Below are 268,343 nucleotides of genomic sequence, written 5' to 3' on the forward strand. Positions count from 1 at the left end.
TTTTTTCGTGACTTCTCTAAGTATTACATTATACATAACTCATCACATTCTACACCCTTTTCTTTGGGGTAAGCTCTTGCCCCAGGTGCCAGCTCTTCTCCCAACAATCACTAATCCATTTCCCCAATCTGGTAACCTCTAGATCTCAGAGAGAGCACACTCCTCACCTAAGCTGAGCTCCTCTGAAAGTGATTCAAGGGACTAGGTCACTCAACCTCATTTTCTGGACCAAATCTGGAGGGAGAACCCCTAAAACTCCTGAGTGAGATTGCCAGGGGATTGTCCCCAGGTAGGGGGAAGCAGGGAACAGAACATGGTAGCTATGTTTACATTGTGTTGTATAGTATTTATTGATTCAGGAAACAAATGCAAAATTCTAAATAAAACGATTTAGAAACTGCCAAAAAACCAAAAAGGGAACCTTGAAACATCAGGAAGAAAGAAGGCATATGGTAAACTAAAATAAATAAATAAAATTTCCTTCTCCTTTTGAGTTTTTAAAATTGATTGTGGAAGCAAAAAATTGTAACACTGACGTGGTTTTAAATGTGTGCAGAGGAAATATATAAGACTGTTATATTATAAATATATATTTAACATTCATTAAGTGGAGGTGAGTCATCATAAAGGCCTTCATTCTTGTCTTCACATTGAGTAGGCTGAGGAGGAGTAAAAGGAGGGGTTGGTCTTGCTGTCTCCCAGGTGACGGAGGCAGAAGAGATGGAGGAGGTAGAAGGGGAGGCAGGAGAGGCAGGCACCCTTGGTGTAATTTCATGGAAATATTAATACATCGTAATTCTGGTCTGACTTTTTTTCGTTTCTCTAAAAATGTTTCTCTACAGTACCAATCCTTCTTCTACCATTTGCTTTAGTTTCAGTGCCCATATTGTAGAAGGGTCCAAGTTGTAAAAGAAGTCACAAGCAGTCTTGAATAACTGGAGTCCTGCTTCTTGTATGTCTTCTTCCGCATCATCTGGCACTGGTTCAGAAGCACTCGTCTCCATCAAGTCATCTTCTGTTAACTCCACTGGTGTTGTCTCTGTTACCTCTTGAATTTCTCCAACATCCATGTCAAAACTGTTCATCTGCCATCTCTCTCTTTTTTTTTTTTTGTCATATTCACCTCATGATTTCTTTGATTGGCTCTGTCATAAATCCTGTGAAGTCATGCGCAACATCTGGACACAGTTTTCTGCAGGAATTAGTTTCATGCTTGTTGACTTTCACAGCTTTTATTTTTCTGTAACGATGGCTGGCCTCTTCAGTGGTATAATTCTTTCAGACTTTTTTTTTTGAGAGACAGGGTCTTGCTCTGTTGCCCAGGCTGGAGTGCAGGGGTGTGATGACAGCTCACCACACCCCCAAACTCCTGGGCTCAGACAGTCCTCCATCCTCAGCCTCCTGAGTAGCGAGGACTGCTGGCATGCACCAACCACCATGTCCAGCTAACTTTTTAAATTTTTTTGTAGAGATGGGATCTTGTTATGTTGCCCAGGCTGGTACTGAACTCCTGACGTCAAGTGATCCTCCCACCTTGGCCTCCCAAAGTGTTGGGATTACAGACATGAGTCACCAGACCCCAACCTCTTCCAGACTTTCATGTTCCGCTGGGCTTTTGTTCCAGCATTGACAATCCTTTCTCTGGAGAACTGTGTGTAATGACCCTTAAAGGTCCTATGACTCCCTGATGGAAAGGCTGAACTAGAGACATCGTGTTGGGGGCAAGTAGACAATTGCTAAGCCTTCCATGTTGAACTCATGACGTTCTGGGTGATTAGGGGCATTGTCCAATATCGAAAGACCCTTAAGAGGCAACTTCTTACCAGCAAGGTACTTTTTGACTTCAGGGACAGAACATCAATGGAGCCCATCCAGAAAAAGGGTTATCATTGTCCAGGCCTTCTTATACAACCAGAAGACTGGCAGCTGATGTTTATCATTTCCGTTCAGGATTTAGCAGCTTTATAGATAAGGGCAGTCCTGATCGTAAACCTGACTGCATTTGCACAAAACAGCAGTTAGCCTGTTTCTTCCTGCCTTAAATCCTGGTGCTTGCTTCTCTTCCTTCCTTATAAATGTCCTTTGTGGCATTCCACCCCCACACCCCCTAGATTAGGGCGCTTTCGTCTGCATTAAAAACCCGTTTAGGCAGATATCCTTTCTCCTCAATGATTTTCTTAATGGTGTTTGCGAACTTGTCTGTTGCCTCCAGGATCAGCAGAAGCTGCTTCTCCCTTATCTTGACTTTTTTTTTTTTTAAAGCCAAACCTCTTCTAAAATGAACCATTCATTTCTGGCATTAAACTCCCCAGCTTTAGATCCTTCACCTTCCTTTAACTTGTCATGTGATGACTTTGCCTTTTTGCAAATCATATTAGAGTCTATAGGTATGCCTTTCTTATAGCAATCCTGTATCCACTTAAAAGCTGCATTTTCAATATGAGAGAGGTATTTTGCAAAAATTGCAAGATTTTTGCACCTGCAGATGTAGCTGTGGCAATGGATTCACAAATTTCTTTTTTTTTTTTTTCCCAATAGTCCTTACACTGGATTTATTTATTTTTTGAGACAATCACTCTATCGCCTAGGTTGGAGCGCAGTGTGGTGCAATTTTGGTTTGCTGCAACCTCCGTCTCCCGGGTTCAAGTGATTCTTGTGCCTCAGTCTCCCAAGTAGCTGGGATTACAGGTGCCCGCCACCACACCCGGCAAATTTTTATATTTTTATTACAGACGGGGTTTCACCATGATGGCCAGGCTGGTCTTGAACTGACCTCAGGTGATCCGCCTGCCTCGGCCTCCCAAAGCGCTGGGATTACAGGTGTGAGCCACCGTGCCTGGCTTGGATTAATTTATCTTGAAATGGTGGGCAACCTCAGCTGCAGCCCTCATCTATGGTACATATCGAGCATATCGAGCAATGCAACTTTTTCTTTTAATGTCATGACTTTTCTCTGCTTCTTTGGGAGTATTTCCGGCATCACTAATGGTACTTCATATTGGTACCATGGTGTTATTCAAGGTTTACAGTATTGCACTAAACATGAAAAATACATGAGAACTGCAAGAGCTCAACTTCTACTGTTATATGCAATTTACTGGAGAGAAGAACTGCTCATGTGGGGATGGTTAGTGTCACACAGCATTTAAGTGGATACTCACAACATCTGAGCTCACTGCAATAGCAACAGGAGGTAGCTACAAAATTAATTTTATGCAGTTATGATTTAATACTGTATCTTTTTTTTTTTTTTGAGATGGAGTCTCACTCATGTCACCCAGGCTGGAGTGTAGTGGTGCGATCTTGGCTCACTGCAACCTCCACCTCCCGGGTTCAAGTGATTTTCCTGCCTCAGCCTCCCAAGTAGCTGGGATTACAGGCACCTGCCACCACGCCCGGCTAATTTTTGTATTTTTAGTAGAGACAGGGTTTCACCATGTTGGCCAGGCTGGTCTTGAACTCCTGACCTCAGGTGATCCGTCCACCTTGGCGTCCCAAACTGATGGGATTATAGGTGTTAGCCACTGCGAGCAGCCTAATACTGCATCTTTGTTTATATTTATCTCGACTGAATAGTCTCTGTATGGTCTATGTTTGTGTGCGTAAGTTTTGATAAATCCGAATAGATTCGTGTGTATGTTATATAGTAAATGATAGACTAATATCGAAGTCTTTGATATTATGAAAGATATTAAGAAAAAAGTTATGTCATTAATGCATAAAATACATGTAGATATTAGTCTATCATTTACAACTGTAATTTTATAGCAACCTCCTGTTGCTATTTCAGATTTTCACAGATCCCCCAAAACTTTTTCAATATACTTTTGAAAACAATCCATGTGTAAGTAGATCTGTGCAGTTCAAACCTGTTATTCAAGGGTCAACCGTACATAACTATATGGGGATAGAGGATTACAGATGTCAAGAGACATTATTGTCCAGATGTGACCCTCAAGTCAAGTAAGTTTCATATGTATCTATATATTCTATCAGAACAAGTCAGAAGACTTGACATAGAAATGGCCAAGTTGTCTGACTGTCCTCAGGTTATACTGTTTTAATCATGCCCCATGTTCTTTTGTTTCCTATTTTTTATTTCAGTAGAAGCATGAATAATGGCTACTTGTATAATCCTGGGCAAATGACTTGGCTTCTTTGTTCTGTGAAATGCGGGTAATTATACCTGCATGATAGTTGTTAGATGAGATTAAACTACATAATGCATGCAAAATGTTCATTACTCTTCCTTGTACATACTATAAGGGTAGCAGCTGGTGGCCGGGTGTGGTGGCTCATGCTTGTAATCCCAACACTTTGGGAGGCCGAGGCGGGTAGGTCACCTGAGGTCAGGAGTTCGAGACTAGCCTGACCAACATGGTGAAACCCCATCTCTACTAAAAATACAAAAAATTAGCCGGTGTGATGGCAGGCACCTGTAATCCCAGCTACTCGGGAGGCTGAGGCAGGAGAATCGCTTGAACCTGGGAGGCAGAGGTTGCAGTGAGCCAAGATCGCGCCATTGCACTCCAGCCTGGGGGACAAGAGCAAGACTTCATCTCAAAAAAAAAAAAAAAAAAAAAAGATAGTAGCTGTTATTTTGCTATTTCACTTTGCTATTGCTGCATGTAGTTTTTGTTAGCAGATTCTGTAAGTTAACAGGTTAAACTACCTTTTCTCTCTGATTGCCTCAGATTCTGTCCCATACTCCTCTCTTAGGTAAATCTGTGCTTAGAAAGGCAAGTTGGCATCAATGGTATCAGACTTTTCCCTATAGTGTTCACATACAAAATACATAAAAAGTATCATGACTTACCTTCAATATTCCTATTATTCTTCAAATATGCATTTCTACTCATTTATAAAGAGCAATAACAAATTATTTCATTGCCTTTTTATAATTTCATTAAGGATCTTATTTTTGGCGCAAGGCTTATTCTTAAAAATTCTTATGAGCATGGTCTTCTCTATTATTCTTGATTTATCCATTTAAGTGCCTTTAATGCTCACAAAATCTGGTAGTAAATAACGTTTATTCATCTCATCATTATTAAGTGTTTACTATATACTAAGCACTGTACTGGAGATACTAATTGTAGTAAGATGTGCCTTCTATTTTCTTTTTTTTTTGAGATGGAGTTTCACTCTTGTTGCCCAGGCTGCAGTGAAATGGCTCTATCTCAGCTCACTACAACCTCCACTTCCTGGGTTCAAGCAATTCTCCTGCCTCAGCCTCCCGAGTAGCTGGGATTACAGGCATGCGCCACCACCCAGCTAATTTTGTATTTTTAGGAGAGACGGGGTTTCTTCATGTTGGTCAGGCTGGTCTTGAACTCCCGACCTCAGGTGATCTGCCTGCCTCGGCCTCCCAAAGTGCTGGGATTACAGGCGTGAGCCACTGCGCCTGGTAAGCCTTCTATTTTCAAGAAGCTAATTGTCTACTGCAGATGTGATATTATCGCTGTTGTTCAAACTACTGGAGAGGAGTCATTTTTAGCTTACTTTTCCACTCAAAAATGTTTTATTCAATGCACTGCTGAAACTTTCTACTTACATGATCCCCAGTTTTCATACCTTCAGAAACTGAAGGCTATAGCAGAGTCATTAGAGAGTGTGGGCTTGGGATCCAGACTATGCAGGTTACAATCATGAGTCCACTCTTTCCTAACTGGGTGACCTTGGGCAGGTAACCCTTTTGTACTTCAGTTTCCTCTTCTGTTGTAAAGGTTAGGTGAGTCATTATATACCAAGTACTTAGAACAGTGGTTGGCATACAGTAAACACTTACTAAATGTTAAACTATTACTAGTTTGTTCTCTAAGTTGGCAGAAACAATCTGATTTTGGGGTTCATTATTTTATAATTGCTATTAGTTCTTGTAGTATCTCAAAGACAGAAACTTCTGATGTTACTATGTAAATATATTAATGTTAAAAAATTGATTGACAGGAACTCCATCACCCAAGCTGGAGTGCAATGGCACGATCATAGCTCACTGTAACCTTGAACTTCTGGGCTTAAGTGATCCTCCCACCATGGCCTCCAGTGCTAGAGATGAATAAGACTATAAGGAAATGGACACCTTTGTGACTAAGTCTGTATTCTTGCCTTTAATGTATAATTTCCTAAAGTTTCATAGGCTGAAATATAGGTTTCTTTGATTTGGATAAATTTATATACATTTAAACTTATACCCTAGCTTTGTTTTTAAATCTCTGAAAACTGTTACATGATTGTAGTTTCTATTTAAGTTCATGAGAGTTATGGGCTGGGTGCGGTGGCTCAAGCCTGTAATCCCAGTACTTTGGGAGGCCGAGACGGGCGGATCACAAGGTCAGGAGATCGAGACCATCCTGGCTAACATGGTGAAACCCCATCTCTACTAAAAAAATACAAAAAACTAGCCGAGCGAGGTGGTGGGTGCCTGTAGTCCCAGCTACTCGGGAGGCTGAAGCAGGAGAATGGCGTGAACCCAGGAGGCGGAGCTTGCAGTGAGCTGAGATCTGGCCACTGCACTCCAGCCTGGGCAACAGAGCAAGACTCCGACTCAAAAAAAAAAAAAAAAAAAAGAGTTATGCAGGTACTTTAGGGTAAGAATCACTTCTGTCTACAAAAATTATGTTTCTCAGAATTATAATGATAATAAAGCTAAATAAGCAAAAGAAAATCTGACTTTTTAAATAAACATCTTTTAAAAACCATTTATATCCAAAGAGATATACAATTTTTTACTTACGGGAAGTTACTTCTTTAAAATTATCAAAAGGCAGACAATGACAGGAAGTTGATTCCAGCTTTACTTAAAATTTTAGTTTCAATTGAAATGAAATGTGACACTGACGCATATGAACACAACTGAAGACTGCAAACAACCTAATTCATTTTCCGAGTTTGCTCAAGCCTCCAGGCACCAGTCATATATCGAAGTCGTATAAAAAGCAGGTCTTTGCCCATTTGTAGCCAGCTCCAAAATGGAACTAATTTAGAACCTGCAATTTAAAAATAATTAAAAACAAATTAGTTGAAATAAACTCAGCAGAAAACATATAGTTTAAAGTCTACATGTTGTGAGCCTTTAGCACCTTAATTTTTTTAAAATCATAGACCAAAAAGTTAAACAATTTCAAAGCTGAAGTGAGTGGAGTGGTTTTCTCTAAAAACAATAACAGAAAATCTTGAAGTGAAATAAAACTTGAAAGGATCCAAACAGTGAAAATTTCATACGGCTCTACTATAGAAAGGAGGGACTGCCTATGGTGAGGGCTCTAGAAAAGTCTAATAAAAAACTACTCACTGAGTGCTCATTACTGAAAATAATTACATATGAAACAAGTAAAGATACAGCATAACAGATAAATATGATTATTTCTACATAAATCCAATCTTAATGATAAAAAATAAAGCCTATGATCAGACTTAAGATAATTTTGTCCAGACCTCTTTGTCTCAGGCTACACAAGAACACCAGCCTAATTAAATATCTGATCCATGCGTATCACAGCAGATTCTTTGTTTATTTGAGACAAGATCTTTCTCTGTCACCCAGGCAATCGTGCAGTGACACGATTATGGCTCACTGTAACCTTGTAACCTTGACCTTCTGGGTTCAAACAATCCAGTCATCCTACATCAGCCTCCCCAGTAGCTGGGAGTACCGAGGCACGCACCACACCTGCCTAATTTTACAATTTTTTTTTTATAGAGATGAGGTCTCACTATGTTGCTCAGGCTGGTCTCAAACTCCTAGGCTCAAGTGATCCTCCCACCTTGGGCTCCCAAAGTGCTGGGATTACAGGCATGAGTGACCATGCCCGGCCACAGCAGATTCTTATAACCATTACTTATAGTATATACTTGCAGATAAAGAAGTATCAGGAGGAAGGTTTAACATTTCATTATCATTTTAATTATACTTTATATTTAAAGAAGACCTTTTTCACTGCTCTGAATTTATATAACAGCTTTCTTCTGAAAACATTACCACCAAAGCACTGTAGAGATATTGTTTATCAGGGCCAAATACTATCTTCATCCCACAAACGAGGAAGTTGAGGTACCTACAATTCATATTACAATACGACTATCTCTGTAATGCAAATAAGCAAATGACTAAATATAAAATGGACTTTTACTTTTCCCCACCTCATCTTCCCATAGAGTCTATGTTGGCCAAAGATCAACACAGATCAACAGAGTTGATCATGATACCCCTGAGTGATCCTTTTATCTGCTTCCCAATCCCCTTTGATTCTAGGCAGCAACTGTGGCGATGAGCTAAGATTTTGTAAACTCAGTTTGATTCAGCAAGACATAAAGAGGTTTGAATTCATTCTAGACCATAGAGTTTGTATACTCTCGAGACTGGTTCTTAATCTTTTTCTGTCCCTAAACATCTGAGGTTACAGAGCAATAATGGTTTACTACAACAAGGACTCTCACCAGAAGAGGTAGACTTTGAAAAAGTCTCCAGTGGATTATGTTAACTGCTCCCACACTGTGAGTTAATTTAGGTTCATTCTAAAGTAAGGAGAAAACTAGAATATGTTTAAAATTCTATACAGCCAGAGCTGTCTAAGCCTTTTTAAATAGGAATTATTAAGATTTATGATAGATTTCAAGTTATTATAGAGTTGGGATCTTTATATTTTTGGATATATGTACAGATATAGTTTTAAAATGGCTCTGAATTGACTGTGGACATTTGGAGTAAAAACACTTTTATTTATTTATTTTTAATTTTTCAGATGGAGTTTCACTCTTGTTGCCCAGGCGGGAGTGCAATGGTGCGACCTTGGCTCACTGCAACCTTTGCCTCCCGGGTTCAAGCAATTCTCCTGCCTCAGACTCCTGAGTAGCTGGGATTACAGGCGCCTGCCACCATGCCCGGCCATTTTTTTGTAATTTTTGATAGAGACAGGGCTTTACTATGTTGGCCAGGCTAGTCTGGAACTCCTGACCTCAGGTGATCCACCCACCTTGGTCTCCCAAACTGCTGAGATTACAGGAATGAGGCATGGTGCCCGGCCGTAAAAAAAACTTTTATTTCTTATTTAGCTTTGCATAGTGGTTTGCAGGTACCTAATTAATATCCACCTAGTGATCAAAAAATATACAGGAAATGGTGATGCAAAAAACAAATTTATCTATCTCAAAAGACTATCAACCTTCTAACTTCAGATCACCATGACTTTGTCTATTGTAGGAAGTTTTATTGAAGTTTCTTAGACAAGGTAGTAGGCCTACTGAAGGTCCCATGAACAGATAAAATATATACAAGGCAGCAAGCCAGACGGAAGGTATTAATAGGTAATACACTCCTTGGACCCGGATCTTTGAGTCAAGACAGCTGAGAAGGGCTTGATGAGGGGAGCAAGGAGAACATTAAAGCCAGCTGACTTTACTAGACAACTGTATTGTCTGATATCTCTCGCTTTGTCTGACTCAAGACAGTCATACAATAAACAATATACTCACCTTCAATTTCTGTCCAGTTGACAGCAATTTCTGCTATTGGAATTTTAAAGCACTGTGCTATGTACAGTAGTTCTACATCAAATGCCCTAAAATAGAAAATATATTGATATTTATTTTTAAAGACAAATAGAACACAACTATATCTCTACCTTGGCATGTTTTAAAGAAGCTTACATGGCAGATATAAACCTTATACCATGAACCTGAAGATCACATTCACAGAAGGCAAATAATTCAAGGCTGAGTAGTTCAGAAGTTTCAAGTCAAATTTGATAAATTTAGCATATCACTGCATAACATTGTATCTCTATCACAACTCAGAAACTCACAGAGGTAAAACTAGCCTCATGGGTTCCAAGAAAAAATTTAATCCTGGAAAATTTCAAGATTGATGGTTTTCAATCCTAACCTTAACTAGACTAGCTCAAGGTAAAGAACTGACATTTTCACCTGATTCAGAGATAAAACAAAACTCCGAGAGGCTCTAGTTGAGATTGTTTTGCATTACTTTAGAGTTGGTTGCCTATTTTCTTCTACCACCAGAGGATCAAGATTATTTTTCTAATACAGTGTACCCAGGGCCTGCCTTGTCTTTTCTGTTCCCCTTCCCTGTGGTGTCCTGGACAATATAATATTGGCAACTGTTGAAAGTAAAAAGCTACTTTGGACTAGTCTGAAATACTCTTTGGGTATAACTAATACATACATAGGAATCTGATATATTGTCTTACTTGTCCTAATTAGTGCCGCTGCACTAATACTGTTAAAATATTTCCAGTCTAAATCTCCAGTGCATCCTTCCTTCCACTTAGGAAAGGTCTTTCTTAAAGCCTCTTTTCAGTCAGTTCCTTGGTCAAACCTGCTTTCCTTAAAGGTTCTGAATCCTGACTCATAAGTTTTCCTGGATTCTGCTTACAAAATTTATCTGAACTAGTTGCTTCTCTCACTGGCATTAAAGCTCAGGAAGAAAAGCACCATTACCTGTTAAATCTTCTTCATCGTCACTTCTTAAACTGTCTAAAGTCCTTGACTGTTTTGTTTTCATCCATGAGTCAGTCCCCACTTTCTAGGCTGCACAGAGCACAGTTCAAACTTCTAGGGTTTGGTTGTAAAACATTATTAATACAGACAAGAAAATGTCTAAAGTCCACTTATATTTGATTTCTCCAATCCCAGACAACTTGAATTTGGGAGATTTTTTTTTTTTTGGCCACAATACCATCATCATCCATTAGGTAAATAGTTTAAATTCCAACTATTTGGATAATTCAATATGAAAACTATTTTTTAAAACAATGCTTTTTCTTATGCAAATAAAATATTTAGTTAAGATGATAAAATGATTTACAAAAGTGGGTTGTAGTTTAAAACTTTCGTCACCTAGAATTGTGATACTCATGAAAAAAGAAATAATTTCAATATTAAGCCTGGTGCTTAACGCTTAACTTTCCTTTTAACACGAAAACAAAATATTAGCTAGTGGGCTGAGTTAGTTCTAATGATACTTTTGATAACCTGAATCAGATTATTATATATTATTTCTAAGGATATCAGTATATAGCTAGTGACTTACTAAATACACAAAACAATTAGTAAAAAAGAGTGGGGTGGTTAATTGAAATCACTTTATATTAAAAAAAAAAAAATCCTAGACCAAAAGGGTTTTTTGGTTTTATTTTAAACAGGGTCTTACTCTGTCACCCAGGCTGGAATGCAGTGGCGCAATCAGGGCTTACTGCAGCCTCGACCTCCCCAGGCTCAGGTGACCCTCCCACCTTTGCCTCCCAAACATCTGGGAGCACAGGCCCAGATATTCCTTACTAGTCCTACAATTTTATCTTCTCTCTTCCAGTTTTCTCCTTTTGAGATTTCCTCAATTTTATTATCTAGCCCTCTTTTTGAATTTTCATCTCTGTGCCACCATGCCCGGCTAATTTTTGTATTTTTTGTAGAGAAGGGGTTTCATTATGTATCCCAGGTCTTGAATTCCTGGGCTCAAATGATCCACCTGGGTTGGCCTCCCAAAGTCCTGAGATTACAGGCTTGAGCCACTGTGCTCGACCCAAAATTAAATTACGTCTTTCTTCCCTCTCAAACATTTTAGAAGACATGAAGATATTTATTACACATACAAAAAAAATGCAGTTCATATCACCATATTGTAAGTGTCCACTCTGTTACCTAAGCAAACATTTTAACTAAAATACCAAGTACTTCTATATAGAACCTTACATTATTAGAGGGAAACAGTATAAGAGTTATTTTCCAACTAAGATGCCTCATTTGTTTATGCAAATACGGGTTGGGCTGAGCCGCTGTGTTTTCTTTTCTTACTCAGTTCCTGGTACAGCTGTTATCTCACTAACAGATTCCTGAAGGACAAGAAGTATGCTAAGACCCTGTTAAACCCCGCAGATGGACATGAACCCCACTGCTGCCTCCTACAGCCCTACCAAAATTAAAACAACAATATGGAAAAACATGTAAGAACAAAGATGGGAGGAGATGATAATAATAATAAAAAAAAAAACCTTGGAAGTTGTAGGGAACATGGACAAGAGCGGAGGGAGAAGGGTGCCACAGAGCACCCCAGAGGCTCAGGCACTGAAGGCCCAAATGATGTCTTCAGGTGAAGACACAGGTGGGGCTGCAGGTTGGACTCACTGAACATCTAAGATTTTCCTTCCCCTCATGCCTTTTCTCTGTTGGTTCTGTGAATGCTACAGCCAGGCTCACAGCTCCTAGGCAGGATATTGAAGGACTCCACTTTCATGAAAATGACCTGTCGAAAAGACAGTGACAGTTGGGACTTTCTCACATGTGGCTCTGCTGGTTTAACCTGTAGTGAAATTTATCACTCAGAGGCTCTGCGCATGGACACAGCTTCTACGGAGTGTTTTAGTGCCATACTATAGACACGTGAAGAATGAGTCATAAAAAGAAACGTAAAAAATCAGAGGCAACAGAAACAATGCAGGTAAAGAAAATGACAAAGTTTTAAATAAGATATTCAGAGGAGGGAAAGGAATTATTCCTCCCTGGAGACATGGGATTAGTCAAGTGCCTTCCCTCTAATTAATTCCCCATCCCTAGACACATCCTGGGAAGGACCCTACCCAGTCATTTTATCTACCCCAGCTGCGGTTAAAGTGGCTGGAGTGGAGTCTTGGATACATCACACTCGAGTCAAACCCTGGATACTGCCAAAGAACTTGAAAATCCAGGAGACAACACCAGCTATTCCTGTGAACCTCTAGAGGATCTGCACCTGCTCTTCAAGCAACAACCGTGAGGAAAGTAACTAGAATGGTAGCTCCCCAATCCCATGGCCCCCCCTTGCCATATTTTTTTTTACTGTTCTCTTACTCCCTTTCACTCTCACTGCACCTCCTCCATGCTGCTGTACTACCAGTAGCTCCCCTTACCAAAAGCTTCTATGGAGAATGCAGCTTCCCGGAAATATGGATGCCCCAATGTATAGGAGTTTTTCTAACGGAAACCCCACTTTCACCGCCCACACCCATATGCCCCTGCACTTCAGGCCATACATTTCAATACCTGTATCTTTAACCTCCTTGTTAAGTTTGTCTCTTCCAGAGTCGAAGCTGTAAAACTACAAATGGTTCTTCAAATGGAGCCCTAGATGCAGTCCATGACTAAGATCTATCTACCATGGACCCCTGGACCGGCCTGCTAGCCCATGCTCCATTGTTGATGACATCGAAGGCACCCCTCCAGAGGAAATCTCAACTGCACGACCCCTAATACGCCCCAATTCAGCAAGAAGCAGTTAGAGCGGTCGTCTCCCCAACAGCACTTGGCTTTTCCTGTTGAGAGCGGGGACTGAGAGACAGGACTAGCTGGATTTCCCAGGCTGACTAAGAATTCCTAAGCCTAGCTGGGAAAGGTGAGCACACCTACCTTTAAACACGGGGCTTGAAACTCAGCTCACACTCAACCAGTTAGTAAAGAGGGCTCACTAAAATACAAATTAGGCTAAAGCAGGAGGTAAAGAAACAGTCAAATCATATATCGCCTGAGAGCACAGTGGGAGGGACAGTGATTGGGATATAAACCCAGGCATTTGAGCAGGGAGCGGCAGCCCCTTTGGGTCCCCTCCCATTGTATGGGAGCTCTGTTTTCACTCTAGTAAATCTTGCAACTGCAAAAAAAAAAAAAATATTATTCAGCCTTAAAAAACAAATTCTGTCATTTGTGACATGGATGGAATTGGAGAATATTATGCTAAGTTACGCTAACTGAAATAAGCATCAGATCCAGAAAGACAAATGTTGCATATCCTCTGGAATCTAAAGCCATCAAATTCATAGAAGCAGAGAGTAGAATGGTAGAATGGTGATTTCCTGAGGCTGGGTGGGGAGATGGGGAGATGATGGTCAAAGGGTACAAAGCCTCAGACAGGGGGAATAAGAGTTTTTTTGGAGATCTATTATATAATGTAGTGATTATAGTTAATAATAATGTGTTGTACACTTCAAAATTGCTAAGATAGTAAATTTCAAATGTTCCCACCGCAAAAAAATGGATATACATTAATTAGCTTGATTTAATTATGCCACATTATATTCACAAATCATAACATCACTTTGTATCCTATAAACATATGTAACTATAATTTGTCAATTTACAAAAAAATAGAAGGATCTACTCAGTACTCAACAAAAAGGATGAAAAAGAACTACGTTAAGGCCTAGAATTATAATATTTCAAAACACTGTAGAGAAAAAGCTTCCAAAAGGGGGTGGAAACAACACGCGAAGAGTCAAGATTCAGAATTGGACTCCTTCACAGAAGCATGGAGTGCCAAAGACAATACAGGAATGTTTCCAGAATTCTGAGGAAAAATTTCCATTTTGAATAGTTATAATCCTTTCTCTACCTAACTATAAAACAAATATGAGGGTAGAATCAATTTTTTTTTCACATGCAAGGAATCAAAAAGTTTCTCATATTTTTAGAAAGTTAATAGGGGAATGTGCTCTACTAAAATAGGGGTATAAATAAGGAAATGGAGATAGAGGATGGAGCAAGCTGTATCACAGGCCAGAGAGCAAGCAGAAAGGCAGGAGCTCCAATGAAAATGAAGAAATGCAGAATCTGTGTTTAAACACAGTGAGGGAGCCTGAACATGAGTAAGTAACAGATCTATAGTACTCAAGCAAACAAAAACCCCAAACATTTATTACCTTCAGGAAAACAAAAAGTAGTACAAGAAAGGTAATATAATCATGCTGCACTCAAATGTGAATTATCTTCACACAGCTATGACAATCAATACTGACAATAAATAATTATTTAAAAACTGTATTTGGAGTTTATGTGTGGAGGGTATACAGAACGTGAAGAGAATTTTAGTTCTTAGCATCTATTTCCTATTTTGGAAATTAATATCTAAAACTGAACAATTGAGAAATAGCTATGCAGATCCATTATTCTGAACATAAATGCAAATACCACAAAGAAATAGCAAAAAACAGCTGAAAGTGGCCACAGCTATGGAGTGGAAATTGGGGCAAGGAATTACTATTCTAAGCCTGTAACTATTTAATATATAAAATTATAACACACTGATTAAAAAGTATTCATTGAAGCAAAGTTCATTTCAAAGAAAAACACATATATATATTATTATTGAGACAGGGTCTCGTTCTGTCACCCAGGCTGGAGTGCAGTGGTGCAATCAAGTGCTCACTGCAGCCTTGACCTCAGGGCTCAGGCTATCCTCCTGCCTCAGCCCCCTGGATAGCTGGGATTATGGGCATGTGCCACCACACCTAGCTAATAATTTTTTTCTTTTTTTTTAGACGGAGTCTTGCCTGCAATCTCCACTTCCCAGGTTCAAGTGATTCTTCTGCCTCAGGGCCCTGAGTAGCTAGGATTTCAGGTGTCCACCACCGTGCCCAGTTAATTTTTGTATTTTTTTTTTATAGTGATGGGGGTCTGCCATGTTGCCTAGGCTTGTCTTGAACTCCTGGGCTCAAATGATCTGCCCACCTCACCTTCCCAAAGTGCTAGGATTACAGGTGTGAACCACTACACCTGGCTCAAGTATTTTAACTTCCATAAATGGAAAGAATTTAGGTGAAGTACGGCTGTGAAGATGAAGCTATATACACAGTTGGTTCTCCATATCCATGGGTTCCACGTTCGCAAATTCAACCAATCATGGATTGAAAATATTAAAAAATAAACAGTAAAAAACCACAATAAAAAATAATACAAATAAAATATATAAGCTGAGTGCAGTGGCTCATGCCTGTAATCTCAGCACTTTGGGAGGCTGAGGTGGGAGGATCACATGAGCTCAGGATTTCGAGACCAGCCTGGCAATGTGGCAAACTCTATCTCTACAAAAAAAATACACAAATTAGCTGGGCGTGGTGGCATGCACCTATAGTCCCAGCTACTCGGGAGGCTGAGGTGGGAGGATTGCCTCAGGCCAGAAGGCAGAGGCTGCAGTGAGCCGTGTTCACTCCAGCCTGAGTGACATGAGACCCTGTCTCCAAAACACTAACAACAAAAAACAAACATACAGTGCAACTATTTACATAGCACTTACCTCGTATGAGGTATAAATAACCTAGAGATGATTTAAAGTATATGAGAGGATATGCGTAGATTGTATGCAAAGACTACACCATTTTATAGCAAAGACTTGAGCATCTGGACAGATTTTGGTATCTGTGGGTGATGGTCCTAGAAGTAATTCACTGTGGATACCAAGGGACAACTGTATGTGTGTGTGTGTGTGTGTGTGTGTGTATATATATATATATATGTATCTGAATTTGAAGGCCAAATTTACATAAAACTTTGTAATCTATTTTTATATTTAACATACCCATTTTATTTATATTAATATTTGAATATATATACTTAACATACCTATAACTCAACTCTGCAGTTCTGAATCCAAAGAGACACTGAGAGTCTTTTTTTGAGACAGTCTCACTCTGTCACCCAGACTGGAGTGCAGCGGTGTGATCTCGGCTCACTGCAACCTCTGCCTCCCGGGTTCAAGCAATTCTCCTGCCTCAGCCTCCCAAGTAGCTGGGATTACAGGCACCTGCCACTATGCTTGGCTAATTTTTAAAAACTTATTTTTAGTAGAGACGAGGTTTCACCATTTTGGCCAGGCTGGTCTTGAACTCCTGACCTCAAGTGATCCACCCGCCTCGGCCTCCCAAAGTGCTGGGATTACAGGCGTGAGCCACCGTGCCCAGCCGATACCATGAGTCTTAACTTTAGGTATACTCCTTCACAGATTTCTAATACCTAGAAACTATTTGATTTCAGTTTCTTGAAAATTCTGAGAAAAATTTCAATGAATCCTTTAGAAAAAACAGTCAAATGTCAAAGGTGACATTTGGAAATAAGGCACAGATGTACAACTTGGTTTCTGTAACTTATATTGTTCTTAAGTCTTGATTTAAAGTGCAGGAACAGAGACGTTTAATTAAAAACCACTGATGACATATTATTGTGGTGAAGGCTATACTGCTCATTAAGCTGATACATGTATACTTGGTGGTTCTCCTTTAGAGGCACCAAATAAACATAATGTACCCTAAAGAAAAACGTGAGCAGTTAAAATTTTAAGTGATTTTTTTAAGATTTAAAATTTTAAGAAAATCCCCCCCCCCCCAAAAAAAAGAAACAACAACAACAACAAAAAAAACAGACAGGTTTCACCACATTGCCCATGCTGGTCTCAAATTCCTGGACTCAAGCAATCCACCTGCCTCAGCCTCCCAAAGTGCTAGGATTACCAGTGTGAGCCACCATGCCCAGCCATTAAGTGAGGTCAATCTTATGTCAATTAACACCAAAATAAATAAAAGGCTTGCACGTAACATTAACACTAAAAAAAAGAAAAAAAAAAAACCCCAATAATGTTCTTTAACTTAACCCCACAAGAACTGCTGTCTAATACAATAGCTCCTTGGCACATGAGGATACTAAGCACTTGAAATGTGGCCAGTCTGAATTGAGCTGTGCTGTAAATTTGACTATACAGTACAAAGAAAATAATGTAAAATATTTCAACTTTTTTCATACAGATTGCATGGTGATATGACAATATCTTGGAAATATATTGGATAACAAGTAAATCTTATCGGTGGCTTTTTACTTTTTTTAAGAGACAGGATTTCACCCTGTTGCCCAGGATAAAGTACAGTGGTGCAATCATAGCTCACTGCAGCCTAAACTTCTGGGCTTATGAGGTCCTCCTGCCTCAGTCTCCCGAGTGGCTGGGACTACAGGCACACACACCACCACGCCCAGCTAATTAAAAATTTTTTTTTTCGAGAGACAGCGTCTTGCTATGTTTTCCAGGGTAGTCTTGAACTCCCGGCCTCAATTGGTCTTCCCCACTTTGGCCTCCCAAAGAATTGGGATTACAGGCATGAGTCATCTTTTTACTTTTTAAATGTGGCTAATAGAAAATTTGAAATTACATATATGCCTTGCCTCTGTCTCATTTCTATTAAACAATGCTGCCCTAGAATAATCCTGACAGGGAAGCTTCATGATTTTTAAGTTATCAATCCTAACCTTTTATATATTTCAACAAAAACGAAAGATCCTCAACAATGAAAAACAGTATTCTCAATTTCTAAATTCTTCCTTTCAAACTGCAAAGAACCTGCATCTCTGACCCTCATCCTGGAGGCAACAGCTGACTGAAAAATAGCTAATGCAGACAGAGGGCTTTACTTCTAGAGTTGTTTCTTAGATTAGATTTTCTGATTTCGGAGTCTGTTAACTATCAGTTTATTTTTCAACATAATAAAAACACATATCTAAATTTGGCACTAAGGTACACTACTTAAAATGTTTTAATCTAGGAAAAAAAGATTTTAAAAAGTCTGAATGATAATTCTGAAAGTACATTTTTAAAAGTAATATTTTGGGGGTTATATGGCATATATTTCTAGGAAGACAACAAGTCTTTGAAAACAGATGCACAAAAGTTGTAGAGTATAAAAATGGACACATGCTGGCATAATCATGCAGATATATAACATGAACAGGATTCACAAAGAACCCATGACTAAGTATTAGTTCTTTCAACAGTATTTACTGGGTACCTGCCATGTGCCAGGCATGATAATAGATAGTGGGATATACTAATAAGTAAAATTAAATGTGACTCTTGCTCTCATGGAGAAAGATTATGCTTTAATTGAGGAAAAGAAACATTAAGTAATTACACAAATGTAAGAAAAAACTACAAATGTCATAGGTGCTATGAAACCAGCACATGGTACTGCAACAGGGTATAATTAGGGGCACCTGAGCTAATTATATTCTATTTAGAGAGTGAGGGCAGGCTACCCTAAGGAAGATCTGAAGGAGAAGGTGAGAAGGGGCTTGGTTAGAAAAGAGTCTGCATGTGGAGACACAGGTGGGGCCAAACTAAAGACCATGGGAAGCCCATGAAGAATTATAAGCAGAAGAGGTGCATATGATTGATCACACTTAAGTTTGCGAAGACCTTGTGGGCTACAGCATGGTGGTCTGGAGAAGGATGGTGTTCTGGATGGCGGTGATGGAGATGGAGAGAAATGGGGGAACATAAAAGCTAAAATCAACAGGCCCTGTCATGGATTGGATATATGCATATGGAGAATGTCAGGGCTGATGTCAGGGTTTCAGCTTCTGTACGGCAGTGCTAGCCACCTGTATCTCCAGTATATTTCAAAAGAGAGTCAGAAGTATCAAATGCTGCTGATGGGTTAAGTGTGACAGGTGATCATTTACCATGACCACTGGCTTCAATGACACAGAGGTGGCTAGATGTTACGATGAAGTAGACCGGGTGTGGTAGCTCACGTCTGTAATCCCAGCACTTTGGACGGATCACCTGAGGTCAGGAGTTCAAGACCAGCCTGGCCAACATGGTGAAACCCCATCTCTAGTAAAAAACACAAAAACTAGCGGGGTGTGGTGGCGCCCACCTATAATCCCAGCTACTTGGGAGGCTGAGGCAGGAGAATCACTTGAACCCGGGAAGCAGAGGTTGCAGTGAGCGGAGATTGTGCCACTGCACTCCAGCCTGGGTGACAAGAGCTAAACTCCATCTCAAAAAAAAAAAAAAAAGATGAGGAATGGGAGAAAATCCATATGAAGAAGGTGGGGTGAGGAGTGAGTGGGAAGCAAGAAAACAAAGCCAGTGAATATAAACCACTTTTTCAAGAGAAGGTTGCTTGTGAAGGAGACAGGGGCTAGAGCTGGAAGGGCACAGCAGGGTCAATGGAGAGGGTTCTGGGAAATATGTGATGGAGGGGAAAAGGCTGAATACACAAGAGATGAAACACATGGACAGGATTACATTTTGACAAGGTGGAAGGAGATGTAGAGGTCAAAAGATAGGCCTTAGAAAAGACACATCATCTCCTGTAGAAGGATGAAAAGAGAAAATGGGTGCCCTATTCGATTCTGATATTTCTGAGCTTTTTCTCTTTTCTTCGAAGGAAAAAAAAAGGAAGTCTAAGGAAAAAAAAATGTTTTCAGGCCATTCAATTTCTACTGTCTACAATTAGGGTGAACACACATAAGTTTATACTATATTGTTGGGTTTGTATATTTTCAAAATAAGATCCAACTCAGGAAAAGTATAAAGGCAAGATCAAGTTTACATACATTAGTGTCAATTTTGTTTAAATCTACATGTTCATTATAAATATACAGGGCTGTTTCTCATTACCTAGAATGATGGCTGGGTAATAAGACAGACTGGATACATTCCAGTCAGAAACCTACCATCGTTCAACGTGTAGCGATGAAAACGTCTGCGAAGCTGCTTCTCGAGTAAATAATTTGAACCCACACTGTGTGTCCCTGATTCCTTTGACACAAAGGAACCACACCAGAAAGTGGAACCCATACATGAGAAGAGTACGGAAGTAAGAACGCTGAAAACAAAGACAAAATATAAATGACTTTTCTATTCATCTGTAAAGGAGACACTGAAAACACCTGGTTGTAGACAACTGTATTTTAATATTTAATTGACTGGTAGATCTTACATAAGAACACCACTGTTCCATGAGCTTCACCAGCAAAGTACATTAAAGAAACAGCAAGGATGCCTACTTCTTGGAGCAGAGCAGAGGCACTAGGAAGCAGTTACTCATTTCCTGGAGGTTAAGTCAGACAAGAAAAATCACAAGACTGTGAGTGGCCAGGGCTTTAGCCTACCAGGAGAAACAGGTTAGGGGCTGCTGTGAGCAAGGAGAACATCTTGTTGACTTACATATTTTACGCTGCTTTGCCCCACTTACATTTCAGTTTCAAAAAAGATGTCAGTTTCCAGGATGTATTGACAAAACAAAACACAGATACAAGCCTGCAGGTGATACTTAACTAGTGAGAATATTGACAGAAGACATAGAGTATCATGAAGGTTATGGACTAGAAAGGAGTTTGAAACAAACACCTGGTCTTTCTAAATATGCCAGAGATCTAATTAAATACATTTAAAATATTGAGTTCTTTAATACTTTGGATATTAAAATTAAGTAGGTTTTAATCCCATCTGAAGTTTCACCATTGTGATTAATTTTATTAGTAGTAACAATATTCCATTATTCATAAAACATTGCACACTTTAAAACATAAGAACATAAGATTATTATCACTGTATTCCAGACTTTCATATTCAAGATTTAATAAAAGATAGGATCTTTTAAAAAAATAAAATAACAAAATATTTTTTTAGAGACAGATGCCTTCTGTTGTCTAGGCTAGAGTCCAGTGGTGTGGTCATGGCTCACTGCAGCCTCAAATTCCTGGGCTCAAGTGATCCTCCTGCCTCAACCTACAGAACAGCTGGGATCACAGGCATGTGCCACTACACCCAGCTCCTTTAAGACAGGCTCTTTTAAAATGTTCCTTAGTTAAGGCAAGAGACTCAAGTAATGATGCTTTACTTACGTATACAAGCAACCTATTCAGAGTCTGTAAGAACATTTAATATCTCATACTATAGGATAAAGGTCCCTTCCTCCTTTTGGCTTTTGCTTTTCAAAATTATAATGTTTAGTATCATTCTTCCTTTGCATGGCTTTTTCTATCATCATCAAATAGAACCACAGTAGAACAGAATAACACAGAAAAAGCACCAAATCAGGCCAGGGGTGATGGCTCACACCTATAATCCCAGCACTTTGGGAGGCTGAGGCAGGTGGATTACCTGAGGTCAGGAGTTCGAGACCAGCCTGGCCAGCATGGCGAAACCCCGTCTCTACTAGAAATAAAAAATTAGCCAGGTGTGGTGGCACACACCTGTAGTCCCAGCTACTCAGGAGGCTGAGGCAGGAGAATTGCTTCAACTTGGGAGGTGGAGGTTGCAATGAGCCGAGATGGTGCCACTGTACCCTAGCCTGGGTGACAGAGTGAGACTCCAACTCAAAAAGAAAAAGAAAAGAAAAAGCACCAAACTGAGCAGGCCTATATGTGAATCCTGGCTCCATTACTAATTAGCAGGGTGACCTTGAACAAGTTACTTCAACCCTCTAAATCCATTTCCTCACTGATAAAACGAGAATAATGCCTACCTCACAAAGTTATTATAAGGATTAAATGAGATTATTTTAAAGAACATAGCCAAGTGTTTGGCACAGAAAATAACAGGAACTCAATAATGTTTTTCATAAAGGAAGAAAGCTTGAAAGCTTACTTTACTCGCCTGACCACAATTTTACTTCTGTATTAAATAGGGCAGGAAGGAAAGGAAGAATAAAATACTTATCTATAAGGTATGTAAAATAAACTTTTAAAAATGATCTAGCACTTCTCATTTATCATCTAGAATCATTAGTTATGGTTTGATGTAAATATATCTTACCTCTCTAAGTAGATAGGGCAGAAACCTCATCTTAAAATACTTTAGGAATCTCACAACAGCTTGCTCAGTGCCTTCCATATAAAATACTTCCAATAAATACTGGTTGACTGATTAAACCTCCAAAAGAGCACTTACGCTTAGGAAAGGAACAAACAGAAATTGAAAGATAGAAAAATAAAAATTAAAGGTAGAATAACAACACCTATAAATTATTCTCCATGAGTGATTTTAATGTGATTTGAGTGAGCTTATTTGTTAGCAAATAAAACTATTCATGACTGCTTTTGCTTGCATGTTACTACAGAATTTTTGTTTGTATGTTTTAGGATAATGGCTATTTTTTTAAAAAGCAGAAAAATGTAGAGTTCACATGAAGTCCTTAAGTTATTTGATTTCTAACATATTTAAAAGCTTAACAAGGTTAGCCACAAACAAGAGAATCTTGTTTTTATTTTTAGAACTTTGCAAAATATCTTAAAATTTAGAAGATACCTAAAATATAGTATACACTTATTTAGTTAAGTGAAGCTACTAAAAGAGAGTAGGCTTATATGATCTTCTGAAATGGCCATTCAAAACATTAAGGAAAACAATTTTAACTGTTTCAGTGTTAACGCTAATATCTTCAATGTTTATAAAATGTAAACAAGAAATTAATTTGGGTGAAATTTAAAGCTGACTGCTAATTTCATTATCTTAAAATAAGAAGTTCAAAGAGGTCCCAGCACTTAAGCAAAGACTCTTTAAACAAAAACTAAAAACATTAAATAACCACTAATGGATTCTATTTTTGAATCCTTTTAAAATGATAAATTCAAGAATAGCCAGGCAGTATATAAACATTACGTTGTACAGAACACATGGGAATATAAGCACTTTTAAGGATGATACAAGACTCCATCAGGGCAGGGTCATGTTTGTCTTCCAAAGGGAGAAGTAAAAGAGGTGGTAGAATAATTGAGAAATGTAGAAAAATATCAAGGAAAGATGTTTCTGAACATTATGCAATAAGCTATTGAATGTTATCCTGATTAATTCGTTTATAATTTTCTCATTGTCCACAGATTGATCACCATGCAAGGGTTTATATTACTGACAGCACATGAAGGGGAATGGAAAGCAATGCTGCAGTTTTCTGGACATGAGGCACATGCATGTCCTGTGCCTCTTGAAGACAACCTTTTATGAGACAGGTATGGTTCTGTAAGAATAGGCTGGACTTGAACAAGCCTACTGAGCAGCAGTTGTCACAGCATCTGCAGCAGACAACCAATGATCTCTAGTGAGTATCACAGGTTATCCTTTCTTTCTACAGAATGGCAGCCAATTCTGTGGGAACCCAAGAGCACTAAATCAAACACTAGATTTTAGAGATGAAAGAATGGATGGATAGAGACAAGATAAATTATAAATCTGTGGCTCCTGCAATTGATCCCTTGATACCTGGCTAAGAGCAGTACTAGGTAAAATATTTAGACCAAAGTATAGTCTCATTTAAATACCAGTGTATTTCTAGGAAAAATTCAGAGTTTTCAACCAATGCAAGATCTAAGTGAACAGAATTTACACCATGAAAAACAAAACCAAAACACATGGCTCCTTTCTACAGCCACCACCAACAAATACAAGGATTATCCCTTGGCTGTATTACTCACTGGCTCCTAAGTCTGTCTTTGGCTATCTATTTCTCCAAACTATCTTTTTTCCTACACCAAGTAGATTATCCTTTTTCATCTAATTAATGTATTTTGTTAAAAAAAAAAAAAGAAAAAAATTTACTTACAAAACCATTAAATTAGTTTGGTTTATTTTCATTAGCTGTTTTTGTGTGCAAAAACAAATTTTTATTTTTATTTTGAGGAGGAGTCTTATTCTGTCAGCCAGGCTGGAGTGCAGTGGCCTGATCTCAGTTCACCGGCAACCTCTGCCTCCTGGGTTCAAGCGATTCTCCTGCCTCAGCCTCCCAAGTAGCTGGGATCACCACACCCGGCTAATTTTTACATTATTAGTAGAGACGGGGTTTTACCACGTTGGCTAGGCTGGTCTCAAACTCCTAACCTCAGGTGATCCACCCGCCTCAGCCTCCCAAAGTGCTGGGATTACAGGTGTGAGCCACTGTGTCTGGCATATTTGTTATTTCAACACAGATAACTGTATTTATAATATCACATTATTTTCTACAAACAACCTAATATTTCAGGTTTTATCCCATGTTATTAAATAGTCTCCATTATCATCAGCTTTACTGGCTGCACATTTAATCTAGGGCTATAGCTGTATTTCCTATTGTCGGAATTTAGCATTTAATAGTTTCTACTACAATTTTATATCTATCTATATATATACTATTTTATAAGTATACATATATGTTATTTTATAATTATACACATATATATAAAATGTGCTGAACATCTTAAGACACATACTTTTCTTTTTCTTATCCCCTGTGTATTGGTAAACTGATGAAGTTGGATTAATTCCAAGCTCTCTTCCCATTTTAAATACCTAGGAGTGTGCTATTCTGTATGGTTAACAGATTAATGTTTTTTAAACATCAGTGAGAATCTCTAGGATATATAGAATACTAGACTAGGTGCTAGTAAAACAATTATTTCTAAAAAAAGGAGAAGGGGCCAGGCATGGTGGCTCACACTTGTAATCCCAGCACTTTGGGAGGCCAAGGAGGGCAGATGATGAGGTCAGCAGTTCGAGATGAAAAGCAAAACCGTCTCTACTAAAAATACAAAAATTAGCTGGGTGTGGTGGTGCATGCCTGTAATCCCAGCTAGTAGGGAGGCTGAGGCAGGAGAATCACTTGAATGCAGGAGACAGAGGTTGCAGTGAGCCGAGACTGCATCACTGCACTCCAGCTTGGGTGACAGAGCTAGATTGCGTCTCAAAAACAAAACAAAACAAACAAAAAAAAAACAGGCGGGGCATGGTGGCTCATGCCTGTAATCCCAGCACTTTGGGAGGCCAAGGCAAGTGGCTCACCTAAGGTCAGGAGTTTGAGACCAGCTTGGCCAACATGGTGAAACCCCTTCTACTAAAAATATAAAAATTAGCCAGGCATGATGGTGCGTGCCTGTAATCTCAGCTTCTTGGGAGACTGAGGCAGGAGAATCGCTTGAACCTGGGAGGCAGAGGTTGCATTGTGCTGAGATTGCATCACTGCACTCCATCCTGGGTGACAGAGCGAGACTCTGTCTCAAAAATAAATAAATAAAAAATAAAAAGAGAGTATGGGCTTCTGTACTTCAATACAATCCTTAAAAGGTTTTGTCACTCTGTCATCAATATATCTTTTTTAAAAATTAAAATTTCTACGTATCTCTTTTCTGAATCATTGGGGGAAAGGTTCAACCTTTTATTCCACTGGTTCTCAAAGCCTCGTGTGCATAAGAGTGACCTGGGAAATTGTTACTCTAGTTTTTCTAGCATAATCTACAAAATGAAAAATTAAACATCTTTAGTGACATTTTAATACCCTAAAAAGGCAGTTGCAAACTTGTCAAATTTTACAGCATAGTGTTTTTCTAAGGGGAATGAGGTTAAAAAATAAATTTAAACCCTGAATAAAACTCAAAACAAAGCACTTAACTGTGCCAATGTTAGAAAAAAATAAAGGCAAGTTGATTGGTTAAAAAATGCATCATTTATGCCAGGTACAGTGGCTCACACCTGTAATCCTAGCACTTTGGGAGGCCGAGGTAGGCGGATTACCTGAGCTCAGGAGTTCCAAGACCAGGCTGGGCAACACAGTGAAACCCTATCTCTACTAAAATACAAAATCATAGCCAGGTGTGGCGGTGTGTGCTTGCAGTCCCAGCTACTCGAGAGGCTGAGGCAGAATAACTGCTTGAACTCGGGAAGTGGAGGTTGCACAGTGAGCCAAGATCATGCCACTGCACTCCAGCCTGGGCAACAGAGGGAGACTCCGTCTCAAAAAAAAGAAAAAAGCATAATTTAGAAGTTTGTTTTATAACTGAACAGATTCTCTTTGTCTTAAAAATATATTAAAAAGAACTGCTTGCATCCTAAGGCAAAGCGAAATCCATATCCTCTTGTATACCCTTAAAAAAAAATCAATTCTAAAATGTGCCAATCCTTCATAAGCTTTCCACAATTAAAACATCATTTTCTTTTGAAAGGAACCTCATGTTTAAGAGATTAGACAGAAAAGCCAATTTCTTGCCAAATATATATGTAAAAAAGGAAATAAAAGCCAATTAATTGGCTGTCCCATGCCAATTAATGAAGTCTCACCTGAGCAATTGATTCTTTTTCCAAATGAGCTCGAGATCCACATGCTATAGCCATTTGATTCTGAGGAAAAAAGCAGAGATAGTTTTTCAATATTTAAATATCACTAATAAAAATATTTATTTTCAATGAGAATGTCTCATTTTTAGAAACTGATTTTTAAAAAAGTTGACATTAAAAATCTTTTAAAGGTTTATTGAAGAGTTCAGAATATGTACAACTTTGAGAAGCCTAATCATAGTTAACTAACATGACACTAAATTTTGCTTAAATAGGGCTAAATATAAGGGGCATGCATTATGTTAACATTTTTAACTTTAAATCATATTTTCTGTGTGAAAATACTATATTATTTGAGAGAAAAATTAGTGGCATGAGAAAGAAAAGGGTTATCTGTAGATGACATAATTATATACCTTGAAAATCAAAGAATAGCAACTGAAAAACTATATTAGAAACAAAAGAATTTTAAAAGATGAGTAGTCACAAAATGAATATATACAAAACTTTAGACGTCACATGTACAAACAATAATCACAAGATATAATCAAAGACAGCATTTATAACATCAATAAAAATGAAAAACCTAGAAATAAAGTTCATAAGAAATGTAAAAAGTTTAGACAAGATCTAAATAAACGAAACACATAAATGCTAACAAGGAAAACAAAAGAATTAAACACACAGGTCTTGTCATGATGGATGAGAGGATATAATAACAGCATTAAAAAGTCAATGCTTCCTAAATTAATACCAATAAAAAATACCAAAATGATTTTTAATTGAGTTAGACAAGCTGATTTTAGAGTTATCATTTAAAAAAAAAAAGTCCTTGTTAGTATAGTTGTGAGAAAATGAAAAATTTTTTAAAAGAGAAGCAAAAATAAGAAAAGAGCCAGGAAAACTCAAGAGTAAAGAAGAACTCATCACAAAAAATTTAAAAATATATGACAAAGCTACAATAATTCAAACTAAGGTGCTGGAATGTGAACAGACAAATCCATGGACAATTCCATGGATAGAATGGAAAGGCCAGGAAACACATACACAAAGCCATATGAGTACTTAGAATATGATAAAGATGACCTTTTAAGTCAGTGGGAAAAAGATGAACTGACAAATGGTGTGGGACATAGTGGTAGCCACTTGGAAACCCAATTAAGTTGGACTTGAGCTTCTTAACTGAATACTGGGATACAGTCCAGACACATCACAGATTTAAATGTAAAATATCAGAAATCATTTTGTAAATGATCTCAAGGGAGGCACAAGTACAAAAAACCAGAAGACTGATCAATTTGATAACAACATTTTAAAGAATTGTATGACAAAATAACAAAAAATCCAACCATATTCAAAACTAAAAGACAAAAAAACTGGGGGAAAATATTGGCAATTTATGCTACAGACAGAAGGTTAATTTCCAAAATGCATAAAGTGCATCTACTAATTATTTTAAAAAGTACCCAAAAATACAGTTGGAAAAGAGGCAAAGACTAGAAACAGAGTACACATAAGAGGAAGTGAAAATAGCTCTTGAACAACTGAAAGAAAAGATCTTCAATTACACTTATACCAAGAGTAATGCAAATAAAACCTATACTTTTTTTTTTTTACCACACTGTGCCTGCACACTCTCTAGCAACAGCAATTTGAAACGTTATCAAAATTACAAATATACATATAACGTGACCCAGCAATTTCAACAATTCTTCTGATAAATATACTTGCATATGTGTAAAATGACTTTCATAGAGGTTAATCATTTCAGTATTTGAAGTAGCAAACCTGCATGTCCATCTGAAGGGACTGGCTATGAAGATGTGAAAGAATGAGGAAGGTCTTTATGCATAAATATAGTTCAATCTCCAAGATACATTGTTAAGTAGAAACAAGAGAACAGTGTATAGTATCACACTTTGCAATTTTCAAAAGAATACATAAACAGTATGCATCTTTCCAATAAAAGAAATGAGTAACACTAGTTATTTCTGAGGGTAACTGAGAGATGAAAAGTGGAGCTAGTTTCACAGTATATCTTTCTTATACCATTTGAATTTTGAATGACTAATGAAAATAAATTTAAAAGTACTCATTATAAAAAAATTTGCAAGTATATAAATTTACATATATAAATGATAATTATTTTAAAGAGAAAACTCATGTATTATCTCACTACCTAAAAGCAGCTACTGTTTTAAACTGTGTACATTTCTTTGTATTCTTTTTTCTTTACATTAAAAAAAACCATAGCTCAAATTTACTCATGTATGTCATGTTCTTTTTCACCTAGTTTTTTCATGTTAAAGTTTATTGTTTTTATACTTTTTATTATGGGTATTTTCAAACATACACAAAACTAGAAAGAACAGGAAAATGAAGCACCACATACCTACTACCTAGCTTCAATAATTAGCAACACATTGCCAATCTTGTTCCATGTAAAGCCCCCCCACCACCACCCCACCCAACCTGAGACTACTTTGAAATGAATTCTAGACATCATATGTTACAAATTCATATACATGTCAATCATAATACCACTATGATACCCAAAACATCAATAATTCCTTAATATCATTAGATATACAGATTTCAAATTTGCCTAATTATCTCTTATATGTTTTCAGTTTGTTTGAATGAATGGCCAAATAAAATCCATACAGGGCTGGGCGCAGTGGCTCATGCCTGTAATCCCAGCACTTTGGGTGGCCAAGGTGGGCAGATCACAAGATCAAGAGATCGAGACTATCCTGGCCAACATGGTGAAACCCCTCTCTAGTAAAAATACAAAAATTAGTTGGGCATGGTGGCGCATGCCTGTAGTCCCAGCCACCTGGGAGGCTGCAGCAGGAGAATCACTTGAACTCAGGAGGTGAGGTTGCAGTGAGCTGAGATTGCGCCATTGCACTCCAGCCTGGGAGACAAGAGTGAAACTCTGTCTAAAATCCATCCATCCATCCATCCATCCATCCATCAATCAATCCATCCATCCATACAAATCAGTTGGTATTTCTTTTATCAGTGGGTTCTCCCTACCTCTTTAAATTTTTTTTCTTGTAACTTGTTGAAGAAACCACATTGTTTGCTCTAGAGTTTCCTACGTTTCAGATATTGCTGACTGCACCCCCATGGTGACATTTAACGTGTCCTCCTGTCCCCTGTACTTCCTCTAAACTGGTAGTTAGATTCAGAGGCTTGATAAGATTCAGGTTGGATTACCTTTCAACAATTTGTCATAACAGTGCTGCATGGTAGTTTTTCTTTTTCATGTCAGTTGTAATGGCTATACAATATTTTAATGTACAGATTTACCATTACTTTGACTATTTGCCTATTTGTTGTCCTTTCTAATTTTATGTTATAAAAAGGTAACTGAAAGAACATCTTTGATTATAAAACTCTACCTGTATTTTAGATTTCCTTCTTTGGAGAGAGACGTACATATAAAATACTAAGTTAAAAGTCTGTATGCATATGGGCCAAATTTTCCTTTAAGAGGTTCTTTACCGGTAATCCAAGTACTTTGGGAGGCCGAAGTGGGTGCATCACTTGAGACCAGGAGTTTGAGACCAGCCTTGGCAACATAGTGAAACCCCATCTCTATTAAAAATACAAAAATTGGCCAGGCATGGTGGTGTGCCCCTGTAGTCCCAGCTACTTGGAGGCTGAGGCAGGAACCACTGCACTCCAGCCTGGGCAACAGAGCGATAACTTGTCTCAAAAAAAAAAAAAAAAAAAAAAGGTTCCTTACATTCCCAGTAACTGGTATGATATTGACTATTAAACCAAATTCTTGTCAGTTCTAGTTATTCTAACTTATTAATTAAAAAAAAAAAAAAAACTTTTGGGGGATGTTTTAGCTATCCATATTTTCTTTTAAGAATTTTCTCAGCTGGGCACGGTGGCTTCTGCCGGTAATCCTAGCACTTTGGGAGGCCAAGGTGGGCAGATCACCTGAGGTCTGGAGTTGAAGACCAGTCTGGCCAACATGGTGAAACATTGTTTCTACTAAAAATACAAAAACTAGCCAGGCGTGGTGGCTCATGCCTGTAATCTCAGCTACTCACGAGGCTGAGGCAGGAGAACTGCTTGAACCTGGGAGGTGGAGGTTGCAGTGAGACAAGATTGCGCCATCACACTCCAGCTTCAGCAACAGAGCAAGACTCCATCTCAAAAAAAAAAAAAAAAAAAGAAGAAGAATTTTCTCAGCTGGGCACGGTGGCTCATAGCTATAATCCCAGCACTTTGGGAGGCCAAGGCGGGCAGATCTCCTGAGGTCAAGAGTCCAAGACTAGCCTGGCCAACATGGCGAAACCCCACCTCTACTAAAAATACATAAATTAACTGGCTGTGGTGGCGTGTGCCTGTAGTCCCAGCTACTTGGGAGGCTGAGGGAGGAGAATCGCTTGAACCTGGGAGGCAGAGGTTGCAGTGAGCTGAGATTGCACTACTGCACTCTAGCCTGGGCAACAGAGCAAGACTCCGTCTCAGGAAAAAGAAAAAAATTCTGTTATATGCTTTGCCTACTATTTAGTAGTAAAATTTCTTCCCTTGTTTTTCTGGCAGAGGTACTTTGTGCAGAAAGGGAGAGAATGATTTTCTTAGAGAGGAAGCATGTTAAAAGTTCAAATAGCATGTGGCAAATCAGTTTTAACTTTAAACTTGAAAAGAGCAACAACACTATTGAGCAATACATAAAAAAGAACATACTTCTACATTTCGAAGATTCATGAGTAGAGTTAAAATAACACGTAATTAAACTAACAACAAATCAAAATCCTTCATCTCAGCGTAAGTCCCCAAGAGCTTTTAAGAGTTTTGTGTATCTGAAGAATTCTGATGTAAGAGCTGAATCCCTGATACCAATCTCATTATCAGGCAGAATTAATCTAAATGTTTTTTTCAAAAAGTTAGCTGTTCTTCAAAAACTAAAGATATCTTTGTTTTAAAAACTGCCAAATGTCTGTAGACATGGAGTCTCTTTCTTTTAAACCTCTTTTGGAGTACAACTGAATTTCCCATGGTTTTTAAAAATGAATATTTAAGTTACTATGACAGTTGACTTTTAAAAGTGGTAATAAGTGAGGTAGGTGTTGTGGCCTGTGCCTGTAGTCCCAGCTACTAGGGAGGCTGAGGTAAGAGGATTGCTTGAGCCCAGGAGTTTGAGGCTGAGTCATGATGGCACCACTGCACCCCAGCCTGGGCAACAGAACGAGATTCAAACTCATTTAAAAAAAAAAAAAGGTGCAGTGCTTCATGCCTGTAATCCCAGCACCTTGGGAGGCCGAGGCAGGTGGGATCGCTTGAGGCCAGGAGTTCAAGACCAGCCTGGCCAACGTGGTGAAACCCCATCTCTACTAAAAGTACAAAAATCAGTCACGCATGGTGCCTGTAATCCCAGCTACTTGAGAGGCTAAGGCATGAGAATTGCTTGAACTCGGGAAGCAGAGGTTGCAGCAAGCCGAGATCATGCTACTACACTCAAGCCTGGGCGACACAGTGAGACTGTCTCAAAAAAACAAAACAAAACAAAACAAAAAAGTGGTAAGAGGTGTATTATCTTCTAGAAATAAATGCTAAATCAATCATCTTCCTCAGTACTTTTTTTTTTTTTTTTTAAACAGAGTCTCACTCTGTTGCCCAGGCTGGAGTACAGTGGCAAGATCTTGGCTCACTGCAACATCCACCTCCTGGGTTCAAGGAATTCTCTTGCCTCAGCTTTCCGAGTAGCTGGGATTACAGGCATGGTGCCACACCCAGCTAATTCTTTGTATTTTTAGTAGAGATGGGGTTTCACCATGTTAGCCAAGATGCTCTCCATCTCCTGACCTCATGTTCTGCCTGCCTTGGCCTCCCAAACTGCTGGGATTATAGGCATGAGCCACTGTGCTTGGTCTTTGTTTTTTTTTTTAAAACAGAATCTCGCTCTGTTGCTCAGGCTGGAGTGCAGTGGCGCAATCTCAGCTCACTGCAACCTCCGCCTTCTGAGTTCAAGAGATTCTCCTGTCCCAGCTCCCAAGTAGCTGGAATTACGGGCACGCACCACCACACCCAGCTAATTTTTATATTTTCAGTAGAGACGGGGTTCTGCCATGTTGGCCAGGCTGGTTTCAAACTCTTGACCTCAGGTGATCTGCATGCCATGGCCTCCTGAAGTGCTGGGATTACAGGCATGAACCACTGTGCCCGGTCCTCAGTACTTTTTAAGTTAAATATTTTCACACAATTTACTGGAGAGAAGGAATAGACAGAAATATAGCTGATTTATATTAACAATCATAGACAGTAACAGAATTGGATCTGATGAAAAAATATCAAGCACAAAGATGAATGTTGGCCGGGTGCAGTGGCTCATGCCTGTAATCCCAGCACTTTGGGAAGCTCAGGCGGGAGTATCACTTGAGGTCAGGAGTTCAAGACCAGCCTGGTCACCATGGTGAGACCCTTTCTCTACTAAAAATACAAAAAAAGTTAGCGGAGTGTGGTGGTGGATGCCTGTAATCCCAGCTATTTGGGAGGCTGAGGCAGGAGAATCACTTGAACCCAGGAGGCAGAGGCTGCAGTGAGCTGAGATTGTGCTACTGCACTCCAGCCTGGATAATAGAGTGAGATTTCGTTTCAATTAAAAAAAAAAAAGAAAAAAGATAAATGTTAATAATTACAGTTACTGGTTGAGTGCTGAACACATGCTAAACACTTGACATACATTTCCTTATTTGTTTGTTTATTTATTATAGAGTCTTCCTCTGTTGCTCAGGCTGGAGTGCAGTAGTACGATTCTGGCTCACTGCAACCTCCACCTCTTGGGCTCAAGTGATTTTCCTGGCTCAGCCTCCCAAGTAGCTGGGACTACAGGTGTGTGCCACAATGCCCAGCTAATTTTTTGTATTTTTAGTAGAGATGGGGTTTTACCATGTTGGCCAGGCTGGTCTCGAACGCCTGTCCTGAGGTTCCCAAACTGCTGGTATTACAGGGATGAGCCACTGTGCCCGGCCACATTTTCTCATTTTAATCACTACCTCAGAGTTATGAACATGGGCTCCCATTATCCACACATCACAGAAGAGGTATGTGAAAGTGGATGGATTAATTTACCTAAAGTCACATGGAATTTGAACCCAGGCCTATTTGAATTCCACATCCAAAGTTTCCACATACCGAAATGGAAACAAAAATTGGCACAGGCACTCCAAAGACAACTCTGGCTCCAATGAGGCAGAGATATAGAAATAAAGTTGAATCAATTTAGAAATTAGTAAAAGAAAAATCAGATAGTAAAATTAGTCATACTCACCCTATGAGCAGAAACAGAAACAAAGTATATGAAACAAAGTACTGAGTAAAGAAAAAGTTGTATTTATTTAAAAATTAAAGTTTTAATTTAAAAAAAACCATTTCTTTCTCAAAATACAGATACACTGTTAAAAACAAGTAATTAAAGAAAAAAATTTAAAATATCCGTAATCCCCCATCCAGTGACAACCAATATTAACGCGCTGTTCTATTATTATACACAATACATAATGTGTTGATGTTATTGCACATCTACCCATACATATCACGATGTTAACCATTTTTCAGGCCAGGTGTAGTGGCTCACGCTTGTAATCCCAGCACCTTGGGAGACTGAGGCAGGCAGATCCACAAGGTCAGGAGACCGAGATCATCCTTGCCAACATGGTGAAACCCCATCTCTACTAAAAACACAAAAATTAGCTGGGCCCGTTGGTGTGCACCTGTAGTCCCAGCTACTCAGGAGGTGGAGGCAGGAGAATCGCTTCAACTGGGGAGGTGGCGGTTGCAGTGTGCTGAGATCGCGCCACTGCGCTCCAGCCTGGCAACAGAGCGAGACTCTGTCTCAAAACCAACCAAAAACCCCACAAAAAAACCACAAAAAACATTTTTCATTTAATTATGCATAATGAATAGTCATCCCATACAATAATGAATTTAACTAGTATAACTTAACATTGGACATTTTAAATTGTTTTCAATTTTTTCCTTTTTTTTTTTTAAAAAAAGCTATATTTACAAAACAAATAATAATCCTCGAAAATTTATTTTTGTATATATTCTTATTTCCTTAAGATGAATTTCTCAAGGCTGGGTCAATGGATGTGAATTACTTAAAGCTCCTGATTCATATTTTCAACTTGTTCTATAAAACACTGTATCAATTTGCACAGACTCAACACAAAAATTTGGCGACATTCATTCTTTTTCCCATTCATTTGAGGAAAGGTGAATTATTTTTTATTACAGTACAAAAAGGCTCTACCATAAGAAGCATTATGATGAAGGTGTTATGGTTAAAATGAATACTCAAAATTTCATATGGCATAAAACAGCTTCTCAAGTTGTGATAGCAACTAAAAAGCCAGTCTACTGAATATATTTAAACTGTAGCAATTCTTAAGGTTTCTCCAAATAGTATTACTGTAAGAAACAATTTTCTTTTTTTTTTTTTTTTTTTTTATTGGAGACCAGGTCTCACTCTGTTGCCCTGGCTGGAGTGCAGTGGTATGATCACGGCTCACTGCAGCCTCTACCTTCCAGGCTCAGGTGATCCTCCCACCTCAGCCTCCCAAGTAGCTGGGACTAGGGTGCCCGCCACCACACCTGGCTAATTTTTGTATATTCTTTTGTAGAGAAGGGGTTTCTCCATTTTGCCCAGGCTGGTCTCGAACTCCTGGGCTCAAGCTATCCACCCACCTCAGCCTCCCAAAGTGCCGGAATTAGAGGCCTGAGCCACCACGCCTGGCCAATAAAATTGTCTTTAAAAAAAAAAAAAAGAAAAAAAGACAGAGAACTACATCAGAATGTCGGTAATTGTTGAAGTTAGACAAAGGTTTATTATACTATTCACTCTACTTTTGGTTATGTTCAAAATCCATAGTAAAAAGTTAAAAGAAAAAATAAAAAGTATGTCAACATGTATCTATATAGGATGGTTACACATGCTGAAATCTGTTCAGAAATAAGAGCATGACCCAAATAATTTCTCAGGGTTTTTCCTTATATACTATAAACTATTCCATGGAGGATCTTTATGCTTTTATATCAGTATATTCAAAACCCCATTACATTGTTAGAATATAAATATTCGGAGGAAATGGTCCATTAAGAAAGTATTAACGCAGTTTTTTCTGGGTGATAAGATATGGTTGGTTGTTTTCCTTCTTTAGGCTGTTTCTAATCTTTTTACAATGCCTTAGCGATGCTTTTATAATAAAAATATTATAAATAAAAATAAACAATAAAAATGAACAAAATCCGTATCATACATCTGAATGCTACATCCTTTCTCTCTTTATCATTTGCCACATTGGCAGCATTTTTTCAATCAGTTGACCACCTATTTCTTCAGTGTTTTCCTAAATTACAAATGAGAAGTTACACAAATTTGGCTTATTTTAGCTATCTATTCCCTTATGAGAATTTGCCTTTTTGGTATCATTTATGACTATTTTTAAATGTAACATGGCTGTCCCATTAGAAAATGTATACAGTAGTATTCATTTGTTCCACAAATATTTGCTGAGTCCTTACTATTTACAGTATTCTAGACATTGGAGATGGAGTGATAAGGCCCCTCTTCTAGCAAAGCTTACGTTCCAGTGGGACAGAGAATTAGTGGTTAACCAACACAATATATACCTCAACTTCGCCTCATCACTAGGCATGAACTTCTCCACATGAACAAATTTCTACCCAACAGGAGAATATCACTTCAAGAACCAAAATTTTCATCTTTTCAGATATAAGTCATTCTAAAATCTTATATACTTTCCTTTTTTAAATTTTTTGAGACAGTCTCGCTCTGTTGCCCAGGCTGGAGTGCAGTGGCATGATCTCGGTTCACTGCAATCTCTGCCTCCTGGGTTCAAGCAAGTCTCATGCTTCAACTTCCTTAGTAGCTGGGATTACAGACGCGCTCCACCACTCCCAGCTAGTTTTTGTATTTCTTTTTAGTAAAGATGGGGTTTTGCCATGTTGGCCAGGCTGGTCTCGAACTTCTGACCTCAAATGATGCACCTACCTTGGCCTCCCAAAGTGCTGGGATTACAGACGTGAGCCACCGTGCCTGGCACTCTTTTAAATTTAAAGCATTTTCTCATGACAATCATGGGGATACTAAATTTCTAAAACTATTTTGTGGTTAGCACAAGGGGTCAGTAATCTGTGGCCTATGGGGTTACACTCAGCCTGTTTTTGAATGGTGTTTGAGCTATGAAAGGGCTGGGGAGAGAAGGAGGAGGAAGAAGAGGATTGCTTTAGAGACCACATGTGAGTTACAAAGCCTGAAATATTTATTTTCTAGCCCTTCACAGGAAAAGTTTACTGTTTCCTGTTCCAGGAGATATCCACCTCTTAACTGGGTTTGTTGGCATTAAATCCCCGGTTTGATAGGCAGCCTCAGTCCTGAGCCACCTTCAATGATTTGGGAAACACACTTTGAGATCTGCTAAGACAGGTTCTCACCAAAGTTTCCTATACAGTCTACCGCTTTTTACATTTTCAAGACTGCCCTTTTATTTTTGCTGTCCTTTTATTTGTTTGATTTCACAAAGAGCTCAGCAAAATGTCTGTGTAACTGCTTGGTCTCTAAAACACATGATTTTGGAGGTTGAGTTCTCTTTTGGAAGCCTGGTTTTCTACCCATATATTGAGAGGTGAAACAAACATACCAGCTTCTTAGACTTGCTCACATGGTCCACACAAAAGGGGAGAAGGACTAACTGTCATGTTCTTTTAAGGAACCAAACTATGCATGCACATATGAATCATTGGTATGCAAAAGTTCAACTGGCCAAGGATTACTACATTAGAGAAAAAGAGCATTCAGGGTCATTAGTAAGCAGCCCAGCACGGCAGATTGAGTTGTGTGTGTGGTTAAGATCTGCTTCCGCTGGTTCTTCTTAATGTAATTTTTACCTGTATCTTTTTCATATCCATTAATTCTAGTCATCTGTGGGCTAAAAAAACTAAAAACTAAGCTTGTTAGAGCTATGTCTAAATCAGAATTTAAGGGCCTTGCATGGTGACTCAGCCTGTAATCCCAGCACTTTGGGGGGCCAAGGAGGGCCAACTGCTTGAGGTCAGGAGTTCAAGACCAGCCTGGGCAACATGGTGAAACTCTATCTGCTAAAAATATCAAACAATTAACCAGGCATGGTGGTTTGCACATGCAGTCTCAGCTACTCGGGAGACTGAGGCACGAGATTTGCTTGAACCCTGGAAGCAGAGGTCGCAGTGAGCCAAGACTGTACCATTGCACTTCAGCCTGGGTGACAGAGTGAGACCTCGTCTCAAAAAATAATAAGAATAAATAAATAAAATAATTTAAAACCTAAGTCACAGGCTGAGAAATTACTCTATGATCATGAAATACACACTTTTTAGCATTTATTTTGTCTGTTAGGGATTTTTGATTCTATTTAGAAAAGTTAAGCAACTGAACAAGTGATCATACACTTTGGGATTATTTTTTGAAAATTTATTTTTATTTTTATTATATTTTGAGACACAGTCTCTCTCTGTTGCCCAAGGTGGAGTGCAGTGGCGCAACCCCAACTCCCTGCAACCTCTGCCTCCCAGGTTCCAGCGATTGTCATGCCTCAGCTTCCTGAGTAGCTGTGATTACAGGTGTGCACTACCACGCCTGGCTAATTTTCAGTAGAGATGGGATTTCGCTATGTTGGCCAGGCTGGTCTCATACTCCTGGCCTCAAGTGATCCTCCCACCTTGGCCTGTCAAAGTTCTGGGATTACAGATGTGAGCCACTATGCCTGGCCAGCATATAGTTTGCTTAGAAAAATTACTAAAAAACAAGCATATTTTAAAAAAGAGGTAGACTACCGGTTAGGAAACTGAAAATCTGAGAGGACAGCTTTGCATACTATAAAATAAAGATGTGGGAAAAGAAAATACAAGTAAAATACAAATAAAATTTTTGGTTGAGTACAGTGGCTCATGCCCCTAATCCCCACAGTTTGGGAGGCCAAGGCGGGCAGATCACTTGAGTCCAGGAATTTGAGACCAGCCTGGCCAACACAATGAAACTCCATCTCTACCAAAAAACACAAAAAATAGCCTGGCGTGGTGGTGCATGCCTGTAATCCCAGCTACTCGGGAGGCTGAGGCACGAGAATTGCTTAAGCCCAAGAGGCAGAGGTTGTAGTGAGTCAAGATTGTGCCACTGCACTGCAACCTGGGTGACAGAGGAAGACCCTGTCTCAAAAATAAAAAATAAAATTTTTAGCATGAAAATGTAAATGCCCTATTTTGTTTGTATGTATTATACAAAGCTCTACTTAAATTATGTACATGTAGTTTAAAATCTTACAAGAGCACTTATTTTCAGAAAAGAAATTGTAGGCAACTTTCGTAAGATGACCTTGTATAAGAATCATCAGACCAGAACATGTGACCTGGTTACTCTAAGAGGAAATACAAGCAAGGAGTAACAGATTTCTTTTTGTAGTCATTAAAAAAAAATCAGCTAAGAAAGAAAACATTAGAAACCACTGTAAAACGTACTAAAGAAATGACTTAAACTGGTCAAAACAATATTGTAAAAGACACTTAAGCTAATGACTGCCATCTAGTGAGACAGTCATGTAATTATAGGACTTGACTCCGAAACCCATGTTTCTGTTTCATTATTTTCTGAACTATTTCAGTCACTAGTTTTATTAGGGCTTAGGGAAATACATGCAAGGCATGCTTATCAAATTTGTGGCTTAAATGAATGGAGACAACAGCTATTGCCCTAAAGATAGAATAAGAACCTACACCTTTAGACACGGAAATTTAACAAGTTGAAGTTATTAAGAGATAACTAGCCACAATTCCATTCCTGAAAACAAAGCAAAAGAACACAGAAAGAAATCCACACCAGTACAGAGATGGAGAGACAAAGTTCAAAGGCAATGAGTAGGAAAAAGAGTTGTTGGCAATACCTGTACGAAGTAACAATGTAATGTGGAAACCAAATCCACACAAACAGACACATCTTCAGTGGAAAATTATATACCTGTACGAAGTAACAATGTAATGTGGAAACCAAATCCACACAAACAGACGCATCTTCAGTGGAAAACTGTAAGAAAAAAATATGCTATGTTTAAAAATTGTAAGAACTGGGCTGGGTGTGGTGGCTCACGCCTGTAGTCCCAGCACTTTGGGAGGCCGTGGCGGGCAGATCACGACGTCAGGAGATCGAGACCATCCTGGCTAACACGGTGAAACCCTGTCCCTACTAAAAATACAAAAAATATTAGCCAGGCATGGTAGCGGGCACCTGTAGTCCCAGCTACTTGGGAGGCTGAGGCAGGAGAATGGCGTGAACCTGGGAGGCGGAGCTTGCAGTGGGCCGAGATTGAGTCACTGCACTCCAGCCTGAGTGACAGAGTGAGACTATCTCCAACAAACAAACAACAAAAAAACTGTAAGAACTGACAGCCTAAAGAGAATACACATGGAAAACAGCTTTGACTCTCTGAAGGGCTGTCACAAAGAAGTGCAGTAGATAATTTTGTGTAGCTACAGAAGACAGAAACAATGGAAGGGGGTGATTAAGGAGACGTATTTGCATTTGGTGTCTAGAGGAACTTCACAGTGGAGCTGAGACAGAATGAGCTGCTTAGGCATCCCTAGAGTTATGCAGCAGAGGCTGAAAGATTACTAGGTAGCTGTAAAAACTTTCCAATATTGGATAAATGATTGAATTAGATTTAAGGGTCAGCAAACTACAGCCTGTAGCCCAAATCTGATCTGCTGCTTATTTGTGTAAATAAAGGATGTATTTTATCTATGTCTACTTTCATGCTACAATAGAGAGTTGAGCAGCTGCCACAGAGACTGACAGGCTTTGAAGCTGAAAATATTTACTATATGGTCCTACAGAAAAAGTTCTCCAACACCTGAATTACATAAGTAAGAAGATTTCTTCTAATTTCTCTATGCATGTCAACTTCAGAATGTAATGTAATGAGAGCAATGACTGGCTGTTTATAAGCTTTGTCAGAACCACGATATTTTCCACTGGGTGGATCCAAAAACTATGAATCTTGTAACTTTAACCACCTATCATTTATTTGCCTCCTTTCCACCTCCTCCAAAGAGTATTCTATGATGCATATTAATAAAACTTACTAAATTTAATTCAAATTAATTCAATTGAGTTGGGACATTTTTAAATTAGGGATACTTTAAGGTGCTATAAAACCAAGGCTATGAATTAATAGCTTAATGATAATCACATGCTTTAATTCTTTAAAACTTAACGTTTCTAGTAACAATGTAGTAAATGGGATTATAAGGAAAAATACGGCATCAGAACTCCTTTTCTTTTCAGACTAGTATAAAGGAACTAGATTTATAAGAATAAAGTTCAAATTTTTTTTCTGTTTTATTGTTTGGTTCACTCCCTAACATCAGCAAAATCATTTAAATTCTTTGCCCTACTGCTGAACGATAAAATCAGCTGCTAAAAATCTGATGCCCTATGCTCTCCCTCCCACTCATGGCTTCCTCTAGAAAGATAATGAAAGGGAAATATTTATCAAGTTTCTCTTGGGGTCGTCTGGGGAGAAGAAGGAAATCACACCAAGTAACTTTATGAATTAGATTTTCCTTTTAGCCTATCATAATTTACTAAAGATGTGGGACATGAAATACTTTTTTAGTAAGAGTGAACTACAACATATCCAATAATAAATTCACATCACGTTGTAAGCCAGAGAACTTTCTGTGATGATGGAAGAGCTATACAAGCTGGGCATGGTGGCTCACTTCTATAGTCCCAGCTACTCAGGAAGCTGAGGTAGGAGGATGGAGTTTGAGTCCAGCATGGGCAACGCAGTAAGACCTTATCTCCTTTAAGAAAAAAAAAAAAAAGGTAGCTTCTAGCCACAAGTAATTTAAATGTGGCCAATGAAACTGAGGAACTAGATTTTCATTTAATTTAAATTTAAATAGCCACATGCGGCTAGTGCTACTCTTCTGAACAGCAATGGTATGAATATCTTTACAGCTAATTCTCTTAAGAAATTTTAAGAGTTCATTCACTTAGAATCTTAAACAAGAAACACCTAAAGAAAACAAAAAACAGCTAGAAATACGAGGGATGGGAATGGATGATGGTGGGGGAGATATGTAATACTTCACAAAGTGTGGAATTAAATAAATATTTCTAGAAAGATATGCAGTGAGTTTTTCTGTAATTATTATTAAATCTTTTTGGGGGCACTTGTATGTTTACTTTTTTGTGGTGTTTGGTTTGGTTTTGCTATACTAAATAGGATCTTAATAAATATGTAATAATATTCAATTCTAAACTAGGTCTATTTCATTCATAGACAGTTTTACATATTCATCTTATTTTGGTCTCAATTTGTTTTCTTAAGTTCTGTAATTTTTATTTTTATTTTTATTTATTTATTTATTTATTTTGAGACAGGATCTTGCTTTGTCACCGAGGCTGGAGTGCAGTGGGGCAATCACAGCTCACTATTACCTCAAACTGCTGGGCTCAAATGATCCTCCTGCCTCAGCCTCCTGAGTAGCTGGGACTACAGGCATGCACCACCATACCCTGTTAATTTTTCTCTTATTTTTATAGAGATGGGGTCTCGTTATGTTGCCCAGGCTGGGCTCAAACTCCTGGCCTCAAGCGATCTTCCTGCCCTGGCCTCCCAAAGTGCTGGAATTACAGGCATGTAAACTTGGGCTGTAATTTTTCTTTTAATACCATTTTGTTGTTTTGTCATCTTACCTTTGAAGACCTGTGTTGCTAAATTCTTATTTTCATTGTTTTATTTCTTTAGCCAAAATACTTGCATGTAACTTTGTCCTTTTCCTTGGATTACACTGTCTTAATCTTTTGTATGCAACCTTAATTTTTTGTGTAGTTACATGTTGGTGTGATTGCCATTTCTTTCATTTTGTCATGATTAACATGGGCAACTCTCCTACCGTAAATGAACATTCTCCTTGATATACTTTTACCTCTTCCCCCTCTAAACTAGAATTTCAAGGCCTGAGTATTATATCTGGACTTGAGGGTAGGTGGTGGGAAGGCAAGGAGGAGGGACCTTCCCCTGGGGCTCTATGTGGCTTTGTTGGGTTACTTGGGTTCCCTGATCTTGGGAGATTTTGTCATGTGTCTTGAACAAGCTACACTCCATCCAGGAAAGGATCTAGTCACATGGATCTGTGTCCCCAACTTAGCTTACAGTCCTGAAAAACAGCAGACCTCAGCAAGTTTTCTTGCGTCTGCTGAAATTCTGACATATTGTGTGATGGTAGGTATATTGTTTGATGTTGTCCAAGGGTGCTTTTTCATTCTCTTATTCATTTTTTCCAGATTGGGAAGTATTTGGCAAACGCTCAGGATTTGATAAATTCATCTTATTTCTCTAAATGGCTTTTAAAAGTTAGAAATGGCACCAGGATTTTATTTCTTTCCTCAACCTCCACTTTTCGAAGTTATGGCATGAAGTTTCAAATAATCCTTTCTGAGTGATTATTGCTTGTGATTTTGTTTGTTTCATCAAAAACTGGATTCTGTGATCCAGCTTCATTTCACATCTTTACCTGGAACTCAGGCTATACTTTTAAATAAAAGCCTTAATTGAATATGCACAATAAATATTAAAACTTGGGAAGAAGCAATCAGAAACCAAGAGAGAGAAATGGCCACAATATTAAATAAGTAATTGTCAAGTGAATCTCATAAAATCAGACAACATTTGTAACAAAATGATAAGTTCCTCTATGGGGTTGTACCATTTGTGTAAGGATTTCATACCAAAAACACTCAGTTTTTAAACCGATAGGTAAATTCTCCTTTTACTTTAGCTCCCCTGCATTCTTGACTGAATGTTATTTAAACTACATTCTTATACTCACAGGCCAAGGCTGTAGGTCATTTAGTCCCTTTTCTAATTTCTCAACATCTGGAAACTTTGTGGCTCCATCAGCATCTGCCATAAGGATCTTTTCTCCTCGAGAACTGAATATACCCTGTATTTTAAAATTTCAAGTGAAAGAAAGTTGGTTAAAATGAAGGTTAAATTCAATGACATTTCAGTCTGTTCTACTTAAAATACCTAAGAGTGAAAGATAAGGTATGAGATGGTGGAAGGAGGCCAGAGTTCACTGAAAACAAATTACCTGTATATTAAGATCTTCTCAAATGTTCCTATTGCCTATCTTCATTATTTTAAAAACTTTGTGAATTCATACTACAAATATCTTGGAAAATACCAAGATAATAAAATAGGTTTGGACAAATTAGAGATATTCTGCATCACTAAGAATAAAAAGGGACAGTACCTATCATACATATTATATGTTTATCGTGTCATGATGCTTAAAATGAATTAGGGGCTACTTAGAACCACATATAAAGAACATGTTTATAGACAGATTAAATATTCTAATATAGATATGCTGTGAAATGTATCATAGGAATATAGGTTTTTAGTATCCTTTATTATGGGATCTAAAGTTTACTAAATTAATTAAGTAAAAAAATAAAGAGTGTCAATAAAATTTAAGAATTATGCATAAATCCAAATGTTATTTTATGCCATTTGCGGTATTTGAAACAGCAAAATTATGCCATTCAATGCTGAGTTGGCTGGTCTTTTGTGCAAATTATGGCTCCATGAGTGCATATTTCATACAGAAATAAACTGCACATCAACTTTTAATTTCTCTGGTGTATTTGAGTGAATTCCTTATGTCTTAAGTGCAAATATATTTACAGTTTGATATAGTAAAATTGCTTTGGTAACACAACATAGTGTGACTATAGATAAGACATATATAAATGTAGAGAGAAACCAGATCATTTATTCTATGGTACAATAAGCTCACTAACTAGTATCTGTGATGTCGTTTTAATCACACCCGTTAGAACAAATGCAAAAGGCTAGGTGAGATGGCTCACCCCTATAATCCTAGCACTTTGGGAAGCTGAGGTGGAAGGATTGCTTGAGCTCAGGAGTTTGAGACTAGTCTGGGCAATACAGTGAGACTCCAGGCCGGGCGCGGTGGCTCAAGCCTGTAATCCCAGCACTTTGGGAGGCTGAGATGGGCGGATCACGAGGTCAGGAGATCGAGACCATCCTGGCTAACACGGTGAAACCCCGTCTCTACTAAAAAATACAAAAAACTAGCCGGGCGAGGTGGCGGGCGCCTGTAGTCCCAGCTACTCGGGAGGCTGAGGCAGGAGAATGGCGTAAACCCGGGAGGCGGAGCTTGCAGTGAGCTGAGATCCGGCCACTGCACTCCAGCCTGGGCAACAGAGCGAGACTCCGTCTCAAAAAAAAAAAAAAAAAAAAAAAATACAGTGAGACTCCATCTCTACAAAAAAGTTTTAAAAATTAGCCTCATATGGTGGCACGTGCCTGTAGTCCCTGCTACTTGGGAGGCTGAGGTGGTAAAAAAAAACCTGGAGCTATTAGTTTGAAATGGGGCAAAAAACCAGTAAGTGACTAATTTCAATGATACATGATCAAACTTGTTTAAGCTTACTTTCCTGTTCTACCGTCTATGGCCTTCACTTCGCCGCAGCTCCTTGAAAAGGCAGTCTACTACAGCAACTCCCATTTGTGTTTCCTCAGTCATATGTGATGCCCATTATTTCTCATGTGTCTCACTGCCTTAAGATTTCCTGGTTCTCCTTTTCTCTGTAACCTCCTCTTTGACAGTTTAATGGCTTCAGGTTCAACTATCATCTGACATATGCGGATGACTCACTCACACCCTCTCTCCTAGGCTATTCTGGATACCACTGCATGTTGCCTCAAACTTAATATGGCTCAAACTCAACAAACTGCCTCTTATACTAGCTCCTCCTCCAGTGTTTCATTCCTTCTATTAATGGCATCATCATCCTCCCTGTTACACAAGGCCACTGGTACTTATTTGACATAGTTTGGATCTGTGTCCCTTCCAAATTTCATATTGAAATGTGATCCCCAATGTTGGAGGTTGGGCCCAGTGGGAGGTGTTAGGGTCATGGGGGTGGATACCTCATGAATAGCCTGGTGCTGTCCTCGCAACAGTGAGCAAGTTCTCATGAGATCTGGTTGTCTAAAAGTGTGCAGCACCACCCTGCCTGCTAACTTGCTCCTGTTCTCGCCATATAATGCACCTGCTCCCCCTTCGCCTTCTATCATGAGTGGAAGCTTCCTGAGGCCCTCACTAGAGGCAAATGCTGGCACCACACTTCGTGTACAGCATGCAGAACCATGAGTCAATCACATCTCTTTTCTTTATACGTTATGCAGTCTCAGGTATTTCTTTATAGCAAAGTAAGAATGGCTTAATACGTCATTCTTCTCTCTGACCCCAGACCCAATTCTATGTCCTTTTAATAGCTCTCACATTTATCCCCTCATTTTCTTCTCTTCTGTCACTATCATAATCCAAATAAATATTAATCATACCTTGCCTAATATTGCTACACTTGCTGCTGGCTGATTAAAGTGTGACTCTGTCAATGGTAAAAAAGGTAAAAGCCCGTTGCCTACAGTTTGTGACCTGAACCCACCCACCCCTCCAGCCTTACCTCCACAGTCAAGACATGGGTACCATGAGTGGGTCCTTCATTGTGGCATGTTCTTTCACACTGCCGTGCCTTTGTTCATGTTCCCTGTCTAGGCTCCCTGCCCTCCCAACTTGTATGTGGTTAAGTCCTAATCCTCCTTGAAGATCCTGCTCAGAATCTGCCTCCTCAGGGACATCTGTGCTGCTCCCCCCAACAGATGGTGGTGCCAACATTTTGCATATACTTCTATTATAGCATTTACCACACTGTATGGCAATGGTCTGTCTCCCTACTAAACTGTGATATCCTTAAGGACAGAATAGGTGTCTTTCATCTCCGTGTCTCTAATGAAAGTACAACATTGGCTGAATAAAGAAACAAATGAATAGATTTAAAGCCCACCATGACATTGCATCAATCCTACTTTCTTTCTGTTTCATATATCCTATGACCCAGCCAAAGTGAATCAGTTTCTAGTACATATCCAAAGAGTTCCTACTTCTGTCTTTTCTGGCTTTGCTACATGGTGTGCTGTTTTCTCAAGTCTTTTCTCTATAATTATCAGAGAGGTTAAAAGCATGGGTTTCAGAGTGAAACTAACTGCATCCAAATCTCGACTCTACCTCTTATCATCTGAAAACATTGGGTAATTTACTTTACCTTCTTTCCTCACTTTCCTCATCCATATAATCATCAAACTAATAGACCCTAACTCATAAGACACTGTGAGGAGGGCAACATGTGATGATTTGTATCCTGACCATTTCCCTTCTCCTTCCTGTTTGAATGTGGACACAATGGCTTGTGCTCCAGGCGTCACCCTGTGTGCATGGGGAAGGAGTGAAACGGCAGAAGCCTGGACTTCTGATGACTGTGGAGTTGAACAAGCCCTGGACTGCCCACTTCTAGACTTCTTTTTATGAGGGAAAAATAAATAAATGAACCTCAATGTCAATTATTTAGGTTTTCTTTCACATATCTTGATTTTTAAACTTTCAGCTTGATTCGTACCTGATACGCCTCAGCTGACAGTAACCTCTTTTTTGAAATTTCTTAGCACTTTATTTGCATGTCTCTCATAATTGTAATCTTCTTTTTTACTTATGCAAATGCTTACTTTTTCTATTAGACTGCACATTTCATCAGGATAGACCCAAGTCAAATTCATCTTAGTTTATGCTACCATGCATAACAGCATACCTTCGTAAAGGTAAAACTTAATACAAAAAAGCATTTTTAAACAGCAAGAAACCACATAAGCTTACTATCTGGTAACTCTATCAAAGATACAGCAGTAGATGGTAACATTTTAAACTTTAAGATAAACAGAAATATATTTTAAAATCACCCAGTATATTATAGATATGACATAATATAAAATTTGACTAAAAACATGAAGTTATTATTAAAAATATGTTATCACTAACTTGAAATGCCGGTATTCAAGCAGCGAGCAAACATACAAGTCTGCAAAAGACATTATTCAAGATACCTTTATATTTTAGATAAAAATGTTGAAAATATGTATTACCATTCTAATCGCTCCACCTTTCCCACGATTCTTCACCAGAGTTATCACACGTACTTTGTCACTTCCATATTTCTGGCAATATTTAAAAGCTACCTGTGAAATTATATAAAAGTCAGAATAAAATTAATTTGGATTCTAAGAGAATTATATAAGCCATGTTTCTTGCTTTGGCTCAAACACTGCTATTGGAGTTTACCCCTTCTTGTGACTAGATTATATCCACTCTACATTTTGATGACCTGGAGGAGCTGTAGAATTCTTGGTGGCATTGACTTACTAGGTTGAAATCATAGTTCAATTTCCTGCAGAGGAACTGCCAGAGTGGACAATGATCTTCTTTTCTTGACCCCTCTACCTAAGCTACTGAGCTGCTAAAAAAAAAAAACAAAAAAAAACCCCCCAAAAAACCCAAAAAAAACCCCCACAAAAGCCATGTGCTATCTGACTAGTACAAACCTGTGATTGGGCCCTCAACACTGGTTAATGACTTTTGTATTTGTTCTGGTCTGCAATCGATCTTACTCCCCAGAGAGGCTGTTTATATCCTGACCATTTCCCCAGAATCTTTTCACTCAAATTCCTCTCTCTCAGCAGATATCCATGCTGTAACTTCTCTTCTAAATCTTCAATCCCTTGCTCTCTGCTGGCTCCACAGCCTCAGACTTGCTCAAGCTGCCAGCATCCTAAAAACTTTCCTTTGACTTCACTATTTTCTCAAACTACTGCCATTATTCTGCTTTATAATCAAAGTCATAAGATAGTGATCTATATTTGCCACCTGCATTTCATCACCCATTTATTTTTCAGTCCACTGTAGTATGGCTCATGCCCTTTGCTCTTCCACATCCCCTTTCCTTGTAACCTTAGTCCATCAGGTACCCTGTCCTTTGACAACCAGCTCTACGGGCAGCTGTAAAGTTGTTCTCATCCGGCCTTTGCCCTCCTCTAACTGTTCCTAAGTTTTCACCACTAACTCCTTTTGCTTGGCTTGCTCCTTAAACGCTGATAATGCTCACAAGGACCGACTCTACGTTGTACACACAGCTAATGGGAAACCCCTGGCCATCTTCTCTTGTCAACATAAAAGCTCACTGGGAGTCACTGCATGGGCTTAATTACACCTTATATTTATGAATCTCGCATGTCTGTTTAGAGCCCAGACTCTCTGTCCTGCGTCACGTAGTTATATACTGAATAAATAAAAACTCCAGAATTTCATTCATCTCCTTCTCCCACTCCTGCTCAGTCTATATTCCTTGCTGCAGCAAATGGCATCACCACCTACTAAGTTGCTCAAATTGAAAGCCTGAAAATCATCTTTCATTTCTATCACGCATCACAATTCACTGGCTACTGTAACTCACCGACTGATTTGTAAAATGCCTCTCAAATTCATGCCATCCTCACATCTTCCTGACCTAGTTCAGGGCCTTATCCCCGAAAGTCTCCACATCTCTAGCCTGACTCCCTAATTCATTCCTAAAGTTATATGAGGAGCATTTTAATATGGAAATCGGTTCACATAAGCCCTGTTCAAACACCCTCAAGGATGACCCACGGCTTCTAAGCATCACATATGAGTTCCTTATCATAGCATAGGAGATCCTTTGTGATTCAGCCCTCACCTTTTTAGCCAGCTTCTGAGGCCGCCCCATTAGTACCATGTACATTAGCAGTATTTGAGATTTCCAGACCATACCACGGTCTTACACTTGTATGCCTTTTCTCAGAACACTGTCTTCCAGCTTCCTCACCTGTCAGGCCAGCTTAAGACTCAGTCAAACACCATTTCTCTTTTCTAGCCTCCATGCCCACCCTCACCTTCCCCCAGAAAAAAGAAAAGTATAATTCTAACAGCAATACGTACTACTAAAGCATGTTCTTATTCCACTATTACTTTACTCATCACATAATGCAACTGTAAATGTCGGCTACTTAAAAGCAAAGATTTTTATTTCTGGTATCTGACATATAGCTGAAATCTATCAGTCTCAGTGAGCAAATGCAGCCATGGTCCAGTGTACACACTCCTGTTGTACCACTGTTAACTAACTGCCAGTCCAGCAAACAGTGCCTCCTTCTTTCCTGTTATGGCCCCAGTAATGCATAGTGACAACTGTGAAGCGCTAGGGGATGAACCATGACTGGTCTAACTCCTCTTTGCTGAGTACTTCTGCAGCCTCCCTGCAGGCTTGGGTGGTCATGTCACTAAGTTCTAGCTTGTGAACTTTGGGTGTGGGCTTTACTAAAGGGGGGGTGAGGACTTCTGATAAAGATTGTCATTCCTAGTTAAAAAGGAGAGAGGCACGCAGAGATGATTCTTTTTGTTGACACAGGGTCTTGCTCCGTTACCCAGGCTGGAGTGCGGTAGCACGATCATAGCTCACTGCAACCTTAAACTCTTGGGCTCAAGCAATCCTCCCACCCTCCCACCTTGGCCTCCCAAAGTGTTGGGATTATAGGCATGAGCCACCATGCCCAGCCCAGAGATGATTCTTAAAGTCCTGGCTGTCCCTTACTACTCCAGGACATGTAATATTTGTAGCTGTGGCCATTTTGTGATGAAGGAATGCGTGAGACTGAAAATGATCGGGATCCAGCAACCTGATCCTGTTAAAATGCTAAGCCAACTCCGGAATCAACTATTTCCAGACTTCCTGGCAGATGAGATAATTAAACGTCTTTATTATCTAAGCCACTCTATGATACAGTTCCTAATTGATAAAAATGTCTAACACATAGTGCTCTAATTATTTACTGCATATTTCCAGTATTATTAATAGATGTGAATTCCTTCAAGGCAGAAAATGGTCTTTACATCTTTGTATTTTAGTACCAGTCAGAACTCTTGACTCCTGCTTAACAGCTGAAGAAACATCTGTTCAAAGAACAGTTATTTGTGCTGTAGATGTTTACTCTGGAATGGCACAATACTTGATATTCATCATAAGACTCCAAAACCAAGAAGATAAAGTCATTGTGTGAGTAGCTAAGTGAACTAATAAGACTTTACTATGTTAGGATGAAAAGCTCCCTCTAGAGTCTGTATGGAGCTTCAAGGAATATAACATTGTTGAAGCCACACCTATTTGGAATGGATGCACACTGAAGTTTTGTAGCACGGCGTTTTACAGGGCAGCAGCTGTCACTCGGCCACCATTTGTGAACTGAGTTCCTACTGAGTGCCTACTCACCTTTTTGCTATGTTGTTTGAGGATATAATAAACATCACTGTACAACTGCAGTATTCTCTTGTACTATAATTTGTGCCCCCTTAGTCTGAAACACCTCAAGAACAAGAGCCACACCTAAAATTTTCCTCACACCTCTCAGACTGTAAGACATTAACAGGGAATCCATAAATATTTAGCTTAGCGAAAACTGGTGTCTTTGTTTTAAATAAAAACTTCTACTAAATATAATTTCAACTTTCTACTTCCTCCCAACCTTGGGAGCAGTGGGGCCAATTGCTAACCCCTCCCTTGCTTGTCCTCCCTGGGAGGGCATCTCTGATCCTTCCAGCAGAGCAGCTGGCCACTCACAGGTCAAGGGCCACCAAAAAAGTGCTCCTCAGGAGAAGATGCACAGCCTCAGCTGGGTCTAGGCTACCTCTCTAATCTCAGCAGCAAGTGTCCGAAGTTTGCTTTCCATGCCATTCCCTGCATGTATCACTAAACTGCTGAGATGGCTTGTGTTCATAACTTTCACAGCATACTACTCAAAGTGCAGCACTTACCCTTCCTGGGCCAGATCCTGCCAGTGCTCTCTGTGCATGTGAGAGGACACACCTGATTCCCAGTGGCTGGTATGAAGGCAGGTTTCTATTGGCGTGACTGCTTTAGAAATTATAAGGCAAGATGGAGCATAAAGAAACTGCGCTTAGGGAAAAAGGAAGCACAAACTGGTAGGCAAGGAAGGTTCCTACCCTAAAGGCCAGGAGGAACTGTGTGTGGGTATGTTTCTTCCCTATCTGGCAATCTTCAAAGCTTCCCTGGTCTTATGGAGAAGTTCCATAAACGAAATCTGTTTTTTCTGCTATCTACACTGTAACAGTGGAGAGTGTCAGGCACAGTTTTAGGGTCCCTTGGTGAATGAAAGTGAGATTTCACATGTGTAAAATTGTTCTCTATTTTCTATCTATTGTCAGTTCTGAAAGCAAGTGTATTTACCTTTGAGGTCTTATCTTTACTGCCGTCATCAACTACTATCACTTCATAAGTGAACGCAGGATCTCGTTTCTGCAAGAAACAAAAATAAAATAACACAATTTGGCATAATTGCCATAAAGTATTCTAATAAAATTATCAATAATTTAAAAAACTGCTTTAGTGTTGATACATATAAACTTGAATATAAATATTAGTGCACAAACCGCATAAAATAAAAAGGCTAAGTAAAAAAAAAAAAAAAGAGAGAGATCCTGGGTAGAGGTGGAGAGTGAATATTGACTCAATCTCTACATGTCACCTTGCTGTTCCCTGGTCTGCCCTGTACCTTGGTGCTGGAAGAAGCCAGGTACTTGTGGTGCTATAGCACATCTGAGAGGGTACCGGTGTGCAAGAAAAAAGCTCTTGAGGTTTGAAGTCAGAGAGGGCAGATTCCAGGTTGGCCGCAGCATTTCTTAGCCTAATGACCTTGGGCAACTTAACATTTTGGGCCTATTTTCGGATTAAAAAAAGAGAACAGAAAAACCTACTCTATGTGGCTGGTGTAAAGATTACATGTAATTGAAGAGGTAGAAGCCTCATACATATTAAGGGCTCAATTCCTTTCTTCTTTTCTCTAAATTGAATTTTTGGAGTTGGTAATAAGGTAATACGGCCCTTTCTTTTTCAGTGAATCTTCTATTTCCCTTCTATACAAAAAATCTAAAATCAAAGTAAATCAAAACAATTTTTTTTAAAAAAAGAACTCACTTAATTCTTAATCCCTCCAAGGAGATTCCAATGGCAGCTAATGTTACAAAAGAAGATTGTGTATTATTTCTCTTCTCCTTATGTAGGGAAAAGAGGAAGAAAATGTGAGGGGAGACTCTCGAGAATACTGAAGAAATGCAAAATAATTTCAATGTAAGTGTAAGTCTTTTAAAAATATCTTTTTTTCTGTTCATTCAGACTTAGTTTTTCTGTTTATTCAAACTCAGTTAACCAAAAAATAAAAAAAGAGAGAAGAGAATAAAAGTTAACAGCAAAAACAACAACAATATACCTTTTCTTATAAGTCACAAAAGTAGAAACAGCATTGTGGCATCATACGAAGTCTGCAGACATACACTGTCACTCAATTTTAAATATATCATCAGGCAAGACAGGATAACAATGGGTAGGAGGGCACAGAAACAGAAATTGCCGCTTCCTGGTTTGTCCTGGGTCACCCACCTGCCTCTGGAGGTAGCATGCTACGTGCCGGGCTTTTGGATAGCAACAAGCCGAGCAGCAGGTGGCCCAGCAATTGGAGTGCTGCTGGGACTGCCTCTCACAGTGCATCTAGCTTGGGGTCCACAAGTTGGTGACCTGGTCTAGTTTTAATTGGAGATATCATATTAAAAGAGAAAACATGATACCTGTCTCTTCTCTAGATAGCTCAGAGCTTCATCCATCATCACAGGCACTTAAAGAAAAAAATATATTAAAAATCGCTTTTGAAAATGATTTTCCAAGCCCGGCACATTCAGCTTACATACAGAAAAAAGTCCCAATAATCTAACAAGCCCCTCTGGTACTCTCCCAACGGTCATTCCCATCTGGAATCCTGCCTTCCGTCCACAACTTGCTTATTACCTCTCTAGAACATTCCAGCCCCACTGCCTCATGATGCTGCTCCTATTCGTGAGAGCAAATATTCACTTCCCTCTCTGCCGAACTACAACAATTACCAACTGTGCGCGTGACACAGCCCACATCTATTAATGTTTTGGCAAAGACGGTGAAGTCAAATACTTTAAATTTCCTTTTCTTTCCAAACTACCCTTTACCAAAAAAATCAAAACTGGGCTTACACCGTTTTTCTTCATTGTATGAAGGCACAACGACAGAAAGTTGTTTGGTAGGTAAGTCCCATATGCTGGGTAAAGTTTCTTTCTGGCCTTTGGCATTTAAGAAGAACTTCTCTTCTTCATGTCGATGGAGTGCTGGCATTTTTGTAGCAGTTATAAATGCAACGACGGAAATCTAAAAGCGGACATACATGTCTTTTACAAAAAAGAAATTATGTTTTGCTGATTTTTCTGTATTTATGTTAGAATACATCATCTACTTTTCTTCTAGTTGAATATTCACTCTCAGGCTTCAGTTCATTAACTGAATCTAGAGGTGACTCCAAAATTAGGCAATAGTGAGTCCACTAACTAGTCCCCTACTTAGGAATGAATTACTGTCCTTTTTTCCATCAGTAAGGTGCTGATGCCTTGGGAGGCTCTGTCTCTTCCCAGTCATCATTCCCTAGGCTTCCATCATCCCAGCTACAAGAGAGATCTGTCACTACAGGAAGACCAGTCTACTCTTAGGTGCCCTAAACCTCTGATCTTTAGCGTGTCTACATGCATAGACACACACACACACACACACACACACACACACACAGTAAGGTCCTATCTCTACCTGGAATCTATATGTGACAGGACAAGTCCATTTTGCAGTTGGAACATGCGGGGTGAGGGCAGACTTCCCATCGAGGACCAGACAGACCCAAGATATAAAAGGAAGATTCCCCAGAGTACCAAGTAGGGACAACAATGTTTAAGAATATGTTTTTGATACTTAACTCGAATTTGATTTCAGAATACAGCATTTACTGAAGTATCTAACTTACAGGCTCCCTTCCATAGGCACTTGGGAGCTAAGCTTTGGAAATAACCATTTTTTTTTTTTTACATTGTTTCTATTGGTACACTTTCTGCTTTCAAAACAGTCTATAAATTTTTGGAATGCTACTCATTTGTAATTTAATGACCAATTTGAAGACGCTATCAAAGATTACAAGGGCTATGCTGAAAGGACAAATTAGTCAACCTGAAGGGGCTCTCAGTGGCCTATGATGCAAGAATCTGATCATCCTCCCACCTCCCCCTGCCAAAAAAAATTATTGCAATGGATCAAACCATGAAAATACTGTAAATCATAAATTCACAATGATACTAAAAACAAAAACTGGATAAGATGCAGGAACCATCTCATTATTTCAAAAATTTGCCTTTTATTTTGCGTTTTATATGTATGAAAAATATTTCAGGGTAAATGAATAGCTGAGGATGAGATTTCTTTCATTACAAAACTCTAGGTAATAAATGAAGGATACAATCAGAATATTTCACTTTGCAACCCACAATGAAATAAAGCATTTAGGTAATGATCCTCAATGACTACTAAAACCTTCAGGCTGATGACAAACTTTATAAACTGGTGGGTCTGGCTGGCAACACTTGAAACCACACATCCATCTTAACACCAGAGGCAACTGGCCATTACATGACTCCTAATGAGACACAAGAGAAAGGAAGAAGCATCATTCACAATTTTTTCTTGATTAAACAACACATCAAGTATGTATCTGATCAGGTCTCTCGATCCTAACTACCAGTTTATAGAAAATCTGAGATAGAAGATATTAAAAGGCATTAAGGGGAAGCAATCAAAGAAATCCAAATTGTGAGAAGTTCTACGGGACAAATGATCATATTAAAGACAAGGAAAAAGGCCAGGCATGGTGGCTCACGTCTGTAATCCCAGAAGTTTGGGAGGCCGAGGAGGGCGGATCACCTGAGGTCAGGAGTTCGAGACCAGCCTGGCCAACATGGCAAAACTCCGTCTCTACTAAAAGTATAAAAATTAGCCAGGAGTGGTGTGGCAGGCACCTGTAATCCCAGCTACTCAGGAGGCTGAGGCAGGAGAATTGCTTGAGGGTGGAGGTTGCAGTGAGCCAAGATCACACCACTGCACTCCAGCCTGCGCGACAAGAGCCAGACTCCGTCTCAAAAACAAAAACAAAAACAAAACAAAAAAAAAAGGAAAAGAAAAAAAGGAGGAGGAGAAACTTTTAACCGATTAAGACACTGAATATGTCAACGGAGTACAAGGTGTGACACTTGTTTGGATCCTGATTGGAACAAACAGACACATATATGAGACAAGTGAGGGCAAGTGAACTGAGGGGGCATTTGAAATCACAGAATAAACATAAATCTGTGACCACTTTATTGTGGTATTTTAAAAAGAGGGACCTTATCTGTTAGAAATAAATGCTAAGGATTTAAAGATAAAATATCTTCGAATTTTGTTTTAAAATAATTCAGAAAGGAGGTGAGACTGTGAGAAAATAAGAACGGAGAGTGGATACATATGAAGAAAAGATGAAGCTGTGAAAAATTATTTTTTAAATTATTTCTTGCTCTGGCATTTAAAAAACCTAAGTTTCACTAGTTGTGTAACATTTGAGTACACGAGCTCATTTCTCCAACTTGTTTCCTCACCAGTAAAATAATGATAATGATAACATATATATCAGTGTTATTTTAAAGATTTAATGAGATAACTCCTATTAAACCAAGTGCAACACTGAACATATAGTAAGTACTACACTCAATAAACGGTAGCTCTTGTCACTTCAAGCTAGTGGGAACAAATACCGTCAGTACAATCTCATACAATCTGTGCAAAAGACCCAAAGTAAGGCAGCTTCAATCTAAGAATGTGTGAATCCACTCCCCGCCCGTACACCGCCAAAAATAAAAAATAAAAAATAAAAAATAAATAAATCCTGGTTTGCTCAAAAACTTGAAAAAACAAAAAAGCTCCAAACCCTGAAATCTCCGCTAGTTAGGGCAAGAGAGGACTCCTCTCTTACCCAGATACTATTAACAAAGAAGTAAGGATGCATTACATTTTATCTAAACTGTAAATTTATACATTTTCTGGAAAGATGGCAGGGTGGCCTTCCTGGCAGTGCTGTCTAGATGACTAATCTGAATGTGAAGGAAGCTGAAATCCTCTCCACTTACTAACTAGAGGGCAGGCTCATTCCAAGGTACGCGGGAGAGAGTTCATTTGGCCAGTTTTCTACCACGTAACAATCAGCAAGAGTTTACAATGTTTTTGTGTTTCGAGAGCAATGGCAAAGAAAATCGAGTTTGAATTCTATTGTCCTGCCTTGTTTATGGGCATTATATTTAGGGTGCTTAATTCTGGGACACACGGGCCCCTGACAAGAGGCCTGAGGCCCGTCTCTCTCGCTCACCCTGCGTCCCTAGTGGGTCTCATCGATCCACGGATTTATTCCCATTTGTAACAGATAGCTGCTGTCAGTAAGGGCTCCGTCATCTCTATCTGCTTAACCCCATCAGCAAAGGAGGCATGCTAGGGAGCACACCTCTTCTGGGGCTGGAGACCTCCCTGGGTGGAGCAGAACTGCAGCGGCTGCAGGTCCCGGAGAGTCTGGGAGAGGTCGAGGCTGAAAGAGCGGGTGGGCAGGGGGCATGGGCACCAGGGGCGAGGGAAGCGGCGACGATGCCAGGCTGGGTGGGTGCGCCCCAGTGTGAAAAACTGACCACACAAAGAGATAAGATTCCAAAGGAAAATTAAAGAACGGAAGAAAAGGAGAGTGAAACTCCAGGAAAGGAAACTCCGAGGTCAGGTATTTGGGGGAAGCTAGGGGAAAAGGGACTTGTCTGAGAACGGGTAGCGCGCAGGAGGGGACGCCTGAGGAGCTGCAGTCTCCCGGAGAGCGGTGAGCCCCGGCCTGCGCGGGTTCCCATCCCTGTTCTCACCAGCACGAGGGCTGCGGCCGCCAGCGCCGCGCCGAGTACCGCCAGCTGCAGCAGAAGCAGAGCCATTCTCCATGCCGGAGCCGCCCGCCCAATCCCGCACCTACACACAAGCGGAAGCGCGCCCGTGCGATTCGGTCCCGTCGCCAGAGGTCGCGCCCGCTGGCCGCAGCGCCCCCGCGTGGCGAGGCGGAGAAAACGCCGCTCTCGTGCCCTCGGCGCCCAGTCGGTGGAGAGGCGCGCCAGGTTCCGTAGCAGGGCGCCAGGTTTAGCAAGTATGTAAGATGTCTACTTAATTTTAATTTCAGACAAAAAAACCTAATTATGTTTTTAACAGCCTTATTAAGATAGTCACATACCATACAACTTATCCAGTTAAAGGTTTCTGGTTACACTAGTTTTTATAAATTGTGGTAAAATAAAACAAAAAGTTGCCATTTGAATCATTTTTACAATAGTGAGTGGCATTAATTACATACACAATACTGTGCAACCATCACCACTATCTATCTGTAAAGTCTTCCCAGCTCCCTCCAGGTTCTGGCAACAACTAATTGCATGCTCTATTTGGGGCATACTCATGCTTAAAAAAAATGCTGTGTTTATCAGACATTCGAATTTAACTTGGTATCCTGTATTTTATCTGGTAACCCCGCCTAGGAGGGAGATGGCAGCCTTGAGCACGACACAGTCTACAACACAAGCTGATGCAGAGCAGAACGTGGTGGGACAATGAGCGCAAATAAAGTTCGGGTTTCTCGGCCGGGCGCGGTGGCTCACGCCTGTAATCCCCGCACTTTGGAAGGCCGAGACGGGCGGATCACGAGGTCAGGAGATCGAGATCATCCTGGCTGACACGGCGAAACCCCGTCTCTACTAAAAACACACACACACACAAAATTAGCTGGGCGAGGTGGCAGGCGCCTGTAGTCCCAGCTACTCGGGAGGCTGAGGCAGGAGAATGGCGTGAACCCGGGAGGTGGAGCTTGCAGTGAGCCGAGATCCGGCCACTGCACTCCAGCCTGGGCGACAGCGCGGGACTCCATCTCAAAACAAACAAACAAACAAAAAAAACCAGGTTTCTCATGTGCTGGAGCAAGGAGCCTTTGACCAGTGAAGAGGCAAGGCCAGGGCTCAGCCTAAGTCACAGGCGGAAAAAAATACGCAGAAACATTGGAATAACGCTCCACACGCACTGCTTGATTCTTCGCTGGAAACCCTGTTATCTCTGAACTGTTGGCGTTATTCTGAGTTACAGCACCAGTTTTTTAATAAAGACGGAGACCGGCTCCTTCTTTAACAGCAGATTCGTCAAAATACGTCCAAGGCAAGCAAACTTAGAAGGGCGTCTCTGCAGGGGAAAGTCGATGCGAAGGCGGGCCAGGGACCTTTCGTCGCGTCCCCACCTTGGCGTTTCCTGTGGCGTGAGCGGCCTGGGCAACCGTGTCGAAAGTGCGGCGGCGGAACAGGCGCGCAGGCGAGGAGCGGCGCAGGCGCAGACGCGCGGGCGGGAAGATGGCGGCTGGGTTCAAGTGAGTGTTGGCGGGTCGAGTTCTGTACTCTGGTGAACGGCAGCTTCCTTTAACTCTTAGCTGGGATTCTCTCACCCGGAGGGCGACCCCGTTGGGGTGCCATTTCCTTCCTCGTCGAAGCAGGCGACGAGTGGGAGGACCTGGAGGTGGTTATAGTGAAAAGAAAGGGCTTCTTCCCCCCAATGAAACGAGAGATGAAAGGACTCTGTAGAGTTCCATGCCCGCTGCGAGCGCTCGTGAGCGTGGTGTGTAGTGAATGTTCAGTCCCAGGAGACATAGTTGTACTCTTTTAAAGATTGTGGCCGGGCGCGGTGGTTCATGCCTGTAATCCCAGCACTTTGAGAGGCCGAGGCGGGCGAATCATCTGAGGTCAGGAGTTAGAGACCAGCCTGATCTACATGGTGAAACCCAGTCCCTAATAAAAATGTAAAAATTAGCCGGGCATGGTGGTGGGCGCCTGTAATCCCAGCTACTCAGGAGGCTGAGGCAGGAGAATCGCTTGAACTCGGGAGGCAGAGGTTGTAGTGAGCCGAGATCGCGCCACTGCACTCCAGCCTGGGCGACAGAGTCAGACTCTGTCTCAGTCAGTCAGTCAATCAAGATTGTTGCATCAGAGCCACATACCGCCTGCTTCTCCCTCTCCCGTCATTTATTTCTAAAAGGATCATGCCTCGTTTGGAAGGTTTTTTTGTGTGTGAAGCCAATGGACTTTCTTAAAGTTTCTAAAAAATGGATAAATAGGATTCCAAAGGAAATCCATTATGTTGAAATAGTTATCTATAAGTATAAACTCCGAAGACATGATATAGTAGTATATATACTTGCTTTAAAATTAACCTTCTTAAACAAGATCTAGTGGCGAGACTAGTAGTAACTGCTGGGATTTCAAAGTAACAGTGAGCCTGAACATACCTTATATAGCTATAGGGTACAAATGAAGACATCTGTGGTCTCTGTGGTTGTTAAAGTTGCAGGTACTGCTAATGTTACTATGGTTTATTGCCTACAGTCATAATTGAAGAATATGCTAAATTTCAGTTACAGTGGAAATAAAGATGTACCTTTTTTGTTTCCTGAGTTATCTAGTAAGATATTCATGATCACTAGATCCTTTTTTCAGAGCAAGAATGACATGATTCTTTTGACACCTAGATTAATCCGCTTTTAAAGAGCTCACGCAAAGGGCTTTTAGACGCCAATCTTCTAATCGTTTATGGCAGAGTTAAGGACAGCAATTGAATGTGATTGCTACTGCAAGGATTTTTACTTTCTAGAATTACTTTTAGTTAAAAGTTGTGGAGATGTATGCTGCATCACAACACTCAAGATCTTTGCCAATTTCTGGATTTATGTTAAGATTCATCAGTTTATCTCAGATATATTTTTAACACGTGTTTCAGAACTGTGGAACCTCTGGAGTATTACAGGAGATTTCTGGTGAGTAAAAAGTTATGTACATGTTTTGCCTTTTGATAACAATGGGCTGCTTTTAAAGATACATTTCAAGTAATTTAATCCATTTGAAGTAACATTTAATGTGTTTCCCCTGGTGTGTGTAAAACTTGTGATAGATGTGTAAAATATGTAATAGGTATAATCTATTTTTATATAAACATTTATTTAGAAAGAGAACTGCCGTCCTGATGGAAGAGAACTTGGTGAATTCAGAACCACAACTGTCAACATAGGTAAGGATGTATTTTCCATTTTCAACTGTATGATATTCCCAAGTTTTAGTCTCTGAACCACCTAAACAGTTTTTCAGCCAAATTCTCTTTGTCTAAAGAATTGGATGATTTTTTGTGTGAAGAGATTTTTATCTGTACAAAAGCCCTGTAACTGAATGTAAAATGATTAACACAAATTCAAGGACAGGTGAATAATTATTTAAACACTAATTTAAAATAGTTATGTAAAAATCAATTATTCTAACGAAATATTCATAAGCAACTGAGAGGGGCAGCAAGATAATCATACACAGCAAGCTAAAACACTTAATTTTAATGATTATGTAGATAATTTTGTAGCTGTTTTCCTTTCATGCACTTTTCACTTTGCTTATCTTTTCAGGTTCCATTAGTACCGCAGATGGTTCTGCTTTAGTGAAGTTGGGAAATACTACAGTAATCTGTGGAGTTAAAGCGGTAAATCTAAATATGTCCTATTGAGATGTGAGTTACAAAGTTAGCTTTATTTATTAGATTGTAATATACACCTATAATTCCACTCTTGATTTGACAGTTGGGTGTCAGTTTTTAATATTTAATTTCCCAAGAGCTTTCACTATGAGTGTTAAATAATATGACCCAAGTTTAATGACTGAACATTTGTCAAATGTACCAAAATGAAACAACTTTAAAAATCTTAGCCACCCTTAATTTTTAAAACATTTGGTTATATCATTTGAGAAATTAACAGATTTTTGGTGACATCCTTTTAGCCAGTGATGACATGTAATCTGTGTAAATGTGTGGAAAATTGAAATTGTTGAAAAGAAAAATTTGAGGGAATAATGGCTACCATTTACTGAGTACCTGCTATGTTCCAGACACCTTTTTAGGCACTTTAAAGAATTATCCACTTTAATCCCTACAACAATCATTTATTATTTTTCTCCACCTCCTGTTTTATAGATGAGGTTCAGTAACCTCTCCAGGTACATAAGACTCATAAGTAAAACTTGAGACATAAATCTGACTCCTAGGCCTGTGCTTCTTTCACTACAATACACCCTGTGTTATTTAACACTTAGTTGAGATTCTTCTTTGGTAAACCTAGAGTGATATATAACAATACGATTTGAGAACTTGCTCCTTATCGGGTTTTATGCCTGGGATTTAACAGGTTCATCTCATTTGGCCCTTATTAACAGACCCTAGGAGTAGACACTATTTTCTTCCCATTTGACAGATGAGGAGTTTAAGGTTAGAGGTTAAATAACTTGCCTAAAGTTAGCCAGTAAATGTGGCTCTGACATTTGAACCGGCTTGCTAATTGCAGAGCGTTTGCTTTTTTTTTTTGAGACGGAGTCTGGCTCTGTTGCTCAGGTTGGAGTGCAGTGGCAGGCTCTCGGCTCACTGCAACTTCTGCTTCCCGGGTTCCAAGTGATTCTCCTGCCTCAGCCTCCCAAGTAGCTGGGATTACAGGCGCCTGCCACCACGCCTGGCTAATTTTTGTGTTTTTAGTAGAGACGGGGTTTTGCTGTCTTGGCCAGGCTGGTCTCAAACTCCTGACCTCAGGTGATCCACCCGCCTCTGCCTCCCAAAGTGCTGGGATTACAGGTGTGAGCCACCGCGCCCAGCTGAGCTTTTGCTGTTTACCACTAAAGCAGCAATTCCTAAATCTGGCTCTACCATGTGGGGAATAAATTAAGATTCTTGGCTACTAGGTGGGGGCACAAACTCAATTACTATTTTTCAAAAGATCTCCAGGTAATCTTGATGAGCAGCACTATAGTGTAGTCCACTGTACTATAGTGCCTTCTTATCTTGTACAGCTACTGTGAGGATCAGCACCAATGTCCTTAGAGGCCCTGGCACAATTCCCTAAGCTGATATTTGATAGAGCCTTCCATAACTGATTGCTAAGTTGTCTTCATAATTTTTCAGTAGCTTGTTTCAATAGGAAACATTTCTTTGCTACTATAGGAATTTGCAGCACCACCAACAGATGCCCCTGATAAAGGATATGTTGGTAAGTTAAATGGTTTTGTAATTTTAATACTAATACTTCTAACACATTTAATAATAATTTTAGTTAAGTCCTAGTTGAGTTGATGTAAAGAAAATTATTCCTAATATTCAGAAATATTTAACAATAAAACAAATTCCTCAAAAGTTTTCCGTATTAGTAAAAGATAGCATAATAGCAGGATATAGAATTTCATAAATTTAATCTTTATCAAACTTGCTTGCTCAATTTTTGTTTATATATTCATATGTTACTAACCAAGAAAATAGAACTTTGGCTGGGTGTGGTGACTCACACCCAGGATTTTGGGAGGCCAAGACTGCAGGATTGCTTCAGCCCAGGAGTTCGAGACCAGCCTGGGGAACAAAGGAGACCCCCGTCTCTACAAAAAAATCAAGTTAGCTGGGTGTGCTGGTGCACACCTGTGTTCCAACTACTTGGGAGGCTGAAGCAGGAGGATTGCTTGAGCCTGGGAGGTCAAGGCTACAATGAAATATGATTGTATCACTGCATTCAAGCCTGAGTGACAGAGTGAAATCCTGTTTCAAAAGAAAAAAATAGAATGGAATTTTTTTCAAAGAACTGTCATTGCACATTTTTTGTTTCCATAAAGATTCTTTGCTTTATACAACTGCTATTTTTTTTCTTGTCTTGGAACCATCTGTTCTTTACGGTAGGAACCAACATTTTCTTAAATGAGAAAAACAGTTGGATGTTAGCAGAGGGTCTATCTTCAGTTACAGATTGAGGTATTTTGAAAGATACCAGGAAAACTTGTAAAGGATTTAGGAGAATTGAAGTCTAAAATAGATTTTTAAAAAATGCATATGGGGGGAAAAAAGTCAGAAAAATACAAATTTCATGCCTGGGAGTCTTACAGAGACCAAGCAGAATGTAACTATGTTACAATGTACTCTATTCAGAAAAGCCTGTCCATGGCCACAGCTGCCTTTACTGTTGATTGATACCTTTAACACTTCAATAATCCATAAATTAAAAAGTTTAGGCTGGGCATGGTGGCTCACGCCTGTAATCCCAGCACTTTGGGAGGCTGAGGCAGGTGGATCATGAGGTCAGGAGATCGAGACCATCTTAACCAATATGGTAAAACCCCATCTACTAAAATACAAAAAAATTAGCTGGGCGTGGTGGCACATGCCTGTAATCCCAGCTACTTGGGAGGCTGAGGCAGGGAAATCTCTTGAACCTGGAAGGTGGAGGCTGCAGTGAGCGGAGATCGCGCCACTGCACTCCAGCCTGGTGACAGAGCAAGACTCCATCTCAAAAAAAAAAAAAAAAAATTTTAGTTCATAGCTGCAGAGTGTTTCTTTCAGTTCCTAATGTGGATCTACCACCCCTGTGTTCATCGAGATTCCGGTCTGGACCTCCTGGAGAAGAGGCCCAAGTGGCTAGCCAGTTCATTGCAGATGTCATTGAAAAGTAAGAGCACCATGATAAAATTTTACTGTAATTCATTTTCAGATAGTTTTTGACTTTTCATTTACTTTGCTCTTTGTCATTAAATCAAGTTCACAGATAATTCAGAAAGAGGACTTATGCATTTCTCCAGGGAAGGTAAGAGGAATAGAGAAGCTATAAGTTCTTATTAATTCTGAAGAGATTTTTTCTGTGGGGGAAAGGGAACAAGGAAATTAAAATCACCAATCAAAGTAGCCTTAAATATGGCTGCTTTACAGATTTTAGAGATTCAGTCATTTCTTACTCTATAATGCTCTAAGTGAACCATATTGTTTATAAAAAACAAGTTTGACTAACTTACCGCCTGTCTGGGAGCTACCTTTTAAACTGAAGTAATTTTTTTTCCCCCTTAACCTTTAGAGAAAAGTTCAATCATTTTTTATTCCTTATAGCAGATTATAACATTGATCATATTAACATATGTTTTTGGTGAATCCACAGTAGATTCCAAAGTCTATTTGAAAATGTAAAACTAGGTTGATTAGAACCTAGAGAGGCTTTCCATAAACTGATACGTTAGCACTGTAAAACCTAAACATTTCATGTATTATGGGAAAGTGCATTTTGAATTTTAGCTAGGGCTTTCAAAACCATCTTCCTTATCTGTAACCTCCCACTAAGAATGGAAATTCCTTCTACATCTGTAGCTCCATTAAGGAAAATGGACATGTTTGTCATTTGTCAGCTTGGCAATCAAAAGCCAGCTTTCACCAAACCTGTCCACTTTCTTCTGGTTTTCTACTTGAAAAAGGTAAAGCATTTTCTTAAGGTTTTTGAGCCTGGAAGGTTATCTTGCTTGTTTAACCAAGGGTTCTGTGGTTCTTAAGTCTAAGCGAATAGCATGTTCCATAAAGCCTTTAGGAAATAAAAGGCTTTAATTTCCTTTTGTGTTAATTCTATTTTAGCTTGCCTGGGTTCTATACTGTGATCTCATTTGCCTCGACTATGATGGAAACATTTTGGATGCCTGCACATTTGCTTTGTTAGCGGCTTTAAAAAATGGTAAGCAGCCTTACAAAAACGGCAATATTCCCACTAATGGGTTAGAATGTTCTGTTTTGTGAAACTTTTAATGTACATTTGCTTTCGTATGCTTCCAAATTAATGAATGTAATACTGCCATTACTTTCCAAATACAGTTGATAGTTGTATATTCTCTAACTAAATGCTCTTTAGAGTGCTGCTTTGACTGTACCCGTCTACTTAGGTTAGGACTTCAGTCCTTTCCATAATAGTGTTAATAATGGTGGGAGAGGGAGACAAAACTTGTAACTTCTGGCGAGGTGATTGGTGAAGATCTGCCAGTATCCTCATAGTTCTTTATGTGATATTGCCAAAAGAATTAGAATGGATTCTGTTGTTTTTACTGTGAGGACATAGTAATAGTGAAGTTTCTTAGCAAGGAGTCTAGGTTGACTGATTAGTTACAGATTTCAATAACTTGTGCATATTCCCTATCATTGGTGAATGATGAATTGGTAGGAACAAATAATTGGAGGTGGAAAATAAAGTTAGCACAGCAATATTATAATAGAGTGGTTAAGTGAATTGGAGGTAGAAAATGAAGTTAGCACAATATTGTAACAGAGTGGTTAAAGCAGAGACTTAGGTTTGATTCCTGGCTCTGTCACTCTGTGCTGAAGTTTCCTTATCTATAATAAAATAGGGATAATAGTATTTAGTTTGTAAGAGTATTGATTAGGTGAATACAATGAAAATGTGGAAATGCTTAAAACAGTACCTGGCATATACAAATTAGCTAGACATGTTATCTATTAGTAATCATTTTCATTTCAAAACTGGGTACAGTGGCACATGCCTATAGTCCCACCCAGCTACTGGGGAGGTTGAGGTGGGAAGATTGCTAGGAATTCAGTTCTAGCCTGGGCAACATAACAAGACCCTATCTCTAAAAATTTAAAAAAAAATCATTTTGACTTCTTAAACTTAAAAAAATTATGCAATAAGCACTAGGTAGGCATGTCAGATGTTGTGAAGAGCAATGTATATCCTCTGTATTTACCTTAGTGGCTGTAAGGTGCTTTTTAAAAAGAAATGTTCTGGGCAAGTTCAATCGAGGGAAAGGTGAATTTAAAAAAAAAAAAAGCTTAAAAACCATTTGTTTCTTAGAGACTTACTTTATAAATTTGCCTTTTCTTAGTACAGTTGCCTGAAGTTACTATAAATGAAGAAACTGCTTTAGCAGAAGTTAATTTAAAGAAGAAAAGTTATTTGAATATTAGAACTCATCCAGTTGCAACTTCCTTTGCTGTGTTTGATGAGTAAGTTAATCAAACTTACTTTAAAATTTTCTATATTTAAGATTTGGGTAATTGATGTTCAGCATTCTAACTCTTCAGGAAGTGCTATGGTGACTCTACATCCTAGTTTTCCCTGGACACTTGAGTTTATACTTGTCCCTGCACAATTATTTCTAGTCAACCTGTCTGCTTTCATAAGCATCCTGATTTGGATGATAATTGTGTTCACTTTACCTGTTCCTTGGTTTACTTATACCTGTGTAATGTTAATTTCTAATTCTTTCACTAAAGATTTACCTGAAGCTATCTTCAGTATTTTCCAAGGATTTTAGCACATTCAGAAATAGTAGAGCAGGGCGAGGCATGGTGGGTCATGCCTGTAATGCCAGCACTTTGGGAGGCTGAGGCAGGGTATCACCTGAGGTCAGGAGTTCGAGACCAGCCTGACGGTGAAACCCTGTCTCTACTAAAAATACAAAAATTAGCTAGGTGTGATGGTGTGTACCTGTAATTCCAGCTACTTGGGAGGCTGACAGTATGTTTAGTATTTTTAAAGTAAAATTTGTTCCATGGATTGATAACTTATACTTTTTTCTTTTTATAGCACTTTGCTTATAGTTGACCCTACTGGAGAGGAGGAACATCTGGCAACAGGAACCTTAACAATAGTAATGGATGAGGAAGGCAAGCTCTGTTGTCTTCACAAACCAGGCATGTTCCTGCCACTTCAGTCCTAAACATATGTAGATGAAAACTCAGTGTGAGCCTTAAATTAGGGAGGGCCAAATGGAATATGGGATATTTCATTTACCTAATTTAAGTTTACTGTAGTTTCTTAGCTACCTCAAATTTTCTTCCATCTTAATGGTATATGTCAGTGATTCTTAAACTTAAGATATACATTAGAATCACTTGGAGGTCTTGTGAAACTAACTTGCAGATCTTGAGACTGTACCCTGATTTATGTTATCCAATTTTTTTGTTTCATAATTTGATATGACATTAATGTTTTTTGAAAAGCAGTGATAGATTAAAAGTATTGGCAAAATAATTTTTCAGGTGGAAGCGGGCTAACTGGAGCTAAACTTCAGGACTGCATGAGCCGAGCAGTTACAAGACACAAAGAAGTTAAAAAATTGATGGATGAAGTAATTAAGAGTATGAAACCCAAATAAATAGCCACTTTTCAAAACAGATTTGTAAAAATTGTATTTGTTAACACTGTGCACAAACATTTTATACTAAATAAATATCAAACTACATTCTTCTGAAAGATGTTTCTATTATTTCTTAGGTCACTTCCATATAATGTATAGTGAAACCATTTTTAAAAAGCAATGACTTAGGCAAACCAACCCTAGTTTGTTAAACCATTTCCCTGTTTTTATTTAAAAATGATAAGGTTGTGCTTCTGTATAAAGTTTGTACATCTAGCAATGTAAAATACTGACACATTAAAAAAACAAAAAGTAGAAACTCAATCCTTTTGATTCAATGCTCTTGTGTTTTTAAAAAAGGAACAAAAAATAATGCAAGACTCAGAATTTTGGAGTGGTTGGCGTGCCTCTCTTCATTTTACTTTTTGACTGGCTGCCTGTATGCCGATGACGGTGTAGCTGAGCTGTTTGTGCTGCTGCTGCTGCCATAGCCATTTGATGCTGCAAGAATCGCAACTGCTGCAAAAGGGAGGGAAAAAATCGAGTTATGTTAAATGCAGGCAGGTGTGGAAAGGTGCTTATCCTGAGAGTGACGAAACAACACAACTGAAAAAGGGAGAAAGCACCAAGATAACAAAAAGGGACTATACCACATTGAGACAATGCACAGTCAAACAGCACCAGTGGCACAGAAGCCTGCTGAGGGCTTTAAAAATGATTCTTGGCAAACTTCAAAATTATTTGTTACTTTGCCCTGCCAGTCTATATTGTAGTAACTCAGCAACTTCAGTTACCATTTTGTTGTATAATGATAGTTTATAGCAATATAAAACAACCCTGAATATCAAGATAGTCAACTATAATATGCTGACTTTCCTTCCTAAAATGATGGTATAACATTTTTCTAAATAAACAGGTATGACATTTACTAATAGGAACACTTTTCTGCAATAAAATATTAGAAAGTTAACAATTGGCACTTACAACTGTCTATTTCAAAATACACTGCATACTAGAAAAATGTATGTTAATGTGCCACCAGCACTTCATGAAAAATTTTAAGAGTATGGCTTAAATGTACAAAATATATTCAGTGCTCCAAGTTGACTGGCTAAAATGTCAAGACTTTTAAATAAAATTTGCTAAATTATTTACCAATTACTGTACAGTCTTAAAAGACAGTAAAATAAAACTAAAGCAAGTTATTTTGAGGTACTTTTGGAGCTGAGTATCTTTAAAAATGTAATCAGAGTGAAGTTGCTGGATTACTTGTATCTGTTGCTGCTGCTGTTGAAAGGCAGAGGAGAGCTGGAATCTCTGCTGAGGAAGGCTTTGCTCAGGTCTGTTCTCGGCAGAGCCAAGCTGAGACAACACTACAGAGAGGAGAAGGGGAAAGCAGGCCAGTCAAAAAGTTTGAAGGCTACCAGGGTTAGAAAAGGACAACACAGAAAATGAAATAATAGAAAAGTTAGCAGTACGATTAATCTTAAGTATCAAATCATAAGACATTTCAGAATAAATTTAGTATATGGTCTCCTGTTAGTTGGGGGTACCACTGATTATGGAACTTTCTGGACACAGAGAAGGGAGTGCATTATGTGTCAAAGCACTGAACCTCTCTTGCATCTGTATAAAATTTGATACTGGTGCTATTTTGTTTAGAAGAGTACATTATTTTTGAAATATAACCAACAGTAGGAGAAGGGAGATGGAAGAAATCCAAACTATCGTAACAACAAAGCTGGTAGACAGACAATTGCTTTAAACAAAAGATGTTGCAATGAATATCAGACTACTCTATTAACAACAGAGGTGATGAACTGAGACTGAGCATTGTTTGTTATTTTTTGAGCTGAGTGGAACCCCAGTAATCAGTTCAACACTTATTTTACATATGAGGAAGTTTGAAGGCCAACATGATTTAAGTGACTTGGACTCAAATTATGGCAATCTGTGGCTAGGAACATTCTCATGACTTTTCAGACTAGAGTTGTCACTAAATTATACTAGAGCTATTTTTGGAAATTCACAACTGGGCTGATAAAGGTATATAATTACATAAACTTCTCTTTGGAAATTCACTACCTCTGAGTTGGAACTTTACTACCTCTGAGTTGGAACTTTATATGTAAGGATTACTTACTTCCAAAATAAAGATTATTCTAAAAGACTTCTAAAGGCATAGTAAGCCCACAGTGATAAGATATTGACAACACAGTCACTCATTCAATCCTCAAACTCTTACAGCTTTCTTATACATGTGGCTTACTCTTTTAATTAAGTATAAAGTTAGAATTATCTTCAACTGACAGGAATCATTAAGAGTAATCTTTAGTTCACCATTTACTGCTGGGAAGTGTTGAGAAGTTAATCTTTTCTTAAATGATAATAGTGGCTTACATAAGTTATGCTGTTGTCCATTAAGACTTAAAGTCATTTATGCAACTACAAATTACCAGAATGAAACAAAAGATTATGCAATCTAGAAAAATTCAGTCTTAACCCAGGAAAACAAAAAAGTTATTAATTAACATAACTACTGGCAAACACTGAAAACAGCTCTGGTAACCTAGTAAAGTGGATAATTATTAAATTTTGCCAGTAAACTAACACAAGGAAAACACAACTGTGGTAATTATGTTAAGTCAAAGCTCTTTTAATTAATGCACTATCAAATTAATGAAAAAAATCTCAGCCATTAATCAATTTAATAGTTCACACATTATAGCTTTACTTTTTCCTGTTTACTGGTTGCAAGGGAAGGAAAAGAAAATAAGTGGTGAGATCCCAAATAGATTGAATATGTTTAGTAAATTCAGCATATAAAGTTATGAAGATACCTACCAGCTGCCTGTGACTGCATAAAACTTCCTACTCCAGTAAGGTTAATAACAGCAGCTTGCTGAGCAGATAAGGCCTGTTCTTGACTGGTTGAACCTTGTTCAGAACCCTGAATAAAAAAATAAATGACTTGTACGAGAAAGAAAAACAAATTTGAGCTGGTGAAAATAAATCAGCATTTTTTCCGGTATGAAATAAAGCAGTATGAGACTAGTCTTGTAAAAAGAGTAGCAAGGAAAATACTTCAAAGGTATTTAGAGTAAGCAAGAACAAATTTATACCATTTGAACAAAGAAAACTTTCTTTTTCAGTGCATCTGTATTTATTGTTTGATGCTACCAAGATAATGCCTAAGGCTTTTATAAAGCTTCACCGAAACAATTTTTTAAAGCTTAAAACACTCTTTGTAACATAAACATAGTACTGGAACTTTATGTGTTTTGTTTTTTGTTTTTTGAGACAGAGTCTTGCTCTGTTGCCCAGGCTGGAGTGCAGTGGCGCAATCTGGGCTCACTGCAACCTCCACCTTCTGGGTTCATGCCATTCTCCTGCCTCAGCCTCCCGAGTAGCTGGGACTATAGGTGCTTGCCACTACACCTGGCTAATTTTTTGTATTCTTTAGTAGAGATGGGGTTTCACTGTGTTCGCCAGGATGGTCTCGATCTCCTGACTTTGTAATCCGCCCGCCTCGGCCTCCTAAAGTGCTGGGATTACAGGCGTGAGCCACCGCGCCCGGCCGGCATATCGATTTTATAGGAAAAAATAAAATTGTCCTTATTTGCAAATGGCACAACTGTTTATACTGTAGAAAATCCTAAGCAATCTCCAAAACAGCTCCTAGAAATAGTAAGTTCAGTAAGAGGGCACAATACAAGATCAATATACAAAAATCAACACTATATACACTAGTAATTAACATGTGAAAACTGACATTAAAAAAATACCCTTCACAGTTACTCAAAAAAACAGAGAAAAGCTTAGGTATTAATCTTAAGTCTAAGAAAACATATATGGGGCTTGTATACCAAAAACTACAAAACATTGATTTTGGTCTAGATAAGGACACATACTATGTTCATGTACTGGAAGACTTACATTATAAAGACGGCAGTTCTTCCCCCAAACTGATCAAAAAGCATAACTCAGTTCTTTTAGAAATGCTGGCAAAGTTTTTGTAGATACAGACAAGATGACTTTAAAATTTATATGGAAAGGTAGAGAACCTACATTAACTACAATAATTTTGAAAAATGGTATGGCAGAAAGCACTGCCCAATTTTAAGACACTATAATGAAGAAGACAGTGTGGTACTGGCTGAAGGACAGACACACAGATTAATGAAACAGAACAGGGAACCTAGAAATAAACCCACCCAGGCCGGGCGCGGTGGCTCAAGCCTGTAATCCCAGCACTTTGGGAGGCCGAGACGGGCGGATCACGAGGTCAGGAGATCGAGACCATCCTGGCTAACACGGTGAAACCCCGTCTCTACTAAAAATACAAAAAAACTAGCCGGGCGAGGTGGCAGGCGCCTGTAGTCCCAGCTACTCGGGAGGCTGAGGCAGGAGAATGGCGTGAACCCAGGAGACGGAGCTTGCAGTGAGCTGAGATCTGGCCACTGCACTCCAGCCTGGGCGACAGAGCGAGACTCCGTCTCAAAAAAAAAAAAAAAAAAAAAAAAAAAGAAATAAACCCACCCAAACAGACCCAACAGACTTTTAACAAATGTGCAGAAGTAATTCAATTCAAAAAGGACAGCTGTTTTTTTTGTTGTTGTTTTCAGCAAATGGTGTTGAAGCAACTGGATATTGATAGGAAAACAAAAAAACATGGACCTAAGTTGCACACCTTGTACAGAAATTAACTGAAAATGAATCATGGATTCAAAATAAGAAACTATAAAACTGTTAGAAAAAAACACAGAAGAAAATCTTTGGGACCTAGGGCTAGGTAAAGAGTTCTGAGACATGACAACTACAGCATATTCCATAAAGGAAAGATACTGTCAACATGGACTTCAGCAAAATTAAAAACTTTTGCTCTGCAAAAGACAATCCTTTGAACATTTCAGTATATAATGGCAAGCCAAACATTCAAAAGATACATTTATCTTGAGGGGATCTCCCTGGATATAAAAAGAGATTGGACAAAAGAGCACAGAGCTGAAAGGTTCTATTATTGAATTTGGAACCCAGTTCATGAAATGAACAACAGAATAAGGCAGACCACATCACCACCATAATGGAACTATGATAAAACAAACAAAAAAACTACAGATGATATCAATTTCCCCCCGAAGCACTCCACAAACTTAAAGTAGACTGTAAGCCACCACCGCAAATGGAATATTCAAACAAGGAGGAATAATGATTAAACAAACATCCTGAAGAAAAACAAATACTAAGAAATAAAAGGACTCAGGCTAAAACTAAAAGGATGAAAAAAGATGTACTAAGCTAACATTAATCAAAAGAAAGAAACAAGAAATATTACCAGAGATAAAGGTGGTCATTTATTAATGATAAGGGGTAAATTAATCAAGGATGTGACAATCCTAAATGCATATGCACCTAACAATATGGGCTCAAAACACAACCTTTAGCAAAAGGAGAAATAGAAATTTCCAGTTTTGGTTGAAGACTTCAACACTTCTCACAGTAACTGATAAAACATTGAGAAAGAAAAGGATATAGAAGGCCTGAATGATGCCATCAAATGCTTTGCTCTAATACAGAACAATCCTAACAGCAGAATACACATTTTTTTCAAGCATATATGGAGTACCCATCAAGACAGATCACGTTCTCAGGCATTAAACAAACCTCAACAAACTTAAAAGAACGAAAAATATGTTTTCAGACCACAGTGGATTTAAACTAGAAATCAACTGCAGAAAGATATTTGGAAAATTCCCAAGTATTTGGAAATCAAACATATCTAAATAATTCATTTAAGAGGGATCCATAAGACAGAAAATTCTATGGAACAAAATGAAGGCACAGCATATCAAAATTTGTGGAAAGTGGCTTAAGCAGTACTGAGAAGGAAATGTATAACATTAAATGTTTATTTTAGAAAAGAATGACCTCCATAATCTAAGCTTCCACTTATGAAACTACAAACTATCATCCAAGAAAACATTCCAGAAATAAAGAAGTGACTCTACACATTAAAAGGATCCACAGGAAAAACATGGAAAAATCAATTCTGACACATACACCAGTGAAAATATTAGACAAACATTCAGGGCCTCTAGACAAACTGCTTAAATAAACTTACAAGAGCAAGATAATTAGACTGGCATCAGATTTCTCAAAAACATACAAAGCAAGTCAACAGTAGGAAGCATTTTTAATAAATTTAAAGGAGACCTAAAACTAGAGAACATTTAGAAGAAAGCAAGTGAAAATGCTTCAGGACATTGGATTTGGCAATGATCTTCAATATGATACCAAAAGCACAGGCAAGAAAAGTAAAAAGAGAAAATGAACTACATTAAAATTTTAAAAACTTCTGTGCAATGGATGCAATCATGTGAAAAGACAACAAATGGGAGAAAATATCTGCAAATCAAACATCTGATATATGTGTATATGAAGAATGAAGAACTCCTACAATCCAACAACAAAAATTAATCTGATAAAAAAAAATGGGCAAGGGACCCGAATAGACTTTTCTCCAAAGATGATATACAAATGGCCAACATGCATATGAAAAGATGCTCCACACCACTAATCATTACGGAAATGCAAATCAAAACACAATGAGATTATTACCTCACACCCATTAGGATGGCTGCTAAAAAAAAAAAAATCCCCGAAGACCCAACCACCACCAGCAAATAACAAGAGTTGGCAAGGATTTGGACAAATTGAGATCTTTGTATGTTGTTGATGGGAATTAGGTAAAATGGTACAGTCACTATGGAAAACAATATGATGCTTCTTAAAAAATTAAAAATCACCATATGAACCAACAATCCAACTTCTGGGTATATATCCAAAAGAGCCAAAGACAGGGTCTCAAAGAGATCTGTATACTCACATTCACACTAGCATTATTTACAATAGCCAAAAGTTGGAAGGTACCCAAGTATCCATCAGTGGATGAATGGATAAACAAAATATGGTATATACAAGTACTATTCACCATGAAAAAGGAAGGTGATTCTGACACATGCTATAACATGAATGAACCTTGAAGACTTTATGCTAAGTGAAGTAAGTCAGACACAAAAGGACAAATAACTATATGACTGCACTTATATGAGGTATCTTGAATAGTCAAACTCATACTAACATAAAGTTGAATAGTGGCTGAGGGGAGGAGGAAATAGAGTTGTTATTTACCGGATATAGTTTCAGTTTTGCAAGATGAAAAAGTTCTATAATAGAAATCTGTTGCACAACAATGTGAATACACTTAACACTCCTGAATTGCACACTTAGGAATTTAAAACGGTAAATTTTGGCCAGGTGCGGTGGCTCACGTCTGTAATCCCAGCATTTTGGGAGGCCGAGGTGGTGGATCACAAGGTCACGAGACCAAGACCATCCTAACACGGTGAAACGTCGGGTGTGGTGGCACGCGTCTGTAGCCCCAGCTACTTGGGAGGCTGAGGCAGGAGAATTGCTTGAACCCAGGAGGTGGGGGTTGGAGTGAGCCAAGATCGCACCACTGCACTCCAGCCTGGGCAACGGCGCGTGGCTCCGTCTCAAAAAATAAAAAAAAGTTAAAATGGTAAATTTTATGTGTATTGAAAAATTAATTTTTTTAAAGAAAATCAAAGATTTTATACCTAGCCAAGCAATCTTTAATGTGTTCAGAATGAAAAAACAGTAAGTTTTTAATGTGCCCTTCCTGAGGACTCTATTAGAGGATGAGCTTTATCCAACCAAGACCTGACTGTGGAAAATTGGGCAAAAGGATTAATGGTGAATATTTCATATAATTTGTGAGATAGAGAAACTCTGGATGTGGGACCCAGGAATCAATATTTTTAAATTTCCCAGATGACTCCAGTGTACCCAAAGTTTCGAAACACTTGTACTTCCTTCTTCTACTGTCATTTATTGCAATTCTTATTCAATTTCATTCTCTTTGGCAGTGTAAACGTTTGTTTTTGTCTGTGTTCCCACTGCCCTACATTTTATAATAACAGGGATATCTTTATTCCAATAGTAACACAATCCTAAAAACAGAAAGATAATGATGGGGTAGAAAATACATGAGCGATAGGGACAGAAAGACCTAGGTTTGAATCTCTGACTCTGCCACTCACTGTATGGCTACGAGCAAGCCATTTACCTGAATCTCAATCATCTATGCAAGATGTAGGTGATATCATCTATTCAGTATGGTATGACTGTTTTATTAGGAATACGTGCCCAATAGCTGATTGCTACTATTGTTAACAAAAACAGTACAGGAAATGTTTACACTAACAAAGCACATGAAGTATGCTTGGAATATACCAAAAAATGTTATAAATTCGATGTAAAAGCATATGGAAGGCTACAAAACCCATACCTGCTCCCCTGGCTGTTGAGGACTAGCAGTTGTGGGCTGCTGAGGTTGTTGTGGTGTAAACTGGGAGAGCTGCTGTTGCTGCTGCTGCAGAGTGTTAAAAATAAGTGAACCACCTGGAAGCTATTAAGAATTTAAACAAAAATTAACCAATCTCATATGATTTTATATCAAATATTTAAATTTCTTTATTCTACAAATATTTTTGGATCATTTGCTATGTGTCACTCTTATAGTTGAGGAAACAGGTGAACAAAAAAAAAGTTGGCTGCCCTTAAAATAAAGACCTATTTAGATACAATTTTAAAATCCTATTACTTTGGGCTCTCAAGTATGTTAATACCCTTAAACATAAATTTTTCTGCTTCAAGCTAGTAGTTAGCTATCCCAATTCACATGCTATTTTTTATTTCACTCTTTTTATACATCAATACGAAAGAGCATTAAATACATTAGAAAGTACAAACAAACAGCTTATGAATCAGAAATGTATACTGTGAAAAGCCACCCCTCATAAATTGGTTCTAGTTTTGCCAAAAACACAAAAATACTATACAAGATCTTTTATATAACACAGTGAGGAATTTCAAAGTTGAAAAAAAAGTGCATTTAGTTGTCCATATTTATTTTGGAAACCACTACTTTCTCTTTCATTCAAATCTAATTCGAATTTAATTAATCCAAATATAAAAACAATTTTTAAAGAAGCACTCAGAAAACTCCAGGTTAAAAAGGAAAACAATGTTTGTCAAATGCACCAAAAAACAAATAGTTTTTCCATTTTAAGCTATAGGGGTTTATATATGGACCACTTTGAGGTCCTTAGGAGAATGTCCAAGAAAATACCAAATACAGAACTCTTAGGTTCTATATAGTCCAAAAAAAAAAAAAAAATCCTTGGGTCAAAATATCTATCTATATCCATCACAGCTCATCATTAGGTAAACATGGATACAGCACAGATCAAATGTTCCTTCCTCAATCAGTGTATAGTAAATGTAGAAATATATAACAAACTAAAGGATTTCCATTCCTGTTAACACTGAGACCGATCCCTAAGAAAACTTCAACAGCAATATACCAGAAGGTAGGCTAAATAAACAAATGCAATTTGTGGGCTTGTCCATACTATAAGTATATTGGTCTGCAATTAGTCTGCAAACATACTGCATCGTGCATAGGAAATAAGTTTTAAATTTTAGCTCTAATGAGAATTTCCCGATTTGTTAATCCTGAATACCAGGGTGGCTGATCTGTTATTGTTATTTCCCATCAATCCATAGCTCTACTACATTACATATCCAGATCTTTATATTCACGTCTATCCATTTTCCAAACTACTAGCTTAAAGCTTACTCCTTCTTTAAATTAGAGGACCTAGCATAACACCAGGAATGTTGTAAATTCACCCCCCCTGTTTTTTTCTTTTGAGACAGGATCTCACTCTGTTGCCTAGGCCGGAATGCAGTGGCGCAATGTCAGCTCACTGCAGCCTCGACTTCCTGGCCTTAAGTGATCCTCTGACCTCAGCCTCTCGAGTAGCGGGGATTACAGATGCATGCTACCATGCTTGGCTAATTTTTTGTAGTGATGGGGTTTTACCATACTGCCCAGGCTGGTCTCGAACTCCTGAGCTCAAGCAATCCTCCCACCTGGGTCTCCCAAAGTGGTGGGATTCTAGGTGTGAGCCACCGCGTACTGCACACATACCTATTTTTTAAATCTCCTTCAAGCACAAAAAACCGTATTACTTCTATGCATACAAAAAACATCTGTTGGGAAAGCAATTATTTTCTAAATATGTCCACTATTATTATTGTAGCGAAGTATCCTCCTTGGTAGGTGCAAATTCTCCCCACTGGCACAGCTAGTTCTTAATTAGGCAGGGCTACTGGAGCCAAAGTGTGGTATATAGGGTACTGATTCTTCCTTTTTATCCACTTGATCATACAAAGGTAGCAATAATAACCACACCCTTAGAAGAATCTAAACAGACCTCAGAATTTCAAGTGCTAATACATATAGATATACATTGTTTAGAAAAAAATTCAATGTACAAACAATTTAATCAAAAGCAGGATTTCAGGTTTACCTGGAGTAGATTTAAGGGCCTGAGACTTGAAGTATTTTTTAAACCAAATGGAACACCTGTTAAATAAAACTCATGGTTATAACAGAATTGGAAATTTATTACACATGAAAATAATTTATACTTTAGTATATATAAGTACAATAATTTTATGTACTCTCTGCATAGATGTGCGTATTTTCCATACTTCAGAAATATCAATACTGAGATTTTATTCAAAGTTGTGAAGCACCAGGTGTACATTATAGTCTATCTTTCAGAAACTGGGACTTCTTTTTCATTCTTCTGACTGTTGGCTGAACAAACAGTAATCAAGAATTATGTGAACACCATGAATATAACAAAACTATCACTGCTGTGCAAATACATTCCAGGTACTGGCATCTATTTACATTTCTCAGTGTTACATAGTATACTAAAATAATCATATCTTTAAGAACTGGTATGCTCTATGCTATTTTTTTTTTTAACTACAAATGTTAATCAGAATGCTAAAGAATGTTGCAATTTGTGTATAAGATCAAAACTGAGAGTCAGGAAACAGTGCTCTGTTATTTCTAAACATAATCCTAAAAAATCTGTTATATAACACAGAGCATTATCTTAAAGCTGGGGGTGACAAACTTTTTCAGTAAAGGGCCATCATGTAGGCTTTGTGAGCACAAATGGCCTCTGCTGCATTTTCTTTTCACAATCCTTTAAAAATGTAGTAACCATTCCTAGCTTAGGCTGTGTGCTGTAGTGTGCTGATCCCGGTCTCACGATATGCAAATATTTTGCTAACAAAATACACCAATCTGAACACTATTTAAAAATGTATCTAGTTCTCTATCAGATCATATTTTAAAAAAAAGATTTAAGGCAAGAAATGCACATGTAATATTAGCAAAGCCTTGTATAAGAAACTGAAATTTGGCAAAAATATCCCTTTCTGGAAAAATTATCATTTAAGAAAATGGCTTAACCCCTATTTAAAACTGGATGACATCTGTATAATGCCTTCTAGCTTACCAAAGTCACTTTCATACTTCATTTATTTCTCTTAAGTACCAACTGAAGATATTTTTATTCCCACTTTAGAGCGAACTGAACTGAGGCTAAGGGGGAAAAATTTAGTCACTTCTGTAAAGCCCCAGTTTAGCAAGTGAAGCCACATGTAACTGGTACAACTAGTAGTTACATGTAAATATCCTAAATTCAGGATGTGAAGTCCATTTCAGGACTTCTGGCACTAAAGCACACTTATGCTTATTAAAATAAGAACACTAGGCCGGGGGTGGTGGCTCACACCTGTAATCCCAGCACTTTGGGAGGCCGAGGCAGGCGGATCACGAGGTCAGGAGATCGAGACCATCCTGGCTAACACGGTGAAACCCCATCTCTACTAAAAATACAAAAAAAATTAGCCAGGCGTGGTGGCGGGCGCCTGAGGTGGGAGAATGGCGTTAACCTGGGAGGCGGCGGAGCTTGCAGTGAGCGGAGATCGCGCCACTGCACTCCAGCCTGGGCGACAGAGCGAGACTCTGTCTCCAAAAACAAAACAAAACAAAAAAATAACACCGCTAGCTAGAATTAGGAAATTACAGCAACATGTTAATATGTTTAATTATATTTTCTGGGTTCCCTTTCTCATAACTAAGAAAGTTTTTAATGAATTTTTCTACATTGTTTTTCCTATTAAATTTTTCCTCAAGTGAAAATGAATTGTTTCAAGATATTATAATACATTCTTTTAAAGAGCATCAAAAAAATAAGCACAAGTTATTATTATAACTGTTTTCCTGTACAGGTAATAACTACTCTTCGACAGAGCGAGACTCCGTCTCAAAAAATAAAAAAAAAAAAAAAAAAAAAAGAATGCGTATTATGTCTCAGGCACAGTTTAAGCACATAATCTGTATTATATTTCATTTAATCCTCATGACTATAAGGTAAGTTATTATTGCTATTTCCATTTTATTTATGAGGAAAATTAGACACAAAGGTAACTTTCTCAATATTACACAAACGATAAGTTGTACAACTGGGATTCAAGCTGAGGTAGTTTGGCTCCAGAATCCAGGCTCTTAACTGCGATGCAGATGCCTCTTGTGCACAATGTGTATTTTCAAAATACATTAATATTCCCTGGAATATAACTACAATGACAATAAGGCTACCAAAATTAATTCTATTATTTGGAAAGCAAAAGAAACATTTGCACAGACTCACAGGCTTACCAAGTTTTCCAAAGTTGATTGCTAGATGGCTTTTAATTAAAATGCCAGAACTTTAAAGGCTTTTGAAATGAAACACAAGTGATACTATACTTCATGAAATAATGACATTAAATGCCTTTAGCATCATTCTTAAAATTACATTTTTACTTTAGCATATACTTTAATTTTTTTTTTTTTTTTTAGAGGTTATTATTTCCAACATTCTGACCTGCTTGAGAAGCTGCCTGCATTGCACTGGGCAATGCATTTGGTAGCAGACCTCCTGAGGGTAGAAGGCCGCTCAGGTTTATTCCTGCAGGAGTTATGGCACCTGTGTTACAGCCCAGCATGGGGTTTGAACCACTCATCAAAGCCTGGGCCCCACTGCAGGAGAATAAGACAAAGCATTAAACTTCACTGTAAAAGGAAAAAAGTCAGCCACATAATTCCTCAGATTAAAAAACAAAACTACTAAGCAAACACAACTAGCTATTTATTGGTATTAAATATCAAAGGCAATGCAGAAGATAAACAGGAAATTCTAAGCTGCTGTCAAGATGAAGTATCAAAAAACAAAAACAATAAGATGAGGTATCATCTTAGTGCAGTTAACAGATATATTATTTAAAATTAAAACACACATGGTCAGGCAACTTCTGTCCATATTTAAACTATTGCCTTTCAGTCTGAGTAATAGGCAGTTTGTTCTTCATTTCACAAATTAAGAATTTTAGATGGTAAAACTATCTTTAAAAAAAAAAAAAAAAATCAGAACATCAATGCAAACTTACCAAACAGAGCCCACTACATTGATGAAGTTAAGTCCAGCAGAGTTTGCCATGACCTGGGTGGCCGTGGTTCCTGGAGTTATAGATGTTACCATGGTGGAAAGAGGAATGGTTGTTACAGGCATTGCCTGGCTCAGAGACCTTTGCTGCTGAGCAAACTGAGTTAACAAAGTGGGCTGAGGGGTGAAGCCTGAATCTTGGGGAGTAGGGGTAGCTGAAGGGGTACTAGGAGTTGAGCTCTGAGCATCAGGAGGGTGTGGGGTCGATGAAGGGGTTGGTGTAGGAGTAGATGGCTTAGGAGTTCCAGATCCTGCTCATTGAGAAAAATAAAAATTGCTAGTTTGTTATAAATGGCCAGTCCTTTTAAAATAAGGTTAATGGAATCTTACTTAGCACTGACAATTTGTTCTAGTTTTTTTTTTTTTTAAAGCAGTTAACTGCAAGTGTTAATTTCTACACATGATACATGAGTGTTGCTACACTCAATTACAATTAAGGATGCAGTATATCACCTAAAAAGCCCATTAAAGATGCTATTGCAGTAACAGTAAAAATATACAGTTATATTCTACCACAATACCCATTTAAAAGTTAGTTTCCTACATGCTGCCTTTGGCCTAAAAAGTTCAAAAGGAATTCAAATTAATTTATTATTTACGATTTACTAATTCATGACTTCATTTAAAAATATTGCTTATTTAGTGTAAAAGTCTGAGATAAAACTGTGAACATATTTAATAAGTTACATATGGTTAACAATCATATTTGGCACCTAAATATACATGTTTAATTCCTAACACATCAAGTTTATCCTGACAAACAAATTTACAAAAAACAGTAATAAAGTAAATGTCTGATAGATAATACTGCATCTTTAACAGTAACTGTGTACTTCTGTTTAAATGTAGAATGTATAGAAAATCTGTTGTGAATGAAGTATGCACAGTTTATCAATTTTTTAAAAAACAAAAACAAAAAACAAAAACCAAAAAAGTAAAACCAAAAGCTCTTGAGGTGTTTTCTTTTTTAGCTTTCATGTCCTGCAGAAAGAAAGGAAAGAAATGTGAATGTCCAGAAGCTGTCACTCAACCCTTACTTAAAGTAACAACTGTGTGCAGTAGATTACCATAATCCATACCCACAACATAAGAAGTGTGAATAAGACTTTCAGAAAATTTATATATTTTTCTTTGTGCAAAACAAGAAGGCAGAAAAATTACACCTTTTGAGCTATCAAGATGAAGATGTTTATATCTAATGCGAAGACCACCCTATCACTGTGCAGTGTACTAAAACTTTCAGCATATATTAGCTATCTACAAAAAATCTAAAAAACTGGAATGACTTTTTCCCCCAAATTGGTACTTTCAGATATTTACTAATTTGAAGAAATTCTCCCAAACTAATGCTAGCATTCTTGTATAACTCTTCTTGATGTTAAAAAAAAAAGTATTCAGTAGTAAAAATTACATTTCAGTATCTTCAGAATAATGCTTTATGATCATCATCACATTTTAGTAACTGACAACAATTTATAAAAGAGTGTAGGAGTGTTTTTGAAATACTGTTTTTCAGTTTATTGTATCACCACCTTGGAACTAGTTGACTTCTTACATATACACAAAGATAGGACCTGCAGCAACAACTCTTATGACATTTTTTTCATATCAGCCACACAATTTACATAAATATGTAAAATGATCCTAGGGTACACTGGAATAAAAAATGTTTTGAAATCTTATTGCCACATGTAACTACCAGGTTATTTTTTTAAGGAGATGTGTAGGTTGTAAGTCTATAAGAAAGGTATACGCAGAATGCATACATAGATACAGAAAAACAAGTACAATTACAGTAGAGACATAATACATACAATCAACAAGAGCTCTGCCTGAAGCTTCTAGCAACTTATACATTTTGGGTACACAGTACATTCAGATACCACTACTTCACAAGTTGAAAAAAGCTGTCTTAAGAAACACTAATGCAAAAGCTTATAAAGATTTAATGAAGAATTTAAGTTATGACTCACTTTGTGATGAGCTGGCAGGTGATAGGGCAGCTGGAGAAAGCATGCTAACTTGATTGAGATCCACAGATGATTTCCGAGGAATACTTGATGGCTTAGAAGAAGGAGGAGGAGTTGGAGATTTGAGAAAGCTGCTTGTCTGTTGTGGTGTAAAATAGTTACCTAGAAGAACATAAAAGTTATTTCCTAAATTTATAATTCAAAATTCTGTGAACTGTAGAAATCAAAATGGGGCAAAGTTTTAAAAAGAGATTAGGACTCTATAATGTTTGTTATTCTAGACTGCAAAAAACTAAGAAATGTAATACCTGAGGAACTATTTCCTGAGCTTGAGGGCAGTTTGATTGGTGGGGGTCGATGTTTTACGCCCTTCCCCAATACTGAAGACTGAACTGACACAGTTTCAGTTTGCTAAAAGACAGTGACATTAAGCATACTTGTTAAAATTAATCCTGCTATAAACCCCAGATGAAATGTATATTTAACTTCATAGTTTATTAAATAAAATTAGTACTGCTATAAATCCCAGATTTTTAACTCTGCAAAGTGCTCTCAGTGGTTACAGATTGAATACTGTATGTATTACAAAGAAAATTTCACATGAGACCCATGAAATATATATTACAGTACACATAAAGAATGAGGAAAAGATTTCTGAGTAATAGGGTGGGAAGTGAGAGTTTTAGGGAGAAAGGCAGAGGAGTAAGATGAAAGCAAAGCTTCCACCCTTCCATACCTATCTATTAAAGGAAAATAATAGCTGTTGAAGCCAAATGACTAGAACACAGGTGTTCATTATAATTTTCCTTTTATCTTTGTGTACATTTAAAAATTATGTCATAAAGAAATTTTTAAAAAAGGTAAAAGTAAAAACAAAACTAAATAATACTGCTGCTCCTCAAAAAATGATTCTTTTTTTTTTTTTTTTTTTTTTTAGATGGATTCTTGCTCGATTGCCCAGACTGGAGTGCAGTGGTGCTATCTCGGCTCACTGTAACCTCCACCTCCAGGGTTCAAGAGATTCTCCTGTCTCAGCTTCCCGAATGGCTGGGATTACAGGTGTGCGCCACCATGCCCAGCTAATTTTTGTATTTTTAGTAGATACGGGGTTTCACCATATTGGTCAGGCTGGTCTCAAACTCCTGACCTCAGGTGATCCACCCACCTCAGCCTCCCAAAGTGTTGGGATTACAGGCATGAGCCACTGTGCCCAGCCTCAAAAAATGATTCTTAACATTTCTCAGATTACTTGTGAAACAACTGGGCACAAAGAAGTAACATTAACGAAACACACTTCTGTTTCTTTCCCTGGAGAAACCTGACTCAGACTGGCTGAGCCACTGGAGCTGTGTGACATCTTGACCGGACATTTGGCTTCATTCTGGACTAATTCTTGGTACTGATTGACTACCCTAAAATATCAGGAGAAAACAGGTAAAGATTAGATAACCTGTTTTAAACACGAATTTATTTTATAGGAAATAATGACTATTAATGGCAAAAAGAAAGTTCTATCAATATAAAAATTAAAATTAGGTGATTTATCTTTGTGTTAAAAGTACATATTTTTAAACTGTTCAATGACAAATTGTCCAAAACATTTTGCTAAATAACAATCTAAAGATATACTTTCAATATCTTATTTCTAATACAGAAATTGCAGGGATTACTTAAGTAATAAGCAGCCAAAGAAAATACTCAATTCCTTTCTTAGATTCTGATTAAAGTACTGTTTAGAAATCATCTTCCTTAGCTACACTAGATATGTCTAAGTTTTCTTATTTAAAACAAAACTATATTTTAAACATTTTTTTTTGTTTTCTTAATTCTATGAAAAAAAATCCTAGGTATTATAAACATTGGAAAAATGCATTTAAGTTCCCCCAAAATCTCATCCCATGAAAAGAACCATTCTTAATAGTTTGGCGTATCACAAGCTTTCATTTTTCTAGAATCAATAAGATTTTAAAGTTGGAAAAGACCTTAGGGGTTTTACTGTCCAATGCCCTAATTTTACAACAGAGGCCCATAAATATTAAACAGTGTAAATATGGTTAATAGCATAACCAAAATCAATGTTTTTAACTCCTAGTAAAGTACTCTCTATCCTATAAGGATGAAAAATTTTTCATATCCATCCTGACCAAAATAGAGATGCAAATATTTTCACCTCTCGGCATCGGTCTTTGATCCAATAACGAACCTAAAATGTTTAAGGAAAAAAAAGGAGAGAAAAGTATTAGCTAAGAGTTGTCTTAAGAAGCCTTGGGATTACTTTTGAAATCTTCCATGTTTTAGTCACAATAATATAAACTGGTATTAAATCTACCAAGATATGGAAACAAAATTTTTTAATGCATTTACACATACGAAACAATGACGAAGTTTTGCATGCATTATGAAACAATGTGAATAATTTGGTTGATTTAATTAAGGGATATTTCTTTTGGCACAAAATTTATTTATTAAAACATAATCTGGGCTGAAAGTTACCAAGTGCTATATACCCTTACAACTATTGACCCTAAAGCAAAATCACTGAACTACCATGTGGAAAGGTCTTTGGCCTTCATCTCACTTTAACCTGTGATTTTAGAATTAAATGACTACATAACAGATCCTTAGAATATATTTCAAACAAGGTATACATATTTATCACCGATTCAAATAAAATATCTTTAGCAAGTCTTTTTAAAGAGTTTGATATTTACGTAATTTCTTAACAGATTAAAATAGTTTATTTTTTAATTACCAATTTGAATGATCATCTGTGGAGGAGCTGAAATATAAAATGTAAAAAAAAGCTTAGTTAATGCAGCTCAAACTTTAACTCCATAGTTTATTCAATAAAATATTTATGAGTACGGAAGAATGACTGGAAAATAATAAATCATGCAGCTACTCTGACGCAAAGGTAAAAAATTCAGTTCTCTTCCTGTCAAACAAATTAGTCATTTGGCTCTATAGACCAATTTTTTCACAAAAGAACATGTATCACCCTTGTGTTCTACAAAAATAAGTTAATAAATTAAAAATGGCCAATATATGTTGCCTTTAAGCTGAAGATTTTTTTAAATATAAGTAATCAATATTGGGTACTATATTCACTACCTGGGTGATGGGATAAGTAGACATCCACACCTTAGCATCATACAATATACCTCTGTAACAAACCTGCACACATAACCCCTATAGCTAAAATAAAAATAAAGAAAAAAAAAAGGCTTCCTCAGAAATGCATGCTGAGGATTCAGAAATAAACTGTTATGATGTCTATAACTTTAAAAAAAAGAAGAAAATGCATGTAATCAAAACATCTGATCCTTTTACAACAATAAAAACTGGTCATGTGAAAAAAGAAGCTGAGGATTCCCTGTTATTTCCTTTCATTGACTTTTACCTAAATATTGGTGGGGTTGCTCTTTAAAATACACCTTTCTACTGTAGATTCAATTAGTATTTTGTGTAAGTAAAGGCTTTACAATTAACATAGACCTAGCCCCGTCCTTTTCTGCTGAGCTTTTTTCTTTTTTTCAAAAGAGCATCAATTTGATTTAAAAAACCAAACATAGTAAAACAAAATAAAACTAAATACTGACAGTACCAAATATATGTAGTTCACACATTTTGGAAGATCATCTATATTTTTATGTATTAATATGTAGGGTCAATAACTACAATAAGCACTGAGTCTGTGTCCTTACATGCAGTGCCAAATACCAAGCATCTTTTTACATTTATGGTAAACTTGCTTCCTATTTAAACACACTATTGCCCAAACACTTCATGTTCACAGGTTAAAGTCCTAAGTGCCATAAATATATAAAGAAAGATATCACAGGAATAGCCTTCAAAACAAGCATAAAAATAATTATACCATAGGTTTTTTTGCTATTTAATAACTCTTGAGCAACACGGTAACTATGACTTAAGTTTACTTAGGTCTACTAATAAGTTATTAGGTCTACTAATAAGTTTACTTAGGTCTAACTAATAAATGAGTTCCAAAGAGAAATTTTTATTCATTAATGGTTCATCAGTAGTTACTAGGTAAATTCTTGGTGCCTTATTTTTTTTTTTCAGTTACTTGTATTTAACAGAACTCACTGTGATGGAGACATCTGGCTGTCACTTTCTTCATCTGCTTTACATGGCTGTATTTTACCATAGTAAAGTGGATCTCCAAGCGACTGCAAGATGGTCAGCTTTGTTTTCTGATACTGAGTACCAGTTTCACATTCAAATACATAATCATCTTTTACGTCCTGAAGAACACATAGCACCTCAAATAAACATCTTCACAAGTAGGCAGGCATTAAGAATTAGTAAAAATTAGGAATAAATGATACAGTAACATGTATCTGACGATAGGAAGACACATGGTACTTAGGCTAAAAGATGTTTAAGTCTGCCTACCAGAATAAAGCACAGCATGGCTCTTTTCCTAAAAACTGTATGGGCACTCAGCATGCATTTAATAAAGCATTAACATACACTACGAAATATGAACTTATATGTAACAATATTAATACATCATTAAACACATTATTAGACATATTAATATACATACTGGAAATAATAACAATGAACATTAAACACTGTTCTCAGCACTCTACAGGGACTGCCTCAAGTAAGCTTCATCATATTTTTATGGTTGGCACTGTTATTATCTCCATATTAGAAGTCATGGAATTAAGCAGAGAGGTTAAATGAATTGCCTAGGGTCACACAGGGAGTTAGCAGTCTGTCCCTAAGCTAGCACCCCTGATCCTCATGCTGCCGTGCCTGTTTATGCTCAGGAGGGCAGTACAGGATTATTTTTTACATGGTACTCTCGGAAGGAGAATTCTGATGGCATGTTTAATCAAGCTTAATATGGCAGAATTTCAGACTAGACATATGAATTGCAAATATTAAATAATATTAAAAGGATAGAACTTTCAAAAGCAGATCTGTTTCTATTTACCATTTGTCTGCTTTTGCTATCACACACACAAAACATCTCTCGTCATTTCACTCCTAGCGTTCACCTAATTTAAATATTATACCTATTTCTGTCTTTTTAAGATGTTATTATTCCAATTAGGAAACTTACAAAAACGTATCCTTAGAAGAATTTATTAATTTGAAACAAAACAAAACAGAACTACCAATATGCAAACCAAAAGTAAAAAAGAAGTTCTTCATTAAAATTGCTCTTTAAGGCCAGGCGCAGTGACTCATGCCTGTAATACCAGCACTTTGGGAGGCCAAGGTGGGCGGATCACGTGAGATCGGGGGTTCGAGACCAGCCTGGCTAACATGGTGAAACCCCATCTCTACTAAAAATACAAAAATTAGCCAGGTATGGTGGCGGGTGCCTGTAATCCCAGCAACTCAGGAGGCTGAGGCAGGAGAATTGCGTGAACCTGGGAAGTGGAGGAGGTTGCAGTGAGCCACGATCGCACCACTGCACTCCAGTCTGGGCGATAAGTGCCAAACTCCATCTCAAAAAAATAAAATAAAATAAATAAAAATAAAAAAAATTTAAAAATAAAAAATAGCTGTTTAAAATGCAAAGCATACTTTGATGAACAAAATAGTTGTTTCTTCATATAATAAACTGAACTTCCAGAAAGTAATTTATAAAAGAAAAAAGGTCCCAAACTAATGGCAACTGCACTTTATGTTTAATAAATTCAGAGGCCAGATTAGAAATGGCATAATTAGAAACAGAGACAGGCAATGATTACTTACATGGGCTGGCCAGACTGTTGGCTGTGAGTCATCAGATTTGATAGACTTTTCCACTTTAGCATATTTCTCCACCTAAACAATCAAATCAAGAAATACCACATAAAATAGAATCCATATCAGATAAAATGGAATCAGTACTCTGATAAAAGAGAAGAAACTAAGTAACTCGACAATACAATATACTTGCTAGCGCAAGGATTCTTTAACCAGTACCAACTACTTACGCTTAAGTAGTTTAAAAGTCTTCTGATGTGTAAAAAACAACTTTAATAAAACTAAACTAATTAAATGTTAATAAACATAGCTGCTTTTCTAGACAGTGCCTCTTCATTTTTTTGTCCATAAGCTGGTATGTTTTTTCCTTTAGAGCTTTTCCTTCAGGAAAACTGGAATGTCAGAGAGATAAGGATCAGGATCTTTTCCTTTTGGCAGGGCTTTTCTTGAAATAAGAGCTGTCATGTAACAGTGGCAACAAAACTAAGGGAGACTATGGAAGGTAAAATGTTAAAACTGATCAAATTTTTTGAACCTTTTCCACTTTCTAGTCAGACTTGACCATATATTCTGTACATGTCCTAGGTATCTGTGTGAGTCAAATGTTATTATCTTACTGGCAACTATGATCTTAAGAGTCATTTAGACTTATCTGGGGCACTTATTAAAAATACAGATTTACATGTCTGTCCTTAGAAATCCTAAGTACGTAGATCTTGAGTAGGGCTTGAAATCTCTTATGTTTAACTGATCTCCTAGGTGATTCTTCTGATTGAGCTAGACTGAGAAGCTCTGAGGGCAACTGCTACTCAATGTGTGGTCCATGGACCTCAGCATCACATAACCTAGGAGCTTGTGAGAACTGCATCTTATGCCTCAGACCAGACTTGCTGAGTAGCAATCTACAATTTAACAAGCTCTCCAGGTGATTCCTAAGGACATTAAAGTATGGGAAGTACTCCAGCCTGTCCTCCAAAGCTAAACTCCACCCTTTAGTATTTATACTGAAATTCTATCCTCAGGCCATGTTCCTTGAAGAACTGCGCATAAGCTACCAACAGATAATATGGCTTACTTCCTTGAGTTGTATATACAGTCTACTGCTGTTTCTGGCTTTGTGCTTAGAATAATTTCTTTTTATAAAATCAGAAATAGTAAGAATAATGCATGTGCTAGCATGGAAAGGGTGCAACAGAAGAACAAATCTGAAAATAAAGAGCGAACATAAAAAAGAACAGAGGAGAAAGAAAAATAAAGGATCACTCATCAAAATATCCCTTTTCTGTCTTCAAGCATTCATATTCATGTATATTACGGATCAATAAAGAATACAACCCAACGTTCCTAATCTTGGTTACTTCTCTAGTATTATTAATCTTTATTTTTTTAAATAGTATTATTAATCTTCAAATTTAACCACTTCGAGGAAAAAAGCACTATTAGGAAATTTTGATGAAATATTATGAAAACAAGAGAGATTTCACGTGATTATGTAATATACACTATATTTTTCCACATTTTAAAATTGTTTTGTTTACTATTCCTGCTCCAAACACAACTATATTAAGGGGTTATGTTTTTTCAATTTAATGTGAAAAAAGAACAATACACAGCTTCTAAAAATCATTTTTCAATGTTTTTTGAAACAAATCATATTGTTTTTAAAAAAAAGACTATGATCGCCCCTTTCTCTTTCCGGTTCTAGGCGCTTCGGGAGCCACGGCTTAAGGTGCAGACATGGCAAGTCCAAGAATCACACCACACACAACCAGTCCCGAAAATGGCACAGCAATGATATCAAGAAACCCCGATCACAAAGATACGAATCTCTTAAGGGGGTGGACCCCAAGTTCCTGAGGAACATGCGCTTTGCCAAGAGGCACAATAACAAGGGCCTAAAGAAGATGCAGGCCAACAGTGTCAAGGCCATAAGTGCATGTGCCAAGACTATCAAGGCCCTTGTAAAGCCCAAGGAGGTTAAGCCCAAGCTCCCAAAGGGCGTCAGCCGCAAGCTCGGTTGAGTTGCCTACATTGCCCATCCCAAGCTTGGGAAGCATGCTCATGCTCGCATTGCCAAGGGGCTCCGGCTCTGCCCACCAAAGGCCAAGGCCAATAATCAAACCAAGGTCCAGGCTGCAGCTCCAGCTTCAATTCGAGCTCAGGCTCCCAAAGGTGCCCAGACCCCTACAAAGGCTACAGAGTAGATATCTCTGTCTGCCAACGTGAGGACAGAAGGACTGGTGCGACCCCCCACCCCCGCCTCCGGGCTGCCATCTGCATGGGACTGGGGTCCTCCTGTGCTATTTGTACAAATAAACCTGAGGCAGGGAAAAAAAAAAAAAAAAAAAAAAAGAGTATGATCTAAATCACTTTGTTTTTAAAAGAAGTTTTTTGTTGTTGTTTTCTCAAGGTATAAGCAAACGAATGGTAAAACTTAGAAACTATATGAAAAAAAAATTCATGAACCGACTTACATCTACTTCAGAAGGTATGGCCAAATTACAGGGACTCCGTTTCCACATATCTACACACTGAAAAATTAAAAACAATATAAACATACAGGAAAAAATGCTAAATAAGACAGGTTTTTGGGCATAATAAGCTTCATTTAAAAAACATATACTTACATTTCCTGCTTTAGAAATTTTGAGGTCATAATGCTGACCTGCTTTTCTTTCCTTTCTTTTTTGTAAGAAATCAAGTAACCTCAGCTGAGGAGGAGGTGGACAATGAGACAGATCTTGCTGCCGATTCAGAGAGGATCTGGAATACCTCTTGAAACACCTGAAATGTTAAGAAATTTGAACTAAACAGCACTAATAAAAGAAGCTCATAACATATGTGAGTTGAAACTAGTCACTGCTGAGTATGTACAAATCATGTTTATAGAACACTGCCACATGCCAAGCACAGTCCTAGGAACTAGGACTAGGTGAAATAAAAATGAATAAGAAACAAAATTCCCATCACCACAGGCTATCAAGTCCAGAGGGGGAGGAGACATTCACAAGTAAACAGATAAAATAATTTCAGATTTCAGATACCAAGAAGCAGTAAGATAAAAAACAGAGTACCGTGGAGAATACGGGATAAGGAGGGCAACACTAGGGCAGGGAAGTGGGAGAGGGAGGGGAGGAAAAGAGCCTGAAAAAATGACATGTGAGCTGAGACAGGAATGATGAGAAGGAACTAGCTATGGAAAGATGAAGGTGAAGGGGATAATTTCCAGTTTCGGGTACAGGCATGTAAGACTCTGGAAGTTCCCACCTCATCCTAACAAGTAAAAAGCTGAATAAACATAAAAATTAACGATTCTTCTTAGATCCATCAAAGAGATGTGGTCACAAGAAAAACCACTGCCCCAAACTTGGAGAAACCAATAATGCAGACCATCATGGCTTGCTGAAGCAGAAACCCACTAGCACAAACCTCTTCAGGAACCAGTGCCAGGGTAGGGAACCTCAAGTATAACTGATGAACTGCTGGAGGCCTAGTGTGGACGTGTCTGAGAGATTCAAAACTCCAGGGGGATCTAGTCACTGGGAGCCCCCACACTTTGGGGGGTTTTATCTCCAGGAGCTCAAAGAGGTTCTCACAGTGACTACTGGGGAAAAATTCCCTCATGTTTCCCATGGAGGGTGGGGAAAAGAAAATATTCTGAAAGATCAAGGAATGAGTATTTGAAGAGACATTTTTAAAAGATGCCAAGGGAGGAATAAGCTTGGTTTGTTTCAAAAACACAAGGTAGGTGTGCCTAGATTCAGTTTATAACTAACTGACTTCTTCTATGATCATATTTTCTCAAATTTTGAAATTACAAAATCTTTCCTTAAAAGTAGGATTAACAACAATTAAATCAGTCATTCGTTATTAAGAAAATAATGAAAAAATTATTATTTCTGTTCATATTTGATCTCAGCCTCTTTACCTTTTTGGAAAACAGACTATAAACTTAGAAAAAGTTTATTCTTTAAAAGACTGCAGAAAATGCATCAGTTCAATCTGAAGCATAGAGCATTAAAAAATAATAATGCTATAAAAAAAATATAAAATAAGACCATTAAAAATCCTATTTTCAAAAAAAAAAATAATCAGAGGCTGGTGTAGTTGGTCATGCTTATAATCCCAGCTATTTGGGAAGCCAAAGTGGGAGGATCACTTGAAGCCAAGAGTTCAAGACTAGCCTGGGCAACAAAGAGAGACCCCCATCTCTACCCTTCTCCACCAAAATCAGAGCAACCATACCCTGGAGGGAAAAGATACTATAAACAGCAAAATTTACAGCTACTTGTGTCTTTTGGTTCACCCTTCCACAAAGGCAATTACCGTTTCATTGGGCGAGTGTTCATCTTTTGCTTGTTATAGAGCAGTCTGTTTGCAGTGCAGGTGACTGCTATAGAAGGATCAAGACAGAGTGGTTCAGCTGTAGCTAGGATGAGCTGGCTCTCAAGCAGAAGTTTGTCTTCCTGAAATGTGTAAGAGCATATGTCAATACCAGATTTAAGATTTGCAAATATGTAATCATACATAGCTTAATCTAGAAATATTCCCTGGAATTCTGCTAAGAACTACGGTAAAACACGGTATTTCAGGTGCCAATGTTAGTGTGCATGCAAACGTTTAGAAACTAGACAGCATAAAGAAACTTCTAATGGAAATTCAATGCAGGTATATCTCGTTTTATTGTGGTTCACAAATATTGCACTTTTTACATATTGAAGATCTGTGGCAATTTTGCACTGAGCAAGGCTATCAGCACCATTTTCCCAACAGCACACTTATTTTGTGTCTGTGTCACATTTTGGTAATTCTTTCTGTATCTCAAACTTCTTCATTATTATTAAATATATTATGGTGATCTGTGATATTCAATGTGTACTTAATCAAGAAATGATGTATGTTCTCTGACAGCTTCACCGATCCACCACTCCCCAGTGTGGGATCTCCCCTGTCTTTCTCCTTCTCAGGACTCCTTACCCCTAGAAACATTATAATATTTAAATTAGGCAAAAAATGGCCTCTTAGTGTTCAAGTGAAAGGAAGAGTCACACATCTCTCATTTTAAATCCAAAGCTAGAAATGATTAAGCTTAGTGAGAAAGGCCTATAAACAGCTACAACAGTGAAAGCTAGGCCTCTTGTACCAGTTAGCCAAGTTGTGAATGTAAAGGAAAAGTTCATAAACAAAATTAAAAGCACTACTCCAGTGAACATCCATAACAGATAGAAAAGCAAAACAGCCTTATTGCTGATACAGAGAAAGTTTAAATGATCTGGATAGAAGATCAAACTAGTTGCAACATTTCCTTAAACCAAAGCCTAATCCAGAGCAAATCCCAATTCTCTTCAATTCTATGATGTGAGACAGGTGAGGAAGCTGCAGAAGAAAAGTTTGAAGCAGAAAACTAGTTCATGAGGTTTAAGAGTAGAAGCTGTCTCCATAACACAAAAGTGGAAGGTGATGCGGCAAGTGCTGATATACAAACTGCAACAAGTTATGCAGAAGATCTAAGATACCTGATGAAGGTGGTTCAACAACAGGTTTTCAAATTAAATAAGACAGCCTGATACTAGAAGAATATACCATCCAGAACTTTCATAGCTAGAGAGAAGTCAATGTCTGGCTTCAAAGCTTCAAAGAACAGGCTGACTCCCTTGTTGGGGGTTAATGCAGCTGGTGACTTGAAGCTGAAGCCAATGCTTATTTGGCCATTCTGAAAATCCTAGAATCCTTAAGAATTACTACTCTATTGGTGCTCTATAAATGGAACAACAAAGCCTAGATGACAGCACATCTGTTTACCACATAGTTTACTGAATATTTTAAGGCCACTACAGAGACCCACTGTTCAGAAAAAAAAAAGATTCTTTCGAAAATACTACTGCTCATTCACAATGGCCTTGTCACCCAAGAGCTCTGATGAAGACACACAAGGGGATTAATGTTTTCATAGCTGCCAACACAATATCCACTCTGCAGCCCATGGATCAAGGAGTAACTTTGACTTTTAAGTCTTAATATTTAAAAAATACATTTTGTAAGGCTTTACCTGCCATAGATAGTGATTCCTCTGATGGATCTGGGCAAAGTAAATTAAAAACTTTCTGGAAAAGATTTGGCATTGTAGATGTCATGAAGAACATGCATGATTCATGGGAGGAGGTCAAAATAGAAACATTAATATGAGTTTGGGAGAGGTTTATTCCAACCTTCATGGATGACTCTGAGGGGTTCAAGACTTCAGGACAAGAAGTCACTGCAGTTGTGGTGATATCAAGAGAAATACAATTAGAAGTAGAGAGCCTGAAGATGTGACTGAATTGCTACAATCTCATGATCAAACTTGAATGGATGAGTTGCTTCTTATGGGTGACCATAGAAAGAGTTTTTTTTTTTTTTTTTTTTTTTTTTTTTGAGTCAGAGTCTCCCTCTGTCACCCAGCCTAGAGTGTAATGGCGCAGTTCACTGCAACCTCCGCCTCCTGGGTTCAAGCAATTCTCCTGCCAGGTACCACCACCATGCCCGGCTAATTTTTGAATTTTTACCAGAGACAGAGTTTCACCATATTGGCCAGGCTGGTCTCGAACTCCTGACCTTGTGATCTGCCTGCTTTGGCCTCCCAAAGTGCTGGGATTATAGGCATGAGTCACTGCACCCCGCAAAAGTGGTTTCTTGAGATAGAATCTATTCCTGGCTGTGAACATTGTTGAAATGACAACATAATATTTAGACTATTACATAAACTTAGGTGATAACACAGCAGTGGCAGGGTTTTAGAGGACTGACTTCAATTCTGAAAGATGTTCTACTGTAGGGTAAAACTGCATCACATGCTATAAAGAACTCTTTCATGAAAGAAATAATCGATGGGGCAAACTTCACTGTTGTCTTTTAAAAAACTGCCACTGCCATCCCAATCTGTCAGATCCTGATCTGTCAGCAGTCATTAATATCTAGGCAATACCTTCCACAAGCAAAAAGGTTATGACTCCCTGAAGGTTCAGAAGATCATTGGCATTTTTTAGCAATAAAGTATTTTTAAATTAATGTATATAAGTTGTTTTTTTAAACATAATGCTATGGCACCCTTAATAGTCTACAGTAGACTCCTGAACAACATGGATTTGAACTATGTAGGTCCATTTACACAGGAGTTTTTTTCTTTTCTTTTTTTTGAGACAGAGTTTTGCTCTGGAGTGCCATGGTGTGATCTCAGCTCACTGCAACCTCCGCCTCCTAGGTTTACGTGATTCTCCTGCCTCAGCCTCCTGAGTAGCTGGGACTACAAGCACACAACACCATGTCTGGCTAATTTTTGTATTTTTAGAGACGGGGTTTCACCGTGTTGGCCGAGATGGTCTCGATCTCTGGAAGTTGCCAAGAGAACTGGCAAGATGAACTTTTCTTCTTCCTCCTCCTCGGCCTACTCAATGTGAAGATGATGAGGATGAAGACGTTTAATATGATATACTTATTGAATAGTAAACAAATTTTCTCTTCTTATCATTTTCTTAATGTTTTCTTTTCTCTAACAATTAACTGTAAAAATACAGAGCACAATACATATAACATACAAAATGCATGTTAATCACCAGGCATGGTTGCTCACATCTGTAATCCCAGTACTTTGGGAGTCCCAGGCGGGCAGATCGCTTGAGCTCAGGAGTTCGAGATCAGCCTGGGCAACATGGTGAAATCCTGTCTCTACCAAAAATAAAAATAATTAGCTGGGCATGGTGGCATGCACCTATAGTCCCAGCTACTCAGGAGGCTGAGGTGGGAGGATCACTTGAGCCTGAGAGGCAGAGGTTGCAGTGAGCTGAGACTGTGCCAATGCACTGCAACCTGAGTTACAACCTGACTCCATCTCAAAAACAAAACAAAACAAAACAAAAAAACAAAATCCAGTAAGGCTTCCCAGTCAACAGTAGGCTATTAGTAAAGTATTAGAAGAGGAGTCAGAAGTTATACATGGGTTTTTGACCGCACAAAGGCCACTGCCCCTAACCTCTGTGTTGTTTAAGGTCAACTATATAGTGTAAATGTAATGTTTTTATACACTAGGAAACCAAAAAGTTCATGTGACTTGCTTTATCGCAGTATTTGTTTTACTGCAGTGCTCTGGAATCGAACCCACAATAACTCCGAGGTATGCCTATAATTTGTAGAGTATGGAATGGTCAGATTGTAAGAGTGGCTACTCATTAATTCAAGAAAGTATTTGAGCACCTATGATGTGTTAGGCACCTTTACAGGAGTTGGGGATAAAGTAGTGAGCAAAACAAAATATTCTGCTCTCACAAAACCTATAGGGTCGTAACGGGTTATGGCATTTTTTAGTAACCGTGAATAGTCCCATCCTATACTCAACTATATTACAAGAATAAAAATGACTCTGCTAATATTGAGTGAACTCTATATACCCAATTCCAAAGTACATACAGGCTCTTTACTGTTAACACATAATGTACTTTACTGAATCCTATTACTTTGCTTAACCTCTGAAATATCCTGATAGCTAAGGCTATTTTTTTAAGTGAATCAATTAATAATATTGTTAAATAATAATTTGTTAGAATTAACCAATTGCTTTCTCATGTCCATTAACTAGATCTGGCTGGTTTCTTCCTCGTTGTGTTACTTAAGAATTTATTTTATTCACTGAATTCCTATAAACTGCTAGTTACAACTAGTGGCTTGATTTAATATGGGCTCCTTTTTTTTTTTTTTTTTGGACAAGAGTTCTTTATTGGTGCTATTACTACTGTTGTATGTCTCTTGCATCAAACCGGGAGGTACACAATAATTAACTGTTCCATCTTCAATCAGTAGGTTTAATCAGATTGCTACATTACAAAATTTCCCATTAACCTATCATCTAATAGTTTTCACATCCAAGAATTACTGTTGTCTAGATTCATTACTTCATTAACACTTTCAAACTTTTATTTTTCAAAAGTCTATCATTTCTTTTACACCTATTAGCTGGAAATTTTCCTAAGAATTTTCCCTCACTTACTTGGCTGCCTAAAATACAGTTCATAACAAGAAGGGCAGAATAAATATTATATTCTCTCCTTTATCAATCCTCAGAGTAAGAAACTGATGCCCTAGCATCCTCTGATGGTAACCAATGAGTTTTTCTGTTGTCTAATATTCTTTTGATAGCTTTTAATCTTTTTTCAGATGATAACATTACAGCCCAAACCAAAACACAATACTTGGTAGTTACTGATGAATTGAAGCTTATTTTATAATCACATGTCACAGAATGGATAACTACCATTACTGATATTTTCTTTTGACTTAGTAGTTATTCCTCACTATAATCACAGACAACTGAACACTTTTTTGAGTAGGCATCTCACATACAAGGGGTCTTTAAAAGTTTATGAAAAATGAGTATTAAGAAAAAACTATACATAGGTTTCAAACCTTTTTGCACCAAAATAAATACGCACTAAGCTGTTATAACATGTCTGAACAGAACCTAGTTTGAAACACTAAGAAAGATAAGACATCAGTTTGAAAACAGCCTCTACCAGAGCAACATGAATTCTGCTAAAACTGAAGCAACAACAAACATCAAATTGATGGTGAAGCCTGAATGGAAGAATTGTGAAATCATTGACGCTTTTTGAAAAGTTTATGGGAAGCATGCCTCAAAGAAAGCAGCCATTTACAAATGGGTAACTTGTTTTAAGAAGGGACAAGACTATGTTGAAGATGAAGCCTGCAGCAGCCGATCATCCACATCAATTTACGAGGAAAAAAATTCATTTCGTTTGTAACCTAATTGAAGAGGACCAATGATTAACAGCAGAAACAAAAGCCAACACTATAGGCATCTCAACTGGTTCAGCTTGAATAATTTTGACAGAAAAATTAAAGTTGAGTAAACTTTCCACTCGATGGGTGCCAAAACCACTGCATCCAGATCAGCTGAAAAAGCAGAGCTTTCTATGGAAATTTTCAACAAGTAGGACCAAGATACTAAAGCATTCTTTCCAGTATAATACTGAAGATAATAAAGCACAATTAAGGCAATGGCTACCAAGAGGCAGAAGTGGTTCAGTCAAAGCAAAAGCAGACAGGTGAAGAGCAAAGATCATGGAAACAGTTTTCTGGGATGCTCAAGACATTTTGCTTGTTGACTTTCTGCAGGAACAAAGAATGTAACGTGCTTATTATGAGTGTTTTGAGAAAGTTAGCCAAAGCTTCAGCAGAAAAATGCCTGGGAAAGCTTCACCAGAGTCGTTCTGCACCACAATGCCTCTGCTCATTCCTCTCATCAAAAAAGAGAAATTTTGTAAGAGTTTTGATGGGAAACCATTAGGTATCCACCTTACAGTCCAGATTTGGCTCTTTCCGACTTCTTGTTTCCTAATCTTAAAAAAAAAAAAAAAGTTTAAAAAGTATCCATTTTTCTTCAGTTAATAATGTAAAACTGATTGCATTGATATGGTTCAGTTCCCAGGACCCTCAGTTCTTTAGGGGTGGACTAAATAAATAGTATCATTTACAAGCGTCTTGAACTTAATGGAGCTTATACTGAGAAGAAAAGTTTATGTTTTTTATCTTTTAATCCCAGTTTTCCACAAACTTTCTGAAGTCCCCTCATATATCACTGAGCCAGAACTGGAGGGTTAACTGGTTATTCTCAGGGGTAAGAGAGTTCCTCTCATTTCAAGGCAACCAGTATAAATGGCAAAGAAAGCTAGGCTAGGCTGGGTTAGAAACTTGAATTATTTAAAAAAAAAAAAACCAGTATCTATTTGTAGTCAAGGTAAAAACATTTTTCTTCTATTTGAGAGGAGATAAAGACTAAGTTTTATCTCATTGAGCATATTAGGCCAGCTTCACCCTAAAATGATCTTAGGCAACTTGAGGGATTACTACATGTATAAAGAGACCCTTAACTTCCAGATCTCATAAAGGAATACCAGCTTTGCACATAAAGCATCAAACTTAATTATTGAATAAAAATAAGCAGAAAATCACTTTGCTTAATGATAAGTTTTTTTCATCCTATATTTTGCCTGTTTGAGATTAAAAAACAAAACAACTAACCTGGGTCCATTTATGGTTATCACTTGTTATTGAATGTACATCACAAATTAAAGTCTAGAAGAAATAAACATTTAAAAAACTCATTAATCTATGCACAAACATATGAAGACATTTGATAAATGAAACTTCCAACTAAAATCTAAAATAGTATATCTTAAACATCCTTACCTGCATTGTTGGACGTAAGAGAATGTGCCGACTTTGGTAACCAGGAGATTTCATGTTACTGGACTGCCTGTAGTCACGTATTTCTGCTATGACACATCCACAATGAAAAATATTAACCTGTTTGGGTAAAAATATGTAAATGTCATTTTTTTTCCCAAAAGTCTAAATAAGTAGTTTATATCAAACATTTCACATCCTTTACATTCATGCAACATTTCTGGCCACTCATGTATGCATTCTTTAGATTTCCTTGGTAGATTTAACACTGTGTAAACCTTTTCAGAGGAAGTATTTTATGTTCATCACCATGACACAAGAAGCAATTTAAAACTATTTAACAGTTTCTAATTATAGATTGACTTTGGCATCTACCAAGTCAATTGACTTTTGGCATTTACATACTATTACGTTACAGATCCTTGGAACTGTTCTTGATCCTTGGAACAGTGAGCTGTTCTTCTGCAGCTCACTGGCTTACTGTTACATTTTGCTAACTTTGCCATTACTATAAAGTTTATCATTGTTATAAATTGCCAATCAACCTTGCCAGTGTTTCAGCTTCTAGATATAACTTCTATATTTGCTCTGCTAAAATTTTCAGAAATAAAATCTTTGCCCTTAGCCTTTATTAATAGGAGGGAAGCTAAACATAAAATTCAAATGAAAAATAGTTCTTCAGGCTGTACCTATCCAGGTACAGCTTTACAGATACAGTAGTCAGAAAACATTTGCACTCAGCTGTGGGAAGACAGGCAATAAACATGTAAACAGAACAAAATAATTTTAGATAGTGATGAATTCTATAAAGGAAATCAAATAGGGAAGGGTCAATCTGGATTGTATGTGCAGATAAAAACCTTAGGTTTTACCTAAGATCTGAATCACAAGAAAGGGCCAGATACATTAGGGACAGATCATTCCAGACAGAGGGAATAACAAATGAGAAGATCTTACTGTAGGAACAAACTTGGAGTGTTTTATTGTGGAAATGAAACAAGGATGGATGGAATGTAGTGAGTGAGGATGACATTTAGAAGATGAAGACAGGCTAGGCGTGGTGGCTCAAGCCTGTAATCCCAGCACTTTGGGAGGCCGAGATGGGCGGGTCACGAGGTCCGGAGATCGAGACCATCCTGGCTAACATGGTGAAACCCCGTCTCTACTAAAAAATACAAAAAAACTAGCCGGGCGAGGTGGCGGGCGCCTGTAGTCCCAGCTACTTGGGAGGCTGAGGCAGGAAAATGGCGTAAACCCGGGAGGCGGAGCTTGCAGTGAGCCGAGATCCGGCCACTGCACTCCAGCCTGGGCGACAGAGCAAGACTCCATCTCAAAAAAAAAAAAAAAAAAGATGAAGACAAACAGGAAAGCAAGGGTTTTGTTCAGAGCACTGGGCACAACCATGTATCTTAAAGAGAGAGCTGGCATTTGCTGATGGACTGAATGTGGAAGGTGAGGATAGGGTCATCTGTTAGACTGAAGAGACTGGTGATAAAACTGGTTTGGGAGGTAAAATAAAGTTCTGCTTTTGTCATGTTAAATTTGAGGAACCTATTATATATCCAAGTAAGTATGTAAGTTAGGAGCTTGGTGGAATGGCCATGGTAAGGCATATAGGCAATAGAGTAAGTAACATTTTACAAACACATGAAACTGGCTGAAATCATTCAGGGAGAATATTACTAAAGAAAAACAGAGGGCCAAGGACTGAACCTGAAAACACACACATTTATGGATGGAACAGGGATTATAGTAAAAAAGACCGAAGGATTAGAGAAGGCAGAGGAAAACCAGGAAAATGATGTCTCAGAAGTCAACAGAAAGGCATTTCAAGCAGGACGTAGTTATATCCACTGATCTTTGCTAAGAGGCCAATTAAGAAGAGAACAGAAAAGTGACCAATTATTCAGTATATGGAGATCATTGGTAACTTTGACAAATGCAACCTCTGCAGAATGACGTCATGATGCCAAATGAGATGGGTGGTGGAAAGAATGGGATGTGCAAAAAAGGAAATCACTATAAATTCTTTGAGTAGCATTGCTGTCAAGAGTAACAAGAGCAGTAGTTGGAGAAGGGAGGACTTTTTTTTTTTTAATTTGAGACATACAGTTTAAGTATCCCTTATCTGAAGTGCTTCAGACCAGAAGCATTTTGGAGCTGGAAATATTTGCATTATACTTAAGTCAAGCAGCCCTAATCAAAAAACCTGAAATCTGAAATGTTCCAATTAGCATTTCTTTTAAGTGTCATGTCAGTGCTCAGATTTTGGAACACTGGATTTCATATTTTCATATTTGAGATACTCAACCTCTAACACAGTATGCTTGCATTCTGCATTTAGTAGACAAAGAGAAATAGAAAAAAAAGAGAGGTTATAATTTTAAGTCCTTGAGAAGGAAGGGGAGGATCCAGAAAACAAGTGGAGGGGATGGATGCCTATAAATAGTACGTATCAACTATTCTAACAGGAAGGCAGGCAGATATGAAGAGAGAGGTAGGGATGCTAGTCGACTGGTGCTAGGAAGAAATGAGAGCTCTCATGTGATGTCTTCTTTTTCCTCAGTAGAGTACACAGTATGGCTGGTGTTAAGGCAGTAAGAAGGAAGTAGAACAGGGCAAGGGAGTGCTTATCTAGGCAAGCTATGAAGAGAAGTACAGATGTGAAGAGAAGTACAGATGTAAAGAGAAGTACAGATGCAAAGGTCAGTTTCTGGCCCCCAAGTGAAAAACTTCATAAATATTCAAAGTAGTTTCTTTCATAATTTCTTAATTGTAACTATATGGAAATTTCCAGTTGATGAGCTAATTGTTCTATTTTAGAAGAACTACGTCTATATGTTTCAGTATACCCTGAAGGTTAAAGATCACACATAAATTCATTTCCAGATAGCTATACATGTCTCATTTCATCTCCTATTATTATTAGTTTTAGAGACAGGGTCTTGCTCTATCGCCCACGCTGGAGTGCAGTGGTGCAATCACTGCAATTCTGCTTTACCTCTTCCTTCTCTAATCCTTCCTTCTCTAGTCCTGCAGTGGTACAGGAGCATCACTTGAGCCCAGGGGTTTGAGACTGTAGTGAGCTCAAACTCCTGGGTTCAAGTGATCCTCCTGCCTTAGCCTCCCAAAGTGCTGGGATTATAGGCATGAGCCACCAAAGCCCAGCCTCATTTCATGTTCTAAAGGCTGTTGGGAACAGTGATAGAAATTAAACATCATCTGTCACGAAACATCATATAGTCATTTATATACATATATGTATACATACAGATAAATGTGACATATATATCATATACATATAACAAATATAAAGACATTTTAAAGACAAAAATTTTGTACCTGAGATTTTTCTAGGAGATCGACCAAAATAGGAGGTAATTCTTCTGCATCCAAATATTCAAGCAACTCTCCTTCTTCATAGGGCAGTCGAATGGTCTCAGAATCTTAATTTAAAACATAAAGTTTGAAAATGATGACGCTCACTGAAAGCTTAGCTGTGTAATTCAAATGGCTTTTCAAAAAAACGTCTATAATAAAACCAAAAGGCATTTCAACAAAGCAAGGATTGAAAAAAAACCAAAACCAAAAGGCCCTCCTAATGTTCTTCTTTATTTAAGGGGGGGGGGGGACCTAACACAATGAAAAAACATCTGGCATAACATCACAATCGGAATCACAGTCCAAAGCAAAATAATCAGAATATGATAAAATTCCAATGTCAAAGTAACTGAAAGTTCACTGAAGACCAATTAATCTAATCTGGAAATCAGAGGACACTTTGGTGCGTTATCTGAAAAGTGGTCACTTGTAGAACAAAATTCTCTTGGTGTTACACTTTACAACTAATCAACACACACACAAAATTCTAGCTATGAGAGTTCCTTGTAGAACTCACATTATCATCATTATTAAATTTTTTTATCTCTTTAATGAAACTGAAGAGTATTTATATTTTTAAATTATTTTCGTACTCACCATTAACAGAAATGCTCATATTCAATATTAATAGAAATATTTTTAGTATGTGAAAATTACTCAAAAGGCAGCAAGTCTGCTTAATTTTGAAGATTTCAGACTCATATTCGAACTGCAGGATTACCTACCTTTAAACACGGTATACTATCTTAAAATATAAATAGCAATAGAATGAAAGGAAATTCTATTTTAATTATCTGTAAGTTATGTTTCTATAATTTTCCTTTTTTTTTTTTTTACCTTTCCTTTGGTTCTGAGATGCTTTTATAATTGGACTTCAAAGACATATCAATTACAATACTTCTAAAATGCACATTCAGGAAAGATAACCATAAGAGAAATAATTTCTAATATTCTACCAAAACATATTATAAGGAAGAAAATTGGGATCAAAATCTGTTTTTATCACTAAGTCATCACTATCTGAAGGACAAATGCTTTAGCAGGTTAAAAAACTACTTTAAAAAAACAGCACATCCTGCCTGGCAAAAGTATTTTGTGGCAGCTGTGCTCTGGAGGGTCTTACCTGATCCGTTTTTTCCCCTGAGCATCAGAGAATATCCCTCATTTCCTGGGTACAGATTGACCACTAAACAAGACAAAGTCTCTTGCATAACAAGCTTCTCTAACAAGTTCACATTTCTTCTTAATTTCTGCTTTAAAAAGAGGCAGAGCTCATGAAAATAATCCAGTATAACCTGAATAAATAATGCTATGATTTAACAAAATCAGGGTTGAAGTAACCTTTTGGTGCTCTTTCCGCATTATGATTCTGAATAAATGAAGAAGGCTCACAAAACTATAGCCACTACATATGGGACAGCTATGTAAACTTAATTTTTATCTACTACTATGTTTCAAGCAAATTAATTCATATTTTAAAAACTGGTGACCTCCAAGACAATAAAAGCACTTAAATATAAAACACTTTTGAATACTTAATAAAAATATTTAAATAAGTAGAATATAAAATCATTAAATGCAAATATATAAAACACAGAAGTATATAGTTTCCATTAAGTATAAGTCTAACCTAAAGAATATGGAGCATTCTCTTTGGTTGTATCTAAGAAGTGTACATTTCTTAAATATTTTATAGGCTAAATAAGATACAAACAAGTTCAACAGCTCTAAGCTGAAACGTTGAACCTAAAAATATCTAATTGGTAAGACGAAGTAAGCAATTTGGACATATTCTGTAAATCCGATTCAACAGCGCCTTAAAAACCACAACAAAGTCCATGATTTTAAAAATGCGCATGATTTAAAATAAAACCTACTTACAGATTTAACAAATCATGTCATCAAATCTCATTTAGCAAAGATAACAGTAAATATTTTTTCAGAATCTCAAAAAAAACAAAATGTCTTGAATATCTTATATTTAGTAAATATATATTAAACATGTACCATACACACATACAGAGAGAAGTGACAAATTCTTAATCTGTCATCACCATAGAATGAAAACACTAAGCAATCTGAAAATTTTTTAAAAAGGCAAACAACTTTTAACCACTTTGATGTTAAACTAGAAAAGAGAGACTAAAAATGTTAGTCTTTTCAGTGTAGCAAAATCCCTCATAATTTGACTTAAGACAGAATTAGATAAATTTTTATAGTATATGTACCTCTTCAACAAAACAAATTAGCTACCACGGAGTTGATCCCATCTAGACTAGAGGTTGCAAATTTTCTTTCTTAATGGGTCAGATAGTATTTTATGCTTGTAGGCCAAATAGTTTGTGCTGCAACACTCAATGTGTCTTTGTACCTGTAAGCCAGCCCTAGATAATATACAAACCAACAGGTGTGATGGGTTCCCATAAAAATTCATTTATAAAAACATGTAGTAGGCACATTTAGCTGATGGAGAGCAGCTTGCCAATTCCAATTTAGAATCTTCATATATGCAGCTCTCTTATTTTAGTTCTGTCACTGAGGTGATGAATATGTGCATTCTATTGTTTGTAGTGATGATTTCATGGGTGTTTCTATCTACAATGCACATGTCAAAACTTAAAAAATATATACTTTAAACATGTACAACTTATTGTATGTCACGTATATATCAGAAAAACTTATGAAAAACATACTGTAAGATTTATAAGTTTAAAAATAATTTTTTTCCTAATATGAAGATTTTAAAGTTAGACACTACTGGAATTCCACTGTTTCTGGCCTGAATAGTAAAACTGTATTCATTTTTAAAGACAGACAACAAAAGCTCATAGAGACCTTTAAGGCTCTTCCAACCTGAGGGCTCAAAGACATCAATAAATCAACTTCTGTTACATTTCTACTACCCACATATTTTGCTAAACAAAAATGAATTAAGTTAAATTGGCCATGAACTCGTTTTATGAGCAAGCTCACTTTTTATTACTGTACTTGAATTTCATACATGCTCTGTAATAGTTCTGGCTTTCCAGTTCAAATCATCATGAGAAAACAGGTTACTGCTATAAATTTGTAAATCACTTCTCAGGAGGAAGCGCTATAAATTTATAAATCACTTCTCAGACGAAGAAGGAGCAAAAGATAATATATACTGTGTCTTTGCTCATCACTTCCTAGTGAGACAGTCTGTTATTCAATATAACTGTTCCTTCACTCCTACCTTAGCAGGTGATCTCTGCCTGGGGCCACATTAGCCAGAGCTCTGGGTCAGCTGCAGAACTGACTAGTATCTGGCTAAAAAAGATGTTAGTTCACTCACACACACAAAAATAATACTCCAAATGTAACTCCTCCAAATTACTCTCTTCTACATTTCAAAAGCTACAACACAATAAAAATGTATACTTACCTTAACCTCAGGTTCTTTTTCACATTCTTCAATATACAGGTCATAAAGTTTTTGAAACACAGATTTTCTAAAAAAAATTTAATGAAACAAATATAAAAAATGTTAATATAGTAATCATCATGACATGAATGTTATTTTTTTCCTAAATTTTAACATTTTTTCCTCAATTTCCCAAAAACTGGGGTGGAGCTGAATATAGTAGCTAACATTAACTTAGAAATTCCTAATACATGCAAAGAACCTATAAAATTTCTAGTTCAGTGCCTACCAGGAATGTAATAAAAGGTGGCCATCATCATATTTCAATGAATCTAAGACGTTACCAATTAATTATTCATACCTTCCACTTGATAGGTATTTCCTTTTAGGAGGTCTCTGTCGGGCACTTTCAATGACATACTAAAAAACAAAAGTTTATGAGAATAGCTAGCCTTTTGCTTTTGACTATGAACAACTGTATTGAGTATATCTAAAACATAAGTAAGGCTCAAAAGGCTATTCAGTCACTTAAGTCTCTGAATTACATCTTGTAGGAAAAACTACTTAACATATAAAGATAAGTTTCAAACAAATGAAATTTGAACTGCACTACAATTTAGCAGAGTATTTCATTGCCATAAGCAAAATCATAGTTTCACAACCATGACTTTCACAGGTCAGAAATATTATCAATATATTTTATGGTTGTTCAAAATATGCTTAATGTATGAAAAATCGTATACTGTATACCTTAGCTATTTTTTCCTTTGAGTAATTAGAAAACTTGTCAAAACAGGAAAATACAATTTTGGAAATTCTATATCCTTGTACAAGTAAGTTTTATTCCATAACATTATTATCTTGAACATTCCAAGTAATAGGTGATCCAAATATCACCTGATATTTTTATATATTTATAGCAAAATGATATGCATACTTGTCCTAAAATAATAATGTGCTCCTTTAAAAACCACATACAAAAATCTCTTAAAACTGAGCTTTTGTCAGTTAAAGACAACACTATTTCAATATGTAACTTAGTCACACCTCACCTCTGCACGATCCAAAGCTAGTTCTAAAGCTTGTTGCTGTAAAAAGTAAATAGTATATTTGGCAACATTAGTTATTTCCACAAAAAAAATTTAATATACATTTAACATTTCTAATGTTTTCTAAAACAGGTCTAATATATTCTCCTTTATTTGTCTCCTCCACTCCACTCTATGATCAATATATACAACAAAGAAAAAATATGAGTCTTGGGCACCTGATTACTAATAACAAACTAAATAAGAATGCTAACACGGTCTCTCTGGTCAGTATTTGTGAGGTTAACATAAGGGAGGTTTGGATATGGCAGCTATCATCACTTCATGGACTTTAGTTTTTAAGAGCACCATTCAAAAAAATTTACTGGCCATAAAGTATACAATCAAAATGAAGCAAAGGCTAAACTCTCTTAATTTGCTAAAAATCTTGAAAATTGGGAGTGGGGTTGTACTGGCACTTAAAATTAACTTAGAAAGTGCTAATATATTAATGCAAAAAACCTATAACATCTCTAGCTCAGTGCCTAGAAAGAATGCAATAAATGATGGCTATCATTGCCATGTTTCAATGAATTTAAGATGCCACTGAAAGCATGCATCATTATTTTGCGTAACATTAAGACAGAAAAAAAAGCTATAAATTGTAAGATATTCGAGTATCAACTCATCAATTCAGTGATATTAAAATATAAAAGAAAATGAACCTCAGAATTGATGAAATATTTTACTGTTACTACATGTAAGGTTTGAGATCTACTAGTAGATCCCTATCCACTCATTTCTTAGAGACGAGGAAAAAATATGGTGAAGCTATGCTATTTCTTCATTTGTAAAGCTTTCATTTCTAAAGACACATATGAATAAAAGCACTAGGTCCTAAACAAAATCAAACATGGCCAGGCATGGTGGCTCACGCCTGTAATCCCAGCACTTTGAGAGGTCGAGGCAGGAGGATCACCTGAGGTAAGGAGTTCAAGACCAGCCTGGCCAACATGGTAAAACTCCATCTCTACTAAAAATACAAAATTAGCCAGGCATGGTGGCACACGCCTGTAGTCCCAGCTACTCAGGAGGCTGAGGAAGGAGAATCACTTGAACCCGGGAAGCAGAGGTTGCAGTGAGCCCAAATCGTGCTATTGTACTAGAGCCTGGGCAAAAAGAGCTAAACTCAAATCTAAAAAAAAAAAAAAAAAAACACCTAAATATACCACCAGTGGTTCTCTTTCTCATTTTTTGTTTTATAGTATTTTTCATTCACAATGATAGCCATTTTTAAATTTTATTCAGAGGCATAGAACTTTCAGTTTTTATTTAAAAGGACTTAAATTGTTCGGTCTTATTTTGTAGATTCCAATACTTCAACCTACCAAATTGCATGTCGGTAAAAACTCCTACCACCCACCAAAGTCCCAGGAGGGCAAGGGGGAAAAACAAATACTGCCACCCTTTGGAAATCATGGGAACTTTTAAGTGACCACCTAGCTCTAAGGATGGAGAATTTGTATAATTCCAAAAATAGTGGGCCTTCTTGCACTGTTCAATAAAAAACAATCCATATTATCAAATATCTAAATATGATAAGTGAAGAAAGTCTGAAATCTGCCATCTTTTCAAAACGTTCAGTTATAACAAATCTACACCAATTTGCTTTGTTAAAAAATCTTGGCCAGGCACTGTGGCACATGCCTGTAATCCCAAAGCTTTGGGAAGCTGAGGTGGGAAACCAGGAGTTCGAGACTAGCCTGGAGAATACAGTGAGATTCTGTCTCTCCCCTCAAAAAAAAAAAAAAAAAAATCTTATAAGGAGCAGATTCCCAATGAAACTGGTTCCCAGGATTCAAGTTAAGATTCCTGAATCCGGCCGGGCGCGGTGGCTCAAGCCTGTAATCCCAGCACTTTGGGAGGCCGAGACGGGCGGATCACGAGGTCAGGAGATCGAGACCATCCTGGCTAACATGGTGAAACCCTGTCTCTACTACAAAAAAATACAAAAAACTAGCCGGGCGAGGTGGCGGGCGCCTGTAGTCCCAGCTACTCGGGAGGCTGAGGCAGGAGGATGGTGTGAACCCGGGAGGTGGAGCTTGCAGTGAGCTGAGATCCGGCCACTGCACTCCAGCCTGGGCGACAGAGCGAGACTCCGTCTCAAAAAATAATAATAATAATAAAAAAAGATTCCTGAATCCCATTTTCCCTGATCCCATTTTCCACCATGAAAACATAATTCTGTACATACACACTTCACAAATACAGAAGGTTCTTTTAAATTTTGCCCATAAAAGTTCAGAGTTTGTATCAAAAAATTATAATAAACACAATCAAATATATACAGTCTAGGACAATTTTAAACAGTCAACATCTCAAGTAAATATTTCGTCTTCTGAAATTAAAACTTCAAAGGGTCTAGAGAGACATGTCTACATACATAAATAAAAGCATCATTCATTCATTCATTACCTCCTTCAAATACTTAAGAGGAAAATGATTAGGTAATATAGATGCAAAATACAAGGTGTGGTCAGAACCCCACTGTGATATTTCTACTTTTCTCTAATAGGGGAGGAGTAGATAGGCAAGAACCCAAGAGGATAAGGAAGATGGATGTTTTCTGAAGATTTGATGCAGAACAGGGGTTATCTAAATAAATAACATGGTGGTCAATGTTTATTTATTCTCTGTCAAATGCTGCTGCTTCTCTAAAACATTAAGAAGTGTTTTTCTCCCTTAGTCTGTCATTTCTTAATGGCAAAAGTTAAATGCCTTCTCCTAAGTATGTTTAGCGACTCTAAGTCAGTGAACAGAAATGTGCCTTTAGAAGCTCAGCACTGATGCTGCCTGAAATACGTTACGTGCAGTTAGCAGGTTACATTTGTTTTTAAAGTTTAATAAAATCTAAAGAAAAGCTTTAAAATATGAGAAATCTATACTCCCCAAAACTGTTTGTATTTATACCCATCCTCCTTGCCAACGATTTGGAATATGGCAAAGCAGATAGTAGTAAATATTTTTAATCCTTCATAAACACAAGAACAGATAGATGGATGAATGTGATAATTATAACACTGATTAGTGGCGAACATATTTTATAGAGAAGATTTTGCAATGTGATTGCTAAGTAATTTCCCAGTTGGAATAACTTGTACAGCTTACAAGAGTATTTCTGTATCTACAATACAAATATCTTTATGAAGATGAAGGAAGAGAACGTTCTAAAACACAAATTTGAACATACTGAGCTGCAGCTTACCATTATGGCATAAAATAAGGATCCAAAAGAAGAGATAACTTATGTACGCTGATGAAGTGGGGTGAACACCATGCCTTTAACATCAATCTTACAGTACTGAAAAGCAAAAACAATAAAACCCCAATATTAACATAAGGCTATTAAGAGAAAAAAATGAGATTACATATTTAATAATTAATAAGGAAAATTACTTGTCTTTTTAAGACATATATATTTTTAAGACATTTTTTAATAATGTGTAACAATAAAATTTATGTGCTACAACCTATCCACTCACTGCTGAAAAGTAGTTTTAACTAGGTAGGGCAAAACACATTTGCAAGTTACAATTATTACTCCCTTTCTTCAAAAATATTTAACATCCCCAGAGAGAAAAAAAGATTTTTTTAAAATCTCTTCTCTATCACCACTGTTGCTGTTCTCATTTTTCCTCAGAATTATTTTAATAGCCTGCCCACTGGGCTAGTTCACTACACAGCTGACTTTACAAATCACAGATATAATCATGTCTGCTGATAAAAAATCCTTACTAATAAAAGAGGGCACAAACAAATAGAAAAAAAAAAATCCATGCTCATGAATAGGAAGAATCAATATTGTGAAAATGGCCATATTGCCCTAAGTGCTTATAGATTCAATGCTATTACCATTAAGCTACCATTAACTTTCTTCACAAAACTAGAAAATAATACTTTAAATTTCATATGGAACCAAAAAAGAGCCTGTATTGCCAAGACAATCCTCAGCAAAAAGAACAAAACTGGAGGCATCACGCTGTCTGACTTCAAACTACACTACAAGGCTACAGTAACCAAAATAGCATGCTACTGGTACCAAAACAGATATATAGACCAATGGAACAGAACAGAGGCCTCAGAAATAACACCACATATCTACAACAATTTAATATTCAACAAACCTGACAAAAACAAGCAATGGGGAGAGGATTCCCTATTTAATAAACGGCGCTGGGAAAACCAGCTAGCCATACACAGAAAACAGAAATTGGACCCCTTCCTTATATCTTATACAAAAATTAACTCAAGATGGATTAAAGACTTAAACATAAAACCTAAAACCATAAAAACCCGAGAAGAAAACCTAGGGAATACCATTCAGGACATAGGCATGGGCAAAGACTTCATGACTAAAACACCAAAAGCAACTGCAACAAAAGCCAAAATTGACAAATGGGATCTAATTAAACTAAAGAGCTTCTGCTCAGCAAAAAAAGCTATCATCAGAGTGGGAGAACATTTTTGCAATCTACCCTTCTGACAAAGGTCTGATATCCAGAATCTACAAGCAACTTAGAAGAAAAAAACAACCCCATCAAAAAGTGGGTGAAGGATATGAACAGATACTTCTCAAAAGACATTTATGAGGCCAACATATGAAAAAAAACTCATTATTACTGGTCATTAGAAAAATGCAAATCAAAACCACAATGAAATACCATCTCACGCCAGTTAGAATGGCGATCATTAAAAAGTCTAGAAACAACAGATGCTAGTGAGGCTGTGGAGAAATGGGAATACTTTTACACTGTTGGTGGGAGTGTAAATTAGTTCAATCATTGTGGAAGATGGTGTGGCGATGCCTCAAGGATCTAGAACCAGAAGTACTGTTTGACCCAGCAATTCCATTACTGAGTATATACCCAAAGGATTATAAATCATTCTACTATAAAGACACATGCACATGTAACATATGTTTACTGGAGCACTATTTACAATAATGAAGACTTGAAACCAACCCAAACGGCCACCAGTGATAGACTGGATAAAGAAAGGGTGGCACATATACACCATGGAATACTGTGCAGCCATAAAAAAGAATGAATTCATGTCCTTTGCAGGGACATGAATGATTCTGGAAACCACCATCCTCAACAAACTAAGACAGGAACAGAAAACCAAATAGCACATGCTGTCACTCCTAAGTGGGAGTTGAACAATGAGAACACATGGACACAGGGAGGAGAACATCACACACTGGGGCCTGTTGGGGGCAAGGGGAGGGAGAGCATTAGGACAAATACCTAACACATGCAGGCCTTAAAACCTAGATGACGGGTTGATGGGTGCAGTAAACCGTCATGGCACACCTATATGTATGTAACAAACCTGCACGTTCAGCACATGTATTCCGTAAATTAAACTAAAATAACAATAATAAAAAGACACATTATCTAGCATGTTTGATACAAAAACCAAAAACAAAACCAAACTTCACTCCTTGGGTACACGTTTTTAATATTCGGTGGAAAGAGAAGGGAATTTATAAACCATTTCTGCTAAATACTAAAATATGATGGTTTTTACCAGGGCACAGCCCTTGTTTTTTAGATGCAAATGAATCAGCTGCTTTTTCCATTTCTACTTGAAAAAATAACTGATAAGCAAATTATAGATATTCAAACAAGTATTTTTTGCTTGCTTAAAAATAACAAAGTAAGCTCATCACTTCAAGAAAAACAACTTCCCATGTTAAATGGTGCTGGGAAAACTGGCTAATAATAAAATTTGAACCCATAAGGTTATAATTTCAAGGGACTTTTATGTGACTGCTATTATTCAAAGGCTTTTTCTGACGAGATTGCTGGTGACACTGATAAATCGATTTTTTGATATTGTTTAATGAAATGTATTGACATTCAAAAGATCTTTGTAACTCTCACAACTTGATTTTTCAAATAACCAATGAATGAGGTTTCAAAATTATGCATGGATAAAGACTGATTCAAAGTTGCAGAGAGAAAAATGGATTTCAAACTAACAGAATATAAAGTTCACTGATATAATTTCCAGTTCAGATTGCAACTTAACTTTGAAAACTAACGATGTTTTGAGTTTTGTGCAGTGTCAAAAATAAACTACACACTTACCTAAAATGATTATTAAAATTCTGATGTCTTCCACTTAAAAAAATTAAAATAAAATAAAATCTCATGGATGCTTAACAGAAACACAAATCTCTACAAAGTAAAAAAGTTAAAATTGGCATTTAGTATACGGTATTTTCGGCTATTTACTGTGTATTGCATTAAGAGCAGCAGGAAAGAAAGAATTCATCAGATAAAATATTATATTATTTAGGAGTAGCCCCATAATGCTAATTTTTCAGTCAGAAAAATATTTCCAAACCTCTCAGACATTTTTTAAAAATTTATACTATGTGTGAATTTTTTTGCATTTAAGAGTAACTTTAATTTTTTTATGGCAACTCAGAGATCTAAGAAAACGAGAGATAAGACAACTCAACATGACTTCTGAGATCTAATCTCAAGAAATGCGTGTATTTTTTTATAACGTTTTTCAAAATCTGCATTTTGCTACGAGATAATTGTACATTCACATGTAGTTGTAATTAATAATATTTATGTACTCTTTACCCACTTTTCCTCAAAAGTAACGTCTTGCAAAGGTGTTGTAAAAGCAGTGATTTTGGCTGGGCGCAGTGGCTCACACCTGTAATCCCAGCACTTTGGGAGGCTGAGACAGGAGGATCACTTGAGGTCGGGAGTTCAAGACCAGCCTAACCAACATGGATAAACCCCGTTTCTACTAAAAGTACAAAATTAGCCAGGCATGGTGGCGCATGCCTGTAATCCCAGCTACTCGGGAGGCTGAGGCAGGAGAATCGCTTGAACCTGGGAGTCGGAGGTTGTGGTAAGCCAAAATCGTGCCACTGCACTCCAGCCTGGGCGACAGAGCAAGACTCCCTCTCAAAAAAAAAAAAAAAAAAAAAAAAAAAATTAGCCAGGCGTGGTGGCGCGTGCCTATAGTCCCAGCTACTTAGGAGGCTGAGGGAGGAGAATCGCTCCCGGAAGGCGCATGTTGCAGTGAGCCGAGATCACGCCGCTACACTCTGGCCTGGATGAGAAAAAAATAAAATAAAATTCTCGTATTAATATCCTCCAAATGCCTCAGGATACATTTTCCAGATGCCAATTCCAATGCCACCAGCCCTTAAGCAACTACGCACTCTTGAAAACCTTCTTTCCTGTAACTACAGGAGTTCTCATCCTGGCTGCACAAAAGTAACTTGTGGAGCTTGAAACTGTGGGATGCCTGTGACCCACCCGCTTGAGACAGATTAAGTGGTCTAGAGTGAGGCATGGTCCCCACTTTTGGAGCTTCCCAGACGAGTCAAATGTGCTGCCAGGGTTAAAGCTCACTCTGCCTAGTACAGAGATGGTGCATAACATTTGCTCTGAGATAAGACTGGGCATGGTCGTTCACACCTGTAACCCCAGGACTTTGGGGAGCCCAGGTGGGAGGCTCATCTGAGCTAAGGAATTTGAGACCAGTCTGGCCAACATAGTGAGACCTTGTCACTACCAAGGCAAGAAAAAAAAATCAGTCCAACATGGTGGTACACGTCTGTAGTCCCAGCTACTCGGGAGGCTGAGGCAGGAGGATCACTTAAGCTTGGGAAAGAGGCTGCAGTGAGCCATGATCACACCACTGTACTCCAGCCTGGGTAACAGAGCAAGACCCTGTCTCAAAAAATAAATAAATAAAATAGAAAACATTTGCTCTGAGAGTGATGACAAATAAAAATTATTGTTTATCTATTCACCTAACTTCATGTAACCACTACTGGGTGTCTACACAGCTGAACTAAAGCATAACTTCTGATGACAGAAAACAAGATTTTCCAGGTAAAACAGTTTTGCTTTGATTTTTGGTGAACCCCAAAGCTTTGTTTTGTGCCAAGCCTTTTAAAAAAAAAAAAAAAAAAAAAGGAAAGGGCCAGGTGGGGTGTGGCTCACGCCAGTAATCCCAGTACTTTGGGAGGCGGAGGCTGCCGATGGCCTGAGCCCTGGAGCACTAGTTCCGGACCTGCCTGAACACCATCGGGAAAGTGTCTCTACAAAAAAATACAGAAGGCCGGGCGCAGTGGCTCACGCCTATAATCCCAGCACTTTGGGAGGCCAAGGCAGGTGGATCGCTTCAGCCCGGGAGTTCGAGACCAGCCTGGACAACATGGCGAAACCCCGTCTCTACTAAACACACAAAAATCAGCCGGGTGTGGTCACGTGCACCTGTAATCCCAGCTACTCAGGAGGCTGAGGCAAGAGAATCGCTTGAACCTGAGAGATGGAGGCTGTAGTGAGCCAAGACTGAGCTACTGCACTCCAGCCTGGGAGACAGGGCGAGACTCCGTCTCAAAAAAAAAAAAATAAAAAATAAAATAAATAATACATAAATAAATTTTGGCTAGGGCGGTGGTTCATGCCTGTAAGAGGCAGAAGCAGGTGGATCACTTGAGGTCAGGAATTCGAGACCAGCCTGACCAACAATGGTGAAACCCAGTCTCTACTAAAAAAATAAAAAAGTAGCCGGGTGTGTCGGCACACGCCTGTAATCCCAGCTACTCGAGAGGCTAAAGCAGGATAATCGCTCGAACCGGGAGGCACAGGTTGCAGTGAGCCGGGATCGCGCCATTGCACTCCAGCCTGGGCAAGAAGAGTGAAACTCTGTCCGGCGGGGCGGGGGACTAAACAACTTTTAAAAACGGACTAAACTCCTAATACAACACAAACACAAGCACCATACAACTGTAAATGATTTACAATCATTTACAATGAGTAAATTATTACTCCTACCCTTGAAGAGCTCGTAGGAGTTGTTCTTTAAGTTGAATTTAGGTTAAGGTGAAAATGTTCTGACCACTGAATTTGAAGACGAAGATACGCTACGTACTTTCAGACAAAATATGATGACTTTAAGATTTCTTGTCACTAAATTGGGGATAGGGGCTTACTAACTTTAAACTATTTAAATCCTTCAGACAAAAACTAATAACTTCATATCTCTCACAAAGCAAACATTCTGACTGTATACAGTACTAGAATCTGCAAGAAAATTGTAATCATTATCATCTCCATTTTATAGAATAAGGCAATCAGAACAACTGACTTTCCTAACATCACAGATCTAGCCCAGAATTCAGAACTCTCGACGTCCACTCTTCGGTCCCTTCCAATATCACAACCTGCAAACTAATCAAACCAGCACCTGTTTTTACATTTTTTTTTAAAAAAGCAACGCATTTAAAAAAAGGACCCAATTATGCTCAGAGACGAATACGTATTTCTCAATTTGGGTCTAACTTTATAACATGGTGATCAACCCAAGTACACTGTACTCAACTCCGAAAATCCTGCTCTTCACTTTATATTTTGAGTCCTACTAGAGACTGATGAATTGCACTCAAGAAGACGCGGCCCCCACTACGCAGTGGTTACGGGAGATGGCTTCCAGGGCAACTGTTCTCCAAGTTCATTTCTGAGCGCCGGGTAACCATGGCCAGTAATTAATCCAAATTCTAAACGTTGCTATCAATTCTACTGATTTCCCTGATCGACCAGTCTTCCCACTGCAGGAGCTTCTGTCACAACTTAGGCTTTACCTGTAAAACCGTCATCTCCACAGAGGAGCGACCAGCCTTTATGCAATATGGACACCAAGAAAAACGCCTCCGAAGACACGCAAGGCAAAATTCTTGCCAATGTCCGGAAATACCCGTATCTGGAACCCAAAAGTCAAACTAAAATTCAAAGTTCGGCTTAGCAACACCGCGAAAAGCGATGTACGCGGCGTCCGCCCGGAGGTTAGCTGCCTCAACCCCCTCCCCGGCCTGCCGGGTCTCTGGGGACCCCGTCTTCCTCCAGCGGGCTCTGGGATGCGGCCCGCTCACCTCTGACCCTGGCCGGATCTCGCGCGCCTAAGCCACCGCGTTGCCAGTCGCTGGTCAGTCCCACCCACCTACCGCCGCCGCCCACCTGTGCGGGTCGCCTTGCAGCTAAGACGGCGCCGCCTGCTCGGCCGCAAAGCCCACCCGCCCCCTCGGCCGCTGCGTGCTGCACCCCCACCAACGGCCTGTTCCGGCGGCCGCACTTCCGACTGGCGGGCTGGGCCGGGGGGCGGGGAAGGCGGGCGGAAGGGGAGGAGCTGGGAGGGCGGGGCCGCGGCCAGGAGCCTGCCTGGCAGCGTTCCGCGGAGGATCCCAGTGAGGCCCGCAGAGACTCAGGTCTGGGCGGGAGGCGGGGCCCAGAAGCTCTGGTCAGACCTGCAGTCTCAGTCCACAAAATGGGAGGGAGGGTGTAGCTGTGAATTTGGGGAAAAGCGACCCTGTGGAATTTCTAGAGTGGAAGAAACGTAGAACTAGCTTTTCTCTTTGCTTAACACATCCAAATGGAGAAACAGCGACACCGTTACCTACATTTACTAGTCCAATGCGTACAACCTTCTGTAGTATATCAATTGCCAATGAGTTTAATGTTTTTTAAAAAATCACCCCAGAGAAGGGTTCTAAAAATTCAGAAACCGCATTACCAGGCCGCATTGTAAAGTCTGTTTTGTTTTGTTTTGTTTTCTTTGTTTGTTTTTCAGACAGTCTTGCTCTGTCGCCCAGGCTGGAGTGGAGTGGTGAAATCTCAGCTAACAGCAACCTTTGCCTCCTAGGTTCAAGCTATTCCCCTGCTTCAGTCTCCGGAGTAGCTGGAATTATAGGGGTGCACCACCACACCCGGCTAATTTTTGTATTTTTAGTAGAGACTGTTTCACTATGTTGGGCAGGCTGGTCTTGAACACCTGATCTCTAGTGATCCACCTGCCTCGGCCTCCCAAAGTGCTGGGATTACAGGCGTGAGCCAATCGTGCGCGGCCTGGGGTGAACCTTTTTAATGAGCATTTATTATTTGCCATTCACAATGCCAAGTGTCATGATGAATGAAAATGTCTTGGAATTAGAGGTGGTGGTTGCACACATTATAAATGTATTAAAGTACACCTCAAAATAAAATCCGAACACATTAAGTGGTTACTCCCATTCTTCCCTCTCTCAGCCCCTGGTAAATGCCAATCAGCTTTCAAACTATGGTACCTAATATGGATATTTCATATAAATGGAATGTGTGACCTCTTGGTCTGTTTTCTTAGCATGATCTTTTGCAGGTTCACCTTGTACACCTTGTGGCATATATCAGTACTTCATTTCTCTTTATGGCTACTATTCCACTGTACCTAGATGCCACAGTTTTACCTGTCCATCCACTGATGGACATTTGGGTTGTTTCCACTTTCGGGCTATTGTGAATAGTGATTATATGAACATTTGTATACAAGTATTTGTTCAAGTCCCTGTTTTCGATTCTTTTGGGTATATACATAGTGGAACTTCTGGGTCTTATAGTAATTATACATGAAAATATTTGAGGAACCCATAAACAAATGTTTCTGCAGCAGCTGAACCATTTTACATACCAAGAGCATTGTCGGGGATTCCAATTTCTCCACCTCCTCATTAACACCATAATTTTCTATTCCTTTGATAGTAACTATCCCAAAGGGTATAAAGTGGTATTTTATTGTGGGTTTGATTTGCATTCCCTAATGGCTAGTTTTGTTGAGCATCTTTTCACGCTCTTGTTGGCCATTTGTATATCTTCTTTGGAGAACTCTCTGTTGAGGTCTTTCCACATTTTAAAATTGAGTTGTTTATCTTTTTGTTGTTCAAGTTATGTGTAGTTATATATTCTGGATATTAGACCCTTATGAGATATATCATTAGTGGATACTTTCTCCCATTCTATAGGTTGTCTTTTCACTTTCTTGATAAGATCCTAAAGTGTGCAAACTTTTAAATTTTGATGAAGTCTAATTTATTTTGTTACTTGTGCTTTTGGTGTCATAACCAAGAATCCATTGTGCAAGCACACTAGCTTTCATGTCTCTTCTTATTAGTATACTAATTATATTGGATAAGGGCTCCACCTTTATGATCTTCTTAAACCTTAATTACCTCCTTATAGATCTTATCTCCAATACAGTGACATTGGGGTTTGGGGTTACACATATGAATTTTGTGGGGATATAATTTGGTCAACAGACTTCTGTACTCCTGCAATTCATGTCCTTATTGAATACAAAATACATTCATACCACCTCAACAGTCTCAAAAGCCTTAACTCATTCCAGCATCAACTCTGAAGTCTGAAGTCCAAAGTCTCTTCTAAATATCACCTAAAACAGATAAGGATGAGACTTGAGATATGATTCATCCTGATGCAAATTTTCTCCCTATGAAACTGTAAAACCAGACAAATTATTTGCTTCCAAAATACAGTGGCAGAACAGGTATAGAATAGGCATTCAAAAAAAAAAAAAAAAAAATAGAAAGAAAGAAAGGAAAGAAAAGAAATAGGGAAAAAGGAAGGGAGGACAGGTCCCAAGCAAGTCCAAAAATCTAGCAAGGCAAACTCTAATAGATATTAAGGCTCGAGAATAATCCATTTTGATTCAGTGCCCTGCCTTCCAGACCTGCTAGGGTGGTGGCCCTGCCTTCTGGACCCCAGGTGGATGCTGTACCTCTCCTCACACTCTGCCAGGCACGCTCTCCCAGGCAGAGACTCATCCCAAAAGTTTTGCTAGGTAATGGCCTTGATAACATCTGAATTGCTTTGAGGTCCATCTCCCCTTTTCTTAAAGAATAGTGCAAGTATGGCCAGGTACAGTGGCTCATGCCTGTAATCCCAACACTTTGGGAGGCCAAAGTGGGCAGATCACGAGGTCAGGAATTTCAGACCAGCCTAGACAACATAGTGAAACCCCATCTCTACTAAATACACAAAAATTAGCTTGACCTGGTGGTGCTCGCTTGTAATCTCAGCTACTTGGGAGGCTGAGGCAGGAGCATCACTTGAACCTGGGAGGTGGAAGTTGCAGTGAGCCGAGATCATGCCATTGCACTCCAGCCTGGGCAATGGAGTGAGACTCCATCTCAAGAAAAAAAAAAAAAAAGAATAATACAAGTTAGCAGCTGGAAAACTCTATTGTCCTACCTGTAGAATCTAGGACATGTAAAAGCCTTCCATCATTTTTGTCTTGTCTGCATCTCCTTCAGTTGAAACAGGCAGTGTTTCTGCTCATATAATCTCATCATTTATTTATCAAATGATAGTCTAACCATACCTTTGGTGTTCTCTTTGGAATATACTTTCTCATTTTATGCAATATGACAGGCAGAGAATTTTCCAGATATTTAAGTTTTGGTTCCGTTTTGCTTAACAATTTCTTCTTTCATTCATCTCTCTCCTCTTGCATTTTACTATAAGCATTCAGGAAGATCCAGGTCACACTTTCAGCATTTTGCTTAAAAATCTCAGATAAATATTCAATTTTGTCATTCATAAATTCTGTCTTACAGAAAACACTAGAAAACAAGTCAGCCAAGTTATTTGCTACTTTATAACAAGGATTGCCTTTCTTCTGTCGTCCAGGGACCGACTCCTCACTTCCATCTGAGACCTCACAAGAATGGCCTTTAACAAACAGGTATTTACCAAAATTCTGTTCATGATTATGTTTTCTCTGAGAAGATGGAGGCTTTGTCTTCAACTGTATTTCTGAGTTCTTACCAGAATTGCCTTTAACATCCATATTTCTAGCATGGAAATCTAGGCTTTTTCTAGCATGCACCTCAGAATTCTTTTAGCCTCTACCATTACCTAGTTCCAAAGCCACTTTCACATTTTTAGGTTTTATTAAAGCAACACCCAACTTCTTGGTAGCAAAATCTATCTTAGTTTGCTCAAGCCACTATAATAAAATACCATATACTGAACAGCCTAAGCAACAGAAATTTATTTCTCACAGTTCTGGAGGCTGCGAAGTCCAAGATCAAGGTGCTTGCCAATTTGGTTTCTGGTGAGGGCTCTTTTACTGGCGAGTCCATGGCCACCTTCTTTCTGCATTCTCATATGTCAAAGGAAGGGGAAAAGGGAAGGGAAACAGACAGAGAAACACACACACAGAGAAAGAGATCTGGTGGGTTTTTTGTTTTTTTTTTTTTAATAAAGATACTAATCTATAGGATCTGAATTCCACTCTTGTGATGCATTTAACCTCAGTTACCTTGTTATAGGTCCCATCTCCAAATACAGTGACATTGGGGGTTTGAGCTTCAATATATGAATTTTGAGGGGACATATTCAGTTCTTAGCAAATGCTATTATAAATGACAATTTTTAAAAAATTTTCCAAATTGCTCATTGCTTATGTATAGAAACACAGTTGATTCTAGGGTATTGTCTTAGTCCATTTTCTGCTGCTGTAACAGAATACTACAGACTGGGTAATATATAATAAACAGAAATTTATTGACTCACAGTTCTGGATGCTGAAGAGTCTAAGATTGAAGGGCTGCCATCTGGTGAGAGCCTACTTGGTTTGTATGTTATCCCATGGTGGAAGGGCAAAGAGAGGGCTAGAGAGCAAGGGATCAAACTTGAAGCCTCAAGTCCTTCTACAATTGGCGTTAATCTATTCATGAGAGTGGAGACCTCATGACCTAAACAACTTACATTAGGCTTACCACCCAACATTGTTGCATTATGGATTAAGTTTCTAGCATGTCCTTTGGGGGGATATATTCAAATCATAGCAGGTGTTGACCTTGTACTCTGAAAATTTACTTATTAGCTCTAATAATTTTTATGTGTGTATACAAGTATATATTTTTTAGGATTTCTATATATAGAATCATGTAATCTGTGAACTGAGATAGTTATACTTTTTTTTCTCCCAGTTTGAACCCTTTCATTTCTTTTCCTTGGTTAATTGCTCTGACCAGAGCCATCCCATTTTAAATATTTTGCTCAGGTGATTATGGAAGCTGGCAAGTCTGAAATCTGTTGGGCAGCTGAGTAGGCTGGATTCTCAGGCAAGAGTTGATACTGTAGTCTTGAGGCAGAATTTCTTTTTCTCTGAGTAATCTCAGATTTTGCTCTTAAGGCCTTCAGCTAATTGAATAAGTTCCACCCACATTATCAAGATTAATCTCCTTTGCCTAAAGTTAACTGATTATAGATATTAAATATATCTTCAAAATACCTTCACAGCAACACCTAGATTAATGTTTGATTGTGTACTGTAGCCTAGCAAAATTGACATGTAAAATGAACCATCACATTCAATGTGGGAGATAGTAGTATTAGTTCACAGGATTTTAAAACATTTTTATTTCTCACTCTCCTTCCCATGGCTTCGGTGTGGGCAGAGTATACATCCTCATGGTGATTTTGCATGTGGCTATGTGACTCATTTTGGCCACTGGAATATGAACAGATCCACTAGCAGATGAGGATAACTAGACGAACTCTTAGAAGCAGAAGGCATGTGTGTTCCCAATCCTCTGTGTGTGTGTGTGTGTGTGTATTTCTGTAAGCGATGATACAGAGCCCAATTTGAAAGAGCTCCTACTGGCAAAAGAACGGACAATTGGAGCATCAAGGAGAATCAGAAAGATTTTTTTGACTGAAATGGTTTGAAATACATCAAAAATTTCTAAATACATAAATTTCAATGCTTTTATAAAACCTCTCACTGGTCACATTGAGGATTGCTAGGGCACTAACTCATTATTCTGAAATTGCTTTTAAAAAGCTTTTTAAACCAAAGTTTTTGCTTTCCTACACAAACTGGAATTCAGAGTAAACCAAAGAGTTGATAGGGGAAAATTTTTTTTTTTCCTTTTTTCTTTTTTTTTTTTTTTGAGATGGAGTCTCACTCTTTTTGCCCAGGCTGTAGTGCAGTCGTGCAATCTCGGCTCACTGCAAGCTCCACCTCCCTGATTCAAGTATTCCCCTGCCTCAGCCCCCCGAGTAGCTGGGATTACAGGCATGCGCTACTATACCTGGCTAATTTTGTATTTTTGTTAGAGACAGGGTTTCACCATGTTGTCCTGGCTGGTCTTGAACTTCTGACCTCAGGCAACTGACCTGCCTCAGTCTCCCAAAGTGCTGAGATAACAGGTGTGAGCCACTGCCCCCGGCCTGGGAAAATTTTTTAATAGAAAAATTCCAGTGAATAAATGAAGAAGAAGTGATAGAATATCACCATTTTGCAACCTGTAAGAAAATAATGCTTCTGGGGAATAATTACTAATGGTTGCCAAATAACCAAATCAGTGGAAGGTTGAAAGGAAACTTAGTAGTGATCCACTTTATACTGTGTCAGGCTGACAATACCTGGCCAATCTTAACAATACCCAAAGTGAGATGATCAAAGATTATGTGCTATGTACTATACTATATAAATAGTACTTTATAGTATTACTGTTTATGAAATTTTTTTAATAAAATCATAAATCTGAATTTAATCAAGCCTCTAGATCTAACTGCCAGTTTACTTGAAAAAAAAGAGGCACAGAGTAACATATTAAGTGGTCTTTCAGTGACCAGCAGTGGTGGTGGAGGAGACCCACCCAACTCTGGCTGTGTTGGATACTTGGGTACTTGTGATGCAAATAACTCATCAGGAGCCTCGCTTCCCTCCACTGGTGCTGTCAGGGCTGTTGCCTTGAGCTCCCCCTGCGATAGTGGGTCCTCAATTTTAGAGTTGAAGGCTGCCTGGCTGTGCTGTGAAAGAAATTATTTTCTTATGAGTGTCACTCTGTTCCTCCTTCCCTAATGCTTGCCACTCTGGTACCATTGCTACCGATGTCACAGTTTGTTTTCTGGCTCAAGTCACTCCTCCCAGGACAGGGCAGGTGCAAGTGCAGGCAGAGAGAGGGTAGTTGCAGCAGTATGTGAGGAGGCGCTACCTGTTGGCTTGTGGACAGCTGTTCTGCCAGGTGTGCCAGCCACGGCCATGGCAATGGAAAGACAAAGCCTTCTCTTCTGCCTGACTCCCTCTCTCCAGCTGCTTTCCACACTTCCAGTACCCAGATCATGTCATATGCCCCCTGTTACATTTTTTTGAGCCCCTAGTGTCCTTAACATGAAGTCTGAATTCCTAATATGACATTTAGGCCCTCCATGGTCCAGGCCTATCCATGTTCCCAGACAGAGTCTTCCATAATAACTCCTTTACATCCTGCTGTCTTGCTGGCTGCATTGTCTATCTTGTTATAAACTTTTATTTCTCTATTTCTTTTTAACTGATAATTTTCCTTTACCTGGCATTTTCTTTTTTAATAAATTTGCCTTTTGAATCTTATACCAGCCTGCTTGACTACATAAATGTTAATACCTCTGAGATACTTTCTGGGATTTCTTCCAGTTGGAATTAGTTTTTCTCATCTGTAATGTCCCCAAATGCTTTTTTTTTTTTTTTCCCTTTGAGATGGAGTTTTGCTCTTGTCGCCCACGCAGAAGTGTGATGGCACATTCTTGTTTCACTGCAACCTCTGCCTCCTGGGTTCAAGTAATTCTCCTGCCTCAGCCTACCTAGTAGTTGGGATTACAGGCTCCCGCCACCACACCCAGCTCATTCTTTTGTATGTATGTATATATGTATGTATGTATGTGTATAATTTTTTGAGACAGAGTCTCGCTCTGTCACCCAGGCTGGAGTGCAATGGCATGATTTTGGCTCACCTCAACTTCCAACTCCTGGGTTCAAGCAATTCTCTTGTCTCAGCCTCCTGAGTAGCTGGGATTACTAGTAGTGGGTGCCACCATGCCCGGCTAATTTTTGTACTTTTAGTAGAGATGGAGTTTCATCATGTTGGTCAGGCTGGTCTTGAACTCGTGACCTTAGGTGATCCGCCCACCTTGGCCTACCAAAGTGCTGGGATTACAGGTGTAAGCCACCTTGCCCAGCCCCCAAATGTTATATTTTAACCAAGGTGGCCAAAATAAAGTCTCATTAATATTTCTCTTAGTTCTCCTAACTTTAGATAGGATTTCTTCCCAACTCTAGACCACTGACTTCCCTTTTCTTAGATCATTTACTATAAAAAACTTTTAGGCTCTTTTTTTGCTCCTTTGAGATATGATATGATTTTTTTTTTTTTTTAAATGCCTGTTAACAATTCTACAACCCTGGAATGTCTTTCTTAAGGACTTGAGGGCCATTTCCTTGAAATGTAATAATCAAGGAAGATAGAGCCCCTGTCTCCAGTTTCTGTGGGAGGGCGGTAACCAACTTCAGAGAGGGTTTAGCTCCAAGTTATAACAGTACCTCCTATCAGGAAGATACAGGAAAGTATGTGTTTTCTTTAGGTAAGGCCAGGTAACATAGATGACCTACTATCCCCTACTCCAGCTCTTAAAACCTCTCCTGCTAAGCTTCTGTACATCAATAGAGTGAAAAGGCAACCAACAGAATGAGACAAATATATTACAAATAACATATTTGATATATATATAAATAAAGAATATGTAAAGAACGTCTACAACTCAACAACAAAAGACCCATATAACCCAATTTAAGAATGGGCAAATAATTTGAATAGACATTTCTCCAAAGGAGAGGTACAGATGGCCAATAAGCACATGAAAAGGTGCTTAGTATCACTCATCATTAGGGAAGTGCAAATCAAAACTACAATGCAATACCACTTCATATTCATTAGGATAAATATTATCAGAAGAGCAGAAAATAACAAGTGTTGTCAAGAATGTGGAGAAATCTGGATATTTGTACCTTGCTAGTGAGAATATAATATGCTGCTGCAGAAAACAGTATGGCTGTTTCTCAGAAAGTTCAACACAGAATTACCATGTGATCCAGCAATTCTACTTCTAGGTATATTCCCAGAAAAATTGAAAGCTGGTACTTGAACAGATTTTTGCACACTAACATTTATAGTAGCATTATTCACAATAGCCAAAAGGTGGAAACACTCCAAATGTCCATCGACAGATAAATGTATCAATAAAATGTGGTTAATACATGCAATGGAGTATTAGCCTGAAAAAGGAATGGAATTCTGATACATGCTACATTATGGATGAACCTTGAAAACATTAGGCTAATAAAATAAGCCAGAAATGAAAGTATAAATATTACATGATTCCACTTATATGAGGTATCTAGAGTAGTCAAATTCATGAGACAGAAGGATGAGTGGTTTACTAGGGGATATGGGAAGGAGGAATTGGAAGGCATTATTTAATGGACATAGAGTTTCTATTTGGGGCCGGGCGCGGTGGCTCAAGCCTGTAATCCCAGCACTTTGGGAGGCCGAGACGGGCGGATCACGAGGTCAGGAGATCGAGACCATCCTGGCTAACACGGTGAAACCCCGTCTCTATTAAGAAATACAAAAAACTAGCCGGGCGAGGTGGCGGGCGCCTGTAGTCCCAGCTACTCGGGAGGCTGAGGCCGGAGAATGGCGTGAACCCGGGAGGCGGAGCTTGCAGTGAGCTGAGATCCGGCCACTGCACTCCAGCCTGGGCGACAGAGCGAGACTCCGTCTCAAAAAAAAAAAAAAAAAAAAGAGTTTCTATTTGGGGTGATGGAAAAGTTTTAGAAATAGATAGTGGTGATGTTTGTATAACACTGTGAATATACTCAGGACCACTGAATTGTACATTGAAAAATTACTAAAATGGGAAATTTTATCTTATGTATATTTACATATATATATATGTACACACACACACACCCCCAAACCCAATTCTCTTCCCCTTTGTTTCAGTGGAGTTGAGTTCATACTATATTCTGGACTTTCTCACTTATCACAATATCCTTAAATAAAGTCTTCCTTGACTATTTAACTTTGTCCAGGCCAATTTTTGCTTAGACAGTGTGCATTTCTGGTGCATTGAATTGTGCTATGAATTGTGTTTGAGCACACATCTGCTTCTTTATAAGCTTTTAAGCCTTTTGAGGTCAGGAAGCATTTTGTGTTCATATTTTTATCATCCAGAATGGATGACCGGATGTCCTCACAAATTAGGACCCAAAAAATTCTGAAACAAAATCCTTTCTAGTATACATAGAGAGTTTGCTTGTATGTAAGTGACATCTTGTGGCAACAAACGGAATAGTCAGTACTGTATTAGTGTTTTCTTTGAAGAAATACATATCTCTTTTTAGAGATCCAGATCCTACATATCTATTTTAAAGTTTGCCTAAAATAAGCATTGTTACAGTTAGAGGGCAGCCAGTTAGTGTTATTTCTTAAAGATGGTTTCGTCCACTTGGGTAGACCCCACCAGGGGCAATTTGTGGCTGGTTCAGGTCTGGAAACTTACTGATGGCAGCAGCGGGTGGTCCGGAGAGGCCACTGCCACCACACCGGCTGCAGTGGGGAGGTGCGAGTGGTGGCAGCAGGAACGGCTGTGGGAGCAGCAGTGGCGGTGGTGGGTCCCCTGTGCCCCACGTACGGGAAGCACCCTCCTGTGCTGCACCCAAACTCATGCAGCCAGGTGGGACCCGCCCCTAGGCCCGGAGCCTCCATCACTTGGGACCCTGGCCCCACGTTGCTGCTCTCACCCACGCACTGCTGCTGTGGGGAGGGCGTGGGGACAAGGCGGAGCTGGGCCCGGGGCTGTGCCACGCTTCACGCTTCACGGAACCAGAGGGAGCCAAGGACAAGCAGAAGCCGCCCCGCAGCCCCCTAGGGGCCGCCGCTATGAGGCCAGGCCAAGTCGCCCAGCCCAGAGTGGGAGTGATGGAGCGACGCGATTGGGCACAGAGGGGTGGGCGGAGAGGCACCCAGCAGGGACCTGGAGCCCCCGCCCCAGGCTGTGAGGAAGGCATGGCGGGGGCTGCCTGTACACTCCCCAGAGCGGGTAGGAGGCCCACCTACCTAGGTGCAGGACCCAGGCCCTCTCTGGGATTTGTACCCTTGGGGTCAGGAAGGCCCCCCTGTCCCCACAGGCTCGGTGGTGCCTGCTCCTGCCTGGCCTCTCCCTGCTCCCTGCACTGCTTTGATCTTGGAGCTGGGGTGGGGCCAAGCCCGGGCGCCGTCACGTCCTGCCGGTGTGCACAAGCTCGGGACAGTGCTGACACGTCAGTCCCCTGCTGCCTAGACCCCCTCCGGACTTTGGGCACTGAGGAGTACACAGGAAGCTGAGGGGTGGCTGAGAGCAGCCCGGTGCTGGCCTACAGGTGCCCCGTGACTCGAGCAGTCTGGGTGCCATGGACAGCGGCAGGAGGCAGACAGGCTCTTAAGAGGGCAGAAGGGGGGCAAGTCCCTGGTGAGGCCCCACCTTCAGGCCAGGGAAGGCCTGAAGTCTTGGGGCTGGACTGTCCATCCAGCTGATCGGAGCGGGAACTTGTGGTGGCTTTTCTGGCCCCACCCCCTCCATGGCCTCCCGTTGACCAGTCAGTGGGTACTTCCTCTCCTCTGAGGCCATAAAAGCCCAGGGCTCAGCCAGAGCTGAACAGATGACGGGATGACCAGCTGCAGAGAGGAGCTACCATCTCTGCTGGTGGCTGGACCACGGGAGGAACAGCTGCAGAGAGGAGCAACTCTCCCTGCCGAGAGTGAACACTTGTTTGGACGACTAGACTGCAGGGAGGAGCTACCTGCTCTGTTAGGAGCTGAACACTTGACAGGACGCCCTGGCTGAGGAAAGGAGCTGCCCTTTGTGGGAGACTGAGCTGTTCTATCACTCAATAAAGCTCTTCATCATTTTGCTCACCCTTCACTTGGGTACGTGCCTCATTTTTCCTGGTCACAAGACAAGAACTTGGGAGCCACTGAATGGCAAGGCTAAGAGAACTGTAATACAAACAGGGCTGAAACATGCCCTTTGCTTCCCACGTTGCAGGCAAAGAGAAGGAGAGCTGTGGCCCTTTGGGAAGTCTAGACCTGGGAGCTCCCTGAGCCGGGTCTGTGACTCCTCCTTTAGGGCCCTGTGGTTCCTGGCATCTCCAAGCTTCCAGGCACTACCGCTTTCCCTGGTGCCAGCCAGAGAAGCTCCTTGTGATGCGCCCTGTCCAGCTGCAGCCTCACTGAGAGCCGGCGCCTATGCTGGCACCTGAAGCTGCCTGCCCCATGGCAGCAGCTGCATGTCTGACTGTGCAGTGGCCAGACCCCATGCTCACACACACATAACCCTTGTTGTTCCATGCTTGACTCACTGTCTCCCTTGGAGGTGTGGGATCCAGGCCAGTGGCATGAGCTGAGTACAGCCTGCCAGGCCAAGTGGGCAGAACGAGCCCAGTGGGTTGAGCAAAAGTTGGGCAAAGCCTCCACTAGCCAGGGGTTTCCAGCCAGAAGGACATCTCAAAGATCCCATAACATTACCAAACCTGAAAGAGATTCCCTCATCAAAATTATTAATTTATTGATAATTGGCAGAAAGATAACGGCTGAATCCAAGGAAAAGAAGAAGGTGGGTTGGCAAGAAGGCAAGAGAGCCCTTGTATAATAAAGGCAACAGAACTTACAAAGATGCCTGATAAATGTCAGGTGCATTGCTAATTGTTTTGACAAGGGAAGATTTGGGGCTTGAAAAAATACCTGGAGTTGCTGGTGTTTTAGTGAATATTCAATTTATGAATTTATAAATTTAGATTTCTTAAGACTTTAATCTCAAAATACTAATTGTATTATAAATTTAGAAACTTATTTCAATTAAAAAGTCTCTTTTTCTAACACCTCAGGGGATTCTTAAGTGCCCTGGAGTGTGAGAACCATTGTTCTGTAATGTATAATAATTTTCAGCCTTTTAAAAAAATAAGTAAGGTTTCTAAATTCCAATTAATGCATTGCTATTGACTTGTTTTCTCACTGAGGCTGTCAAAGGGAAGCTTGATAGCTTTGGCATGAAACTCCATAGCATGTATGGTTCTCATTGACATATGCTAAACCTGTTTCCTCCAGCCAGTACTGGTGTCAGGGGAGTGTGTCTGACTTTTTCCTGAGGGTGACCCTGATAAAGAAAGAAAGCAAAAGAAAAGAATAATAAAGCAGGCACTGAAAGCAGAGAAACATAGTGGTCCCCACTGTAGAATTTGATTCGTTTCTTGCCCCTTTCTTCCTTTATCCAGGCAACCTTATTGAATAGGCATTCATATAACTGGACCACTGCCTGCAGAACATCTCCAGGATTGGCTCTGATTCATGTTTGCATCTATTAAAACATAAACTTTGGCACATTAAAAACTAAGAGTTTATTTGAGCAGACAGTGATTCATGAAACAAGCAGGGAATGGTTAGGGGCTCGCTCAGAAATCTGGAAGGGGTTGAAGGAAAAGCTTTTATAGGGTGAATGTGAAATCAAAGAAATTATTTGTCTGGTTAAAGTTTGAACGATTGCCTTATTTGGACTATTTCAGTGACAGATTCAAGACAATATAAATAATGCCCAATTGGCCATTTGTGATTGGCTGAGATAAAGTTTAAAATTTCGTTAGGTTTCAGTTTGCTTATGTGGGAACCCAGGGTGTCAGAGTTAGTTCAGTCTAATGGCCTCCCATTTAGCTATTTTAACACATCCCTAATGCCTACTCCAATCTTGTTGCTCAAATATTCATCCATTAATAACTATTTCTTGAGGCTTCTAATATACTAGGGATGTTTCCAACTGCTGGGAACATTAGTAGTGTCCAAAGGGATAAACATGTATGACCTCAGAGAGATACTTCCTAGAGGGAGAAATGAATAAATGAGAACACGTAGTACATTACATGTGTCTGTGTCCTTCAGGCAAAGGCCACCAGGAACACATCTATAGTTGAACAACTAGGGTTTGTTATTTTTTGCAGAGAGGGACAACAGTCACCACAGGGACCCATAGGTGACTCAGAAAAAGAGTGTAATCTATTATAGGATTTGGGCTTTAGCTGGGCAGCTTGGAACAGGGTCTCATAACATAGAGTTTTGCTCTGGATTTACAGTTGTCAGGAAGTAGGGGAAATTCTGATTGGGCATCTTAATAAATCTTACATATAGAGAGGACAGACTAGATTGAGGCTAAAGTTGTACTTGATAAAGAAGCAGCAGAATTAATTTTAGCAAAAAGAAAAGAGGTGTTTGGTAATTTGTGGGTGGCACAGTGGCCTTGTTTTTGTCTCACTTTATCAAAATCTCAGAGTGTCCTTGTCTGTTGTTGACCGTCTATGAAATTGTTTATGTACAGCAGGAGAACGGTGCCAAGCTGTGAACATCAGGCCAATTGCCAAATGGCAGGGGCTTTCTCTTTATCAGATGATAATAAGTGCCATGAACAAGAAAAAGCAGGGAAAGGCATATAGGGAGTGCTGGATGGAGAGAGGCAGGAATTATGTCGACTTAAAAACAGTTAGTGAAGGACTAATTAAACTGCAAGCAAAAAAAAATCTGAAGGAAGTGAGGGAGGGGCCAACAAGTGGAAAGGTGGGGAGAGCAGCAGGAGGGATGGGAGGAACCACATTCAGAAACAGTGAGGAGATCAGTGGGCTCAACGGTGAGTTAACAAAGGTGAAATAAATACCTCTAAGGACTTCACAAACAGCTGCTGATGCCCAGGTGTCTGGTTGCTCAAGGTATTATCTGAGACTGAAGAAACATAGACTTTACCCCTTCATTCCCTGAAACTCCCCCTCCCTTACCCTTTGGCTGCATAAAAATTCCCTGCTTCTGCTGCTTCTTTATTTTCTGAGATGGAGTTTCACTCTTTCGTCCAGGCTGGAGTGCAGTGCTCTGGGCTCACTGCAACCTTTGCCCCCCAGGTTCAAGCCATTCTCCTGCCTCAGCCTCCTGAGTAGCTGGGATTATAGCTTCCCGTCACCACAGCTGGCTAATTTTTGTATTTTTAGTAGAGACAGGGTTTCGCCATGTTGCCCAGGCTGATCTTGAACTCCTGACCTCAAGTGATCCACTTGCCTCCACCTCCCAAAATGCTGGGATTATAGGCATAAGCCCCTGTGCCCAGCCTCCGCTTCTTTTTGTTAAGATGAATTTGAGAAATCTTGCTCTCTTGCCTTCTTGTGTTGGCCAAATCAAATAAATCTTCCTCTATCTCTGAGCACCTGTGTGTCAGTATTTGGCATCAACTGCACGTCAGGTACACGAGTCTGAATTTGGGGTTTTATGACACTCTGATGATGTCCTCTCTCATTAGAAGTCTTATCATCCCCTCATTCACTCCACACTAGCCTCTTTCCTGTTCCTAAGACAGGGACTTTGCATCGGTAATTTTTAAAATTCCAGTCGTAAATAGTTCACTATATATCTATCTAAGAGATAATTTTAAAAAGCAATTATATCAGTATCATACCTTAAAAGTGAACTATAATTCTGTCGTATCATATAACATCCAGTTCACATGTCCCTAATTTTCACTATTTAAAAAACTTTGTCCAAATCAGCATCAAAACAAGGTCCACACATAGCATTAGCTTAATATGATACTTTTAATCTATAAGTATCTTAGGACACTTTAAATCTGCAACAATAAAACATAATTGTTTTAATCTATAATAATTTTCTCTTCTACCACATTTCTTATGTCCTTTTGTGCAGTAGAACTTTCCACGTTCTAGATTAGTGGCGTCTAACGTGTTTCCCTGCCTTTTTGTTTCCTCTAAACTGCTTGTTGGACCTAGACACTAGATAAGATGCAGGATTGATTTTTGTTTTTTGCAGAAATATTTCATAAGTGGAACTGGATTTTACCTATTGCATTATATTAGGAAGGTTATAATGTTGGACTGTCTTTTTTTGTGTCATTAGGATTGTTCAGTAGGTTCAGGTATTGAATTAATTCAATTTAGCCACTAGAGGTCAGGGCTTGGTTTAAAAATAAATACTGTACTGAACTTGACGAAAGATCTAGACAATTTTTGATCTGTGAAGGAGTAGAGAATTCTTTGTTATTAATGAGATGTCATTACTAGGAATTTCTGCCTAAAACTTTTTTGGTTCTTAAATATACCAATGTTGGTTGCTTTAAAGGTCAAATACAGTTTTTCCAAAATAAATTTTCCATCGTTAACCATTCTAAATTTCTGTTTCCTAGATTTAAATACTACTCTATCCCAGACATTTAAGTCAGTTTATAAGCTGTTTTAGCTATTTACAATACTCCAGTTAAAATGGTAAAATGGGAAAGCTAGGACAGTGAGAAAAATACTGGTTAAACCAAACATGGAGAAAAGGACTGAGCAGCCAAGGAGAGGAGGAAGTCAGGTGATTCACAAAACTGTAGCTGCAGCAGGAGGCAAGCAGTGCTTCTTATCTGGGGCTGTCTTCAGGCCCATCTCCCACCGCTGTATCCACAGCTTTGTGTGAAACATACCTTGGTCTTGGCTGGTCAGCGCTGTGAGTCCAAAGATGTTCTTCAATTTAACCATATTGAGAAGTTTGAGTAGGGATGATAGTTGAGGTAGATGTACGTTGTTGGTGTTTTGCAGAAGTGGGACAAATTTAATTCAGTAATGTAGCTCTTATGGTAAATTACTGGCCAAAAACCTAATGCTAAAACAATAGTAACAATACACATTAACATATTACTGTACTGTAACAGTACAGTAATAGCAACAATACAATACACATGTTTAGAATCTTATCTTTTCTTCAGTTATAATCTTAGAAGTGTGGAAAAACCTGAACTAAACTCAGATAATTGGCGGTTTAGATTCTGACCCTGTCTTATTGAGGCATCTTGTAACATGACTACGTTGAGCTTCTGTTTGGTTGCATGTAAAATGGGACCAATAAAACCTAGAGCTTCCAGGGAGGTTGCAAAGATTGGGTTTTCTCCTTACCTCATTAGCTGCTTCTGTTTAGTCTCCCTTGCTGGGTCCTGTGCATAACCAACCTCATTTTGTTTTTATTGCTGAATAATAGTCCATTGTACAGATATATCATATTTTATTTACTCATCAGTGGACAGACTTTGATTTGTTTTCATTTTTTGGCTATTTTAATTAATTCTGTTGTGAACATTCACGTACAAGTTTTTGTGTGCACAGGTTTTCACTTCTCTGGGGTATATACCTAGGAGTGAGATTACTGGGTCACATGGTAACACTATGTTTAGCCTTTGGAAGAAATGCCAGGCTGTTTTCCCAAGAGGCTGCACCATTTTACATTCCCATTAGCAATGAATGAAGTGGGTTCGATTCCTTCATATCCTGCCAATATTTGTTGTTATGTATCTTTTTTTATTATAGCCATCTTAGTAGTTGTGAAGTGCTATCTCATTGTGGTTTTGGTTCATATTTCCTTGAGAGCTAATGATGTTAAACATCTTTTCATGTATTTATTGGCCACTTGTATATCTTTGCAGAATTATCTATTCAGATCTATTGCCCATTTTAAAACTGGGTAATTTGTCTTTCTAGTGTCGAGTTGTAAGAGTTTTCTGTTCTGGATACCATCCCTTATCAGATATGTGATTTGCAAATATTTTCACTCATTTTGAGGGTTGCCTTTTTATTTTCTTAATAGTCATTTGAACCATAAAAATGTTTAATTTTGATGATGTTGAGTTCATTTATTTTCTTCTTTTGTTACTTGTACTATCAGTGTCATATCTAAGAAACTATTGCCTAATACAAGGTCACAAAGATGTACATTTAATTTTTTTCTAAGAGTTTTATAGCTGGCACCTCCAGCTTTTGTCTTGGAAACTATTGATAAGATCTTCAGATTTAGGTGAACCATCACACGACTCCCACAACCTCTTGGTGTGTTTAACAACCAGTTTTCTGAAAAAAGTGTATGTGTATCTGGGTGTACACAAGTTATTACAGATTTTACTGCTGAAAAGGAAGTGTAGCAGGCAATTTATAAATAATAATAAAATGTACTCTGAATTGCAAATGTCATATGTCACTTATCGCAAATGCTTTCATTGATTTTTGCTAAATTCTTGTATCCATAGCCAACCTATAGTTGCCATTCAACCATGACTTGACAAATTGAGTTACATCCCAATTCAATTAGCCTTTCTCCCAATAAACTTATTGTCACTAAATTCAATATATGATCTACTGTTAAATGATTTCTCACCCTATACAAATTATGTTTATTAAATTGAAATATTTTTCAACCTTAGCACAAATCAATTTCTGATTTATAGTGTTTGCCAGTTTCCATGGTATAAATACTCTCATCATGATTGATTTCAAGCTATTAGCATGACATTACTGAACACAGAACTGGGAAGAGATGCACAGTAGCACCCCAGTATACACTATTTGCACCACAAAGATACAATAGAAATAAATGACCTCAAAAACAAAGATAATAGAAAATGTAATATAGTAATAAAGTAAGAAAAATGTAATAAATTATGTAACAAAGTAAACCCTTGGTATCCATGGTATGCCCTGGTGTTTGTGGGGGATTGGTTTCAGGAACCTGAGGGTATCAAAATCTGTGGATGCTCAAGTCCCTTATATAAAATAGCATAGTATTTGTATGTAACCTACATACATCCTGTTGTGTACTTTAAATCATCTCTGGAGTACTTATAATATCTGGTATAATGTAAATGTTATGTAAATAGTTATTATGCTATATTATTTTTATTAATATTCTTTCTTATTGTTATATTGATGTTTTTAATGATTTTTTTTCTATCTAATATTTTGAATCTTTGGTTGGTTGAGTCCATGGATGCAGAACTCAAGACAGAGTGAGCTTACTACATTTAGACAGTGATGACTTTTATTTATTTTTATTTATTTATTTATTTATTTATTTTTTGAGCTAGAGTATCACTCTGTCACCCAGGCTGAAGTGCAGTGGTGCAACCTCGGCTCACTGCAATCTCCACCTCCTGGGTTCGAGCGATTCTCCTGCCTCAGTCTCCCAAGTAGCTGGGATTACAGGCATGCACCACCACGACTGACTAACTTTTTAAAATTTTAGTAGAGACAGGGTTTTGCCATGTTGGCCAGGGTGGTCTCGAACTCCTGGCCTCAAGTGATCTGCCTGCCTCGGCCTCCCAAAGTGCTGGGATTATAGGCATGAGCCATGGTGCCCGGCCAGTGATGAGTTTTAAATATTTGTTGCCTTTGTTTTAACATAATTTAATGAATTATAAATTTGTATAATTTAACTTTTGATAATGGCTATGTTTAACAACTACATTGTAAAATTTTTTAAAATTTGTTTATTTATTTATTTATTTTTGAGACAGTCTCATTCTGTAGCCCAGGCTGGAGTGCAGTGGCATGATCTCGGCTCACTGCAACCTCTGCCTCCCGGATTCAGGTAATCCTCCTGCCTCAGCCTCCCAAGTAGCTGGGATTATAGGCGACACCCAGCCAATTTTTGCATTTTAGTAGAGATGGGATTTCACCGTGTTGGCCAGGCTGGTCTCGAACTCCTGACCTCAAGTAATCTGCCTGCCTCGGCATCCCAATGTGCTGGGATTAAAGGTGTGAGCCATCGCGTCTGGCCTAAAAATTTGAGAGCAGCAAGCTCTCAAAAGCCTATAAAAGCCAATTCCAGCACACCACTAATTCGCCTCCTCCTCCAGCCCCAAATATACCATACCCATCTTGATAACAAATGTAGAAAAGATTTTTGCATTTGATGTTACGTGTTTTGGTGCTGTATCGTCTGTGTTTTGGGGCCTTTGTGTGGATACCTCTACTTTTGGGTCTATCTCAGCCTCTAAGAATCTTTCAGAGGGTAGAGAAAATATAAGCCTTACCAGTAATTTCTGTTTCCACCTTCAATATTTAATGGCTATACATAGGCTATGGCAGTGTTCTCATACTTTATCACTACTACAAAGCATCAAAGATTTCACTAAAATGCAGATTCTTAGGGCTCATGTTTCAAAATTCTCATTGTATAGACATAGATTGGGGGAAGAAATTTGTAAGAAGCCCAGGTAATGCTGACACAGGTGGTTTTTATGCTTTGAGAAAGCAGCATCAGATTACTAAGAGATTCTAATGTTCAATAAGTGGAAAAAAGTCAATTACAGAGTTTATAAATTAATTGGATAACTAATTCCATTCAATCCATGAATTTATTCATTTATCAAATATAATAAAAACCATATTACATTTTAAAAAGCATGGCTCTTGGAGTCATGGAGTCATATTGAATTTAATTCAAATCCCTGCTTGTAAATATTAAATGATATTTATGTTTTTATCTTCTATCTATCTATCTACCCGTCCATCCATCCATCTATCTGTGTTGAATAAATAAAATTAAAATAAAACATGGCTCATGTTTTCAAGAAGCTTCCAGTCTAGTGAGGAAGTAGAAAACAAATTAGTGGTCCCGGTTCAGTCTGATTATATTATGTGTAGAAGCTATATCAGTAGTGTAGAGGGAATCTAAATCAGACAGAGAGGTAGGGAGGGTAAGGGAGAACTCAGAGAGGCGATACTTCACTTTGATTCTTGAGGCCATATGGTGTTAACTGTAGGAAAAATGATTGGAGGTTATTTTAATGTGAAGTAATTAAATATATGTGAGTGGGAGGCTTGAAGAGGCAGTACAGTTGGCCCTCCATATCTGTGGGGTCCACACCTGCGAATTCAATCAACCATGGATTGAAAATATTCAGAAAAAAACTCACCCCAAATAACAATAAAACAATAAAAATAATACAAATAAAATAATTTGTTCAATATAACAAGTATTTACAAGGCATTTACATTGTATTAGGTATTATCAGTACTCTAGAGATGGATTAAAGTATTTGAGAGGATATACATGGGTTATATGCAAATACTATGCTATCTTATACAACGGACTGGAGCATCCATGGATTTTGGTATCCTTGGGGTTCCTGGAACCAACTGATACCAAGGGACGACCAAACTCTAAAAAGCTTAGCAGACATGCCTGAGGGGTAAGACAGTTCTGCTAAATATTCAGACAAATAAAGACAAAACCAAACACACACATATTTGGTTATACCTGTATCCAAGGACAATGGAAGCCATTCTGATTCATATTTTTTTCTTCTTATTTTTAGATGGAGTCTCGCTCTATCACCCAGGCTGCAGTACAGTGGTGCGATCTCGGCTCACTGCAACCTCCACCTGCCGGGTTCAAGTGATTCTCCTCCCTCAGCCTCTCAAGTAGCTGGGATTACAGTCATATACCACCACGCCTGGCTAATTTTTGTATTTTTAGTAGAGACGGGGTTTCACCACGTTACTCAGGCTGTTCTCGAACTCCTGACCTCAAGTGATCCACCTGCCTCAGCCTCCCAAAGTGCTGGGATTACAGGCATGAGTCACTGCACCCAGCCTATGTTTTCTTAACTAAATTCGCCATTCAAGTGTTTCTGGCAGGTGAACTAGGTCCCTCTTCTTCTGTAACTCCATCTAATTTCTGCCAAAAAAGTTACGATAGAAATGATCTTACTTTCAAATTAATTTTTAAATTTAAAATTTGAATATCCTTAGTAGGTAGCAAGCTCTTTGAGGTCACTGATATATTCTATTTCTTTACATATTATCAGTCCAGCTCAGTGACATGCCTTGTTCACATGCTCACAAAGGAAAATGTTAGTGATTCTGAATAGAGAGATTTAGAGACTTCTTACAGTATGCAAATACATGGTTCACAAGAAGACTACTTGTAGAAGAAAATTATCTGAACTTTTAAAATTATGATCTGAGTTAGGATACACCAGAGTTAATAAAGAAATGTGGAATAAGAACTGACAGAAACTGGAAACACTGACCTCCTAATAGTAGGAAAGAAAAAGACAATAAACTGATACTTTGAGATAAAGTAGATTCATTTTGGCTTATGGTAAACAATATTTCCTCTACATTTTTTGAAGTAGGGAGTAAATACCATGCTACATGAGCAGATGTCTAAGTCCCTAGAGCAACAATCTATGAACATTTACAATGGGGTAGGAAAAAAACACAGAACTTCTAATCGTAAGACCTGGATTTGAATTTAATCTTCAGTATTTCCAGCTCTTTGGCCTTGCTCATTTTCAGTCTGTCTTTTGTCACTCGTGAAAAAGAAATTGTCATCGTCATTGTCATCATCATCATCATCAATTTCCTCAAACGGTGATTAGAAAGAGCGAATAAGATAATGTATGGGACAGTACTTTGTAAATAGTGAAATTCTCAGGAAATATGTTGTTGTTGTTGTTGGTTGTTGGTTCTGTAAGGAATCCATCATTCTGAGATCTTCTCTTCTCTAATTTAAATTCACATTCTACTACCACAAGTGAGTTTCAACCAGGGCAAGATCTAAGATGGTTCTCCCAGGTCAGGGCCTGGGAAGTAGGTGTGACTGACTGATTAATCCTAGGCAGTAATTCAGGAGACGATGATAGGACCAAAGCTACCCAGGGTATCTAACTCTTGGGAAAATAGTGAAATGAGCCTGAGGCAGGAGATGTGGAGACAATACAGGAGTTGTAAAGGCTGGGAAGAAAATAACATTTCTGGAGTTGATTTCTACTGACATAAAGGACCAGGGAGGGCACAAAACTGCCCCAAGTTTCCTTTAAATATCACAGTTTCTGGAGCTGGAGGGATACAGGCTGCTAGATGTCCTAACTTAGGAAAGTAGCTCGGCTCCCAATATATTCTTTGATATATCTTGATAATGGGCAGTAAGTAATTTTTTGTTGAACAAACAATTTTGTTTTGAAATAAAAACAGCTGCTGGAATATTTAAGGTTGGGAGATACCAAATCAATGACACTTCAGTGTGTGCACATTTGATAAGGTTTTTTTTCCCCCCATTCTGCCATATTCTTACTTCCCAGAAAGCAAAAGTTGATAGTTATTTTATCTTTCAAGTAACTTTTTCACCGAAAAACTCAAAATTTTAGAGATAGTTTATATTGTTAATGGCTATATGAAATTTATAAAACAATGGAGCTTTAAATGTCAATATTTGCATAATTAGTTTAAAGTAGTATTAAATATGTCTATTAATTTTATTTTTTATAATTTATTCACCCAACAACTACTTAGACGCACTATTTTGAAACAGCAATTGTGTCATAACCCAAGGATGAAAAGTGGAGCTTCTGTCTTGATGGATCAACTATGATATAATCCCACATTTGATAGAATGGATCTATATATAAAGGGTAATGTGAACAAAGGAGAAGACATTTACCTTGAAAAGTATGAGAAGGTCCTTTCTCTGAGCACATGAAAATCAGAAACGTGCCTTAGGAAAGATGGGGACTCATGGGTCTTTCATGGGTCATGCATTAAAAATATATACAAAGTCTGTTAAGAAGAAGGTTATGGGAGATTAGCTGCTAGATAACAAGATTATCTTAAAATTGAAAGAGATTTGAGCATGTTTGTATTCTGCCAGGAGCAAAAGAGATCCCATATACCAGAAAAGAAAACCTTTGCTATCATTTAATAGGGTCCCTGAGTATGTTAGAGGGAAGGGATTAAAAAGAGTAAACCAAAGTGGGAAGTAAAATAGCCTGCAAGGAGTCCTTGGAGTGACTGATGGATAAACACTCTGGCGTGTTTGTATTTGAAATGGGGAATATATTAAGCACCTGGAATTTAGTTAATCCTGTTTCCCAAAGCAGTAATGATCTCCTTATTAGCATAGAAACTGAGAAAGCCAAACAAAGACAGACTGCCAACACTGAGCCTGAATAGAGTCTTCTTCTGCATCAGAGACACAGAGCTAAAGTTGTCTGTATTGGAATTTAAGCAACATATCTTTCCTCTTTAATTGTCTCATACATAGAAACTGTTAATATGAATATGATACACCTAAATCGGAAGTTATAAGATACTGTATGATGAATTTTGTAACAAGAGAGGTGTTAACGTGGCGAATAAAAAGAACTTTGTGGCTCACGTCTGTAATCTCAGCACTTTGGGAGGCCAAGGAGGGGGGGGATCCCCTGAAGTCAGGAGTTCGAGACCAGCCTGGCCAACATGGTGAAACCCCGTCTATACTAAAAATACAAAAAACAGCTGGGTGCGGCTGTGGGCACCTGTAATCCCAGCTACTCAGGAGGCTGAGGCAGGAGAATTGCTTGAACCTGGGAGGCAGAGGTTGCAGTGAGCTGAGATTGCGCCATTGCACTCCAGCTTGGGTGACAAGAGCAAAACTCAGTCTCAAAAAAAAAAAAAAAAACGCTCACCATAAGCTTTCCTATTTTTTGTGTTTACGTCATTTCTCTTATTTTGGAGAGCACTTTTCTCTGTTTGTGTTTTTCGAGGTCCAGTGCAAGCTCCACTTCCTTCATAGAGCCCCCAGGAGATTAAAGGCTTGAGTAATCATTCTTTCCTTGGAAATTCTAAAGCATTTATTTACAGAGTTGGTATATTTTGAAAAAGCATGCATATCCAATGTCTACCCAACTAGTTTGTGAGCATCTCAAAGACAGGGGCCATGTCTTATCCCTCTTTACTGCCTGATGTGTAGCATGGTGCTCTATTCAGAGTACCTGGTCAGTAATAAGTAATAGTTGGTGATAAAAGAGGTGAGAAAATGGCATATCTGACCACTTATGGAACTTTCTGTTCAGGAAACTAATGTTAACTCGGATTTGTACAGCTGCACACAATGGAGAAACAGGATCAATATTTCTAATATTATAAAATAATGATATATTCCCCATCTCTTATCCAGAACTCTGGGAGCCAAATTGTTTTGGAATTCAGAATTTTTCCTATTCACTACAGGACCTGGGGTAGCACTTCCTGTTAGTATTACACAGCAAGTGGATAAATAAAGACTATAAAAACCCTCATGTCAGTTCAAATCAGGCTTTTATTGATAGGGAATTTTGATAGTTTGACTTTCATAGAGTATAAAATAAAATTATTTGCCTGATGATAAATCTACATGTCATATTGTTGGCCTTGCAGTTCAGTTAGTTTCTATGGAGAGATACTGTATTAATACAAATGTCGCAAGAAGACTATAAATCAGAATTTCAGTATTCTGCTAAAAATCATAGTTTTTAGCCCAGGTGCAGTGGCTTACACCTGTAATCCCAGCGCTTTGGGAGGCGGAGGTGGGCAGATCACAAGGTCAGGAGCTCGACACAAGCCTGGCCAACATAGTGAAACCCTGTCTCTACTAAAAATACAAAAATTGGCCAGGCGCGGCGGCTTGCGCCTGTAGTCCCAGCTACTGGGGAGGCTGAAGCAGGAGAATTGCTTGAATCCTGGAGGTAGAGGTTGCAGTGAGTTGAGATCGCACCACTGCACTCCAGCCTGGGCAAAAGAGGGAGACTCCGTCTCAAAAAAAAAAAAAAAAAAGTCATAGTTTTTAGAGTTTGTCTGACTAATGCATATTGGGTAGTTTGTATTAATATATCTTAGATAATTTTGGTGAGAATTTTGGCAAGAGTTTTTCTTTCCTTTTCTTTGAGACAGAGTCTTGCTCTGTCAGCCAGGCTGGAGTGCAGTGGCACAATCTCCGCTCACTGCAACCTCCGTCTCCCGGGCTCAAGCAATTCTCATGCCCCAGCCTCCCGAGTAGCTGGGATTGCAGGTGTGTGCCACCATGCCCAGCTAATTCTTGTATTTTTAGTTGCGATGGGGTTTCACCATGTTGGCCAGGCTGGTCTGGAACTCCTGACCTCAGGTAATCTGCCCACCTCGGCTTCCCAAATTGCTGGGATTACAGGCGTGAGCCACCGTGCCTGGCCAAGAGTTTTCAAGACTTCCTGTTCAATACGAACTACCTCTTCAGACAGAGTAGGTTTAAATGACAATAAGCTTCTAAATGTAGAAAAACCTTTTTAGTTGATTGACTCTCTTAGAAGCACACTGTTGCTGTTCTTTTTAAAAAGTGTTTAAAGGGGATTTAGAAATTGACTGTGTTTCTATGTGACCAGAACTGTATGCAGTATTTTTTTTTTTTAATAACCCTTTACTCTTCTTGGCTAGAGTTTAATTATATTTTTTTTTCATCCAACCACCACAGATTTAGTTGAGCAATCTCTTTTGGCTTGTATTTAAGTCAGTTTATTTGTTCGCAATAATGAAGTCACTGACATATGGAAACAGTTAGTGTGTTACTTAACTAATACATTGGGACAATAAAACCTAGAAAGCATTTTTATCAAGTTAAAATTTCAAACCACGCCGTTTTCTCCTTTTCACTTTTATCATAAAATTGCTCCCAGGAATTGTGCTGTAAAAATCAGATTTTTTTTTTTGATATGATTTTTCTTTTTAACTTAAAAAAATAAACGTTGATGGAGTGAACCCAAAACAGGAGAGTGACCTAGCTGGACTTTTAAAAAACAGCTTAAAAGAAGATTGAGTGAGAAAATTGAGACGAGAAATTGGAGGTGGTAGGTGAGGAGGAGAAAGAGGAGGGAGTACTGAGTGTTAAGGTGGTTTAGTCCATTCCTGCTGCTATAAGGAAATAGCTTAGACTGGGTACTTTTAAACAATAGAAATTTGTTGCTTATAGTTCTGGAGGCTGGGAAGTCCAAGATCAAGGTGGTAGCAGATTCAGTGTCTGATGAGGACTTATTCATTGTACGTGGCAACTTCTATTTTCCTCACAGGGCAAAAGGGGCAAATGGGCTCTCTTAGCCCTCTTCTATAAGGGCACTAATCTCATGAGTACAGAGCCTCATGACTTAATCACCTCTTAAAAGTGTCACTTCTTAATACTCTCACACTGGGCATTAGGTTCCAACATATGAACTTTGGAGGGACACTGATATTAAGACCATTGCAAAAAGTGAGAAAGTGGAGGAGCCTGGATTGAATACAGTAGACAGTGGATTTGTGAACACATTATCATGAGCCACACAACGAAGAGCAACTGAGAGTTGTCTTAAATCAGACCTGAAAAAGGCCATGACTGTGGGTATTAGGGTTCTCTAGAGGGACAGAACTAATGGAATATATATATGTAAAGGAGAGTTTATTAAGTATTAACTCACAGGATCACAAGGTCCCACAGTAGGCCGTCCGCAGGCTGAGAAGCAAGGAGAGCCAGTCTGAGTTCCAAAACTGAAGAACTTGGAGTCTGATGTTCGAGGGCAGGAAGCATCCAGCATGGGAGAAAGATGTACACTAGGAGGCTAGGACAGTGTCCCTCTTCACATTTTTCTGCCTGCTTATATTCCAGCTATTCTGGCAGCTGATTAGATGGTGCCCACCCAGGTTAAGGGTGGATCTGCCTTTCCCAGTCCACTGACTCAAATGTTAAACTCCTTTGGCAACACCCTCACAGACACACCCAGGATCAATACTTTGCATCCTTCAATCCAATCAAGTTGACACTCAGTATTAACCATCACACTATGAAAACAGAAAGACAGCATCAGATCCAAAAGGGCCAGTAAAAAAGAAGGAAGAGATTATGAAAATGGATCAAATGTAGCTGGCAAAAGAGAAAAAGAAACTTTTTTTGATAGAAAAGGGGAAATTTGCAAATAATAATTATTGGTTGAGATAGAGGATATGTTGTCTTCTTATAATTTTCAGGCTGCTGACAATAATGTAATGATTTTGGGGCAGCATAGCCATGAAAGAGCAAGATGAGTTATGTTGACAAACAGAAGGTGGCCTTAACTGTATTGCAGCCAGACTGATCACTCTCCCCCAGCTATGTGGCCACATGTGTCTCCACAAATTACTCGTAGGCTGTATAGTATTTAAAGTAATTAAAAAAAATAGACCCATTAAATGTTGAGAATCCTTTTACAGTTATTTAGTTAGTCAATGTTAAGAAAAGAAAGAAAGGAAAAAAGGAGAAGCACAGTTTCTGTGCAAGTGTAAAGTATGTAATGATGGTGAAATATTTTTCCTTCCCCAAAAGTGACTGAGGAGTTGCTAGGTCGAAATGGAGGCAAACTGGTCAGGTCTCTTTTCTTTACAAATGACAGAAATGTACTTTGAACCAGTTTAGGCAAAAGAAAAGAAATGATCAGTTCACATGAGTGGAAAGTCCAAGATTTACATCATTAAGCATGGTTATCTCCAGGTGCTCAGATAATGCTGTCAAATATCTGCTTCTTTTTTTCTATTCCTAGCTCTCTTTGCTTTTTCGCTGGCTTTATTTCTCTGTCAGGTTATCTTTTCAAATGATAGGGAAGAGGGTCCCAAGTATATTCAGACCTAAATTTTTCTTCTAACTCTTAAGTATTCTCTACAATTTCTGCATCCGTATCAGTCTCTCAAAAAACAAAAATAACTCCGATTAGTCTTACGTGAGATACGTGTTTACTCTGAACCGATCAAGCACTCACTGAAACCTGGGAAATGGAAGGTCTGACTGGCAAGCCTGAATCTTAAGCGGTGAGAGTAAGGAAGTTTGAAGGTTGGAATTGCATGGAATAGAGAAAACAGGACTCCTGAAAGGAAGGATGTGAGGCTGAAATCAAGCACTGGTGTACTTAAAGTTATTGGTAGTATAGAAACATGAAAAGCAAAAGTAACAAAATAACTGGGAAAAAAAAATTGGTAACTGGGAGATGAGGAAGAAGAGGAACCTTATCAATGTTCGTCAAGTCAAGAGGGATTTGGGAAAAACACAGAATCCATAAGGACTGAGCCAAAGCTGAAGGAAAGCAAAAGTCTATTTCAATCATTTCTCTAGACAATTCCCAGGAATCTTGGGACAGACCAATAGTTCAGAGTGACAGTAAAGTTATTGACAGTTTTGATCTCTGGCCAAAAGACCTAAGCCTAACTCAGAGAAACAAGTATCTGCCTAATCTTCAAGGAAGACTTCATTTTTGTTACGTGTGGGTAGCACAGGCAGGTCTGTGCTAAAAGAGATAGTTCAAATAAATAATAGTGATGTTGCAGATGTTTTAAGTCTAATAGACACAAATCTAAGTTCTAGAAGGAGAGGAAAGAAATTGCAGTCACAGGTACCATGGCTTTGAGGGGTCAGAGAGTAAGAATGGGGTGAAGGACACTGTGAGTGAATCCTGGCAGGGGTCATTTACTTCCTCCCTCTCTGCTGGTTCTTTATTGCCACAGAGTTTCTCAACTCACTCAACAGTTACACAAACAGATTCCAGGCCCCTTCCCAGAACCACTTACCAAGTCAGGCTACCTGGGGAGGGACATGATAATCTGTATTTTTTTTTTTTTTTTGAGACTTGTTCTGTGGCCCAGGCTGGAGTGCAGTAGCATGATTTCGGCTCACTGCAATCTCTGCCTCCTGGTTCAAGGGATTCTCCTGCCTCAGCCTCCCAAGTAGCTGAGATTACAGATGTGCACCACCATGACTGGCTAATTTTTGTATTTTTAGTAGAGACAGAGCTTCACCATGTTGGCCAGGCTGGTCTCGAACTCCTGACCTCAAGTGATCCGCCCTCCTTAGCCTCCCAAAGTGCTGAGATTATAGGTGTGAGTCACCGTGCCCAGCCGAGAATCTATATTTTTAACAAATGCCCAGGTAAGTCTAAGTTCCTCCAAGGCCCACAACCTCAGGGAAGATGAGGACATTTGTTTCCCACTGACTCTTAGGAAAGGTATGGGCTGAATGACCTAAGTCTGACTAGAAAATGGAAAAGGTTCATGAAGGTATAGTAAGCTCTGCTATTACAACATATTCCCTGGTCACCTTCCAGTTTTGTCCCCTCTGTCACATGAGAACAAACATTCCATTAAGTACAAAGGCAGGAGGGAAAGTTATGCAACATATTCTCTGAGTGACCCTAGGTCCCATTACGGTTCCAGAATTTCCAGCATCAAGTTTAGCAGAGTGCTTCTGAAGATTACTTCGCATTTTAGTTTTATAAATCGGAGGGCTGGATTCTTACCAGAAGGCTATAATCAGCTATTGGACCAAAAGTGTGTGGAGCAGAAAACACAAGAGAAAAAATACTCTTATCTTGGGATTCAAAGCACCAAAGAGAAACCGTTTGGTAAAATCTGGGCCAGTTTGAAGCTATTCCTCCTTAAGGAGATAATGGTGGATCTGGGCTTTCAAGACAAAGGAATATTTGATATCCTATTATGATGGTTAATTTTATATGTCAGTTTATATGGGCCATGTTGCCTAGGCAGTTGGTCAAAATTTATTCTGGGCTGGGCGCGGTGGCTCACGCCTGTAATCCCAGCACTTTGGGAGGCTGAGGCGGGCGGATCATGAGGTCAGGAGATCAAGAACATCCTGACTAACATGGTGAAACCCTGTCTCTACTAAAACTACAAAAAAATTAGTTGGGCATGGTGGCGGGTGCCTGTAGTCCCAGCTACTTGGGAGGCTGAGGCAGGAGAATGGTGTGAACCCAGGAGGCAGAGCTTGCAGTGAGCCGAGATCACACCACTGTACTCCAGCCTATGGGACAGAACAAGACTCCATCTCAATTAAAAAAAAAAAAAAAATTCTGGATCTTTCCGTGAAGGTGTTTTTTGGATGAGATTAACATTTTAGCTGTTGAACTTTGAGTAAAGCAGATAACCCTCCATAATATGGATGGGCCTCATCCAATCAGTTGAAAGCCTGAACAGAACAGAGATGCCCACCCCTCAGCAAGATGGAACTCTGCCAGCAGATGGCCTCGGGACTCAGACTGCTGCTCTTCCTTGAGTGTCCAGCCTGCAAGCCTACCCTGCAGATTTTGGACTTGCAAAGCTTCTGCAATTACGTGAGCCAATTCCTTAAAATTAAATCTCTCTCTCTCTCTCTCTCTCTCGATATATATATGTATATCTCCTGTTGGTTCTGTTTCTCTGGAAACCCTGAATAATGCACTTATTGATGTACTAATTATTTCCAATTCTGATTGAATGTCAGGCTTTGCAGCATCAAGACTAAACCTCAGGTCCTTAATTCTCTGCCTGTCCCCAGCTCTACTGAAACTCCACTTAATTGAGGACCAAACCCAGTGACCTGTAGTATATGTGCCCTGTCACTCTGGCACCTGTTTGTTGGCAAGAAGGCTTATGGGGTGCCTGTATAAACTGGCCATAAAAATATGGGACAATAAGTTGTGGAAAGCCACAAGAGACCTCTGAGGAGGAAAGCCTTCTTATCGCCATTATGTTCCCATGCTCTGAGCGAGACTTGCTCTCTTATCCATAAACACTGTGTTCAAGGAGAAAGACACTCCTTTGAAGCATTGGAATGTGGTCAGACGTGTAGGCTCCTAGTTAAGCCTGCTGCCACTAGCTACTCTCCAATAAGTTAAAGATATGCTGTTTGAGTACAAAGGAGATTAATTTAAAACGTCACTCCTATAGATTATGTGTATGATGCACTGCCTCCCTTTCACTGTTTTGCCCTGAACGTCTGCTTCTTAGATCTAAGTGACTGTACTCAGTAAATAGTGTGGAGACCAGAGCTTGGCACCTTTTTCAGCCTCCATTTTGCAATTGCCCCCTGGCCCCCACTCTTTATGCACTCTTAACCTGTCTTTTCTCATTCCTTCGTTGCCACTGGACTTTGGGTACCCTCCAGGTGGTATTGATGCTGGTCCCCAACACCTGTTCTTCTTGATGTACAGAAGTGTCCTGGTGGGCTGTGAAGGAGAAACAGGTGTGTTCCCAGATAGTGAATCCCACAGGGTGATTGAGTGGGACCTGCACTGCCAGCACCTCTGGTGGTGGCCACCAGCAGGCAACCCTGGCCAGAGTTCTTTCAGGACCCATCTAAGCAAGTGAAGCCTGACCTATGGTTCCTGCAGATGCTAAGCGGGATGAGCAAGTGGGATGTCAAGGACAGGGAGCCAGAGAAGGTGCTGGAGAAATGTTGATGTGTCAGCTCAGGGTAAGACAGGTGGAGGTGGGAAGGTGGTGGGGAGGCAGCGTTGGGGCTCTGAGCAGGGGCAGGGCCAGGCAGTCATCCCAGGTCTCTGTATTTGTGGCTGATTTGGCCTGTAGCAGCAGAACAGAGACACTGTGCTTCCCATAGGAAAAAGGAAGAAGAGGGAACTTACCTTCTTTTCTCTTACATTCCACTGGTGAGAGTTGGCCCCTTGGGAGTGAACCTCTACTCACTTCAGAGGAACATCAGTCAGCCCTTTTAGGAGCTACCGGGGAGCAAAATGCTATGCTTTGCTTTGTGGTGGTTTTTCCAAATCTGGAAATGGTAGAAGGAGCCAGGACTTCAAGGTGGGAAAAGACAGCCAAGCAGGATAGTCCAGCTATTCTGGGTGGGGTAGGCAGCTTCTGAAATCTGAAATGGTTCACAATGATCCCCACCTCCTGGAGTTTTATTGTCGTTGTTGTTGTTGAGATGGAGTCTCACTCTGTCGCCCAAGCTGGAGTGCAGTGGCACGATCTCAGCTCCCTGCAACCTCCACCTCCCAGGTTCAATGAATTCTCCTGCCTCAGCCTCCTGAGTAGCTGGGATTGCAGGCATGTGTCACTGTGACAGGCTAATTTTCACATTTTTAGTAGAGATGGGGTTTCACCGTGTTAGCCAGGCTGGTCTGGATCTCCTGACTTCAAGTGATCTACCTGCCTCGGCCTCCCAAAATGCTGGGATTACAGGCATGAGCCACCAAGTTCAGCCCTCACCTCCAGTTCTTCGTGCCCCGTGTGATATTGGGGGGACCTGCCCCAGATAATTTAACATAGGTTCTTTTCTATTTCCCTAAGTGTCAGCCAGTCTGAGAAATAAAGGGAAAGAGTACAAAAGAGAGAAATTTTAAAGCTGGGTGTCCAGAGGAGACATCACATGTTGGCAGGTTCTGTGATGCCCCACAAGCCACAAAACCAGCAAGTTTTTATTAATGATTTTCAAAGAGGAGGGAGTGTATGAATAGGATGTGGGTCACAGAGATCACATACTTCACAAGGTAATAAAATATTACAAGGCAAATGGAAGCAGGGCGAGATCACAGGACTGGGGCAAAATTAAAATTGCTAATGAAGTTTTGGGCACGCATTGTCATTGATAACATCTTATCAGGAGACAGGGTTTGAGAGCAGTCAATCGGCCTGACTAAAGTTTACTAGGCAGGAATTTCCCCATCCTAATAGGCCTGGGAGTGCTATGGAAGACTGGGGCTTATTTCATCCCTTACCTACAACCGTAAAAGACAGACATTCCCAGAGCGGCCATTTAGGAGACCTACCCCTAGGAATGCATTCTCTTTCTCAGGGCTGTTTCTTGCTGAGAAGAAGAATTCAGCAATATTTCTCCTATTTGCTTTTGAAAGAAGAGAAATATGACTCTGTTCTGCCCAGCTCTCAGGCAGCCAGACCTAATGGTTATCTCCCTTCTTCCCTGAACATCGCAGTTATCCTGTTCTTTTTTCAAGGTGCCCAGATTTCATATTGTTTAAACAATTTGTGCAGTTAACACAATCATCACAGGGTCCTGAGGTGACACACATCCTCGGCTTATGACGATGATGGGATTAAGAGATTAAAGACAGCCATAGGAAATCACGAGTATTGATTAGGGAAGTGATAAATGTCCATGAAATCTTCACAATTTTGTTCAGAGATTGCAGTAAAGACAGGCGTAAGAAATTATAAAAGTATTAATTTGGGGAACTAATAAATGTTCATGAAATCTTCACAATTTATGTTCTTTTGCCATGACTTCAGCTGGTCCCTCTGTTCGGGGTCCCTGACTTCGTGCAACAGTGGGATCCCTTCTTGAGTGTGGGCTGGTCCTAGTGATATACTACTAATGAAGAGAATACTGCAAAAGTGAAGGACTGTCTCTTCTGAGATTAGGTTATAAAAGACTGTGACCTCATCTCACTGGCACACATACTCCTTTGGCTTCTCTGATGAAGCCACCTGCCACATCGTGGGATGCTCTACAGGGAAGCCCATGTGACAGGGAGCTAAGAGAGGCCTCTGGCTAACAGCTCTGAGGAACTGAATACTGTTAACAGTGACATGTGTAAGCTTTCACTCTTCCTCAGTTTAGCCTTGGTATGACTGTAGTTCCAACTGACACATTAAATGCAGCCTGATGAGTGACCCAAAGCTGGAGAAAACAGCCCAGATTGCTGATCCACAGATAGTCTGAGATAAAAAGCTACTATCTGTGCAGTACTAATACAAGTACTAATATTATCTGTGCTTGTACTATTACAAGCAACTTATCAACTGCAGGCACAGGATAATCGGGGATCCCAGTGGAGTTGGAAGGCTGTGGTGGCAGGAGTGGCTGCAAGGCAAGGGGTGAGCACCTGAGAGCCTAGTGCTGGCCCTGAGAGACTCTGACAAGGTGCATAAGACCTGTGTGCTGTATCAGCCAACTCCCACATTCTCAGAGGCATCACAGCATGGTAGAAAGATAATGTACTCTGTGGTCAGAAAGAAATGAGTTCAGCTTTGTCTGAGGTGACTGGGTTCAAGTTGCTTAAGCTATTTGAATCATTTCAATCTCAGTTTTCTTCTCTGTGAAGTGGGAATAATACCTCCTATTTAGAGGATTGACTGAGCTACACATGTAGCAATGCTCCTGACATACAGGGGCTCATAACATGTGGTCTTTATTTTGATGATTGTAGACTGTCGTCTTTGGTAAGCTTGAACAATTTATCTTGCTGAAACTCTTTCCAATAGACATTTACTTGACTTGATGCTTCTGAGACAACATCCTTGTTTATTCTCCTATCTTTCTGGCTACCCCTTTTTCTATTGGTAACTTTTATTTTCCTAACTACATTTTTATTGTTTGTTTTCTTCAAGAATCCATAATGGGGCTCATTTTCTTCCTCTTCATATTCTTCCTGAGCAATAGTATCTCTAGCGGAATCATTTTTTTCCCTCTTCCAAGTCCCTGTTGGTCATAAAATGGGAACACACACCACCAACACTTTCACCCATTTAGAAGTGCCCATTTGGGAGGAGTAATATTTCATCCTTCTCCACATCTCTAACCTGTCTTATATCCAGGAGTGGGAGTGACTTAACTTTTTGGTGAGACTGGAAAAAAGGGTTCACTATATAACTCTAGCCTATGGTTTGCTAGAGTTCTTTCTGTCTCTCTCAGCTGGGCATTGTCCAGCTATTTTGTCTGAATTGAGCAGATAAGTTCAAAGTGGTTTAAAATGAAAGAACTATAGAGTCTGAATAAATATTGTTGAACCAAGTGCTTTAAGAATTCAAAGTGTAAGACTGGTATTTACTATTTCATTTCAGATAAGGAAGATTAAATACAGTTTTATTTTTAATCTCCCAAGGTGATAACCTATAATATTAACACTATGTTAACCTTAAGTCTTATTCAAATGTTTGTTGTAGGAAATTGTGTCGGCTCACTAAAGTTATACATTTTATTTGTCATAGGAAATTAAATTTACTCACCAACCTTTTGATAATTAACCCATGACTATGACTTCATTGATCTTACTAAAATTGACCTTATCTACATTTAAACTCTGTAAATTCTCTTTAGATAGGAAACTATCTCAAACTCTTAGTTTAGATTTTTCTTCTTGCTGATTGTATAGTTAAAATTAAATGCCAAATCTCATATTTTTACACTTCCAAATGAGGTCCCAGTCTACTCTTTCCAACAATAAGGGATATATTTTGATTCTTATTTGACTTTTTTCTTATTTCTTGATTGATTCTGAATCTAGAGAGGAAGGATATAACAAACTGGTCCTTTTGAACCCTAATACAAGCCGGGTATTCACTGGGGATTTGCTTTCATTGTAAATGCCAATTGCAGTCAGCGTTGTGAGAAGGGAATAGATAATACCACTTAATTCTAGCACAGGTAGCTAACAACATTTCAGAAAAGACCCTGCTTTTCTTAAAGCGCTGAATTGGCTTTAGCCTTATCAGTCTGTGTAACCTTATTAATGCTTGTAATTTTGGTCCTATTAAACCCTTGATTACTTACTATATTGAGATTGTGAACCTGAGGATCATATTTTCTCATATACCACTTTGCTGTTATACTTGCACTTCTCTCTATTTATAATACCCAGTTCTTAAATGCCACATAGCTCATGGCTCAGTATTTTCTGCTCAAATGCTGGCTCCTCGAGGCTTTGTCTCCTGACCCTTCCTCTCCCCTGCATTTCAAAGCTTGATTTAGTGCTTTATCTGAGCTTGTTTCTCGTGAGATATATATCTATGGAGCTCATGGCAGTATTGTGATTAAAACGTACACAAATTCTTTCTGTTTTTGCTAAATAGATTATGAGTTCCTGGGGTGCAGAGATCATGGTTTTCATTTAAGTAACGTTAGTGCTTAGTATGCGGTCAATGAATGTTTACTAAAAATAAATAAAATGAATAAACAAACTCTGTTAAGTATAGTGACCAATTGTTCTAGCTATGGATTAGTACCAACTTATAATTTTATCCTAACATAATTATTAACAGTATCCGCTTTCACTCTCAAAGGTGTTCCAGTTTGGAGGATAAATTCTAGGTCACCTTATTCATAAGCATTCTTGGGGGAGATATAGAGCTGAATTGCTTTTTTTTTTTTTTTTTTGCATCTAAGAGGATAATGTTCTCAGATTTTCTGGGAAGCAGAGACAATTATTCTTATAAGTTATAATAACAAAAATATCTTAATGATATTTTTTTTTGCCTACAAAATGAAACTAGCTAACTGTTTTACAGATTTCTGTGAGAATATGTGTACTAGTTCACTATGGCTGCCACAACAAAATACCACAGTCTGTGTTGCTTAAACAACAGGCTTTATTTTCTCACAGTTCTGTAGGCTGGAAGTCCAAGATCAAGTTGTCTGCAGGTTTGGTTTTTCAAGGCCTCTCTGGAGGCTCACAGATGGCTGCCTTCCTGCTGCATCCTCACATGGCCTTTTCTCTGTGTGTACATCCTTGGTGTCTCTTCCTTGTTTTGTAAAGACACTAGTTATACTTAAAGTCCTGCTCTCATAACCTCATTTAACCTTCATTACCGCCTTTAAAGTCCCTTATCTCCAAATATAGTCACATTGGGGGTTGAGAAGTCAATATACAATTTTGGGGAACATAATTCCGTCCATAATATGTGTATATAAATATATGGTGTGTGAATTTTTATATCCACACCTACCAACCCATATACAAAAAATCATTTTGAAAATAACACGATGAGGACCTTTCTGTTTTGGACAGAATAATATAAATGGGTGGTAGAAAACTTTTTTTTTTGAGACAGAGTCTCACTCTGTCACTCAGGCTGGAGTGCACTGGCATGATCTCAGCTCATTGCAACCTCCACCTCCTGGATTCAAGTGATTCTCGTGCCTCAGCCTCCTGAGTACCTGGGATTACAGGCATGTGCCACCACGCCTGGTTAATTTTTGTATTTTTCATAGAGACGGGGTTTCACCATGTTGGCCATGTTGGTCTTGAACTCCTGACTTCAAGTGATCTGCCTTCCTTGGCCTCCCAAAGTGCTAGGATTGCAGGCATGAGTTGCTGTGCCCAACCCTTTTTATTCAGTCTCATATTATCAGATTATTTTGTCTGAGCTTTAAAAACAAATTTATTACTCTATAACAGATAATAATAATTTACTCATTTAAAATAATGCCTACAATTTCTAGACTGGGCACAGTGCCTCACACCTGTAATCCCAGCACTTTGAGAGGCTGATGTGGGTGGATCACTTGAGGCCAAGAGTTCAAGACCAGTCTGGCCAATGTGGCAAAACCTCGTCTCTACTAAAAATACAAAAAAATTAGCTGGGCATGGTGTTGGACCCCTGTAATCCCAGTTACTTGGGAGGCTGAGGCAGGAGAATCTCTTGAACTGTGGAGGTGGAGGTTGCAGTGAATTGAAATTGGTCACTGCACTCCAGCCTGGGTGACAGAATGAGACTTCATTTCAAAACAACAACAACAACAACAATGACGACGGTAAAAAAAAAAAAAAACAAAAGCAAACAAAAAAAACCCCAAAAAACCATACGACCTCTAGACCTTGGCAAGAGCAGTCCTTGTCAGGCTACCATGCTTCAGAGGCCTGCTAGACCCCTTTTTTCTGTGTGGTGAGGAGTCCATACAACCAAAAGGACATGTGGGTGACTAGATCTCTGGGATTTCTGCTCACGCATTCTCAAGATGTATCTGGGAACTCTTTGGGCCTCCTTTGAGTCTCCAACCTCCTGAGTGTGGTCTGTACCACTGGTAGGGCAGCACAGGCAATTGTTGCTTAAGAAGAAGAGTTCTGCTTCCTTCCTAACTACCATACTCCGGTGTGGAATTGGAAGGGATCCTAGCTAATTATGAGGCTATATAATTGATACGATAATAAAAAGAACCAATTTTAGTTGATGGTTTATTGACTTGATTTTATACCTTTCAAATGTTTAAATCTATGCTGTATGAGTCTTCATTTGTATTCTTGCTCCAGGCTCCACAAATGTTAGGAGTTAACTTTTTATTTTTTTGAGATGGAGTCTCACTCTGTAGCCCAAGCTGGAGGACAGTGGCACCATCTCAGCTTATTGCAGCCTCCACCTCCCGGGTTCAAGCAATTCTCCTGCCTCAGCCCCTTGAGTAGCTGGGATTACAGGTGTGCCCCACCACGCCTGGTTAATTTTTGTATTTTTAGTACAGATGAGGTTTTGCCATGTTGGCCAGGCTGGATTTGAACCCCTGACCTCAAGTAATCTGTCCACCTTGGCCTCCCAAAGTGCTGGGGTTGTAGGCGTGAGCCACCCTGCAAAGCCTGGGGTGAAACTTTTAAACGAGCATTTATTATTTGTCATTCACAATGCCAAGTGTCATTTATCATTTGATCTACACAACAGATAATTGGTAGGTCCTATTGCTGATCTCAGTTTACAGAAATGAAACTGTGACCAAAGTCAACCCCGCTCAAAGAAGCAGAGTTGGGCCTGGAATGGAGCTCTGACCTCAGAGAATGAACTTAGCCCCTCTACCCTACTCTAGGGCCATTCAAAGAATGATGGTAATTCTCATTCATTTTGAAGGATGTAAAACATGAACTCATTGACCACAAATAGTGAGTTTGTCTGAAGACAATAATTGTCTGGGAATCTGCAACAAATTGTTCAGATTCCAAAATCTTTATTTTCAGACATAAGACTTAGAAAAACTGCATGCATTATTCTGTGACTAGTTCTGCCTTAAGTGGTGTAACTGCACAATGGAAAGAGTGGGTAATCTTGTTCAAATGAAAGTTTCTTCAAATAATGGAGCAAATGACTTGCAGGAATCTACATGAAACTGAAAAGAAGTAGCTCCCTATCACTTATCAAGGAGTGTTGAAAGGTATGGGGGCAGTTAGTTTTCCTGCTCATCTTGAAATGAAATGATAGTGGTCGAGAATTCCACCAACACAAACATATTTTTGCTTCTCTTTTTTTTGAATGTGCGCTACTGGCAGGCAGGATTCACACTGTGTCTTTAAGTATGGAACATTAGAACACGTCTTTACCTACACATATACTAGAATGGTCGTCCAATTTAGAACAGAGTGTTCTTCCTTTGCTCCTTATTGGGCCCTAGTAGAAACTTCAAGGTCTGTAAGCAAGGCCAGTTTAGTGCCTTGCTTTTTTGCCCGTCATGTTTATGTTTGTTCCCAATAAGACTGGTTTGTAATTTGGAGAATGACATCTTTTTTTGGTTCTTCACATGACCATGAATGCCCCAAGCTCCTGATGATTTGTAAACCACAAGATACAGCAGCTGAAATGGATTAGTTTAATAATAAACATAAACACAGGGAACAGTCTGGTCCATTATGCAAATTTCTCACATGAAATAGTGGTCTTAATAATGGCAAGGTTTCAGTCCCAGCTGCTTTCCTAATTCACTTACTTCAAGAACTTCTTTGTATGTGATTTAAACATTCCAACTTATTTCCAGGATACTTCAGTCCCTTTAAAATTATTCTGCTTGCCCTTTACTTTAGCTTTCACAGTATTGCTGAGTAGCTACCCAAGCAAAGCAGGGGGACATCTTGAATCAGAGGTGGAATCTGCAATGGAAGGATCTGTGTTATCTCAATCCTCCAAGTGAGGAAAGGGGAAGTATTTAGGGTAGGCTGAAGGGCTAAGGGGACTGTGAAAGGACCTGTTGGAGGTAAAGTTAGGGTGGAGAAGCCAGCCAAATTCCAGACACTGCCTATTAGGCATACCCCCAATCCCTCCTTGAGGCATCTACATCTCATACGCATCTAAAATTCAACATGAGCAAAACTGAACTCTTCATTTTGTCTTACTCAAAACAGTCTCTCCCCCCATCTCAGTTTATGGTAACTTCTTCCTTCTAGTTAATCAGCCCAAACATCAGGAAATCGTCTTTGGCTGCTTTTTTTTTTTTTTTCCTACATATATTTATAAAAACCTATTAGCTCTCCCTTTCAAATATACCTAGAATTCAACAACTTCTTGTCATTCCCCAGCTTAGTCTTAACCACAAGCACTTGCGAACCTAGATGATTGAGGTAGTTTCCATCACCTCTGTTTCCATCATTTCTGCTTCCATCATCTCATTCACGTCATTTATGGTAAAATCCAAGTCTCCTCTCCTTCACCTCTGACTTCATCTCCTACTTCTCCCTCCTTTAGCCTTGCTGATCCTCTTGCGATTTTTCAAATACTCCAGGTATGTTCCTGTTTCAGAGCCTTTGCCCCTGCTGAAGTGCTCTCTCAACTGCATGTCTTTGCTCAGATAGCATTTTATTTTAAAGGAGATGATTTTATTCAGATTATTGCAATAGGGAGAAGGTTCATGAATAAGGAACATCTCAAAAAAGAGAAAGGGGCCTGTGGCTTTACAGAGTTAGAGGAATATGTGAGTCATGACAAAGGGTAGAGGTGAGTCCTATCTACAAGAACAGGGTGATCCTTTGCAGTTAGTCATGTCCCAGAACATAAAGGGTGAGGAATTTCTCAACCACTACTGCTTTCCAGGAGGACAGGCCTCTAATAAAATTCAACATCCTTATTCCTTTCAGTTATCAGCTGTCATTAAACAACTCAGAGGAGGTTATAAACCTCCTGAGTAGGTGACACAGGTCTAAAAAACAATCTTGTTGGCACTGTGCTTGTACAACCATTTGAACCCTCTGTTGGAAGGTGGTGGCAAAGAGTAGTTGTTTGTAGGTCTGGGAGGTCACCTTAAAAGATCTCTTCTCATTTGCAGCCATACCCGGGGTAGATGATGGTGCACTGGCTGTCATACACTGGCACTTTGTTGCAGACTAGCAGATCTCATGACTACACCTAACACAGCTTCCTACAGCTGCACATCTCTCAAAGTGGCAGAAATGGACATGCTCATTACAGACTCAAAGACAGAGGCTTGGCGGGAGTAAACAGGGATCTCAAAGTGAGGCCCGGCCCTATAGAGATATGTCAATTTCATCTTTTCCAACATCATTAGCTCTAGGTAGTGCAAATGTTTCTACTTAAGTTAAGGAAAATTTATTCCACAATGATAATTAATTGTATGATAATGAGATTACAGAGATTATAGCAGGTATGCCCAATGAGACCTTTATACTGGCTTATCACAAAGGATACACATGAAAAGATGCATAGAGTGACGTGTGGGAGAAGGGGCATGAAGCTTCCACCCTCCAGGAGCCTCCACATGTTCAGCTATATAGAAGCTCCTTCAGTGGCGTTTTCTAAGTGAGGGGCTCTCTGACTGCCTTGGTTTTAGCTGGACACAACACTCCTCATTCCCTCCACTGTTATTTTTCTTCATTGTAATTATCTTCTGAGTAATTTTAGTTATTTCTTTCATTTATTTGTTACCCCCACTAGAATGTAAATTTCATGACAGTAGGGATTTTCACCTATTTTATTCACTGATACAGCCCCAGCAACTAGAACAATATCTGGCCTATAGTAGGTGCTTAACAAATGAATAACTGAAGATGTGAATGAACTGTACTGAAATATAACTATGGCCTCTTAAGCATGGAGAACAACAGCCATGCACAGATGGGTGCCTGGGTATCAGAATATGTCTACAGTTAAACACGAATATGAACAAATGAAAATCATTTTGTATAATTTGGTGACATTTTTTTTCTGTGTTTATCATGCTTCTCTTTCTGTAACAGGGATAACAAAGATTGACCAGATGAGATTTTAGAGGTAAAGTTGAGATTTGTAGGTAAAACTTAATTTCATCTATAATTTCTGAGTCAAACCTTAGACCATTAAGATAGATTCAAATAGATGCAGTGGGAAGCCTTGGAAGTTTTTTCAGGATATATGTGAACAAGTCTGTATGTGAAAGCATTGTGGGTGGTGGTGCTGGTATTGCTGGATTGGGGTGAAAATGCTTATTTGTAAACTTCTGTGATCATCTCTGATTGGAAAAGTAGCACCATCCTCAGCTGCTCCATCCTCCTGGTGGGTCTTGTAATGGCCCCAAGGAATCATAGATGTTAGAAGATGGTGGAAGAATAGAAAGGCTGTGAAGGACCCAAAGAGGTTCCACTCAACTTACCCATTAATAAAATGGCCATCATTTCTTCTTTTTCCCTTTTTGATTTAAAATACTATAGCTGCCATTTTTCAAAATTTTTTCATTTTAGTTTCTTTACAGCTTATTACTTGCCTGGATTTTCCATAAATATTTTACATGCTGAGGGACATAGTGTTTAAGTCCTGTGATTCTCCTGTGCCTAAATCAAGTTTCTAAATTATGTCATATGTTGGGAACTGCAGCCAGGAGTTAAAAACTTGGCAGTTTAAAAACCTGGATTCAGTACAGGCTTCCACTATCCCTTGGAATCATTCAATATGACCTCTTGATGGGTGAGGGGCTCTCTTTTTCTCTCCCTGTTTTTGTAGTTCCTAGGGATTTCAAAGTTGGAGGACGGAGAAATACAGAATTGAAGATGTACTTTATTCGGAATATGTGTGATTTTACTTCTGCACATTTCAGATGTGTGCTACTTTTTAATGTGTGTGACCTATGAGAAGCTATAAATATGTCAAGGAAAAAAGTACATACATATAAATGTGTGCATGCTGTTTCTTTTAAGCTTTTGGCTTTAGAATACAAAATATATTATTGTCTTTTGACTTCATGTGGCAGAATATAGTTCCTTTTGTTACTTGACAGTAGGTTCCCAATGGAAGAAGGTTAATGACAAAGAATCCAAGAAGACGTTTTTTTTTTTTTTTTTTAAAAAAAACTTCTTTTGTTTGATATTTTTATTATAATGGAATTAGGAAAATCTCTTAATAAAAATATTTGTTGGTGGAAAAATCATAGTAAAGGTAAACCTCCAAATATCTATTTGTAGACCATCAAAGCATAAGCACATCCATATGGTAGGATAACCAGTGTCTCCCTTCATGTCTACTCTTTTTTTTTTTCCTTTTTGACAGTCTTGCTCTGTCACCCAGGCTGGAGTGCAGTGGTGCGATCTCGGCTCACTGCAACCTCTGTCTCAGGTTCAAGCAATTCTCCTGCCTCAGCCTCATGGGTAGCTGGGACTACAAGGCATCCACCACCACGCATGGCTACTTTTTGTATTTTTTAGTAGAGATGAGGTTTCACCATGCTGCCCAGGCTTGTCTCAAACTCCTGACCTCAGCTGATCCATCTGCCTCGGCCTCCCAAAGTGCTGGCATTACAGGCGTGAGCCACTGTGCCCGGACACGTATACTCTTTTCAAAATTTTCTTGTTTTACCCTCCCCAAAACAGAGACATTGAACAGTAGTTAGAATGGCCATCTCCCAACGTGTAAAAAAACTGCACTCTCCAATGGGTGAACAAGGTAAAGAGCAGTAACTTAGAATTCGGCTGAGGAAGCCACTGTGGAGCCTTAAGGGGTGAGGTCTCCCAATATCACAGTGATGTGTCTTCAACTTATATCACCCTTTAGTGGAAAAACATAATGTAATTTTTGTGAAATGAGATTCATCTCTTGGCATAACTAGTAACAGCATTCACTGCATTTCACATTCTTCTTTTATGAACTGTGAAGACAATGAATGGTATCTAGAAGAAAAATGGAACACCTATATTTTGTTTTACAAAGATAACAGTAGTTTTAAATCTGCAACTTCATTATACAACAACTATGCCACAACCTTTTCAAATGGCAAGAATACAAAAATATTTCAGAATAAGTACATACTGAATAAAAGCACTGAAAAATATCTTGCTAGAGGGAGGTAAGCTTGGAAAAGTTACTACCAAAGTTAAATATTTTTCTTTTATATAAACTATACTCAAAAATAGCTTTATGAGACTGATTTCTGGAAAGGGCTTAATAGCTAAGAAACAAATACCTTAACTAACAAGGGTGGATAGAAAGAAACAAAGAAGCTTCCTACCCCCAACATTTGGACTTATTAAGATTTCTTCAGTATTATAGTACTAATATATCCCTTAATGGCAGAATGCGGTAATCATGGAATTAATTATTGCTGAAGTAGTTTTCAAATAAAAAAAAAAATGAAACCTGATACAATCTGACCAAACATGTGGCAATTTACAATTTCAAGGTTATTTTACAAAATGCCTACATTTACACAATAGGCTCCTGGCAGCATTTTCAGACAAATGTTCTTTTAATTTATTCTGACATGCTATAAGTGAATAAATTACACTATTTAAAGAATTAAAAGGAAAATGAGTTTTCCTTTATCTTGCATCAGAGAAATAAAAAGAAGGTGCAAAAAGATTGAGAGGAAGCGCATACACACACACATAATTCAGAGAAACAGATGGGCGTTAGGGAGGGTCAATGATCACAGAACCTCACACAGTGTGCTCTCCAAGGGTAAAAGTCAACTGCTTATAGCCATTTCACAAGTATTTTAAACAACAATGTTTTATAGTCAAACCCTTCAATGCTTGCATTCTTATTTGAAATCAGCCCAGCTGTTAGTCAGTGGAAGAAGTAACAATACCAAGTTCTGACAGTTGCAGTACTAGATACTGTACCACAAGTCATTAGAAAAAGAAAAATGAAAGAATACATTTCCTCTTCATACAAAACAATTATTTTAGAATAAAAACATTGAAAAAAGTTATGTCATGAGATAAAATTTACTTGCAAAGGAATATCATATAACAAATGACTTTAAGTAGACCAGCAAAAAATTGGGGAGATTTTTATTTCCTAGTGAATCAGCAAGGCATTTTTTGGTTGTTGTTTAAAAAAGTATCATTTTCTTACAGAAACGGTTTTGTTTTTAGTGAACTTGTAAAACATAAAAGCTCCCATTTCAAAATATGAACAAAATCCCAGATCATATAGGTGTTTACAGTGATTACATTTATCTAAACAATGTACATACATGTTCAGTTGTAAGATGTTAACTAAATTTCTGTGACAAATATGGTTGTTGTTGTTGTTTTCATAATACCGAAAACATGATAAAGTTAGTGTGGAATTCTAAAGATTATCTGGTAGTTACTAAGATTTTCTTACGTCTTCACAGGTAAGCAGGCAGTATCCTTCCTATTCTCAAAACTGGAATTTTTGGTTGCTGCCAGATCAGCTGGCTTGCAAACAAGAAGCCAGCCGTTTTAAGAATGCTTTTTGTGTGAACAATTTGCAGACTCCAGGGATGGAGAAACCCTAAAAATGCTCAATTGTAAGCATTTACAAACTTCACAGCTGTGGCTGAAGACTGTTCTTCTGAAATGAGATCTCAAAGCAGTCTAGTTCAAAATAAAAGGTTTTAACAAAAAAACTGGCATATGAACAATGTCTCCACCAATTCGTGTGTGTCAACCATTTAGTTAATTTTTCTACTTGAATAAATGCAATAGAAAACCAGACACCATGTTTCACTACCTCAGTTAATATTCACAATTACAGCGGCTACGCCTTGGGATACAGCATCACCCACGCTCCCCAGAGTCGGTTTATATTGAAATAAAGTTTTTTACACCAAGTAAATGGTTGTCCACAGCCACTAGCTAGTGTGCCTATGAACTACAATTTCTAGATGTGGGGAGAAACAAATGCTGCTCGAATCGTCTGCTCTGCTTCTTCTGTTCCTCATTCATGCTTAGTTTTCTTTCACATTATTCTTGTTTTTTTCAGTTTGCTTGCCTGTCTGGGTTTGGGCCTGCTGACCCTGCCCACTGGAAGAGGCTGCCTGCTGTGCTGCTTTCTGCTTTAACATCGTCCAATCAAATGTGTAGTCATATTGGTGGTTCAGGGTCCTGAAAAGAATGCGGAATAGCTGCCTCAGATACATGTAATCTGGGACTTCCTCAAAGCGCAGCCCACGACAGTAGTTCAAGTACATGGCGAATTCTGCAGGAAACCCCTTACATAAAACTTCAACAGGGGTGGACATCTTCTTCTCACTAATTTTTTCATATTTTTGTTTTTTTGTTATAGCCTTTAGTCCTTGCCACGGCAGGCTGGTTCTATTAAAATACATGAAAACGTAGCCTAAGGATTCCATGTCATCTCGGCGGCTCTGCTCAATACCAAGATGGGCATTGATGCTGGCATATCGGACAGTGCCAATGAGGTGTTTATCTTCTCTGTACGGTATGTGTTGCCTGGTCCTGTTGTCTCTGTACTTTTTGGCCAAACCAAAATCAATAAGGAACAACTTGTTACAGTGGCGCCCAGTACCCATCAGGAAGTTATCTGGTTTAATGTCTCGGTGTAGAAAATTCTTTGTATGCACGTATTCAATTCTGCTGATCATCTGGTCGGCTAACATAAGTACAGTTTTCATGGTGAACCTTCTTGAACAGAAATTAAAGAGGTCTTCGAGGCTGGGTCCCAGAAGGTCCATGACTAGCACATTGCTGTCTTTTTCCTGACCATACCAGTGCATGTGGGGGATGCCAACCCCACCTTGAAGAATCGTGTAGAGTTTGCTCTCATATAACAACTGGGGGTGCTTGGTCTTCTGAGATTCCAGCTTCACTGCTACTTCCTCGCCGTTGGTGGTGGTGATCCCCAGATAAACGTCTCCGAAGGAGCCAGACCCGATCTTCCGCACCAGTTTGTATTTCCCTCCCACAACGAGTTCGGCCTTGGAGCCGCTGTTGTTTGCCATCCTGAGAGACAAAGATGGAGGCTGGGCTCTGCCCTGACCCCTCTAGGGGAGGATGGAGGCCTCCGGGGCCCGCCAGCCCCACAAAGCTGAGGGTGAGGGCTGCTGGAAATGGCCACAGAGGCCTTTCCCGGTGTTACAGGGCCTGGAGTCAGCCTGATCCCCAGAGCACAGCAGGGTTTCCGCCAGGCCACAGTTTTCGAGGGTTTCTCAAGGTTGCCAGGCTGGGCCACCACCTCTTTCTGGGTGGCGGTCGCTGCCTCGCTGTCGCGGCGACGTCGCGGGCTGAGAAAGGGGGCACAGCGAGTTGCCGCAGCGATACCGCTGCCACCGCTGCCAACGGCTGTGGGCCCGAGGGCCCGGTCACGCCGCTGGCGCCGCCATCTTGTTCCTCCGCCTCAGCCAACCACAAATCGAGAATTTTTGGAGACGCTATTAATGTTTGAGTCCTCTGTTAGGTGTTCCACTCATCTTGTTCCATTTAACACGAACTTGCTAGTCTTGTAAGATAGCTGTTATTTTCCCTGATTCGTTGGGTAAGAAAGGCTAAGTCTCAGGTAAGCGGCCTAAGGTTGCAAGAGATTGTGGGCCAGCTCGAATTCAAAACTGCCTAGGCTTATGTAACTCGAAGCTCACCTCCTTTCAACTTAATTGTGCAGAAATGGGAGGCTTTTATAACAAAGATTTTCTTGTTTTCGGGCCCAGTCATTGTCCCACCTACTTCCCTAGCCATCATGTCTCCCTGGGTTAATGCCAGTCGGAGTGCCACCCCTTGGGCTTTTTCTCTGCGGTCTCAGTGGTTGCTTCTTTATTGAGTTTAGTCAACAAGAGTTACTTACTGCTATTTAAATTGAAATGTGTGTGTGTGTTTTTTAAGCGATCTTTTTGAAATTTTTTCATAGAGTGCTTTGAATTTAAATAAGATTCCACAGAGAAGTTCTGGCAAAACTGACTAAATGAAGGATTCAAGTAAAATTTAACCAAAATAGAGAGAAGAAACAGACGCCGGCAGTTCTGAGCATTTTCTCGGAAGAATTGGGGCCAACACTAGCAGAAAAAGCGGTACCATTTCAATATTTTTATGAGAGTTCACATCACAAATAACAAAACCTGTGCGATTATTTTGTTTTATGAGGATATGGGATAGGAACTGAGTATAATCCTAACGGGGCAGTAGCAACGAATTTGGGGACCAATGGCAGAAGGGCAGGAGAGGGAGGTGCAGCTTTGAAAGTAGGTATTCCCACTTTACTGTCTCACATAAATTAGTGCTGTTTCTAACTTTTCTGACCTGCATCAATCTATGGCGAGAGAAGGAGCTGCTTTGAGACATAGACGGGCACAGAACATTATAAAGTGCTTTAAAACATTTTTAAAGTTCGCTTAAGACAAATATGTGAGGTGGGTGGCACAGTGTATTACTTGGCTTTGCAGCAGGAACAACTCGCAAATCTCAGTGACTTACAATGACAAAGTTTATTTATCATTCAGGTTTTATGTAAGCTGTAGATCAGCTGCATCTCTGCTTCCTGTGTCCTCTTTGTTCTAGAATGCGGGCTGAAAGAGCAGCCTCCTTAGGAGCATGCTGTTCTCATAATAAAAGGAGTGGCAAATGTCACATTCCACTGGGCAAAACACATCACATGGCCAGGTCCAAAGACAGTGGGGTGAAAATACATACTCCTCCCACAGGTGGATAGTAATACAGTATACTGCTGGCATATTTTATTATTGTGATTGTACTTCTCATTTTATACAAGTGGAAATTAAGGCATAGAGAGGTTAGATGAATTGCCCAAGACCACACTACAGGTAAGTGTTGGAGGCCAATTTGAAACTGAAGTCTGGCCCAAGGCAGTTACTTTTTATACGGTACCAACTAGAATGGCATTTCTTTCATTTACTCATCCAACTTTGTCGAAATTTGCCTGGAGAACAATTTCCTTTCTAATAACCTAGAACAAAATTTATGTTGTTAACCCAGTGCCCATTACGCTTCCTTCCCTTTCAGTCTTCCAGTCAATAGCTTCAACATGAACCTTGAAATTCAAATGATCTCTATGTGAAAGAAGTCGCTATTCAAAAAAGATATGGATAACCCATACTTGGACAAAAGCTTGAATTAAAAAAATCCCCTTTCAATACTGGAACAAGAAGAGTTTAATTATAATTTATTAATTGTTTACTAAGTCCCATACTTCTTTGTATCAGTTAAATAAAGGCAGTGTCTACAAAGAAAGTCCAGTGTAACTTATAATGGTGGTTGGATGAACCTTCACTTACAGGGAAGTTGTGAGCATCTCCAGAGTGGGGAAGATCAATGACTGAAGTGGTGATATGACCCTGAATAGCTTCCAATCCAGTCTCCCGTGAATTCTCTTACCACAAGCCAGTGGGGCTGCTGATTTTTCCCCGAACACATACTCCTTGCATTTTTTTTCATCTTTGGGTCTTGGCTTATGGTGTTGCTTCCTCAGCCTGAAATGCTTCCAGTCTGCTTTATCTTTCACGTCGCCCAGGTCTAATCCTAATAATCTCAGGACTCTTCCCTAAATGCTGTTTGCTCCATGAAACTTTTTCCAATCTCCTCAACCAAATTTAAATACTCTTTTTTAAACCCAAACAACACTTTGCTTAAACTCTTGCATCCCCTCCCACCCTTTTGTCCAATATTTTTCCCTAAAAGATGGGCAACAAATAGTTTATAAAATTGAAGTAAATTGAACTACTGTATTTGATAAAGATTTCTGGACAGTGTGTGGGATTGATGCATTATTTATTCATTCACTCAACAAATAGTTACTGAATGCCTCCTATTTGCAGGGCATCAGTGACTCACCAAAGGTGGAATAGATAGGGAATGATGGATTCAGAATGGAAATCCAGGATAGCCTGGCTCCAAAGCCAGTACTTTTCACCCCTACATAGATATCAACAGCTAGAGGCCCCTGAACGCTGGGTGGCTTCACTGTTGGGAATATATTAGTTCTCTTTCTTTCCCTTAATTGTGTAAAGTATTTTACCAATGCATTTTAAAGCTATGATTTAGCCTTGGTTTCAAAATTGCCTCTAAAATAATTTCTATTAATACAAGATGACCCCAGTAAAAATAAAATAACGTATTCTGGGCAGGATTGTACTGGGTAGTATTGTACTAACAGCCAATTCAGGTTTTGTCGGTCCTGAACTTTTTTTTTGTGGCCCTCTTTAAGAAAAACAACAACAACAATAACAGCAGCAACAAAAAACAGGCATGAAATATTTAACTTAGGAAAAGAAATCATTACAATTTACTTGACTGTTAGAGGTTCAAGTCTCTTTTTTTATCCCCTAAGCTATCTTGATGCAATTGACCAGAAATTCTTATGTAGAAATGTTTCCACAATGCAATCTGACTTCTCCCCACGTGAAATACTTCAGAACTCCTGTCCACTCCTAACACTTAGAAGGGACCTTGCAAAGGAGGCTTTATTCACTTCCCTGTAAGTCCACATCTGCTTTTGGCAATTAAGAAATGATACTCAAATGGCATTGGTTTTAGTCTCATACGAATTTTGGGGTTAATTTTCTGGGCTTATTGATGTCCTTTCCCAGGAAATGGAGACACTTTAGTAGAAAGGTCATTTGAGACACAAAAATTTCTAAGTAAAAAAAAAATTTTTTTTGGCTGTCAAATTGGGTCAGCAGTTGTCATTACAGAAACCATTTGGCGTGAATATCATCTCCTTTTGGAACTATTTAAATAGAATACAAAATAAGTGAAAATATGTTCTTAAATAAATAATGCTGTCACTAAGGGATTTACTGAAGTTTATGTGGCTCAAACACTATGTTCAGAATAACATTACCCAGAATCAATCACTTCAGTTTTTAAAAGATCCTGGAGATCACTAACTTTATAGAAGGATTTAAGTCATTTTTTCCTCAAAGTTTTCTGGAAGTATTGGCACTGCAAAGACAATGAGACATATTGGAAATGAGGCTATTTGGTGTAGTATCAAAAACCACAGCAGAGGGCATCATTGTAATGTGCTGGAGTTTTCTTCATGACAGAATATTTTCTACATGGCTCTGCATCTTTCTGTTCACTCATTTTGGAACTTGCAATATCTGGAAAAAAGAAAACACTTTTAAATACCAATTTTACTATATTGAGAATGTAGGGTGCAATTTTAGCCTTAAAAATCATTACTTTTTTTGTTTGGTTCCCATGAAATTATTGCAATTTTGGCACCTTTCTAGACTTCCTTCCAGAGCAGTGAGGAGTTGTGTAACCTCTTTTGCTTTTTCTTGCAGATTGTCACTTTATTAAGACCATTCAAGTTGTTGGCAGATCATTATGTGAACACATTCATTAACTTTGTTACTTTATTTAAAGATCAGAAAAATTACATGAAAACAGTTTATAACATAATATCACACTTATTGCATCTTCCAGTTCCTTTCAGCTAATTGTGCTTAAGTTCTAACAGCTATCCCCTCTAATACAAAGAGAAAGCTGTAAATTGTAATTATGTCAGGTGCTTAAAATGAATGAGTCTGAGTATAAATGATCCATTAATTTAGGTTGCTTTAATTATCTTATGGATTCATCTTGTGATTAGTTTGACTGTGATTAGGGTGAACAATGGATTGGAAAATAAAAGGATTGGCTGAACTACAGTTTAGTGCATCCTGAATGTGCATACACAGGCTTGCACTTAATCCCGGTGAAGCTCCTTTTTGACAATTTTGTCTAAGAGAGAGCATCTCCAGCAGAGTACAAATATTTTTTATAACTCTCGGTTCTGCAGTCAAATATATTTATTTTTCAAGTCTCAATCTGGTTCCTTATAATTATGTTCACAGAGATATTTAATTTTATCCAATCATCATACACTCTTTCTAACAGTACATGTCTAGCATCCTGTTTTTTTTTTTTTTTTTAGAAACAGTAGTCCTAATGATCTGTCAGAAAAGACATATTTTTGAGATAAAGGAGTTTCTAAATAATGAATTATTATTTAGTACCAGCTTTTGGAATCCTTACATTTTAAGGAACTTGAATAATTTAAATATTAGATAATGTAACTCCTCATAAAAACACTGTCTAGACAAGGGCCAATATTGCATTGAGATTGGATAAACATTTTATTTTGCATATAATTGTTGTCTACAAAACAAAATACTAATAATAATGGCAACCAGTTAGACAATTTAGAACATGTCTTACTATTTACCTTCATGATAAAACATTGTATGTTTTAATTTTTTTCTGATAAAATAGTATACAGTAATAAAACTGGACAGTATGGTCTAAAACAACCATTTCAGTGCTCTTGAAATTCACCAAAGACATACAACAAATTGAGAAGCAATTATCCACAAAAAAATGCTAAATGTAAGTTAGTAGGAGCAATGCGAGTCTATGGCATTCTTATCTGGGGCTTCTCCTTTCCATGTCTTCTGTATCCCATTCGCAAGATGGATCTGTTGAGAAGTTTATGAGGGCACTGCTGAACATGAAAACCAGCAGCTTCCCTGCCAAAGGGGGATCATTTAGTTTGGTGCACAGTGTGGAAAAACTTCACACCTAGGGGTGTTGTCAGTAGAAATAGCGACCTTTGTGGCAAATGAAAGGAAAAGACTAGCTGTTTAGGTAGTTCTCCATGTATCTATGTAGGGGAGACTATGAGAGAATCCAAATAACCCACTTATCTTTGGCTAAGTGTGAGACAGGCCACAGAGGAGATGTCACCAGAAGGCCTGGTGAGAAGTAAAAGCCAAAGTCAGCTTGACAACTGATTGATTGAATCAATGGCAAAACTTTCTTTGGATTATTTAACTAGTGTTAAAAGACTATGCTAGGATTTTACAATTTCTTTTATTTTTGTAAAATTTTCATAAATTCTAAATGCTAATTTATTAGAACATATTCTAATAAATATATTTTAATTTATTAATAAATATATTCTAATTTATTATATAAATTTATTATATAAAATATCTTCTAATAGGAAAAATTTAGGAATACACTAGAATGGGGAAATGTTTTTTAATTTCTGAATTGTGACTCTCTGAACTCATTCCCCATCTATAGATTAGAACTCTTTATTGGCTTTACTGCTTCTTTTAACTTTAATATCTACGAGAACCTTGCAATATTAATAGTAGCTTATATTTATTGAACACATATTATGAGGCAGACATTGTGCTGTGACTTTACACACATTTTATGTCATTTAATTCTCATAATGGCTTTATGGTGATGTTATTCCCTTTCTGGGTGCGGAAATTGGAGCTTAAGCAAAATAACTTTTCCAAGGTTTTAACAGCTAAGAAGTGAAGTATGTGGACTGTACCTTGGCAGTCTGATTCCTGAACTCAGATGCTTAAATACTATGCTATGCTTTCGGATGATGGTGCTATAGAATACAGAATATTTTTCTATGACTATAATAACACAATCTGACAGCAATTCAATTGCCTTATGTAGAGTTATTGGTACATTAAGCAGGTTTTATAGTTCAGTTTTTTTTTTTTTAAAAAGAAAACCTTTATATCAAAGAGAATTTCAAACAGGTACAGAAGTAGATAATAATGTAATAATCCTTCATGTACCCATCATACAGCTTTTAATACTTTTTATATGTGCTAAAATTACTACTTGCTATGCTAAACTTTGCTGCAAAAAGGAAATATTATAGACCAATTTTTGTATAGTGAACATCAGTAACTGTTAATTTTGCAAATAAAATGTTCAATAATAGATTTTACTGACTCATTACTTTGCGAGTATTTCCTTTTAAAATAGGCACACTAAGGTCAGACCCTGTAGCTCCTGCCCATAATCCTAACGCTTTGAGAGGCTGAGGCAGGAGGATCACTTGAGTTTGAGTTTGAGACTGCAGTGAACTATGATGGCACCAATGCACTCCAGTCTGGGCAATAGAGTGAGACCCTATCTCTACAAAAATAAATTAATTAAAAATTAAGTAAATGGAATAAAATAGACACACTTATAATACATTTTTAAAAGTAGACAACTCTGTGCAAACAACATGAAGAGTACAAGGAGGAGAGGGTTGTAAATATTCTGTGACTATTTTGGCATAATGGAGCAAATGACTGGAAGGTAGCAGGGTAGAGCTGTGGAGTTTGGTTTACTCATCCTCTGTTTCTTTAAGATGCTGCCTATGGACCTCTGTGGGTCTCCCAACCTCAATCATGTGACCCCAGGCTAGTCATCTTCTTTTAAAGACTTTTTTTTTTTTTTAGAAGTTTTAGGTTCACAGCAAAATTGAGCAGACAATACAGAGTTCCCGTATCCTCCCTACCCCCTGCCAGCCATGCATAGCCCCCCTCACCATCAACATTTGGCACCAGACTGGTACGCTTATTACAACTGATGAACCATTCATACCTCATTATCACTCAAAGTCCATAGTTTACATTAGGGTTCACTCTTGGTGTTCGTCGTACATTCTATGGGTTTGGACAAATGTACAGTGATGTATACTTATCATTAAAATATCATAAAGAGTAGTTTCACTGCCTTAATAATCTGGCCTGGTCTTTTATTCTTTTCATTTTCTCTTTTATAAGCATTGGTATTGTTCTTTCCTGTATTTCTAATAATCATGTCGTGGTTTTCAGTGACTTGTGGAGAAAGTGAGAACCAGTTCTCCCAATCTTGTCCACAATTACTTGGTGTAGTAGTATTCAGCAGAGCTATGGTAGTTTGCAGGACTGGAAGGAAATAGCAATATGTTCATATTTTGTTCTTTTAGGCCACCTACAGAAATATTTTGTGTTATATAGAAGATTTAACTTCTTTATTTGGAACCTTAGATCCCTTGAATGGGATGTGATGTTTTATGACATATGTTTCTGTAATAGTCTTTAAATTCTCGTTGTCAAATGTATTTCCAATAACTCTGGCTCCTGACAGAAACTATTCTATTTTTCTGCCTTTTCTTTGGCCTCTAGAATCCTAGAAACTGTGCATTTTGATTATTCTTGTAATTTGTGGTCCTTTAAAATATTAATTGTCTTTTGCTTTTCAAGAAAACTCAAAATAATGTCAATTAGAGCTATTTCCTTTGACTCCTTAAATCTGGAGTGGCAAGCCCACTGTTCAGAGTAGGATTCCTGTCAATATCCCCTGTCTACACCATAGCCCAGGTTGCCAAATGCACAGTAGAGTTGTAAAGATCCTGTTTTCTGTTCAGTTAGAGTTCTTGCTGCTGAACTAGGTGGATTTTACTCAGTTTTAACATAATCTGAAGATTGCATAGCACGATCTACAATTTTGTGTTACATTTTGTGGAAAATTTAGATGACTAAATGTTTTTCATTTTGAAGGACTTAGAAAAGGCAGTGTGGAGCTGTGAAGAGCTCAGATGCTAGAGAAAGCCAAACACTAGCTCTGCCACTTACAAGCCAGTGATCCTAGGAAAAGTGAGCTTCACTTTTTTCGTTTGCATAAAGGACATATTAATAGCAAACTCAAAACTGTAGCTGGGATTCATTGAAATAATGCATGCAAAGCCCTTGACTTGGTCTGGTGCACACTAAACCCTCACTGTTACCCGAAAGAAGAAAAATGGTAACAAAGTACACTTGGATTTCATAACTACAAAATTTCTTCCCTCCTAGGATCCTCCAGGGGGGTTCCATAAAGTCAAGTGTGAAATAGTCTTTGATGGAAAGGCTCATATGGTCTGGTTAGAGTCCATGAAGACTTCTGGATTCATGTTGCTCTTGTAAGGTTAATTTGGATTATACTATTGTGTCGAAGGACACAATTGGGAGCCGGGGGAAGATGCTTTTGTCTCTCTTCAGAGTATAGTAGTTCAGTCTTCCATCCATTCTGATAAACTAATGTAACTCTGAAGATGATAGCAGGGCACTTGTCTGGCTTTTGTTTAAGTTTTTCTACCGCAAAATCTCAAGTTCCGGTAATCTGAAGGGCTAGGCTTTCCTTTGTCTGGTTTGGTGGTTGCTAGAATAGAGTCTACCTGCTAGCATTTTATTTCAGAAATATTTTGTGCAAAACTTCCTTCACCTGCTATTGTAATGTTCTTGTTAACATGCAACAGTTTGCTAAGGGATCTCTGGCTTTAGTCCTGGCAGTCTGGAGGCAATGAAATATGTTCTGCCAGGTATATATCATAGAACATTTCCATACAACTGAACAGAAAGGCAGACTCTCATATAGAGTCAAATGAAATAATAAAGGAATCCTGTAAATCTCAAAGATCCCATCAAAATTCTTGGATGGAATAACTTAGACCTGGCAAATAGAAATACAGCTGCATTTTCAATGATTTAAAAAAACTCATTAAAAATACTGGTGATAGCAAAGCAAATTAAAAGTTTAGTATCTTTTTTGTTTATATAGTATGGTGAAAGAAATCTTGGTTATATGCTAAATGTGAGAAGAGCTTGGTTCAAGTACTAGATCCTTTATTTAATAAATAGGTGCTCTTGGACCAAATAATGTTCTGAGCCTTGTTTTTCTCCTCTGTCAGATGGGGTTAATACTCCACCTACTTCATTTGGTTTTGGGGAGGCTTGAATGAGATAATATGTATAATCTGTAAAGTTCTCTGTAAATAAATTGTTAATTATATGATTTCCAATATTCAAAACTGAGAATAAAACCTTACATTTGAAAGGAACATTAGAAGACATCCAATGTATGCATCTTTTCTGTAACATTCAAAAATAACAACCCTATCATTGTTTGGCCATTTCCAGCAATGCACTCAGACTATTTAGGATGCAAGCATTCCACTTGCCATTGGGCAAGTTTCTGAAATTGGGCTCTTCAGTTAGCAGACTTAGGAAAATTAAGGTGCGGGGCATTTATTAGGGAGTTCCCTTGGCATCACCCCTGAGGAAGGGAGAGAAGGAGATACTATAGGGCAGAGGACAAAGCCTTTAGCTGAACCCATGGTGAGCTTGGACCTTCAGTGGCCCCCCAGAGTCATCATGAGTTTGGGCTGGAGGGCTGGGCCTTTATACCTCCATCATGACCAGTCATTGCAGGCTGGCTTCCCCAAAAGGAGGCGCCATCTTGGCATGGCAATTCTCTTCAGCTGGGGCCATCCCCAAGGAAGATTAAAAACTGAGGCACATCTTCTGGCAGTCCACCTGCAGCTAGTGGAATAAGTCCTTCCTTCCTCAAGGAGAACCTGTGCATTATGGCATCCAATATAAGACATTCTGCCTTATATTGAGTTGACACCTTCCTCACTGTGACTATCATGTAAGCTCTTCTCTTCTGAGTCAATTCCAAGTCTTATCATTATTTTCTAACAGATAATTCTTTACTATAGTCTGGTAACACTAGTGCTATAATACTGATACACATATATGTATCTATATCACATATATAAGCTATATATCTCACATATATATCATACTCAAATATATATTACACATATATATGGCTCAAATATATATTTATACACCTTTGCATATACATATGCCCAACTACACCTGACACATAGCTGTTAGTAACCATAATTATGTCATTTATTGGAGACAATAAAACAAGTCTGCTCTTCTAAAAGAATCAGATTAGGAGATCATGGATTCTGTTTTGGACATATTGAATGTGAAGCACTTTCAAGACATCCAAGTAAAAATGTGGGGTAGACATTTGAATTTATCTGGAGCTTCAAAAAGGGCCTACTCTATGGATAAGTAATTACAAGTTGGTGTTTATATAGTAATTGAACGATGGGGCATGGGTGAGATTATGAAAAGAGAATAAAGAGTAGAGCAGAGAGATAAGAAACATTCTAGTAGGCATGTTGGATTTACTTTGATTAGCACATTGGCTTTTACAATTATTAGAAAATGATTTATTTGCCAGTATTTAAAAATCAGGAGGTTCCACATGATCCAGATTTAAACTACTCTTGAAAAACTGAAATATCAGGGAACACTTATTTTTTTATTTCTGCATGCCAGTAATGACCCGGAGCTGGGTTTCCCCTTTAGATACTGGATTTTCCCTTCAGTGGAGGGCTTCACCCCCTGAGGTGTGAGGAATCACTAGTTTTGTGTCGGGGAAGAAAGGACCCATGGCTGAGACACAAAGAGCATCAATATTTATTTATTTTTATTTTATTTTATTTTATTTTGAGGAATTAACAGTCTTTATTTTGGGCTCAGACCAGGAGTCCGTGGGCCTTGAGGACCTGTGTGTATTTGTCAATTTTCTTCTCCACGTTCTTCTCAGCCTGTTTCCGTAGCCTCCTGAGCTGTTTCTTCCTCTGGTAGTGGATCTTGGCTTTCTCTTTCCTCTTCTCCTCCAGGGTGGCTGTCACTGCCTGGTACTTCCAGCCAACCTCGTAAGCCAGGCGCCCCAGATAGGCAAACTTTCTTGTAGGCTTCAGACGCACGACCTTGAGGGCAGCAGGAACCACCATCCGCTTTTTCTTGTCGTAGGGCGGCGGGAAGCAGTCAAACACCCTGCCGCGGTCCAGGACAGCCTCGCCTCGCTTGTGAGGCAGCTTGCCTCGCACAGTCCGCCGGAAGATGCGGCTGGGGGCCCGGAAGTGGTAGAGGCCTCGGGACGGGTTGTGTTCATCCGCTTGCGGAGGAAAGCCAGGTGCTTCAAATTGTTTCTGTAGAAACTGTCAGAAATGTTGATGCCTTCGCAGCGTAGGACCACCACCTTCCGGCCCAGCAGTACCTGTTTAGCCACGATGGCCGCCAGGCGGCCCAGGAAGTGGCCTCCGCCATCGAACTCCAGGACCTGCACCTCCGCCCTCTTCGGCAGCCGCCTGGTAAAGCTATTTTATTTATTATTTTATTATACTTTAAGTTCTGGGGTACATGTTCACAACGTGCAGGTTTGTTACATATGTATACGTGTGCCATGTTGGTGTGCTGCACCCATTAACTCGTCATTTACATTAGGTATATCTCCTAATGCTATCCCTCCCCCCTCCCCCCACCCCAAGACAGGCGCTGGTGTGTGATGCTCCCCTTCCTGTGTCCAAGTGATCTCATTGTTCAATTCCCATCTATGAGTGAGAACATGCGGTGTTTGGTTTTCTGTCCTTGCGATAGTTTGAAAGAGCATCAATATTTAAAGACTGGTGGGTGAGAAGTCTGGCACCGAGATGTGGCTAGAGATGTAGGAGGCTGCAGCCAAAGGTGCAAGGGGAGAGAGAAGCGGTTAGCAGCATAAAATTCTTTTTTTTTTTTTTTTTTTTAAGGCAGAGTTTCACTCTTGTTGTCCAGGCTGGAGTGCAATGGCGCGATCTTGGCTCGCTGCAACCTCTGCCTTCTGGATTCAAGCGATTCTCCTGCCTCAGCTCCCCGAGTAGCTGGGATTACTAGTACCCGCCACCAGGCCCAGCTAATTTTTTGTACTTTTTTTAGAGAGACGGAATTTCACCATGTTGGCCAGGCTGGTCTCGAACTCCTGACCTCAGGCAATCCACCCTCTTCGGCTTCCCAAAGTGTTGGGACTATAGGCATGAGCCACTGCCCCCGGCCAGCAGTATAAAATTCTTCAGAGAAGTAATATCTTTGGGAGATGGAGCTCATTGACTTTAGGAAGAGTGGTTTTGGTGTAGCAAAGGGAATGGAAGCCAGATTGGAATGGGTTGAGGAGTGAATGAGGGGTGGGGAAATGAGGAAAAGAATGTGCACAATAAGAAGTGTAGCTTTGAAGGTAAGGACAGAAATAGGGATTAGCTGGAGGGAAGTTAGGTTATGTTGAAATGGAGTGGGGGAGGGGGTTGAAGGGCAGTGGGAAGAAGAGAAATAGAGGTATTTTTCACATAACATTGCTTTAAATATCCTCTCTCACTTTTAAGTGGTTTGAACTATTTCTGAAATGTTAGAGAACTGAAAATTCAAAGATTTTAGTGCTTTGTTGAAAACAACCATGACCAAAGTACTTGGGTGGTAGAAAACTTAGACTGTACAGCTCAAATTGAAATGGGTAACTAAATAAGAGATTAAAAATTTTATACTTGAATTATTTAGTCCAACACTTCATGACCTCATTTTGCTTTTAACAAAGAAAATCTCACATGGCATGACAGAGAAATTTCATATTATTTGAAAAGTGAAGTCTTAAGTCTGACTTACTTTTTCAGATAAACAGTGTCTTTGACAAAAACGAAATGAAGCATTTCTGCATGATTCTAGTGCAAACATAGATTATGTGACACTAATACACTATTTAAAAAATATTTTCCTATATATGGGATAGGAAAAACATTATGGATTTTATTCCTAGAAACTTTTCACAGATTCTTTCGTTGAACACCTGTATCATGGATCACTCTGACTCTAGCGCCCCTCAGCTCGGGGAAGGCAACAGTTCTCAGTGTTCCTATAGCCCCCAGGGAGTGCTTCCCAAGTGCTCAGCAACATTTCACTGCTTTGTGCCACACCACTAGGTGCTTTGTTCTATCCTTGGCGTGCCATGGTAGCTTCTGGGGCTGCTGCCCAAACCCTGCGGGCTTGCTGATAATTTATCTGACTCTTGGCAGAAGGTGCTCTAGAGTTAAATTTTTTCCACGGCCCAGTTTCCCCAGGGTGTGATAATTCAGGGTGGAGAGGGAGAAGAGAGTGAAAGCCTCTCTCTTCTTTTGTATTAATTTCTTTTAGAGAGATCTTTTAGAGTTTTCACTCTATCTCTGATATGCTTATATATCAGTCTTTCCTTTTTAAATAATAAATAAATACCATGCCAGGTAAGATTTTCTTAGTTAAAAGCAAAATGAGAACATGAAGTGTTGGACTAAATAATTCAGGTAGAAAAATGTTCATTTTCTGTTTAGTATTTTTGTGTGTGTGTGTTGTGTGTGAGAGGGGGTCTCATTATATCACCCAGGCTGGTCTTCAATTCCTGGGGTCAAGCGATCCTCCTGCCTCAACCTTCCAAATATCTGGGACTATAAGCACGCACCACTGTCTCCAGCCGTCCCTATATTTGTCTTCAATCAGAAGGGTCATCAGGATCACCTCCAGAATTATAAAATATGAATTTTCAGATTCACTCACCGAATCCCTATTTTCATAAGTTTGTTCCAAGCATTTGCATTTTTAACAAGTTCCAAAGAGGATTGTAATATATACCCTTAGTTAAAAACATTGCCCTATGTATTCTTAACTTTGCTCCCCCACTCTCCAGAATAAAGACAGGTATCACCCTCTCTTTAGAGGGCTTTTGTTTTTTGTTTGTGAGGAAAAAACATTCAACATTCATTCTCCAACAAACAGCATTGGCAGGTACAACTACAGGGATTTCTCCATGGATCATACATTCATGAGGCATCATTAGCTTAACATTGAAAAAGCCACTGGTGTGTTCTGTGTAACAATATCCACTTCACGTTTAAACAGGTACTATTATTGTAAGTTCACTTACAATTCCAGAAGGAAAGGCATCAATTGGAATTTTTTTTTGGATCCTAAAGTCAGATGCAAAAACAGAGACAAAACTTTGGGTAACAATCGTGATCTACATTTCAATAAGGGCCTTCCACAAAGAGGGGAAGAACTTCTCTGTCAGAAGTTAGGGTCTTTCTCCTTCCTCATGAAACCATTGGAATTACATTTCATTGTTTGTTCAACATTATTACATGTACAATAGAGGATTAAAAAAAGGAATCATAAAAATATCTTGAATGTCCAGCTATTCTCACCAATACGTGAATTCTTAGGTTTAAGAGAGGGCCTGGGAATACTTCAGCGGTCATAAAATAGGAAAATAAGACACTATGGCTACAAACATAAAAAAAAATCCCCCTTTGGCTGGACTGCACATGCTCCAGTAATTGCAGGTGGGTTCTATACTAATTATTACATGTGTTTCTTTGCTCAGCTCTTCTTGGTCCTTTATCTCTTCTGATCAACAGGACCTTTTTAATGTTAGGTCCCTGGGATGGATCTGAATGACAGCTATAGCCATTAACTGAGAGCTCTTAACATTTCTTATTATCTCTCTGTGCATCTGGCTACTTATCCATCTATCCATTGATCTATCTTAATATATTCATCCATCAATGACAGGTTTGTTTATATTTATTGAGTATTTGCTGTGTGCTGGGTACTGAGGATATAAAGGTGAGCATGGCAAACCTGGTCCTTGACTTCAAGGAGGAGGAATAATTAATGTTTGCACAAATAGGTAATTATAAACCATGATAAAGGCCACAAAGGTTGATGTGAGATTGTTTGACAGAAGCTTCAGATCTGGGCTGGTGAAGTCAGGGAAGATTTTGTTGAGGAAATAACCTTGAGCTAAAACCTGAAAGGTGAATAGATGTGCCAGCTTATTGGAGGTGGGCATGTATTTTGAATCATTTCCTTAAGTAGACTATCAGAAGTGAAATTTCTGGGTCAAAGTACATGACTTTTAAAAATCATTTAAATGTATTTTATTATAATTTTTTCTTTAAATTTTAAATTCATTTAAAATTATTTTTATAATTTAAACTTACAGAGCAGTTGCAAATATAGTGTAAGGACATTTTCTTGCCTTGAACTGTTTACCAGTTTCCACTATGATGCCCCAAACCCCCAAATACTTTATTCAAATAGCCTTCAAACAAGGACATTCTCTTATATAAGCAAAATATGATATTAAAATTCTGGGAATTACCATTGAATTATTAGTACTTTCTAATCCTTAGACCTCATTTGAGTCTTGTCAGTTTTCTCAAGTGAGGTCTTTCGTAACAAAAGATCCAGTTCAGAATCAGGTGTTGCATCTTGTTGTCAGGTCTCTTGAGTTGGCTTCAGTCTTGAACATTTCCTCAGTCTTTTGTTGACTTTGAGGACTTGGACTCTTGAAGATCACTAGTTATTTTGTAGAATGTTCTTGCAATTGAATTTCCTGATGTTTCTTCATGATTAGGTTCAGGTGATGCAAATTTGGCAGGAATATCACAGAAGTGTGTTCTTCTCATTACATTCTATTAGGTGGCACAGGGTTTCAATTTCTCCCATTACTGATGATGCTCAAGTTGTTCACCTGATTAAAGCGGTGTCTGCAGAATTATCTCCTGAAAAGCTACTTTTTCCTTTTGAAATTAATAAATATTTGGAAGATGAGAATATCCCATTCTTTATAAAACTTTCAATTTATTCTTTTTGGTATTTATATCAGATTGGACTTCTTGTTTTCCTCTTTTATGCAATGGGTCATAATCCATTACTATCATTATTTAATTTGATGCACAAATTATCTCATATTTGGCTGGCTTCTGTGTCCCATTGCCATGATGGCTTCCCCTCCCCCTCTCAGATGCCCACCTCAGCCATCTCGGGCCATCAACACCCTGAGCTGAGCTGCTACTCAATGTGGATGCTCTCTTTCCCTCTCTGCTCAGGATCCGACATCCTTTACCAGCTGTCCATACCTCCTGTTTGTGGAGGAGCTGTGGAGGAGGTGTGGACAGCCACCATTTATGTGGAGACATCCTCCTCAGCCTTCATGGGCTCCAGCACTCAGTATTGGCTGTCACACACTTCTCACCCTAATTGAGCTCTAATACCCTGTTCCCGGTGTAGCCTGGGGATTCCTGCCATCTGTGCATTTTTCTAACTTCTGCTATTTTATCACATTTCCTTCTAATCTTTTCTCTATGCACTTAACATAATACTGGTAACTATGATTTTTAAATCCTATTTATTTATTTTTAATAATTTCAACTTTTATTTTAGATTTGGGGGTACATGAGCAGGTTTGTGACATGGATATATTGTATGATGGTGGGGTTTAGGATATGAACAATCCCATCACCCAGATGGTGAGCATAGTACCCAATAGTGAGTTTTTCAACCCTATCTTCTCACCTTCTCTCCCCACTCCATTAGTCCTTAGTGTCTGTTGTTGCTATCTTTATGTTCACTAGTACCCAGTGTTTAGCTCTTATAAGTGAGAACATGATGTCTTTGATTTTCTGTTTCTGTGTTAATTTACTTAGATTATGGCCTCCAGCTGCATCCATGTGACTGCAAATGATATGATTTCATTCCTTTTTATGGCTGTGTCATATCCATATCCATGGTATATATGTACTATATTTTATTTATCCAATCCACTGTTGATGGGCACCTATATTGATAGCACCTGATTGATAGTCTTTGAATTTGTGAATAGTACTTCAATGAACATAGGAGTGCATGTATCTTTGGTAGAATGATTATTTTTCTTTTGCATATATACCCAATAATGGGATTGCTGGGTTGAGTGAGTTCTATTTTAAGTTCTTTGAGAAATCTCCAAACTGCTTTCTACATTGGCTCAACTAATTTACATTCCCACCAACAGTGTATAAGCATCCCTTTTTCTCCACAGCCTCACCAGCATCTGTTATTTTTTGACTTTTTAATAATAGCCATTCTGGCTGGTGTGAGATGGTATCTCATTGTGGTTTTGATTTGCATTTCTCTGATGATTAGTGATGTGGGGCATTTTTTCATATGTTTGTTGGTCACTCGTACGTCCCCTTTTGAGAAGTGTCTGTTTATGTCTTTTGCCCACTTTTTAATGGAGTTATTTGTTTTTTGAATTTTTAAGTTCCCTACAGATTCTGGATATTAGACCTTTGTTGGATGCATAGTTTGTAAATATGTTCTCTCATTTTGTAGGTTGTCTGTTTACTCTGTTGACAGTTTCTTTTTCTGTACAGAAGCTCTTTAGTTTAATTAGGTCCCACTTGTCAATATTTTGTTTTTGTTGCAATTGCTTTTGAGGACTTAGTCATAAATTCTTTCTCAAGGCTGATGTTCAGAATGGTATATCTTAGGTTTTCTTATAGGATTCTTGTTGTTTGAAGTCTTATATTTAAATCTTTAATACATCTTGAGTTAATATTTATATATGGTGAAAGGTAGGGGTCCAGTTTTATTCTTCTGCATTTGGCTAGCCAGCTATCCCAGCACCATTTATTGACTAGGGTGACCTTTCCCCATTGCTTACTTTAGTCAACTTGGCTGAAGATCAGATGGCTGTGGGTGTGTGGTTTTATTTTTTGGTTCTCTATTCTGTTCCATTGGTCTATGTATCTGTTTTTATACCAGTTCTGTGGTGGTTTTGTTACTGTAGCCTTACAGTATTGTTTGAAGTTGGGGAATGTGATGCATCTGGCTTTGCTCTTTTTGTATAGGTTAGCTGTGGCTATTTGGGCTCTTTTTTTGATTCCATGTGAATTTTAGAATAGTTTTTTTTAGTTCTATGAAAAATGACATTGGCAGTTTGATAGAAATAGTTTTGAATCTGTAGATTGCTTAGGGCAGTAGGGCCATTTTAACAATATTGACTCTTCCAGTCCTTGAACTTGGAATGTTTTTCCATTTGTTTATTTCATCTATGATTTCTTTCAGCAGTGTTTTGTAGTTCTCCTTGTAAAGATCTTTCGCCTCCTTGGTTAGATATATTCCTAGGTATTTTGTTTCTTTTTATGTGTGACTATTTTAAATGGGATGGCATTCTTGATTTGGCTCTCAGCTTGAACATTATTGGTGTATAGAAATTCTACTAAGTTGTATACGTTGATTTTTGTGTCTCAAAACTTTCCTGAAGCTATCTATCAGTTGAAGGAGCCTTAGTGGAGTCTTCAGGGTTTCCTAGGTGTAGAATCATATTGTCAGTGACGACAGATCATTTGACTTCTAAGCCTATTTGGATACTTTTTATTTCTTTCTCTTGCATGATTGCTCTGACAAGGACTTTCACTACCATGTTGAATAGGAGTGGTGAGAGTGGGCATCCTTATCTTGTTTGCACAAGACACATTTTCTCAAACTGTTAAGAATGTTTCATAAATGTGACTTTAAATGACTTGAAATGAACATAATATTTTTTGTCTGTAATTGCACATTGCTGCCTTATGATAGACTACTAGAAGAGGAATTGCTAGGTGAAAAGTACCAATATTTAGGTTCTTGATACACATTTTCAAATAATCATTTCAGAAAGGTTACATATTCAATTTTTTTGCTTTTTTGAGTTGGAGTCTTGCTCTGTTACCCATTTTGTAGTGCAGTGGCATGATCTCAGCTCACTGCAAGTTCTGCCTCCCAGGTTCAAGCGATTCTTCCACCTCAGCCTCCTGAGTAGCTGGGACTATAGGTCCCTGCTGCCATGCCCAGCTAATTTTTTGTATTTTAGTAGAGACAAGGTTTCACCATGTTGCCCAGGGTGGTCTCCAACTCCTGAGCTCAGGCAATCTGCCCACCTCGGCCTCCCAAAGTGCTAGGATTACAGGTGTGAGCCACCATACCTGGCCATGTATTCAAATATTTTTAAGTTAATTTATAAATGCAATGCTGTGCCAATAAAAATAGCATTAGATTTTCTTAATGAGTTAACCAGTTTGGTTTTAAAGTTTGTTGAGATGAATAAACAAAGAATGGCCAGAAGAATTCTGAAAAAGAAAAGCAGCATATGGGTGTAGGGGAGCTACCCTTATCAGCTTCTCTATTGAAAACAGTGTGATATTGGTGAGTGTATAGACAGAAGCCCAATGAAACAGAACAGAAAATCCAGAAGTAGACTCAAATATATACTAAAATGTACTATATGTGAAAGGTGACACCTCAAATAAATATGTTACATGGTGTTAGGATAGATAGTCACCTGGAAAAAGATCTGATTGGATCTCTTCCTTTCTCCACATACCAGGACAAACTGCAGATGTTTCAGAGAGGTAGCTAAAAAATGAAACCATGGAAGTACTAGAAGAAAACTTAAGTTTCCAATATGAACCAAAATTAGAAGCATTAAAAACAGATAAATTTAACTACATAAAAAAATCTTCCCAGGCTCAGGCCTGTAATCCCAGCACTTTGGGAGGCTGAGGCGGGTGGATTGCTTGAGCCCAGGAATTTGAGACCAGCCTGAGCAACATGGTGAAACCCCATCTGTACTAAAAATACAAAAATTAGCTAGGCGTGGTGGCATGTGCCTATGTTCCCAGCTACTTGGGAGGCTGAGGAGGGAGAATCACCTGAGCCCGGGAAATCGAGGCTGTAGTGAGACATGGTCATGCCACTGCACTCCAGCCTGGGTGATGGGTAAAATGACAACTGAGAAAAAAAATGTTACCCATTCCAGGGACAAAGGACTAATAAATTTAAAAATAAAAAGAAGAAAGTGATGAAAAACCTAGTAGAAAATGGGCAAAAGATGTGAAAAGTTTACAGAAAAACGTTGCAAAATATCTTTAAAATATATTAAAAGATGCACTACTCATAATAAGATAAATGTATACTAAGATTATACTGAGATGCCGTTTTCAATGATCAGATTGGTGAAATTCCAAAAGTTTACAGTATTTTGTTGGCGAGGCATGGGGAATACAAAATGGCAAACGGCTATGGAGGGTAACTTGATATTACTTAGCAAAACTACATACATATTTCCGTCTTTCAATCAGCAATCCCATTTTAATGAATTTATCCTCCAGATATACTAATAAAAATATGACATGTCAGGGTAGTGGGAAAGAGTGGAGTCAACTCAGATGGCCTTCAGTAGGGTGCTGGTAGAATAAATTATGATACATACATAGTAGATCAGTAACTATGCTAAAATTATGCTCTGTAACAAACCACCCCAGAAACCTTTGCAGAAGGCAGGATTTTAAGGAATGTATGTGTTTTATTATAGCAGAAACACACACACACAGGATAGTACATATCTTTCATTTTACACAAATAATAGACTATACACATTTCTTTGTGCCTTGCTATTTCACTTAACAATATATATTAAAGATAATTTTATATCTGTGTATAAAAAACTTCCATATTTTTTGTTGTGGTTATATGTTATTTCATGGTATGAATACACTATTGTTTATTAAACCAATCTCTTATTGAAAGATGTTTAAATTGCTTTCAATTATTTATTATTAAGAAGTGCTAGGCTGGGCACAGTGGCCTCTGCCTGTAATTCAGCATTTTGGGAGGCCGAGATGAGTGGATCACCTGAGGTCAGGATTTCAAGACCAGCCTGGCCAACATGGTGAAGCCCTGTCTCTACTAAAAATACAAAAATTAGTCAGGCGTGGTGGTGTGCCCTGTAATCCCAGCTACTCAGGAGGCTGAGGCAGGAAAATCGCTTGAACCCAGGAGGCAGAGGTTGCAGTAAGCCAAGATCGTGCCATTGCACTCCAGTCTGGGTGACAAGAGTGAAACTCTGTCTCAAAAAAAAAAAAAAAAAAAAAAAGGTGCTGCAATGCTTTACTGTGTATGTATATATACATACACACATATAATTTTGCACAGACATGAATATATTTTGGCTACCTCCTCAGAAATAGAAATTTTCAGCACATTCGAAATTCCCCTCTCATCCAGCACTTCAGTGTTGACTCTGTTTCTTGTTTAAATTTCATATATAGTGATACATTCTTTGAAGAATACCTCCCAGGCTCTTGTTTTTAGAGACAGAATAAAGTTGTAGTAGAGACTGGGAGCAATGTGTTTCCTTTTCTGTTTACAAAATTACCTGTGACCAACAAATGGGAAAACCCATAGTTTTTAAAAGAAAAAATATGCAATTACATTTCCACTATTTATTCTTGTTAGTTCACTGACTGAAACTGAAATGTGGTTTATCACAATGGATGAAAATTTGGAAAGAAACAATTTGCATAATCAAGCAATCTGCATTCTATTGCATAAGGGACAATAAGAAAGTGAATTACGTACAAGGCTAGACTTCATGCTTTGACAAACAAAATGTAGCAGAATAGTTTCTTTAAGTGGAACTTCTGGACAAAATTTCCACAGGAAATATAGGTAGCATGGATGAAATAAAGATGTGAAGACATTTTAGGTTTTTTTTGTTTTGATCTTTCTGAAGGATGACTTACCATGGCTTGAGGGGGATGTAAGGAACTAATACCTTAAAAAATAGATGTTGGCTATTATTATGATGAAAGGAAAGTGGTTTACACAATGGAAAATATCATGGAAGTTTATGCAGATTTGGGAAAGAGAGTGATCGAGGCTCAGAGGATGCCCTGAACAACACATGAAGAAAAGAAGGCAAGAGTAATGTGAGAACATCAACTCTAAAAACTGAAGTGTAGTCTGATGGTCATGAATTCTCATAAATCCCTAGTCATGTGAGCTTTCCCTTATTTTCCTCAATAAATGTGTATTTGTATATATGTTTGTGTATGTTTGCTTTTTTCATTCCCTCAGACAACTGAGAAATACTTTGTACTTCACTATCCAGTATTTATATGTCTTACAGCACCTTTTCTCCTTGTATGTTAGTTTTTTCTTCAGTATACTTAATCTTAAAGCTGTATTTCTCTTTTCCACTCAGTAGTCTTTCTGTCATTTAAAGCCAAGAAATTGATTGCTTTTCCTTCTCAATGCATCCATCCCCCATACAAAGACTCTGTTATTTTCTTATTTGTGGAAATGTCTCGCCGTCACATTTTGGCATTCTTCCAGACAATAAGCAGTTATGTAGCGTTGGCAAAAGTCCTGCATCTAGTTCTAAAGATACGTACCCCTACTGTGTATCTCAAATTTCCTCTTGACCTGACCTTTCTCTTTGCCCTGGCTTGACATATCTGAGTTTGCTGGTGTTGCCAAGTTCCTTCTGCTTGTGAGCTGAATTAATGAAAAGGCATCAACATCAACTCCCCTTACTGTAATACACACACACACACATCATCATCATCATCATCATCATCATCATCATCATCATCATCGTCATATCATTGGGGAATGTTATCATGTTGACTTTTTTGGGGCAGATGGTTATAAAGGTAGCCAGGTGAGGGTAATAATAGAAATTCAGTAGATCTTGCAGGACAAATTGACTGATTCAAATGGTGAGCTACTCTCATTATATTCCGAGTAGGCGACATAATGTATTCACTTCTTTCCTTTTCATGTGGCAAGTTGTACTTGTGTAAACAGAGGGAGAATAGTACACATCTGTTCTGTTTCCAGTCCTATGATTCAGACTATTTTAAGTTGCCAAGAGCTAGGAAAGTCTGGAGCCATTGTTTGCTGACATAGTCAGTGGAGTTCAGTCAGGAAGTAGGAGCAGCCAAATGTTCCCCAAAACGGAGGTGGTGTGGCTTCCACCAGCCCACCAGTGTCAGCCAGCCTTACTTCAAAACTTACTCAACTGCACAAAATTGCATATAAGCTCATATCTCTCATCATTACAATCTCCAAAACACTAAGTTTCTTTTAGCAACCCAGCCCTGTATTAACTTTCTGCCAGGCAGAATACTTCTGTAGTCTTCTGTGGAGGTCTTTTTTTATTAGTCACCCATGGATTCCTTTTCCCATAGTGCTGCCTGGAATATTACCAACCTATGGTGAATTTAATTTTAACCATCATGTTACATTCTTTCCTTCCTCCCTTCCTTTCTTTTATTCAATACGTATTGAAGGTCTATTTGCTAAACACCACGGGAGGTACCAAGGATACAGTAGTGGAAATACAACACCAGGATGCTAGAGTCTAGGAGAGAAGAAATACTTTAAAAATGAGTGACTTATTATCATAATATGTCCCACAGAGGGGAAGTACAAGATACCATAAGTATGTATACCAGGATGAACTAACCCACCTGTGGAAGTGACATTTAAAAGGAGACTTGGGAGAGTGAGTAGGAGTTACAGAGACAAAGGGTTTGAATGTAAGGGCAGAGCTCACGGGATTTTTGTCAGGCAGAAGAATGGAATGTGCAAAGGTCCTAAGACCTAAAGGAACTGGGTGAATTTAAGAAATCTCCAAAAGGGTAGTGAAGCCTCAACTCAGAGTGAATGGGGTGTCTGAGATGTTATGCTGAGGCCAGATGAACCAGGACCTTGTAGTCAGGTTAACAGTTTAAAGTTTATCCTATTATAATAGGGTGAGTTTTAGGGTTTATCATGTTGCAAAAGGTTGCCTGTGAGATGAAACTAAAGAAAACAGACACAAGGCACACAGATTTATTTATTTATTTATTTATGACAGGGTCTCACTCTGTCACCCAGACTGGGGTACAGTGGCACAATCATGGCTCCCTGTAGCTTCGACCTCCTGGGTTCAAGTGATCCTCCTGCCTCAGCCCCCTGAGTAGCTGGGACCATGGCTACTCCTGGGCTCAAGCCATCCTCCCACCTCAGCCTCCCAAAGTGCTGGGATTATAGGCCTGAACCACTGTACCTGGCCCAGAAGCTTAAAAGAGATAAACTCTTATTCTAATCTTGTCAGCAATTTTATTTGTAAAGTGAAACCATTACTTTATCTTCTTTGTTTCGGGAAGATCTGTTTTTGTGTCTCAACAAGACAAATTGGAACCCACTCGTCTGGGGGAAGTGTAATGGGAAACAATTTTGGTGGAGAACCACCTTGTTCTTGCTCTGTGTAGAGAGCTGTGTGGTGTCTCCTCAATAACCACAGACCTGTGAAACTTGAAGACTAGAGAATGAGTTATCCCACTTTCATAGGAGCTATGGGATCTTCTGAGAGGTAAAGAATTGTAATCCCCCATGGAGTTCAAAATTATTTTTTTTTCCTGATAGATCAGGGTAGATGAGGCCATCTCGAGGAAAAAATGAAGTGCTTTCTTCCCCTTTCCTCTCCGAAGAACATATCAGTGATGTATAGTTAGGGTCTGGTTGCGAGAAAATGGAAGGCATTGTATGCATTCTGCATATGGAGGATTTCGATACAGGAAAATAGAGGTTTCCTAACTGCTGGAAGAACTTCAGGAACAAAGGGCAAGAAAGCTGCACTGATGGATGTTTTCCTGCAGCTTTCCTTTTCTTCTGCCTTCTAGATCTAATGCAAATGCCTCTCATTAGCTGACCTGGAACCACAGAAGGAACTAGAGTCTGGAAATGTATTTCCTGGTTACTCTTATGTAATGCATGGGAGACCTCTGAAAAGGATGGCAGTGATGTCAAATTGACAATAGGACAATTCAGCACAGGTGATGACCCTGGTTTAACAGCAAAGCCTTGGCTGTTGTGAGGGGAAGAGGGTTCCTAGCGTAACAGACTGCTGTTCTGACAGTGTGGATATATCTTGAGGCTTCTTGCATTTGTCAGGTTGCTTCAGAAAAATGGAACCAATTAGATAGGTAGATGTAGATATATTTATATACACACATGGAGATTTACTTAAGGAGCTGGCTCATGTGATTATAGAGGGTTGGCACGTCCAAAATCTGCAGGGTGAGTTGGCAGGCTGGAGACCCAGGGAAAAGCTGATGTTGCAGTTCAAGTCTGAGAGCTGTGTGCTGGCAGAATTCCTTCTTGCTCAGGGAGGTCAGTCTTTTGTTTTATTCAAGCCTTGAACAGATAGAGGAGGCCCACTCACATTATGGAGGGCAATCTGCTTTACTCAAAGTACACTGATTTAAATGCTAATCTCATCCAAACACACCCTCACAGAAACATCCACGATAAAGTTTGACCAAATATTTGGGCACTGTGGCCTAGTCAAATTGATGCACATAATTAACCATCATACTTCTCCTTCCTTATTCATACCACTGCTAGATGGTGTTTTGAATTAAGTTTTATATCAATATGTCTCGAGTGAAAAATTCATGGTCTTTTTATGTATATATTGTTTAGTTCTGCCCTTTCAAACCAAAGAATGTGACGATAATTATTTCTTTCCTTTCTCTTAGATTTTACAAAGAGTAGAGATATCTCTTTAGGCCATATTTTCTTAATATTTCATCATTAATTTATTCATTTGTTCAGTCTTTCAACAAGTATTTATTGACGATTTAGGCACTGAGGATGACTCAGTGATATGAATAAAAGATCAGGCCCAGGAAAAAGACTTTAAGCTAGAGCGCAACACAAGCATCTTGCTGTAATTGTGAAAACAAATAAGGAAAATGCCAAGTGCAAGAGACATTAGATTTACAAGCCTTTAAGAGATGAGCCAAAATTTTAAAGCGGAATATTTTATGAGCAAATTCAATAAATGAAAATTTACAAGTTTTACAAATCACGATGTCTGCAGGTATGTTCCTGAATAAAATTGAAGATGAGTGAGGACAGTTATTTATTGAAACACTTTTTAATGTCAACTTATATGGTTTGTTTTGGAACCAAATGCCCTAGTAAAGAATACACAGACCCTAACATATATTTAATGATTCTTTCATTGGGGCCCCAGTTTCCTTTCTGATCTCAACGCTATTGTCTTGCCAGCTGCTATACTTTTCAAGAAGGTAACTGCTATGGTTGATAGAGGATTACTACGCTGAGCGGTAGCTGAGATGGCAGTTACTAGCTTTATGACAGTGCATATTTCACAACATCATCACCAATGCTACGGTGTTAATAAAATCAAACAAAACTGTGGTAGGTTGAATTCCAAGATGACTCCCAATGACCCTCACCTTCATCTAATCCTCTCCACTTCGAGTGTGGATGAAACTTGTGAATATAATGAGACATCCACTCCTGTGTTTATATTACACTCCATAAAAATACCTCCAGAAGGGAGGTTATATTGAGTGGTCCTGACCCAATCAGTTAAGCTCTGCAGTAGAAGAGAGCCTTCTCTGGAGGATGCCAGAAGGGAAATCAGAGTTTTGAAGCAGCAGAGACATATTCTGGCTGGCCTTAAGGAACATATCAGGAACATACCATGTGAAGGGCTACTTGACAGGGAACAGCAGGGGGTCTCTAAGAACTGGTTGACAATCAGCAAGGAAACAGGGACCCCAGTCACAAAACCTCCAGGAACTAAATTCTGCCAAGAGTTAGAATAAGCTTGGAAGTAGATTGTTTTTCTCAGAGCCTCCGGATGAAAACTCAGCTCAACTGACTTTGATTTCTGCCTATGATACCCCCAGCAGAGAATCCAGCCACATGGTGCCAGACTTGTGACCAACAGAACTGTGGGCTAACAAATGGTGTTGTTTTAAGCTGCTGAGTTAGTGGGATTTGTTGTGCAGCAAAAGAAAACTAAGAGAAAAACAAAAACAAAACAACTTTTATCCTACTTCTCTTTCTTTGGGATGTGAAATTGTGCTGAGATTGGTCCTGGAGTACCCTCATCTTATTCAGCTTACATAGGGTAAACGAAGGGCTCTGAGCTCAATGGCAAGGCCACATGGCTGAGAGCAGAATCCCATGGTGCAAAGGCAGTTTCTTTAAGAGAGACCCACTGCAAGCCTTGCAAAATCTAGGAACAGCCAAGAAGGATATTTTCTCCATAATCTTTCTGAATGTGGTTGAGTATATTTGGGTTCCCTACATTTTGTCATTTATATTTCTATAAATATGAGGTTTAGACTATTCAGCTAATTTATTAGTCATTCCAGGACTTGATATTATAGTAGTTCCCGCTTATCTGCTGTTTCACTTTGTGCAGATTCATTCATTATCTGTGGTCAACTGCTGTCCGAAAATATTAAATGGAAAATTCTAGAAATGATCAATTCATAAGTTTTAAAATTGTGTGCCATTCTGGGTGGTGTGATGAAATGTCTTGCAATCATGTTCCGTCCCTTCTAGGATGAGACTCTTGTCTTTATCCAGCACATTCACGCTGTAGACACTGTATCCAGCACATTCACTGCCTGTGAGTCACTTAGCAGCAGTCTCAGTTATTGGATCAAAAAAGCATAGTATATTTAGGATTTTGTACTATCCTTGGTACAGAATCCACTGCAGGGATTAGAGTGTATCCCCTGACGATAAGGGGAGACTGTACACTTCATGTTTTGACCCAAAGCAAATTCAAGTATGTGACTCAAATAATCACTTATGAGTTCAGTAATGTTCAGTTCACAGTTGCTGGTACTAATTCTATTTTCTATTTTCTTTTTTTTTTTTGAGACAGGGTCTTACTTTGTTGCCTAGGCTGGATCACTCAAGTGATCCTTCCACCTCAGCCTCTCAAGTAGCTGGGACTACAAGCTTATGCTAATTTTTGATTTTTTTGTAGAGATGGGATCTCACTATCTTACCCAGCTGGTCTTAAACTCCTGAGCTCAAGCAATTCTCCCACCTGGACCTCCCAAAGTGATGGAATTATAGATATGAGCCACTGTGTCTGGCTAATCCTATTTTCATTTTTATTTTTGGTAAAATATTTTGCTTTTTAACTGGTGAGACATAATTTTCAAAATCTTTTAATAATATACTATCATAGTTTGAATAACCAGAATTATATTTATTTCAAGAAAGCTAGAACAAATAATCTAAATATGTAATGTTAAAGACTTCTTGAGAAAAATATAAAATGAAAATTTAGATTTGTACCTTATTCAATAATTGTGTAATTTAAAATGAAGTTGTTTTATTTTATTTTGTTTTATTATTTTAGTTTATTTTTTGAGACTGAGTCTTGCTGTGCTGCCAGGCTGGAGTGCAGTGGTGTGATCTCGGCTCACTGCAACCTCCACCTCCCAGGTTCAAGCGATTCTCCTGCCCCAGCCTCTTGAGTAGCTGGAACTATAGGTGCATGCCACCATGCCCAGCTAATTTCTGTATTTTTAGTAGAGACGGGATTTCACCATGTTGACCAGGATAGTTTCAATCTCTTGACCTCATGATCAGCCCACCTTGGCCTTCCAAAGTGTTGGGATTACAGGCGTGAGCCACCGTGCCTGGCCTGCTCTTGTTTATTTTATACTCTTGTGGGGATCAAGGCCTTATGTCAAGGTTCATGACTTGTCAAGTGGTGAATAGGCTGGATTCAATCTCCATTGATTCTCCTAGCTGGGCCCTCTCATGCAGAAAAGAACTGGTACATGGCAGCACCAGTGGAGAGCCATTTGAGTAAATGTAAAACAAGCAGAGGATGAAGAGGAAGGCTTATGTCGTGAAAGCTAAAGGCCAATTCATACTTCCATGGAAAAGCAAGTCTACTCAAATTCTTTTCCAAGCCTAATAAAGTAGAATGATCATCAGGGTTTATAATAAGGTGTTGGAAATATGTACTTCAGAAGGAAATCAGAGTAAAATTGAAAGAGTAAAGATGGGTAGATGGGGTATATAGAGCAGGGGCTGGTGAACTTTTCGTTAAAGGGCCAGAGAGTAAATATTTTAGGCTTTGTGGACCACACAGTCTCTATTGAAACTATTAACCTCTGCTTGAAAGCAGCCATAGAAAATATGTAAATGAATGGGTGTGGCTGTGTTCTAATAAAACTTTATTTACAAAAATGAGGTTGGGGTACAGGGGAGCCTAGTTTGCAGTATAGATTACTGAGAAAAAAGGATTCTCTGAGGCATTTTGTTGCTGTGACTCTAATGCTGATGCAGAAAGAACTCCAAATCTGAATAACAAGTATTGGTAAATTATTCAACAGATACACTCCTTACAAGATGAAAAATAACATTTGGTAACCAGTGTTTGTTTATAGATCTACAAACACCAGGAATGGAAATTTGTCAGGCACATATTTCTCTGTTATATCCCCTGTAATATATACTCTGGAAGAGGAAAAAAAGAAGGGGCGAATAGCCTATATTTCACATAAAATGTTACTCTTTAATCTTATCTTGCAGTGTCAAATTTAAACAATATATATGGATGTGTGTTATGATTCCTGGAGTCAAGGTGAATTGTATTCCTGTTCCTTCTGAGCAACTAGCTGTAATCAGGGCTGATGTTTCTTGGAGCTGACCTCACTAATGGAACTCAGATGATTTACTCAGATAAGAAATTCTTTGGAGAAAACTCACTGTAAGCAAAATACTTGAAGAGATATGAGAAAGGGCAATAATTAGGCCATAAAAACAGACTTTATCTTTTCAATGGAAAAAAAAAAACCCTCCAGGATCCCAGCAATTTACTCATTTCCTAAGTATCCGAATGCATTATTCCATAGCATAAGTAAAAAGATATTTTGCTCTTTGAGAACAAATTGCCCTGAGTTATCAAACTCTCAAAGTTGGAAAAGAATCAGTCTTAGAAAAGATCCACGTTACTGTGTGTGTGTTTTAGTGTGTTCTCAAGATGAAGATAGATTGTTCGGCAAAGTCTTTACAAAGAATTATGTGAAATAGGTGGGTGCTGATAGTTTCTTGGGCAACTGGACATCTGAGCCTTAGCGTTTCATGCAGGGAGCAGAATTCCTTTGACCACATCAGCCCTCCCACATTGTCTATTGCAGTCTGTAACCTCTCCTTACACCAAAGGGGAGACGTTTATGAAGGAGTTCATACAGCTGTTCTGATTTCTTAAGGCAACTAAGGCCAGCTGGAATATTCACTGTAATATACTTTATTTTGTAATATTTTTGCATTCTACTGAAAACTGGCAGTTAACAGGCCTCAGAGGCAAGGTTTAGATTTTGATTGTCATTTACCACCATTAGAAAGAAATTAAATTTTAGTGGGGCCAGACCTTAATGAAAACAAATTGATCTCCTCCATAGCACATTGATGAAAAGAAAGCTCAAAGATTTAAGAACTTTCTGAATTCTCTTGACTCTTTACTGTTAATTAGTCCCATGACTGTTATTTAACACTGTATAAAGTATTTTGGTACTTGTTTTAACTTGTTTTTAATTATCTCTCTAATTTCCCATGGCACCTTTTAGTTCTACACTTGCTGCTAACAAATATACAAACTGTGGACAATGGTGAATTTTTTATTTATAAAACAAAATTTTGTTTTTCTTAGGTTTGGAGTTCATTTCTGTGCGGTTAAAGATAGAAAGTAATTAGTACTTTTCTTCTAATACCATTTTGAAATTTTATGAAAAAAATATGGGCTAGAAAATTGGTTTGGTAATGCAGTAGGTGAAATTCTGAATCCTACTCTGTTTGTGGAGCTGGATAGATTTTCCCATACTGGTTTTGGGCATGGAGATGGTGTATTTCTATAAGGTTGGAGTTTAACAGTTACATCCATAATTTCCCTGTCTCTGTGTTTTCTGGAACCAGCAACTTAGAAGACTGTACCATTAAGAGAGCTAGTAGAGATGGAGCTTGTAAATATTCAATAACTTGGCTCTGCTTATCTTCTTATTAGCTCTAATTTTGGCTTATTTTTATTTGAATATGATGAGAGAAAAGGGTGAATGCAATATGTCAGTGAGAGAAAATTGTAATCTGATTGCTTACTTGAAAGACCTTAGTCTCAGTAGCATAGAGCTTTGTTAGTGAAATAGTACAGTAGAGCATTAATTCAGGTCTGTGAGATGAATCTATTCCTTATTGAAGAATTACTCTAATGGCTGCTAACCCTAAAGCTTAGCTGTTCCAAGTAAATCACTGATTAACACCAGATCTTCAGACTTAGGCCCATCTAGCATATGATACTATAAACACAAGTTATTGTTATTTACTTCATTGTAGAAATATTCAGTGCATCATGAATTCATATTGGTTAAGAGTTGGGAAGTCTTTCTTTTAAGATTTCTTCAGCCTATATGTTACTACTGAATGTTTTCTTATTTTTTCCTTTTTTTTTGGTTCAGCAAAGATGAATTCCTTTAGGCCCTGTGACTAACTTCTCTAGATCCAGAGATTATCTAATGAGTTCCTTAGAAAACTTTGGAACAAAATTAGTTGAAGACTTACTGAGTGACTAATGTAATCATATCTCTAGGGAAATAAACTGGCTCTTAATTTACTGGTTGTTTGCAAAAAGTTCTGGCAATGAACAGAAACTAGAATAAACAGCTATTATTAAGAAAAAAATCCATCAGGCACCTTGGAAGATATAGGCCAGCTTTAAATGTTTCTTTTTTTTTTTTTTTCTCAAAAGACATGACATTGCATCCTTGGCCATCTGTTGATAAAGTTCACCATTCGTATGCATGAAAATCTGATTTATAAAGTTTAAGAAGTAGTCTGGACCTTTGTCCTATAAAAGCTTTTAATGGATTCTTTATGGAAGAGTAACTGAGAAAAGGAATCGCAGGAATGTTTATTTATACCATGAGTTGTGGAAACATATATAACCATTAAGGATATTATTGGAGGAAAAGAAAATGTAACATCAGCAGATTCATCTGTTTCAAATTTTGATGCATCAGGATAAATTTAATCTTTGCTCCAGAAGCATTTTAAATAGTCATAGGATATTTTTTCCATCAGACATTTTTATATTTGTGCTGAGATAATGCTTCAAATGTTTCAACACAACAGAGAAATGCTGTGGAAAAAATGAACTGCATATTACTCTATTTCTAAACTCTAAATGATTGTAACTAATAGTCTTGACCAGAATTCTGTTTTCTTAAAATTATCCCTTACACTCATGTTGATTATTTGATACAATACTTCCCAGTATCATGAATATATGTGCTCTGTGTGTGTGTGTGTGTGTGTGTGCGCGCGCGCGCGCGCACATGTGTGACTTGAATGTGTGAATCAGGTCTTTCGCATCTTACGAGTTTTTGTTTGTTTATTTGTTTTTGAGATAGGCTCTCTGTCACTCAGAGCTGGAGTGCAGTGGCACAATCATAGCTCACTGAAGCCTCAGACTCTTGGCCTCAAGGGATACTCCTGCTTTGACCACCCAACATAGCATTACAGGCATGAGCCACCACACTTGGCCTGTGAGTTTAATTTGGAACACAATTCCCATATCTATCTTCAAGGCCTAGAATAATGGACATTGTGAATGTACCCATGATTTACCTCAAGTGCTGGGACAGATTTGAAGTAAGTGAAGTTTATCTTCATTGAACCTTGTCTCTCTTTCCATCGGAAGAAGTTTTGTCACATGGAAGTTCTGCCTCTGGCTTGGGAAGGTACCTTGGGTCACACAGAAGAGGACTGTCGTGGGACATTTGTATTTTGGAGAGTGGTTTCTGAATCAACTTTTATCTTTTTGTACTTCTCTCTGCTATTCTGAATTTCTCAGTCTCTTTTTCTTTCTCTCCCTCCCTCTTACTGTATGTATTTATTGTTTTATAGCATGCGACTTTTAATGGAAATACATACATAGAAAGAATATAAAATTCTCCCTTCATTCCTCCCCACCCTCCAATTCCCATTCCCCTCCCAGCACCACTGTTTACGTTTTAATGTATATCTTTTTAGTTCTTAACACATACATTAAAGAAAGTACTTTGACTTCCAATTTCACTATTTTTTTCATTTCGTAAATATCATACTGTTTTATCTTCCCCCAAATCACCATTTTTAAGATAAACGTATTAATTTAATAACTGGAGGAGATACGGACCTTGGTATACAGAAGCATATTTTGAGTTTCAAATGTCTTCACTTGCTAGACTACTCATGTAAAGCTCTTGCTACATTTCACATTCTAGGTAACATGTGAAACACTATAGTGGATTGAATGGTGTCCCCCCAGAAGGTATATCTGTGTTCTAATTTCCAGAATCTGTCAGTGACATCTTTTTTTGGAAAAAGAATCTTCGTAGATGTAACTGGATTAAAGATGTTGAGATGAGGAAATCACCCTGGATTACATGGTGAACAGTAAATCCAATGACAAGTATCCCTGTAAGATAGTCACTCAGAGAAGAATGCAAGGTGAAGACAGAGGCAGAGAATGGAGTGGTGTGGCCACAAGCCAAAAAAGTCAGAGAATACTGGTGGCCACTAGAGGATGGAAGAGGCAAGGAATTCTCCCCTGGAGCCTCCAGAGGGAGTGTGGCTTAGCTGACATTTTGATTTTGAACTTCTGGCCTCCAGAACTGTGAGAGGATAAATTGATTGCTTTAAGCCACTTAGTTCATGGTATTTTGTAACAGCAGCTACAGGAAACTAGTACAAACACCGAAAAAGCCAAAATACTATATTTCCACTACTTAGAAGTAGAATAAAGTGGAACAAAATTTGATTTAAAAAATTAATTCATAAAATTCACTCTTAAATAAGCAATGCATAACTTTTCTTGTTATAAAATAATGTCCCAAGAATTGTAATTTTACCAAGCTTCTATTTAAATGTCATATAATTCCTTGACTAAAGCACTAAAATAAAAAGATGTGTTTCTGGATTACTAAGAGGGATTTATTAAATAGTAACAAGAAAATGCTGAATTAACCTTATCTAAGCCTTAAACATTTGGAACTGAAATCTAATAAAACTCATAAAATGGGAGCATTTTATTATTAATAATAAGATTTATATTTATACAATGTACATTTATAAAACACCACCTTAAGAATGATAATTCTGTCAAGTTTCCATTTGAGTCATTGCGTATTTACTTAACTAACAGCAGTAAAACAAAAAGAACACAATCAAAATTACTTTAGAAGAGATATAAAAGAACATCTTCCTGTGGTCCTGGATTTCAGAAGGCTGGATCAGTTTTGGAGATGACTCATTACTCTTTTCAGTGTTGGGACAGAAGATGGGGGACGAAAATTACTTGGTGGAGAGGATTCTTGGGAAGATCCATACTGGCTTCCCAGGGGAGGAAAGGGACAGGAGGTCTTCTTCTTAGCAGTTATTCCCTGGCATCCTCTGCAGCACCTGACCTCTGAATGCAGAATGAAATGGAGGTCCCGAGTCTGGGCCAGCTGTGTTTTGTTCAGGTGGGAGCATTGAATCAAGCATGTGTAAATGACCAAGATTATCTGTGATGCCATTTTTATTGGATTCCATTTCAGAAGGTGAACAACCTTTGTGATATCAAAGGAAAACATAATAAAACTTACAAGTTCTGCTGGTCCTGAGACTGGCAGTACGTGCAGCACCAGGGCAAACTCTGTATTGCTCTTTTAGAGGAATTGCTGGATCAAGATACAATTGGCTGGATGGAGGAATTCTTTTCCTGTGATTCTGCTCCTATGAGGGTGGTGTCCTTGGATCACTGAGCCATCCCTGTTGTATTAGTTTGCTAGGACTGCCATAACAAAGTACTACAAACTGGGTGGCTTCAACAACAGAAATTTATTTTCTCACAGTTTTGTAGGCTACAAGTCCAAGGTCAGGGTGACAGTGGGTTTGCTTTCCCCTGTGACCTCTCTCCTTGGCTTGCAGATAGCCACTGTCTTGCTGTGTCCTCACGTGGTCTTTCTTCTGCATGCATGCATCCTGATGTCTCTCTGTTACAATTTCCTCTTCTTGTAAAGAAGAGATTGGATTAGGGCTTACTCTAATGGCCTCCTTTTAACTTAATCCCCTCATTAAGTTAAAGGCCCTGTCTTCAAATTTAGCTACATTCTGAAGTACTGGGGATTAGGGCTTCAACATGTGGATTTTAGGGAAACACAAGTCAGGCCATAACACCACCCTAATGCTCCATTTAATACTCCCCCTTCTTTAGCGGGCTGGTAATCCAAAGAATTCCCTAGATTTAGATTCATAGAGAGATGATTATTCATTTCTGTTCAGCACTGAGGCTCAAACTCTTCTTACTCTCAGAGATGGCAAGTGTGGTAGATGCTGTAGGGCCTGCCCAGATTCCTTAGGCCCTTTCACTTCTGTGTTTTCTGGCTGACTTCAAATACTGGTGTTGGATGAGGGCTCTCCACACTGAAGAATACTCTTTTCCTTGTGAGCACGGCAGGTTGGCCATGCTGGGGATTAATGACTCTTGGGAGTGTCTTTCATCCAATGACTGAGAGAAATTGGTGTCTAACTATCCCAGTTTCTTTGGCTTTCAGATAAGATGATTCCGAGTCATGTACTTTATATCATTTCAGAGATATTCTCCAAGGGATTAAGCTCCAGTTATCCAACATGCTATTTTGTTTGATAATGTACCCTTCATTGACTATCTTCCCTTTTCTGTCTCACATTCTCCCTCCTCTGCCTTGTTTACTGTACCTTCCAAATAAATATTTTTCATTTGAATTATTTTCTCTGGATCTGCTTGTTTTAGGGAGGAGGATAATCTGAACTAAGGCAATTGATATTAGAAGTTGTTCCAGGAAGCAAATCTTCAAGATGGATTCTAGAATAGAAGCACTTGACATTCAGATTGAATCAATGACCCATTGTTAGCACTAAGAGGGGTGGTGATAGTCTCTGATGTATTGTAGCATTATAATCATTAAGACTCTTACTGTGGTGAATTAGGTTGGGCTGAGGTGAAAGGGTGTGCACTGTCTCACGCAATATCTCTAGAATCTGAGAGATGGGGTGATAGGGTTAGGCTTTGTGTCCCCACCCAAATCTCATTTCAAATTGTAGTTCCCATAATTCCCACGTCATAGGACCCGTTATGAGGTAATTGAATCATGGAGGCGGTTTCTCGCTGTGCTCTCCTTGTGATAGTGAGTGAGTTCTCATGAGATCTGATGGTTTTATAAGGAACTTTTCTCCTCTTTGCTCTTCACTTCTCTCTCCTGTTGCCATGTGAAGAAGGACATATTTGCTTCCCCTACCACCATGATTTTAAGTTTTCTGAGGCTTCCCCAGCCATGTGGAACTGTGAGCCAATTAAACCTCTTTCCTTTATAAATTACCCAGTCTCAGGTATTTCTTCATAGCAGTGTGAGAACAGACTAATACATGGGACATTGGTAATTACAAAGACTATAGATTTGGTCAGTTGCTATTAAATGACATTGATGTGTTGAAGAAAGCAAACCACTCAAACTAATCAGCCAAGAACCCAGGAAATTATGTAAAAGTCACAAAATCTTTTTGGCAATATTTAAGGAAGCTCCCATCTTCTAAAGCTGGAGAACGGATTGCAGTGAAAATCAAGCCTGGCATTAGATTGTGAGAGTAGTAGAATTACCAAGAAGCCTAAGAAATAGTCCTGGCAAGTCTCTTTCTAAAATTATGGACCTGATAGGAAAATCATGGGACTCTGATATCTAGAATGAATTGATTTGAGAATCTTAAAATCTTTCCAGATCTCCATGAACTTTTGGACTTGCCTAAATGGCCCACTGAATTTCCCTAAGATTCCCTTGAACTCTTGGGGCTGGAGAAGTTGCCAATCCCTCTTACTAGAGGAGAACAGTCACTTTCATTCCCAACCCTTCCTTGTCTGGATGTGATGCAGAAGACTCACCGAAGGCAGATACTTTCCAAGATAATATGCTTGCAAATATACTTACCTCAAGATTTGCTCCAACCTGCCCTCTTAGTATGTAGGCTTAATGTGAGCATGGCCCAACTGGGGAAGCTGATGGGTGCACGTGTGATCAGGAAAGGGACACCCTCACACAATACTCAGTAATTACATGTTAGTTAACACATTACAACATCCTGGCCCAACTGGGGAAGTACTGTCTCTAATTTGGGAGGAAAGAGACAATTCAGCAGATGAGTTGCAGGACCTGGCTAAAATATATATCAGGAAAATGTGTCTAGAAAATGATCTTGAGAATTATGCACAAGGAGTCACAAAATAAAGGTGAATAAAGGAGAATTTATTGATATGAGTCTATCACATGGATTTAATATCTTTGCAAGGACACCAGGAGTCAGTTATAATCTTCTGCGTGTATGATGGACATGCCAGAGCTGCCTTGACCAATTATTGAAGTAGGTGTCAAATGACTCAGAGAGTTCAGTACATTAGAATAGATTTATAGTTTTTGCTTTGATTTTCTGATATGCATTTTCTGATATGAATTTCAGTTACTAAGTTTAGTTAACTAATACCAGTGTCCCAAGAGCACTGTCTACATTTTAGTTATAAAGATATATTAACTGTGAGTAATTGCATAAAATACAAACTTTGCTATCTCTTCACTGCATAAAGCGCTGCATAAATGACAGATGTACATCCTGACCAGTGATCAATTGTGTCACTTTTCAAAATATCTTTAGGTAATTGGCCAATGCACATCTGTTATTCAGTTCACACACAGATGGCAAACGTATAGTTGTGTCATCTCCTTGTCTCCCAGTAATAAAGCCATCTGACATTTTACAGAAATGGATACTTGAAAGAGGGAATCGACTGCCAAAAATGAAAGTACAGCAAGGAAACTAAAAGCATAATGTGGGAAGTGAAATTCTAATCAAATGTAAATGGGCTTATAGAATAAATAGTTGACTGTGGAAATGTTGACACCTCTGCTATTTATGAGACTCTAGATGTGCAGTCAGAGAAACTTAGCAAAGGCAACTGTATCAGTCTAAATGAGAAAAGTGGTCATGATGGAAAGGTTAAAGAGAAAAGGATGCCAGTGAGAAATTTCACATTTAAGAGAACTCTCAGAGATATTTCAACATATTAAAAGTAGAAAGGATAAAATGCGGGCAGCTGATTCAAACTTAGAAAGTAGTATGAAAATGTGCCAAGGCATACAAAAGCTGCTCACTCTATATTGTATGTGATAGGAGAGGAAGAAGCCCAGCACTGTTCAAACTACTCTTGATAAGTTTTTTTCTTAACAAAGAAATAAAAAACTTCCATCATCAATGCTTTTACTAGATAGGCACTTAGTGAGAGTATTATTTTATCTGTTTAAGCAAAATGATCAAGAGCAGGTGATCTAAACGTTGATGTCAGCTGCCAACAACAACAAACAGACAAAGTCATGATCCTTTATTCATTTTCCAGATATGAGGCAGTTCTCAGACTCAGCATTGATTGAAGAGAAACATGGGCCATCTTGAGGAAGAACTTTGCAGGGCCTCAGCAAGCACACACACTAGTAATTTCCCCATTTTTTTTTTTTTTTTCCCCAGAGCCAGTTACCAGAGTAATAATACAGTGGTGAAAGGGAAATGCCACGTTATTTCCAGGACTGTTGGATAAGGGTCTGAACTGCCCTTGGTATGTTTTGAGAGAGGGAGTTTCTGGTGTTTGGTTCTGTTATAGGTTGAATAGTGTCTCCTGCAAAAAGAAATGTTAGTGTCTTAACCCTAAATACCTAGCATGTGACCTTATTTGGAGACGGGGTCTCTACAGAGGTAATCAAGTTAAAATGCAGTCTTTTGTGTGGGCCTTAATCCTATATGACTTGTGTCCTTACAAAAAGTGGAAATTTGGACACAGAGACAGATACTTATAGAGGAAAAATGATGTAAAGAGACCCAGAAAGAAGATGCCATCTACAAGCCAAAAAGAGAGGCCTGGAACAAATCCCTCATAGTCCTGGGAAGGAATCAACCCTATCAATGCCTTCATTTCAGACTTCTAACTTCCAGAACCATGAGACAATGAGTTTCTAGTGTCATAGCCACCCAGTGTGTGGTGCTTTATTATGGCAGCCCTAGAAAACTGATACAAAGCCGTAAATGGAGTCCTGGCCTAAGTCCATCTCACAGTGAGTTCAAAGGCTCCTGTGGTCATGTACTCATTCCCTGAGTCCCTACTCATGATGAACATATTTAACAGAGTCAGAACCTTCAGACTGGTTAACTGATCTGGAGAGTCAGAGCTGCCACTGCAGGAAAGACTGCACAGAAGCCCCTGAAATACCCCTGCTGCCATTCCAACCAAGACAGAAAATCAGAAGCAAGACTGCATCTCAAGTGGAATGGCAGCAATAAGAGATACCCTCAAAGAAGTATTCAGGGGTGGTTGTCACCATCATCGTAACTGTTACCTCTAGAAAAAAGCCAGATGGATTGGAACAGAAGATGTAAACTTCTGAAAACTTAGCCAAGTTTCCAGCTGCTCTTTTGGATATACCTTTTCCAGAACAGATCAACACAGTCTCTTGCACTTGGTGTACAGAAAATGATCTGGAGAAAGTGTTCTTTCCATTCTGTGCAAGAAAAATTTATTAGAAGCAATTTTCATTCATTTGGAAGAGACCAAAGTATGCTGAGTTATATTAACTCTTACTCTTCATTACAATGCAGTAAAAAGGTAACTTGAATATCTAAACATTCTGCAGAAAATTCATACTGGTCTACTATTTAGATGACGTCACATTAAATGGACCAGGAGAAGGAAGTCATGAGTCCTCTGGATGCCTTGGTAAGGCACATATACCAAAGGGTGAGAGAGAAATGCTACAGAGATTCAGAGGCCTCCCACATTGGTGAAAGTTTTAGAAGTATTGTGGTCTTGGTCCCTACCAAGCTAGAAAAGCTATTGTGCCTTTTGTTTTCTACCACTGAGGAAAATACATAGTACTGGAAAGGCTGGTTGATTAGAGATCTGGAAGAAGTAAGATGAGAAGATAATTACAAGAAATCTGTGGAAGAAGAATGTGGGTTGACTGTTAGGAATGGACACAAAGTATGTGAGTCTTTGCATCCCACATCAGTACTTACAGAGATCATCCATATCAGAGAAGGAATAGAAGACAAGATGGGTAGGATGATTTTTCCAGTGGAGTTTAGCAAGCTTTTCTTTTTGGCCATCCCAGTGTTTGCACAATGGGCCCATGAGTGGAGTAGCCTTGTGCCAGGAGTGCAGGTGATGTATGAGCCTGGCAGCGGAGGCTCCCTCTTACCAGGGCTGATCTAGGCACTGCTACTGCAGAATGGTCAAACGGTCAGTGGTAAAAACTGATGCTGAGTCCTTGATAGGATGCTATCCTCTGAAGACACCAATCTGGAGGTGACAGTCATTTGTCCTTACTGGATTGATATATATTTTGGTTATAAATCTCCCTTCCCTGTTTGAGTGTTTTGGCTCATGCCTGTAATCCCAACACTTTGGGAGGCCGAGGTGGAAGGATTGCTTGAGGCAAGGAGTTCTAGAGCAGTCTGGGAAACATAGTAAGACCCTGTCTCTACAAACAAACAAACTGGGTATGGTGGTGAGCACCTGCAGTCCCATTTCGGAGGTTGAGGTGGGAGGACTTCTTGAGCTCAGGAGTTCAAGTTTGCAGTGAGCTATGATGGAGCCATGGCACTCTAGCCTGGGTGACACAACAAGACCCTGTCTTTAATAAGAAACAAGAAAGTCTACTTTCCTAGCCATAGCACCTTGTTCTGTGCCATTATCTGAGGGATCAACGAGTGTCTGATTTGTGGTTGTATCTCACATAGCTTCACCTTGGATCAAGGGACCATATTTGTACCAAGGAGTAAGCACATGTCCATGAAATCCACTTGTCTTACTATATCACCCAGAAGTTGCTGGCTTGGATGTTTAAAAGGCCACAGAGAGGTCAAGCAAAGGCATCAGCCTGGAGTTGTTGGATGCTATGTTCAAAGATGTGGTATATACCTTGAATCAGCGTATACTGCTATGTCTTCCTTAGATAGAACAAATGCATGTAGGATCCAAGTCATGGTAGTGTAAGTTGCCTTTACATCATTACTCTGTAACCCACTTTGAGGGAAGGTGTCCTTTCTATTCCCACAACTTTGAGCTTTGGTCTCAAGGTCTAGGTTCCCAAGGGACAAAGTAATTGTTTCTGTGAATGTAAGATTATAGTAGTTGCCTGGTCATTTTGGACTTCTTACACTAATAGACTAGAAGGTAAAGAAGGATTAGTATATTGAAAATAATAATTGGCTTTAATGATCATAAAGAGAAAGATTGCTGCTACATAATAATGACTAGAAGAAGTATGTTTGAAACTCAGGAGATTCACTGGGTACTTCTTAATAACTTCAAGTCCAATGATTACCATAAGTGGAAACTGCTGGAACAACATCCTGACAAAGTTAAGGTAACTGGAGGGGCAGATCTCTTAGGCATGAAGGTCTGAACTATCTTGTTGAACGACAGATTTGCATGAGCAGAAGTGCTATCCAAGAGGGAGAAGAATCTACAATGTGTGTTAGAGGTGGGAGAGGGTGAATATCAGCTGTGCCCTTGGGATCAACTGCAACAGCTAATAGAAACTGTAGCTTGTACCAGTATAAATCTTGTTGTAAGTTTTTCTTTTCTTCAATAAAAATTGTGTCTGGCTACTACTCTGAAGAAACAGTAACAAGATGTTGTGAAATTAACATGGGGACAGGGAGCATCTGATTGGCACAAGGGATAGACAGTAGTAGATACAGTCAGTTCCCCATCCACATCTCTGGAGAATTCACCTCATTTCCAATGGCAGCTATCTGCATTTGTGACTAAGGCTCTTTTTTTCCTGCAGTGGTGGAGAGCTGCCTGTACTTATGACAATCTAGAAGCGCCAGTGAATCAACAGTCCCTACAGGACAGCCCCCAGACAGCAACCCTCCTATGCAGGTGTATGAAAACCTGAGCTTCCTTGCTGCTAGGCACGGACAATTCTGAGGTGTATGTTTTGCGTGCATTTCTCAGAGCTTGCTTGTGGGATTAAACTTTAATTGCTCACTGTGGAATATTATGCAGCTAGAAAAAAGAACAAGGTAATGTCTTTTGCAGGAGAAGATTAGTTATCCTTAGCAAACTAATGCAGGAACAGAAAACTAAATACTGTATGTTCTCACTTAGAAGTGGGAGCTTGATAATGAGAACACATGGATGCATGGAGGGGATCAACACACACTGGGGCCTGTTGGAGGGTAGAAGAGGGAGAAGATCAGGAAAAATAACTAATGGGTATTAGGCGTAATACCTGGGTTGATGAAATAATCTGTATAACAAACCCCCATGACACAAGTTTACTTCCTATATAACAAACCTGCACAAGTATGCCTGAACTTAAAATAAAAATGTAAAAAACTGCTTTAATTTCTCACTGTGATAACTAGTTTAATGGCACAGCCCTTATAGGTTACCTTCCCTTTCTTGTCTTACTGTCCCATTTTCTTACTAGTGTTACCTGCACTTCCCAACTAAACTATGCACATGAATCCTTGTCTAAGGGCCTGTTTCTGGGGGGATGCTAAATAAGACAGATCCTAAAATTTTTACATATATACTTATTTCTTTATCATTCAGTGTACATCATTACAAATAGTAATGCCAGTATTAATGCTAGCAGTAAACCTAATGTGAATGGTTTAAGATTTCTTTAATCTATTTTTATTCTTAAACCATATCACGTTTATGATGTGTAACCAGAATATTATATTAAAAAAGTTACATGTAGTTTGAATTAAAGCTTATTGTCCCAGTATTTCTAACTGCTGGAGATGACGATGAGAGGGGGATTGTCTGTGTCTGTTTAGGCTACCATTTTGCCTGGAAGTTCAATGACATGATTTTTTGATTATCTGCAATGTTATTTTCTAGTTGAGAGGATTACCAGAGTTCAAATAAGGATAGAGAGGGTGGGGAGGCAGCGAAACATGGATCACAGCACACTGAGTTGGGACTTATCAGCATTGCTGTGAGTCACATCAATCTTTTTAATGTCAAAAATTTAGAGTTAAGGAAATAGCATACTTGGTTAGCAGAAAACCGAAATCAAGGCCTCTCTCCTTTTTTTTTTTTTTTTTTTTTCCAGTAAATGGCTAACCACATTCAAGGATGAATGATAATATAAAAAAGAACCAGCACAAAGACTTTAATAAAAATGGAAAGGAACAAAAACAAAATGGAGATTCATAAAAGGAATTATCTAGGGAAACAGAATGATTCACTCAGAAATAAGAATTCATTTCAGCTCATAAAAGTCAATAGGTTCTTTCTATACCAGCAAAAACGAAAGAAAATACAACATAATACAAAAAGTCATTTGCAAAAGGAAAACAACTCTATCTTATCTAGGAATTAACAGTGAACAAAAGAAAAATCTTCAAACTCAATTGAAGGACATAAAAAATCTGAATAAATGAAGATACATGATATATATGTCACACACACACACACACACAGAGCCCATAAATTCAGTGTTTCTCCAACAAATTGCCATGGGCCCTTCTGAAAGTGCAAGTCTAGGCAGCCATTTCTATTGTGTGACTTTTAGTGAATAAGACACCCCCTTTCCTAAAGTCACTATTACAATAATTCTGAAAAACAAAGAGAATGTAAATCTTATCCAATCAACCTCTAATAGTATACTGTTCATAATTAAGAATGAATCTTCACAGGGACAAAGCTGTAATGACCTTGGTGGTGCTGATTCCGTACTCCTCTTGCCAGGAATGTCACCTCTAGTACTAAATGGGGTATGGCTGTATTCAAACTAGGCAATGTTGAGGGCACAAGACAGTTAGCAGTGGGAACTTAAGCTGAAAGGTTGCATATGAAGAGGCTAGGAAGTAGAGCCAGGAACATACAGAGAAAAGAGACAGAGAGTCTACACAATGAGCTATCATGTCAAAATCAAGATGGTGATGAAAAAGCCTAAACTATGCAGTAGTAAAAGGAACACAACATGAGGGAATGGATAAACCGGAAGCATAGCAGGAGAGAACTCAGCAAACTGAAAGCCAGAGGAGAGAGACAAACGTGCAACATGGAGACAGTAATTGGTTCCTAGGGATTCATCAGTTTCTAACTGCTTACTAGTTAACAGTTTTATTTCTAGACCTTATGTATATCTTCATAATAAGCTCAATATTATTCTTAAGGTGGTCGGAGTGACTCTTAGTCTTTTCTTTTTAAGACGTAATTTTCCCTAGTATCTTGGTATCCTGGCACATTATTATTATTGATCAATGAAAGGTATTTAAACGTAATGTATCATTCTTTCGCACTCTTTTATCTACATTTTCTTCATCATTTTTTTTTTGCTTTGCACGTACCATTTGTTCTCTTCTCTTGTCTTTCCTTTCATTCTCTTCCTTTCTCTCAGATCTTCAATCCGATTTCATCCCCTAAATGCACCCACTCTGAGACATTTTTTACATGTACTTAAGCTTCTTGTAAAATATATGGTGTTATACATGTGTTTTTATTTTTCTTAAATAGCATGGGGCTATGAATCTCATTCTGCTTTTTTCCCCAATCAACATTGTTTTAAAGATCTATTCACATTGCTGTATATATGTTTATTTTGTTGCTTCTAATTTCTGAGTATTATTTAATAGCATGCATTTATCATACTTATCCACCCACAAAATGGGTAAACAATGATTTGATAAACACTCTGTATTGTGCTCCTGTACTGACTTTTTCTTATTTCTCTGGATATGCATATCACAAAATAAGATCGATGGGTCTAGGGCCTATCCCTATACAATTTTATTGAGTAATTTTACAACATTCTGGCAGATTGTTCTTAAGAATGGCTCTGGAATATGAGTTTTAATTTTCTTTTGTTTTCAGTTGGTACCATCAATATTTTTTAACTTTAGACATTCTGACAGAATAAAGTGGTGTCTCATAACTGAGTCACATGTGGCTGATTACTAAGTTAGGGCATTAATTCATTAACTTTAGGTATTTAGCATTAAGTTCATATTCTGTAACTCTGTAACAGAATGCTAATTCCGTATTAGCATTAACTTCATATTCTGTAAATTGCTAATTCATATCCTTATTTTCTATTGAGCTTTTTGTCTTTTTTTTTGATTTGTAAGAATTTTTGTATGCTTTAAATATTAATTCCTTGTGGGTTTTAAAAATTGCATTTTTTTTCTTAGTTTGTCATGACCTTTCAGCTTTGTTTAAGCTGATCACCATTGAACTGAAATCTTTAATTTTGATATAGTCAGTTCTATGAAGTTTTAAAAATATTTCAATTTTATATTATCACTTAAATTTTTTTTTAGGGACAGGGTCTCAATCTCCCACCCAGGCTGGAGTGCAGCCTTTCATATTTTTATAATAAGCTCCATTTTTCTTAAGGTGGTCTGAGTGACTCTTAACACTTTTCATTTTAAAGAATTAATGTTCCCCAGGATCTCTATCAATGGTGCTATGTGGTGCCATCACGGCTCACTGCAGTCTTGAACTCCCGAGCAGAAGCGATCCTCCTGCCTCAGCTTCCTGAGTAGCTGGGATTATAGGCAATTTTGTTTTTAATTGTGGTTACAATCACATTACATAAAATTTACCATCTTAAACATTTTTAGGTATACGGTTCACTAGTTGTAAGTATATTCACATTGTTGTGCAACAGAGTTCTACAACTTTTTAATTTTGTAAAACTGAAACTGTGCCCATTAAACACCAATTTCCCCTCTCTAAGCCCTTGGCAGCCACCTTTCTACTTTCTGTTTCTATAATATTGACTATTTAATTTATTTATTAAATTTTTAATAATTTCAACTTTTACTTTAGATATAGGTGGTACATGTGCAGGTTTGTTATATGGGTATATTGCATGATGCTGAAGTTCAGGGTATGGTTGATCCTGCCACTCAGGTACAGAGCACAGTACCAATAGTTAGTTTTTCAACCCTTGAGCCCCTCCTTCCCCTCCAGTAGTGTCCAATGTCTAATGTTGTCATCTTTATGTCCATGAGTACCTGGTGTTTAGATCCCGCTTATAAGTGAGAACATGCAGTGCTTGGATTTCTGTTCCTGCATTAATGGCCTCCAGTTGCATTCATGTTTCTGCAGATGACATGATTTCATTCTTTTTTATGGCTGCATGGTATTCCATACGTATCACATCTTCTTTATCCAATCCACTGTTGGGCAACTAGGTTTATTCCATGTCTTTGCTATTATGAATAGTGTTGCAATGAACATTTGAGTGCACGTGTCTTTTGGGAAGAATGGTTTATTTTCTTTTGGATATATATACCCAGTAGTGGGGTTGCTGGGTCAAATGGTAGTTCCAAATTTTTTGATAACTCTTTAGACTGCTTTCCACAGTGACTGAACTAACTTACATTCCCATCAACAGTGTATAAACATTCCTTTTTCTCTACAGCCTCACCAGCATCTGTTATTTTTTGACTTTTTCATAATAAATTAGAAATGTCTTTTTTAATTTATTAAAAATGACTGGGGCGAGATAGTATCTTATTGTGTTTTGATTTGCATTTCTCTGATGATTAGTGATGTGGAACATTTTTTCATGTTTGTTGGCCACTTGTATGTCCTCTTTTGAGATGTGTCTGTTAATGTCTTTTGGCCACTTAATAGAGTTATTTGTTTTTTGCTTGTTGATTTAAGTTACTTATAAATTCTGGGTGTTCGGCCTTTGTCGGATGCATAGTTTGTGAATATTTTCTCCTATTCTGTAGGTTGTCTGTTTACTCTGTTGATAGTTTCTTTTTCTGTGCAGGAGTTCTTCAGTTTTCTTAGTTCCCACTTGCCAATTTTTGTTTTTGTTGCAATTGCTTTTGAGGGCTTAGTCATAAATTCCTTCCCAAAGCTGATGTCTAGAATGGTGTTTCCTAGGATTTCTTCTAGGATTCCTATAGTTATTTATATTTAAATCTGATATTTAAATCGTTAATCCATCTTGAATTAATGTTTGCATATGGTGAAAGGTAGGTGTATTAGTTACTGTTCTCTAGAGGGACAGAACTAATAGGATATATATACATATGAAAGTGAGCTTATTAAGGAGAATTGACTCATACCATCACAAGATGAAGTCTCACAACAGGCCTTCTGTAAGCTGAAGAGAAAGGAACCCAGTAGTGGCTTAGTCCAAGTCCCAAAACCTCAGAAGTAGGGAAGCCAGCAGTCAGCCTGCAGTCTGTTGCTGAAGGCCCAAGGGCCCCTTGCAAACCACTGGTGTAAGTCTAAGAGTTCAAAAGCCAAAGAATTTGGAGTTTGATGTTCAAGGGCAGGAAGCATCCAGCACTGGAGAAAGATGAAGTTGGGAAGGCTCAGCAAGTCACCTTCTTCCACATTTTTCTACCTCCTCCTGCCTGCTTTTTCTAGTCGCACTGACAGCTGATTGGATGGCGCCCACCTACACTGTGGGTGGGTCTTCCTGAGGGTGGGCCTTCCTCTCCCAGTTCACTGACTCAAATATTAATCTCTTCTAGCAACAACCAGAAACACCTAGATATACCCAGAAACAATACTTTGCATCCTTCAATCCAATCAAGTTGACACTTAATATTAACCATCACAATAGGGGTTTTATTCTTCTGCATATTGCTAGCTAGCTTTCCCAGCATCATTTATTGAATAGGGAGTCTGTTGCCCATTGCTTATTTTGTTAACTTTGTTGAAGATTAAATGGTTGCAAATGTGCAACTTTATTTCTGGGCTCTCTATTCTGTTCCATTGGGGTGTGTGTGTGTGTGTGTGTGTGTGTGTTTTGTTTTTGTTTTTGTTTTTTTTAAATCAGTATCATGCTGTTTTGACTACTGTAGCCCTGTAGTATAGTTTGAAGTCAGGTAACATGATGCTTCTGACTTTGTTCTTTTTGCTTAGGATTGCTTTGTCTATTTGGACTCTTTTTTGGTTCCATGTGAATTTTAGAATAGTTTTTTTTTTCTAGTTCTGTGAAAAAGGACATTGGTAGTTTGCTAGGAATAGCATCAAATCTATAGATTGCTTAGGGCAGTATGGCCATTTTAATGATATTGATTGTTGCAATCCATAAACATGAAATACTTTACCATTTATTTGTGTCACCTATGATATCTTTCAGCAGTGTTTCCTTGTAGAGATCTTTTATCTCCTTGATTAGATGTATTCCTAGGTATTTTTTTGTGGCTATTGTAAATAGGATTGCATTTTTAATTTGCTTCTCAGCTTTAATGTTGTTGGTGTATAGAACTGATACTGATTTTTGTACATTGATTTTGTATCCTGAAATTATTGAAGCCATTTTTGAGTTCCAGGAGCCTTTTGGCGAAGTCTTTAGGGTTTTTTAGGTATAGAATTATATTGTCAACAAAGAGAGAGAGTTTGATTTCTTCTTTACCTATCTGGATGCCTTTTATTTCTTTCTCTTGCCTGTTTGCCTGTTTGCAAGAGAAAGAAATAAAAGGCATCCAGATAGGAAAAGAAGAAATATACTATGTTGGCAGTACAGAGTATGTCTACAGCTATGTTGGTTGACACAGTACTATGTCCACTAGTATGTTGAATAGGAGTGGTGAGATTGGGCATCCTTGTCTTGTTACAGTTCTCAAGGGAAATGCTTTTAGTTTTTGCCCATTCAGTATGATGTTTGCTGCGGGTTTTTCATAGACGGTTCTTATTATTTTGAGTTATGTTCCTTCAACGCCTAGTTTCTTGAGGGTTTTATAATGAAGAGATGTTGGATTTTAGCAGAGGTTTTGTCTGTGTCCTTTGAAATGATCACTTTCTTTTTGTTTTTAATTCTGTCTATGTGAAGAATCATATTTATTGATTTGCATATGTCGAACCAACCTTGAATCCTAGGGATAAAGACTACTTGATCATGGTGACTTTACTTTTTATGTGCTGATGGATTTAGTTTGCTAGCACTTTGTTGAGGATTTTTGCATCTATGTTCATCAGGGCTCTTGGCCTGTAGCTTTGTTTTTTTATTGTGTTTCTGCCAGGTTTTGGTATCAGGATGATGAGGGCTTTGATATCAAAATGAGTGAGGGAGGCATCTCTCCTCCATGATTTTTTAGAATAGTTTCAGCAGAATTGGTGCTGGCTCTAGTTTGTACATCTGGTAGAATTTGGCTGTGAATACATCTGATCCAGGGTTATTTTTTTTTTTTTTTTGGTGATTATGTTTTTTATTACTGATTTGGTTTTGGAACTCTATATTGGTCTGCTCAGGGTTTCAATTTTTTCCTGATTCAATCTTAGAGATTGTGTGTTTACAGGAATTTATCCATTTCCTCTAGATTTTCTAGTTTGTGTGCATAGGGGTGTTCATAATAGTCTATGAGGATCTCTTGTATTTTTGTGGCATCAGTTGTAATGTCACATTTGTTGTTTGTAATTGTGCTTATTTGAATCTTCTTTTTCTGTTAATCTAGCAAGTAGTCTATTGATTATGTTTAGCCTTTCAAATAACAAACTTTTGGCTTCATTGATCCTTTGTATGAATTTTTGAGTCTCAGTTTTGTTCACTTCTATTCAGATTTTAGTTATTTAATTTTTTTGCTGTTAGATTTGGACTTTGTTTTTGTTTTTCTAGTTCCTCTAGGTATAATTTCAGGTTGCTAATTTGAGATCATTTTGAATTTTGAGTAATGAATTTAGTGCTATAAACTTTCCTCTTAACACTGCTTTTGCTGCATTCCATAGATGTTTGTATTTTGTAGTTATGTTTTTATTTATTTCAAATAATTTTCCTGGTGTCTGCCTTAATTTCATTATTTATCCAAATATTATTCAGGAGTAAGTTGTTTAATTTCCATATATTTGAGTGGTGTGGGAGATATTCTTGGTATTGATTTCTGTTTTTACTCCACTGCATTCTGAGAGTATGGTTGGTATGCTTTCAGTTGTTTGAATTTGTTGATACTTGCTTTATGGCTGAGCATGTGGTCAATCCTGGAGTATGTTCTGTGTGCAAATGAGAACAATGTATATTCTGTGTTTGTTGGGTTGGATATTCTGTAGATGTCTATTAGGTTTGATTTATCAGGTATTGAATTTAAGTCCAGAATTTCTTTGTTAGTTTTCTGCCTCAATGATGTGTCTAATGCTGTGAGTGGGGTGTTGAAGTCCCCCACTGTTTTGTGTGGCTGTCTTTTCAAAGGCCTAGAAATACTTGTTTTATGAATCTGGGTGCCCCAATTTTTGGTATGTTGGGCATATATATATTTAGAATAGTTAAGTCTTTTTGTTGAATTGTACCCTTTATCATCATGTAATGCCCTTCTTTGTCTCTTTTTATTGTTGTTGGTCTGAAGTCTGTTTTATCTGATGTAAGAATAGTGACCCCTGTTCTATTTTGTTTTCTATTATTGTGATAGGTCTTTCTTCTACCGTTTACTTTGAACTTATATGTGCGATTACATGTGATATGAGTCTCTTGAAGAAGGCAGATGGATGGGTCTTGTTTTTTTTTGTTGTTGTTGTTGGTCTTTTTTTAAATTGAACTTCCTACTCTGTGTTTTTTAGTGGAGTGTTTAGAGCATTTATGTTCAAGGTTAATATTGATATATAAGATTTTGATTCTATCATGAAGTTGTTAGCTGGTTCCTTTGTAGTGTCTATCATGTGGTGGCCTCATAGGGTCTGTGAGCTATGCATTTAGGTGTGTTTTTGTGGTAGCAGATACTGTTATTTTGTTTTCATGCTTAAGACTCTCTTAAGGATCTCTGGTAGTATTGGCCTAGTGGAAACAAATTCCTTTAGTGTTTGCTTGTCTGGAAAATATTTTGTTTCTTCTTTGCTTATGAAACTTAGTTTGGTGGAATTTGAAATTTTTGGTTTGAATTTCTTTCTTTAACAATGCTGAAAATAGGCCCCCAATCTCTTGTGACTTGTAAGGTTTCTGCTGAGAAGTCTGCTGTTTGCCTGATGGGGTTCCCTTTGTATATGATCTGATCTTTTTCTCTAGCTGCCTTTAAGATTATTGCTTTAGAATTGATTTTGGACAGTTGACTATTTTAGATATCTCACACAAGTGGAATCATATGGTATTTGTGCTCTTGTGACTGGCTTATTTCAATTAGTCTGTCCTCAAAGTTCAAACATACTGTAGCATTTGACAGTATCTCCTTTTTTAAGGCTGAATAATATTCCGTTGTGTGTATATCAACATTTTCTTTATCCATTCATCTGTCAGTGAGCATTTGGATTGTTTCCACTTCTTTGCTCTTGTGAATAATGTTGCAGTGGACATGGACATACAAAATATCTTTTAAAGTCTCTGTTTTCAAGTATTTTGGGCATATACCAAAGGAACTGCTGGATCATATGGCAGTTCTAGTTTTAGTTTTTTGAAGAACTTCCATACTGTTTTCCATAGTGGTTATACCATTTTACATTCCTACCTACAGTGCACAAGGGATTCAATTTCTTTATATTCTCACACACACTTGCTGTTTTTCTGTTTTTTTTTTTTTTTTTATTATGTCATCCTAATTAGTATGAGGTAGTATCACATTGTTGTTTTTATTTGCATTTCCCTAATGATCAGTGTTGTTGAGCATCATTTCTTTTGTTTGTTTTTCTTGTATTATCCTAATAGTTAATAGTTTGTTTCTTGATTCTGTTTAGTTTTCTATGTAGATGATTATAATAATACAGATCATACTCCTGTTATTCTCCCCACTTCTTTTTGTGTCTTACAGCATTGACCATGATTTCTAATACCTTATTAGTAAGCAGTGACAATGGTGGACATCTCATCTTGTTCTTGAGCTTAATTAGGAATGCATAAGATGTTTTGCTGCTTAGTATAATATGTTATATGGAATTATTTTTGCATATGAGTTTTATTAGGCTAAAGGAGAAGCCTTCTTTTCATACATGTCTGAGAGTTTTTTTATTAGAAATAGATACTTAACTTTATCAAATAACTTTAACTTTCTCTCCCTGAGGTAGTTGTATAATTTTTCCCCCTTAATCCATTGATGTAGTGAATTACAGTGATGGCCTTTCTGATGTTCAAACACCCTTGCATTGTGGTATAAACCTTACTCGAACATGATATTTTAAAAGCATCATTGAATTTGGCTAGCTAATGGAGATTTCAGATTTTTACATTTATGTTGATAGGGTAACATGTCTCATAATATTCTCTTCTCATGCTTATCCCAATTTGAAAGAAGGTTTATACCAGTCTGTATGTGAGTTGAGTAGCTTTCCCTAAAAATTATCTACTTCCTATCCTAAACTCTTGGTGAAAACTTTACTTATAGAATCATCAGTTTTGGAACTTTTTTTGTGAGAGGAGTATTTGATTAGTGAGTCAGTGTCTTCAATGGTTATTAATGTATTCTCATTTGTATTTCTTTTTGCATAATGTTTGGCATTTTTTGTTTTCAATAAATTTATTTTGTTGAGGTTGTCAAATTTATTTGTATATAATAACCTTTCTACAATATTATTAGTATATGATACATTAGACATTATTATATGTTATGTTGTATTATTAATATTTTAATTGTTGTTATGATTGTAGCCCACCCCTTTCCATTCTATATTTGTTCACTTATGTCATCTTAGTTTTTCTTGATATATCTTGCTAGAGGCTTATTTACCCTGTTAACATTTTTCAAAGAATCAGCTTCTGGTTTTGTTAATCTTTTCTCTTTCATTCACTTATTTTGTTAATTGTTTTCTATTTAATTAATTGCTACCTTAACTTCGGTTATTTCTTACTTTTTTTTCTTTGGATTTGGTCTGGTCCTCTTTCTCAGACTTTTAAAGGTGAATGTATATGCCTTACTCCATTTTAGGTTGCTATAACAGAATCTCACAGACTGGATAATTTGTAAAGAAAGAAAATTTATTTCTTACCTTTCTGGAGGCTGGGTAGCTCAAGGTAAAGGGCTCTTATCTGGCAAGGGCCTTCTTGCTCTGTCATAACATGGGTAGTTCAAGGTAAAGGGCTCTTATCTGGCAAGGGCCTTCTTGCTCTGTCATAACATGGCAGAAGTGCAAACGAGCATGCAGGAGACACAGAGACAAAATCAGGCTGACCTTGCTTTTAAGACAAACCTGGTAAACAAACTTATAATTAACTCATTTTCACAAATAACTTTAATCCATTCAGGATGGCAGAGTCTTCATGACCTAGTAACCTCTTAAAAGTTCCCTGTCTTAATACGGTTACAATAGCAATTAAGTTTCAACATGAGTTTTGGTAGGGACATTCAGACCACAGCAGCATGCAGTAATCCATTGGTATCTTTGGGGGACTGGTTCCAGGACCTCCCATGGATATCAAAACAGATTATCAAATTCCTTAGGTACAATGACATAATATTTACATAAAACCTGTGCATATTTTCTTGTATATGTTAAATAATCTCTAGATTACTTATAATGCCTAATACAATGTAAAGGTTATGTAAATAGTTCTTACTTTATATTCCTTAGGGAATTATGCCAAAAAAATGTGCACATATTCAGTACAGATGCAACCATTGAAAGCCTAACAACATTTGTGACCAGCTGTTGGTCAAATCTGTGGATGTGGAACTTGATGTAGATGGCCAACTGTATCTCATAGTTTCCATTATTATCTACTTTCTGATAGTTTTAAAGGTATAAATTTCCCTCTAATTACAGATTTAACTGTGTCACACAAATATTGGCATGTGGTGTTTTTATTGTTTTAGCTATTTAAAATTTTTCTTTATTAGTTTTTTAACCAAATGATTATTTAACAGTATATTATGTAAGAGACAAACAGGTTTTATTTCAGCAATTCTTTCAATGATAATTTCTGCTTCTATTGAATTATAAATAGAGAATTTAGTGTACATGAGGTTAATTATTTTGATTTTATTTAGAATTTTCCTGTGGTTTAAAATATTACAGATCAACAAAAATGTTCCATGTGTACTCAAAAATAATATATATTTTATGTCTGCTGGATATGTATTGTCTGTAAACATGTTGATTTATGTCAATTATTTGAGTTCTTAAAAGCTTCTATCTTTACTTATTTCTTTTATTTCTTGTATTTTCAGTTTATTAGAAGGCTATGTCGAAGTTATAGACATGGTTGTTGACTTAAACACTTCTACCAGTAGTCTGTCAGTATTTTCTTTATGTATTTTAAGGCTTTTTGTTAGATACATAAGTGTTCATGATTCTTGATCTTTTTTTAACTGTTGTTAGTATTTGAGATTTCTCTTCATCTCCTGTAATAATTATTGTTTCTGACATTTAAATTAATGTCCTGGCATCCTTGGAGTTTTGATTTGCTTGATATATTTAAGAACAATCTATTTTTTTTTAGCTTTATGAATTCTTTAAAAAATGTCTCTTGTAGACAACATATTGATAAATTTAGAATGAAATATAATTTTAGTCTCTATGTTTTGATTTATGAGGTTAAACCATTTACATTTATTGTAATTATTGTCCTATTAAAACATATTTCTGCCACAATAGTGTTTTTTTTCTTTTTAAATTATTACTAGGTTTCTTTTTGTCCTCTTTCCCTGTATTCTATTGGATATAATTAATTTTCTTTTAATGATCTGAAAATTTTATTTTTATTCTTCCAGTAATTATGCCTAATATATTAAGATACATTTTAATTATATGTTTTCTTATCAATGACTTAAGATTATCAATATCTATATGGCTCTCTTCTCATATAGATGAGTACTTTAGCACAACTGCATTTCCCAGTGTTTTTCCTCTGTACTTTATCCCATTCCACTCTTATGTTAGTAGTGTTCAGAATTTAGGTATACTTTTGTATCTTTCTGTCACTTAAACAACCCTCTAAACTTGACTAAATTACTTACTTAACTGTTTTTCATATATTTTATATATCTCATCCCTCATGATTTTTTTCTTTCTTTTTTTTTTGAAGTACTTTTTCCAAGACAGGATCCAGAAGGTTTTGTGTAAAAAATCTCTTGAGGCCTTGTATGCATCAGAACATCTTCATTGTAATCTCACATTAAAATGATAGTTTCACTAGATATAAAATTTTAGGTTCAACATTATTTTATTTCAACATTTTGAAAAATCTACTCCATTGTTGTTATTCCTACAACTTAGCTGGTGAAAAGTCTGATGTCAAGTTGATTTCCTTTGTGGGTAATCTGATTTATTTCTCCAGATGGCCTGGGTTACTACTTTTTATAGGGAGTTTTTCTACTTTGACTTCCATCACTATTCCTTAGAGTATGTAGTGGCAGAGGCAGAGGAGAGAATTTCATGTGGTTTTCAGTTCAACTGCAACTGTTTTTATCTGTTATTCTTCTTATCTGACTTCAGAAAATTGTTTTAATGTTGCCGTTGTAGTGTTGGCCTGATGCCATGGTTTTTCTGCCCCACTGTGACAATATGCAGATTAATATGGCAGTGAGTAAAGAACAAAATAAAAAAATCTTTTCTTAAACCTAGCCATACATAGTGTTCCAGGCCTTCTGTGACAAGCAACTGTCTGCCTCTACACCCCATCAAATTCTCAACTTCCCTCATCTTTGTATGGGTTTCTCACAGTCTTTGCTTTGGTTCTTCAGATTTACATACTTTCTTGAGCTGGTTGGAAGAGCAGGCAGCAGAAAGTTTGTCATCTTGTAAGAAACAGAATTTCTTTTTTATTTAATTTTTTATTTTTGAGATGGAGTCTCACTCTGTTGCCCAGGCTGGAGTGCAGTGGTGCAATCTCAGCTCACTGCAAGCTCTACCTCCTGGGTTCATGCCATTCTCCTGCCTCAGCCTCCTGAGTAGCTAGGACTACAGGCGCCTGCCACCACGCTCGGCTAAATTTTTTTTCATATTTTCAGTAGAGATGGGGTTTCACCGTGTTAGCCAGGATGGTCTTGATCTCCTGACCTCGTGATCCGCCTGCCTCGGCCTCCCAAAGTGCTGGGATTACAGGCATGAGCCACCATGACACGCCAGAATTTCTTTTTTATAATTGAAATGGTCTGCTTAGGAAATATATGACAAAGGACTAAAGCCAATCTATTTAAATATTAAAGGCAAAGGTGATCTCAGAATTCTGAAGGTTTAGTGTTATATTTCCCTGGGAAGTCATCCCTTTCAATTATATGACTTTGGAGAAAAATAGTACATGGAACTATGTAGGAGGAGGGCACACAAATCTCATTAACCTGAACAGGCAAATCAAGCACTGCAGCTGATCAACAGGATGATAAATGTTGCAACCAGATTGCGCTCATGTTTCATACTTGGTGATCAGTTTAATGAACAAGATGAAGAAGAAGGTAAAAAAAAGAGATTTCTAATCTGGATGACAGAGATAGTTAGATTACTGTCACTGAGATTTCAAACACAGAAAGAGGAGCTGATAATATATATGCAATCTACAAAAAAGGAAAAAGAGTGTTAATGTCGACTGCAGAATTCTCTAGAGCAAGCTTGTCCAACCTGTGGCCCATGGGCGGCATGTGGCCCAGGATGCTTTAATGTGGCTCAACACAAATTTGTAAACTTTCTTAAAACATTGAGTTTTTTTGTGATTTTTTTTTTTTTCACTCATCAGTTATTGTTAATGTTAGTGTGTTTTATATGTGGCCCAAGACAGTTCTTCCAATGTGGCCCAGGGAAGCCAAAAGACATCCCTGCTCTAGAGCATTAAAAAAAAAAAAAATTAAGAAACACCGCATGTTCTCACTCATAAGTGGGAGTTGAACAATGAGAACACATGGACACAGGGAGGGGAATATCACACACCAGGGCCTGTTGGGGAGTGGGGGGGGCTAGGGGTGGAATAACATTAGGGGAAATACCTAACGTAGGTGGCGGATTGATGGGTGCAGCAAACAACCATGGCACACGTATACCTACGTAACAAAACTGCACGTTCTTCACATGTACCCCAGAACTTAAAGTATAATACAAACAATTAAGAGTGATATAGTAGAGATGCTTTTGTCCTAGTAAAATGGAACAATAAAAAAATTCCAGTAAAACTTAATGACTATCATGCCAAACTGTCTAATTTACAATAGAAAATAAGTTAGAAAATCTGATCCATTTTGACTGACATTGCTATGCCTTTAGCTTTGCTTAGATTTGTTGGTTTGGAAGGAAACTATAAACTCGATTTCAGGGATGCATGTTAAGCAACTTCAGATTTAAACTGTTTACAACTGCTAGCTTTTGTGTATGGTTTTCATTTGACATTATACATTTCCACTCTGCATGGGAATCACCTGGAATTCATTCCAGATGGGTGATTCTGAAAGACATTTTCAGTTAGTCAGAAGTCTAAAACCGTGTGACTTCTAGTCTCTGCTAGAGTGTTTTCTATTTTTTTAAGTTCTAGTAAGAGTTTTCCTGAAGTAATAGTAGCCAACTCTTTATTTCTAGTGACTGGGAATTTCATTCAGAGGGGATGGGTGATTTAATTTTTAGGAATGGAAAGCTTTACTAATGAATTAAGTTAAAATATTTTCACACAGGGGTCTAATTAAAATTTACGTAATATATAACATTCTGTTCATGTCCCTAATAGCTGACACATGCTTTAGCTGGAAATAAATGAAAACATATGGGCATGAACATGTTGCCATCATATCAAAACAATGTGTTCATTTCAAAATATTTTATGAAACTATATTTGTTTCAAACATGTTATGTGCTGTATTGCCATAACGAGAAAACTTTTCCTGTCAAAATGCTTTTTATGGAGTTTATCTGAAGGGCAGCTATGGAGGGCAATTTCTAAAGAAATCTGTATCAATATCCTTAGTCCATCCTTGGAGTGTTGCATATATCTTGGTGTTCTTTCCTTCCTTTCTCCCACTTTTCTGTTGTAGACTTAAATTGTGATATAGCAAAAAAAAAATCAATTTCATGATTTTGTGAAAATATTACTAGAGTCTGGGGATTCTTCTTTCTTTGCATCTATGATTTTTTTCTTTTCTTTTAAAATTTATTTATTTAAACATTTTATATATATTTAGAGGGTACAAAGGCAGATTTCTTACATGTGTCTATTGCATTGTGATGATGTAACTGCCTGAGAGATTCTTCCTACCCACTGCTCAAAGAAAGACCATGACATTGGAGTAGAGAAAGAGTTTAATAGACACTAAGCCAGCCATGCCACATGGAAGTTGGAATTTGTACTCACATGATCTAGGTTGAAGCTCATGGGTTAGGGGTTTTTCAAAGGCAGTTTGAGGGAACAGGTGGGTGTGGTCAGATAACAGGTGCTTGTTGCTGATTGGTTGGGGTGGAGATGAACTCATAGGGGGTCAAAGCTGTCCTCCTGAGGGTTGAATCGCTTCTGGTTAGGAGAGACTCAGCCACCTCTCCTCTCCAGGCAGCCTGGTGGCCTTCCATTAGCTTTTAAAAGCAGTTGAGTTTTGGGCGAGGCCTATTGTCATTTACACTGTAGCCTAAATGTCTTCCAAAGTTAGCTCAGCCCAGCAGCCCACGAATAATTTAGGGAAATGCAAGATGGGGGTAGGTTAGCTTAGCTTACTGTTATAATTTTTCTCACTTCTATAATTTTTGCAAAGGTGGTTTCAGTGAAGTCTGGGTGATACTGTACCCAACAGGGTAATTTTTCGTCCCTTCCCCTCCCCCCGCCTCATCCTCTCACCTTTTGTAGTCTCCGGCGTCTGTTATTTCACTCTGTATGTCTGCGTGTACCCGTGGTTTAGCTCCCTCCTGTAAGCGAGAACAGGTGGTATTTGACTTTCCATTTCTGCATTATTTCACTTAGGATAATGGCCTCCAGCTCCATCCACTTTAATACACCTACGATTATTCAGACTCATAGTCCTCAATGCCTAGGTCTAGTTGCTCCATTTTATTTTTCACTCATGCTCTATGCACATTTCTGCTGTGTGCCTTCATCATATCTACTATCTGCAATGCCAGCCTCCTTTCTTTTGATTTATTTACAGCTGATTAGTTCTATTCTAGGTGCTACATTTTGTTTTTTTACAAAGATCCTCAGTAAATCCAGATAGCTTTGTTTGTCTTCACTTTCTGTTTGTTCATTTATAATGTACTTTTGGCATTGTATTGTATAGACACTTGTATGATTTTGTATTTTGAATTATTTCATATATATTGTAAACCAAAAATAAAATTCTAAGCCCCCCAACTGATTGATGGACCCCCCTGCCTTGGCCAAGGGCACTCCTAAGTAATCTGAAAATCTAGTTCAGGCCATGATGGGAAGAGGGGGTCAGACACACTTCATTATACCCTCCTCCCTTGGGAATTCAGGCACCACCTGACCAGCTTTAACATTAAAACAGAAATCTTAAGACTGATAAAGACTCTGTAGCAATAAGACACCGTTTCCAACCTGACTCTAGTGTAGCATCACGTGACAAATAGCAGGCCTAAAAAGAATCACAATATTTTATCCCAAAATATATTTTTTTGACATATTTTGAAATGACAAGCTGTCTCTTGTGAGGGAAAATAAATATACATACTGTAGAGAATCTCTCTTTTCAGGAGAGATTTAACTAAGCTCTAAGAGAGCGTTACCTAAGAGTCTAGCACCTTTTTAGGTCTGATAAGAGCTCTGAAACCTGCTACCTGGAGGCTTCAGCTGCATAATCAAACCTTTGTCTCCACAACTGTTTATCTTGAGAGCTTGTTTGGAGGTTCTCGCAAGAGAGCATAGCTACTTGTATACCCTTGACTGAAGACCCGTCCTCCTCTATCTCCTCTATCAGGGATGGTCGTCCTCTTCGACTGAGAGTGCACCGTTGGGAGGGACACACATGGAGCAGTAAGGGAGGAAGGGGCTACCTGCTGAGCTAGCCAGATCAGCCAAATCAACCCTGGCAATCAATGGGGTGACAGATGTCGCAGCCAGGTTGCCCTCACATCCACGCCACCATTTATCTTAACCCAGACATTTCTATTGATTCCAAATCTTTACATAATAATGGATATGGTTTAGCTCTATGTCCCCACCCAAATCTCACATCGAATTGTAATCCCCACCTGTTGGTGGAGGGGCCTGGTGGAAAGTGATTGGATAATGGGGGGAACCTTCCCCCTGGTTCTTGTGATATATTCTCATGAGATCTGATGGATTAAAAGTGTGACACTTTGTCCTTCACTCTCTCTCTTCTGCCACTTTGTGAAGAAGGCACTTGCTTCTACTTCACCTTCCACCCTGATTGTAAGTTTCCTGAGGCCTCCCCAACCATGCAGAACTGTGAGTCAGTTAAACCTGGCAGTAACCAATTGCCAATCAGAAAATGCTTGAATCCACCTATGTCTTGGAAGCCCCCACTTTGAGTTGTCCCACCTTTCCAAACTGAAGGAATATACACCTTACATGTAGAGATTGGTGTCTTATGTCTCCCTAAAACATAGAAAAACCAAGATGTTTTTATAGGTTTTTACAGGTCTTGTAGCCTGATCACCTTGGGCACATGTTCTCAAGATCTCCTGGGGCTGTGAAACAGATTGTGGTCCTCATATTTGTCTTGTAATAAATCTCTTCAAATATTTTACAGAGCTTAACTGATTTTGTCAACCATATATATCTTTTTGACTTGAAGAATATACATTTCTTGAGGGCAGAAATATGGTTTATAAATTTTTATTAATATGTGTTTTTCTTTTAACATTGTGAGGCACATAAGTAGTGCCACATCCATTGGTGTTTTATTGGTCTGTTTGAATTTTATTAGTCTAATTTCAACTCTACTACCAACTGTGTTTTCTGAATGAAACTTTAAATTTATTTCCTATATTAATAGTCATTGATTAACATACATTGGTTAATTTATATACTGGTTTTGATTGAATTAATCTTTTCCAATTTTTATCTCTATGAATTCTAATTGATTTTTATGGGTGATGTGGTATGAATCCTTTTTTTTTTTTTTTAAGATGGACTCTTGCTCTGTCACTCAGGATGGAGTGCAATGGCGCATCTTGGCTCACTGCAACCTCTGCCTCCTGGGTTCAAGTGATTTTCCTGTATCAGCCTCCCGAGTAGCTGGGATTACAGGTGTGTGCCACCATGCACAGCTAATTTTTGTATTTTTAGTAGAGACAGGGTTTCACCACGTTGCCCAGGCTGGTCTTGAACTCCTGACCTCAGGTGATCCACCTGCCTCGGCCTCCCAAAGTGCTGAGATGACAGGTGTGAACCACCACACCTGGCCTGAATCCTATCTTTTAAGATTCTCCTCAAACTTCACCTTCCTGAATCTTATGCATTCCTAACCCACCACTCTTAGCTCCCTCTTCTGTGTTCGTTTTCCTTTGATTTACTCCTATTACTTCATTTATAGAAAATACTACATCACCTTATAGATTTTTTGATGGCTGTTTCCCCTGCAAGACTGAATTCATTAGGACAATGACCAATGTTTAATTTTCTTTTTTCAGTATTTATATAGTCAGTCCTTAGTATATAGTAGATATTCAATAAGAGTTTGCTGCATAAAAACTATTCTTACAACAATCCTGTAGGATAGGTACTATTTTTATAGAAACTGAGAGTCAGAGAGTCTAAGTGAGTTATGAAATTCACACAGCAGCAATTCCGTGCCAAAGGATTCTATTCATAGTTATGACTCCAAGTTCCAGGATTTCTTCTAAAGGCTGCCAGTGCTAGAAATGTGCTTCCCTCTGAGACTCAGTGTTGTTTATAGTTTCCAATTGATTTGTGACTTTGAAATTAATGGAAATATTATTTATATTTTTCCTATTTGAGGTATAATTCTTTGACAGCTTTATTGAGATATAATTTACATACTATGCAATTCACTCATTTATTAGTTTTTAATATATTCACGGATACGCACAACATCACCATAGTCAATTTCAGGCCATTTTTATCAACTCAAAAAGAAACTTAGTATCCCCGCACCCCCAGCTACCACTCCCCAGGTAAATTCTTAAGGCGTAAGGGTAATTCAAATAATTATGTGCTGTAAGTTTAATGTCCCTTTCACAGCCTTTACTAGTAACTGTTTAAGTGTTGTCAGCAGGTTAATTATTTCTAGTTAAAAAGCATTTAAAGGTAACTTTCTAATTAAATAATTTAAAGGGTGAAACTTTAAGACTAAGTTGAGTGTTGTCAATGTGCGTATAGTGGTTACAATATTTTCATGCTACTTACTCAGGCATAAAGAAATAATATTTTTTATGTTTGAAATAACTCATCTGAATCTCTATTTCAGTTCCTTATGGCAGAACATATAGTCTTGGTGCATTCTGGGTAAACACAATAATTTTGCAATTAAACCCAGTAACATTAGTTGTAACTCTACAGGATAGCATTGAGAAGCACTGACTGCTGGTTGTTGCCATCTGTCCAGTTTGTCATCTGTTGAGGTGCAACTTGCTCCATCTGTCAGCTAGGCATGCTTCCTCTCTACATCTGCACCCTCTGAATGGTAAGGCTTCTTAGGATTTGGTTTATGTTCTGTGCTGTTCTTGTCTAAAGAGAAAGCCCTTAAGGCATCTTGTTCCTAGTTGGAGGGAGGTAGGAAAATAAGGCTGCTTTCTTAAGTCATTTCAGACCTGCGGGGAACTGGCTGAGGTAGCAGCAGACACTCCCTGCCTCTATCCCACATGCCTCTAGTCAGCTTCTCATTTGCTCTAGGAAACTTTTAGGACTTGGCTTATTCCTCCAGGCCTCTGCCAAGAAGAGAGCCTCTCCTTTTTACCATCACAGCCCCAAACTTCTCTGGAGCTTCACATTTATTCACTTCCTTTTGAAGCTTACTCTTGTTTTGGATGGTGGAAAGGCGGAAGAAGTGCAGGGCACTGAGATCATTTTCATAAGTGTCTGTTTTGCTTTTCCTTCAGTTCTTTTCGAGAACATGAATAGCAATATTATGTGATGTCTAGGAATACATATGTCACAGTCATATTATAAAAACATGTCTGGAAAAGGCAAACCCAAATTCAAATGAAAGTAACCTCCTACAATGGTTAAAGAAAAAGAGTTTATGAGATATTTGAATTTATTAAAATTTTAGTTCATAACATCATTGTTACATCTTTATTTGGTTAAGAATAATGAATCATTTCTAAATATTTGGATGCCCTGTGTGCTTAATCAGAGAGGATGAGACAGCGGGATATGCCATTTCAGCAAGACGCAAGTCAAAAACAGCCAATATGTCTTGATTAGCATTAGAAAATTCTGATGACTATAAAGACATGGCATAATGTGATAAATCCAAGAATGGTCTCAGAGCATAATGATAAAGGTTCTCTAAATTTACTTTCAGAAATAGAGTAATTATAATCACATAATACATTCCAAGCCTGAGTATACATGAAATTGCTGTCAAAATCTGCCTCAGGGTATTTAAACTTTCAGTAATTGTAAGTTTAATTTCTAGGGAAGAGTACATGTGTTCAGTTGGAAATAATTTTGCCCCCCATAAAATAGACCAAATTAAACCAAATTAGTACATTTCAGGAGAAACCGAATGCAATAATGTGATTTTTTTCAGGAAATTCTTCTGAAGTACAATATTGTGTCACTGCTTAATTTCTTAAATGTCCAGAGTTGTCAGATAGGTTTTAACTTACATGGTACCTCCTGGGGAGCTGTAAGGAAAATAATTTTCAGGCTGGTTCCTGGCTTCAAGGAAACAGTACAGGAATGGAATGATTAATGCCCATTTTGTGTTGAGGGATGCCCTGTCTGCCCTCAGTACTAACAGTGGTGCCACATAGACTATATTGTACACACTACTTTGGATAACATATACATTTTGATATGAATTTAATTTTTTTTGAGATAGGGGTCTCACTGTGTTGTCTAGGCTGCTCTTGAAGTCCTGGGCTCAAGCATTCCTCCCATTTCAGCCTCTCCAGGAGCTGGGACTACAGGCACATACCACCACTCCTCACTATTAATTCTAATACCATTTTGTAGATGAACTGTAACAAAACAATGAGAGCTAGGAGAATGATTTGAGGAATGAATAACTTCAATATTTTGCTATATGAAATCATAAACAAAATATTGATCATTTTCTTTACTCATCACTGAACCCTTGTTAACCCATTGCTCTGGGCAGGTCACAAATCCTGTTTGCTTCATGGTCTTCCTTCATGGTCTTCCTTCATGGTCTTCCTTCATGCTCTCACTGAACTGTGCTCTTTTGTGCAATAGACTACCATGGCAATGTGTTTGTATCTTTCACTGACACTTTTCACATTATACCTTTTATTACTTATTTATCTTTGTTCCCCATTATTTTGTTTTCTTAAGTTAATTTTTAAGTTAATAAAAATTGTATATATTTATGGCATATAACATGATGCTTTGAAATATATATACATTATGGAATGGCTAAATTGAGCTAACATAAGCATTACTTCACATATCATTTATTTGTGGTGAGAACACTCAAAATCTATTGTCTTACCAATTTCCAAGTATACATTACATTGTTATTAGCAATAGTTATCATGCTGTACAATAGATGTGTTGAACTTACTACTCCTGTCTTCCTCATAACTTTGTGATGGTAACACTTTCTAGCATTTGCATTTTTTGACAGCTTTAAAAATTATTAAAAGTTCATTTGTATTGTCTTATTCAGTTCTCACCCAGACCACGGGATTCAGGTTAATTACTCCCATGTCAGTGAATCAAGGGATGTGAGATAGTGCAATGACGCAGCTTCAGAAGACTTGGGTTGTAGCTTTCACTGTGTAACATTTGCGTTTTGCAATTGTGAAGAGGCAATTTACATACTTGAAACTTCAGCTTTCCCTCCTGGAAAATATGTAAGGGGGACACAATGTTGTGGGGTTCATTGCTATGAGGCATTAATCAGATATTTAATAACTTTCAAACACCATTAAAGTGGCGTTAACATAATACTATTAAGAGAATGTAGTATCCTAGAGGGTAGTAATTATGTCCCTTTTTCATCTTTTTATTTTCCAAACACTTAGAGCAGCACCTAATGATAGTTGGTGCTCAGTGAATATTGGTTAAATGGATGAACGGCACAGAGGTTGGCAAACTTCCTGTAAAAGTCAAGATAGTAAATATTTTAGGCTTTGCGGGCCATGTGATCTCTGTCACAAATACTCAGAGCTGCTTTTTCGTAATGCAAAAGCAGCCATACACAATATGTAATGAGCATAGATGTGTTTCAATGAAATTATGGCCACTGAAATTTGAATTTTATGTAATTTTCATATGTCATGAAATACTCTCCTTTTGATTTTTTTCCAACTATTTAAAAATGTAAAAACAGTTCTTATAGTGTTATGGGGGTCCTTGCTCCCAGAGCTCCCAAGATGGTGGCCAGCCGCTTCCAAAATGGCAGTGGGCTGCTTCCAAGATGGCGGCAAGCCTCGTGTTCTCTGACCTGGGGTTCTTGGCCCGGATTCCAAGAAGTGGAATCTTGGGCCATGTGGTGAGTGTTGTATCTCTATTAGAAGACGTGGGTCATGGAAGAGAACTGTGGAACCCAGTAAGTAGTGTTCAGCTTGATTAGGACAAACCCGGGCAGTTAGCTGTGCAGGAACAATGGTGAACCTTTAGCACAGTTGGGAGCGGCAGTGGGCACCTCGCTGGATCAGGAGCACAGCGGACACCCTGCCCCATCCGGAGGGATGGAAGTCAGCAGCGGGTCTGCTACAGCAGCAAACAGCAGTGGTGGACGTGGAGCAACAGTGCAGCTCAAGCTGTAACAAACACAGACCAGAAGAGAGTGCAGTGGCAAGATTTAATAGAGTGAAAACAGAGCTCCCATACAAAGGGAGGGGACCCAAAGAGGGTAGCCGCTGCTGGCTCAAATGCCTGGGTTTAGATCCCCTTCATTGTCCCTTGTGCTGCCCTCTCAGGCGATAGATGATTGGCTATTTCTTTACCTCCTGTTTTTGCCTAATTAGCATTTTATTGAGCTCTCTTTACTATCTGATTCGTGGGGTGTGAGCTAAGTTGCAAGCCCCATGTTTAAAGGTGGAAGTGGTCACCTTCCCAGCTAGGCTTAGGGGTTCTTAGTTGGCCTAGGAAATCCAGCTAGTCCTGTCTCTCAATAGGATGTACAAAAACAGATGAGCCAGATTTATTTTGTCAATCCTTGGAATAAAATATGAATGTCAGTTAAATTAAGCATGTGTCTGAAACCTCAGCATCACACAATATACCCGGGTAACAAAGCTGCACATGTAACCCTGAATTTAAAATTAAAGTTGAAATTTTTTAAAAAAATAAAACTTATTATGGTCATTTTATGAGCACTTTTTAATAATCTTATTTAAATAGACTAGAAAATTTGGTCATTCACTAATATGATATTATGAGTATAAGAATCACAGAAGGAAAAAGCAAACTTACTGTACTAGGTTAAATACTATTTTATCTTTCTTGTATTATGATATGCAGAATTTTATCAAATATTGTGGGCTTTTAATTCATTTCTGGATTCATTTAAATAGATTGAAAAAAGTTGCAAAGGAAAGTATGCATTGAGGAACAATTGATGAGGCGATAAGATGAGGTAACCTGCTTGGTCTTATGGAAAGTCACGACACTGTGCAGACTTGGTCCATTGCAAATTCATGCTATATCACCTCATTTGGGTTCTTAATGCTACTTGTCAATTCTTTTCTTATTCATTGCTTGTTAAATTCTTACTGCATTCCTCATAGCAGCTGTTTTAGATTTTCTGTGCTTTCAACTTCCACTCTCATGGCCTCTCACTCACTTTAAGCAGATGACTCTCCTCCTTCTGGATTTACTGGGCATTGCAAGCTACTGTAGTTTTTCTCCCCTCATCCTCAGACATATCTGCTGCCACTCATTCCCCATAACCTCATATTCCTCTTGATCTTCACTTCTTTGTTTTCTTTCATTGCAAAGGGATAATGTGTCACTTACACTTGTGCTCTTTCCACAACCATTTTTTTTCTCCTGAGTTTTGCTATATTTCCCAGGCTGGACTTGAACCCTTGGGCTCAAGCTATCCTCCCACTTCAGCCTTTTGAGTAGCTGGGATTACAGGTGCAATTCACTGCACCCTGCATCTACCACTATTTTTAAACTTCTTCCATAAAATTATTGAATTGATGATTTTCCTTATCTCTTCTGTTAGCATCTCTCTGCCTTTTTACTGGCTCTTTCTCTTCTTTTTATAAACATTCTTAGATCTCCCAGTCTTTTAAAACAGGTCTTATTCAGCTTTTCTTCACTAATGTCTCCCTCAAGCCAGCCTCTGTTCTGTTTGGGCTTGCCTGCACTTCTGTTCTCACTGGTGAGTGCCTACACACATCACCCCTTCGCCCTTGCCTTAACACAAACAATGAACAAAATCCATATCAAACTTAATCATCTCTTAGACCTTTTGCTTATTTAAGACCATTGTTCGATCTCCTTTAGGTTAATCATTTTATGTCCCAAAAATACAGTCTATATGTGTTGTCTTTATCTCCTGTTATGACTTATTCCTTTAGTCCTTACAATCTGCATTCTCTTCATTGTTCTTTGAATCTGTTCTCAATAATCTACAGTGACTTTCCAGGGTATAAACACAACAAACTATTACGAATAATGATCTTCTTTTAACTCCCTGGCATTTATCCTTTGATAGCTAATGCATACTTCTTAGAAACATTTAGTCTTTGGCCTCTGGAAGAGTGCTCCTTTCTTATCCCAGATTGTTTTCTCTCTGAAAATGTTGATGACTCTTTTTTATCCCTGCCCCAAAGGTTGGTGTTCTCCAAAGTCATATCCTAGTCTCTCCCTTTTCCTTCTCTATCTAAAACTACCCATTTATATTCCATTTTACCACCTTCAAGGTGATGGTTCACACACCCATTCCAGGCTTCTTCTTCCTGGACTCCAGTTCTGCATTGTTAGGAGTCTTGTGAACGTCTCCCCTGAATGTCATAGGCACCTCAAACTCATTATGCTTAAAACTGAACTAATGACTTTTCACTTAAACTGTCTCTTACTCTACTAATTTCATTCTTGGTTTTTCTAAAAGAAGTTCCATTTCCTTGGTAATGAAATCTTGGAGCCATCCTTGACTCACTGCTTTCTGTTGTCTCCCTTACACAATCAATTCTCCAGTCCTAACAACCTACCTTTGAAATATTTTTGGCATCTTTCTCTTTCTCTATATTCCTCCTTCTGTGACCTTAGTTTAGTCTTTAATTACCACATACTTAATGACTTAATAGTATTCTCTTTATTGGTCTTATTTCTTATAGAGTCACCTCTCTCTAATACATTTTAACACTTTCCCTAAATATTTTTTAAATACTTCGCTTTGGTTTTAAAGTACTTCACTTTGGTTATATTATTTCACTGCTCAATAACAACAGCTAGCAATTATGGAGGGCTTACAGTGTTATCAGGCAAGGCTCTAAGCAGTCCTAAGTTCTAAACAGGTAGACTTAATTAATCCTCACAATAATCCTATGAGGTAGCTAGTATTATCGTATAACTGTGAAGAACACTGAGCCTGCTGGAGTTCAGCAACTCATCCAAGATCACACAGCTTATGAGCTATAAGTTCAGGAATCCAAGGTTGCCCTCTTCCACCTGTCAATGCAGGATGTGGGGTTGAATGTGTGTGGGGAGTGGCAGGGGGGGCGGCACCTAGGCTCTTAACCGCTATACTGTAATGTCTTTTGTGAGTGACTGAGGAAAGTTCAGACTCGCTAAGTTGGCTTTCAACTCCCTGGCCTCCAAATGGTTTTTAATTTTCAGAAATATCAAACACAAAACCAGTGTAATGGCTAATATCCTATTCATAATTCTCATACATATGCACTGGGTCTTTGGTCTGCATAGTTCTGTTTATATTGTTCCCTCGACTCCCATCATGCTTTCCTTCTTCAACCATGCTTTCCTTCTTCAACCAAGCTGAAAGTCTTCCGTATAAAACCCTTTCATCACCTTTCAACACTTATTTAAGCACTACAGAGTCTATTTCACCCAAGGGTGACCGTGACTCTTATCTCCTGGCTACCAATTGCGTTTACCTTGTTTCATTTATATTTTACTTATTATATATTGGGTGATATTGAGAACATTGATGTTTATGTGTTATCTCTCCTACTAGATTGTAATTTCTGCATGCATTAAAGCTGTAATAAATAGCAATAAAATGATGGAAGTGACTTCAATATATTTTCTGTTTATCATTTTAAAAAATGTAAAAACTCAATTGAAGAAAGGGAAAGAAACAGGAACTTTCTCCCCAGACACCACATAGTCTCAGATTATGCCACAGCTTCTGGGTTTTAATTACTATTCAAAGTTCAAGTACAGTTATCACAAGAATGGAGATTTTCCCAGTAGCCCTGACTCCAAATAAACAGGAAGTATAGTATCAGAAATCTGGCATGAGAAATTGGTCTTGTGAAACTTCTCATCCTAAGTGCTTGAACCTTTTCATGCCTCTTGTTAAATCTTCACAAGTGTGCCCGTAATTCTCTATTATCTAACTAGTTTGGACTCTAGAATATTAGTTCCAAAACCATATACAGAACAGATGAAAGCTAGATATGACAAGACTAAAACTGTTGCAACAAAATCTTCCTGACAAATAGAGCTGTCAGTTTGTGTGGTTACAGGGAGAAACAGAGTAGGTCTATGAAGTGCTAAAGTGTTGTAAGACTGCATTTGCCTCTTTTAGTTACTCAAAATACAAATCACTCTTGCCCTTGGAAAAGTGGTATAGTTGGAGGATATAGTTACAGTAAAACAAATTTGGACTCATTTTTTTCTATGAACCTCAAGTTTAGCCAAAATAAACCCCCTTTATCAGAGGTTCCATGAAAGGTCATATTGTTTCATTTCTTTATTATGGCCATGAACTTCCTAATTAAATTCAGAATCATAGCAAGAGCTCCCTAGCTTGTGAAAGTCTAAATCTGCTGACACCTTAGTGTCTTAAGTACCCAGCCAAACACTGGTCTTGCGTCCTATGAATGCTTTCGTGAGTTGGAGCTTCTTAGTCCTTCCCCTGCTTCTGACTTTCAATCAGCAAAATGGGCAACTTTTACATTTTATGATTTGTATGGCAATCCAGGCACCTTGTAGGTGTCAGTAATGCTTGCTGGCTGTGCCATTTTAGAAGAATACTGTCTAAAACTGATTAGTAGAAGAACATATTGTCAAGGGGAATAGGTGCACTCCCTCTTCCTATACATGGGATTCAAGAGCTCCTGTTCTGACATTAGGTGATTCAGATGTTGTGCCCCATACTAGTTGCTTTAACCTGTGATCTGAATTTTTCTCTGTGCTTGTGTTCCTGTTTTGATATTCCTCTAATCTAGAATTCTAAGTTAAAAGGCGTAAAGTAAAAGGAATGAAAAGATATAAATAGAGGGCTTGGAAGGTTTCAGAGGAGGGAAGGATGAACTTGGGTGAAGATGGAAGTTAGAGAAGGCTTTATTAAAGAATCCAGGTCAAGACCAAGAAAGATGTGAGCGGACAGTGTACTCCGAAGACACAAGCCAGTGTTTGATATAACTTTAGGTATTTAGTGAACTGAAAGAATAATCAGCATAATACCTTCCAGGAAGATATTTCAGGCCAGCTTTAAGCGCACATAAATTCACACACCTCATAAAACTGCTTTAGGCATTAGCTATTAGCCAAGAGAACATTTTCTTTGTCATCCACTAACATAAAAATAGCAGTCATCTTTGGGGCACACTCTGAACAGGATTGAAATTTTTTAAGCAAAAACTTCCCCCCAAACAACAACAACAGAAAACTGAAAAAACCCTCCACAAATCCTCCATAACGATAATATAAGTCAACATTACATTACCTAAGAAAAATTTGCAAAGCACCTACATTTTTGCTACATCTTTCATTAACATTGATTTTTTTCTTAGATAGTTCCAAAGATTATAAAATACAGTCTATGCTTTAAATTAATTATAATTGAACTCAACTGAAATAAATGCCTTCCAAGTGAGGTATGTGTAGAATTTCCTTTGAATACTAAAAGACTCAACAGTTTACTAGATAGAATATAATGACCAATGAAAATAAAAACTATGTGTGTTTTCAGCGATTACATCATCAAATGTAAAAGGTTTTCTAGCTATAGTCACCTAGATGTATAAAGTTCCTTAAGGTTATTGGATGCACATCTTTTGGGGAAAGTGTTGACCAGAGGACACTGGAGTGACCTTGAGCCCTGACTGCTAGGAGTAAGAGAGGACAAAGTTTGAGGACGAACCTTGTTTGGGAGAGATGACTAAACCACCTATATTCCTGATTAAAATAAAGAGACAGAACAGAAAACTGAACAAAAGGTTGAGAGTCTAGGAGAAATGGTATAGAAGGCAGAGTCAAGTTGAGTTGTGCAATATAGGTTAGTGGACTGAGCCAACGAGTCTGAAGATGTTGCTGTTGGATACCTACGACGTGACTTTTTCTAGGTTTGGCACATGGGGTAAAAAACCAGAGAAATCACTAATGATAAGAAAAGCTGAGCAACTGACCCTGTCATCTCCAGGCCATCTCTGATCAGACCAACCCTTTTAAAAAATCACCTTAATTAACTAATTTAAAACTCTCCATTTTCTGACTTTGACAGTCCTCATTGCTGCCACTTTGTGTCTTTTAATACACGTTCACTTAACTGTTTACACAGTTCTTAGATTTTTGAGAATTTAACCCTCCCTTGCCATATTCCTCCTTCTTTAACCAGAATAAGAAGCTCTTCCTTTGAACTGACCATACTAGGTGGGCTTTGGTAATTCCTGTTGCTGCCATAAAATCCTATGTCGTGTGTCTGAAGTTTTAGTGTCCATGGGAATCAGCTGGAAAACACTGAATATAGAATCCTCAGATTCCCACCCAGTCTGCACAAATCATAATTTCTGAGTGCAGAAGACAGAATTTCATTGTAGTGATTGCCTTGGTGATTCTTTTTTTTGTTTTTCCCTCAGCCTCCTGAGTAGCTGGGACTATAGGCACCCACCACCATACCCGGCAAATTTTTTGTATTTTTAGTAGAGACGGGGTTTCACCGTGTCAGCCAGGATGGTCTCGATCTCCTGACCTGGTGATCCACCCGCCTCGGCCTCCCAAAGTGCTGGGATTACAGGCATGAGCCACCGCGCCTGGCCGCCTTGGAGATTCTAATGCACATAAATGACTGAAAACATGCCTCTGTGGTTATCACTTTTATTGTAATTATCTTTGTCTCAAAAACTCTTTTACAGAACAGTCAGTGTTTTGGTCAAATTTTTTTGTGTCTTTGGTATCTACTCCAAAGTCTGAAACATATCACACACTACCATGTGTTTAACTAGCTCATGAATACTACATGTAATAACAGTGAACCAGAGTGGGGAAAAAGAATACCCAACTGGTTTAGGATTTGAGTTGCTACTCTCTACTGGAGTAGGCATCATTTTATTTTTGTTTTTTACAGATAGGATATTTTAAAAGAGTAGTTATTCCTGGTTATACTTCATCAATAACTAACAGGTGAGTAATTTAAACATAGTATGTATGGGCATTAGACTACTTATTTGAAGGAAACTATTCAAAATGTATTGACTTAGGCCAAAAGGCAGAGGATTAAAGGGCAGAGAAAAGTGAGTTGCTCATCCTACCACATGAGTTTTACATTTATTTCTGCCATCCAAAGCCCCTGAGAATTATGAAGGCTTTGTAAATCATACTACTTCTACCTCATCTCTTGTCTTTATGTACTTTCCTTCTATTTCTCCTCACAGATTATTTCATTTTCTCTTCTCCCCTATCCTCTATTTCTTTCTTTATTCCTAATTCTCTTTTATAGAATTACAATCATAGCCATAAATAATTTTTTAATGAACTTGGAGGTATAATTTGCATAAAGTTAAATGTATCCATTTAAAGAGTACAGTTGAATGAGTTTTGAAAATTACCTGTGTCCATGTAACCGTCACTGCAACCAAGGTACAGGACATTTCCATAACGCCCATCATTCTCTCATGATCCTTTGCAACATTCTTCTTCCCATCCCCATCTGCCCCTGGCAAACGCTGGTCTGCTTTCTGTTGTCATAGATTAGTTTTGTCTTTTCTAGAATTTCATATAAATGGAATCACACAGTTTGTACTGTTTTATATTTGCTGCTATCATTCAGCATCACGGTTTTAAGATTCATTTATGTTGTTGTACGTATCAGTAGTCCATTTTTATTTTTAAATTCCATTGTATGAATATATCACAAATTGTTTATTCATTCGCCTGTTGTTCACATTTGGGTCGTTTCCAGTTTTTGGCTATGACAAATAAAGCTGCTATGAACTTTTGTGTCTGAGTCTTTGTGTGGACATATGTTTTAATTTTTCTGAGGTAATCACCCAGGAGTTGATTTTCTGGGTAGATGATAAGTACTTGTTTAACTTTATAAGAAACTGGTGATTCGTTTCCAAACTAGTTGTGTCATTTTTACATTTCCATTAGTAAAGTAGGAGAGTTGTAGTTTTTCCACATTCCTGTCAACACTTGGTATTGTCAGTCTTTATAATTTTAGTCATTCTAGTGGATGTGCATGGTATTTCATGGTGATTTTATTCTGCATTTCTCTGATGTCTAATGATATTGAGCATCTTTTCATGTGCTTATTAGACAGTTGTATAACTTTTTAAGTGGTCTGTTTCAATCTTGTCCATTTAAATTATATTTAATTTAGTAATCTTGTTATGAGGTACAAGAATTACTTATATATCAACAACATATAATTTGTTTCTAATTTAAAAGTGTTATTTTTCTGTTTAATTAAAGTAGATAAGTCCTTGATTTTATTCAACAATTCCTGTATTTTGGCTTACATCTAACTCAAGCACGGTCATTAGCCAGCTGGAAAATCCGTCATGAAGCCAGAAATTGCTATTAACTGCTACATGATAATTAATACTTTTGTAAAAGACCCAAGCCTAGGGTAAATATTAGATAGTAACATGATCAAGAGAAAAACAGCGGTCAATGGGTAGCTGAGTGATTCCATAAACAATCTCCTATACCAAATAGAAATGGAATTTGATCAACTATAAAAGCTAGATTAATTTCTGCAGTTAAATTGGCAAATCACATGATAATATTGAAGCATGTGTCAAAATAAGCACATATACACTTGGGGTAAGAATGATCTCCCTCAGTCCTCTCAAAGTGCAAAACTGGAAGTCACTAAGATGTCTCAGATTCTCACCACCAATGTCGAGATACAGTAGATTCTTGATATTCGTAGTAGTTATGTTCTGTAAAGTTGCTGAAAACGTTGAATTAGTGCAAACAGTGAATTAACTCTTAGAGAAAATATATATGAATCAAACGTCGTATTTAATCTTAAAAACTCATCCTGGTGGATTCTATTCTCTTTATTTTACAAAAGAGATAAGGAGATTGAGAAGTGCCAAGTGACATGCCTGTGTTGCCACACTAACAGGTGCCAGAGTTGGGATTCGAACCCCATCCACCTGGCCCCAGGGCTGGAGCTTCTCACACTACCCAGCACTGCCCTGACTGCCTGTGTTTTCTGGTCATCTCTGTATGAGAGCAGAAACATGAAGGCAGCACATTGCCCTGTTCTACCTCAGCTGCAAACCAGCGCTTTGGACAACTCAAATTTTTCGCTGCTCTGTGCATGTCCACAAATTAACACAAAATTTCTTGGAATATTGATTTGGGGGTTACAAATAAAATTTAACGAGTAGGTGAATTCATGGTTACTGAATCTGTGAACAAGAACTGATTTTACATATGAGAACATAAAAGCACGCATTCACACACATTCATTCACACAAGCACATGCAGTTTCTGCATGGGTGGAAGAGGAGCAGGCAGGATGGTAACGAGCAATGGCCTCTGATCTGTTTTCACTCTGATTCTGAATTGGATACCAAAGAGATTCTTTGATTATTTTCAGGTTTCTGATTTATGTCATTGTTGTGTCTATATGGCTAGCTGACTTTTTATGGTCAAAATGAAGTAATCTATTGGTTAACAGAAATAAAAAATTTGGGAGATGTAAATAGCTAATCATTTTTACTCATTCATAATGTGGCCTCACATCTCAAATTAAACAAATGTTGGTAGATTTTGTCAGTAATATTTATAAAATCTGAATAACAAAGCATAGAAGAGTTCCATCAGTTATTATATCTTTGCTTTTGCCATTTCTTCATTTGAGGTCATCAAAGGTCTATGTAAGATGATTCCAGCTATTTCCAGGGCTCAGTTTGAGAGATGAAGTAATGACATTTGGCAGAAACATTAAAGCTATACTAACTTCATACAATTGTTAACAACCAGAATATTACTCCAGACAACTTAGACCTAGGAAGCAATTGGAAGGGTTCAGCAAATCACAAAATAGGAGCAGGTGGAAAATTTTTAAGGTGGAAAATCATTTAGGTATAAAGTCTATAGTCTTAGGTTGCTCCCCTCAGCCTTAATACTTTTGGAACAGAGAATTGTTTGGAGCAACATTTTTTTTCACCAAGTTTTGATTATTTCTAAAATATGCTGGATAATTCATTTTACAATATAAACACTTTCATGTTTAGACCATTACTTAATAGCAAAAAATTTTTATGATTAAGTTTTCTTTATCTTAATATGGTGTTTATGTTTTGAATAAAATTAATTTTACTAACTGTATCTGCTAATGAATATTTATCTTAAAATACATTTATATTTGCAGTTTGTTCTGTAGTAAGCTTACATATTTTTGGATTTGAAATGTATAAAATATTTAATTTCAGGTTTGTTTATGAAACCTGTGGTTATTTAAAATAAACTGTAAATATTTAAAAAACACCAGAGTTACCATTCCTACTGAAACTATTTCAAAAAATTAAAAAGGAGGGACTCCTCCCCCAACTCATTCTATGAGGCCAACATCATCCTGATACCAAAACCTGGCAGAGACATAACAAAAAAAGAAACTTCAGGCCAATATCTTTGTTGAGCATTCATGCAAAAGTCCTCAACAAAATACTGGCAAACCAAATCCAGCAGCACATCAAAAAGCTTGTCCACTACAATCAAGTAGGCTTCAACCCCAGCATGCAAGTTTGGCTCAACATATGCAAATCAATAAATGTGATTCATCACATAAGCAGAACTAAAGAAAAAAGCTACTTGATTATCTCAATAGATGCAGAAAAGGCTTTTGATAAAATTCAACATCACTTCATGTTAAAAACTCTCAATAAACTATGTATTGAAACAATATACCTCAAAATAATAAGAGCCATATATAACAAACCCATAACCAATATCATACCAAAAGGGCAAAAGCTGGAAGTATTCCTCTTGAAAACCAGCACAAGACAAGTCTGTACTTTCCCACTACTCCAACTCAATATAGTATGGGAAGGTCTGGCCAGGGAAATCAGGCAAGAGAAAGAAATAAAGTGTATTCAAATAGGAAGAGAGGAAGTGAAACTATCTTTGTTTGCAGATGACATGACTTTATATCTAGAAAACCTCATTGTCTCAGCTCAAAAGTTTCTTAAGCTGATAAGCAATTCAGCTGTCTCAGGATACAAAATTAATGTGCAAAAATCACTAGCATTCCTATACACCAACAACAGTCAAGCTGAGAGCCAAATCATGAATGAACTCCTGCTTACAATTGCTACAAAGAAAATAAAATACCTAGGAATACAGCTAACAAGGGAAGTGAAGGAGCTCTTCTAGGAGAACTACAAACCACTGCTAAAAGAAATCAGAAATGACACACACACAAAATTGAAAAACATTCCATACTCATGGATAGGAAGAATCAATTTTCGCAAAATGGCGAATCCGCCCAAAGCAGTTTATAGATTCAATGCAATTCTACTACCATTCAATTAAATTCAATTAAACTACCATTGACATTCTTCACAGAACCAGAAAAAAACTACTTTAAAATTCATATGGAACAAAAAAGAGCCCGAATAGCCAAGGCAATCCTAAGCAAAAAGAACAAAGTGAGAGGCATCACACTACCAAATTTCAAACTATAGTATAGGGATACAGTTATCAAAACAGCATGGTACTGGTAGAAGAACAGACTATTTGATTGAAGGAATTGAGACTTTGCTGAAATTGCTTATCAGCTTAAGCTTTTGATCTTCCACAAACCTGACAAAAACAAGCAATGGGGAAATGATTACCTATTTAATAAATAGTGCTGAGAGAACTGGTTAGCCATATGCAGAAAAATGAAACTGGACCGCTTCCTTACACCATATACAAAAATCAACTCAAGATGGATTAAAGACTTAAATGTAAAACCCCAAACTATAAAAACCCTAGAAGAAAACCTAGGCTATACCATTTAGGACACAGGCACAGGCAAAGATTTCAAGATGAAGATGCCAAAAGCATCTGCAACAAAAGCAAAAATTGACAAATGGAATCTAATTTAATTAAAGTGTTCCCACACAGCAAAAGAAACTATCAGCAGAGTAAACAGACAACGTACAGAATGGGAAAAATTTTTGCAAACTGTGAATCTGACAAAGGTCTAATATCTAGCATCTATTAGGAACTTAAACAGATTTACAAAGGTCTAATACTCAGCATCTACAAGGAACTTAAACAGATTTACAAGAAAAAACCAAACAACCCCATTAACAAGTGGACAAAGGGCACAAACAAGCACTTCTCAAAAGGAGCCATACATGCAGCCAGCAAACATATGAAAAAAGGCTCAACATCACTGATGATTAGATACATCCAAATTAAAACCGCAATGAGATACTACCTCACACCAATCAGAATGGCTATTATTAAAAAGTCAAAAAAATAATAAATGCTGGCAAGGGTGAGGAGAAAAGGCACACTTTTACACTGTTGGTGGGAGTGTAAATTAGTTCAACTATTGCGGAAAACAGTGTGGCAATTCCTCAAAGACCTAGAACCAGAAATGCCATTTGACCCAGCAATTCCATTACTGGGTATATAACCAAAGGAATATAAATCATTCTATTATAAAGATAATGTGCACGTCTATGTTCATTGCAGCAATATTCACAGTAGCAAAGACATGGACTCAACCCAAATGCCCATCAGTGATAGACTGGACAAAGAAAATGTGGTGTGGTACAAAGAAAATGTGGTGTGGTACAAAGAAAATATGTATCACATCATGGAATACTATGCAGCTATAAAAAATGAGATAATATCCTTTGGAGGGACATGGATGGAGCTGGAGACTGTTATCCTTAAACTAACACAGGATCAGAAAACCAAATACTGCATGTTCTCACTTATAAGTGGAAGCTAAGTGATGGGAGCACACGGACACACAGATCAGCAAAAATAACTGATGGTCACTAGGCTTAATATCTCCATGATGAAATAATCTGTACAACATACCCCATGACACACATTTGCACATGTAACAAACCAGAACATCCTGTGCATGTACCCCTGAACTTAAAATAAAAGTTAAAATAAAATAAAATATCAAATCAAAAAAATATCAGAGTTGTTATTTTGTTTGGGTACTGCAGTATCCACTGGAGTGAAAATAATGAGCTGGGTCTATTGACTACTGCCAACCCTGGAATTTTTGTTCACTGTTTAAATAAAAATTATTGTATTAAGGACTTTGAAGCTACTGCTGCACAATTGACTTATGAAATAATATATGTTAGAAGAATAAAATGAACAATTATTAAATGAATAATAAGTGATAGTTGGCTTGTTGTTTTAAATATAAAAGCATTTCTATGTCAATGTATAAATCATAGGGAATAGAAATGCCATTTTAACTTGCAAGTTGACTACTAATTTAATTTAAATTAGTAAATATTTATGTAGTATTTTAAGGAATATCTCTAGGTGTTAAAGAGATAAACAATAATGTGATTTTTTGGGGCTTCCAGAGGTTTACACTTCAGCAGGAATATTTTGTAAACCATGCTATATAGTGCTGTGAATGCTCTATTAGCACCACAAGCAAATATATCTGTTACAAGCAATATCAGCAGCTAAAAGTACAAGTAAAATTTCACGGACAGGAATTTTAAAAAATTCGTGAGACAGAAAGGAGGGATGATATGTATGGGGGAAAGGCATTTTAGGCAAAGGGAACAACAGTAAAAGCATGAAAGCATAAAAAGTGGTGTGTTTGGGAATATGCCATTGTAATGTAGGGTATGTGTCTTAGCTCAGGCTGTTATAATAAGAATACCATATACTGGGTGGCTTACACAACAAACATTTATTTTTCACAATTCTGGAGGTTGGGAAGTCTAAGATGTAGACGTTGGCAGGTCTGGTGTCCGGTGATGGTTTGTTTCATGGCTTGCAGACAGTTGCTATATCCTCCCATGGCTGAGACACAGACAGACAGAAAGACAGACAGACAGACACACACACACACACACACACACACACACACACACACACACACAGAGAGAGAGAGAGAGAGAGAGAAGCTAAGCTTTTTCATGTCTCCTCTTATAATAAGTGCACTGATCCCAACATGAGGGCTCCACTCATGACCTAGTTACCTCTTAGACCATCTCCAAGGACCATCATGCTGGGGATTAAGGTTTCAACATACAAAGTTTGGAGAGAGACAAACATTCAGTCCATAGCAGTGTAATACATAAGGATAGGTTTAAAATAAAAAAAAAAAAATAAGTTTGGGATAAGCTTTAAGGTAGTATTGACAGCAAAATTATAGATTTTGTCTAAAGCAACATGAAGACTTACAAGGTCTTTAAATAACAGTGAACCCAGTCATATTTATGTTTTAGAAAGGTAGTTTTGGTAATATTATACGAATGGATTAGAAAGAGGAAGGGTTGGGACAGGGAGACCAATTAGAAGACTATTTCACAGGTCTCAGTAAGAAAGGATGAGGGCCTGAGGTAGGGATACTGAAGAGGAAATATAGAGGAGGGAATAGATTGGAAAGATATTGTTTAGGTAGAATTATCTGGGGACAATGTCACATGGTAATGAGAGAGACTGAGGAGCCAGGAAATGCTCATAAAAGCTGGATAGGGGGAAGATAATCATTTAACCAAGTAAGGGCAAGAGGGCAATTTATCTTCTTTCAAGTTGTTTGGTTGAGAAAGGAGAAAATTGGATTTTCTTTTTTTTTGTTTTTTAGAAAAATAAGTTTTTTTTTGTTTTGTTTTTTTAAAGATTGGGGTTAAACTACATACAGAAAGAATGTTTATCAGATACAGAGGAGAGAAATATAAAAAAAATTCCTACTTGATCTCTTGTTGCTGTAGGTTGGTCCAGGCCACACAGAAGGAATGTAACAGTGTATGAGTGACAGTCTGGAGTCCTTGGCACATATATTTCTACTTTATTTTGTCAAGGACCACCTTGCTATTGTAACCCATTTGTTACATTCTTCTACTGGTTCCCCTACCTACTTCTGGTCTACTTTACTTCCTCCCCTGTGACTGCTCTCCTTAAACTCTGATGAGCATCCTCTGATTGTAGCTGAAAGAGAAAAAGGGAATTTATTAGGAAGGTACATGGGGCCTAGCAGAAGTCAAGGGCAGGCAGGTACTGGACCCAGGCACTAAAAAGGCAGAAGGATCCTCACTTATTAGAAGATGTGCATTTCTGGCATTCTTCTTTGTCTTTGCAGAATGGATTCCTCTGCTTTGCTGGAGGAAGTATGGTAGGTGGAAGATGCCATACCACAGTATCCAAGCTTCACATGTGTCTAATAGGTCTAGTTACATCAAAAAGACTAACTTCCCCCAGGCCTAATCTTAACTAATTGTCTCAGCCTGGATCAAGTGCCCAAGTCTGTTCCAACCAACAGCGGTCAATGGAATGGGTCCCATTGCACAAGCATGACTCATCGGACCTCAATATGGGGACATGTTCACGGGGCAGAGGGAGAAGGAGTGCTATGTTTTGTGCATAGATGCTGGGCTGGCAACACAATGGCTTAGAGTTATCACACACTGGTATACTCCTGATCTCCTCTACCTAGCTATCAATTCTCATTTAGATGGATTGCCAACCATTAAACCTTATCAGTTATTTATCTGGGCATTTATGATATAATATATTTTTATTAGGAGAATTACATATTGTATAACATATAATAAGAGTATTATATGTAACAAAGCAGAAATATTTTTAGTAATAAGAAAAAGGATACTTAGACTTTAACAACTGAGACAACATCTTAGTCTTTCTGCTCCAGACTGTACAGGAAATTCCTCATCAAATTTCTGAAAACCATTCTGAGACATTATCCGTTTTTTATAGTCCTGTCATCTCTTAGTGTTCAAACAGCAGGGATGTTCTTCTCTATAAAAACATATGCTTTTGTTGGAATAATGAGCTAGAAATAGAAGTTAATTCCAACTGGTCATTCTATGCTTTCCTGTAACTAAAACATTGAAAATAAGACTTTTTTGACCCACAATCCTAAAGTAATATAGAAATTTCTTAGAGTTACTAGTGCACTATAGCTTGGCCATGCTGCAAAGGTCAGTAGAAATGACTGATGTATTGTTTTGTCACCTCAGAGTCAACAATAATTGGTGACATTTATGAAGTATCTCTTATTGCAAAATATGGCTATCTTTTCTGTTGCTCAAAATGAGTAGGCTTTTGTTCATGATTGCATCCTTTATTGTTAGAGCAGTGTCAGACATGTAATAGGCCCTCAATATTTCAGAATAAACAATTGAAAAGTATTTTGCAAGAAGGAGCCTTATTAAGGAGTCTTATTATAGTGATGTCACTTAATTCCTTGGACTCTGTGGTAGGTAGTCTCCAAAGATGTCTGCCATCATTTCCTTCCTTCAGGTACATACATATTCCTTCATCCAACAAGAGGTCAAATCTATTTCTTCTACCTTTGTCTTTAGGCTGGTCTTGAAATTTTCTTTGACCAATTTGATTTGGAGAAAGTCAACACCCTCTCATGCTAAAAATTCTCAGTAAACTAGGTATTGATGGAACATAACTCAAAATAATAAGAGCTATTTATGACAAACCCACAGCCAATATCATAATGAATGGACAAAAGCTGTAAGCATTCCTTTTGAAAAATGGCACAAGACAAGGATGCCCTCTCTCATCACTCCTATTCAACATAGTATTGGAAGTTCTGGCCAGGACAATCAGGCAAGAGAAAGAAATAAAGGATATTCAAATAGGAAGAAAGGAAGTCAAATTGTCTCTGTTTGCAGATGACATGATTGTATATTTAGAAAACCCCATTGTGTCAGCCCCACAACACCTTAAGCTGATAAGCAACCTCAGCAAAGTCTCAGGGTACAAAATCACTGTGTGAAAATCACAAGCATTCTTATTCACCAGCAATAGACACTCAGAGAGCCAACTCATGAGTGAACTCACATTCACAATTGCTACAAAGAGAATAAAATACCGAGGAATACAACTTACAAGGGATGTGAAGGACCTCTTTAAGGAGAACTACAAATCACTGCTCAAGGAAATAAGAGAGGACACAAACAAACGAAGAAACATTCCATGCTTATAGATAGGAAGAATCAATATCGTGGAAATGGCCATACTGCCCAAAGTAATGTATAGATTCAGTGCTATCCCTATGAAGCTACCATTGACTTTCTTCACAGAATTAGCAAAAACTATTTTAAATTCGTATGGAACCAAAAAAGAGTCCGTATAGCCAAGACAATGCTAAGCAAAAAGAGCAAAGCTGGAGGCATCACGCTACCTGTCTTCAAACTATACTACAAGGCTACAGTAACCAAAACAGCATGGTACTATTACCACAACAGATATATAGACCAGAGGAACAGAACAGAGGCCTTAGAAATAATGCCACACGTCTACAACCACCTAATCTTTGACAAACCTGACAAAAACAAGCAATGAGAAAAGGATTCCCTATTTAATAAATGGTGTTGGGAAAACTGACTAACCATATGCAGAAAACTGAAACTGGAAGCCTTCCTTACATCTTACACAAAAATCAACTCAAGATGGATTAAAGACTTAAACATAAGACCTAAAACCATAAAAACCCTAGCAGAAAACCTAGGCAATACCATTCATGTCATAGGCATGGGCAAAGACTTCATGACTAAAACACCGAAAGCAATGGCAACAAAAGCCAAAATTGACAAATGGGTCCTAATTAAACTAAAGAGCTTTTGCACAGTAAAAGAAACTATCATCAGAGTGAACAAGCAGCCTACAGAATGGGAGAAAATTTTTTCAATCTATCCATCTGACAAAGGGCTAATATCCAGAATCTAGAAAGAACTTAAACAAATTTACAAGAAAAAAGCAAACAACCTCATCAAAGAGTGGGCAAAGGATATGAAAAAACACTTCTCAAAAGAAGACATTTATGTGGCCAACAAAACATGAAAAAAAGCTCATTATCACTGGTCATTAGAGAAATGCAAATCAAAACCACAATGAGATACCATCTCATGCCAGTTAGAATGGTGATCATTAAAAAGTCAGGAAACAACAGATGCTGGAGAGGATGTGGAGAAATAGGAATGCTTTTACACTGTTGGTGGGAGTGTAAATTTGTTCAACCATTGTGGAAGACAGATCCTGCAGGATCTAGAATCAGAAATACTATTTGATCCAGCAATCCCATTACTTGGTATATACCAAAGGAATATAAATTGTTCTACTATAAAGACACATGCACACGTATGTGTATTGTGGCACTGTTCACAATAGCAAATACCTGAAACTAACCCAAATGCTCATCAGTGATAGACTGGATAAAGAAAATGTGGCACATATACACCATGGAATACTGTGCAGCCATAAAAAAGGATGAGTTCATGTCCTTTGCAGGGACATGGATGAAGATGGAAATTATCATTCTCAGTAAACTAACACAGGAACAGAAAACCAAGCACTGCATGTTCTCACTCATAAGTGGGAGTTGAACAATGAGAACACATGGACACAGGGAGGAGAACATCACATACTGGGGCCTGCCGGGGGGCCAGGGGCTAGGGGAGAGAGAGCATTAGGAGAAATACGTAATGTAAATGGTTGATGGGTGCAGCAAACCACCATTGCATGTGTATACCTATGTAACAAAACTTCACATTCTGCACATGTATCCCAGAATTTAAAGTATGATAATTAAAAAAAAAAAAAGTGGCACCATGAGAGTTTTGGGCCTAATATTTAAGAGGTCTGGAAGCTACTGTTTACCTTTCAAAGCTATTTAGAGAGGTAAAACTATTTACCTCTCAAAGAACTTCTTATGTTATATTCTTATATTACAAGAAGTTCTTATAAAAGAACTATAAAGGTACCCAGTGTTTAGCTCTAATTTAAGAAGTTCTTATGATATAAGAAATTCATATTCTATTATGTTGGGAGAAAGTCCATGTGGAGTCACATGGAGAGGTCAGAGGCACCAGACAAGTGCGAGAAACCTCCTTGGACTTTTTATCTCAGTCTACTCACCAACTGAAAACAACTGAGTAAATGACCCCAGGTGACAAGGAGCAAAAGAACTACCCAACTAAGCCCACTTCCAAGCTCCTGTCCTAAGGAATTATGAGAAATATTAAATTGTTCTTTAAGACACTGTTTGGGGGTTGTTAGGCAGAAATAGATGCCTGAAATAAGCTCCTTCTATATTATATGCCAAAAATCGCATATTGATCTGTCATGAAAAATAATTTTTTTCAACTTTTTATTTAGATTCAGTGGGTACACGTGGAGGTTTGTTGCCTGGGTATGTTGCATGACACTGAGGTTTGGGGTATGAATGATCCTGTCAGCTAGGTTGTGAGCATAGCACCCAATAGTTTTTCAACCCTTGTTCCTTTTTCTCCCTCCCCACTCTAGGAGTACCCAGTGTCTCTCATTGCCGTCCTAATGCCCACGAGTACCCAGTGTTTAGCTCTAACTTAAAAGTGAGAACATGCAGTATTTGTATTTGATTTTCTTTTCCTGCATTATTCACTTAGGAAAATGGCCTCCATCTGCATCCATGTTGCTGCAAAGAACATAATTTCATTCTTTTATGGCTGCGTAGTATTCCATGGTGTATATATGTCACATTTTCTTTATCCAGTCCACCACTGAGGAGTTAACTATGTTGATTCCATGTCTTTCATATTGTGAAGAGTGCTGCAATGAACATGCAAGAGCATGTGTGTTTTTGGTAGAAAGATTTGTGTTTTGGGGGATATATAGCCAGTAATAAGATTGCTGGGCTAAATGGTAGTTCTGCTTTAATTTCTTTGAGAAATCTCCAAATTGCTTTTAACAGTGGCTGAACTAATTTACATTCCCACCAACAGTCTAAGTATTCCCTTCTCTTCACAGCCTTGTGAACGTTTGTTATTTTTTGATTTTTTAATAGTAGCCATTCTGATGTGTGTAAGATGATTTTTCAGTGTGGTTTTGATTCGCATTTCTCTGATGACTAAGTGATGTTGAGTGGGTTTTCATATGTTCATTGCCCACTCGTATGTCCTCTTTTGAGATGTGTCTGTTAATGTCTTTTGCCCACTTTTTTTTCCAAGACAATGGCTTGCTCTGTTGCCCAGGCTGGAGTGCAGTGGTGCAATCTTGGCTCACTGCAGCCTCTGCCTTCAGTTTTGCCCACTTTTAATAGAGTTATTTGTTTTCTGCTTGTTAATTTGTTATAGTTGCATATAGATTCCGGATATTAGACATTTGTTGAATGCATAGTTTGAAAATATTTTCTCCCATTCTGTAGGTTGTCTGTTTGCTCTGTTGATAGTTTCTTTTCCTGTGCAGAAGATTTTTAGTTTAATTAGGTCCCACTTGTCAATATTTGTTTTTGTTGCAGTTGCTTTTGAAGACTTAGTTATAAATTCTTTTCCAAGGCGAATGTCCAGAATGGTGTTTCCTAGGTTTTCTTCTAGGAATCTCATTGCTTGAAGTCTTACATTTAAATTATTCATCTTCCTTGAGTTAATTTTTGTATTTGGTGAAAGGTAGGGGTCCGGTTTCATTCTTCTGTATATGGCTAGCCAGCTATCCCAGCAGCATTTATTGAACAGGGCATCTTTTCCCCATTGCTTATTTTTGTAAGTTTTGTCAAAGATAAGATGGTCATAGGTGTGTGGCTTTATTTTTGGGTTCTGTATTCTGTTTCATTGGTCAATATGTCTGTTTTTGTACCAGTACCATGCTGTTTTGGTTACTGTAGCCTTATAGTATAGTTTGAAGTCATTTAATGTGATGTGTCTGGCTTTGTTCCTTTTTTCTTAGGATTATTTTGGACATTTGGGCTCTTTTTTGGTTCCATGTGAACTTTAGAATAGTTTTTTCTGGTTCTGTGAAAAATGATGTTTGTAGTTTGATAATCTAACAACAAACTACTATGGCATTTAATCTGTAGATTGCTTTGGGCAGTGTGGCCATTTTAACAATATTGGTTCTTCCAAACCATAAGCATGAAATGTTTTTCTACTTGCTTGTGTCATCTGTGATATAATTCAGCAGTGTTTTGTAGTTCTCCCTGTGGAAACCTTTCACCTCCTTGGTTAGATGTATTCCTAGGTATTTTGTTTTTGTGTGTGGCTACTTTAAATTGCATTGTATTCTTAATTTGGCAGTCAGTTTGAATGTTATGGGTGTATGGAAATGCTACTGATCTTTGTGTGTTGATTTGCTATCCTAAAACTTTATTGAAGTTGAAAAAGAATTTTTAATAATTTATTAGATAATAACTCAATTAGACCTTTGTTTAATTTTGATAAAAACTAAAAGATTAGCACTTGATTTGTAAATAACAAATAAACAATAAATAACTTATTTATTAATAACTAATTTATAGTAAACTAATACACAACAAATAAATAATCAATAATTTATTTGTAAATAACAAATCAACAAATCAAGATTTCACTTGATTTGTAAAACAATTTTCAATACAGTTTTAAAATATCATTCTTTTTCTTGATTCTAACACCAAGATTTTGACTGTGTCTTTGTTTTGCAACTATATGTTTTTTACACCCTGGGTGAATATACCATAGTAAGATTCAGGATGGTGATAGATGTGCCTTTCTTTTTCTATGAGTGACAGAATATCGTGGGAACAGAGGTGGAAAAGAGAATCAGCTTCTTGAGAATAATTTTAGGAAAAAATTCATGTGATGTTGAAGATCTGAAAATCAAGAACCCTAAAACTAACAGCTGTAACTCCAGGAGAAAAGCAAAAGACTCTTGGACACAACCATTGCTAAGATCTCTTTGTCTGTTGCCTCCAAGTTTGGGAGGGAACATAAATCTTGAGATCATCCTAGAGCTGAGGTGTGCAGTTTGGGAGTGCTAAGTCATAAACTGCAGCCAGCGCTTAAGCGGCAGAGGAACCCATACTTTCAGAGCATTGAGAGGGAACACGATTGCAACTGTGAGGAAATATATAGAAGCCATATAACTGAGCAAGAGCCTGACTACTGCTTACTGACCATTACACTTAGGTACCACCTACTGGATTGCACCCCAAAACTTCAATACCAAAAATAGTTTGCTAACATACACCCCCATGAAACCGAAGACAACAAATCAGCTAAAAATAAAGACCATGCACAAAGCCTTAACCTTCTGGAAATATCCAGTAAAGAATTCTACTAACTGTACTCAATCTACACTCTCATTAAAAGAACACCCTCAGCCAGAGATGAGAAAGAACCAGTGCAAGAACTCCAGCAACTCAAATGACCAGAGTGTGTCCTCCTCCAAACAACCACACTAATTGTCCAGCAAGAGTTCTTAACCAGGCTGAGATGGCTGAAATGACAGGAAATAGAATTTAGAATATGGATAGGAACAAAGATCACTGAGATTCAGGTGAACATCAAAACCCAGTGCAAGGAACCTAAGGATTACAGGGTGACAATACACAAGCTGATAAACAAAATGGCCATTACAAGAAAGTGCCAAACTGATCTGATAGATCTGAAAAACACACTACAAGAATTTCATAATGCAATCACATGTATTAACAGCAGAATAGACTGCTGAGGAAAGAATCTCAGAGCTTGAAGACTGGCTTTCTGAAGTAAGACTGACAAAAATAAAGAAAAAAAGAATGCAAAGTAATAAACAAAACTTCTGGAAAATATGGCATTATGTAAAGGGGCCAAATCTACAAATAACATCCCTGAAAGAGATGGGGAGAAAGCAAACAATTTGAAAAACATATTTTGGAATCTCTTCCATGAATACTTTCCCAATCTCACTAGAGAGGCCATCATTCAAATTTTAAAAATGCAGAGAATTCCTGCAAGCTGCTACACAAGAAGATTATCCCCCAAACACATAAGCACCAGATTTTCCAATGTCAAAATGAAAGAAAAAATGTTAAAGGCACCTAGAGAAAGGGCAGGTCCCCTACAAAGGGAACCCCATAAGTCTAAGTCTAACAGTGGACCTTTCAGCAGAAATCCTACAAACCAAAAAAAGGGGCCCATATTTAACACTTTTAAAGAAAAACAACTCCAGCCAAGAATTTCATATCCTACCAAACTAAGCTTCATAAGTGAAGGAGAAAGTAAATCCTTTTCAGACAAGCAAATGCTGAGATAATTCACTAACACCAGATCTGCCTTACAAGAGTCCTGAAAGGAGCACTAAATATGGAAAGGAAAGGCTGTTACTAGCAAATACAGACACATACTTAAGTATACAGACCAGTGACACTATAAAGCAACCACACAAACATGTCTGCATAATTACCAGCTAACAACACGATGACAGGATAAAATCCACATGTATCAATACTAACCTTGAATGTAAACAGGCTAGCTAAATGCCCCAATTGAAAAGCCCAAAGTGGCAAGCTGTATAAAGAATCAAGACTCAATGGCATGCTGTCTTCAAGAGACTTATCTCACATGTAGTGACAGTCAAAGGCTCAAAATAAAGGGGTGGAGAAAAATCTACCAGGCAAATGGAAGATAGAAAAAAGCAGGGGTTGCAATCTTAATTTCAGGCAAAATGGACTTTAAATAAACGAAGATCAAAAAAGATAAAGAAGGGCATTATATAATGGTAAATGGTTCAGTTCAACAACAAGACCTAACTTTTCCAAATATATATGCACCCAACACAGGAGCACCCAGATTCATAAAGCAAGTTCTTAGATACCTACAAAGAGACATAGACTCCCACACAATAATAGTACAAAACTTCAATACCACACTGACAGCATTAAACAGATAATTAAGGCAGAAAATTAACAAAGGTATTTAGAACTTGAACTCAACCCTTGACCAAATAGACCTAATGTATATCTACAAAACTCTCCACCCCCAAAAAAGGAATATACGTTCTTCTTATAGCCACATGGGAAATACTGTAATATAGACCACACAATAGGACATAAAACAATACTCAGCAAATTTAAAAATGCTGTAATCATACCAACCACACACTCAGACCACGGTGTAATAAAAATGAAAATCAATGCTAAGAAAATCACTCAAAACCACACAACCTGCTCTTGAATGACTTTTGGATAAGTAATGAAATTAAGACAATAATCAAGAAATTCTTTAAAACTAATGAAAACAAAGATGCAACATACCAGAATATCTGGGACACAGCCAAGGCAGTGTTTAGAGGGAAGTTTATAGCACTAAATGCCCACATCAAAAAGTTAGAAAGATCTAAAATTGACAACCTAAAATCTCAACTAAAAGAACTACAGAAGCAAGAGCAAACCAACCCCCAAACTAGTAGAAGACAAGAAATAACCAAAATTAGAGCTGAATTGAAGGAATTTGAGAACATAAAAACACCATATAAAAGATCAACAAATTCAGGAGTTGATTATTTGAAAAACCTTAATAAGATAGATGGACTGTTTGCTAGAATAATGAAGAAAACAGAGAAAATCCAAATAAACACAATTAGAAATGACAAAAGGGGACATCATCACTGATCCCACAGAAATACAAATACTCATCAGAGACTACTATGAACACCTCTATGCACACAAACTGGAACATCTAGAGGAAATCAATAAATTCCTGGACACATACATCCTCCCAAGATTGAACCAGGAAGAAAGTGAATCCCTGAACAGACCAATAATGAGCTCTGAAATTGAATCAGTAATAAATTGCCTAGCAACCAAATAGAAGCCTAGGACAAGACAAATTCACAGCTGAATTTTACCAGATGTACAAAGAGAGCTGGTAGTATTTCTACAGATACAATTATAAAAAAATTGAGGAGAAGGGACTCCTCCCAAACTCATTCCATGAGTTCTGCCTCATTCTAATACCAAAGCTGGCAGAGACACCACCACAACAAAAACAATAACAACAAAAACTTCAGGCCAACAACCTTGATGAACATAGATGCAAAAATCCTCAACAAAATATTGGCAAACAGAATCTAGCAGCACATCAATAAGCTAATCCACCATGATCAAGTAAGCTTTATCCTTTGGATGCAAGGTTGGTTCAACATACACAAATCAATAAATGTGATTCATCACATAAACAAACTAAAGACAAAAATCGCATGAGAGCTGGGTGCAGTAGCTCATGCCTATAATCCCAGCACTTTGGGAGGCCAAGGCTGGCAGATTACCTGAAGTCAGGAGTTCGAGATCAGTCTGACCAACATGGAGAAACCCTGTCTCTACCAAAAAATACAAAAATTAGGCAGGTGTAGTGGTGCACACCTGTAATCCCAGCTACTTGGGAGGCTGAGGCACTAGAGTCACTTGAACCTGGGAGGCAGAGGCTGCAGTAAGCTGAGATTGAGCCACTGCACTCCAGCCTGGGTGACAGAGCAAGACTCTGTCTGAAAATAAAGCAAATGTGATACATATACACCATGGAATACTATACAGCCATGAAAAAGAATGATATCGTGTCCTTTGCAGGAACATGGATGGAGCTAGAGCCCATTATCCTAAGCAAACTAGCACAAGAACAGAAAACAAAATACCGCACTTGTAAGTGGGAGCTAAATAATGTGAACCAATGGGCGCAAAGAGGGGAACAACAGACACTGCAGCATTTTTGAGGTAGGAGATTGGGAGGAGGGAGAGGGTCAGGAAATATAACTATCAGGTGCTATGCTTAGTACCAGGGAAACAAAATGGTCTTTACACCAAACCCCCATGACATGAGTTTGCCTGTATTAACAGACCTGCACATGTACCCCTGAATCTAAATTAAAAATTTTAAAGAAATAATTAGTGGAGTATCACATTTAAGACAGGGGGCATCAAACTATCATTCCTCAAAGGATTTTGATAACAGAGAATGAAAGAAAAAAATATGTCAGTCAGGGGAGTGCAAAGAGGATGGGGTAAGTAGATCTTATTGCTCTTATTCAGGCTAATATGTAAGACAGTCATTTCTTCTCTGCTCAAAATAGCTACTAATTGGTAAGAAAAAAAGTCAAGTTGTTTTTGCAGAAAATTTTGAGAGAAGACAAAAATGGCAATTTATTTTACTTCCTGTCTTATTCTAATAATGGGTATTAATATCTTTCTTCTTTCCTTCTAGTTTCTCTCTCCTTCCTTTTTCTTTCCCTGGTATCCCCAGGGAAACAACTTTGTCAGGTAGCATCGTTATAAGTGAGATTATTAGAAGCCAGATATTTAAAATCTTTAATACATTTCTAAGCCATTGCTGTGGTATTGCCTCTGGTTTTGTTTGGGTCTGTGCCATTAGCCTTTCATTACACCCCAGGCAGGAGAAGGTTGTGTTAGAGAGAAATAATTATGCTTATTCCCAAGCCCAGGGGATGGGACCTTTGGTGGTAGGAATAAAAGGTCACAAAACTAAGAAAGATGTTTAGGTGGAGTAGAGATTATCGTCCTACTTATTTCTTATTTCCTTTCATAGAAAAGAAATCAAGGGCCAAGTATGTCTTTGATTGAAGAAGGACTTCATCTTTGGAGAGCTGAAGAACTCCAAGTTCACTAACATGGGCAAAGGTTTAAGATGGGTCTGACATCCAATAGACAATCTTCTACTTGGAAGATACTCCGCAGATATTTGCTGCTTTGGATAAATATATCTAGTAGAGACTGGCTTTGGTGCAGGTTGAAAGAGAATACAGAAGAGTTAGACATCAGACCACCACACAGTCCAGACTATCTCACCAGAGTAGAAAGGCAAGGATTTGTAACTAGATACCCTACGTTGAAATAAAGGTTGCCTACTGGATTGGTTTGAACTCTGGCATCTCATAAAGATGTCAATATCATACCAGGGTTTTGGCTAAGATACATTTCTAGTAGAGTCAAGGGAGAAACTCTAACATGATGTCTGATGCCAGCTCTCTGGTTTAGAATGAAATGCTTTAGTAATTTACTAAATTGCTCCTGGGTTGAAAGAGCTAGTTTAACTTATTCACCTCTTCTGAAATCATCTATTGTGTATTTACTATATGCTAAGCTTTGACAGTACTAAGATAAATAATATCTATTTCCTATATTTTAAAGAATCATAGCGTAGAAAGAGAAAATCAGAGGTAGCCAGCCTCACTGGGATGTGATCAGTACCATAATGGAGACAAAAACCTGTGAGAACTTACATGAAGAAGGGAATAGTATTGTATGGGGAGAGGAGGGAGCTGGGAAAGGTGAATTGATGCATATACTTAACTTTCTGCCAGCCTGTGAATAATGGACAAGAATAAAATAGGTCTGTCTTTTATTGTACTCTTCTTTACTTAAGTTGGGTCTATTGCTAGATGTTTTGGGGATAGTAGGGCAGGAGCAGAGGGTAAGTAAGGGCAGGTACCTTTGGAATCTGATCGCCTGACACCTCCTAGGCCTGAATAGGAACCCTTAAATTAATATTGAGACCCAAAGCTCAGGACTTACTATACATTTTTTTCTTCCAATTTTGGCACACATATCAGATGTTTTTTGGGTACTATGTACTCTAGACTCTCAGGTCTCTCACATATCATCTCTCTCAACTCATAACAAGCAAAAAGAATGGGAGTGGGAGGATACTCCAGGGACAACTCAATTGGAGAAGGAGGCTCTGCTGCTTCACCAAGTCAGGGACACACTAGAGGACTGTCATAGGTCATTATGTCAATTATTACAGTTAACTTGTATTGATATGAAATACAAGTAAATAGTAGTATGATTTGATGTTTGGGAAATAACTTCACAGTCTCCCTAAAAAGAGTTTGGTTGATATACTCTGCCTTTGCAGCGGGGAATTGGTGTTTATAGTTCCTCTTCCCTCTGAGACAAGTCAAGCCTCATAATATAGAAAAATGACAGTATTATAAAATTAAAAGTCCATACATAAGTCAACAGACACTATCTAATGAAAGCACAGAAGAAAAATATAACCTCAGACTTAGTTTATAGTTCTTTATATCTGATTTATTTACATCTTGTTATATTGACAGTATTATGTACTTCAGACTCTCATAGCTGACCCTTCCACCCTCCCATCTCAACACGAGAGTAGAGAGACACAAAAGGTGAAATAGTTGTGAGGAAGTGTGATCTGATTCATCAGCAGAATCACAGATGCTTTAGTCTTGAAAAGCCCTTTTAACATGGCAGAAATTTCTGTGCTGTGATTCCGTCTTTGCCGTTTTGTAAAATGTCAGAATGGATGTCTAGTGGTGCAGTTGATAATGTGTTAGAACTAATTTCATGTCCTGCAGAGGCAGGCTCCCTGTTGGGAACACAAATCTTTTGGGAAGACCTCCCTTCCACCAGAAACCCTAGGGGACGACTGATTCTTAACAGGCATGGAGACATGGATCTCACTGCTCTTGCCAATTTTCTTTTCCTCAAAGAAAAACACCCAATTTCTGAGGAACTGAGTGAAGATGAAAACCAGGCAGTGGAAATCTGGTTCTGCAGCTATGTACGGTCCCCTGCATGTTTGGAGGCGTGCTTAAAGTTTCCCTTTGGCCATTTATAGAAACACTTGAATTTAGGAGATAAAAGCATACTTCAAATCCTACATTTGGCTCAGTTAAATCAGTAACTTAAAAGCAGATGCCCTTGCATACTTTCCTTGAATTTCAAGAATACAACAACAAATCAGAACAATCAGAGCTGGAATTACACAGCATTCATTCACTTAACTATTTATTCAACAAACATTAAAAGTTCTCTGTGTATCAAGCTGTGCTATTTCCTGGAGATACAGAAAGAGAAAATGAGGGACCCTGGCTTCGACAGAAATGGCCAGGGAACCCAGGCATGTGGTGGCTGAGAATTACCTAAAAAAGAGGTGAAGGGCAGCAAAGGCAAAGAACTCCACACAGAGGACCTGGTGAAGAGTCCGAGATGGAAAAGGGCATGGGGGATGGAAGAATGAAAGACCAGGATTCAATGGGGATGGCAAAAGCAAAAGCAAAAGCAAAAATGAGATCATAGAAAGAGCTTAGTACATGACACTTCTATATACCTGGTTGATCATTTCAGTAGAAGAAAGTCATCTCTAATCTTCCTCTTTCACATCAACTCTGTCACTTATATACACTTTTTCCCATACCCATTGACACTGCTCTGGTTTACCACTCCACTGTCTGCAGTGTAGTGAATTCTTATTCTTTTCTTTTATTTTTTTGGTTTTTAAAATTTTATTTATTTATTTACCAATACATAATGTTTGTATATATTGATGGGATACATGTGGTATTTTGTTCTATGCATAGAATGTGTAATGATCAAGTCGGAGTATTTAGGTTATCCATCACTGTTATCATTTATCATTTCTATGTGTTGGGAATGTCTCCAGTCCTCTCTGCTAGCTATTTTGAAATACACAATATATGGTTGTTAATTATAGTCACCCTACCCTGCTATTGAACATTAGAACTTATTCCTTTGATGATTTAAAAAATTCTTTATTGAGATACAATTCACATTCCATTAAATTCGTCCATTCAAAGTGCACAATTCAGTGGGTTTCAGTATATTCACATCATTGTGCAACCATCACCAAGATCTAAGTTTAGAATATTTTCATCACCTTGAAAAGAAGCTCCTTATGCATTAGCAGTCAATCCCTTCTTTCCATAGCTACAACCTCTCCCAGCCCTAGGCAACCTCTAATCTACTTTCTATTCTCTCTGTGTAGATTTGTCTATCCTGCTCATTCCATATAAATGGAATCACATAAAATATGGTCTTTTGTGACTGGCTTCTTTTACTTGGCATAACATTTTCAAGGGTCACCATGTTGTAGCTTGTATCAGTAATTCGCTACCTTATATAGCTAAATATATTCCGTTGTAAGAAGAATATAACACATTCTTTTTATCTGGTAATCACTTGGACATTTGGATTGCTTCCACTTTTGAATAATCCTGCTCTGAACATTTGTGACACATTATTGTGTACACATACATTTTTATTTATCTTGGATATATACCAAGGAAGAAAATTGGTGGGTAATATGGTAATCTTTTTATGTTTAACCTTTCGAACAAGTTGCCAAACTCTGTTCAAAAGAGTCTTCACTGGCTTTCTCTTCCCAACAACAATGAATGAGAGTTCTAATTTCTTTACATCTTTACCGGCACTTGCTGTTGTCTGTCTTTTTGAGTATATATCATTGAAGGGTAATGAAGATAAATCATGAGGATAAATTGTAAAACCTCTTATGGTTTGATTTGCACTTCCTTAATAACTAGTGATGTTGAACATCTTTTCATTGCTTGTTTTATTTGCTTTTGCATATCTTGTTTGGAGAAGGGTCTGTTCAAATCCTTTGCTCATTTTAAATTGGATTATTAGTCTTATTATTATTTTAATAATTTCAACTTTTACTTTAGATTTGGGGGTATGTGTAAAGGTTTGTTACATGGGTATAGTTTGTGATGCTGAGGCTCGAGGTCTGAATGGTCCTATCACCCAGGTAGTGAGCAAAGTACTTATAGATAGGTTTTTAGCCCTTCCTCCCTTCGCTCTCCATCCCCTCCAGGAGTTCTCAGTGTCTATTGTGGCCATCTTTATGTCCACATGTACCCAATGTTTGGATCCCACTTATAAATGAGAACCTGCAGTATTTGGGTTTCTGTTCCTGCATTAATTCACTTAGGATAACGGCCTCCAGGTACATCCATGTTATTGCAATGGACATGATCTTGTTCCTTTCTGTGGTTCCATAGTATTTCATGGTGTATATGTACCACATTTTCTTTATCCAGTCCACCACTGATGGGCACCTGGGTTGATTCCATGCCTTTGCTATTGTGTATAGTGTTGTGGTTACCATACAAGTACGTGTATCTTTTTGGTAGAATGAATTATTTTTCTTTGGATATATACTTAGTAATGGGATTTTTAGGTTGAAGAGTAGTGCTGTTTTAAGTTCTTTGAGAAATCGTCGAACTGCTTTCCACAGTGGTCGAAATAATCTATTAATCTATTAATATTCCCATCAACAGTGTCTAAGCATCCCCCTTTCTCTGTAGTCTCGTCAGCATCTGTTATTTTTCGACTTCTTAGTAAGTGCCATTCTGACTGGTGTGAGATGCTATGTAATTGCAGTTTTTATTTGCATTTCTCTGATGATTAGTGATGTAGAGTGTTTTTCATATGTTTGTTTGCTGCATATATGTCTTCTTTTCTGAGGTGTCTATTCATGTCCTTTGCCTCTTTTTTTTTTTTTTTTTTTTTTTAGATATAGTTTCACTCTTGTTGTCCAGGCTGGGGTGCAATGGCACTATCTCGGCTCACCGCAGCCTCCGCCTCTCGGGTTCAAGTGATTTTTCTACCTCAGCTCCTGAGTAGCTAGGATTACAGGCATGCACCAAGATGCCTGGCTAATTTTTCATATTTTTAGTAGAGACAGGGTTTCTCCATGTTGGTCAGGCTGGTCTCGAACTCCCGACCTCAGGTGATATGCCTGCCTTGGCCTCCCAAAGTGCTAGGATTACAGGTGTGAGCCACCATGCCTGGTTGTGCTTTTCAATGAAGTTATTATTATTTATTTTTTTTGCTTGATGAATTGTTTAAATTCCCTATAGACTCTGGATATTAGACCTATCTAATATCAGATGAATATTTTGCAAATACATTCAGATGAATGTTTTTGCAGATGAATATTTTGCAAATACATTCTCCCATTCTGTATGTTGTCTTTTTACTCTGTATATAGTTTCTATTTCTGTGTAGAAGCTCTTTAGTTTATTTAGGTCCTACTTACCAGTTTTTATTTTTGTTGCAATTGCTTTTAAGGACTTAGTCATAAATTCTTTTCCAAGTTTGATGTTCAGAATGGCATTTCCTAGGTTTTCTAGGATTCTTATAGATTGATATCTTACATTTAAATTATTAATCCTCTTTGAGTTAATTTTTGTATATGGTGAAAGGTAGGAGTCCAGTTTCATTCTTTTTTTCTTTAAGAATGCTGAAAAATGGGCCCCCAATCTCTCCTGGCTTGTAAGGTTTCTGTTGAGAAGTCTGCTGTTATCCTGATGAGGTTCCCTTTGTACATGAGCTGATCTTTTTCTCTAGCTGGCTTTAAAATGTTTTCTTTAGTTTTGACCTTGGAAAGTGTCATGACTATATGCCCTGATGATGTTTGTTTTGTATAGTATCTCACAGATATTTTTTGGATTTCTTGTATCTGAATGTTTGTACATTTATTTTTTATCCTGAAACTTTGCTGAAGTTATCAGTTAATTTTTCTTTAAATGGTAGAATTTAATAGTGAAGTCATTTGGATCTAGGCTTTACTTTGTTGGAAACTTTTAAATTATTAATTAACCTCTTTACTTGTTACAGCTTTATTCAGATTTCCTATTTCTTCTTGAGTTAGTTTTCATAGTTTATGTTTTTCTAGGATTTATTCACTTCTTATAAGTTACTAATTTGTTAGAATTCTTCATAGTATTCTCACATATTTTTTAAATTGCTGTTAGATTTGTAGTAATGGCTCCTCTTTTATTTCTGACTTTAGGAATTTGAGTCTTCTCTTTTTTCTTTGTTAGTGGGCTTGCAGTAGCATTTTTGTCTCTCTGTTTCTGCTTTTATTGCTTTCCACCCATTCTTCATGCAGCACACAGAATGATGTTTCAAAAATGCAAATCAGATCATGCTATTTCCTGCTCACAAAATGATCGTATATTTAATTAGGATAAAATAAAAGTTTCCTGTCTCGGCTTACAAGGTCATAGAAAATATGACCCTTGATTTGCTTTCAAACTTTATCTTGTGCCAACTTTGTAACTGTAATAGGTCTGTTGCTCAATGCACATGGCATGTCAGTACATTGAGACACTGGGTTGCGATACAGAAAGAGATATAATCGTAGGGCTGTTCAATGAGGAGATGGGAAGAAACCTGAAATCTATCTCCCTAAGAAGTTTGGGGAAAGGTTTTTAAGAGTTTTGAAATGGGGTGAAGTGTGGAGATCATTGATTGGTTAAAGAGTGCAGGGTAGAGTCATGAGGCAGGGAGATGAAGAAATCTGTATTCTCATGTTAATTCTGTTCCTCTGTGAGAGTCTTCAAGCTGGTTAGTGTCAGCTGTTTCACTGGAATTTGGGATCTGGAAAGCATGTTAAGTAATCTTAAACAGAAGTCATATAATTCTAAGGTGGAAGTCCTATCTATAGGAACAATGGGGATGCAAATGGTCAGTATCTGGTACTACGTTTGGTTAAAAGCAAGTGGGTCAAACTGCAGCCTGATTAATGCTTAATTATAACTACATTTCTGTCTGGAATTCTTGTGAACCCTGTGAGGTGGCTTCAATTTCAGTACATTCAATATGCTTCTGCCAATACTAGCTGCTTTTCTGGTTCTTAAATATGCTGAATTTTTTCTTCTCCTCGGGCCCTTGCATATATTGTTATTTCTATGTGAAATTCCCCCCATCCCTCAAACTGGATAAATTATATGAATAATTTTGGTCTAGTTTAACTATTACTTCACAAAGAGACTACCAAACCCTTTATGTTACTCTATTGCAACTCACTCACAATTTATATATTGTGGGGTTTTTCTAATATTTACTGAAATTTATGAGCATATGCTCATGCTATTATTATATAGCCAAATTCAGGATATTATCTATGTTAGGGAAATTTCAGTGTATGAAAAATACCTGCTGATAGGTTTTTAATAATACAGACAATTTAATTGATCTTGTAAAATAATGCCCTATTTCTGGTACTTTAAAAAAACTATTGGATATGACTATATTGCCCAATATAGGTCCAAAAGAGAGAGTGTTAGAAACCAAGACAATTGTTCAGGTCCTTTAACTACTGCCCCTCATTTCCTTGCTAGTGTAATTTACATATGATATACCAGTACAAATATAGGATGTAGCAAGTTTAGGAACTTTGAAATTTTGTTTACATACTTTCTTACTTTTGTTTTTTGAAAAATTTCTTTCCATTTTCCACTGATCAAATGATTCATAACGTTATTCCAGAAAAAATACACTGTACTCTTGCTTCCTGATGCTTAAACTGAAAATCAGAGATAGTATTTTGGCATCTGAGTAAACATAATATAGTTATGTAAATTGATATGTCAATTTTCACACTTACTTTCCCATTTACAAATAATGACTTGCTGATGAAAGTCAATTCTTAAATATTTTGAGTTTTCTGCATATTTTAATCTCATAGGTGAGATTCAAGTGTAACAGTCCTCAGTTGGAAGTACTCAGTGGAGTGGGCACATATATGGAAGCTGATTTTATATTTAAAATACTTACTCTTAAGTAGTCCACTTTTCCCCAAGAAAATATGGTTATGAGAGTAGATCCTGATGATTCTAGAACATAGTTGAATAAATATTTGAAATAAAGCCCAAATCTGTTGTATATGTTTACTTATGAACCTGGAAGAAATACTTAAAAAGTTCTAGTCTTTCTTATCTATCTAAAAGAGATCAAGAAAGTAATTTATTTTCTTGTCTTAGTTTCTCTCCCTAAAAACTGAATCCACAAGATTGTCACTTGGTTCCATATTGTCTGTGAAAACACTGAAAGGAGAGAATCCTCCCTATTTGTGTTTATTCCTAGGCCTCTTAATTCCATGGCAGAATTTATTTACCTTCTGTATTTGCTTGTATTCCCTAAGGGAAAAAAATGTAGATTTCCAAACTTCATTGAAAATATTTTGTCTCCCTAATGTTGACTACATTTAAAAAGTATTCTTACATAATAGGCTTTTAAATATATGTAATCTTGAATCTTTAGAACAACATGCAAAGGAAGTATTTATATTCTTATTTTAATATGAAAAACTGAAGACTGGAGAGATTAAGGAATTTTTCCAAGTTTAAAGCCAATAAAAATTAAAGCAAAAGTTAAACGTAGGTTTATATTTAACCAAAGTCTTTTTTAAAAAAAGAGATTTTATTTTCTTTATTGGACTTTGTGAGTCTGAAAGGCAAAAATATGATTAGCAGGTGGTGAATTCTAAGAAGGAATCCGTTAATGTGTTTTATTTGTAGAAAGGATGGGAACTCTGTGCTTTGTTTTGTTCTCAGTGTACTTTGAGAAATTTACTTTGGTTATAAATTCACAAATAATCTGTAACTCATTTTGGTGGACTCTGAAAGCTAACCTTATGTCTTTTCTTTGGAAGATTCATTATAACCATAGATAAATTATTTCATTTACCTTTGTTTTAATTAAAAGAAAAATGATTCCAGGTCAAAAGCTACAAGAAAGCAGGTCTAGAAACAGTTTATTTTTATTTTTATTTTTTGAGATGGAGTTTCCCTGTTGCCCAGGCTGGAGTGCAGTGGCAGCACGATCTCTGCTCCCTGCAACCTTTGCTACCCAGGTTCAAGCGATTCTTGTGCCTTAGCCTCCGGAGAAGCTGGGATTAAAGGTGCACCTGCAACCATGCCCGTCTAATTTTTATATTAGTAGAGATGGGATTTCACCAGGTTGGCCAGGCTGGTCTTGAACCTCAGCCTCCCAAAGCACTGGGATTATACGCATGAACCACTGTGCCCAGCTTTAGAAACAGTTTTAAATTGCTTATGGATGCTTTTGAGTATTAATGCCAGTAAAGCAATGAGGAAGACATTTGTCATTTAGTCTACACAGCATTGGAACTATTTTCCACTTGAAAGAGGTTTCTCTTTTTGAGTGGTATAGAGACTATCTCTCTAATAAAAGCTGAGATTGCTAAATACTCACTTTCCCTTGTAGCTCTACTATCACAACGACTTGTGAAAGACTTTGAGACAAAAAGCCAAAAGAAGTAATAGTGAATTCCTTCTCATCACAGTGACAGCAGACATGGCTTGTAATGTCAAATTCACAATGCAGAATGGGCATCAAGTCTGGTGGCATTCACAGCCGCAATAAAATTGTATTCCTGGTAGAGAATTCGCTGCACTGAAGGTTGCAGTATTTAGTGTTTGGTGGTGAAGGTAAAGGTATCCTTACCAGTCCAGGCCTGGTAAGGATATCAAATTAAATAAATAATATGCTTTAGCAGGGAGAAGATTTTTACAGTACAGTTCTGACTTATGATGGTTTGACTCAAAAGTTTTCAACTTTATAATAAGTTTATCTTGACATCACCCCATTGTAACTGGAGAAACATCTGTATAAATAAAAACCAATTGCTTTCTGGACTACGTAAATAATTTCTACATATCAAGAGGAAAAAGACTAATAGTCCAACAGAAAAATGGGCAAAGAATGTATACCTGTAATTTTCAGAAGATAAAACCCAAGTAACAAATAAGCTTATTAAAATTATAACAATGAGAGTATCTTTCATATCCTTCATATTAGCGAATATTATATAGTGTCAAGTATCTCTAAATTTTGTAACATTGTAGGAAACATTACCATTAGAGCATAAATTGTCATAACACAATTGGAGAGCCATTAATGAATATCTAATAAAACTGAAGGTGGACACTTCCTACATTCATCGAGTGCATCTACCATAATTGTGTCTATCCTAGAGGGTCCTGGATATTGCAGGAGGCATGCACAAGAATGTTCATTGTAGGTACTTTTGTAATAGTAATAAATGGAAAGCATCTAACTATCCATTAGTCTATGAACTGATAAACTATGGTTCATCTTTGCGATGGAAAACTTTACATAAAATAAAACAAATTCAATCAGTCTACATGCATTCAGCATGGATAAATACCCCAAAATATTGTTCTATTTTTAAGCAACTTGCAAAAGTTTGGTACAATACATTATAAACACACACATATATATGTTATATATATTTAAAACCTTTAAAAATTTAAAAACATCCCAAACAATAGTATAAGTTGTTCATAGATACATTTATATCCAGTTAATAACACTCCAATTTCAGAATAGTGGCTAGTTTAGGGGAGGGAAAGAGGGGAATTATGGGGGAAATATGTATTTATTCTTTAAAAATAAAAGGAGAAGAAATGGAAGAAATATGAAAAATGTTCATATCTGCTTAAACTTGATTGTGTGTGCACAGATGTCTGTTACAGTACTTTTCATGTTTAAAACATTTCAAAATTGAAAATTAAGGAAAAACTGATTCAGGTACTTTAGCTAAAATGGGTCTGTGATGTTAAGCTCATTGTTAACATAACTCTAAAGGCCTTATATTACTAGACAGTTAGAAACTAATTCTGATGGTTTTATTTTTATCATTATTCTCTACTTGAAAGAGCATACTTATTAAATATATGGTGATTAAAATATATTTAAATTTATTATGTATAAAACTAAATATGTAGAGATAACATACATATGACATACACACACATATATATTTGTTGTTTCTGATGTTTGCTTGTTTTAGATAGTAGACAGAGTTGAGAATTTTTTTTAAAGAAATCTGTGTTTGGACTTTGGTAATCTCTTTGAGACTTAGCTTTACTTTATTCCTTCCCAAATTTTCTCCAACCTAATTAAGATATACTTCTTAACTCAATATGTTGCTTAAGTCACTGGAGACTCAGTGTTTTTGGATATAAAATTCGAATACTATTAATTTATTTAGATGTTGATAAGCATTAAATAATATGTATGTAAAAATTCTTTATAAACTCCAAAAAGCTATATTTAAGATAGATATTGACATTTCTTTAATTTCTGCTTTCAATGCCCCAGACTAAAAACCAAGAGATTAATACATACTTCTGTATTATTCATTGAGTGCCTAATGTACAAAGTACAAAATTCATTGCGGTCATTTTATCAAAATGAAAGAAAAGTAGACATTACTCAATATTTTTGTCTGTGGAAAGTCATGCTTGTGATCCCAAATGGGGAACTGGCTTGTGTGATTCTTTTTGTTTTTCTGCCCTCTAGAAAGAACCCACGGACTTTTTGAGAGCAAAGTCAACCTCAGATTCTGCTTTGGTAACATACATTCCAAAAATGGAGTGATTTCCTAGCAAACTCCAGGATTGAGGGAAAAAATAGTTCTTTGACATTTCTGAATCCCATAATAGTATCATAATAGTATTTCTTTTAGTGTGGGTCTTTTGGTGACAAATTCTCTTAGCTTAATTTTGCTTTCTTTTGAAGGATCATTCTGCTGAATAATAAGCTCGAGGTTAGCATGTTTTCTTTCAGCATTAATGATGCCATTTCATTATCTTCAAGATTCATTAGTGGCATTGAAACGTTAGCTGCTAGTCTTACCATTGCTCCTCTGGAGATACGGTGTCTTTTTTTTTTCTCTGATTGCTTTAAAGATGTTTATCTGTCTTAGGTTTTCAGCAATTTGGCTATCATTGGTTTGGCTTGTTTTTCTTTGTACTTATCGTGCCACAGGCTTGCTGAGCTTCTTGAATTTCTGTGTTGCTGTTATTTATTGGCTTTGGAAAAAGTCTTGGCTATTATGTCTTTAAATGTAGCTTCTGCCTCAATTTATTTCTTTCTACTCCTTC

General features: G+C 38.1%; 4 protein-coding genes, 3 long non-coding RNA genes and 2 pseudogenes across 41 annotated transcripts; 4 read left to right on the top strand and 5 right to left on the bottom strand.

The window, feature by feature from the left end:
- Positions 1-6,776: 6,776 nt before the first annotated feature.
- Positions 6,777-57,602, bottom strand: ALG5 (ALG5 dolichyl-phosphate beta-glucosyltransferase). 3 transcript variants are annotated; one of them, XM_003913775.4, is made up of 10 exons: positions 57,470-57,602; positions 53,708-53,879; positions 53,273-53,319; positions 51,879-51,947; positions 47,710-47,802; positions 43,529-43,642; positions 26,615-26,674; positions 20,263-20,414; positions 9,475-9,560; positions 6,777-6,989 (listed from the first exon to the last, which is right to left on the bottom strand). In XM_003913775.4, exons 1-10 carry the CDS (start codon positions 57,533-57,535, stop codon positions 6,874-6,876), a joined length of 975 nt encoding a protein of 324 aa, XP_003913824.1. In that variant the 5' UTR covers positions 57,536-57,602; the 3' UTR covers positions 6,777-6,873. The 3 variants fall into 3 exon arrangements, with proteins under 3 accessions (XP_003913824.1, XP_017806675.1, XP_009190048.1); XM_017951186.2 differs by lacking the exon at positions 53,273-53,319 and having other exon boundaries at positions 57,470-57,587; XM_009191784.4 differs by lacking the exons at positions 53,273-53,319; positions 53,708-53,879 and having other exon boundaries at positions 57,470-57,588.
- Positions 57,603-58,537: 935 nt separating this feature from the next.
- Positions 58,538-67,701, top strand: EXOSC8 (exosome component 8). The gene is made up of 11 exons (XM_009191803.4): positions 58,538-58,998; positions 60,399-60,435; positions 60,623-60,686; positions 61,069-61,142; positions 62,646-62,691; positions 64,023-64,128; positions 64,218-64,263; positions 65,073-65,169; positions 66,329-66,449; positions 67,033-67,139; positions 67,488-67,701. The coding sequence occupies exons 1-11, from the start codon at positions 58,982-58,984 to the stop codon at positions 67,601-67,603; spliced, it is 831 nt and encodes a 276-aa protein (XP_009190067.1). The 5' UTR covers positions 58,538-58,981; the 3' UTR covers positions 67,604-67,701.
- SUPT20H (SPT20 homolog, SAGA complex component) lies at positions 67,612-118,024 on the bottom strand. 31 transcript variants are annotated; one of them, XM_003913771.3, is made up of 26 exons: positions 117,875-118,024; positions 111,082-111,177; positions 107,841-107,876; positions 107,150-107,208; positions 106,810-106,876; positions 104,527-104,653; positions 103,365-103,468; positions 100,026-100,142; positions 99,858-99,911; positions 93,114-93,253; positions 91,415-91,571; positions 91,262-91,318; positions 88,794-88,865; positions 87,165-87,322; positions 85,810-85,836; positions 85,228-85,260; positions 84,352-84,469; positions 83,366-83,468; positions 83,061-83,219; positions 81,032-81,101; positions 80,470-80,624; positions 78,046-78,101; positions 75,957-76,076; positions 70,430-70,535; positions 68,855-68,958; positions 67,612-68,104 (listed from the first exon to the last, which is right to left on the bottom strand). In XM_003913771.3, the coding sequence occupies exons 2-26, from the start codon at positions 111,082-111,084 to the stop codon at positions 67,967-67,969; spliced, it is 2,340 nt and encodes a 779-aa protein (XP_003913820.1). In that variant the 5' UTR covers positions 111,085-111,177; positions 117,875-118,024; the 3' UTR covers positions 67,612-67,966. The 31 variants fall into 31 exon arrangements, 30 of the variants coding, with proteins under 30 accessions (XP_003913820.1, XP_009190052.1, XP_009190064.1 ...); XM_009191788.2 differs by having other exon boundaries at positions 81,032-81,338; XM_009191800.3 differs by having other exon boundaries at positions 75,957-76,040; positions 104,527-104,656; positions 117,875-118,001.
- On the top strand, positions 89,854-91,141 carry LOC103879178 (annotated as a pseudogene). Its single transcript, XR_004178608.1, has 2 exons — positions 89,854-89,873; positions 90,493-91,141. The product of XR_004178608.1 is annotated as a 60S ribosomal protein L29-like (transcript).
- A 28-nt stretch (positions 118,025-118,052) lies between the features above and the next one.
- Positions 118,053-138,744, top strand: LOC116270561. Its single transcript, XR_004178658.1, has 3 exons — positions 118,053-118,122; positions 121,300-121,427; positions 138,716-138,744. It is a non-coding gene; the product is annotated as an uncharacterized LOC116270561 (long non-coding RNA).
- A 23,888-nt stretch (positions 138,745-162,632) lies between these two features.
- CSNK1A1L (casein kinase 1 alpha 1 like) lies at positions 162,633-164,975 on the bottom strand. Its single transcript, XM_021929554.2, has one exon. The coding sequence runs from the start codon at positions 164,566-164,568 to the stop codon at positions 163,555-163,557; it is 1,014 nt and encodes a 337-aa protein (XP_021785246.2). The 5' UTR covers positions 164,569-164,975; the 3' UTR covers positions 162,633-163,554.
- Positions 164,976-165,634: 659 nt separating this feature from the next.
- On the top strand, positions 165,635-166,800 carry LOC103879174. The gene is made up of 2 exons (XR_001896744.1): positions 165,635-166,377; positions 166,577-166,800. It is a non-coding gene; the product is annotated as an uncharacterized LOC103879174 (long non-coding RNA).
- An 8,867-nt stretch (positions 166,801-175,667) lies between these two features.
- Positions 175,668-176,356, bottom strand: LOC101009177 (annotated as a pseudogene). Its single transcript, XR_002518460.2, has one exon. The product of XR_002518460.2 is annotated as a 60S ribosomal protein L13a pseudogene (transcript).
- A 20,214-nt stretch (positions 176,357-196,570) lies between these two features.
- LOC110741673 lies at positions 196,571-204,011 on the bottom strand. The gene is made up of 3 exons (XR_004178659.1): positions 203,946-204,011; positions 197,140-197,256; positions 196,571-196,651 (listed from the first exon to the last, which is right to left on the bottom strand). It is a non-coding gene; the product is annotated as an uncharacterized LOC110741673 (long non-coding RNA).
- Positions 204,012-268,343: the final 64,332 nt, after the last annotated feature.

This window comes from Papio anubis, chromosome 15 (genome assembly GCF_008728515.1).
Source record: "Papio anubis isolate 15944 chromosome 15, Panubis1.0, whole genome shotgun sequence".
Lineage (NCBI taxonomy): Eukaryota > Metazoa > Chordata > Mammalia > Primates > Cercopithecidae > Papio > Papio anubis.

Coding starts and splice junctions, on each gene's coding strand:
- SUPT20H (XM_009191785.3), bottom strand. Junction 103,469..104,526: donor CAGGGGAAAAAACGGATCAG/GTAAGACCCTCC, acceptor TTTTAAATTAAG/ATTCTGAGACCATTCGACTG. Junction 83,469..84,351: donor CTCCAGGGAAAGAAACAGAA/GTGTGTTTCGTT, acceptor ACTGTCTTTTAG/CAAACTGAAACTGTGTCAGT.
- EXOSC8 (XM_009191803.4), top strand. Junction 61,143..62,645: donor TAATCTGTGGAGTTAAAGCG/GTAAATCTAAAT, acceptor TTGCTACTATAG/GAATTTGCAGCACCACCAAC. Junction 64,129..64,217: donor ATTGCAGATGTCATTGAAAA/GTAAGAGCACCA, acceptor CATTAAATCAAG/TTCACAGATAATTCAGAAAG.
- ALG5 (XM_003913775.4), bottom strand. CDS start 57,535: ATGGCTCTGCTTCTGCTGCAGCTGGCGGTACTCGGCGCGGCGCTGGCG. Junction 53,880..57,469: donor CGGCCGCAGCCCTCGTGCTG/GTGAGAACAGGG, acceptor GTCCGCTTTTAG/ATTTCCGTCGTTGCATTTAT. Junction 51,948..53,272: donor GCTATCTAGAGAAGAGACAG/GTATCATGTTTT, acceptor TGTTTCTTGCAG/AAACGAGATCCTGCGTTCAC.
- CSNK1A1L (XM_021929554.2), bottom strand. CDS start 164,568: ATGGCAAACAACAGCGGCTCCAAGGCCGAACTCGTTGTGGGAGGGAAA.